This window comes from Saccoglossus kowalevskii, chromosome 11, assembly GCF_978046115.1.
Source record: "Saccoglossus kowalevskii chromosome 11, keSacKowa6.1, whole genome shotgun sequence".
Taxonomy (NCBI): Eukaryota; Metazoa; Hemichordata; class Enteropneusta; family Harrimaniidae; genus Saccoglossus; species Saccoglossus kowalevskii.
Genome location: NC_140651.1, coordinates 34,750,224 through 34,991,526, shown reverse-complemented (window position 1 = coordinate 34,991,526; position 241,303 = coordinate 34,750,224). Strand labels below are relative to the sequence as shown.

General features: G+C 37.0%; 5 protein-coding genes, 1 long non-coding RNA gene and 4 other non-coding genes across 15 annotated transcripts in view; 2 read left to right on the top strand and 8 right to left on the bottom strand.

Annotated features, from left to right (window-relative positions):
* Positions 1 to 25,908: 25,908 nt before the first annotated feature.
* On the bottom strand, positions 25,909 to 93,950 carry LOC100378895 (uncharacterized). Of its 6 annotated transcripts, none has more exons than XM_085505143.1 (19): positions 93,879 to 93,950; positions 90,364 to 90,489; positions 86,249 to 86,341; positions 83,318 to 83,533; positions 82,264 to 82,413; positions 81,704 to 81,862; positions 81,310 to 81,468; positions 79,453 to 79,577; positions 74,969 to 75,247; positions 66,391 to 66,568; positions 63,505 to 63,569; positions 47,291 to 47,353; positions 44,129 to 44,176; positions 39,207 to 39,344; positions 37,713 to 37,757; positions 37,472 to 37,577; positions 36,187 to 36,630; positions 35,847 to 36,028; positions 25,909 to 28,159 (listed from the first exon to the last, which is right to left on the bottom strand). In XM_085505143.1, exons 1-19 carry the CDS (start codon positions 93,907 to 93,909, stop codon positions 28,043 to 28,045), a joined length of 2,724 nt encoding a protein of 907 aa, XP_085361269.1. In that variant the 5' UTR covers positions 93,910 to 93,950; the 3' UTR covers positions 25,909 to 28,042. The 6 variants fall into 6 exon arrangements, with proteins under 6 accessions (XP_085361269.1, XP_085361270.1, XP_085361271.1 ...); XM_085505144.1 differs by having other exon boundaries at positions 25,909 to 28,144; XM_085505145.1 differs by having other exon boundaries at positions 25,909 to 28,138.
* Positions 76,252 to 77,412, top strand: LOC146737171 (uncharacterized). Its single transcript, XR_014930979.1, has 2 exons — positions 76,252 to 76,381; positions 77,249 to 77,412. It is a non-coding gene; the product is annotated as an uncharacterized LOC146737171 (long non-coding RNA).
* A 220-nt stretch (positions 93,951 to 94,170) lies between the features above and the next one.
* On the top strand, positions 94,171 to 151,918 carry LOC102808372 (ornithine transcarbamylase, mitochondrial-like). Its single transcript, XM_085505142.1, has 8 exons — positions 94,171 to 94,383; positions 95,874 to 96,085; positions 98,035 to 98,122; positions 115,263 to 115,539; positions 144,192 to 144,245; positions 145,399 to 145,548; positions 148,889 to 149,026; positions 149,345 to 151,918. The coding sequence occupies exons 1-8, from the start codon at positions 94,271 to 94,273 to the stop codon at positions 149,402 to 149,404; spliced, it is 1,092 nt and encodes a 363-aa protein (XP_085361268.1). The 5' UTR covers positions 94,171 to 94,270; the 3' UTR covers positions 149,405 to 151,918.
* Positions 151,919 to 160,563: 8,645 nt separating this feature from the next.
* LOC100373162 (uncharacterized) lies at positions 160,564 to 162,910 on the bottom strand. The gene is made up of 4 exons (XM_085505352.1): positions 162,850 to 162,910; positions 162,014 to 162,207; positions 161,533 to 161,901; positions 160,564 to 161,414 (listed from the first exon to the last, which is right to left on the bottom strand). The coding sequence occupies exons 1-4, from the start codon at positions 162,908 to 162,910 to the stop codon at positions 161,151 to 161,153; spliced, it is 888 nt and encodes a 295-aa protein (XP_085361478.1). The 3' UTR covers positions 160,564 to 161,150.
* Positions 162,911 to 194,211: 31,301 nt separating this feature from the next.
* LOC100377595 (putative inactive peptidyl-prolyl cis-trans isomerase-like 6) lies at positions 194,212 to 218,252 on the bottom strand. The gene is made up of 7 exons (XM_006824315.3): positions 218,158 to 218,252; positions 217,379 to 217,663; positions 211,769 to 211,831; positions 210,232 to 210,382; positions 209,848 to 209,904; positions 208,973 to 209,108; positions 194,212 to 194,730 (listed from the first exon to the last, which is right to left on the bottom strand). Exons 1-7 carry the CDS (start codon positions 218,239 to 218,241, stop codon positions 194,619 to 194,621), a joined length of 888 nt encoding a protein of 295 aa, XP_006824378.1. The 5' UTR covers positions 218,242 to 218,252; the 3' UTR covers positions 194,212 to 194,618.
* Positions 218,253 to 230,514: 12,262 nt separating this feature from the next.
* LOC100377748 (large ribosomal subunit protein uL13-like) overlaps positions 230,515 to 241,303 on the bottom strand; it is an 11,921-nt gene continuing 1,132 nt past the window's right edge. Inside the window, exons 4-8 of the mRNA XM_002740998.4 lie at positions 234,974 to 235,075; positions 234,016 to 234,101; positions 232,076 to 232,135; positions 231,363 to 231,485; positions 230,515 to 230,651 (exon numbers count right to left, since the gene is read on the bottom strand). Coding sequence (XP_002741044.1) covers positions 230,568 to 230,651; positions 231,363 to 231,485; positions 232,076 to 232,135; positions 234,016 to 234,101; positions 234,974 to 235,075 — 455 coding nt within the window. The 3' untranslated portion in view covers positions 230,515 to 230,567. The remainder of the gene's footprint in view (positions 230,652 to 231,362; positions 231,486 to 232,075; positions 232,136 to 234,015; positions 234,102 to 234,973; positions 235,076 to 241,303) is intronic.
* LOC144341748 (small nucleolar RNA Z195/SNORD33/SNORD32 family) lies at positions 231,124 to 231,205 on the bottom strand. The gene has a single exon (XR_013418635.1). It is a non-coding gene; the product is annotated as a small nucleolar RNA Z195/SNORD33/SNORD32 family (small nucleolar RNA).
* LOC144341747 (small nucleolar RNA Z195/SNORD33/SNORD32 family) lies at positions 232,248 to 232,329 on the bottom strand. Its single transcript, XR_013418634.1, has one exon. It is a non-coding gene; the product is annotated as a small nucleolar RNA Z195/SNORD33/SNORD32 family (small nucleolar RNA).
* On the bottom strand, positions 234,241 to 234,322 carry LOC144341749 (small nucleolar RNA Z195/SNORD33/SNORD32 family). Its single transcript, XR_013418636.1, has one exon. It is a non-coding gene; the product is annotated as a small nucleolar RNA Z195/SNORD33/SNORD32 family (small nucleolar RNA).
* LOC144341750 (small nucleolar RNA SNORD34) lies at positions 235,149 to 235,217 on the bottom strand. Its single transcript, XR_013418637.1, has one exon. It is a non-coding gene; the product is annotated as a small nucleolar RNA SNORD34 (small nucleolar RNA).

Sequence of the window (241,303 nt, the reverse complement as noted above, 5' to 3'; positions counted from 1 at the left end):
ATTATATATCTTAGGATACATATGCACATCCATTCATTTCTTGATCTTATTCAAGATGGCCAAATGACGACTATTTTAATGTTACAAAAAATCATCAAAATAAAGCATTTCTGATATGCCCTTGATGTTCAAACTTTATATATGCATCATACACACATATGCACATAGATTTGTTTAACCATCAGATACATTTCAGAATCAATTCTTGATAGTGCATGAATGATATTCGTCCTAACTTGGGACATACATTGGACATTATGGAACCTTGATGCACTTCATTTTGTTTTTGACTGAATATATTTCGAAGGGTAATGGTGAACATCTTCTTTACCCCAGGGTCATTCAAATTGTCGGAGTCAAAATTTGCAGGCTAGGTTCCTGGTCTTCCTCAGTTTCAGCTTCAGTTTGGCAACTATGAGGTGATGATCACTCCCGACATTTGCCATTCTCTTCACTCTTACATTCTGCAGTGACCTCTTCCATTTGTCGCTGATGAGGACGTGGTCGATTTGGGTGGTCATGGTTTTCTTGTCAGGTGACAACCAGGTATACTTGTGTATCCTTTTGTGTTGGAAGATTGTTCCTCTTATGGTCAACCTGTTTCCTTCACATAGATCGCAGAGTTTTTCTCCATTCAACCCCGAAATGTTGATTAATAAAGATGAAACAAAATGTGAAATTGACTACACTTCTGGACTTGTTAAAGCCTCAGATACTGCCATCTGCCAATCACGGCGGTTGTATTTGTCTTCAGGAATAAGTAGGTAGTTTATCATTTTATTATATAAATCAAATGTAAATATACCGGTACTCTTTACTGTAAACTGATTTAAATATTACGTAATTTTGATTTGTTACAAAGTTTATCGAGCCATTCTACCTATTTTATCTGTTGAAAGCTACATAAATCTATATATATCAGTACCACATGACTCACAAATGTCATATGTCAAAAGTCCTATTATTTATACAGATCTCACAAAATATTTGTTTACAAAACTACATTTACATACCGGTAATCTATTTTCGTTCATTATATTAACCTACTAGTACTCTGCCCTTCAAAAAAAAAAACAATCCGCGAAGTTAGTGCAATTCTTTGCACACTCAAAGGAAAAGTTAGTGCAATTCTTTGCACACTCAAAGGAAAAGTTAGTGCAATTCTTTGCACACTCAAAGGAAAAGTTAGTGCAATTCTTTGCACACTCAAAGGAAAAGTTAGTGCAATTCTTTGCACACTCAAAGGAAAAGTTAGTGCAATTCTTTGCACACTCAAAGGAAAAGTTAGTGCAATTCTTTGCACACTCAAAGGAAAAGTTAGTGCAATTCTTTGCACACTCAAAGGAAAAGTTAGTGCAATTCTTTGCACACTCAAAGGAAAAGTTAGTGCAATTCTTTGCACACTCAAAGGAAAAGTTAGTGCAATTCTTTGCACACTCAAAGGAAAAGTTAGTGCAATTCTTTGCACACTCAAAGGAAAAGTTAGTGCAATTCTTTGCACACTCAAAGGAAAAGTTAGTGCAATTCTTTGCACACTCAAAGGAAAAGTTAGTGCAATTCTTTGCACACTCAAAGGAAAAGTTAGTGCAATTCTTTGCACACTCAAAGGAAAAGTTAGTGCTCTTCTCTGGATATTATTGGAACTTTATATAGCTAGGCAATTTTTGTGAAGTGTGTATAAGTATTGAAAGCCATATTTTTAATGTTTCTAAATTTTGAAATATTTGTTTTTAATTCAATCTTCATGGTGTCAATTTTGAAATTAACCATTTGATCTGCCAGATTAAAATGTAATAACATGAAATGTCAACAAAAAATAGTTGCACTAGCTTGTTTGTTTAATTGGTCTTCCATGCAAGTGCGATGACGTGCGTTTTACTTTTAAAGATCGGTCAAATTTCCAAGCAACTTCGCCAACTTCCTCATGCACAGTTTTGCACACTTGTATATCGATTAAAGTTGAATGATTCGGGACTTGACCCATACATTGACAGTTCATTGAGCATTTACGTGTCTTTTTCGCCACTTTGATGAACTACATAATTTGATATTACAACAACAGTGGTAAATTTCAGAAAATAAACTTCGAAAAGTTCTCCGTCACTTTGCAGCAACTTTGCATGCTGTTGTGGAACACGTTACGATCAGCTTCTATCATTATGCATTTATTTAAGACAATAAATATACAAAAACAATAGTATACTGTACACTGTACTATTACATAATTGCACCCAAAGTGTATGTAATCAGCAGAAAGATCTACGGAATAGGTTATTATACGTAACCATCAAAGCCTGAAAGTGTTTGCGTAGCCTTTTTATTGAGGGCGCTAGTAGACACATGTCCATCTTTCATTTTGTCGGTTCATTAATGGTCTCTCCAAATTCACACTAAAAATAGCTGTTTATGGTGAGATAGGAAGGTTTTATCAAGAAACAACGACTTAAGTATTTCAACCGCGTAACAAACTCTGATAACACATTATTAAGAGAAGCCTATAAGAATGTAAAAAGTAAATGGTTTACAAGTGTAGAAACCTTCATGCAAGATATTGATGTTGTCACCATTGTAAACTCAAGTGAAATAATAAATAGAAAAATTTAGACTTTATTCATAAACAAATCATTTGAGAACCAATGGATCTTAGACATGCATAATGATAATAGAAAACAAACCTTGGCTAAAAGCAAACTAAGAACATACAGACTTTTAAACAAGATTTAAAAATTGAAAATGACTTAATCAATATGCAGAACCACGCACGGTCTTAGAAGGTTAATTGCAAAATTCAGCACAAGCAACCATGACCTTAAAATTGAGAAAGGCAGACACAACAATGTGCCACTGGATAAAAGAACATGTGATATGTGCAAGCCAAAATATAATTGTGGATGAGCAACATTTTGTAATGAATATCCAGCTTACAGTCACCATAGGGACAAATTATTCCTGACTGCACAAAATAGAGTTCCAAATTTTGATAAAGAAAACAGTCAGAATAAATTCATATTGATTATGGGAAACCATACTCGAGCACCAGCCTTAGCTGTCTTCTTAAAAAACAGCCATGGAACAAAACAGAAACAACTATCAGTGTATTAGGTTATAATTTGTGTTCATTCTATATATTCTGTATTCACCATTGGTTGCAAAGTGTCTTTATTGTTTATTCATATTTGTTTTGTTTTATATTTTTAGAATGTTTTTTTGTTTGGCTTTTTAGATTATAGTTTTTAAATTTCTTTTTGTAAGACCCTTTTTATCCCTTCCCAAGGATTTTATGCGTCTAATAAATATTATTATCATCATCATCCGTATATATAGTATTACTTTGCTGCCAATAAGTCAACCACTTGGAAGTTTATTTAACTCTACATTTAGGTCATCCATATACACATTGAACAGAGATTGTGACAAAACACCACCATGTCTGACTTCATTAGATACACTGAATGAGCGAGGCAATTAGTTTCCATAACAGTTGATAAGAAACCAAATAATATAACCCGGCAACATGCGTTCCGGGTCCTATGATTGACACGGTCGAAGGCCATCGATTCTATGCAAACGACTGAATGAACTTTTTGATATCAACACTTAAATGAATAATAAACAAAAAGCACTGGAAATAGTAGTTAAAGCTGCTTTTTGTGGGTTAATGATTCGTGACTGGGTTATCTAAAATAAGTAAGAAATGCCAGGCTATGCAAACAAATCAATCACAGGAAACGAATACGTAAGTAATAAACGCGTAAGAGTAGTTTATTACGTCAATGCAGTATATCCACTGATATACCGGAGAATTTACCATAAAGAAATATGTAAACAAATGTTGAACACAACAACGCGGTAAAGACTGGCGCTAAAATACTTGCGCGTCCTATTTATAGGCTCGGTGGGATTCTGAATCCTCGGCCGGAATGTCCCTCATTGGTCGAAAGTTACCATTATAGAAAGGCGTAATAAAGTGGTGTTTTCTATCACGTTCGCACTTGTGTCACCAACATGTCTATTTATAGACGTGATTTAAAGCAAAAATGGTACATGTAATCAATATATAAAGTACAGTATTTAAGAAACTTCGATAATACAATAATCAGTGTTTTCAATAATAACGATCAAATCCAAATTGCTTAACACGAAACTTTTATTTGTGATCTTCGCAATGTAATCCGCGTACACTGGTCGACTTTAATGAGTATCATTAGCTTCTCATTTGCATACAGAAATTCCCCTTGTGACGTCAGAAGGGGAAGTCGCATGGCAGCTTGCATTGCCCATACGTGTAAATAAGGCAAATTTCTTGTGCAGTTTTCTCGTCTTTGACTAAATTTTCACTTATGTACTTGTTCGCCGAGGAGGAATGGACCATAATGAACACATAGTATCAATTTTTGTTGCATGGGATTGAGTTAGATGCGAAATATGTCCGTGCTGGTGTAGCTGGTCACCGTGATCGTCACCGGCGCACGTTTGTACACTGTCGCTGGACAAAATAGAATTTGACGTCGGAATTATCTCGTTATTTAGCAGGTTACTAGGCACGTCACTACACTGTTGTATTTCATCGATCGTCTGAGTAAAACTTTCCAAATTAAAATAAAAGAGAACATATTTTGACATTCTAAACATTAGACTATAGTGATCACTATAAAATACTTAAAAAATTGCAAATCACAGTTACTAAATAAATGACAGCCGCGTGGAAATAAATTGAAATTTTGTTGAAATAGGTGAACGCGTCGGGTCACGACGAGGGCAAGTGCGTTAAAAGTCGATAACAAAAATAATCGAGATCGACACACATACCGATAAATTCAGAGTGGATTCGAGTAATAGCGTGATCCATGACGTGATTGTCATAATTATAATGTATTAAAACTTTATTTGGTGGAAACACATTGACCAAGCCCGGATTCTTATTTCATAAATTATTACGCAGATCAAGCTGCAAGCATGGAGGTAAAAAAAGAACAGAGGTGTGAATTGGACATTCAACACCAATCACCAAACAATTCAGAAACTTTTAGCCTTCGAAAATGAAAACAATTAGCAGTGTGAAAGGGCTGTGTAATTTCCTGTTTGTCCGACGCTTCGTTTTCGTGTCACTGTCAAAATTATTGCTACCTTTTACCTTTTTTAACAGGGACTAAATGGTCTCTATAAAACGATAATCAGGATCGCAAAAAAGTCAACTCATTTGAAACACTTGCCGGACGTCTCTCTCTTTTCTGAAATCCACCTCGGTGATCATGGTCTGGAATCTATTTCTTTCAAAAGTGTTGCGCCAGGTTTATGTTGTCGACGTTGTTTTTTCATGGACGACGACAGTTTCTCCAAAAAAAAAAATGAATCTGAGGTTAAGTGGCTTTCGTCCACTGATGTCGCACCTTCGGGTCGATTAGAAACGTGTGAATACTTACACTGACTATACGTTTCACTGCAACTGCCCACAACACAACATCTAAAAACTCTCTCTCAAAAAATTAAAATAGTCAAAAAAAAAAGAAGAAAAAAACGCCGACCGAAAAATATATATCATTTAAAAGTATACTGAATGACCAGTGTTATTACGGCTCAGGGGTATGACTTCCTCTCACATTTTGGCATTTGGTGGCGCACTTTCGGTGAGAGTCGGAAATCCAATTGATGTATGCGCACGCTATATACCTCACGAATAGAACCTCACAGATACGACCTCACGAATAGGACTCAGGAAGTGACGTATTGATTGTTCAATGGCGTTGTGGCACATTATAATTTAACGTTGCCGGGCCCATTAGTATCAATATATTTGGTATTTCGTAAATAGAAACTGAGCTCGCGACGTGGACTCGGGTCGCACACAGTCGGACCACTTAGTACATCCATGGTCGGACAGAGCAAGGGAGCAAGGGAGTGTTTGGTTATTGAATGACCCTTGGTTTGCGGTGCTACTATTCGATGACTCGCGATGTAACGGTCGGTACTGTGACTGATTCAAACGCCGTGTGCCGTTATATTCCTGGGCATAGAATGTGTTTTGAGGCCTTCGAGTTCCAGTTCATAATCTTCAACTTACCGGTAGTGATGTTTTCAACAATTAGATTTTTCGGTACTTTGTAGAAGTTGGTCATGGAGAGCGACACGTTTACTATAGAGTCCTGTAGGTCCTAGCGAAGTACTCTGATGACAACAAACAATGATGCTCGCAAGATAATTCTAAAATAAAACAGCGTTTGCTTATAATTATAAATGTGTGGGTTGAATAGAACTGCGGTGCTATCTAAATTTAGCTTTGAAAAACAGATTTCCAAATAATCTGGGTGACAGGAAACTCTCAATCTATTACATAAAATATACATGATTCGTCTTCATAGACTAAAAAAATATTTGACCCATTATTTGAATTGACCATCAGCACTAAGTTTCATGTTTTAATGCTGTAATGGAATTATTTACGTTCAACAAACTTATATAGAACTCACGGTTTCACGTTTTGTCACAGTCCGTGCTATTACTGACAGAGAATGGCATTTTCCAGTACACTAATAACGCTTTATAAATTCTCTCAGAGTGCAAATTTTATTTCAAATGACAGCAGTGTGATGATACCATTCAAGCGAATGTTTTATTTGCAAAATCAATGTCGAAATATGTAAGATGGTATGTTTTAATAGGTGTTCTAAACCCCACTTCTTATTTATATTAGAAAAGGTCTTAAAACTCAGGCTCCATTTTGGGTAAATTGTACTAAAATGGATATTCAAATTTCGACATTTTGATGAAGATGTGTTGTCATAATAAGACATAGTTCTACATTACACTGAAAAGAGGGGTTAAACAGTTTGAAATGAGAACTCCGTAGCGCAGAATGTACCTATACCTCTCCAACACAAGGAGCTTCAACTTGGCAGTGAACCCCTTCCATTCACGGTGAATCGTCATTTAAGGATGTAACCCTGCATATTGTCTGTCTTTCTGTTGTCTAATAAGTATATTAAATGAGATTGGGTAATGCCAAAGAAATATTATTTTCTATTGCTATTTTGACAAATTATTATACTCAGTTTAGGTGATGAATTCCACGTCTTTGTTTCACTCATTTAATGAAATATACATTGCACTTACTACTAAATCAGAAAATACAACAACAGCTACATACAAATTAAAACAATATAGAGTACTGAGGCCTTTCATAGAAATGTAGATGTTTTAAGAATTATCATATTTCTACCGTTAAATGCGATTTCAACTTGTTCATTAGTACGGCTGCCAGTGAATGCAATTCATATTCACATAACTGACTTGCAGTTGATTGCCGAATGCACTGTGAATCAAAACACATTTAAAAGATGCGTAAACTAACCACTGAGCTTAATGTTTCATTTCGCCACGGTTTTGAGAATATGGGCTACTGGCAATAAGCCCCTGCAAAATTCGCCGATTGGCTTTAATACTAACCTCGGAGTATGCAATGTTATTTTTCTTTTAAGGGGCAGTTACACGTGATTCTTTGTGAACCCTGTGACAGACTCATCAAGGCGTAAAAGACAAAATATCCGACGTGTACATATAATACACATATCCATGTGATACTAGTATATGACCCAACCATCCGACTACACTATACATATCCATGTGATAATAGTATATGACCCAACCATCCGACTACACTATACATATCCATGTGATAATAGTATATGACCCAACCATCCGACTACACTATACATATCCATGTGATACTAGTATATGACCCAACCATCCGACTACAACTACACATATTCATGTGATACTAGTATATCACCTCAACCATTCGACTACAACTACACATATTCATGTGATACTAGTATATCACCTCAACCATTCGACTACAACTACACATATCCATGTGATACTAGTATTTCACCTCAACCATTCGACTACAACTACACATATTCATGTGATACTAGTATATCACCTCAACCATCTGACTATACTACACATATTCATGTGATACTAGTATATCACATCAACCATCCGACTACAACTACACATATTCATGTGATACTAGTATATCACCAACCATCCGACTACAACTACACATATTCATGTGATACTAGTATATCACCTCAACCATCCGACTACAACTACACATATTCATGTGATACTAGTATATCACCTCAACCATCCGACTACAACTACACATATTCATGTGATACTAGTATATCACCTCAACCATCCGACTACAACTACACATATTCATGTGATACTAGTATATCACCTCAACCATTCGACTACAACTACACATATTCATGTGATACTAGTATATCACCTCAACCATCCGACTACGACTACACATATTCATGTGATACTAGTATATCACCTCAACCATCCGACTACAACTACACATATTCATGTGATACTAGTATATCACCCAACCATCCAACTACAACTACACATATTCATGTGATACTAGTATATCACCTCAACCATCCGACTACAACTACACATATTCATGTGATACTAGTATATCACCTCAACCATCCGACTACAACTACACATATTCATGTGATACTAGTATATCACCTCAACCATTCGACTACAACTACACATATTCATGTGATACCAGTATATCACCTCAACCATTCGACTACAACTACATATATTCATGTGATACCAGTATATCACCTCAACCATCCGACTACAACTACACATATCCACGTGATACTAGTATTTCACCTCAACCATCCGACTACAACTACACATATTCATGTGATACCAGTATATCACCTCAACCATCCGACTACAACTACACATATCCACGTGATACTAGTATATCACCTCAACCATCCGACTACGACTACACATATCCATGTGATACTAGTATATCGTCTCAACCTTCCGACTACAACTACATATATCCATGTGATACTAGTATATGATCTCAACCATCCGACTACAACTACACATATCCATGTGATACTAGTATAGTATATCACCAACCATCCGACTACAACTACATACATCCATGTGATACTAGTATATCATCTCAACCATCCGACTACAACTACACATATCCATGTGATACTAGTATATCATCTCAACCATCCGACTACAACTACACATATCCATGTGATACTAGTATATCACCTCAACCATCCGACTACAACTACACATATTCATGTGATACTAGTATATCACCCAACTATCCGACTACAACTACACATATCCATGTGATACTAGTATATCACCTCAACCATCCGACTACAACTACACATATTCATGTGATACTAGTATATCACCCAACTATCCAACTACAACTACACATATCCATGTGATACTAGTATATCACCCAACAATCCAACTACAACTACATATATCCATGTGATACTAGTATATCACCCAACCATCCAACTACAACTACACATATCCATGTGATACTAGTATATCACCCAACCATCCGACTACAACTACACATATCCATGTGATACTAGTATATCACCCAACCATCCAACTACAATTACACATATCAATGTGATACTAGTATATCACCTCAACCATCTGACTACACTACACATATTCATGTGATACCAGTATATCACCTCAACCATCCGACTACAACTACACATATCCATGTGATACTAGTAGATCACCTCAACCATCCGACTACAACTACACATATCCATGTGATACTAGTATATCACCCAACCATCCAACTACAATTACACATATCCATGTGATACTAGTATATGATCTCAACCATCCGACTATTTTATAAAGTTTATTCTTTACTCTGGGTTTTAAGTGTTCAGTCAAGAGAGCAAGTAAACATTATTCCTTGCAAAATCCGCTATTCTTATGATGATGCACAGTCCCTCTGATGATACAAGGGTTCTTCAGCTTTTTAAATAAATTTCAAATACGTACACAATTTTTTAAAAACAACAACAACAACAACATTCAATTAACAAAAACATCAAAAGCATACCCTATTGGCGTAATTTCAACACATCAATAAAAACGATTGCCCTGTTAGCATTTTGCCCATCTTTATTCTAAACACCGAATATACATGTTCCCGAATGAGGTTTGCACATCCAACATTAGCCGGCCAAAAAATGAAAATATACTTCTATGAAATCCAGAAATATCATTTTGAAAAAAAAATATAATTCATCATACCACCATCATGATATAATTCAGTGTTTGGCTGAACTATTCATTACAAATTAACTCACATCAAAATGTATCATACGCCTTAACGATTAGATCAACTAAGTTCTGTATTCAGGAAGGAAATTATACATATTTATGCAGTTAACACGCCAGTCTGTTCTTCGCGATTATTCAGGGGCGGGGGAATTCTGAACGTCACGTACTACTAAGTACACCTTACCGGAGATTCGCTGGTAGGTTCGCCGGAGAGATTCACAGAAGAAATTACAAAAATGTAAAACTTGAAGATTGATTAGTAACCTCTTTTCCGTTTATCTTATATGTCGGAAAAAATATACCCGTATTTTGTTTTCTCGATTTTAATAACCCTACCTACGTGTAGACATTACTTTCTATTGCATAACCACATTCACGGGCATGCACGCGGGGGGGGGGGCAGTTGATACATAGCTGGGTAGGGAAGTGCTCAAAAGTGTGGCCAATTTTATAACTGGATAGTGGCAAAATCTATACCCATGTTTATACCAAAGTACCATTTCTGTCCTCACTGTTTATTTCGAATAAAACAGTTACCTAGGGATATGAGGCCGGAATCTGAGGTGGAGATATTCGCTCATATACGGAACCATAAATACACCAAATTGGGAAAATACTACCGATATTCATACCTATCTTGATCAGAAATAAGACCGATACTTATTTCTAATATTCTAAAAACGAGAACCACTTCAGGGGCACGTAAAATATGCCGCCACTCGAAAATCAAACTGAAACCTTTTGTGTCAGCACAATTTGCCCCTCAAAATGAAGGAAATAGCTTAGGTTGTAGAGGGTCTAGATTTCAAAATTCAAGGAAGAGTATGCCCCTGGGTCCTCCTAGTAAGCGAGGGGTGATGAGCAGATCTCGCCCCTCCATGGGGTATTTCGTTCCACCGCCTCTGTAAATCATAATAGCGACTGATTTGAATATCTCGGCAAAATGTATCCTTGTTTATATTACTGTGACCCCCCCCCCAATACGAGACCACAAAATCTTTGTGCGCGTGTGTTCTCTAGAAAAGTTTGTTCTAGATGATTGGATATAAATTGTATTATCTGATGAAATGTTGAAACCTGTCTACACAACGGAGCAAATGTAACTTCCAGCCATATGTGCTAATTGTTGTAATCTTTCATTTTCCTTCGCAGTGCTGCAAAACAGCACGAACAAGTAATATTAAAATTTACCGTGACTGTTTTGTCTATTATGTTTCTTTAAGGTTTATGCACACTACGAATTGTTTCCATAAAATGTTAAGAAAATATTGTCGTAACTAATAAGTTTTTGTTGTGTGATAAGTAACTGCCATTTTCGACGGATCAACATGAAACCTCAACCGCAGCCTTTCAAATAGAGTCTGCGATGAACCTCAGACCAATGGTCTGACATTTACAGATAAATATCACAACTAGGACGAAACGAAACGTTGGCATGGCGACATCGATACACATACTGTAAAATGACTAATTTTCACTTGGTTTAAATTTCGCTGATTTACCATTTCAGGTATATTAAGTGGGTTTTAAATTCACGGTTTTGTCATTTAGATAATGTATTCTATGCTAAATTTTACATATTCACTGGGTTTTAATTTAGCGCATTTTTCATTCAGCGAAATAAGCCAAATTAAAACCCGGTGAACAATTGATCCTTTTACAGTATATGGCACATTACGTGTGAAATGCTAGAAAGTTGTAAATATGCACAATGCTTTCAAAACCTTATGCTTTCACAAAGCTTAGAAGACAGGATGCCCATGCACGATTATTTGTTCAAATACAAATCTGCAATATATGACCCTGATTTAGAGCTTGTGCTGCTGGGTGTAATCAGACCAGACGTCACAAACATGATTTATTGGTTGTCATCGTGGGTGGGAAAGTCCAATAACGTGTCGGCAGATGAACATTTGTAGACGGAGTACAGTTCATATAGCTGACGGCCGTACGTGGCTACATGGGGTCGAAAGTTTTTTTGATAGTGGTTTGTCATCAACTAGGTCAGTTTACCAGCTACCCAAGTTACAGTTGGTTTTCCAGTTCTCATCATGAATAGCGGCTACTTTTGTTTGAAGTAGATATAAGACGCATAATAATAATAACTGTATTTAAATCTACAAATACAACACTATCAGATATTGACAATAATGAGCTAAAATCGTCACAAATGTCACGGATATACGATAAAATAAAAAATGTATTTATAAAGCATTGGATTAACTCAATTAATGATGATAACAGACAAAACACTAATACAAAAAACAAACTGAGGACTTACAAAAAATTTAAAACAAACTTCATTTTGGAAAACTACTTAATTAAGCTAAAAAATAAAGAACTGAAAAGTACCCTAACTAAATTCAGACTGAGCAATCACAGTTTAGAAATTGAAAAAGAAAGACAAAACAGAATCAAAAGTAGCGACAGAATCTGCAAATTGTGTAATAAAAATGATATTGAAGACGAACATCACTTCCTCATAATATGCCCAGTATATAGTAAAGAGAGGGTCGTTTTATACAATGAAGCTGAAAAGATTATTCCTGACTTTACTAATCTCACACCTGAAAATAAATTCATAAAAATAATGTCAAATAATAACTTAGCAATTCCTCTGGCACAATATCTGAAATACAGCTTTGCTATTAGACAGCAGCACCTACCCCTGGTACTCAGTCATTGACTTTTTCTTTTATTTTTTTTTACACCTATTCATTGGGTTTTTTGTTTTTATATTCAGTTTATAGTTTTTTTTTGGTGTTTTATTTTACTTTATTATATATTTCCGTTACTAACTTTTATTCTGTTTTTAGTCTGTTTTTGGTTGTCTTTAAACTATTAGCCATTGTAATTTGATTAATTTTTTTTCTGTAATTTTTGTTGTTGTTGTAACCTTTAACCTCCTTCAGTAGGTTGTTATGAGTTAATAAATTGTACTGTATTGCATCTTTAGAAATACGCAATTTTCTATCAGTACCGGTATATAGCAATAACTCCAACTGTATTAGAACAGTGTACAGAACAGTGTTGGGTGCTTCCGCAGTAAGCTATTTTGGGGGTTATGTATTGCATGGAGCTTCATGTGTAGCCAGCTGACAATGAATGTTTGTTAGTTCATGGTATTATCAGCACTTTTAATATGAAAAACATTTAAATATCATCTGAAACAATTTCTTTTCATTGTAATGTTTCAGTGTCACTTTATTTAACCCATCGAGGAAAGGGAATTATTTCCTGGACTTGAGACTCAAGTTAACAAATGAAAATAGCTTATAAGATGATTATCAAAAAAATATTTTCATTATAAACTGAAATAATCTGGCAAAATGTCTGTCCTGACGTTGCACCCACATCTATACAATGTTGATAATTCCAGGTTAGCCAGCATTAATTTATATTATATCCAGTATACAGTGCAGTAATGTTGGTTTCCATACAGCTTGTTCTAAAGAATATAAAGGAAAAAATATGGCATTCTTTATCAGCATCCTCAGTTATATTATATAGGTTCTCTAATAAAACACAATTTGTTTTATAATAATTGTAAATGGTTGCAGTGTTATTCCATACTAAATAAACTTGGTTCTGAATGTCCATATGATTTGTGTGACATTTTAGGCGCAAAACTGACAATTGAGATTTGTGTCCACAAAATATAAATAACTGTACATCCACAATTATGAGCAACTAATTTAAAGGGCCAGTGAAAATTTGCACCACAAATTTCATCAAGTATCCTAAGTAGGTAAAGATAATTTTCCAAAAAAATTGAAAACTGTAAATGTGCTGCCTTCTAGATGACTAATATGGCAAGTGTCAGTTCTGCAGTAGCAATAATTAGCTATTTAAATTTGAACTGACATCAATGAAAATCAGTTGTCACTAATACCCTCATAATTGTATTAAAGTTGCCTACAGTGCATGTAAGTAATATACTGGAATGTGGTGGATACTTATGTCATCGTCATCTCAACATTTTATTACAAACTATGGAATTATAAACTTGTTAAATAGGTTAATCAGGTCTAGTGTGCAATGTCTTCATTATAACACTGTGTGACTATCTCTATATGCACTAGTGCTCCTGACAGGACTCTGTACGAACATGAAAACTAGAAAAGCATGTACTCAGAATGTCAAACACACATGATATATACAAGGATGATTTATCTGTGGTTCCACAGAATTTCTGTTTTCTTAGCCATGTTTTTTAAGATTTATATATAGTTTAAGCTCAACAAAACAAAATAATGTTTCAGATCACCATGCACATCATTCAAAGATTACATGTCAAATGGTTTTTTTTGCAGTTGGCCATGGTAGTAAAGAAATGCATCAATTTTGAAAAAATAATTTGGCCAGAAACATTGTTTTTGGGCAAAGAGTGTACAATGTCACCTTTGACTTATTGTGGTACAAATAAACTGCTATAAATAGATAAAACCCAAGTTTTACTGTGTTGCCTGTCCCCAAAATACTATTAACAAGTTATACAGTCCTCATTGGTTATGAAGTTTAAGTCATTGCATAAAAAACAAAATCCATCCAAGATGGGGCCTTCTGCAGTCATCTTAATAATATTTATTAGATGCATAAAATCCTCAGGGAAGAATAAAAAGGGTCTTACAAAAAGAAATTTAAAAACTATAATTTAAAAAAAAACAAAAAAGAAAACACACTATTCTAAAAATAAAAAAACAAATAAAAAACAAATATGAATAAAAAATATGCATCCCGAGTTGTGTGCATGTTTAAAGTTTCAGGTTAACTATCCAAGTACTTTCAAGATATGGAACCAGAATTATATTTGTTAAATCAAAAGGAAAGGACGCGCATCAAGATTCAATATTAGTTCAGAAAGGCCAATTTAAATAAGTTTAATGCATTTTTAGTACTAAATCTTGAATCAAGTAGTAGCACATGTTGTATGGTGTTTGTATAAAGATTGAACTTGACCATTCCAGTGTTTCCAATATAGAGACCTGGAACTGTATTTGGTAAAACAAAATGGCCACCAGTAAGCCATTTTTAATTATATCTGCATGTCTCGTGCATCAAGGTCCCATTCGTTTTCATTGTACCAAGTTTGAATGTAATCAGTCTATGCATTACCAAGGTCTGTTTCTGAAATGGCCAAAACAGGGAATTTTGATGTATTTTTAGCACTAAAATTGCCACTGTTTGTCCATGTTAAATAAGTCTGTATCACAAATGGATGTTCATATGTAAGTCATATGTACAAGCCTATATAACAATTTTGTAAAAGTCTGGAAAACAACCAAATTTGAGGTGAAATCAGTGAATAAATTCATTTGCACAGAAATTAAGGGTGACCAATACATTTTCAAGACTGTATTCAGAAATGGCTAAATAAAATGTTTCATTACTATACACCTTTTTTCAGTTTACATGGTGGTCTATGGGGAAAACTGCAAACATTTAATGTGATGGTCAATTTTGTAAAAAAAAAAATACCAGTTTTCTTTATACTCCAAAAAAATTAGAGAAAAGAAATAGAGAACAACAATTTTAATGCACCAATAGAGAAAAACTGTATTGATTGTATATTTTAATATCAGTAACATTTTCCATCAACTGTAAATTCTGCAGTACTGGTAGTAGCATTGGAAATGATGGGAAATGTTCTTAAGAAATATGTTGCTAACATAAACACTGTATTTGCTGTTTAATCTGTTTATGAAAATGATTGGTCAAACTACTACTTGTCCTAATCAATATGGAACTCATGACATACACAATACGTGTAAAATACACATTTGTTTACAGGGAATGCGCAGCAACGCTTTAATGACCATGAATACATTAAATACAATTATTTAATTGTAAATATGGCACTGCCAAACTGTGGTTATATTTATTCCCACTTTTAAGAAACTTTGTGCATGCAAATTTATGGGATCTTCGTTGATTTTATTATCAGGAACAACATAATATAATTTTTAAGATCAAAAGGTAAAATAATAAAGAAACATAATTTAACGAGCATGCAACACAAGCTATTATATAGTATTCCCTATTTTGAGTGACGTATCACTAGGAGTCCACAAACTTCAGATCTTCTGTGCAAATCAAAGACTCAGATTCCTATATTTCACATGGATGTTACCCTAATATTCAGAACTTGTAATGGTTGTCGTTTATAGATTGCATATGTGATTTGATAGCATACCATGTACACAGTGATGATTTGTGCTGTGAAATAAATCATTAATCTACTGAAAACCAAGCGACCTGACGGTCGAAATAGGTCCGCTGTCTTCATTATCATGGAACAAGAATCAGTGAAGTGGCATTGTGGTTGTAATATTCATAGTCAGTCATTTAGAAAACATTGCAGTTGCAGTTTCTTGCAGTTGCAATTATGAACTTTTATAGTGTTCATAAGGATAGTGCATTTCATTGGACAAACATCATTGAGGCTAAACTTAAGAAATCATGGATGTGCAAAAACCTGAGAAATGGTCGAGAAAAAAAAAATATGTTTTTGTTTGAAAATTGTGGTCATGTTTTTGAAATGTTATCTTTCCTGATACGTTGTACATATATGTAATTGTTTTGTTACACCCAAGAACAAATGTTCAATAAATCTGTGCAGTAATAATCTTATGATCAGGTATAAAAGAGTCAATTACAAATGTACTCCAGTTTTACATAAGACATTGCTGAATGCAAGATCAATTGTTGTGCCATATATGTGGTGGCTTCTGAAATAAGCTGAGAAGATCTAAAAGTTGTTTCTAATGACTGTATCAATGTTCTATTTATAATGACCGTCCAAATTATTATGTGTGCAATTTAAGGGACCTGATATAAGCAGAATAATCATCGCATTTTTCATCAAAAATACCAGTTACTTAACTCACTTGTGCTATTACATATTCAAAGTATACTTTAAAGCTGTATTATGTTTTATATTTAGTTGAAAGCTCTCTGTAAATAGGGCTTACGGTTTTGAACCAGTTGTCAAAAATAACATTTTTTACCAAAAATGAGAAAAATGTTCACTAAAAATCCAAATTTGCTTATTTTGACACCAGTTTAACAAATCTGACCATCCAACGTATCATTGCTGGAAATATGAAAGCATTTGGACTTATGGTTTCGAACTAGTTGTCGAAAATAACCCTTTTTTACCAAAAATGACAAAAATATTCACTTAAAATCTAAATTTCCATATTTTTACACGAATTTAACAAATCTGACAGATATATATATATAACAATTTTTTTTAGATGGTGCCGAGCATTTTCTAGTGGAACTCTGTTAAATCCAATAGCAATGTAAATCAGCATATATTTTTACTTAACTATAAAATATACAAATTAGCAATTGTCTCTTATAAACTTTACGCTTTGACCTTTTGTTTTGAAATTTTCACAAATGATTAACAATGTGTTTATCTTCAAAACGCCGTAGGGGCATTGTTTTTGGTTGAACAGTGTTACAACAATCGTACAGACAACTAGCCTGGGTGTTAATTTATGCATAAACTTGAATTAGTGAAATTTGAGCTGCTGCCCAGGTAGACAGTTTTCAAGACGAAACTTTCTTCATAGTAAACAGATGTACCCGTAAACCAATTTTGACAGGTTTAGAAGCGAATTTGTTTTAAATCACTTTTGACCAAAAAAAAAACATTTTTGTGCATATTTCAAACTACAATGTCCATAAAAAAAATACTTACAAAATTTTAAAATTCATACAATAAGCTTTCTAAAAATATATAGTTATGTGGACAAGGGAGGTCATCTTGGTTGCCTAATTAACTAATTAAAATACCTGTCAGGTAAACTGCATCTCTACCTTAAATATCAATTGGCCCAAACCTAATAATCCCCTTATATAGCTACAATGGTATGTTAATGATTTGTAAACACAATCACTTTTCTATTTCAAAACAATATTTCTTCCATGAGAAATCTCAACCCAGGCATTTGGGATGTGGGATTCAATTAGTCTCAAAAATTGAATAATGCTGCCTAGCACAAAGAGATGGCTGGACAAATGTGAACAATAAGATACAGTATTGTATTTATATATATATGCAATATTATGCAATATTCAAATGCTGCACCTTTCACAATATGAATGATTAAAATATTAAATAAATGAATTTTCAGGACAGCTGATTCCAAAACTATGGTGCACACAATATATTAAGGCATGCCTGAAAAATGATATTCTTCACTTCATGATTTTAAATGGTAGAATTTGAACAAGGTGGAACTACATTTACAATTATCAGACATTAATCTTTCTTGAACTTCTATAAAACTAACAATTGCTATGCAATCTTCAATTTCAATTACCGGGGGTAGTTCACATTATTTTGTATCTTTCTCCAAGCAACCCATAGAGGGCACTGTGTATTTAAAAAACATTCACTGGTTTGAATTCCAGTGGATACTAAATAGAAATATTCATTAGATTAAAAATTCACTTGTTTGAGAAAGGAAACTATACATTCTACTGTTAAATCATGGACCATTTTATTAGGTTCATACTGTCTATCAGCCATCCAAATCAGCTACTGGTAATAATTTAATCTGATTTATGTACATGCAGCGGTAAATTTGATAAAAATCATTAGCCACATTTTATTTATTATAAGTAATAGAGATGACATCTATTAGTAAAATAATTTGATTTTCAATAAACACAAATTAGAAACATACATTGATCATTATTGAGAAAAAAATTGTAGCACCTGATGGTTACCAAAAGAAAGTTGTTGTAAAATACATTGCAGTAATTAGCCTGTAGTAAGCACACCAATCACTGTCTTCCTTTTATTTTAAGGAACTATTCAACATCATGAAAGATGTTTATTCCAATCACAGTTTTGAAATATAGGTTCTGTCTTGTGTATAGGAATGGGATTGAATGTTTTGATCACTGAAGCAATATAAGACCAAACATGCTAAAACAGAAACATGTTATGTTCTAAGATATCAAATTTATACTGCTCCTTATACCGGGGTATAAACCACTACTATACCAAGATAATAATGTTTAAAAATTACAAAGGTATGAAGTATTGTTTTAACGACAACAATAATACACAGTCACCTGAGTTAGCCAGTGAAATTTGTTTACGTCTAATGTGGAAAGAATATTACCCAGTTCTTTAATGCTGTGTTCCCCAATCTTAGAAAAAAAATTTACCCAAAAACACTCAGGTCTAGAACAAGTAATATCAGGATAACCTTACATTTATTGAAACATGTCAAATTCCTGGAGAGGAATTAAACTGGTTTTATACAATTGTACCAGTTAAATGCTGCAAGCTAACATACTAGATGTTAAATAGTACATTGGAACAGTACATGCTTCAATGCCCCCAGACATCACTACCTCAAACAAGGATTAGCTGAATTAAAAAATAAATTAATTTGTCAAATAATTTATTTATTCAACACTAAAACGAACTACAGTGAGTTGTTCTATGGTCATATAACAATAAAAATAGATAAGATAAAATAAAATAAACTACACTAAGATACAGTAATGTTAATCAACTACACAGAATGCTAAATAAAGCTAAATAATATTACAAACACACAAAAGATCATAATAAACTTATACGGTACAATACAATACACTAGCTAATATTATTAAGAAGTAACAAAATCACATTAAAATCACATTAGAGTCATAATTATGGTGGAAAGAATATTTTTAATTTTGGTAGAGCTGCTCACATCTCATTTGCATACATTTTTGTATGTATTGTGCAGTTCTTATTCCTGAACAATATTTCATGATTGCATTGAATTTTTCTAGTTCATTTAACTTCCTAAAATTTTGTATAATTTCCTTACAGTACTTGAATAATTCAATTCTGTGTGTATTGTACAGACTGCAGTCCATAAGGAAATGTATCTCATCTTCAATCTGCTTTTTAGCACAGTGTTTACAGACCCTTTCATTCCTTGGAGTTCTGCAATGCCTGCCAGTTTCAATATGAAGTTTGTGATCAGAGATTCTGAACTGGCATAGGGAGTGTCTCAGTTTAATATTACTCATTGTTATTAAACATTTTTCCATTTTAAACTGTGTTTTGAATGTTCTATAATTTTCCAATTTGTTTGTTCCACCATTTGCTCTGTTGTCATCAAATAGAGCTTCTTTCCATTTTATTTTATAATTTTCTTTCAGTAAAGCAGAGATAGTCTTGGTTTGGTGTGGTTTCTTTTTTTTATTTGTTGTTTTATTGCCTTATCAAGATTGTTGTCACTGATTATTTTGTCGACATTTCTTGTCCACCTAGTTTTTACTGTATTGACCTCATCAAAGGTGCTTTTTATTAACTTGGGCGTCTATGGAAGTTTTGATCTGAGCCAGAATTTAATTATTTGTGTGATAATTTTTATGGCAAGAGGGTATCTTCCCAATTCCCCTAAGATTGCAAGCTTAGTAGCATTCTTTTTAACCCTCAGGAGTAATCAGAAGAAAGAATAGTTAACAGTTTCAATAATATCGCTATTTTTAGTGACTTCCTCTCCCCATACTTCACACCCATAGCTAATGATGGGTGCTATCAATTTATCAAATAGGTTTAGAGCTATGCTTATTTTGAGGTTTGAGACAGAATTGAGTGTTTGTTTTAGTACGAACTTGTACTAGTGTACGTTTGTTTCAGTAATAAGCCTTCTTCCCTATACCCCCTCTAGATAACTATAGGCGTCCTTAGAAGGGACATACGCAATTAAATTGGGCTAGGAGTGGTATGGGGTGATGGTTTTGGTAAAAGGAGCCCCCCCCCCCCCCCGTGTTGGAGCACAGGAACTATGATCAAATTTGAAATTTTAAACAGCAACCAATATTCTTCAAGCTGGTATTTTTTTTTAGATTTTATTTTTTCATTCCGTTTGACTGTTTTTTCGAGTTTAAAAAATATGAGCTGGCTGGAGCCTTCATCCCTTATTTCTTAAACTAGATACCAGCCGATAACCCCCCCCCCCCCCCCCGCTCATAGGGATTGCGTACAGTTGATCAAAGTTCCTGGGCTCCGACTGGTTGGAGGATCACAAGTGTTCATAGCAAAAATGTCTGGAGAGCATTTATAAAATAAAAACGATTAAATAATGTTGGGCTTAAGTTACAGCTCTGTTTTACTCCTGAAGAGTATGGAAATCTATTTGTTATTCTTCCGTTTAACAAGCTGTCGAAGATTCGGGTCAACGCAACGAGTCCGATGCCAATAAATATTCCAATAAATGTCAATAAATCCTACGTTCATAAACATGAATAAACATGCAAACTGAATCGCTATCTCGCGAGGCGATATTGGTTCAAATACTGCGTCAGGAAAACGTACGATTACTGGTAAACGCAAAACATCGAGTACACACTGCGAAGAAACCGAAAAAAAATAACAACTAACCTACCAGCCATTTTGTATAATGCAATATGGGTAATATGTAAAGTAGGTCGTATTCGTGAGGTCCTATTTGAGAGCTCCCAGATACGACCCAATGTGGCGTGCGCATAACCCTTCTCCGGAAATCCGGAAACAGTCAACCGTTTCAGGATAGGTGGGCGTGGCTACAACACGAGAAATATCCCAAATTTACTTGGATACGAGTAATCATTTTCGGCAAAAAAATCAATAATTGCCCATTTCAGTGGGACACAGATCTAAAATGGGAAACGTGAGGGTGGGCATTGCACAGGCACTTTTATTAACTGTATAAGAATGAGATTCAATGTTCAATCAATGAAGATCCACCCAAGATGTTGTACCATGCAAGTCACTAAGAAAAGTAAAAGCTTTATTAGATTTATCAATGAGTTTAAAGTCAGGGGTGATTAAACCAACTTTGTCACAGAATTCATTCACTTCTTTGCTAAAGTTTGAAATTGAAGTAGGGTCGGAACGCCAGTTGTCATATGCCAATCCTGGGTAATTAGGTATATGTTATCATCATAATTCGAAGGGAGGTAAACACATAAAGGTTACTATCGTCGTTAATTTTTTATTCTACACCAAGAAACACCAAGACCTGTTAATCCTTCTTGCGTTTGCAGATGAGTTACAATTCAAGATTTCAGATTTGAGGCAGTCCAGTCTTGGGCGAGTCTTGGGTCAGCCTTGCGATAGTCTTGGGGATTTTTCCCCAGGGCGCTGTGTCTTATAGAGTACTCTACCGACTAAGACGAGAGTTGAAACGTATTTCGTTGTGTGTGTCTTATTTAACTGTAGAGCTTAAGTGACTTCCCCGATCCCGCACCTCAAGGGGACGCGATAGAGAGACGAGACGAGATTCCCCCCGGACACGTGTGGAGAACCCTAGAGGAGAAGGAATTCCCCTGATAGCACTCAGTGGCACTGGTATTGCATTCCTCCTTCTGTATATGTCATGCAAATACCAGACTCATCATTAACACCGCTGGTGGCGTTTACTTTATTGTAGCATACCTACACATCAGTATTTTGGATATGTAAATCAAAAATTACTTTGTGAGTATATCTAGTGTACTATCATATTTTTTCCTTATGAAATCAACTGGATACTTTTCCAATCACTTTTCATTCCACTACCTTTTCATAAATTTTTGACATTTTTTTCCAATTTTTAAATAACGGGGTTTGATACGACAACTTAGGTCAAATTTCCAAACAAACATGACTTTTCTATTTGCACTACGAATTTCGACAAAACAGTAACATAGGTAACATTTATACGCTGTTTGTTAAAAGCTCACATGACACTTTGTTAACTTAACTAGTCTAGAATAATTTTCACGCCATTTACATGTGTATAGCGAAAATCCAAACAAATATTAGTTTTACCAGCTCAGATGGACTGGCCACACAACATGGATCACATTACCAAGCACGTATAAAAACATTCCAAGATTCACAATAAATCCATGTAATATATGTTTACTAATACCAAAGGATTACCAAATCATCAATAAAATTTGTCATTGCACACTGTGACAGTAATGTGTAATATGTCCCAACAAGAATGTTAGATACCAATGTACATCTACAAATATATCATTCTAATTGTGCAGCAATATACAATTCTTTCTATATTTTATATGTTGATTATTTTCTTGTTATTTTTTGCAACTATATTTATATTAAGACAAAATTGATTCTAATGGAAATGTAATACTAATGATGGCATATGTCGTCATGAATCTCTCCCAGCTGTGAAACATTTCTCGGTACTAGAAATTATTTATTGTTGGAAAGAAATCTGTAATATCGCAAAATACTAAACACTGCAAAAAATGATAGAAAAATGTTGACCACACAAGACTCTGTCAGAATACATTCCAAAACAGCGAAATATGGAAATGGATACTGCCTTCACTTCACAACACTTTTCAATGCACATTTAAGCCCTTTATTCTTGGTTCAAGAAGTTTCATCACGAAAGCACCCTACATATCAATTATCAATATAATAGGGCTTGTAGTTTTCAATAAATATTTAACAATATCAGTCGCTGAAAATAGAGAATTAAAAATATTGGCACAAAATTAACAAATCTGACATTTTAAATAAATGTAGAATAAAGCAGAACACGAGTCTTGCACAGTCCCTGTTAGTTATCAAATTTAAGATATATAGTTTTGTTTATAGTAATATATTTGGAATATAAACATGTCAGGAATATGATTATGATGATTGTTTAACAATAAAATGATTGACACTGGTATCTGATCGTCAGAGTTATGTACATTCAAAGCACAATTATTAAAACAAAATGGCCACCAGTCCGCCATTTTAAGTCTAATCTGAAAAATAAAATTACGTGCATCAGAAACCCATAATAGGTAATGTTTATACAAATTTTGAACAAATTCCATCTATAAATGATTGATATTTGATGATTTTTTAGCACAAAAGTGATTGACATCGCTTGTATCTGATTGCCAAATGAGTACTTGTCTATATTGACAGATATTGCTCTGCAAACGCATCAGCCATTTTGAATACATCTATATATCTATAACATGATGTATAATGAATATATAAAATTTTAACATAATCAGTCAAAGCATGTCAGAGATATGGCACCAGAAGCCCATTCATTAAAACAAAATGGCTGCCAGTCAGCCATTCTGAATAAGATCTGAAAAATAAAATGACGTGCATCAGGAACCCCTGTCTAATGTATGTACAAAGGTTGAACAAAATCCATCCACAAAGGCCAGAAATGCTTGATATTTGATAATTTTTTAGCCCCTAAATGGCCACCCGTTGGCCACTTTGAATAGAATAATCAAACCAATATATCTGTATATCAATGATGTAATGTATAATGAATATTTAAAATTTGAACATAATCAGTCACAGCAAGTCAGAGATATGGCACTAGAACCACATTCATTAAACAAAATGGCCACAAGCCGGCCATTTTGAATCTTATCTGAAAAACAAAATGATGTGCATCAATGTCCCATAATGTCCAATGTATATACCACGTTTGAACAAAATCCATGATTTTTCAGTATAAAAATGGCTGTCATTCAGCCATCTTAAATCAGATCGTGAAACAAATTGATGTGCATATGTATAATATTATGTATGAAGTTAGAATGTAATTGGTCTAGGCACGCACACACGCATGCACAGAGGTCAATCCATTAGTCCCCGTTTTTCGGACTGCATTCGAACGGGGACTAATATGCAGTGTGGTATGATTACTTCTGGACTTGTATATAGCTACATGTATTTTGCTATTGTCTATTGTCACGCTACATAATAAGTAATAACAATATATAAATTTTTATTGTTTTTGTTATTGCCAATTATAAGAGTTGTCAAAATGTACACGATGTTCCGATGTCCTTGCAACTTTTTTTTTAATTGGTCAAAGTCAAAGCAAACAACATAATGCTCCCAGTTGAAAGAGCTTGGCAAATGTAGGAGAATACAATTAACAGTTTTTTGATTTCACTTCTGTTGTGTAAAAATTGAAAAAAAGCTTTCATCTATAACAGGAGAAATACTGATGCGAATTAGTTAAAATTTTTGATGTGCATATTACTCACGTATATAATTATATTAATGGAAATTAGAATGTTACAAATACACAAAAAATAGAGATATTGCCAAAAATGTTAAATAAATAAAAATCATTATTTTGATCGTTAAAAATAGAGTGACACTTTTTTGTCCTCTTTTTGTGTGTCTACAGGTTATATATTACATGTATAGCCTAATCGCAACAATAAATTGTATAAAATGTATGCATAAAAATGAATATTTTCAGTTATGTTGCTATGACAACTATTTTATATACAGGTTTTGCACTGGTACATGTATGCTACCATATTTTAAAGATTCAACTTTTCTCAACAGTTGATTTGTCGTCATACTTTACCAACAATCCTTTGCTAAAGAAACAAGATGGCGGACTACATAACACTGATGAAAAGTTGAATATCTGGAGAATGAAAAAAATGATACAAGAAACTGTAAATTGCATTTTCTTACATTTGCTGAGCTCTTTCATCTGGGAGCGTTATATTGTTAGCCTTGACTTTTCCTTTAAATAGCTTTTCCAACACCTGAGCCCATTTTAACGTTAAATATATCTCATAAGTGACACTATAATCCATGACAAATCACCTCTAGACATTAGCCTCATTTCATTTAATGTGGACAAGAAATTCAATTTATACTAAATGAGGGCACATGTTTTCTGTGAAATCTTACTGAAAATTCAATACAATGAATACTGGTGGTATAGGAAACCTTGGAATATTTATTTCCATCTTTTAAAGATATTGTTATTAGAACAATTCATAACAGAAATCTGGGAGTAACAGAGAAAATGTTACACTTGTATCTACATAACTTGAAATGGCAATCATGTTACTTTTTATATACACATTGTATTCATTTGTACAAATTAGACGCATAACAGTGTCCCTTTCTTTAAAAAAAACAAACTTATTTCACAATAATATACAATGGCATTTACAGTTTTTCAAAAGCAAACATCAAAAAAATTACTTATTGAATCACCAGAAATTTAAATATAAAATAGGTTTCCTGAATAAATCATAGTGGTAAAATTTAATAAAATGTTTTGATAATCTTAGTTTGCATATCTCGTTGATTTCATTAATTTCTAAATAAATATCAACATTCTTTGAATTGCTTAAAATCATTCAAATAATTATACTTTTATAACCTAAGTTCACAGTCAACTGAAAATGTTCAGTCTGAGTACTTTGCTTATTGTAAATTACTGTCAACATCATTGGCTTTATTTGTAACATAATTATGATTTTACTGTATAAATAATTATAAAGAATGCAGAATGGTAGTATTTAAAAGATAATATTGACATAATATTTGGTATAATGTCATGATATATAATACCTGGTAATCTATCAGAGGCACAGACATTTATTTCAGTACTACTGGTATGTTATTATCAGAAGCAGTCTCCTTACTGTTGATGTGCTTCTAATAATAGAGTAAATACAGTAGTTCACCATCAAGGTTGAATACAGTGAGCAAAGTAAATTGAAAATAAATAGCACAGTCCAAAAAATAAGTACATTCAAATAATTTTTTGTAAATGATTTCTGGCAAGATTTCTATTTTTGGAAATTAAACAAACAATCAAACTGATTGTCAAGAAAATCATCCATGTCTACTTGTAAACACAGCATTGAGGGAGGAGGTGGGTCTTGAGGCATGACTTGATACACTGAAATAATTACTGGTGGTTAAAATAAGGACATACTTATTAGATGTATCCATGTAATTCAGTGAGTAAGTTTCATTTGTCAGTTCAAGCTGTTCTTCTCTTATATCTATGAGGGCATCACTGCAGTATTTATGATACATATCTGTCAATGACATCAATACCAAACCCCAAGCATGTCACATTATGAAAATTGGTTGGTGATTAACACCACATTTTTTTAACCTATTGCTTCTATATACTTGTAGGACAAATGTTTTATTTAAATTAGCACAGCATGTATATGGGAATATTCAACAATACATACTTCCTAGGAATACTTCAGACAGCAAATTAAATTGCATGTCTCTGTGAACAGGTAAATAAAAGGGGTAAAGTACGAGGTTGCTTTGACAGTTTTTAAAACTTACAAATTTGTATTTATGGCCATACATGAAATGTGGAAGACATAAAATTACAGCAGATATTTCAGCTGTCCTCATTGAATGAATTCAGCTATGGAGTTGACAGTGCTATATACTAACTTACAGCATGCTCATTAAAAATGACAGCTTTACAAATACAGAATAAAAAAAATGATTTAAAATACAAGACAATAGCCAAAGTAGACAGATGATGTCACATTTGGATTAGTCTATGAACACAACACAGTATGTGTCGATTCTAACAACCAATCTTTGTGGTTATTACTGTAAATATGATTGATCTCCATACTGTTTAGTAAAGCTACTCTTAGCCTATTTTACAGTCACTTACAATTCATATCTATAGTGGATTATTCCATCAAATCAGAGAAAGGAGCGAGAAGGTTAAGACTATAAAGATAATTTATATTCCAGGTTTTCAAATAATAGTAAAAAGTTTGTTTCAAAACTGAAATGTAAACAGATGGATGGAATCATGTTTTCTCACTGTACAAAATGAAACCTCGCTCAGCATAAAACATCACTATATACATTCACACACGCCTGATTGGCTGATGTGTAGTAATTATTTACATATTTAGTGTCATTGGACATTCATTGTAAACTTGACAAATCACAATTTTAACAATTCATACACCAGTAAATATGATTGGTTGATGCACACACATAATAATTGTGATTGATTATTCATTCAAGTTCTCATCACAATCAGACATGGCAAACTAAGTATAACAGCTAGAGTATGACACATGTTTTGCTTTTTTCTTGTGATTGTGCTTGCTTAGCTGCTGCAGCTTCCTCCTGTTTCTTTTTTTCTGACTCTGTTTGATTCTGTTTCTGCCAAAATTTCCACTGAAATGCAAAATATAGTATTTTATATTGTTGTAATATAAGCCAATAGAACAATCAACTATCTGAGAGAAAATATACAATATATACGTTGCAATGCATGTTTAAATCACACATCCTGGCTTATTCCTGGGTTATATTATGCTACAATGGCAAAAACATAATAATTTCTATACAACCAGACATTTTGGTCACTGTTGTCTCACCTGACTTTTTTGTGTTAACTGCGAATGCCACATGACTGGAAAGCAGGGCAGACTGATTTATTCTACTTAACTTAGCTCTGGGAAAACTATATACATTTATACATGTTTTTTCGATAAAATAAACATATAAATGGCAAAAACTGGGTTACAGCAAAATATAACAAACAAAACAACAAAACAAAATAACACAAATTATTAACAAGCAGCCTCTTGGTTGAGATAGCTTTGCTTTTAGCAATGCACATTTCTTCAAAGAATTGAAGATATCACAATAGGAAAAAATCCGAGAGAAGTCCACCTTTAGTGTCTATATATATTATATTAAAGCAATTGAACTTGCAGTTTCCAACAAGAAGTCGAAAATATAATTCTTTACCAAATATGATAAAAATATTCATGAAAATCAGAAAATTGAAGATATCATCACGAAATGAACAAATCTGAGAGAGTTCCACCTACAGCACCTATATGTACGACATCAAAGTAATCAGACGTGGTTTTCAAAGAGGTTCTCATTGATAGCAATGTTGTACCCCAAGAAAGTACCAAGATGTGTGACCTTTAGGGCTTATGCAAAACTAGGTCATAAATTCAGGTCATAATTTGGTAGATGTGCTAAAACAGCACCTCATACACAGAAGAAAAAGTAGAAGTCAGAGTCAAATATTGATAAGAACTCAATACATCTACAAATACGACAAAAACATCTACTCAAACTAGTTATGCTAAGACATTACACACACACAAGTTGAAGAGTCAAGGGGCATTCAAATGCAGAAGTAAGAGAATATCAATAGTGCAGTGATGAAAAACAAACACAGGAGTGAGTGTAGAATTGAATGCAGCAAACTAAATGTAACAAATGAGACTTACTCATGACACAGCGGCAGCAAGTTTAACATTATCACAATGATTTTGAGAAAAAAAACAAAGGAATAATTACTATTGTATGTAAATGTATGGTAAGTGTGTGATAAACCATATGCAGTGATATATGCATAATATTATACAAAACATAATGATTTATTAATGTGGACAATAATAGTGTTACATAACATGATATATCATAGATTCACTTTTAAAAAGCTAAGGAAATCAAAACAACATTATTGAAGATGGAGAGATATTAATATGCATGGGATTTTGACCCAAAACTAAAAATCTGTGTACTAAGTTTTATTGAAATGTGATGATTGGTTCTCAAGATAATGGTGGCGCAGACATATATAAACATATAGACAAATATATATACAGACACACACCAAAAAAACTTGTGTATTTAGCTAACTAATCTGAATGAAAATAATTTTACATCACTGCCGAAAAAAATGATCATGAAAAACTATAAATCTCCCTATCAAATTGTCTTGGCACATTTTGAAAAGTGACAAATAGGACTAGTCCACAGATGTAATTTCAAGTGTATTAGCTGCTTTTATTCTTAGTTTTCAATTGAGACTGATGGATTATTCAGTGTGTTTTCAAACAAACAAATTACAATATATCAATTCACGATTAAATTTATAAAATCAAAGGACTGAAAGACGATATTGGAGGACAATTTTATAGTAATTTTACATTGTAGTAGCCTGCATTGTCAAACTGCATTGTGGGTAATACTAACACATTAAATGTATGCAGTGTTTACTACATCACCTACCAGAAAGTCTGTGGAAATAATAAATTTCATTTATTACTCGTTAGGCTTAACTACAGATTACTGCCCCGAACGGACACAATAGGGAATATACTCTGTTCACAAAGAACACCCTAGGGTAGCATTCCCTATAGAAAATAGGGCCTCTCCTGAGGGGTCACCCTCAAGGTGCTCGAGCGTGTGAGGCCCAGTCAGTTCATTCTCTCTTGTTTCCGCTTCAATGATGCAGATATATTTTTCAACTCCGCTTTTACAAGCAAACGGCAAGAGTACAGGTTTAGAGTTCCCCCATTTATGACTCTGTGAGGGGAGGGGACTCCAGTGTTGGTACCCTGTACAGGGTGGTATGCAACCCTCTTATGGGGTGCAGCTACCACTTCCCCCAACAGGAGGGGGGCGAGCGCTCTGTCGTTACTCGCCCCCGCTTTGTCGGAGCAGTCACAGGATACCAGCTGTCCCTTACTAATATGCAGTTAAGGTTGCAGCTTGTGAACCGGGCAGTGACGGCTGCGAGACATTTGTTTCGTGCGGGGCTGGTGGTAATCCCACCCCCCGGATGGGAGAGTGTCCCCTTTGGACCCATTTTCATTGGCGCTCTCCTCTCCCATTGCAGGTGTGGAGATCACGCCCGCTGGCCAACTCCCCTGGGCACCTTTTCATTTGACTGGCACCAGTGCCTACAGGCTTTACGGGTGGAACTTAGACCCATCAATTTTATAGAATGGTTTCTTTGCTAAGTTCTGACCGTCTGAGTGCTCAGCAACGAACCTCGATCCTCAGGCAGATGGGCCAGTTCCTGGCGGCGCAGAGAGTCGTTATGTGCGATATATGTCCATACTTTGGTTGAGCGGTTCTGGGTCTGTGCGCCTATCCTACTCCAGCGGGAGACAAGTTCGATCGCCTGCGGAGAAGGCCTTGGTAGCGTGACTGGCTATTTGGTGACCGGTTAGTGGATGTGATGAACAGTTTGGCGGTTGCCGAGGATCAGCATATCCAATTGAAGCAATTGTTCCTTTTGGCCAAGGTAGCTAGTCCTCCTGGTCATCCGGTCAAACTAAAACCGCAAGGTAGCCCAGGCAGTAAGTCCACCGCTCGGGGCCACAACCAGCGAGGATCAAAGCGCCCATAGTCTCCTTCGAAGGGGCAGAAGAAGACTGGTAGCAGGAAGCGTCAGAAAAAGCCCAGGAAATGTGGCGTTGGTGGTGGGCGTTCTGACACTTCTGGGGACATGGATGGTGGTACGACTTTTGGTCTCCCTTCCCGTAGTCCTTAGAAGCTGGAGTTCGGGAAGCACTAGCTCTGAACCCCCGTCCACACCTTCCAGTGGGATCGTGCCTTATGCAGCACATACCAGCTTGGCGCAGGAGAATTTCCGATCCCTGGACGCTCACAGTAGTGTCGCGTGGGTATCAGATTCCTCTCAAGTCTCCTCCTCCTCTGACTCCTCATCCTCCTTTAGGTCTTTTGCTGAGGGACGAGGTCAAGGCGGAGACGATCCGACAGGAAGTAGCAAGCCTTCTTGAGAAAAGGACGATACGCCTAGTGGGGAACCCCCATTTAGTGCCAGGGTTCTTTCCCACATCTTCCTCGTTCCCAAGAGTTTGGGGGGGGGGGTGGCGTCCGGTCCTAGACCTCAGTCGGCTGAACAAGTTTGTGGAACTCAAGTGCTTCCAAATGGAAACACCAGCTACGATACTTCTGTTAGTGCACTCAGGCGATTGGTGTTGCTGGATTTGAGCGAAGCTTACATTCCCATTCACCACTCATGGATTCGGTATGTCAGATTCCCATTAGAGAGCAAAGTTTACGAGTTTACTGCCCTCCCTTTCGGCCTGTGCACGGCATCGTACGTCTTCACCAGAGTGCTAAGACAGGTGACCCAGCTGCTACACCGGTCGTCATGAACCCATATCTCGACGACTGGTTATTACACAACCGAGACAGGGAGGTTTTAGTGGAGCACATACGACTCACGCAAATGCTCCTCCACCCCAAGTCCAACCCAATACCGTCCCACAGCCTGTTTTTTTGGGGTATGCAGTTCGACACAGAGCAAGGGCTTGTTCGCCCTTCTCAGGAGCGATGGGACTCTCTTGTAGAGCTCGCCAGCCAACTCTGGTCAACGGGATCGGCGTCAATGCGCGAACTGATGCGGCTTATTGGCAATTTGACTTCAGTTCGCCGTCTGGTTCCGTTAGCAGCTCTCCAGTCTCGTCCGATTCAGTGGTGCTTACTGCAGTGTTGCATCCAGGATTTTTTTGTTAGGAGACAATGTGTCCCATGCACGTTAATTTTGTGAGACATCTGCATTTTTTGGGAGACAACAATAGAGCAGTTCAAAATCAATTTCAACCAACTTTATTTCTCAAAGGCAACATCAAATGACATCAGTGACAATACATGCAGTTTTTCTGCTTCTAAGTGGTTTCGTGTCTTTGTTTTGATTTTATTTTGTACGGAAAATCCGCGTTCACAATCAGCGGTTTGTACTGGCAAAACCAAAGCTATTTTCGCAAGTTTAAGCAAATAAGGAAGTAAGCCACGGTGTTATGTGTACAATAGTTTCCACAAAAATGCCATATTTTAGGTTTTGTTCCCAGCTAGCCTGATATTGGCGTTCAAACGTCTTTTTCTTTTTAGACGAAGGTTCACCTTGTTCAACTTGAACTTCAGGCGACTTGGCGGTCGTTTCGGCATTGCTGACATCTTGATCATGGTTACATGATGACTTGAACCTTTTTTGCAATAAATTAGAAGCCCCATTACTTGGGGGAAAAAAAGCGTAATACGCTTTTGTCGCCCTGCCGTAAGTTGCCGACCCGCTATGACTTGCACGTTCGGTAGATGCGCAGCAACAACTAAGAGTTTTACTTGTATCCCTGACAATGTGACTGGGGAACACCATCGACGCAGTGCGTCTTTCTGCCAATCAAATTTGTGTAAAAAAATCGCAGCAATGTTTACTTTACATTGACTCAATCACGAAAATAACTGGGTATACCAAGGCAATGACCCAGTGATAAGCAAAATGCGCGACATGGCTCGCTATTTTAGTGCGTCAACTGTGGCCCAGGGTTTGTAAAATAACGCGTCATTGCTGTGAATTTTGCGAGAATGTCGCGATGACGCAGCCTGGCAGCAACACTGTTACTGGACTACAGAGTCCACATGTGGGACTTGATGCTCAGGGTTCAACTGTCGGATCAAGCAACGGCGGCCCTCCTTTGGTGGCAGGACACACAGAACTTGGAAACGGGTATACCCCTAGATCCGACGACTCCCTCGCTGACTCTCATTACAGATGCGTCGCTCCAGGGATGGGGAGCTCATCTGATGGATCTTCAGGTCCAAGGGACTTGGCCATCTGCATATTTGGGCCACCACATCAATTGGTTGGAGTTGCAGACCGTCCTACTGTCTCTGAAAAACATTTTCAGGAAGTCGCACACCATCACAGAGTCCTGCTTCGAACAGACAACACCTCAGTAGTGTCATACATCAACAAGGATGGGGGACGTGTTCCCCCACATTGTTAAAGCTAGCGGAGGAGATTCTCCTTCGGTGTCTGAAAAACCAGGTGAAGCTATCGGCTCACCACCTTCTCGGACGCCCTCTCGAGACGTATTTGATTCTAGAACACCGAGAGGCAGATCCCCCAATGGGTGGTGGACCGGCTTTTTCGACTCTGATGGGCCCCGGATAGATCTGTTTGCCAATCACTGTATTGCCAAGCTCAAGACGTACGTGTCATTCCTCCCTGAGACAAACGCTTTCGCCATGGACGCTCTATCAATCTCTTGGAGTCACATAGACGCTTACGCTTTTCCACCCTTCCATCTAGTGCACCAAGTGTTGGAGAAGTTACGACTCAAGCCCACCTGTCTTCTAATCCATATGAAGATGTTACTTTAAAAATGGTATCAGGGAAGACTTCTTTTTGTGTGACATTTCTTTCTCTTTTTGTTTGGTGAACACACTCTCAATTTGAAAAAGATGCTTAAGTAAGTAATTTGCATAGTTAGGTTTCTGTTTCTTCCATTTTGAGTAGTATATGTGGTTTCTGATCAGTGAGCAAACAAAGTTGATCGGCCAATCGTACTCCGGGTCCCCTAGTATCACACAAAGTTTACCAGGTACCTCTGTGATTTTCAGTGGTCTTCCCAGTTCCTTGATAACATCATGCCAGACTTCTGACTTTGGTGGCGCCCAATTTGCCAGCAAAGGTCTGGTTCCCAATGTTGCTGGAACTTCTAGTCGAGTCGCCTGTGAAGCTGCCAAATCTTTCGGATCTGTTATCCCTGCCAGAGGAGGCTATCAACAAACTCGTGCAGGCGCAAGGCTTTTCTGCAGAGTTGTCCAAGTTCCTCGCTTCGGCACAGTCGGACGACACCAGACGGTTGTACGAATATAGATGGAGACTGTACACTCATTGGTGTGACGGAAGGGAGATTGATCATCTTAGTCCCTCTATTAGTGGGGTAGTCGATTTTTTCCTATATTTATTTGATCAAGGAAAATCTATATTGACAATTCTTGGATTCTTGTTTTATTCCCAGTTTTATCAGAATCTGCTGGACTGAAACTGGCTCCGAGTTCTATTATGGTACAACTATCTTTCTGCTCGAAGAGGGTACTCGCCAAGGGGCTAGCCAACCCTCCTGACTGGGCCTTGTCGTTCCATCGGCGTTACGACACCCCCCTTCGAGCCTATAGATAAGGCAGACATGAAATATGTCACTATGATAACTGTTTTTCCTTTGCCTCTGGCGCCAGGTAGGCGGCACTCAGAGATAGGGGCACTGTCCTTTAGTGACGGATGTGCCTCCTTTATGAACTCACCAGTTATTTTGAAGACTCAGCTGGGCTTTCTTGCCAAGAATCGAATCCCAGGGCGTGACCCCAATCGTCATCCCACGCCTGAGCTGGTCCGAGCTCTGAGCTGGTACTGCGACCGCACCAAGGTGTCTAGGAGCAGTGAGAAGCGCATGTTTGTCTGTTATGGGCGGGGCTTCGAATATCACCATTTCACGGTGTATTGTTGATACGGTCGTGGAAGCGTATAATTTAACTGCTTCTTCATCGGTTTCTTTGGAACGCCACCAGGTGAAGGCACAGGAGGTGCGCGGGATACCTAACTCATTGGCTTTGATGTCTGGGGCCTCGCTCGAGCAGGGTTCTGGAGATCTCAGAATGTCTTCATTAACTATTACCTGAGAGACCTCCAAGCGATGCAGGAGGGTCTCTACAGGTTGGGTCCAGTGGTGACAGGTCAGACAGTGTTCCTTGACCCAGCCAGCACCGCCAAGGGGCCCTATGCACGAAAGCGTTAGCACGATAGTGTCTTCAGCCGAAACCAGCCTACTTTGCTTGATGCCGCTAGTTTTGATTGGCGCTCTCGGACTGCAGCAATATACTGCTTTTGATACATTAAAATTGTTGGGGCCCGATTTTTTTATTGTTCAGTCAATCGGCTTTAGTAAGCCTCTCTAAATTGGGAGGGCTACTCTCAAGGCACCCGGCCCCTGAAGAGTCACCTAAGTGGTTTATCCTGGGACAAGACTATTTGTTAGTGAGTAGTTTTAGATTTCTCTCATTTTTTTTAACTTTTTTTTTGTGTCGAAAAATATACATTTCAGCCGTTGGTGCTTCCCCACCTCCAGTGAGCGTGCTACTCTGCCTAACAAGTAATAAATGGAATTTATTATTTCCATGGACTTTCTGGTAGGTATGATTAGGTAAACAAATGGGTTTGTACAACCCTAATAATTTAAAACAATACAAGTGCATGTGTTTATACTATGCATCATCCAGTACACTGTAAACATACCTTGGAAGGTGATTCCTGCTGAGTGGACTTTTCTTTATCTTTCTTTTTATTTAAAACTTCTTCTTCATCTTCTGACTCATCATCATCATCATCATCTTCAGATTCTTCAATTTTTTTGGGAGCAGCCTTGCTTCTACCAAATATATCTGTGGTTTTTTTATCCTTGGATTTAGGCTTGGGAACTAATGAAAACAGCAGTAGTTAGTATCAATGTCACTCCATATACCTGGGTTCAGATGGTTACTTCAGGCAAGTGTTCAGATAACTATGTGTTGTGTTTTTGCTATCACAATGTGGTGCGTAACAACCAGAATGATGATATATGTGGAACTAATCTTACCTTCTTCTTCACTTTCATCATCCTCGGATTCAGATTCCTGAACTCTTTTCTTTTTTTTAGCTGCTTCTTTCTTTTTGGTTTCTTCTTTGGCCTTTGCTTTTTTGGCTTCTTCTTTGCCCTTCTTTTGGTTCATCATCTTTTTAGGTTTTTCCTCTTCTGATTCCTCATCTGACTCGTCATCTTCCTCTTCCTCATCCTCATCGTCTGACTCTTCTTCATCTTCAAATTCTTTTTTCTTTGTCTTTGTTTTTGCTTTCTTCGCAGCAGCAATTTTCTTCTTCTCTTCTTCTCGTTTCTTCTTTTCCTCCTCTTTTCTCTTTTTTTCTTCTTCTTTCTTTCTTAATTCTTCTTCTTTTTTCCGTTTCTTCTCCTCTTCTTTCTCTTGTTTCAACCTTTCTTTCTCTGCTTTCTCCTTTTCCTTTCTCTCTTTTTCAAGTTGTTTCTCTGTAATTAATTAATTATATATTAATTACAACCTAAAAAACAATTGACTTCAGATGACAAAGTGTGCATATTCATGTTTATTACACATATCATGCAGTATCAGCAACATAAAGAAACACAAAGCCAGGTATTATTTTTCCACATTACAACCCATGAGAATGTGACGTCCCTGACTGACCATCTTTTAAAATTCGGTGACTAAACAATTTATTTTTTTGATAATTGTTTGTGATCAATCTGAATGTCCCTGCTTAATACTGATAGTAAAAGTCATCGCCAAAGTGGCCTTTCATTTTAAAGTTGCATATACCGTTACAGTTTTTAATACTGCAAACTATATCATGGCAATGTACTGGTTTTGTTTCTCCATTATACTATCACAAATGGGTGCTGAATTACTGCTGAGAAGTGTGAGGACAGCTACAATAAATGCCTCAAAAAAAATATAGTGTCTCTATAATCATAAACACATTAATGGTTCCAAAAATAAATTAACTGGTTATTAAGTATGTTTAAGAAATGGCATGTCAAATGCTTGAACAAATTTTTTTCAAACAATACAACATTTGACCTAATTGGTTTATAATCATATTAGAAATGTATACAAGTAACTCTGAATGTTATCACAGTTGTTGCTACATAAAAATTCAAATATATGTCTATTGTGTGTTTGGTTCATCAGACTGAAACACATGGTTTAGAGACAAACATATTTCATTTTGCAAAATAGAAAATTTCCAATTCAATCCACACAGGTCTGAATGGTGTTTAATTTGCTGTAGGACTCTAATAATAGTCAATGTGGGGTGAAACAAGTTGACAGACTTGAATGAAGACTCACGCTTCTCTCGTTCCTTCTTTTCTTTCTCCTTTTCTTTCTCCTTTTCTCTTTTCTTTTTTTCCTTTGGATCAAGATCTTCCAAATCAGAAACACCACTTTCATCATCCTGAAAAGTGTAATTATTACATTAGTACATGTCATAATGATCAGGTCTACCATACAGAGACTGAAATGTCATGATTATTTTCAATCTGTAAAACTACATTTAAATGTTTCAGTGAGAGTTAAGAAAATGTCTTACCTCATCCTCATCTTCTGATTCATCTTCCGACGCTTTCTTTTTGATCTATAAAAAAACACACACATAAAACAAGATGAATTACTCAGATGATTTAAAAATTTAAACAAGACCTAGATTCTGATATGAAGTGTTCACATAGTTTTGAAATAATTTGATCATGAGTATTCACATCCTTATTTTGCTGATTGTTTTTGGATGTCCAATGTTAACAGTGATCAGTAATATATACACTGCAATAGTCTTATATTAATATGTGTGTGGGGGGTGACTGTGTTTAAAGAGTTATATTTAAACCCAAATTAATAAAACTTCACAATTTAATAGAATTTATATATGCTAGCTGTCTTAAAATTACATTCCAGCTTTGTATTATAAGCTGAACACTTTCCATTGATTATTGTAATTACTATGAAAAATGATAAAATAAGTTAATTTGGCACCAAATTCTAAAATATTGGAGCACAGAAGAAACAAAGTCACAGTATCTAATCACCAAATCAAACATAATTTTAACCAAGAGACATTTGTATATATAAAAATTTCTCATGAACTGTATAAAATTTATAATTTATATTTTATTTATATTTATAAAGCGTTATGATGCTTATGGTGCTTACAGGAGAAATTTTCTTCAAATAATAGAAAGTACTACTGGTAATGCAACTTTAAGGATAACACTAAAATGTTCACTGCTAAAAAAATCATGATATTCAGGAACATTTGTCTTTTGCAAAATAAAGTAAATTTCTGAAAAATGACATAGACCACTGTTGCAACTTTGCATATACCGGTAGTTATCTGAACTTTAGAGCATAAAAAAAGTTGAAAAGCATATCCCTATGAACACATATTGATGTGAAAATGTTTGAAATTCTCTATGTCATATGAATTATCTGGATGCATTTATTGAATACTACATCACCATGGTAACAGTGTATATGATTAGCAATGGAGAGGTTAAAGCATGACAGGTAGACATACAACACAGAACAGGACACAAACCATTATGTTGGATAATTTGTTTAAATAACATGCAGTCATTTACAATTAAATCAAGTGGAGAGAACATAAAAAGTTAGTAGAATAGATTAATAATGCAATAATTTGAACACAATATATCAGCAATACAAGCACTGCATGAAGTGGTAATAAGAGTTTTTGCCACCAAAATTGCCACCAAAATAATGAATGTTCAATTAAGAGAGCAGATATCATGGGAAAACAATGATGAAGAACAATCATCTCCATGGCCTGCATTCTAAAATTGAAAATTACATTTATTATGAAAACTGTGCTCTCAGTGTGATGACAATTACAAGACAGCAAACAACAAAACCATAACTACAGCATTATAACTACATGCATAGCATAACTGTACCCTGTTATGAGTGTCAAACATTGTCATAAATATGTTCTGAAGCTGTGTGCAAGCAGATTCATTGTACAAGGCTCATAACAACTGTGAACTCATGTAACATGCAGTGTTATCACTACCTCATTAGGTGTGCTATCATCTATTATCTGATGAGTGACTTTAATAACAGGACTCTGATCCATCTCCTCTGTCCCACTTTCAGAGGAATCTTCATCATCAGCATCTTCTGACGAGGAGGAGGAAGACGATTCCTGCAGCTTTAAATGTAAACGTGCAATGTATGGGAATTGTGCAATTAATGATATAAGAATTTAGTTAAAAGTAATGTGACATTTTGTGAGGAAGACAAGCAGATAAAGTTAGTATCCAACTGTGTTATTAAGATGCAGCTTATTACAGTCTAGTAGAACCAGTCTTCCCTTCAGTGAGATGACACAATATACAGAGGGTACAAGAGGGTTCACTGGGGTACTATAATCATAAATAAACACTGTATTATCTCAGACTACCAGGTACTAACAACATGTGACCTATTATCAGGTCATCTTGGTAGTGTGATTTTTTGCTCAATAGAAATGTCTCTGATTCTAGTTAATCTAAAATTAAATTCAAATTATTTTCTGAGAGTCAGAATGGTAACAATTTTCACACATAGAAACAAATATGAATCCAGTGATGAAACAGAAATAGCGAGTACGGACAGCAAGACTTGACATCTGAAAACAAAAATCAGAAATGTAAACTTTCCCATTTGACAATTCAACCAATCCAGGGTTGTTCTTGTAGCAGTAAAGAGATGAATAATTAACACAAAGCTGATATCCACCACAGTAGCTAATGATATTTATAAATTAACTTTGATTAATGCATGACAACTGTCAACAACATCAACCAAAAGTTATGTAAAAAATATTATGAAACCAGACACAGGGATTCAACACAGCAAATTGGGATAAGGTGACAATGGCAACAAAAACACCAATTATAATGACCAAAATACACACGTATGTGTCACAAACAAAAACATAGAATTTGAGATACAAAAACAGAGTGCAGCAAACTGGTGTGAATTAATGTAGAAAATTAAATAAAGCAAAATTATACCTCTTTGCCCAGTGTTTCTCTAAGAGCAGCCCTAGCCCAATTATGTTTTAATTCTAGTTCTTGTTGTAGTTGTTTTACCTTACATGTGAAGCCAAAGATAAGAAAGTAGGAAGCAAAAAAACTATCATTACCAAATATATCTCAAGAGTATAACAATGTGGCTAGATAATAACTTGCAAATATCCACATTCCTAAACAAGTGGTTTCCACATTAGAGCAAGCAAAATCATAAATATATTTTCTCTAATATAACTGAGTTCAAATGTCAACTTGTTGTTATAGCAACAACTACATGTATTATCCTCAGATCACTGGAGAGATGAACAGTGGCAAGTGGACTAAAAATCAGAACCAAGAGTAATGTTCTATTTTGATTACAAGAGCAAGAGCAACACCGCTAATTAACAAAAATGGTCTAAAGGTATGGCCATATCAATTTGAATAACTTAGTACTAATACTATTACAATCTGTTTCTTTTTAGTGTACAACTTGACAAGTAACTAAAATAAAACAATTTAGGCTACATTGTTACAACTGTAACAATGCAACATGTGAGAAATAAGATATGGGAGATATGAGGTCAAGTTTTCAAAGGACAATCAAAATAAACCAAACTAGCTACCTCCTCTATCTCTTGTAGTGACCTGGAAATCTGGTGACCTTCATCTTCATTACTACTGTCTTGTAATACCTCTAATGTATTATCAGAATGCTTTTAAAAAGCATGTTATCCAGAGAGTAGTATGCAAAGTGAATCACAAGTAAATGTCAATGTATCATGTATGAGGCTAAATATAGACAACATCCAGGCAAAGTCACAAGGTCTGATAAACAAATTATTCCAATCTCAAAAGTACTTTTCCATGTACAGATTTCTATATCTAAAAAGAGAATCCGTACTTCAAAGTGTACATGTACTAATGGATGTACTAACTCATAGAATCACTGACCAATTTCCTTTGATCTATCTGTTTTGTGGCTGAAGTAATAAATAAACACTAATATTTATTCTAATTAAGCTTAAGATTGTAATCGCATAGCCGGGTGACCAATGTCTGCCCATCAACACCATTTGCGCGCCATGTGCCCCACTCTGCACTCGGACAGACAGGGAGAGACGTGCCGACAGGGTTGCTTTGGATCCCACCGCCTGTGGGTCGGTAAGAAGGGAGTCAAAACCCACAGTGGAGACCGGATACAAGGGGAAATTCATTACCATTGTACCATTACCGCGCGACGAACCCTGGCTGGCTGAAAGTAGGGGGGTTGCAATGTGTGCCCTGCCCCGAGATCGGCGGCTTGGCTGCCAGCATCCCCGTTGGCATTCAGTGCCCGAGGCCCCAGAGGAGACCCTGTGCAACTAGCCTGAGCCTCGGCCGTGGCTGGGAATGAGGGGTTCCCCGGAAGAGACGTGTGTGAATGCAAACGATGCTTTCGTGTTTCTTCCTGTTTAAAAAATCCCCCAAAAATAAACATATACATCAGTAATACCGTGTTCACACATGTGCCAAAAAGCCTGTTTGGAGACCCACTTTATAGTTAAGCCGGCGTTGAAACATGTATGAACAAGTCATTGAAAATGACACAGTCCCCGTTAAATTTTTTAAAGTTCTCTTTGAGCTTGTCATATTAAAGCGGAGGGGTTCTCGAGAGCGTGTCCTTGAAACTTGAGTTCCAAGTGGCGTATACAACAGATTGTTTATTTACATCAAAACATGTGTTCCGTGTAGTAGTAATATGGCCAAAAATAAAAACAGTCGTTATCCGGCCATCTTTGATCTGATTATGATTATGATGTATGTGCCAAATACAAATGAAAATGGTACATAAATTGTGGAAGTAGTAAGGCCAAAAAGTCAGATGGCTGTCAATCGGCCATCCTTGACCAGATTTTGAAACAAATTGTCATGGACATGCATCCTAACATGTATAAAGTACATGTATGTGCCAAATTTGAATGAAAACTGACAGAGCACGTCCAAGATACCGCATAAAAAACAACAACAAGATGCCTACCAGTCGACCATCTTTGATCCAATTGCGTAATAAATCGTCATGGACATGTATCCTAACATGTATAATCTATGTACCAAGTTTGAATGACAACTGACAAAGCATGTCCAAAATACAACATTTTCAAAAAACAAGATGGCTGCCAGTCGGCCATTTTGAATTGAATCGCTAAACCACTGCATGTGCATATGTACCACATAAGGTACTAGGCACATGCAAAGAATGAACGGAATCGGGCCACAGGATTCTGAAATATGACTCTGGACAGACTGACGGACGGACACACGGACGGATGGAAAGACTCAGGAACTCACGGACGGTCGGGGACATGTATCCTAACATGTATGATCTATGTACTAAATTTGAATAAAAACTGACAAAGCATGTCCAAAATACAACATATTCAAAAAACAAGATGGCTGCCAATCGGCTATCTTTGATCCAATTGTGAAATAAATCGTCATGGACATGTATTCTAACATGTATAATCTATGTACCAAGTTTGAATGAAAACTGACAAAACATGTCCAAAATACAACATTTTCAAAAAACATGATGGCTGCCAGTCGGCCATTTTGAATCGAGTCGCTAAACCACTGCATGTGCATATGTCCCACATAAAGTACTAGGCACATGCAAAGCATAAACGGAATTGGCCCAAGGAATTCTGAGATATGACTCTGGATGGATACACGCACGCACAGATGCACGGACGGAGGCCGAATTATAAGTCCCCGTTTTCAGACTTCGTCCGAACGGGGACTAACAAGCTAAGCCAGTGCCATGCTGATTTAGTCTAAGACGTTCTAAAATGGCAAATCTTGAATGGCATCTCATACTATGGTTTTAGTATGGGTGAACAATGCCACCTTAAAAGCATGGCCTCAATGTCAGCCTCGCTCTGGAGTTCCACTCATTGCAAGTATTTTAAAGAAACATGGCGGCCGATAACAATGCTGGCTCAGTTTAGTCTTTATACACGAATGAACACTGAACCAATTAAAACTACTGATAGCGATTGTTTACCAAGTTAGTCAGTCAGCTCCGTGGCACACGTTTGAACATGATATATATCATCATCATCATGCCGCCAGTCAATTAAATTTCATTAAAACTCCATGACAGCCAAGAGAAAAATCAAGTCATGCCCTTGTGACAAATTAACAAAATCAGAATCATGTATATCCTGACACTTCCATGTCATGCATCTACCTGATAAGAATGTCATAATCAAAGTAATCCGATTGGTCCCAGTACTTTTGACATCAATGACTAAAAGTCTCAAAACTATAACAAGCAGCCTGTCCCCTGATATAGCTCCATTGTTAGCAATGCACATTGCAATTAAAGAACAGAAGGGATCATTAGAAAATGAACAATATGTATCGTACATTGTATCAAAGCAATCAGATTTGCTGTTCTCAACAAGAATTCAAAAATATCACTTTTCACCAAAAATAACAAAAATATTCATCAAAATTAGATAATTGAAGATATCACCACAAAATGAACAAATCTGAGAGAGATCCACATGTAGTACCTATATATGTAATATCAAAGCACTTGGATATGCGGTTTTTTAAAAGAAGTCAAAAATACCACATTTTATCCAAAATTACAAAAATATTCACTAAAATTGGAGAATTAAAGATATCATCACAAAATGAACAAATCTGAGAGAGGTCCACATGTAGTACCTATATATGTAGTATCAACGCAATCGGACTTGCTGTTTTTAACAAGAATTTAAAAATATCACTTTTCACCAAAACTAACAAAAATATTCATCAAAATTAGATAATTGAAGATATCACCACAAAATGAACAAACAAAGCGTGTTCTCATTTTGACATGAAATCTACAGAGTCTACCATTTGTGATTCACCGAAAATAAATACCATGTATAAATTATTGAAGTTTTACCTTTTGACTTGTTATTTCTGTTTCCTTCACAGCTACATCTTGTTCTTTCTGTAAAATGAAATAAAACATCATGTCCAACATACTGATATATACACTGCTAGAAATCAGTCCAACAATTGCTTTATGTGACAGCATGAACCATCGATCAGGACCAATATTTTTATGATTTTTATGTTACTGAAAGATGGGAAATCAGGGATTAGGCATGCAACATTTATAATAGTAATATAAACAAAGTTAATAATGTGATGTATTTCTTCAGTGAGTAGAATATGATATAATTGCATATGAATATTCACAGCAATGACATTAACAGACATTCATGCACATTCTTTGTCCCATACTACAAGTATTGATTGCATCATTTCAACAACTTCTGTCATCTAACCTCAACTCTCGCAGTTATTCAGGAAACAAAGAAAATATGGCCTGGTCTGACAATGATGATACTGTAGCAAAGATTTTATGTTGCAACTCCATGGTTGACTGATTTACGTTACGCAGATCAATAACCCAAAATTCAACTACACTGGTAAGGGTGATTTGGTTCTTTATACAGGGGGTAGTAATAAACAGCATCGGAAACTACAGATTTAATGGATTGATGTCTGGATGCCAAACTCAAAACAATATTTGATGGGCTGCTCAAGGTTAAATATGGTCAAGTTATGTATACATATTACTAGTTTTAAATCAGTGACAAGAGCCAGTCACATGCCTTATTAATGTGCTTAGCATGTGCAAATTTCAACCAATCAAAAGTCGTGGTGGCGCTCCTGCAACAGGTAACCACAAATACTTCTATACACTCTAAACACAACTGGTGTACTTGACTATTACTATGCCTTGTCAGCGTAAGATGGCAGTGTTCTTGGGTACTCATTGAATAATTCATCTGTATTCTGGGTTGTTCACAACAATTCGCAGCAGTTTCAGTTTTGATCCTTTGTTTGTTACTGATTGTGTCAGATATGTTGCTGGCAATGTCTTTCCTCGCCTTGGTTTGCATTACCTGCAATTTGTATCTGCAGGTTGTCAACTTCTTGCAAATCATGAAACAATGTACTTTCAACCTATGCCAGATTCTCAACTTTCGTCCAAATTCAGTGTATTGGAATTGCTTTGATATCACTATTTGATCCAAAAAATTGCTACACAACAGTTCCCCACCATCTACAAAGCTGCACACAAGTTAAGGTAGAGATGCAGTTTACCTGAGAGGTATTTTAATTAGTTAATTAGGAAGCCAAGATGACCTTGTCCACAAAACTATATATTTTCGGAAAGCTTATTGTATGAATTTTAAAGTTTTGTCAGTATTTTTTTTAATGGACACTGTAGTTTGAAATATGCACAAAAATGTGCTTTTTTGGTCAAAAGTAATTTAAAAAAAATTAGCTCCTAAACCATGCTTCTGTTTCCTGTCAAAATTGGTTTATGGGTACATTTGTTTACTATGAAGAAAGTGCCGTTTTGAAAACTGTCTACCAGTTGTCAATTTTGCAGGGCAGCAGCTCAAATTTTACTACTTCAAGTTTATGCATAAATTAACACCCAGGCTAGTTGTGTGTACGATTGTTGTAACACTGTTCAACCAAAAACAATGCCCCGACAGCGTTTTGAAGATAAACACATTGTCAATCATTTGTGAAAATTTCAAAACAAAAGGCCAAAGCGTCTAGGAACTATTTTTTTTAAAGTTCTGGGATGTGCACTAAAAAGAAGCTGAGATAATTGCTAATTTGCATAACAATTCACTCAGTAAGAAGTTTGCTAATGTTCATAATTAAAATGGCTGTAACAGTTCCAAATTTAAATGTATTACCGTTTTGTTAAAAGTTAAATATAGTGCATAATATGGAGATCCCGTCATTTCTTTTTTTCACCATGTTTCCTTTTTATTATTTATGTACAGCCTTGCTAAATCTTGCTAAGCATTCAAAAAAGAGAATGTTTGCACCTGTTATCTATATTTTAAAATCGTTTTTTTTGAGTATTTTCCACTATTCACAATTGTTCAAAATGTTAACAGTCTATAGCTGTTTGGATAATAAAAAGCAAAAAAAAAAAATTCACTCCCAAGTGCCCACGAACCTGCATCTCTACCTTAAGAAGCAGAAAACCCCACTATTGAAGCTCATAGTGCCGACTTAGACGTACAACAGTGGCGACAAATAACAATCTGTCATTTTTCATGACAAATGCCCTGGCAATCATTTGCTTTACAACAATGTCCGCAATCAAAGTGCTTGAAGCAAGTCATATTTCTGAGCTACAAATAAAACCACTTGCACACCAGTGTTTACTTGAAGTGGCAATTACCTGTAAGTCTATTTACACCGACCACTGACTCTAACTGTGCTTTCCAGACAAATATTAACAACATCAAGTACACAATGCCACCACGGCAAGCATAGTGGAGAATCCAACATGACGACCCCCAGTCGAACCAACACGCTGACCTGTTATCAACATGGAGGAGATACAATTACATTAACTACTTGGATTGTAAGATACACAGTCTAGCAAGTTGCAACACCATTGCCACAGCTCCTGAACAATTATGGAAATCTATTGAACAATAATCAGCCTGTTTTGAACACTGATCAGAATACTTCATTACGGCAGGCAGACAAAGAACTCCTTTTATATATGCATTCACATAAAGGTGAAAAACATTTAGACATTGTTGATTATTATAAAGCAGGTTTTATGTACAGGGAAAGACGGAATCCAGTTGCTTCTAGAGTCAGCATCAAAAAAGCCACAATTAGAAAATGTAATCCTGTTTATTGCAAATGCTAGTATTATGAATAAAATGATTCAGACAGGAGATATGCCTTTTCACAAATTCTAGACGGGTGACATAGGCTGAATGAATATATATCATGAATGATGTGTCACTTTTTGTTTTGAAAAGTAACAAAAAATTGTTCAAAAATACAGTTAGTGTAACATAAAACAAAATTTTACCCCCCCCCCATCCCCCTCAAAACCTCAAAACTTCAAGAATGCCACTAAGGGCATTTTATGGATACTCATTTTTACATTAAGCATGAACAGTGTTTTAAGGGGTTTTAAGCTGATGTTAGAGCATAGTTGTATGCAGCAAAGTACAGTTAAGGAAATCTCCCAAAAAAGATTACACTTATTTGGGAATACCTTTTCCTGTTTATCTTCCATAGGTTTTAAGTCTCTCCAATAACCGCTTTTCGAATGATGCCTCTGAGAGAAAGAACAGAAACTTACCACTGTGATTCCTTACACTCGTACACACAATAGAGTAAGACAGGACCCTGTCCAGAGGCTACATATCAGCACACTTACCACTGTGATTGCTAAAACCCATACACACAATAGGGTAAGACAGGCCCCTGTCCAGAGGCTACACATCAACACACTTATCACTGTGATTCCTAACACTCATACACACAATATAGTAAGACATGCCCCTGTCTAGAGGCTACACATCAACACACTTATCACTGTGATTCCTAACACTCATACACACAATAGAGTAAGATATGCCCCTGTCTAGAGACTACACATTAACACACTTACCACTGTGATTCCTAACACTCATACACACAATAGAGAAAGACATGCCCCTGTCTAGAGACTACACATCAACACACTTACCACTGTGATTCCTAACACTCATACACACAATAGAGTAAGACATGCCCCTGTCTAGAGACTACACATTAACACACTTACCACTGTGATTCCTGACACTCATACACACAATAGAGTAAGACATGCCCCTGTCTAGAGACTACACATTAACACACTTACCACTGTGATTCCTAACACTCATACACACAATAGAGTAAGACATGCCCCTGTCCAGAGACTACACATCAACACACTTATCACTGTGATTCCTAACACTCATACACACAATAGAGTAAGACATGCCCCTGTCTAGAGACTACACATTAACACACTTACCACTGTGATTCCTAACACTCATACACACAATAGAGTAAGACATGCCCCTGTCTAGAGACTACACATTAACACACTTACCACTGTGATTCCTAACACTCATACACACAATAGAGTAAGACATGCCCCTGTCTAGAGACTACACATTAACACACTTACCACTGTGATTCCTGACACTCATACACACAATACAGTAAGACATGCCCCTGTCCAGAGGCTACACATCAACACACTTATCACTGTGATTCCTAACACTCATACACACAATAGAGTAAGACATGCCCCTGTCTAGAGGCTACACATCAACACACTTACCACTGTGATTCCTAACACTCATACACACAATAGAGTAAGACATGCCCCTGTCTAGAGACTACACATCAACACACTTATCACTGTGATTCCTAACACTCATACACACAATAGAGTAAGACATGCCCCTGTCTAGAGACTATACATTAACACACTTACCACTGTGATTCCTAACACTCATACACACAATAGAGTAAGACATGCCCCTGTCTAGAGACTACACATTAACACACTTACCACTGTGATTCCTGACACTCATACACACAATAGAGTAAGACATGCCCCTGTCTAGAGGCTACACATCAACACACTTACCACTGTGATTCCTAACACTCATACACACAATAGAGTAAGACATGCCCCTGTCTAGAGACTACACATCAACACACTTATCACTGTGATTCCTAACACTCATACACACAATAGAGTAAGACATGCCCCTGTCTAGAGACTACACATCAACACACTTACCACTGTGATTCCTAACACTCATACACACAATAGAGTAAGACATGCCACTGTCTAGAGGCTACACATCAACACACTTACCACTGTGATTCCTAACACTCATACACACAATAGAGTAAGACAGGCCCCTGTCTAGAGACTACACATTAACACACTTACCACTGTGATTCCTAACACTCATACACACAATAGAGTAAGACATGCCCCTGTCTAGAGACTACACATCAACACACTTATCACTGTGATTCCTAACACTCATACACACAATAGAGTAAGACATGCCCCTGTCTAGAGGCTACACATCAACACACTTATCACTGTGATTCCTAACACTCATACACACAATAGAGTAAGACATGCCCCTGTCTAGAGACTACACATTAACACACTTACCACTGTGATTCCTAACACTCGTACACACAATAGAGTAAGACAGGCCCCTGTCTAGAGACTACACATACATTAACACACTTACCACTGTGATTCCTAACACTCATACACACAATAGAGTAAGACATGCCCCTGTCCAGAGGCTACACATCAACACACTTACCACTGTGATTCCTGACACTCATACACACAATAGAGTAAGACATGCCCCTGTCTAGAGACTACACATTAACACACTTACCACTGTGATTCCTAACACTCATACACACAATAGAGTAAGACATGCCCCTGTCCAGAGGCTACACATCAACACACTTATCAGTGTGATTCCTAACACTCATACACACAATAGAGTAAGACATGCCCCTGTCTAGAGGCTACACATCAACACACTTATCACTGTGATTCCTAACACTCATACACACAATAGAGTAAGACATGCCCCTGTCTAGAGACTACACATTAACACACTTACCACTGTGATTCCTGACACTCATACACACAATAGAGTAAGACATGCCCCTGTCTAGAGACTACACATCAACACACTTACCACTGTGATTCCTAACACTCATACACACAATAGAGTAAGACAGGCCCCTGTCTAGAGACTACACATTAACACACTTACCACTGTGATTCCTAACACTCATACACACAATAGAGTAAGACATGCCCCTGTCTAGAGACTACACATCAACACACTTATCACTGTGATTCCTAACACTCATACACACAATAGAGTAAGACATGCCCCTGTCTAGAGGCTACACATCAACACACTTATCACTGTGATTCCTAACACTCATACACACAATAGAGTAAGACATGCCCCTGTCTAGAGACTACACATTAACACACTTACCACTGTGATTTCTAACACTCGTACACACAATAGAGTAAGACAGGCCCCTGTCTAGAGACTACACATACATTAACACACTTACCACTGTGATTCCTAACACTCATACACACAATAGAGTAAGACATGCCCCTGTCCAGAGGCTACACATCAACACACTTACCACTGTGATTCCTGACACTCATACACACAATAGAGTAAGACATGCCCCTGTCTAGAGACTACACATTAACACACTTACCACTGTGATTCCTAACACTCATACACACAATAGAGTAAGACATGCCCCTGTCCAGAGGCTACACATCAACACATTTATCAGTGTGATTCCTAACACTCATACACACAATAGAGTAAGACATGCCCCTGTCTAGAGGCTACACATCAACACACTTATCACTGTGATTCCTAACACTCATACACACAATAGAGTAAGACATGCCCATGTCTAGAGACTACACATTAACACACTTACCACTGTGATTCCTAACACTCATACACACAATAGAGTAAGACATGCCCCTGTCTAGAGACTACACATTAACACACTTATCACTGTGATTCCTAACACTCATACACACAATAGAGTAAGACATGCCCCTGTCTAGAGACTACACATTAACACACTTACCACTGTGATTCCTGACACTCATACACACAATAGAGTAAGACATGCCCCTGTCTAGAGACTACACATCAACACACTTACCACTGTGATTCCTAACACTCATACACACAATAGAGTAAGACATGCCCCTGTCTAGAGACTACACATCAACACACTTACCACTGTGATTCCTAACACTCATACACACAATAGAGTAAGACATGCCCCAGTCTAGAGACTACACATCAACACACTTACCACTGTGATTCCTAACACTCATACACACAATAGAGTAAGACAGGCCCCTGTCTAGAGACTACACATCAACACACTTATCACTGTGATTCCTAACACTGATACACACAATAGAGTAAGACATGCCCCTGTCTAGAGGCTACACATCAACACACTTACCACTGTGATTCCTAACACTCATACACACAATAGAGTAAGACATGCCCCTGTCTAGAGACTACACATCAACACACTTATCACTGTGATTCCTAACACTCATACACACAATAGAGTAAGACATGCCCCTGTCTAGAGACTACACATCAACACACTTATCACTGTGATTCCTAACACTCATACACACAATAGAGTAAGACATGCCCCTGTCTAGAGACTACACATCAACACACTTATCACTGTGATTCCTAACACTCATACACACAATAGAGTAAGACATGCCCCTGTCTAGAGACTACACATCAACACACTTATCACTGTGATTCCTAACACTCATACACACAATAGAGTAAGACATGCCCCTGTCCAGAGGCTACACATCAACACACTTATCACTGTGATTCCTAACACTCATACACACAATAGAGTAAGACATGCCCCTGTCTAGAGACTATACATTAACACACTTACCACTGTGATTCCTAACACTCATACACACAATAGAGTAAGACATGCCCCTGTCTAGAGACTACACATTAACACACTTACCACTGTGATTCCTGACACTCATACACACAATAGAGTAAGACATGCCCCTGTCTAGAGGCTACACATCAACACACTTACCACTGTGATTCCTAACACTCATACACACAATAGAGTAAGACATGCCCCTGTCTAGAGACTACACATCAACACACTTACCACTGTGATTCCTAACACTCATACACACAATAGAGTAAGACATGCCCCTGTCTAGAGGCTACACATCAACACACTTATCACTGTGATTCCTAACACTCATACGCACAATAGAGTAAGACATGCCCCTGTCTAGAGACTACACATTAACACACTTACCACTGTGATTCCTGACACTCATACACACAATAGAGTAAGACATGCCCCTGTCTAGAGACTACACATCAACACACTTACCACTGTGATTCCTAACACTCATACACACAATAGAGTAAGACAGGCCCCTGTCTAGAGACTACACATTAACACACTTACCACTGTGATTCCTAACACTCATACACACAATAGAGTAAGACATGCCCCTGTCTAGAGACTACACATCAACACACTTATCACTGTGATTCCTAACACTCATACACACAATAGAGTAAGACATGCCCCTGTCTAGAGGCTACACATCAACACACTTATCACTGTGATTCCTAACACTCATACACACAATAGAGTAAGACATGCCCCTGTCTAGAGACTACACATTAACACACTTACCACTGTGATTCCTAACACTCGTACACACAATAGAGTAAGACAGGCCCCTGTCTAGAGACTACACATACATTAACACACTTACCACTGTGATTCCTAACACTCATACACACAATAGAGTAAGACATGCCCCTGTCCAGAGGCTACACATCAACACACTTACCACTGTGATTCCTGACACTCATACACACAATAGAGTAAGACATGCCCCTGTCTAGAGACTACACATTAACACACTTACCACTGTGATTCCTAACACTCATACACACAATAGAGTAAGACATGCCCCTGTCCAGAGGCTACACATCAACACATTTATCAGTGTGATTCCTAACACTCATACACACAATAGAGTAAGACATGCCCCTGTCTAGAGGCTACACATCAACACACTTATCACTGTGATTCCTAACACTCATACACACAATAGAGTAAGACATGCCCATGTCTAGAGACTACACATTAACACACTTACCACTGTGATTCCTAACACTCATACACACAATAGAGTAAGACATGCCCCTGTCTAGAGACTACACATTAACACACTTATCACTGTGATTCCTAACACTCATACACACAATAGAGTAAGACATGCCCCTGTCTAGAGACTACACATTAACACACTTACCACTGTGATTCCTGACACTCATACACACAATAGAGTAAGACATGCCCCTGTCTAGAGACTACACATCAACACACTTACCACTGTGATTCCTAACACTCATACACACAATAGAGTAAGACATGCCCCTGTCTAGAGACTACACATCAACACACTTACCACTGTGATTCCTAACACTCATACACACAATAGAGTAAGACATGCCCCAGTCTAGAGACTACACATCAACACACTTACCACTGTGATTCCTAACACTCATACACACAATAGAGTAAGACAGGCCCCTGTCTAGAGACTACACATCAACACACTTATCACTGTGATTCCTAACACTGATACACACAATAGAGTAAGACATGCCCCTGTCTAGAGGCTACACATCAACACACTTACCACTGTGATTCCTAACACTCATACACACAATAGAGTAAGACATGCCCCTGTCTAGAGACTACACATCAACACACTTATCACTGTGATTCCTAACACTCATACACACAATAGAGTAAGACATGCCCCTGTCTAGAGACTACACATCAACACACTTATCACTGTGATTCCTAACACTCATACACACAATAGAGTAAGACATGCCCCTGTCTAGAGACTACACATCAACACACTTATCACTGTGATTCCTAACACTCATACACACAATAGAGTAAGACATGCCCCTGTCTAGAGACTACACATCAACACACTTATCACTGTGATTCCTAACACTCATACACACAATAGAGTAAGACATGCCCCTGTCCAGAGGCTACACATCAACACACTTATCACTGTGATTCCTAACACTCATACACACAATAGAGTAAGACATGCCCCTGTCTAGAGACTATACATTAACACACTTACCACTGTGATTCCTAACACTCATACACACAATAGAGTAAGACATGCCCCTGTCTAGAGACTACACATTAACACACTTACCACTGTGATTCCTGACACTCATACACACAATAGAGTAAGACATGCCCCTGTCTAGAGGCTACACATCAACACACTTACCACTGTGATTCCTAACACTCATACACACAATAGAGTAAGACATGCCCCTGTCTAGAGACTACACATCAACACACTTACCACTGTGATTCCTAACACTCATACACACAATAGAGTAAGACATGCCCCTGTCTAGAGACTACACATCAACACACTTATCAGTGTGATTCCTAACACTCATACACACAATAGAGTAAGACATGCCCCTGTCTAGAGACTACACATCAACACACTTACCACTGTGATTCCTAACACTCATACACACAATAGAGTAAGACATGCCCCTGTCTAGAGACTACACATCAACACACTTATCACTGTGATTCCTAACACTCATACACACAATAGAGTAAGACATGCCCCAGTCTAGAGACTACACATCAACACACTTACCACTGTGATTCCTGACACTCATACACACAATAGAGTAAGACATGCCCCTGTCTAGAGGCTACACATCAACACACTTACCACTGTGATTCCTAACACTCATACACACAATAGAGTAAGACATGCCCCTGTCTAGAGACTACACATCAACACACTTATCAGTGTGATTCCTAACACTCATACACACAATAGAGTAAGACATGCCCCTGTCTAGAGACTACACATCAACACACTTACCACTGTGATTCCTAACACTCATACACACAATAGAGTAAGACATGCCCCTGTCTAGAGACTACACATCAACACACTTATCACTGTGATTCCTAACACTCATACACACAATAGAGTAAGACATGCCCCTGTCTAGAGACTACACATCAACACACTTACCACTGTGATTCCTAACACTCATACACACAATAGAGTAAGACATGCCACTGTCTAGAGGCTACACATCAACACACTTACCACTGTGATTCCTAACACTCATACACACAATAGAGTAAGACAGGCCCCTGTCTAGAGACTACACATTAACACACTTACCACTGTGATTCCTAACACTCATACACACAATAGAGTAAGACATGCCCCTGTCTAGAGACTACACATCAACACACTTATCACTGTGATTCCTAACACTCATACACACAATAGAGTAAGACATGCCCCTGTCTAGAGGCTACACATCAACACACTTATCACTGTGATTCCTAACACTCATACACACAATAGAGTAAGACATGCCCCTGTCTAGAGACTACACATTAACACACTTACCACTGTGATTCCTAACACTCGTACACACAATAGAGTAAGACAGGCCCCTGTCTAGAGACTACACATACATTAACACACTTACCACTGTGATTCCTAACACTCATACACACAATAGAGTAAGACATGCCCCTGTCCAGAGGCTACACATCAACACACTTACCACTGTGATTCCTGACACTCATACACACAATAGAGTAAGACATGCCCCTGTCTAGAGACTACACATTAACACACTTACCACTGTGATTCCTAACACTCATACACACAATAGAGTAAGACATGCCCCTGTCCAGAGGCTACACATCAACACACTTATCAGTGTGATTCCTAACACTCATACACACAATAGAGTAAGACATGCCCCTGTCTAGAGGCTACACATCAACACACTTATCACTGTGATTCCTAACACTCATACACACAATAGAGTAAGACATGCCCCTGTCTAGAGACTACACATTAACACACTTACCACTGTGATTCCTGACACTCATACACACAATAGAGTAAGACATGCCCCTGTCTAGAGACTACACATCAACACACTTACCACTGTGATTCCTAACACTCATACACACAATAGAGTAAGACAGGCCCCTGTCTAGAGACTACACATTAACACACTTACCACTGTGATTCCTAACACTCATACACACAATAGAGTAAGACATGCCCCTGTCTAGAGACTACACATCAACACACTTATCACTGTGATTCCTAACACTCATACACACAATAGAGTAAGACATGCCCCTGTCTAGAGGCTACACATCAACACACTTATCACTGTGATTCCTAACACTCATACACACAATAGAGTAAGACATGCCCCTGTCTAGAGACTACACATTAACACACTTACCACTGTGATTCCTAACACTCGTACACACAATAGAGTAAGACAGGCCCCTGTCTAGAGACTACACATACATTAACACACTTACCACTGTGATTCCTAACACTCATACACACAATAGAGTAAGACATGCCCCTGTCCAGAGGCTACACATCAACACACTTACCACTGTGATTCCTGACACTCATACACACAATAGAGTAAGACATGCCCCTGTCTAGAGACTACACATTAACACACTTACCACTGTGATTCCTAACACTCATACACACAATAGAGTAAGACATGCCCCTGTCCAGAGGCTACACATCAACACATTTATCAGTGTGATTCCTAACACTCATACACACAATAGAGTAAGACATGCCCCTGTCTAGAGGCTACACATCAACACACTTATCACTGTGATTCCTAACACTCATACACACAATAGAGTAAGACATGCCCATGTCTAGAGACTACACATTAACACACTTACCACTGTGATTCCTAACACTCATACACACAATAGAGTAAGACATGCCCCTGTCTAGAGACTACACATTAACACACTTATCACTGTAATTCCTAACACTCATACACACAATAGAGTAAGACATGCCCCTGTCTAGAGGCTACACATCAACACTTATCACTGTGATTCCTAACACTCATACACACAATAGAGTAAGACATGCCCCTGTCTAGAGACTACACATTAACACACTTACCACTGTGATTCCTGACACTCATACACACAATAGAGTAAGACATGCCCCTGTCTAGAGACTACACATCAACACACTTACCACTGTGATTCCTAACACTCATACACACAATAGAGTAAGACATGCCCCTGTCTAGAGACTACACATCAACACACTTACCACTGTGATTCCTAACACTCATACACACAATAGAGTAAGACATGCCCCAGTCTAGAGACTACACATCAACACACTTACCACTGTGATTCCTAACACTCATACACACAATAGAGTAAGACAGGCCCCTGTCTAGAGACTACACATCAACACACTTATCACTGTGATTCCTAACACTGATACACACAATAGAGTAAGACATGCCCCTGTCTAGAGGCTACACATCAACACACTTACCACTGTGATTCCTAACACTCATACACACAATAGAGTAAGACATGCCCCTGTCTAGAGACTACACATCAACACACTTATCACTGTGATTCCTAACACTCATACACACAATAGAGTAAGACATGCCCCTGTCTAGAGACTACACATCAACACACTTATCACTGTGATTCCTAACACTCATACACACAATAGAGTAAGACATGCCCCTGTCTAGAGACTACACATCAACACACTTATCACTGTGATTCCTAACACTCATACACACAATAGAGTAAGACATGCCCCTGTCTAGAGACTACACATCAACACACTTATCACTGTGATTCCTAACACTCATACACACAATAGAGTAAGACATGCCCCTGTCCAGAGGCTACACATCAACACACTTATCACTGTGATTCCTAACACTCATACACACAATAGAGTAAGACATGCCCCTGTCTAGAGACTACACATCAACACACTTATCACTGTGATTCCTAACACTCATACACACAATAGAGTAAGATATGCCCCTGTCTAGAGACTACACATTAACACACTTACCACTGTGATTCCTAACACTCATACACACAATAGAGAAAGACATGCCCCTGTCTAGAGACTACACATCAACACACTTATCACTGTGATTCCTAACACTCATACACACAATAGAGTAAGACATGCCCCTGTCTAGAGGCTACACATCAACACACTTACCACTGTGATTCCTAACACTCATACACACAATAGAGTAAGACATGCCCCTGTCTAGAGACTACACATCAACACACTTATCACTGTGATTCCTAACACTCATACACACAATAGAGTAAGACATGCCCCTGTCCAGAGGCTACACATCAACACACTTATCAGTGTGATTCCTAACACTCATACACACAATAGAGTAAGACATGCCCCTGTCTAGAGGCTACACATCAACACACTTATCACTGTGATTCCTAACACTCATACACACAATAGAGTAAGACATGCCCCTGTCTAGAGACTACGCATTAACACACTTACCACTGTGATTCCTGACACTCATACACACAATAGAGTAAGACATGCCCCTGTCTAGAGACTACACATCAACACACTTACCACTGTGATTCCTAACACTCATACACACAATAGAGTAAGACAGGCCCCTGTCTAGAGACTACACATTAACACACTTACCACTGTGATTCCTAACACTCATACACACAATAGAGTAAGACATGCCCCTGTCTAGAGACTACACATCAACACACTTATCACTGTGATTCCTAACACTCATACACACAATAGAGTAAGACATGCCCCTGTCTAGAGGCTACACATCAACACACTTATCACTGTGATTCCTAACACTCATACACACAATAGAGTAAGACATGCCCCTGTCTAGAGACTACACATTAACACACTTACCACTGTGATTCCTAACACTCGTACACACAATAGAGTAAGACAGGCCCCTGTCTAGAGACTACACATACATTAACACACTTACCACTGTGATTCCTAACACTCATACACACAATAGAGTAAGACATGCCCCTGTCCAGAGGCTACACATCAACACACTTACCACTGTGATTCCTGACACTCATACACACAATAGAGTAAGACATGCCCCTGTCTAGAGACTACACATTAACACACTTACCACTGTGATTCCTAACACTCATACACACAATAGAGTAAGACATGCCCCTGTCCAGAGGCTACACATCAACACACTTATCAGTGTGATTCCTAACACTCATACACACAATAGAGTAAGACATGCCCCTGTCTAGAGGCTACACATCAACACACTTATCACTGTGATTCCTAACACTCATACACACAATAGAGTAAGACATGCCCCTGTCTAGAGACTACACATTAACACACTTACCACTGTGATTCCTAACACTCATACACACAATAGAGTAAGACATGCCCCTGTCTAGAGACTACACATTAACACACTTATCACTGTAATTCCTAACACTCATACACACAATAGAGTAAGACATGCCCCTGTCTAGAGGCTACACATCAACACTTATCACTGTGATTCCTAACACTCATACACACAATAGAGTAAGACATGCCCCTGTCTAGAGACTACACATTAACACACTTACCACTGTGATTCCTGACACTCATACACACAATAGAGTAAGACATGCCCCTGTCTAGAGACTACACATCAACACACTTACCACTGTGATTCCTAACACTCATACACACAATAGAGTAAGACATGCCCCTGTCTAGAGACTACACATCAACACACTTACCACTGTGATTCCTAACACTCATACACACAATAGAGTAAGACATGCCCCAGTCTAGAGACTACACATCAACACACTTACCACTGTGATTCCTAACACTCATACACACAATAGAGTAAGACAGGCCCCTGTCTAGAGACTACACATCAACACACTTATCACTGTGATTCCTAACACTGATACACACAATAGAGTAAGACATGCCCCTGTCTAGAGGCTACACATCAACACACTTACCACTGTGATTCCTAACACTCATACACACAATAGAGTAAGACATGCCCCTGTCTAGAGACTACACATCAACACACTTATCACTGTGATTCCTAACACTCATACACACAATAGAGTAAGACATGCCCCTGTCTAGAGACTACACATCAACACAATTATCACTGTGATTCCTAACACTCATACACACAATAGAGTAAGACATGCCCCTGTCTAGAGACTACACATCAACACACTTATCACTGTGATTCCTAACACTCATACACACAATAGAGTAAGACATGCCCCTGTCTAGAGACTACACATCAACACACTTATCACTGTGATTCCTAACACTCATACACACAATAGAGTAAGACATACCCCTGTCCAGAGGCTACACATCAACACACTTATCACTGTGATTCCTAACACTCATACACACAATAGAGTAAGACATGCCCCTGTCTAGAGGCTACACATCAACACACTTATCACTGTGATTCCTAACACTCATACACACAATAGAGTAAGACATGCCCCTGTCTAGAGACTACACATTAACACACTTACCACTGTGATTCCTAACACTCGTACACACAATAGAGTAAGACAGGCCCCTGTCTAGAGACTACACATTAACACACTTACCACTGTGATTCCTAACACTCGTACACACAATAGAGTAAGACAGGCCCCTGTCTAGAGACTACACATACATTAACACACTTACCACTGTGATTCCTAACACTCATACACACAATAGAGTAAGACATGCCCCTGTCCAGAGGCTACACATCAACACACTTACCACTGTGATTCCTGACACTCATACACACAATAGAGTAAGACATGCCCCTGTCTAGAGACTACACATTAACACACTTACCACTGTGATTCCTAACACTCATACACACAATAGAGTAAGACATGCCCCTGTCCAGAGGCTACACATCAACACACTTATCAGTGTGATTCCTAACACTCATACACACAATAGAGTAAGACATGCCCCTGTCTAGAGGCTACACATCAACACACTTATCACTGTGATTCCTAACACTCATACACACAATAGAGTAAGACATGCCCCTGTCTAGTGACTACACATTAACACACTTACCACTGTGATTCCTAACACTCATACACACAATAGAGTAAGACATGCCCCTGTCTAGAGACTACACATTAACACACTTATCACTGTAATTCCTAACACTCATACACACAATAGAGTAAGACATGCCCCTGTCTAGAGACTACACATTAACACACTTACCACTGTGATTCCTGACACTCATACACACAATAGAGTAAGACATGCCCCTGTCTAGAGACTACACATCAACACACTTACCACTGTGATTCCTAACACTCATACACACAATAGAGTAAGACATGCCCCTGTCTAGAGACTACACATCAACACACTTACCACTGTGATTCCTAACACTCATACACACAATAGAGTAAGACATGCCCCAGTCTAGAGACTACACATCAACACACTTACCACTGTGATTCCTAACACTCATACACACAATAGAGTAAGACAGGCCCCTGTCTAGAGACTACACATCAACACACTTATCACTGTGATTCCTAACACTCATACACACAATAGAGTAAGACATGCCCCTGTCTAGAGGCTACACATCAACACACTTACCACTGTGATTCCTAACACTCATACACACAATAGAGTAAGACATGCCCCTGTCTAGAGACTACACATCAACACACTTATCACTGTGATTCCTAACACTCATACACACAATAGAGTAAGACATGCCCCTGTCTAGAGACTACACATCAACACACTTATCACTGTGATTCCTAACACTCATACACACAATAGAGTAAGACATGCCCCTGTCTAGAGACTACACATCAACACACTTATCACTGTGATTCCTAACACTCATACACACAATAGAGTAAGACATGCCCCTGTCTAGAGACTACACATCAACACACTTATCACTGTGATTCCTAACACTCATACACACAATAGAGTAAGACATGCCCCTGTCCAGAGGCTACACATCAACACACTTATCACTGTGATTCCTAACACTCATACACACAATAGAGTAAGACATGCCCCTGTCTAGAGACTACACATCAACACACTTACCACTGTGATTCCTAACACTCATACACACAATAGAGTAAGACATGCCCCTGTCTAGAGACTACACATCAACACACTTATCACTGTGATTCCTAACACTCATACACACAATAGAGTAAGACATGCCCCTGTCTAGAGGCTACACATCAACACACTTACCACTGTGATTCCTAACACTCATACACACAATAGAGTAAGACATGCCCCTGTCTAGAGACTACACATCAACACACTTATCACTGTGATTCTAACACTCATACACACAATAGAGTAAGACATGCCCCTGTCTAGAGACTACACATCAACACACTTATCACTGTGATTCCTAACACTCATACACACAATAGAGTAAGACATGCCCCTGTCCAGAGGCTACACATCAACACACTTATCACTGTGATTCCTAACACTCATACACACAATAGAGTAAGACATGCCCCTGTCTAGAGACTACACATCAACACACTTACCACTGTGATTCCTAACACTCATACACACAATAGAGTAAGACATGCCCCTGTCTAGAGACTACACATCAACACACTTATCACTGTGATTCCTAACACTCATACACACAATAGAGTAAGACATGCCCCTGTCTAGAGACTATACATTAACACACTTACCACTGTGATTCCTAACACTCATACACACAATAGAGTAAGACATGCCCCTGTCTAGAGACTACACATTAACACACTTACCACTGTGATTCCTAACACTCATACACACAATAGAGTAAGACATGCCCCTGTCTAGAGACTACACATCAACACACTTATCACTGTGATTCCTAACACTCATACACACAATAGAGTAAGACATGCCCCTGTCTAGAGGCTACACATCAACACACTTATCACTGTGATTCCTAACACTCATACACACAATAGAGTAACACATGCCCCTGTCTAGAGACTACACATTAACACACTTACCACTGTGATTCCTAACACTCGTACACACAATAGAGTAAGACAGGCCCCTGTCTAGAGACTACACATACATTAACACACTTACCACTGTGATTCCTAACACTCATACACACAATAGAGTAAGACATGCCCCTGTCCAGAGGCTACACATCAACACACTTACCACTGTGATTCCTGACACTCATACACACAATAGAGTAAGACATGCCCCTGTCTAGAGGCTACACATCAACACACTTATCACTGTGATTCCTAACACTCATACACACAATAGAGTAACACATGCCCCTGTCTAGAGACTACACATTAACACACTTACCACTGTGATTCCTAACACTCGTACACACAATAGAGTAAGACAGGCCCCTGTCTAGAGACTACACATACATTAACACACTTACCACTGTGATTCCTAACACTCATACACACAATAGAGTAAGACATGCCCCTGTCCAGAGGCTACACATCAACACACTTACCACTGTGATTCCTGACACTCATACACACAATAGAGTAAGACATGCCCCTGTCTAGAGGCTACACATCAACACACTTATCACTGTGATTCCTAACACTCATACACACAATAGAGTAAGACATGCCCCTGTCTAGAGACTACACATTAACACACTTACCACTGTGATTCCTAACACTCATACACACAATAGAGTAAGACATGCCCCTGTCTAGAGGTTGTCCTCTGTCCTCTGAAGTATAGTTCACCTTTGCAAGGTTGGACCATAGAATCAAGTATTGTATTGAATCATGTAACAATTTTTCACACATTCACCCACAAACACTCTAATAATTATAACAAACCTTGTGCAAAGAAACTCTGACTTTCTCATCCTGTTTGTCTGATTCTTCTTCACTTTCACTGTTTTCTGCAAACAAAATGAGTTTACTATGGTTAATTTGGATTTTCAAGCAAATTTTTTAGACAATTTAAAATAGTGATGGAGTGCCAAACGCCAGGAAGTTGATGAATACAGTCATTTTATTAGACTAAGATAGGGTCTATTGAGATTCTTGAAAATCTGTATAATGTTTTAAACTGGATAGCTAGTGATTTCAGGAAACGTGCATATCATGGCAAAGGTGTTCACAGGCAGCCATACTCGACCTGGTTTAATACACATTGTATGTCAGCTAAACGTGATATGTACTCTGCATTATGTAAATTCAGAAAGCATGATGATCTTGAGAGCTTACAAAATTATAAAACATTAAAGGTAGCTTTTAAAAAGGTATGTGAAAAAACAAAAAGCAAATTCAAACGTGATGCTTGTAAAAATTTACGAGAGGTAGATAGAAATGATTTGTGGAAACAGGTCAAACGATTCACGTGAGTCAGTAGGCATTGTTCAAACATTGCATCGACAAAATGGCTGCAACATTTTGAAATACTTCACAACCCCGAAAGACAAAAGTCACCTTTAGATGCCACAGTTGAGCAATATTTAGAAGATTTTGATTACGCGGGCAATAGTCAGGATGGCAGTATTGATGAAATTTTCAATAGGAAAATTTCAGAAAACGAAATTTTACATGCACTGAAAAAACTGAAAAATGACAAATCCCCTGGACCGGATGGCATTCCCAATGATTTTTATAAAGCTGCCAAAAATATACTTGTTCCCGCTCTAATGTTTATGTTTAATGTTATTTTTGACACTGGAGTCTTTCCAAATGAATGGTGTAAAGGTATAATAGTACCAATACATAAAAAGGGAAGTATGACTGATCCACAGAATTACAGGGGAATTACCTTATTAAACTCATTGAGTAAAATTTTCACATCAATATTGAATACAAGACTGGTCAAATGGGCAGATGCTGTGGGTTGTATTACAGATTGTCAGGCAGGTTTTCACAAAGGTTATACTACGGTTGATAACATCTTTGTCTTGCATGTTAAGTTCAAAAATATTTGAGTAAATCAAAAGGTAGATTTTATTGTGCATTTGTGGATTTTAGCAAAGCTTTTGATTCAGTAGACCATAACTTATTATTGTATAGACTATGTATAGAGGGTATTAGTGGGAAAATGCTTATTATTTTGAAGTTCATGTACAAAGATGTCAAAGCCTGTGTTAAGTCGCAGCAAGGTATTACAAACTACTTCTCTTGTCATGTTGGGGTACGTCAGGGATGCATGATTAGTCCATTTTTATTTACATTATTCATCAATGAACTCAATACTATGTTAAAAAATTCAGGTCACGTGGGTATTCAAATCTCACAGGAACTTTTAAATTTATTTTCACTTTTGTATGCAGATGATGTGGCCATTTTTAGTGATTCTCCTATTGGCTTACAGAGACTTCTGTCAATTTTGGAAAAATTTTGTACACTTTGGAAAATGTCAGTAAACTTAAGTAAAACAGAAATTATAGTTGTTAGACGCAGGGGCATTGTTAAGAAAAGTGAAAACTGGGCTTTTGGAGGGACACGGATTAATACAGTGAGTTACTACAAATACCTTGGTTTATTGATCTCTAGTAGAAATTCATTGTTAATGGCTGTAAATACATTAGCAAGACAAGCACAAAAAGCAATGGGGGCAATTTTTCGCATGATACATAATACTGGGAGTCTTCCATATAATGATTATTTTAAATTATTTGATGGTATGATTTTACCAATTTTGAGTTACGGATCAGAGATATGGGGACATAATATGTATCAAGTAGTAGAAAGAGTTCAGTTATAATATTGCAAAGCTTTTTTAGGAGTTAAGTCATCCACAACCGATGTTGCAGTACTCGGAGAGTGTGGTAGATACCCTATATGTAACTATACAGTCAAAAAGTGTATGAAATACTGGCTAAGACTATTAACTATGCACCCAAGTAGAGTTGCTAAGCAAGCTTATAAACTTGCGCTCAATCTTGATGAAAATGACAGAACGTCATGGGCAACACACATAAAATCTATTCTTTTTGAGTTTGGTTTTGGTGAAGTGTGGTTTTGGCAGGGTCCTGGTGACCCTGAAGCCTTTCTCTGTCAATTTGTGTCAAGGGCAAATGATATTTTTAGACAAAATTGGAGAGCGGAGGTGTGTACAAAAGATAAACTACGTACATATTGTAATTTCAAAGTGCTATTCCAGAGGGAAGATTATTTATTATTTATTAGAAATGTTAAATTGAGAAGAACATTATCATGCTTTAGATGTTCCAGTCCTGTATTGGCAATAGAGGGCGGCAGGGTCATGGGACTTGACATTGATTATAGACTTTGTCAAGTCTGTGACATGATGGAAGTAGAGAACGAATATCATTTCATTATGATATGTCCTCTGTACGAGATGCTTAGAAAGCGGCTGATTCCCATTTGGTCTTATACAAATCCATCTGTAAATAAGTTTTATTCTTTAATGTCATGTAATTCATTTGAAATTATTAGTATCTTAGCTGTTTTTATACAAAATGCATTTAAGTTGAGACAAGATGTACTTGACCTTTGACCAAAGATTTGTTGCATCAGTATTGTAATAAGCAAAAGGGGCCAGTGGCCTATAAGAGCAAATAAAATATATATATAATTGAGATTCTGAATTGAGATCGTAACACAATTACATAGTTTAACATAGCAGATCAATAATTATATGTGCATAGATGGTTTCTAAGCCAAATACATAAGACAAATAAAATGGTACACAATAGTGCAATCATGTAAAGCTGATAAAAAAGAAAAAAATACTTTTCTCTACAGTGGTCTTCTGAGGGTTTATTGCTGGCATTTTCTGTGCATCCAGTCGGTTGGTGTGTGCCCTAGGTAATGGCCTAGGTGCCGGTTTAGGCTCACTTCGCGTGTTGTTTGCTGTAGTAATACTAATTGGTGGTAATGTCCTTGCCAACGGCGGTAGATTGTCTGTTTGCTGAGAACAAAATGAATATTCAGAGAATATAAATTTATTTGCACCCATACATGGCAGTTCTCTGCTAAATGTGATGCTTTCAGGTCACTAGGTCAGTGTGTCAATTGCATAGTGTGGGTAATTCTAATTAAATTTGAAATATTTCATTGAGATATGAAGCAACTTACCAAAGAAGGTAAGACAATTACATTAGCAGTGCCTCCTAGCTAACTCTAGCACGAGGCAGTACCAATAGCAGGCATACCTGACAGGGCTCCTAGCTAACTCGAGTATGAGGGAGTACCATTAGCAGGCACACCTGACAGGGCTCCTAGCTAACTCTAGTACAAGGCAGTACCATTAGCAGGCATACCTGACAGGGCTCCTAGCTAACTCTAATACGAGGCAGTACCAATAGCAGGCACACCTGACAGGGCTCATAGCTAACTCTAGTACAAGGCAGTACCATTAGCAGGCATACCTGACAGGGCTCCTAGCTAACTCAAGTACGAGGCAGTACCAATAGCAGGCACACCTGACAGGGCTCATAGCTAACTCTAGTACAAGGCAGTACCATTAGCAGGCATACCTGACAGGGCTCCTAGCTAACTCTAGTACAAGGCAGTACCATTAGCAGACACACCTGACAGGGCTCCTAGCTAACTCTAGTACAAGGCAGTACCATTAGCAGGCACACCTGACAGGGCTCATAGCTAACTCTAGTACGAGGGAGTACCATTAGCAGGCACACCTGACAGGGCTCCTAGCTAACTCTAGTACAAGGCAGTACCATTAGCAGGCATACCTGACAGGGCTCCTAGCTAACTCAAGTACGAGGCAGTACCATTAGCAGGCACACCTGACAGGGCTCCTAGCTAACTCTAGTACAAGGCAGTACCATTAGCAGGCACACCTGACAGGGCTCCTAGCTAACTCTAGTACAAGGCAGTACCATTAGCAGGCACACCTGACAGGGCTCCTAGCTAACTCTAGTACAAGGCAGTACCATTAGCAGGCATACCTGACAGGGCTCCTAGCTAACTCAAGTACGAGGCAGTACCATTAGCAGGCACACCTGACAGGGCTCCTAGCTAACTCTAGTACAAGGCAGTACCATTAGCAGGCACACCTGACAGGGCTCCTAGCTAACTCTAGTACAAGGCAGTACCATTAGCAGGCACACCTGACAGGGCTCATAGCTAACTCTAGTACAAGGCAGTACCATTAGCAGGCATACCTGACAGGGCTCATAGCTAACTCTAGTACAAGGCAGTACCATTAGCAGGCATACCTGACAGGGCTCCTAGCTTACTCTAGTATGAGGCAGTACCATTAGCAGGCACACCTGACAGGGCTCCTAGCTAACTCTAGTACAAGGCAGTACCATTAGCAGGCACACCTGACAGGGCTCATAGCTAACTCAAGTACGAGGCAGTACCATTAGCAGGCATACCTGACAGGGCTCCTAGCTTACTCTAGTACAAGGCAGTACCATTAGCAGGCATACCTGACATGGCTCCTAGCTAACTCTAGTATGAGGCAGTACCATTAGCAGGCATACCTGACAGGGCTCCTAGCTTACTCTAGTACAAGGCAGTACCATTAGCAGGCATACCTGACAGGGCTCCTAGCTAACTCTAGTATGAGGCAGTACCATTAGCAGGCATACCTGACAGGGCTCCTAGCTTACTCTAGTACAAGGCAGTACCATTAGCAGGCATACCTGACATGGCTCCTAGCTTACTCTAGTACAAGGCAGTACCAATAGCAGGCACACCTGACAGGGCTCCTAGCTAACTCTAGTATGAGGCAGTACCATTAGCAGGCATACCTGACAGGGCTCCTAGCTTACTCTAGTACAAGGCAGTACCATTAGCAGGCATACCTGACATGGCTCCTAGCTTACTCTAGTACAAGGCAGTACCATTAGCAGGCATACCTGACATGGCTCCTAGCTAACTCTAGTATGAGGCAGTACCATTAGCAGGCATACCTGACAGGGCTCCTAGCTTACTCTAGTACAAGGCAGTACCATTAGCAGGCATACCTGACATGGCTCCTAGCTAACTCTAGTACAAGGCAGTACCATTAGCAGGCACACCTGACAGGGCTCCTAGCTTACTCTAGTACAAGGCAGTACCAATAGCAGGCACACCTGACAGGGCTCCTAGCTAACTCTAGTATGAGGCAGTACCATTAGCAGGCATACCTGACAGGGCTCCTAGCTTACTCTAGTACAAGGCAGTACCATTAGCAGGCACACCTGACAGGGCTCCTAGCTAACTTCATTACATGATAACACAGTGATGTTAATGACATAATCAACATTGATTGTTGCATCTAAGCATATTTTCTGATTTTTACACATTAAAATTACATTAAGATGCGTGGCACAATGGTTGTCTGGTACACCCAGCAGTGCAAAAAGAGTATATTTTTCTCACTTGCCAGGTTTGTGGCATTCATATTTGGAAGAATGGCATCTGTTTGAAAGGCATGTATGTAAATGTGTCGAAATGGGCGTAGTCCGAATGGCTAGTGCTAGTAGCACTAATCCGAAAAAGTACTAGATCTAGTGCTAAAATGGCACTAGATCTAGCGCTAAAATGGCACTAGATCTAGTGCTAAAATGTGCACAGTGCGAGTGGCATTGTTATCGCATTGTCAACGACGTCGAATAATAGGAGGGGCATCAACAACCACTTTCATATGCAAACTACAAACAGTATAAAACATCGGCAATATGTGCGAGATGTCCATAATAATACTTTCTTTATATAAAACCGGATCCTGCCGTAAATTCGGCCATCCGAAAAATCGCCCTGGGGATTTCATGGGTGATGGGTGCTTATTTGGGGTTCAAAATTTCAAAAAATAATTATCAAATATTTTGGGGAGAAATTTTCATTGTATCCAACTACACAGACTTACTACGCCGTCAGTTGGGCCACCCAAGACGACAGAAACTATTGCAAAATTAACAATAATTAATAATTTTTGCTGAATTAAAAAGTAGACCACCTGGAATGTCATTACAGTGTCGCCCAGTGTCATTTTTCAAATACATTTGTTTTTATGTTATTGGTAACAACAGTATATTTTAAACGACGTTTTTAATAAAAACGAACGCAACTGCATCGCGTAGCAGCAGGCGATCACAGATGCTCAATCCGGACATGCAACGTTTCACAAACGTTGATTATTACTCAGTAGTGATTATAATAACGCACAAAAAATAAATTTGTTGATTCAAATAAAATTCAACTTAGTTTCATCGTAAGCAAATGATTTCGATCGCATATAAACGCTCGATGCGGTAGGGTATGTGCCATGTTTCTCTTGCGTGAGTTGAGCTAATAGGTCAAATCACTAATTAACCAATCAAAATGCTGGATGATGCTAACGTGTTCAAATCACCATAGTTCATTTAAATATGTTAATGTTATTGAACGCAACGCGGAAGAGATTTGCCGATGTTGTAGTACGCTCTTTTGGCTTGGATTTGATGGGAAAATAGCATGTTTTTTTTTAATTAAAAAAATAGTTGTTTTCAAAGATGAACTTAGCATAAGAAGAATAATTTAACATTGTTTACAGTGATAACAGCTCTTTGTCCAAACGGAGCTTATGCTAGTCACAATCAACACGCTCTTGAATAAAAACTTAAATAGACTGATTTAGGCGTCAGGAACGATTGAAATGTCCGATAAATTACGACAAAATATTTTAAAAAATAAATTTAAAAACTGCCGAAAAATCGCCCTGGACGATTTCTTGGTCCCATTTTTTTAACACGACCATACACTGGGTTTGTTTAGCTGTGAAGGGTTAAAATACGCATTTCACAACTGGAAATTCAACAGACGACCTTGTTACTTCACATGTTTTAATTATTAGCAACTGTAACAAGAACAGTGTTTCGAGAGTCTACAACAAAAAATCCTAAGGGCTCCTAAAAAATGTTATTGCAGAGAAAGTGTCTAGACATATATAATATGGTCACGTTAAAAAATCGAAAAATCGGCGAAGTTACATCATATTCTGTTAGTTCCTCCATGATACAATGTAACAACAGGATTGCGTGAATATGTATATGCCCATTCACAGGTCGCAGTACACACAACATCCACCGAGGGACCCGAGACTTACACTAGGAGTATACCATTTTTTTATTTAGTTCACATATGGCATCATAATTTCATTTTCGAAGATCTATTTTCATTAAGTGTGGCGCCGACCAGAAATAAAACGGCACATCAGCAATTTTAAAAAAATCAACGCTGAATTCCACCATTTACATAAAGTTTCCATTCGCCAAAGTTGAAAACACAAACTTCCTCACAATACCATTTCATACAGTATATCTATTCACAATTTGTTCGACCTGGAGTTTCACTGTTTCAGCTAGTTTCCCGGCCGATCACGTTGTTCCTAAGGTCTATTACGACAAACGTGGACAATGACATTCTCAATTTTCCCACTGTAGCACATTTCCAATGAATGAAAGATACAACAATTTTACGTAAATATTAATTTATTTTCAGAGAATTACGGGATGTCTTGACGTCGTTGACAACGCCGTATCAATGCCACTCGCACTATGTCCATTTCTATGACGATTTCCCATAATCTAGTTTTGTACTGACAACTAAAAACTTCCACTGATCCATGTTCAGAATCTCAGAGTACACAAGTGCTACAAAACTATTTGTCATACATGTATACTTGCTCAAGAAACTGCATTCATAAATCTGAGTGAACCTTGATGTACATGACTTCTTTGTTAATCAAGTCTTAGTATATTACCAGGACCTGAGTTTGTTTCAACATCACCACTGGGCATCAGAATCATTATCATGTTGTCAAATACAATTTGTTATTAATACAGTAAGGTATATTATTTAAAATGTATTCATTGTACATAGAACAACATCTGTTAATTTAAACAATTGTAAAAGCTATGTTTTCAGAGCAAGTACATGTAATAATTAAGAAAGCCAGTAGTGATAAAGGTTGGTCTGCTCATAACCTTCAATGGAGAAGTAACAATAATTGTTTGAAGTCTTTTTAGTGCAGTGATATTGTTGCATTTCAATCAATATTAATGGGTATAAAATACTGTAAACCATTTAATTTTCACTTCTAGATATATTCAGGATTTTATGAAATTTGTGTACAACATTTCAATAAAGTCCCTGACACTCCATGTTGTAGGAACCCAGAAAAAATTGCCTTGCGAAATTGAAGCAGTTCACAGCACCACTGTAAAAAAAAAAAAAAGTTTAAAATGAGTATTGTCCAAGATATACACATGTGGGTTCATAAGACATATGTACCAATCTGAGTGGTTCTAGAGATTAGTATCACAAGATTTTACTCTCCGTGATTCAATAACAGCCCTATGTATAACGCTGTGTTGATCAGGCGAACTAATTGACAATGGCCCTACAGGTATCGCTATGCAATCACAGTAGTTTTGTATTCTTGCAATTCGACCATGGAAAATTTTTTTTTTTTTGAGAGTGGCTGAGTTATTAGAAGAAAAACAGAAACTATTTTTTTTAGTATAAATTCTAGTAACTGAAATGCAGGATTGAAAAAGAACAAGACAATACGCAGGATTGATAAACCTTCAGTGAGCACTCCTGAAATTTCAGATCATTGGTACCATGTTTTTTATTGCTCAATCACTTGACCCTGTATGGCACAAGATCGCAAGCTTCTATCATAAAATTGGGTTATTAATTTGATGCAACGAAACATGCATTCACAGCAGACGGAAATTCGTTTGAGTTGTTACTGGATTTTTGTATTCAGTTTTCCATTTCAACCACCATCATCACTTAGTAAGCTGTGATTGCGCATTGGGATACTGACTGTGCATAAATGCGCAGTGTAGTGCCACCAGAAGACCAATTGCTTGAGAATATTTTGCACCATTACACCATTTCAAATATTATATTAATTCACAGACAACAAAATAAAGATTTTCAATAACATACAAGTTTTCCCACAAATGATGATTGTATGGCAATTACATGCCTTCGCCAGTTTTACTTTGGAAGAAGTTGGAAACATAACAGAAAAGGGGCTACATGCTACATCTTGTGTTTTTTTGAATTTTAATCAAGCATGATTTTTTAATTTTTTTTTACAAATGTCTATTTTAGAAACAAAAACAATAAATGTGTAGGTAGGCATTTTAACAATTGCACAATTAATATTGGATGAAAACGTCATTACCGATATAAATCATTCTGTTCAAACAATTAAAAATAAGATCACATTTAATTTAGTCAGTTTTCATAATGAAATACATAATAACATGTACTTATAAATTTGAATAAGGTTCAATGGCCTTTTCATTTAGTGCCAGATTATACACCATAAAACCTCTGGTTTAGGTGTCACACTCAGAGAAGAGTGAAAGGCCTTTGGTTCATAGGCACTGCGAAATGTTGGAATTGAATCCCCCCCAAAAAATCACATAATGTAATATGCATTATTTTTTTATAATTTTGTTGATAACGAATATAAAGTATGTTCTAAAAGAAGTTTCGAATAAATACAAACACGAATACATTGCTTAGTGGTTAGTGCCGGTAGCAAATGATCACGGTAGCACAATCTGGTCATTCTGTGTTTCGCAAGTGAATAACTTACTTGTTTTCGAAGTATTGCAATTGTTGATTATTATTCAGTAATGATTATAATAACGCACAAACAATTAATTCGTTGAATTTTTATGAATTGGAAGTAATATTCAACTTAGTTTCATCGTAAACAAATGATTTCGGTCGAATGTAAATGCTCGATACCACACAATATCCGCCATGTTCCTATTTACACGTGGCTCATTTAAATATGTTAATGACGGTTCAGTGACCTCGTGGTGAACGCAACGCGGTACTGTAGAGATTCAACGATGTTGTACAAGATCTTTATGCTTTGATTTTGATGGGGAAAACGGCATGATTTTTTTTTTAATCCAAAAATTAGTTGTTTTCAAAAAATAAACTGAGCATTCAAAGAATAATTTAACATTGTTCACAGAAATAACAGCTCATTGTCGAAACGAAGCTTACCCATTCAGGCTATTCACATCATACTCTTGGATAGGTGTCAATGACTACGGTAAATGAAATATCCAAAATATTAAAAAAAAAAAAAAACTGCCGAAAAAACGCCGGGCGATTTCATAGTCTGTTGCAGAATACTCGACCGACCGTCCATACACGTGTTGTCACTGTACATCCACCATGTTGAATCGCAGGAGATCGGCAAAATCTTCATTACAACTAATAGTTTAATGCTCACAACATAAAAAATACGAATATAATCATAGGCAACCTACTATTATATAATGAATAAATTGATCGATACAGGGAGTTGTGGATATTTCGGAAATCGCGACACAAGCAAAAGACCGGATAACGATTTACCGTAGTTGAAAACTATGTCCCCATGTCCAATAATTTGACAGTTTACGAACTAGTTTTGTAGATTGGAGACAATTGTTTGCTTTTTTGGCTTTTCACAAGAATATAAAGTTGGCAATCATCATAATATTCACGTCCGTACGTCACGGAATGTACACCAATCGTACCCCAATATACATTCAATTTTGTTGAAACTGGAGAACTTACCTTTGCAAACACGTCTCTTATGCCGCCTTCTTGAAGTTCTTGAAATCAAATAAAGTTACTAGTTCTTCTAGTAACTAGTGAATGAGACCACTGAGCCGAACAGAACACATGTATAAACAGTACTATAATAAATTGCACGCAATGGAGAAATCACGTGCCGTAATAACAGCAGCGTTACTCACAGATCTAATCTACTGTAAAATATTTTATTTCAGCTGGATTATCATTCGCTGAAAAGACTTTTTCTGGGTGTTTTGTATTGAAATTAATTTTCATTGATTTTCGACAAGTTGACTGTAAAATATAAGAAAAGGGTATATTCGCTGGATTTTATTTTAACTGAAACATTCCTTCAGCGAAAATAGCAAAAAAATGTTGCAAGCAAAAATATAGTATTTTACAGGAATTAATTTATTCTGAGCATGCGCAGACGTTCTGTCAATGTTGCCGGGAGAGGTAATTTTTGATGAAAATCGTGAAAAAGACCCACTTGGGATTTTCAGATCTGGATAAAAAATTACGTGCATACTCAGCAGAGACTTGTTCATCAACCTGCCAAGTTTCACTGATATCTGCTGTAGAATTTCTGAGAAAATGTTGGAGACGGAATAATGGACATAACCTGAATTATAAAGTCCCCTTTTCAGGCTGCGCCTGAACGGGGACTAACTATAAGTTGTGACAGGAAATGATAATATAAGTGGGTAATATGTATTTTCAATACAATATATACTAAGTGAATAAACAATGAGGTGAGGCATAACTAATTACTTACTTCTTTCTGTCTTCTCCTATCCCGTGCTGTGCCACCATATGTATTTGATAATTTGTCTTTCTCATTGGTTCCTTCCACATCTACATTGTATGTTTGTCCTAATATGCTTTCATTCTGTGCCATCACTTCAGATATTCTATTGGATGACTTTCTAAGGGGGTCTTTAGATGACTTTCTTAGGGGGTCTTCTTCTTCACTGTCTGCTGAGCTTGACAACTCTCCATTTGCTTGGTCTCTTTTAACTGCCACTGTTAACATGTGACAACCTCCACAAGCGACCTGATACAGTGACATAATCAAATACATAATAATGATGGCAGATACATTATGTTTTACCACCACCAATCAGATACCTTTTTTAGGTCACATGCACATAAAGTGTTTAAATTACCACATTAGAAACGAAATTAGAAACGAAAGTATAAACGAAAGAATATGTAAACTCTGCACAGATGATAAAATTGAAAACGAGTACCATTTCTTAATAGGATGCAGTAAATATGACATACCCCGTAATAAATTATTTAAATATATACAGGGCAAAAAATCTGACTTCTTGAAAATGAAAGAAGACGAAAAATTCTGATTAATTATGACAAGCTTTGCAGGAATAGAAACTGCACAATTCATACATACAAGTATGAACTTAAGAGATGAAACATAGTAACTCCATCAAATTAGTCTGCAGGTAGTTTTAATGCAATGGCATATTTAGTAGCTTAGTAGTTTTATTGTTATACTAATTTTCAAGTATTTTTTCCTCCATTCTTAGTTACATGTATTCAATGTTTTATTTGTGATTCTGGTGGATTGAACTGTACTTCCGTCTTGCTTTGTACTAAACAATAACATTAGCTTATGTTTAATGTGCTATTTGTGATATTAGTTGTGTGAAGTATTATTTCTGTTCTTGTTTTACAACCATAAAATTACTCTCTGTAGTAGATTTTCGTGTTGAATAAAACTATTATTATTATATCACTTATATCAAATCAAAATATCATTAGCAGACATTTTTCCATTCTGCTTGATGTGCCACAGCGCACGGCAAATGTGATATCCCAGAGTTCAATGCGTTTTGTACCATCCAATATACACTTTATCTCCGCACGAGGGCGCAATTTCAAATTGAAAGAAAAACTAGCATACACGCTATTACCATTCTATGACCTCAATTGACCCACCAGCCTCATTCCCAACTTGATACTGGAATTCTCATTTTTTTGATGTATTTAAAGTTTTTTACCCGGATCGTTTTAACCATTTCAATAAATAGTTATAGACTATAATTGATTATGCGCAATTACTGCATTTTTGGTGGTTTTTGGCCTACTCCTCTCACTGTTATGTTAGAATTACCGCGAGAGTGCCTCCCATGGAATGTCAACATGGCGGCTCACAAAGTTACGTTCGGTAAGTCCTTTTTTTTTACGTTTTACACACAAAAAAAGCAATTTTTAGAAAATAACGTTCGATTTCTTCCATTGTTGGCGCCTTTTTTGTTGCAAAAATGCTGGTCGTGAAAATGAAAAACGTAATTTTGTTAGGGATTTCGAGAGCTTTACAACGATATGTAGATCGACCATATACACGTTATGTCCCTCATAGGAGTAGTGAATAAAGTGTCATAATGTATTTTGTCATTAATTTGCATACCATATATACACTATTGAGATAATATATACACTATTGAGATACTATGGGTATAGGGATAAAATGAACATTTTCCATGTATCTGTTTTTGATACCAATGCATTTCATTCGTTTCTCTCAATATTATTTTCTGACATATTATTCATAATAAATTATGTAATATTAAAGTGAGAATATACTAAATATAGTTAATAACAAATGATTTTCAAAAAAAATGTGCCACGCCCCCTCCACTTGCCCCATTTCTCCAGTAAACGTGACACACATTGATGTGTTTGAAGTTGAAGAATTAATACCTAGAAAATAGTGTCATTACAAATTTGACAATTTAGGCTGACTTTAGAATAGTTTTACCAAGTGTAAATAATAATTTATTATTATGACAGATTTTTTATATTAAATATTGAGATTAGTTTAATAACAAATGATTTTCAAAGAAAATGTGCCAGGCCCCCTCCACATGCCCCATTTTTTACAGTCAAAGACTTCATAGAAAATAGTGTCATTACAAATTTGACAATTTAGGCTGACTTTGGAATAGTTTTACCAAGTGTAAATAATAATTATTATGACAGATTTTTGATATTAAATATTGAGATTAGTAATGCATCTTGTGTTTTGTTTCAGATCTTTTGTGCTGAACTTACCATGGACAGTTTGCATGTGACGAGTGATACCTGGCTTGATTTTATATACAACATGGAGATGTGATGCGCATAGTGTGCATTTGTATTCCTTGTGTGTGCCAAATAAAATTTCAAAATGTGATTCAGCAGAATCCAACAAATTCACTTCAATGTGTTCAGTGTATTTAATTTCAAATGCTAGTGAAGCTGCTTCAAGTTTCTTATCAAGTTTGTTAAGATCATCCTTTTTAGTAACTTGAAGTAACTTTGCTGAATGATTTGCTTCATTAATTTCAACCTTGGTATCAAATTGGTCGACCAGTTTTGTTTCATATTGCTTCACATCATGTTTTTGATCTTTTGTATAAATTCCAGTTGTTGGTCGATCTTTTGAGTCTCGTTGAAGAGCTTGTCAATTAGTTTACCCACGTTTCTCAATGTAGCATGAAGGTGATCCATAGTGTATTCATTTATGGGGTCATACTTTATAAGAGGATGATTACTCTGACCATTACTTTTTTCTTCTGCCCATGAATTCATATCCGCAAGAGTGATAGACATATCCCATTCATGATTTGGATTGTGACATTTATGAACTGTAGCCAAACATAAATTGCAGAAAAAACTGGTATTCTTTCTCTGCAAGACCAAACTTTTATACTTTTCATCTCGTTCCAGTTTTCTACAGTATTTCATCCCCTTTATACCATGTTGGGCAAATTTTTCAGTGCATGCCAGAACAGGAAGAATATCAACTTCTATCAGTGCATCACTCTCTGAGGCATTTATAATGGCAAATGGAATGCGGCTTGCATCAGAAGACTGGATTTGGATTTCTCCATACTTCATTACCATTATATTTTATCAGATGTATAGCACCACTGATGGCAAATTGAAATTTTGGGACACTCCCTTGAAATCTTGGAAAGTGTGGCCACCCTCACCTACAACTATTTCTAACTTCTGTCTCTCATTTTCATCATCAAGGTCATAATCCAATTTCTTTTCAGTCAATATGTTGAGGACACTTCTCCAAACCAGGCCTTCAATATCATGAACAAACCAGCCCTTTTTATTTTGAGAGGCACTTTCTGACACCATAGTGTGGAACCGTTTCAAATTATTTCACAAAGTGGTTAATTTGAGAATTCAATTTAACAGAAGGAGGCAGAATATCTGATGTAATGGCTTCCTTGAAAAATGATACAGATAATACTGATTTGGCAAATGTTTTATCTTTATTTAATCGTAATTGCCAAAGGGCACTCTCATCAAATCCAGACAACTTTTCACCTACTGCCTGGTGCTGATTTAAGATTTTACTGATGTAGGCTCGACTCTCAGTGGCTTTCTTAGAAATTGCTGATCTTTTCGTGCTAAATAGAACTGCAAGAGAGACTTCCAAATATTTTTTTGAATCATCCCATTCGTGACCCTTTAAATTTTCCAGCAAATTTCTCACCACTTGTCTTACTTGAGATGGCCCTTTTTGAATGATCAAATCGGAAAGTTGCCCTATTTCATTAGCAACGAGCGATCTCGCCTTCATCAGCTTAAATCTGAGAAAAGCACGGCTGGCAATAGAGCTTGCATTCATTCCCATAACGAACAAATCATTCGACGCGATAGCATAAAATCGCCTACAAACCATTCGAAGTGAGCACATCGTTTTAACTTTCTCGAACTGTGAACTATAGTCATCACTGTCATTAAAAAAGCAACAAAACGCAAATATTCGAGTCAAAATCTCGGAAGAAAGATCAGAAAGCGAACGACTTTGTGTGCCGACGGACAACATCGGCGATCGAGTGAGCAGTTGAAGCCAATTTCCCACGTAATTTTGCGGCTAAACTTGCCTGATTGACTCTTTTGGATACTCTTAGCATGATTCTGGCATCGTTCTGCGCATAGCAATATGCGTTGGTACAGAACGTGTTGAATTCTGGGTAAAACCTCGTACCGTGCAGCGCACCGGTACGCAAAATTGTGTGCGGTACAGGTTTTAAATTGACTCACACGATAACAAGAAGAAAACCCCTTTTTTTTACTTTAGTGTAATTTATAATATCATGATGCCACTGGTTCAAACACAATCCAATTTGTAGTATAAAACATAATGCACTTGAAATCCCTATCAATCAATGAACCTCATTGGTAATGCAATATATTGCAGAAGTGCAATGAAAAGGATAAATTACTACTTACACTTTGGACATCAAAACTGGTGAATCTAGATACTTTACAGGGTTTAAATATATTACAGAAATCTTCTTCACTGATGCCTAGCTTGCCATGCCTCCCATCACCAAAAGTATACATAGCACCTTTTTCTGTTACAAGCAAACAAGTGAATGTTACATATGTATAATGTATGTGAAGGTAATATATATACACCATTCAATGACTGGTCTGTTCTAATAGAGTTGAAACATTGTCAACATTAGTTTATATTAATATTTAAGGGTTACTATATTAGGTATTAATTACTATATACATGTACCGTACTCGACCGCGTTAGCGCCCATGCCCGGGCAAGCGACCACCCCCCAGTTTTGCGCAATTTTTATATTTGGGGTCACATTCGGCAAAGCGCCCACCCCTTCAAAATGCAACTAATTTAAAACTTGGTCTTGCGTAACGAATCTTGGTAATCATTTTTATATGATACAGCATGGATATCGATCGCTGTGAACATGTTGTGAATGTGTAGAACACGGTAACCGTGCGTAAACTACGCTTCGACAATGACCTGTTAATACAAGTAAAATGCGATAAATATTTCATGCCATATTCAGTTTACCTCTCAAAAATGGCTAGTTACTAGTTTTTTGGAAAAACCATGTCGTTTATTCGCTGAAATCAATTCCAACAGATTGCACTTCGACATCGATTATTCACTTCCGCATTGCGTTACCGGAAAGTCTTCGGGAATTTCCGAAGAATTGCGTCAGTACAAGACAGCATTCTGATTAGTTAATAACCAACTTGACCCATTAAGTCAAAGGACGCTGCTGCAGGTCAAATCTGCAATTGCATCATGGCGGAAAGTGATTTTCATAGAGAGTTTGTGTACGATCCAACAACTTCGTCAGTGGAAATAATATGACAATTTTGACTTCGACTGTGTTCCAACAGACTCAAATGTTTTTAATTCCGTAAATTATGGTGGTACGTAATTAATATTGTAATAAAATGTGCGTATTTTTTGTGATCATTTATGTTTCTTCATTGTGAAAATCAATGATGATGCAACTAATTTAGTAATTTGATTTTTCCTCAAAATCGTAATCTGTCACTTGATGAATCAAAATTTTCATTTGCACTCTTTTTCGAGGGGGGTGCTCGGGTAAGCGCCCACCTCTACAAAATCGTGATTTTCTGAGTTGAGGCCCCTGGGCGCTAACGCGGTCGAGTACGGTACTTTATTTCAGGATAAGAGTAAATATGAAAATATTCAGGAGACACTTAAAAAACTTGTTTAAAATTATATGTTTCTAAAAGAGATTTGGAATTTAGAAAACAAATGGATACTTAAGTTTAGGATTAATTTTACAATTCTGTTATTGCTATTATTCAGTATCACATAAAATTGATACATCAAAATTTGTAATGTAATTATACTTTCACATACCTCTAGTGCTAGGAACATTTTATATACAACCCTAATTAATTATTTTTAAATTTTTTACTGCAATTCTATAAGCATAAATGTTAGTACAAACTGTACAAAATAGAGATACTTTAACTTCCACAGTGCATTCTATTTTTTAATCTCATCTAGCTTCAGAGAGTCAGCAATAAGCGACTTTTAAAAATGTCTTGTGATCTATCAGTTAATGTTGGAATATAGGTTATTGGTACTGATATTTAATTCTGCTATGCCCACAAGATTGTGACATAGAACAGAGAATGAGATACTGATATACAGATAACACACATGAAGTTACAAGTAGATATGCTAACACATTGAAATGGGGACTCAAAATTGCCAACTCACATTTGTAAATATGCCATATATTACCATTTTTTTACTCTGTTCAAAGAACGGAAGAAAGCAATTACCTGTAATAACTGCTGTATGATTATCTCCACAAGAAACATATTTACATTTATGTTCACTAAGGCGAGCAACTTTCTGTGGTAGACTCAATTGTAGTAATGATGGACCATTTCCTAGCTGGCCATGCATACCATCACCAAATGTATATAAATTACCAACATCTGAAAAGAAACAATGCTTTACTATAGATGTAAAAGAAATGCTTGAATCAAAAGTATAATTGAAATGACTTATGAACCATTATGATCACTGTCATTTTTAATTACAAATGGTGGTAAGTTTTAATTACACATTGATAGTGATTTGTATATTGATGATGATTTTTAATTGCACATTGATTTAGATTTTCTGTGTTGATTTTACTACTATAAATTAACTTTGTGTTGGTTTTCTTACCTGATATGACAGCAGTATGGGCACCACCACATGCCACCAATTTAATTTTTTCTGTTATAGATTCTACATGCTTTGGTGTTGTGGTGTCTTCTAACTGGTCTTCTGTTAAACCTAGTTTACCAAATTCTTTTTCACCAAAGGTATAAAGTTTACCATCATCTATAAAGTACAACAACATATTTATTTGTACAAAGTATTTTTTATTGATTCTATTCATTAACATCTTTGGGCAAAAAATGTATCCCAAAATTAATGTCACAATTAATTAGTCAGAGTTTCATTGAAAAACGTGACAATGAAAAGGTATGGTATTTTCATCAGTTGGTTTTAAATGACAAAGATTGCAGAATGACTGTGACACACATAACTATAGCTGTATCTTAGTAAGTATTTACATGAAACCCACCTACAGGACCCCCATATATGGGACCATATGACACCCATTCACAGAACACTCACCCACAGGACACCAACCCATAGGACAACAAAACAAAAACAGGACAGTAATATGCACCCACCCACATGAGTACCAAAACACTGGAGAATGAGTATGCACATACCTGTAACTATAGCTGTATGGTAGTACCCACAGGAAACCCAGCTTACTGAAGAATGAAATTTAAGTTCTTTTGGCGTTTCTACACTATCGGTATTACCTAATCCTAACTGCCCTTCAGAACCACTACCCCACATGTACAGAGTACCATCAGCTGAAAGAAAAAAACACAAAATAGTGTGTAATTATAAAGATCGCTACACAATCATTGCTGTTTTTTTGGCCTTCAACTATCCTAGACAAAGAGTATGGAAGTTATCCACTTGGTTTTACATTAAATCACTTGCTTTTGTGGCATGGAATTATCTCTGCTCTCTCAGAAAAATTTAAAACGTCATCAATTTTTATAGGGCCTGAACTATCAAAGGGCATTATTAAAGACGACGAATTTTACTATTTGAGAAATTGCCAAACAAAAATGATTCGTAAATATATAGCTTCTAAATATTTCATTCCCCAAAAAGCATACTCTGTATCAAACAGTTTCTTAACATTACAGAAATGGAGTTGAATTTTTGTTATCTGATGCCTTTTTTAGTTACAGCTGAAATTAAGCTCCAAGAGGTTCAATGGAAATTATGTCATAATGTATACAAAAAACGCTCTCAGTCGAATAAACCCTTCTAAGGCTCAAAGTACTCTGTGCACTTTTGTATATTGTGAATGCACACAAGCAATTTGGAACACTATTTAACATATATGGGCTACAGCACTCAATTATCAAAACAAATTGACAGAAATATAAGCAATAAATATAAGCAATAATAATAAGCAATTTAGTCACATAATGAATCATGTGATAATTATTGTGAAGAAAATTATTTACGAGTCCAGTATTGTATTGTATTACAAAAAGGAAATTTGACATTGTCCGAACAGGACTAAAAAAGTATGGAAGTTTTATCAACAAATTAAAAAAGTTTGGCTTTAACTGTTAACTATCTCTGTACATAACACTAAATTTGTCCTTATGAATTGTGAAACAAAATTTGTGCACATTATACAACTGGAGGCAATGAGGATACAAATATTGATATCATAATATAATGGATACTCACTTGTAAGTGCTGCTGAATGGTCAGTACCAGCTGACAATAATTTATATTTCTGTTCTGGTAGATTTATAAGTTGTGGTGAGGTAGCACACTGTGCATCTCCAGTACCTAACTGTCCATCAGATCCAGCACCAAATGAATACAATCTACCTGCTTTTGTACATACTATAGTGTGAGATCTACCACAAGCTACCAAATTTACACCTTCTTGCTTCAAAGCTACAATGATAGAAAATATTTGAAACAACATAAATAGGTAGAACATAAGATAGGTTCCCAACTGTTACAGTATTAGTGAAGTGTACAAATGAGTGTGCAAGATGACAGTTCATTTCATAGCGTTCTACTTTCTGTCCAATTTTTCTGTGTGGTCAGTCCATGTACAGTACAGATGTCATTTATTTATCATATTCGCATCAACACACTTGCTTCGCATTTTGTCATCAAGGTCTTTACCGTGCCCTACTTTGTTATAAATATACTGCCTCCAACAGTTTGATTTAAGGAATAACCACCCTCTAGGACGAGTATACTACTACATATATCACAAGACTTTGTCCAGTTTCATGACATATACACATGAGCGATAGTGATGTACTGTATGTATATTACCAGATACACACAGTCACAGTTACACTTCTATTCTATTTTACTTATACAAAATGTAACAAGCCATGGCGCATAGCACAGTCCCCAATAGTCAGCGAATTTAAGATATATAGTTTTGTTTATAGTAATATAGCTGGAATATAACCATGTCAGGAATATGTTTATGATGATTGTTTAACATTAAAATGATAGACATTTGTATCTGATCATCAAACCAGTACTTGTCCACATTGAGAGATATTGCTCTGGAAAAGCCTTAATTAAACCAAAATCAGCCATTTTAAATATATGTATATATCTATAACATGATGTATAATGAATATATAAAATTTGAACATAATCAGTCAAGCATGTCAGAGATATGGCTCTAGAAACCCATTAAAACAAAATGGCCGCCAGTCAGCCATTTTAAATCCGATCTGAAAAATAAAATGACGTGCATCAGGAGCTCATAATGTCTAATGTATGTTATAAGTTTGAACAAAATCCATCCATAAATGCCAGAAATATCTGATAATTTTTTAGCACAAAATGGCCACCATTCGGCCATTTTAATAGAATCGTCAAAGAAATACATCAGTATATCAATGGCATGATGTATAATGAATATTAAAAATTTGAACATAATCAGTCAAAGCAAGTCAGAGATATGGCCCTAGAAGCCCATTCATTAAAACAAAATGGCCGCCAGTCAGCCATTTTGATTCCAATCTAAAAAATAATATGACGTGCATCAGGAACCCGTAATGTCTAATGTATGTACCAAGTTTGAACAAAATCCATCTATAAATGCCAAAAATGCTTGATATTTGATGATTTTTTAGCACAAAAATGGCCACCATTCGACCATTTTTACTATGATCGTCAAACCAATATATTTGTATATCTATGAAATGATGTACTGTAGAATATTTTTTTGTCGCTTGCAATTTATAAACACTCAAAGCATGTCAGAGATATGGCTCTAGAAGCCCATTCATTGAAACAAAATGGGCGCCAGTCAGCCCTTTTGAATCTTATCTGAAAAACATAATGATGTTCATCAAGGTCCTACAATGTCCAATGTATATACTAAGTTTGAACAAAAACCATCTGTAAACAGCCGAGAAATACTTAATTTTGATGATTTTTCAGTACAAAAATGGCTGCCATTCGGCTATTTTGAATGGGATCGTGAAACAAATTGATGTGCATATGTATAATATCATGTATGATGTATGTGTAAAGTTTGATTGTGATTGGTCCAGGTATTTCTAAGATACAGGTCCGAACGCACGCACGTCTGGACGCACAGAGATCAAAACACAAGTCCTCATCTTCGGACTGCATCCGAACGAGGACTAATAAATTACACTGTTACTAGGGTAACAGTAGGTCAATAATATACAAACAAGGATCTTTTTTACTCAAGTGGTCTTAAAGTACACTTTGTCAATCATGTTACTATGGTAACAAAATACATTGATGACATCCGTGGTTACACAGTAATGACCTTTGCTTTGGTATAGAAGTACAGCAATAATTTAAACCTTCCTGAATGCAAACCTAATCCTTCAGAGAAATGCATATAATAATGAATTTACAAGTACCTAATACAGCCAGACAATGTGTTACACTAATAGAATAAATTGCATTGTGACCATAATAAAACCAATCCTTTTAAAATGGTATTCAAGTTTTAATTGTTTGTGTGACACGAATAAATAGAACGACCATGTTGGTGATGTGGCAATCATATACTGAAATCATTGAGATTTTATTTGATTTACACCAAGATTTATGGAGTTACCGGTATATACAATACATATAAAGAAAAGGTCCCCTAAAATATAACATTTTTGAGATATAAAAGAGAGTTGCTCTAATTGCAATTCTATTCAAACTAGCAGGGATTGTGTGCACGCTGGTGCACACATCGCAAAAGTGAAACTGTATTGGATGGACAGAGAGTGTGTAAATGTCTACACTGGTAGCTACTACATGTATGTGATTCAAACACATGAATTTTGCATTTGCCATCCAGTACCAACAGTTACTGGTATGTCCAGAAGCAGCGGCTTTTCATATCTAACAGTATCAAAGTCAAAACACTAGCGATATTCTTAGGAATATAACAATGTTGCAATGGAAACTGCATGATAGCCCTTTCACCTTTCCTTAGTCCCCACTATAACTACCACAGATTTACACATATTCACATGTTTTCAAGTGCAACATAGAGTTCCATAAAATCTCAACATATTAACTTTAAGAATCTTTGTTTTTAACATGGAATATACACACCAAGCTAGGAGGTAATTAATGCATACATGTACATGTACTTACATTTGACACATCCAGGTTTAGTTGTTGGTTTCATATGACCAAGTCCAAGCTGTCCCCAATCATTGGAACCAAAGGTGTACAAACGACCAGACTCTGTCAAATTATTACATACAGGAATTAGGAATAAAAAGTACACAGTATACAGACTGTGATTGATTAATTAAGACTTGAGTGTTGATGGTTAGTGACCATGGTCAACCATGTTTTGTTGAGAGACTTGACCATGATCAATGATCATGGTAGTTGATGGTCAGTGACCTGTTATATTATTTCTCCAGATCATTTTACCATTTGCCTTGTATTATATAATATCTTGAGTTAATTAACTTTCAATTTGTTCTGCTTCACCAATTACAAGTACACATATATTTATATCCATTACATGAATTACCTCTATTCAGCAGATTATGGTTGTAACATATACAAACTGAGCTCTTGTTATCTCTCAAGTTGTCATAATTAATGAAGAAAATGTATGGAAATACGACTTTCCATCCCGATTCTGAGGCAAAACTTTATATTTTTTCTCTACAATTACATTGTTAATTAATGATGTTCAGTTTGATTGAGGGACTGGGTGTTCATAGGAACTAAATATTCCTGAAAGTATCTGTGTCTCACACCAGGAAAAATTCCAGTGACATTTTCACTGGATAAAAAGTTGACAATTTTGATTGAGTTAAGACAATTTTTTATGTCGAGATGCCTTTCATACAAATCTTTTTGTACTTCTCAAATTACTTATAAACATATGAAATTAGACAGAGGGTTCTCCAAACCCGCCTATTCAAATAGTTCATACCAACCATAGACTCCGGTCAGTCAAAATGACTATTTTGAACTGTAGGCATTAATCAGCGATTCTGCCAAAGATGGAGAGATAGAATCTAGGTCAGGGGAAACCCAATGACCCCAAGATTCTTTTCCCTTACATCACGAACCACGTGACCGGGGCCATATGGCGGCGCCCATACAGCTGGCTAATCACTCTGGTTCCTTTCTCTCTGCCTCGTGGACTTAAACCAACGCTACGGAAAGAGTGGGGTGGTTGGGAGGGACCCGGAGTCTATGGTGGGTATGAATTATGTGAATAGCCGGGTTCGGAGAACCCTCTGCCTAAATTCACTACGTTCAATTATCCACCATAGACTCTGGTCAGTCAAAATGACTATTTTGAACTGTAGGCAGAGTCAGATGCCGATAGGTGGCAGGTTTTCCGAGCAATCACAGTCCAGGATGAAACACTCTACAGTAATCATTCAACACCATAGTTAAGACTCAAAAAGGGTGGTGTCTTACCTTGCCTGTGCTGTCCCCGGAGCAAGAAGCCAAAATGCTGATACGGTGACAGGGTTCGGTGTGCCCGAGAAAAGTAGACCCCAACCCAATTCTGGTGGTAGTAAGCTTTCGAAGTAAAGAGCAAAACAGTGATGCATGAGGGCATAGGCCGCAAAGCGGGACCTGGGAGCTTCCAAGGGAGTGCTGATGGTAGAGAAATCTGTCTGCAAAAAATGCTGAGACTGACTTGTTGCTTATGCACAGGGACCCTTGTGGTCGTTCGGGCTGGGTCAGCAAACCAAGACTGACCTGCTACGACAGGACCCTCCTCAATGGATTCGGTATCTCTTAGGTGGTAGTTGATAAAGAGGTTCTGCGTTCTCCAGAAGCCTGCCCTCCGTGTGTGCTCGAAGGGCGCCTGACGCTAGCACTAGTGAGTTAGCAATCACACAGACCTCATGCGCTCGTACTCTGCAAGCTCTGTGTCAAGGCAGTTAAAGTATTATAGACCTCTAATACAGTCGCAGTAAACCACCTGGTTATGGAAGTTGGGGAGGCCCACCTATCCTGCCTGCCCGGGCCGTAACACAAAGATATGTGCTTGGCATCCTGTCCTGAATCCTTAGTACGGTTTGGTAGCAACTCCGTGCTCGAACCGGAGAGAAAAGCAATTTCTCCTGACCCTCTGGGCCGTAAAAATTTGACAGCCGGGGGATGATGATCAGGTGAGGATCGTGTCCTGGATTTGGTTCTTGGCGAGAAACCCCATTTGTGTCTTTAGCACAACTTGATTGGACAATGCCCCCAGCTCTGGCCGACGCCTACCTGAAGCGGGGGCCAGTAGGAAGGATTTTTCACGTCGAAAATTTGAGTGGTGCTGATTAGAGAGGCTCAAAGGGCGTCTGCCAGACTGTTCCTCACCCCTGGAAGGTGGTGTGCGGTTAGCTCCACATTGTATTCCAGGCACCAAAGGAGGATTTGCTCCACTAGGACTGACAACGATGGGGAACACGTCCCCCACTCCTTCTTGAAGGAGACCACCGCTGCATTGCCTGTGTGGAGCAGGACTCTGTGGTCTCAAACTACGGGTAGAAAGTGTGGTAGTGCTAAGTACACTGCTTTCAGTTTGAGCCGGTTGATATGGTTGTCCCGAAACTAATGTGGGGCCATATTTTTGGGCTTGTTGGACCAATAGATGAGCTCCCCAACCCTGGGGGGAGGTATCTGTTACCAAAGTCATACCTGCGGCAAGTGGATCCAAGGAGGCCCCCTGTCCGGGGTTGGCCAGTGACGACAACCAGGGCAGGGCTTCCTTCACTTGGTCCAAGATCAAACCCCGCCTATCTAGTTCCCATAGGAGAGCTCGGCGTTGTAACAACAAGCATTATACCGGGCGGCTGCGTAGTGCGGCCTGGGGAACCACCCTTCGAACCGAGGTCATCATTCCGATGATCCGCATTAGTTCTCGGAGGGACACTGAGGGAACGCTGACTAGACATTCGGCTTGGCTGCTTAGCGCTAAGAAACACGCTTGAAATAGTTATACCAAGCTTACCTCTATGTCAAACTCCATGCCCAGGAACATCAACTGCGCGTTGGGGCGAGATAGGACTTGTCGATTTACTAAAGAGCCCAACTGGTGAAGTAAATCCTGTGTTAGCTTGACGTGTTTGGCTGATAACCCCTTGTCCGGGTTGTGTAGTAACCGGTCGTCTAGGTACGGATTGAGGTGTACCAACATTTGGTGAAGCAGCAGCACTACCTGTTTCATCACCCTGGTGAACATGTAGGGCGCTGTGCTTAACCCAAAGGGGAGGCACCCAAAATTCGAATACTTGGACCAGCTGGGCGATTCGAAGGAGATGGCAACTCACTTTAACCGATTTTTACTGGACGCAGAACCTTGCTGTGAAAATGCGAGCAACGTGGTCAGTCTCATCGATTTTGATAGCTCTGAAAAAAAAATCTCAGGCCTCTGAACTCCAGTAAAAAACGCACGCCTTCAAGGCAAAGATCCCGAACCTTGCACGCAGCCACGGATGCAGATTCTATGCTGGTAAATTCTTAATATAACCACTGCGCAGTCGACTCGAAAGCGAACAGACCAAAAAACGGCAGCGAGTCATGGAGCTGTCATTACATCTATTCATTTCTAAATACGTAGATCAAGCATAAAATGAAGACGACATGCATGAGGGAAGCGAAAAATTTTGTGAAAAATGCTACACACAAAGGGGAAAACGACACGAGGGTAAAAATGACAAGAAAAACTTATCCTACCAGCTACAATGTTGCATGCCGCCCAGCGGCAACAACCCAAGCTAGAAACCCGGACAGGAAAAAAGCAAGTGATCCAGGCAGAGCTCGCTAGATCTCATCTCCATTCGAGGATGAGAGAAAATCAGAGTGATTAGCCAGCCGTATGGGCGCCGCCATATGGCCTCGGTCACGTGGTTGGTGACGTAAGCGAAAAGAATCTTTGGGTCATGGGGCTTCTCCTGACCTAGATTCTATCTCTCCGTCATTGACAGAATCGCTGATTAATGCCTACAGTTCAAAATAGTCATTTTGACTGACTGGAGTCTATGGTGGGTAATTGAACGTAGTGAATAATTATATAGACTTGTTCTACTTTCTTGGGAACAATGTATTGATGTGTTAATTTGTAATTTGCATAACAATGTATGAATCATAAGAAGGATACTACATTCCAAGACATCCACATACCATCACAACAAAGCACAATGAAATGAAAGAGGCATTGTAGTCTCACAATAACCCTAGGTGAAATATAGTGGTCTCTGATTAAAGGTCATCATTATTATGGAATTTGTTACCTGTTATGATGGCTGAGTGTTCATCCCCACAGGATATGTGCATGGCTTTGTCATTTCGAATCCAAAATTTACTTGGTAAATTATCTGCAAACCTACTCTTGCCAAACGTGAAAATGGCTCCAGTTTCTATAAAAGTAAAACATACAATGGAATTAATTATTTTTTTATATAAATGTTGTTAGTACATTTTTGCATCATAAATATAATTGATAAATATGAATAGATAAAGGTGGCACAGTTGTCGCACAACATTTTAATTTACTAGTGTAAACAAAGAAATGTTTTTTCAATTAATTTCAACTGACTTCATTACATTATGTTGTTCATTGTAACTGCAATGTCCAGATATGAAATCACTAAATCACAAAAAATTGTTTTGATTAGTAAAGTAGTTGACACTATGTGAATGCAAGCATCATTTGTCCCAGTGATAGTGAGGGGTATCGTAAAACTCAGGTCTGAGTATTATCTCAGAGCATGTATTTACCAGTTTCATTGAAACCTGTTGAATGGTACATGCAACATACAATTGAACATGCTGTAAATTGGCTAACTAATATGCAAATTAATTAATATACAAGCATGTATTTCAACTAACAACTAATCAGGTCTGAGCATTAGCCCAGAGCATCTATATACAAAGTTTAATTGAAATCTGATAATTGGTTCTTGAGATAACAGAAGAACAGACTGAGCTGCCACCATGGAAAAGACTTGCAAGTTTATTGCGCTAATAAATAAAATAAATTTTGTTTGTTATCATCATGAAAGCTGTTAAAACTCTTTATGTACTCATTTTACATCAATGCTACTGACAATAATGCTACTGATAATAATAATACTGTTTTTCAAAAACAGATTATCTCTAACATCTCAGCTATGCAAGTAAAAGAACATTTTAACAATTATAATATAATGAGATATCTGAAAAAGAAATTAGGCTAGCCATTAAAAAACTAAAGAGTAAAAAATCATCAGGATACATGTATGATGGTTATTGCCCAGAATTGCTTAAATACAGTTCAGACTTCCTAATTCAGCCACTACACAAATTATTTAATATAATCCTGGATTTATCCAGATCTTTGGAATATTAGTATTATCTCTCATATCTTCAAAAAAAGAGAAAAAACTGACCCAGAAAATTATAGAGGAATAGCTGTTTCTAGTTGTGTAGGTAAAACTTTTTGTAGTATAATTAACACTAGAATTAGTCAATATTCTGAAGATAATAACATTATAAACAATAACCAGGCAGGATTCCGTAAGGGATATCGTACTACAGATCAGATATTTGTATTGAAAACTATTGTCAACAAATACTTGAAATCAAAGGGAAAATTGTACTCATGTTTCATAGACTTTCGAAAAGCATTCAATAAAATCTGGAGACAGGGGCTTTTCTATAAATTACTCAATAATGGTATAAATGGTAAAATCTATAACATCATTAAAAATATGTATCAAAATACAAAATCATGCATTCGCTTCAAAAATAAAATAACACCCATATTTGAAACAAGGGTTGTGTCATTAGCCCAATGTTTTTTAATTTGTTTGTTAATGACTTAAATAATTCACTAGAAGATGAATCATTAGGTCCAGTTACATTGAATAACTGTAAAATTAGTTCCCTATTCTATGCAGATGATCTAGTGATAATATCTGAAACAAAAAACGGTCTACAAAAAGCACTAAACAGTTTAGAAGTTTATTGTCATAAATGGAAACTCCAGGTAAATCTGACAAAAACAAAAGTTGTTATTTTCAGACGAGGAACACTGAAAAAGACAGAAAAATTCTATTATAATGAACAAAATATTACCTGTGTAGATATGTGCAACTACCTGGGTATAAATATAAAGTCAAATGGCTGCTACACTGAAGCCAAACAAAATTTAGCAGATAAAGCAGCCCGAGCAATGTATGCATTGAAACAGTTCCTACCACCATTAACAAATTGTAGAACTTTCATCCATCTTTTTAAAAGGTGTATTCAACCAATATTATTGTACGGGTCTGAAATCTGGGGTCATGAAATTCAAGATTACAACAAATGGGACAAAACAATAACAGAAAAAACACAATTGAATTTTTACAAACAACTACTAGGACTGAACAAATTTGTGACAAACATTGCATGCAGAGCTGAAGTAGGAGAATTCCCACTCTTAGTAGATATTCAGATCAATTTAATAAAATACTGGACTCGTATCAGTAAATTACCAGCCAACAATATCACAAAACAAGCATACCTTGAACAAAGGAAATCCAATTTACAATGGTACTCTTCAATACAAAAAATTATGAACAACATGAACTGTTCACGAGAACAGAATGATTTGTTAACAAAGCATATACAGAAAATTGGCAAAGTTGTCAAACAAAAATACATAAATTTCTGGAAAAAAATATAACTGAAAAAACAAAACTGAGAACTTATAAAAAATTCAAAGACACTTATAATTTTGAAAAATACTAAGATGTGTTGAATTTGAAACAAAGAACTTCAATGACAAAATTTTGAACTAGTAATCACGATTTAGCAATAGAAAAAGTGAGGCATATGCAACCAAAAATACCTACTGAAAATAGAATTTGCAAACAATGTTCACAGAATGAAATAGAAGATGAGCTGTACTTTGTTATGAAATGTCCACAATATAAATTAATACGCCAACAAATCATACAAGACATTACGTTTCCACAAGAAACACAGGATGATCTCCAGAAATTTAATTTTTTGATGACTTCAAAAGATGATGTAATAATAAAAAAGATTGGCAACTATATTCATAACGCATTTCAATCAAGAAATGAAAATGCCATTTGATATGTAACACTTGCTTTATCCCATTAACAACTAACTTTCTTTTTGTAGTAGTAGTTATCACAACTAATCTTTATTGCTATTAACTGATAGAAACATTGTATTTCTAAGGATGCAATAAAGTTATTACTATTATTATTTATTATTTATGTGTTAAATACCACACATACACAAAATTTATTTTCTATATACTTGATATGTTTTAGTACTGTAAGTTTTTGTTGTTCTGAATGTTTTGTTTTGCTATTGTTATTTTTGGACTTTACTCAAGATTTCATTGGTACGTTCCAAATAAAAAATTCTATCTATCTATCTACACGGGTTAGAATGACATAATAGTCAGCTAGCAGTGTGACAATGCACCCAACCCAAAGTAAAAATGTAATACGATCTGGTTCTATTGCAAACTAATGGACGTTCCTTGGATTCGTCAAGAACATCATTACATGAATAGTAACCGGTCTGCCCATCGCAAGTTTACAAAATAACAGCAAACAGTTAGCAGAAGCCTGTTGCAAGGGACGCTATCTCCCAAGTCTGACCACACAAATATTTACTGTGAGTTTTGTCAACGATTAGCTGGTTTTGTCAGTATTAGAGCTACAACTGAATATTGCGATCATCGTGTTGACGTCTAAACTACGATCAAGATAAATACTTAAATGTAGTTTTGAGGATTTCTTACCGGGGATATCGGCATCGTCGTCAGTCGCCATGTTTCGAGATGTATACAACACTGAAGCATGTAAATACCCGGATGTAATTCACCTTCAGAGTGGATGGCCTAAAATCACGCGAGATTTCAAATAACCGAATAGCGGAGAACCTGAAGTATACAGTTTAAAGAAATCTTACTTCTCAAATTTAAATTTGAAAATAATACAAATTCAAGATGATTGATTTGTTCCCGATGACAATTTTCGTATGTGACGAAATGTAGAGGTCAAAGTAGGTCGACCTTTGACCCTTCCTTCGGCTTCCTCGAGTATCTGCTGGATCTGTTGCAAAGTTCGAGTGATCGAGCGTCGTTCATTCATACCACCCGTGTCGTTGCATCATTCAAACCATATCACAACAATGTCGAGATTGGCTGCGTCAGTGAGAATCCTTTGCCCGCGTCTGGCAGCTTTTACCAGGAGCTGCAGTCAAAAACACGCGGGTAGCGTGTACTACAGTGACAAGCAAAGAGAGTAAGTTATGAGGTTTTCCTTGAGTGAGTGTGAAAGTGTTCATGATCATAGAGCTTATAGTATGGCGACAACATACGGCCTTGGCGTGTTTTGGTCAATATAATGACCAGTCGGTGTATAGGAACAAAACATTCGTACTGTAGATTCACACTGTTTATTATAAGGTATATAGACATTATATAACATCCATACTGGTGTTTAGTATTTTTATATTGAATTAGAAACGTAAAGGCCGTCTGTAATAGGGACTGCACTGCATTATTAGGTGACATCTTGGGCACTTTGGCTTGACTAAAATATAACTTTTTTGACCTTTTTTTTTCAATAGCGAGTGAAAAGTTAAAAGCGTCTCTGCTGTATGCACAACAAATATATAGCCAGCACAATTTATAATAATGTCCATCTCTACTATGCAAATGGATTTTTACTGTCTTTCATTTGTGATGAAATTTAGTTGATACTATTACTAAAGAATTAATTTTTTTTTTCAGTATTATATTTCTGACAAGTCAATGAAAAGTGTTCTCGGTTTACTGTTAATTATTCAATGGATTTTAATTTTCGATGATGAGTAAAATCCGCTAAATTAAATCTATGTGAATACCTAAAATGACAATAAAACTCATTGTTTCCTCAACAAATTCAGGAAAATAAAACACAGTGAATAAGATCAAAATAGTGAAATTAAGTGTCAGTGAAAATAAATGGTTTTACAGTACTTTATTTGATATGAGACTATATATATTTATAATATATACATGGATTATAATGTAACAATATTATCACATTGCAAGCACTAAAATAACTTTTTAATTTAGTTGATTTTACTAATCAGTGAAACTCGCGAAATAAAAAAAAAAGTATATATATTGAAAGCATTTACAGTATTCACCTTTGACCCAATGTATCAAAATATATGATGGTACACATGCAGTATTTATTTTTAGCTTACAGGGTTTAGTGGTATTGCATGTAGAAATTAAAGACTCAGACAAAACAAAGAATGCATGATTATTTATGCAGCTAAATTTTAAATATTGTGAATCATTAAATATCGCAGTTGTTGGCTTCCATGCAACATATATGAGAACTATAATAAAATACATGTGTGTGGCATTTTAGATATGGTCACTAAATCCCATTTCACATCACCACCCTTACCAGTCTGGTAACACAACTTTTGCTGGTCAATATTTACATGGTGGGTTCACAGTAACTTTTTTCAGTAATACATGTGGTCCCAGTCAGCTGGCGTAAAAGTGATAATAAAATAAATTTCATTAATTTACCGATGTTTATTATATAGGTGTAGCCATCTTGTATCTGTATATATCAGTAAATTGATCGCATTTATTTTATTATCACTTGTATGCCAGCTGACTGTGCATGTAGTGTATTTGATGACTCATAGGGGTTGTGCATTGCAATTAATTGTGATTGGTTTGAATAAATTTTGCACCTGATGATAACTTTGATATTGAATTTTTCAGGGGATCTGAAGATCCACTGTCTTTTGTAGGACGTCATTTTTTGACACTGAAAGACTTTAGTTCTGATGAAATCCAACATCTGTTATGGGTAGCAACTGATTTAAAACAGAGAATGAAAATGAAGAAGGAAATATATCAACCATTGCGTGGTAAATCTATGGCTATGATATTCCAAAAAAGAAGTACAAGAACTAGGCTTTCAACAGAAACAGGTATTTGCACCAAACCTGTTTTACTCTCAACAAGCTCATTTTGTGTATTCAAACTATTTAAATTTCACTCAATGAACATTAACCATCCACAAAATAGTTTCATTTATGCTCTGCTCTTTTCCACATGAAATGTTGCAAAAAATTCAAATGGTTTGATCAAAAAGTAGCAGTCTGAACAAATTAAATGACTATTGTATAAATTGGAATTTAGAAGTAAACGTAAAGAAAACTAAAGTCATGGTATTTAATTGCAGCAACAGACTGATTAAAAACATGAATTTTAAAATCAACAACCAAGACATAACAGCTGTTAGCGAGTTTTGCTATTTAGGGGCAATATTTACTCCAAATGGGAAATTTAAAACAAACTTATCTATGTTAAAAAATAAATCAATGAAGGCTCTTTTCAGCATCAGACAAACAGTCTTAAACCACAAAATAATCTCACCAGCACTTAGTTTGAAAATTTTCGACCAATTAATTTCACCTATACTCATGTATGGTGCAGAAATCTGGGCCAATGAAATCACAACTGATTTTAAATCACAATCACAATCACAATCACATTTTAAAATTAGCCCTGGATGAAATGATAAAAATTAATTCAAACTGGGTAAGAAATATTAATGCTACACCGGGACATGATCTAATTAAAATAAAAAATGATCACAATATGGAAAATTGGAATCAAATACTAAAAAAAAGTAAAACTCAGACTATCTGATATTTATATTCAAAGATGGAGAGAAGAACTAAATTTCAGTGAAACCAATGAAAATAGGGGAACAAAACTGAGAACATACAAACTATTCAAAGTAAGTTATAATATGGAAAATTATTTGCAAAACATTTCAAATTTCAGCCTCAGGAAAATGCTTTCAAAATTCCGTCTGAGTGACCACAACTTAGAAATAGAATTAGGTAGAAGAACAAAGCCCAAAATAGAATTAGAAAATAGACACTGTAATAAATGTAACACTGAAGCATTAGGAGATGAAAAACATTTCCTGCTATTTTGTACTGGCTATATAGAACAAAGAAAAAAACTGTTTGATGAGTGTGCAATAAATATTTACACAATGGATGTGAATTCCATATTTAAAAAGATTATGGAGAATAATATAGCTTTAGCAAAATACTTAAAGAGCACAATTTTTAAAACCACAGAAAGTAATTAATTTATTTTTTATTTTACTAACATTTTATTTTTATCTCTTGTGTATTGTATGTTTTTATTTTCATTGTATTTATGTTCCTTACCATACAAAAACCCTCTGAAGGTTTTTAGTAGTGTAATAAAGTTATATATATAGTAATGTCAAATTTTTTCTGTTTGTTCTAAAATTATTATTGAATTCAGTAAAATATAAGGAAAATGTGAACAAATTTACCTAAATTTAAGTCAGAAAAAAGTTTGGTGCTAAAAGGGTTAAAATGTGAACAAATATTTTGTCGATGCAACGACCAAATACAGCTCACTCCTATCATGCGCACCCCTCTACCTTTTCGATTTGTTGTGTTGAATATTAGATAATTGTGAGAATATCAATCTAGAAGATAAGATCACTTTTAAATCAAAGAAAAGAGGGAGGGAGCTAAACTGGTTTCAACTATTCTCTTTGATAGCTACTTGATTACTTAAAACCTGGAATTAGTTTGAATTTCCCATACCAGAGAATATCAAATCACATTCCAAACAGGTTTGTATTATTATCGGTTTTATGACTGTCAATTCACTAATATATAGTATTGTATATAGTGATATACAATAAAAGTGTAGATTATGCAATCATCTACTCCTTTATGTTAGTGTTAACAGTGCTGCCTTATTAAAGACATAAACCCCATTCATTATTACACTACTCTCAACCATTCTACAGATGAATGTTTTATGTGCTGACAACATTCATTGTTTATGTTCAAGGTTCTTCTACATGTTGTATTTTTAGGCATGGCAGCATTGGGTGGTCATGCTTGTTTCCTATCAATGGATGATATTCATCTTGGAACCAATGAAACTATTCCTGACAGTGCAAGGTAAGCTGTATTTTTTGTTACCTTGGAACCAATGAAACTATTCCTGACAGTGCAAGGTAAGCTGTATTTTTAGTAACCTTGGAAACAATGAAACTATTCCAGACAGTGCAAGGTAAGCTGTATTTTTAGTAACCTTGGAACCAATGAAACTATTCCTGACAGTGCAAGGTAAGCTGTATTTTTAGTAACCTTGGAAACAATGAAACTATTCCAGACAGTGCAAGGTAAGCTGTATTTTTAGTAACCTTGGAACCAATGAAACTATTCCTGACAGTGCAAGGTAAGCTGTATTTCTAGTAACCTTGGAACCAATGAAACTATTCCTGACAGTGCAAGGTAAGCTGTATTTTTAGTAACCTTGGAACCAATGAAACTATTCCTGACAGTGCAAGGTAAGCTGTATTTTTAGTAACCTTGGAAACAATGAAACTATTCCTGACAGTGCAAGGTAAGCTGTATTTTTTGTAACCTTGGAACCAATGAAACTATTCCTGACAGTGCAAGGTAAGCTGTATTTTTAGTAACCTTGGAACCAATGAAACTATTCCTGACAGTGCAAGGTAAGCTGTATCTTTAGTAACCTTGGAAACAATGAAACTATTCCAGACAGTGCAAGGTAAGCTGTATTTTTTGTAACCTTGGAAACAATGAAACTATTCCTGACAGTGCAAGGTAAGCTGTATTTTTTGTAACCTTGGAAACAATGAAACTATTCCTGACAGTGCAAGGTAAGCTGTATTTTTTGTAACCTTGGAAACAATGAAACTATTCCTGACAGTGCAAGGTAAGCTGTATTTCTAGTAGCCTTGGAACCAATGAAACTATTCCTGACAGTGCAAGGTAAGCTGTATTTCTAGTAACCTTGGAACCAATGAAACTATTCCAGACAGTGCAAGGTAAGCTGTATTTCTAGTAACCTTGGAAACAATGAAACTATTCCTGACAGTGCAAGGTAAGCTGTATTTTTTGTAACCTTGGAACCAATGAAACTATTCCTGACAGTGCAAGGTAAGCTGTATTTTTAGTAACCTTGGAACCAATGAAACTATTCCTGACAGTGCAAGGTAAGCTGTATCTTTAGTAACCTTGGAAACAATGAAACTATTCCAGACAGTGCAAGGTAAGCTGTATTTTTTGTAACCTTGGAAACAATGAAACTATTCCTGACAGTGCAAGGTAAGCTGTATTTTTTGTAACCTTGGAAACAATGAAACTATTCCTGACAGTGCAAGGTAACCTGTATTTTTTGTAACCTTGGAAACAATGAAACTATTCCTGACAGTGCAAGGTAAGCTGTATTTCTAGTAGCCTTGGAACCAATGAAACTATTCCTGACAGTGCAAGGTAAGCTGTATTTCTAGTAACCTTGGAACCAATGAAACTATTCCTGACAGTGCAAGGTAAGCTGTATTTCTAGTAACCTTGGAACCAATGAAACTATTCCTGACAGTGCAAGGTAAGCTGTATTTTTTGTAACCTTGGAGCCAATGAAACTATTCCTGACAGTGCAAGGTAAGCTGTATTTCTAGTAACCTTGGAACCAATGAAACTATTCCTGACAGTGCAAGGTAAGCTGTATTTTTTGTAACCTTGGAGCCAATGAAACTATTCCTGACAGTGCAAGGTAAGCTGTATTTCTAGTAACCTTGGAACCAATGAAACTATTCCTGACAGTGCAAGGTAAGCTGTATTTTTTGTAATCTTGTAACCAATGAAACTATTCCTGACAGTGCAAGGTAAGCTGTATTTTTAGTAACCTTGGAACCAATGAAACTATTCCTGACAGTGCAAGGTAAGCTGTATTTTTAGTAACCTTGGAAACAATGAAACTATTCCTGACAGTGCAAGGTAAGCTGTATTTCTAGTAACCTTGGAACCAATGAAACTATTCCTGACAGTGCAAGGTAAGCTGTATTTTTAGTAACCTTGGAACCAATGAAACTATTCCTGACAGTGCAAGGTAAGCTGTATTTTTTGTAATCTTGGAACCAATGAAACTATTCCTGACAGTGCAAGGTAAGCTGTATTTTTTGTAATCTTGGAACCAATGAAACTATTCCTGACAGTGCAAGGTAAGCTGTATTTTTTTGTAATCTTGGAACCAATGAAACTATTCCTGACAGTGCAAGATAAGCTGTATTTTTAGTAACCTTGGGACCAATGAAACTATTCCTGACAGTGCAAGGTAAGTTGTATTTTTTGTAACCTTGGAACCAATGAAACTTTTCCTGACAGTGCAAGGTAAGCTGTATTTTTTGTAACCTTGGAACCAATGAAACTATTCCTGACAGTGCAAGGTAAGCTGTATTTTAGTAACCTTGGAACCAATGAAACTATTCCTGACAGTGCAAGGTAAGCTGTATTTTTTGTAACCTTGGAACCAATGAAACTATTCCTGACAGTGCAAGGTAAGCTGTATTTTTAGTAACCTTGGAAACAATGAAACTATTCCTGACAGTGCAAGATAAGCTGTATTTTTTGTAACCTTGGAACCAATGAAACTATTCCTGACAGTGAAAGGTAAGCTGTATTTTTAGTAACCTTGGAACCAATGAAACTATTCCTGACAGTGCAAGGTAAGCTGTATTTTTAGTAACCTTGGAAACAATGAAACTATTCCTGACAGTGCAAGGTAAGCTGTATTTCTAGTAACCTTGGAAACAATGAAACTATTCCTGACAGTGCAAGGTAACCTTGGAACCAATGAAACTATTCCTGACAGTGCAAGGTAAGCTGTATTTTTTGTAACCTTGGAACCAATGAAACTATTCCTGACAGTGCAAGGTAAGCTGTATTTTTTGTAACCTTGGAACCAATGAAACTATTCCTGACAGTGCAAGGTAAGCTGTATTTTTAGTAACCTTGAAACCAATGAAACTATTCCTGACAGTGCAAGATAAGCTGTATTTTTTGTAACCTTGGAACCAATGAAACTATTCCTGACAGTGCAAGATAAGCTGTATTTTTAGTAACCTTGGAACCAATGAAACGTCCTGACAGTGCAAGGTAAGCTGTATTTTTAGTAACCTTGGAACCAATGAAACTATTCCTGACAGTGCAAGGTAAGCTGTATTTTTAGTAACCTTGGAACCAATGAAACTATTCCTGACAGTGCAAGGTAAGCTGTATTTTTTGTAACCTTGGAACCAATGAAACTATTCCTGACAGTGCAAGGTAAGCTGTATTTTTTGTAACCTTGGAACCAATGAAACTATTCCAGACATTGCAAGATAAGCTGTATTTTTAGTAACCTTGGAACCAATGAAACTATTCCTGACAGTGCAAGGTAAGCTGTATTTTTTGTAACCTTGGAACCAATGAAACTATTCCTGACAGTGCAAGGTAAGCTGTATTTTTTGTAACCTTGAAAACAATGAAACTATTCCTGACAGTGCAAGGTAAGCTGTATTTTTAGTAACCTTGGAACCAATGAAACTATTCCTGACAGAGCAAGATAAGCTGTATTTTTTGTAATCTTGGAACCAATGAAACTATTCCTGACAGTGCAAGGTAAGCTGTATTTTTTGTAACCTTGGAACCAATGAAACTATTCCTGACAGTGCAAGGTAAGCTGTATTTTTTGTAACCTTGGAACCAATGAAACTATTCCTGACAGTGCAAGGTAAGCTGTATTTTTTGTAACCTTGGAACCAATGAAACTATTCCTGACAGTGCAAGGTAAGCTGTATTTTTTGTAACCTTGGAACCAATGAAACTATTCCTGACAGTGCAAGGTAAGCTGTATTTTTTGTAACCTTGGAACCAATGAAACTATTCCTGACAGTGCAAGGTAAGCTGTATTTTTTGTAACCTTGGAATCAATGAAACTATTCCTGACAGTGCAAGGTAAGCTGTATTTTTTGTAACCTTGGAACCAATGAAACTATTCCTGACAGTGCAAGATAAGCTGTATTTTTAGTAACCTTGGAACCAATGAAACTATTCCTGACAGTGCAAGGTAAGCTGTATTTTTTGTAATCTTGGAACCAATGAAACTATTCCTGACAGTGCAAGGTAAGCTGTATTTTTTGTAATCTTGGAACCAATGAAACTATTCCTGACAGTGCAAGGTAACCTTGGAACCAATGAAACTATTCCTGACAGTGCAAGGTAAGCTGTATTTTAGTAACCTTGGAACCAATGAAACTATTCCTGACAGTGCAAGGTAAGCTGTATTTTTTGTAACCTTGGAACCAATGAAACTATTCCTGACAGTGCAAGGTAAGCTGTATTTTTAGTAACCTTGGAAACAATGAAACTATTCCTGACAGTGCAAGATAAGCTGTATTTTTAGTAACCTTGGAACCAATGAAACTAGTCCTGACAGTGCAAGGTAAGCTGTATTTCTAGTAACCTTGGAACCAATGAAACTATTCCTGACAGTGCAAGGTAACCTTGGAACCAATGAAACTATTCCTGACAGTGCAAGGTAAGCTGTATTTTAGTAACCTTGGAACCAATGAAACTATTCCTGACAGTGCAAGGTAAGCTGTATTTTTTGTAACCTTGGAACCAATGAAACTATTCCTGACAGTGCAAGGTAAGCTGTATTTTTAGTAACCTTGGAAACAATGAAACTATTCCTGACAGTGCAAGGTAAGCTGTATTTCTAGTAACCTTGGGACCAATGAAACTATTCCTGACAGTGCAAGGTAAGTTGTATTTTTTGTAACCTTGGAACCAATGAAACTATTCCTGACAGTGCAAGGTAAGCTGTATTTTAGTAACCTTGGAACCAATGAAACTATTCCTGACAGTGCAAGGTAAGCTGTATTTTTTGTAACCTTGGAACCAATGAAACTATTCCTGACAGTGCAAGGTAAGCTGTATTTTTAGTAACCTTGGAAACAATGAAACTATTCCTGACAGTGCAAGGTAAGCTGTATTTTTTGTAACCTTGGAACCAATGAAACTATTCCTGACAGTGCAAGGTAAGCTGTATTTTTAGTAACCTTGGAACCAATGAAACTATTCCTGACAGTGCAAGGTAAGCTGTATTTCTAGTAACCTTGGGACCAATGAAACTATTCCTGACAGTGCAAGGTAAGTTGTATTTTTTGTAACCTTGGAACCAATGAAACTTTTCCTGACAGTGCAAGGTAAGCTGTATTTTTTGTAACCTTGGAACCAATGAAACTATTCCTGACAGTGCAAGGTAAGCTGTATTTTAGTAACCTTGGAACCAATGAAACTATTCCTGACAGTGCAAGGTAAGCTGTATTTTTTGTAACCTTGGAACCAATGAAACTATTCCTGACAGTGCAAGGTAAGCTGTATTTTTAGTAACCTTGGAAACAATGAAACTATTCCTGACAGTGCAAGATAAGCTGTATTTTTTGTAACCTTGGAACCAATGAAACTATTCCTGACAGTGAAAGGTAAGCTGTATTTTTAGTAACCTTGGAACCAATGAAACTATTCCTGACAGTGCAAGGTAAGCTGTATTTTTAGTAACCTTGGAAACAATGAAACTATTCCTGACAGTGCAAGGTAAGCTGTATTTCTAGTAACCTTGGAAACAATGAAACTATTCCTGACAGTGCAAGGTAACCTTGGAACCAATGAAACTATTCCTGACAGTGCAAGGTAAGCTGTATTTTTAGTAACCTTGAAACCAATGAAACTATTCCTGACAGTGCAAGATAAGCTGTATTTTTAGTAACCTTGGAACCAATGAAACTAGTCCTGACAGTGCAAGGTAAGCTGTATTTCTAGTAACCTTGGAACCAATGAAACTATTCCTGACAGTGCAAGGTAACCTTGGAACCAATGAAACTATTCCTGACAGTGCAAGGTAAGCTGTATTTTAGTAACCTTGGAACCAATGAAACTATTCCTGACAGTGCAAGGTAAGCTGTATTTTTTGTAACCTTGGAACCAATGAAACTATTCCTGACAGTGCAAGGTAAGCTGTATTTTTAGTAACCTTGGAAACAATGAAACTATTCCTGACAGTGCAAGATAAGCTGTATTTTTTGTAACCTTGGAACCAATGAAACTATTCCTGACAGTGCAAGGTAAGCTGTATTTTAGTAACCTTGGAACCAATGAAACTATTCCTGACAGTGCAAGGTAAGCTGTATTTCTAGTAACCTTGGGACCAATGAAACTATTCCTGACAGTGCAAGGTAAGTTGTATTTTTTGTAACCTTGGAACCAATGAAACTTTTCCTGACAGTGCAAGGTAAGCTGTATTTTTTGTAACCTTGGAACCAATGAAACTATTCCTGACAGTGCAAGGTAAGCTGTATTTTAGTAACCTTGGAACCAATGAAACTATTCCTGACAGTGCAAGGTAAGCTGTATTTTTTGTAACCTTGGAACCAATGAAACTATTCCTGACAGTGCAAGGTAAGCTGTATTTTTAGTAACCTTGGAAACAATGAAACTATTCCTGACAGTGCAAGATAAGCTGTATTTTTTGTAACCTTGGAACCAATGAAACTAGTCCTGACAGTGCAAGGTAAGCTGTATTTCTAGTAACCTTGGAACCAATGAAACTATTCCTGACAGTGCAAGGTAACCTTGGAACCAATGAAACTATTCCTGACAGTGCAAGGTAAGCTGTATTTTTTGTAACCTTGGAACCAATGAAACTTCCTGACAGTGCAAGGTAAGCTGTATTTTTAGTAACCTTGGAACCAATGAAACTATTCCTGACAGTGCAAGGTAAGCTGTATTTTTTGTAACCTTGGAACCAATGAAACTATTCCTGACATGCAAGGTAAGCTGTATTTTTAGTAACCTTGAAAACAATGAAACTATTCCTGACAGTGCAAGATAAGCTGTATTTTTTGTAACCTTGGAACCAATGAAACTATTCCTGACAGTGCAAGGTAAGCTGTATTTTTAGTAACCTTGGAAACAATGAAACTATTCCTGACAGTGCAAGGTGAGCTGTATTTTTAGTAACCTTGGAACCAATGAAACTATTCCTGACAGTGCAACGTCAGCTGTATTTTTCGTAACCTTGAAAACAATGAAACTATTCCTGACAGTGCAAGGTAAGCTGTATTTTTAGTAACCTTGAAAACAATGAAACTATTCCTGACAGTGCAAGGTAAGCTGTATTTTTTGTAACCTTGGAAACAATGAAACTATTCCTGACAGTGCAAAGTAAGCTGTATTTTTAGTAACCTTGGAACCAATGAAACTATTCCTGACAGTGCAAGGTGAGCTGTATTTTTAGTAACCTTGGAACCAATGAAACTATTCCTGACAGTGCAAGGTAAGCTGTATTTTTAGTAACCTTGGAACCAATGAAACTATTCCTGACAGTGCAAGGTGAGCTGTATTTTTTGTAACCTTGGAACCAATGAAACTATTCCTGACAGTGCAAGGTAAGCTGTATTTTTAGTAACCTTGGAACCAATGAAACTATTCCTGACAGTGCAAGGTAAGCTGTATTTTTTGTAACCTTGGAACCAATGAAACTATTCCTGACAGTGCAAGGTAAGCTGTATTTTTTGTAACCTTGGAACCAATGAAACTATTCCAGACATTGCAAGATAAGCTGTATTTTTAGTAACCTTGGAACCAATGAAACTATTCCTGACAGTGCAAGGTAAGCTGTATTTTTTGTAACCTTGGAACCAATGAAACTATTCCTGACAGTGCAAGGTAAGCTGTATTTTTTGTAACCTTGAAAACAATGAAACTATTCCTGACAGTGCAAGGTAAGCTGTATTTTTAGTAACCTTGGAACCAATGAAACTATTCCTGACAGTGCAAGGTAAGCTGTATTTTTTGTAACCTTGGAACCAATGAAACTATTCCTGACAGTGCAAGATAAGCTGTATTTTTTGTAACCTTGGAACCAATGAAACTATTCCTGACAGTGCAAGATAAGCTGTATTTTTAGTAACCTTGGAACCAATGAAACTATTCCTGACAGTGCAAGGTAAGCTGTATTTTTTGTAACCTTGGAACCAATGAAACTTCCTGACAGTGCAAGGTAAGCTGTATTTTTTGTAACCTTGGAACCAATGAAAGTATTCCTGACAGTGCAAGGTAAGCTGTATTTTTTGTAACCTTGGAACCAATGAAACTATTCCTGACAGTGCAAGGTAAGCTGTATTTTTAGTAACCTTGGAACCAATGAAACTATTCCTGACAGTGCAAGGTAAGCTGTATTTTTTCTAACCTTGGAACCAATGAAACTATTCCTGACAGTGCAAGGTAAGCTGTATTTTTTGTAACCTTGGAACCAATGAAACTATTCCTGACAGTGCAAGGTAAGCTGTATTTTTTGTAACCTTGGAACCAATGAAACTTCCTGACAGTGCAAGGTAAGCTGTATTTTTAGTAACCTTGGAACCAATGAAACTATTCCTGACAGTGCAAGGTAAGCTGTATTTTTTGTAACCTTGGAACCAATGAAACTATTCCTGACATTGCAAGGTAAGCTGTATTTTTTGTAACCTTGGAACCAATGAAACTATTCCTGACAGTGCAAGGTAAGCTGTATTTTTTGTAACCTTGGAACCAATGAAACTATTCCTGACAGTGCAAGGTAAGCTGTATTTTTTGTAACCTTGGAATCAATGAAACTATTCCTGACAGTGCAAGGTAAGCTGTATTTTTTGTAACCTTGGAACCAATGAAACTTCCTGACAGTGCAAGGTAAGCTGTATTTTTAGTAACCTTGGAACCAATGAAACTATTCCTGACAGTGCAAGGTAAGCTGTATTTTTTGTAACCTTGGAACCAATGAAACTATTCCTGACATGCAAGGTAAGCTGTATTTTTAGTAACCTTGAAAACAATGAAACTATTCCTGACAGTGCAAGATAAGCTGTATTTTTTGTAACCTTGGAACCAATGAAACTATTCCTGACAGTGCAAGGTAAGCTGTATTTTTAGTAACCTTGGAAACAATGAAACTATTCCTGACAGTGCAAGGTGAGCTGTATTTTTAGTAACCTTGGAACCAATGAAACTATTCCTGACAGTGCAACGTCAGCTGTATTTTTCGTAACCTTGAAAACAATGAAACTATTCCTGACAGTGCAAGGTAAGCTGTATTTTTAGTAACCTTGAAAACAATGAAACTATTCCTGACAGTGCAAGGTAAGCTGTATTTTTTGTAACCTTGGAACCAATGAAACTATTCCTGACAGTGCAAGGTAAGCTGTATTTTTTGTAACCTTGAAAACAATGAAACTATTCCTGACAGAGCAAGATAAGCTGTATTTTTTGTAATCTTGGAACCAATGAAACTATTCCTGACAGTGCAAGGTAAGCTGTATTTTTTGTAACCTTGGAACCAATGAAACTATTCCTGACAGTGCAAGGTAAGCTGTATTTTTTGTAACCTTGGAACCAATGAAACTATTCCTGACAGTGCAAGGTAAGCTGTATTTTTTGTAACCTTGGAACCAATGAAACTATTCCTGACAGTGCAAGGTAAGCTGTATTTTTTGTAACCTTGGAACCAATGAAACTATTCCTGACAGTGCAAGGTAAGCTGTATTTTTTGTAACCTTGGAACCAATGAAACTATTCCTGACAGTGCAAGGTAAGCTGTATTTTTTGTAACCTTGGAATCAATGAAACTATTCCTGACAGTGCAAGGTAAGCTGTATTTTTTGTAACCTTGGAACCAATGAAACTATTCCTGACAGTGCAAGATAAGCTGTATTTTTAGTAACCTTGGAACCAATGAAACTATTCCTGACATTGCAAGGTAAGCTGTATTTTTTGTAACCTTGGAACCAATGAAACTATTCCTGACAGTGCAAGGTAAGCTGTATTTTTTGTAACCTTGGAACCAATGAAACTATTCCTGACAGTGCAAGGTAAGCTGTATTTTTTGTAACCTTGGAATCAATGAAACTATTCCTGACAGTGCAAGGTAAGCTGTATTTTTTGTAACCTTGGAACCAATGAAACTTCCTGACAGTGCAAGGTAAGCTGTATTTTTAGTAACCTTGGAACCAATGAAACTATTCCTGACAGTGCAAGGTAAGCTGTATTTTTTGTAACCTTGGAACCAATGAAACTATTCCTGACATGCAAGGTAAGCTGTATTTTTAGTAACCTTGAAAACAATGAAACTATTCCTGACAGTGCAAGATAAGCTGTATTTTTTGTAACCTTGGAACCAATGAAACTATTCCTGACAGTGCAAGGTAAGCTGTATTTTTAGTAACCTTGGAAACAATGAAACTATTCCTGACAGTGCAAGGTGAGCTGTATTTTTAGTAACCTTGGAACCAATGAAACTATTCCTGACAGTGCAACGTCAGCTGTATTTTTCGTAACCTTGAAAACAATGAAACTATTCCTGACAGTGCAAGGTAAGCTGTATTTTTAGTAACCTTGAAAACAATGAAACTATTCCTGACAGTGCAAGGTAAGCTGTATTTTTTGTAACCTTGGAACCAATGAAACTATTCCTGACAGTGCAAGGTAAGCTGTATTTTTTGTAACCTTGAAAACAATGAAACTATTCCTGACAGAGCAAGATAAGCTGTATTTTTTGTAATCTTGGAACCAATGAAACTATTCCTGACAGTGCAAGGTAAGCTGTATTTTTTGTAACCTTGGAACCAATGAAACTATTCCTGACAGTGCAAGGTAAGCTGTATTTTTTGTAACCTTGGAACCAATGAAACTATTCCTGACAGTGCAAGGTAAGCTGTATTTTTTGTAACCTTGGAACCAATGAAACTATTCCTGACAGTACAAGGTAAGCTGTATTTTTTGTAACCTTGGAACCAATGAAACTATTCCTGACAGTGCAAGGTAAGCTGTATTTTTTGTAACCTTGGAACCAATGAAACTATTCCTGACAGTGCAAGGTAAGCTGTATTTTTTGTAACCTTGGAATCAATGAAACTATTCCTGACAGTGCAAGGTAAGCTGTATTTTTTGTAACCTTGGAACCAATGAAACTATTCCTGACAGTGCAAGATAAGCTGTATTTTTAGTAACCTTGGAACCAATGAAACTATTCCTGACAGTGCAAGGTAAGCTGTATTTTTTGTAATCTTGGAACCAATGAAACTATTCCTGACAGTGCAAGGTAAGCTGTATTTTTTGTAATCTTGGAACCAATGAAACTATTCCTGACAGTGCAAGGTAACCTTGGAACCAATGAAACTATTCCTGACAGTGCAAGGTAAGCTGTATTTTAGTAACCTTGGAACCAATGAAACTATTCCTGACAGTGCAAGGTAAGCTGTATTTTTTGTAACCTTGGAACCAATGAAACTATTCCTGACAGTGCAAGGTAAGCTGTATTTTTAGTAACCTTGGAAACAATGAAACTATTCCTGACAGTGCAAGATAAGCTGTATTTTTAGTAACCTTGGAACCAATGAAACTAGTCCTGACAGTGCAAGGTAAGCTGTATTTCTAGTAACCTTGGAACCAATGAAACTATTCCTGACAGTGCAAGGTAACCTTGGAACCAATGAAACTATTCCTGACAGTGCAAGGTAAGCTGTATTTTAGTAACCTTGGAACCAATGAAACTATTCCTGACAGTGCAAGGTAAGCTGTATTTCTAGTAACCTTGGGACCAATGAAACTATTCCTGACAGTGCAAGGTAAGTTGTATTTTTTGTAACCTTGGAACCAATGAAACTATTCCTGACAGTGCAAGGTAAGCTGTATTTTAGTAACCTTGGAACCAATGAAACTATTCCTGACAGTGCAAGGTAAGCTGTATTTTTTGTAACCTTGGAACCAATGAAACTATTCCTGACAGTGCAAGGTAAGCTGTATTTTTAGTAACCTTGGAAACAATGAAACTATTCCTGACAGTGCAAGGTAAGCTGTATTTTTTGTAACCTTGGAACCAATGAAACTATTCCTGACAGTGCAAGGTAAGCTGTATTTTTAGTAACCTTGGAACCAATGAAACTATTCCTGACAGTGCAAGGTAAGCTGTATTTCTAGTAACCTTGGGACCAATGAAACTATTCCTGACAGTGCAAGGTAAGTTGTATTTTTTGTAACCTTGGAACCAATGAAACTTTTCCTGACAGTGCAAGGTAAGCTGTATTTTTTGTAACCTTGGAACCAATGAAACTATTCCTGACAGTGCAAGGTAAGCTGTATTTTAGTAACCTTGGAACCAATGAAACTATTCCTGACAGTGCAAGGTAAGCTGTATTTTTTGTAACCTTGGAACCAATGAAACTATTCCTGACAGTGCAAGGTAAGCTGTATTTTTAGTAACCTTGGAAACAATGAAACTATTCCTGACAGTGCAAGATAAGCTGTATTTTTTGTAACCTTGGAACCAATGAAACTATTCCTGACAGTGAAAGGTAAGCTGTATTTTTAGTAACCTTGGAACCAATGAAACTATTCCTGACAGTGCAAGGTAAGCTGTATTTTTAGTAACCTTGGAAACAATGAAACTATTCCTGACAGTGCAAGGTAAGCTGTATTTCTAGTAACCTTGGAAACAATGAAACTATTCCTGACAGTGCAAGGTAACCTTGGAACCAATGAAACTATTCCTGACAGTGCAAGGTAAGCTGTATTTTTAGTAACCTTGAAACCAATGAAACTATTCCTGACAGTGCAAGATAAGCTGTATTTTTAGTAACCTTGGAACCAATGAAACTAGTCCTGACAGTGCAAGGTAAGCTGTATTTCTAGTAACCTTGGAACCAATGAAACTATTCCTGACAGTGCAAGGTAACCTTGGAACCAATGAAACTATTCCTGACAGTGCAAGGTAAGCTGTATTTTAGTAACCTTGGAACCAATGAAACTATTCCTGACAGTGCAAGGTAAGCTGTATTTTTTGTAACCTTGGAACCAATGAAACTATTCCTGACAGTGCAAGGTAACCTTGGAACCAATGAAACTATTCCTGACAGTGCAAGGTAAGCTGTATTTTAGTAACCTTGGAACCAATGAAACTATTCCTGACAGTGCAAGGTAAGCTGTATTTTTTGTAACCTTGGAACCAATGAAACTATTCCTGACAGTGCAAGGTAAGCTGTATTTTTAGTAACCTTGGAAACAATGAAACTATTCCTGACAGTGCAAGATAAGCTGTATTTTTTGTAACCTTGGAACCAATGAAACTATTCCTGACAGTGCAAGGTAAGCTGTATTTTAGTAACCTTGGAACCAATGAAACTATTCCTGACAGTGCAAGGTAAGCTGTATTTCTAGTAACCTTGGGACCAATGAAACTATTCCTGACAGTGCAAGGTAAGTTGTATTTTTTGTAACCTTGGAACCAATGAAACTTTTCCTGACAGTGCAAGGTAAGCTGTATTTTTTGTAACCTTGGAACCAATGAAACTATTCCTGACAGTGCAAGGTAAGCTGTATTTTAGTAACCTTGGAACCAATGAAACTATTCCTGACAGTGCAAGGTAAGCTGTATTTTTTGTAACCTTGGAACCAATGAAACTATTCCTGACAATGCAAGGTAAGCTGTATTTTTAGTAACCTTGGAAACAATGAAACTATTCCTGACAGTGCAAGATAAGCTGTATTTTTTGTAACCTTGGAACCAATGAAACTAGTCCTGACAGTGCAAGGTAAGCTGTATTTCTAGTAACCTTGGAACCAATGAAACTATTCCTGACAGTGCAAGGTAACCTTGGAACCAATGAAACTATTCCTGACAGTGCAAGGTAAGCTGTATTTTTTGTAACCTTGGAACCAATGAAACTTCCTGACAGTGCAAGGTAAGCTGTATTTTTAGTAACCTTGGAACCAATGAAACTATTCCTGACAGTGCAAGGTAAGCTGTATTTTTTGTAACCTTGGAACCAATGAAACTATTCCTGACATGCAAGGTAAGCTGTATTTTTAGTAACCTTGAAAACAATGAAACTATTCCTGACAGTGCAAGATAAGCTGTATTTTTTGTAACCTTGGAACCAATGAAACTATTCCTGACAGTGCAAGGTAAGCTGTATTTTTAGTAACCTTGGAAACAATGAAACTATTCCTGACAGTGCAAGGTGAGCTGTATTTTTAGTAACCTTGGAACCAATGAAACTATTCCTGACAGTGCAACGTCAGCTGTATTTTTCGTAACCTTGAAAACAATGAAACTATTCCTGACAGTGCAAGGTAAGCTGTATTTTTAGTAACCTTGAAAACAATGAAACTATTCCTGACAGTGCAAGGTAAGCTGTATTTTTTGTAACCTTGGAAACAATGAAACTATTCCTGACAGTGCAAAGTAAGCTGTATTTTTAGTAACCTTGGAACCAATGAAACTATTCCTGACAGTGCAAGGTGAGCTGTATTTTTAGTAACCTTGGAACCAATGAAACTATTCCTGACAGTGCAAGGTAAGCTGTATTTTTAGTAACCTTGGAACCAATGAAACTATTCCTGACAGTGCAAGGTGAGCTGTATTTTTTGTAACCTTGGAACCAATGAAACTATTCCTGACAGTGCAAGATAAGCTGTATTTTTTGTAACCTTGGAACCAATGAAACTATTCCTGACAGTGCAAGGTGAGCTGTATTTTTAGTAACCTTGGAACCAATGAAACTATTCCTGACAGTGCAAGGTAAGCTGTATTTTTAGTAACCTTGGAACCAATGAAACTATTCCAGACATTGCAAGATAAGCTGTATTTTTAGTAACCTTGGAACCAATGAAACTATTCCTGACAGTGCAAGGTAAGCTGTATTTTTTGTAACCTTGGAACCAATGAAACTATTCCTGACAGTGCAAGGTAAGCTGTATTTTTTGTAACCTTGAAAACAATGAAACTATTCCTGACAGTGCAAGGTAAGCTGTATTTTTAGTAACCTTGGAACCAATGAAACTATTCCTGACAGTGCAAGGTAAGCTGTATTTTTTGTAACCTTGGAACCAATGAAACTATTCCTGACAGTGCAAGATAAGCTGTATTTTTTGTAACCTTGGAACCAATGAAACTATTCCTGACAGTGCAAGGTAAGCTGTATTTTTTGTAACCTTGGAACCAATGAAACTTCCTGACAGTGCAAGGTAAGCTGTATTTTTTGTAACCTTGGAACCAATGAAAGTATTCCTGACAGTGCAAGGTAAGCTGTATTTTTTGTAACCTTGGAACCAATGAAACTATTCCTGACAGTGCAAGGTAAGCTGTATTTTTAGTAACCTTGGAACCAATGAAACTATTCCTGACAGTGCAAGGTAAGCTGTATTTTTTCTAACCTTGGAACCAATGAAACTATTCCTGACAGTGCAAGGTAAGCTGTATTTTTTGTAACCTTGGAACCAATGAAACTATTCCTGACAGTGCAAGGTAAGCTGTATTTTTTGTAACCTTGGAACCAATGAAACTTCCTGACAGTGCAAGGTAAGCTGTATTTTTAGTAACCTTGGAACCAATGAAACTATTCCTGACAGTGCAAGGTAAGCTGTATTTTTTGTAACCTTGGAACCAATGAAACTATTCCTGACATTGCAAGGTAAGCTGTATTTTTTGTAACCTTGGAACCAATGAAACTATTCCTGACAGTGCAAGGTAAGCTGTATTTTTTGTAACCTTGGAACCAATGAAACTATTCCTGACAGTGCAAGGTAAGCTGTATTTTTTGTAACCTTGGAATCAATGAAACTATTCCTGACAGTGCAAGGTAAGCTGTATTTTTTGTAACCTTGGAACCAATGAAACTTCCTGACAGTGCAAGGTAAGCTGTATTTTTAGTAACCTTGGAACCAATGAAACTATTCCTGACAGTGCAAGGTAAGCTGTATTTTTTGTAACCTTGGAACCAATGAAACTATTCCTGACATGCAAGGTAAGCTGTATTTTTAGTAACCTTGAAAACAATGAAACTATTCCTGACAGTGCAAGATAAGCTGTATTTTTTGTAACCTTGGAACCAATGAAACTATTCCTGACAGTGCAAGGTAAGCTGTATTTTTAGTAACCTTGGAAACAATGAAACTATTCCTGACAGTGCAAGGTGAGCTGTATTTTTAGTAACCTTGGAACCAATGATACTATTCCTGACAGTGCAACGTCAGCTGTATTTTTCGTAACCTTGAAAACAATGAAACTATTCCTGACAGTGCAAGGTAAGCTGTATTTTTAGTAACCTTGAAAACAATGAAACTATTCCTGACAGTGCAAGGTAAGCTGTATTTTTTGTAACCTTGGAAACAATGAAACTATTCCTGACAGTGCAAGGTAAGCTGTATTTTTAGTAACCTTGGAACCAATGAAACTATTCCTGACAGTGCAAGGTGAGCTGTATTTTTAGTAACCTTGGAACCAGTGAAACTATTCCTGACAGTGCAAGGTAAGCTGTATTTTTAGTAACCTTGGAAACAATGAAACTATTCCTGACAGTGCAAGGTAAGCTGTATTTTTAGTAACCTTGGAACCAATGAAACTATTCCTGACAGTGCAAGGTAAGCTGTATTTTTAGTAACCTTGGAACCAATGAAACTATTCCTGACAGTGCAAGGTCAGTTTGAATAATTATTTCCAGATGTTTACAAGTTACAGATACATGTGTATACCAAATACTTATAATTCAAAATTGTTAGAGGCCCCTATTGTTATTGTCCATTTTTTCTTCCTTTCTACTTTCTTCCGTAATTGACCAAAATTTTGGACATTTGTTTCTTAAAGCTGCTTAAACTGATCTACTTGAAATAATATGTCTGCCCATAGCTCCATACGAGAAAAATAATATAATTTTCATCAGTCACATGGTTTGGCAGCCATCTTGGATATTGAGCAAACAGAAATTGTTCAATTACATGTGTTGTATTGGTTCGATTGGAATAAAAGTTTGTTTGTGTATTCTACTCTTTAGATACATTCTTTACCCTGAATGGCATATAGGGTGGAGGCTTCTAACCTCATTAATATACATAACTGCTGTATCTCAAGCACTGTTGTAGTCAGGAAGATGAGTTAAACAAGAGATTTGACTAAAATAACAGATGACCATATATGGTCATGTGAACTCATTAATTTGCAAATCAGTCATATCTGAAACACTGTTGCAGAATGGGACATGCATCCAAGGCCATGAAGGCATCAAACAAAACATGTACATACTATAAAAATAGTTGTACATGTCACATACCCTCATTAATATGCATAGGCACATGGCTGATAATATATTCTGAAATCAATATCTCTACCACTGACGCCGCTTGTGGCTTTAATTTTCTAATTCTTTTCATTATATTTCAGAGTACTGTCCAGGTTTGTAGATGTAGTGCTTGCTAGAGTATATGGACATAGTGACTTAGATGAATTAGCCAAGTCTTCTACAATCCCTATTATCAATGGTCTATCAGATACCTACCATCCATTGCAGATATTAGCAGATCTATTGACTCTACAGGAACATTACAATGGACTTAAAGGTCGTACAATAGCTTGGGTGGGAGACGGAAATAATATACTCCATTCAATAATGATGGCAGCACCAAAAATGGGTATGAATGTCAAACTAGCCACACCAAAGGTACGTTATCATGTATTCATCTTTTCAGTTCACTTTTAGTGCACCCACAAGATTTATGTATTAATGTACGACATAATTAGCAATTTTTGACTCCCATGTGCAAAGCACAAAATGGGAGTCTTTGCGGTTCGTGTGTGTGTGTATGTGTGTGTGTGTGTGTGTGTGTGTATGTGTGTCCGACTGTTCCACTGATATCTTAAGAACCATACATCAGTTTTTGATGAAACTTGGTGCATAGATGCTCTGAGCTAATGCGCAGATTTGATTAGGTTTTGGTAAAATTTCATGCATATTAATTACCTAATTTGCATGATAATAAGCTAATTTTTAGCTGTTCTATTGATATCTAAAGAACCACTTATTGGATTTTGATGAAACTTGGTACATGGATGCTCTGAACTAATGCTTGGTTTTGATTAGTTTTTGGTAAAAATTACCTAATTACTAATTACCTAATTTGCATAATGATTAGTCAATTTTCGATTTTTCCACTGATATCTCAAGTACTAATCATCACATTTCAATGAAACTTGGTACATAGATGTCATATGACACTGCACAAACCTGATAGTTTTTAAGGTAATGTCAGTGCATATTAATTACCTAATTTGCATAATTAATTAATTTTCAGCTTTTGATGTTTCAAGTAGTAAGCATTACATTTCAATGAAACTTGGTACATAGATACTCAAGGACTATACAGAGATTGATTGTTTTGGGATAAATATTTGTGCATATTAATTACCTATTTTGCATAATTAATTAATTTTCAGCTTTTGATGTTTCAAATAATAAGCATTACATTTCAATGAAACTTGGTACATAGATACTCAAGGACTATGCAGAGATTGATTGTTTTGGGATAAATATTTGTGCATGTTAATTACCTAATTTGCATAATTAGTTAATTTTCAGCTTTTGATGTTTCAAGTAGTAAGCATTACATTTCAATGAAACTTGGTAAATGGATACTCAAGGACTATGCAGAGTTTGATTGTTTTGGGATAAATATTTGTGCATATTAATTACCTAATTTGCATAATTAGTTAATTTTCAGCTTTTCCACAGATATCTCAAGTACTAATTATCACATTGCAATGAAACTTGGTACATAGATCCTTTAGGACTATCAAGAAACCTGATTAGTTTTAGGGTAAATAATTGTGTATATTAATTACCTAATTTGCATAATTAATTAATTTTCACACTGATTTCTCAAGTACTAATCATCACATTTCAATGAAACTTTGTACATGGATGCTGTAGGACAATAGACAATTGTGGGTTAAAATCTGTACATATTAATTACTAATTTACATAATTAACCACTTTTAAGCTATAACACTAATATCTAAAGTACTAATTATTCCATTTCAATGAAACTCAGTGCAAAGATGCTCTAGGACAATGTACAAACCTGATTAGTTTGGGGTTAAAATCTGTTTATATTAATTCCCTAATTAGCATAATAATTTATAATTTATAATCACATTTCAATAAAACTTGGTACATAGATGTTCTGTTACATTGCGCAGACCTCATTAGTTTTCCATTAAAATCTGTTCATATTAATTTTCTGATTTGCATTATTAGTTTTCGGCTTTTCCATCACTATCACTATCTCTTACAAGTAATTTTGAATTATATTTAATGTGTCTTCAATACTCTCAGCACATGGGAGTTCTTTCTAAGCTTTCTTTGATCTGACTTGTATTGGATTTGATAATAGATTGAATAGATGTAGAGAAAGGAGTATAGGTTTGAATCCACAATTTAAAATTTAATGTTTTGAAATAACAGACTTATACATTTATAGCAAGTAGTCAACTCAATCAAAATTTCTAACGTTGCCAATACCTTCTGTGATGATGCTGTGTACTATTTGAATTTTTAAAGTTAAACTAGATGAAACACTCTTGTTAATTGTGTAAAACTATGGAAACTATGGGAAGTTTAATTGTAGTGTTAAACCTGAAGGATTCCCTCCTAAATTTATTGTTATACTATCACTGCCATATGGGATTTCAAGTTCAGGAATAAAAACTGCAATAAAGACTTCCACAAATCTTCTTCAGAACAACTAGTCACAATGATCTGAAATTTGATTTGTAGCATCTACATCTATGTACCAAATGCGTTAGGTGATAATTATTTTAGGCTCTGCTATCATCTTTGATGAGCAAAGCTTATCATATGAATATACATATCATGTGTCGTTGTCATTGTTGTTGTCCGTGCCAACTTTTCACTTTTTTTTAGTTGGCCGGGGAAACTACTGTGCAACGAGACGTGGTCTTGAAACGCGCGTGTTTTCGCCAGCGAACTGAGTCAGGGGATACGACACCGCCTCAGTTACACAGACTGGACATCCTCCACCCTCTTGGATGGAAAGATGGCGAGTCCACTGGGCTCTCTCTGGAATTTGCTAGGTAATAGTAAATTTACTAATCAAGAAAAAAAAGTATTAGTAAACTTTGTCTGGAAACTGCGGAGCATTTTCCTGCGACCGAGCAGTACCGAGTACTGAAAATGGTGCTTGCTGGTAGCAACCTGAGCTCTAATTTTGTGTGTAATTTCATGACATCAAATTAGGCAGTCTGCTCCACAAAATGTACCATTTATGATGGTACAACAAAACATCACAACAAAATATGCAATGTAGACACCAGAACCTTTATTTGAATAACTCAGTATTAAGTAAACATATTCATGATAAGCTCACATTGTTAACAGTGGGGAAAATAGTCATCTTTCAAAAGTTCACTAAGTTCACTGCCTAGAACACAAGTCATCCTGTGAATAAATTTTCACGGGAAATTTCTCAGAAAAAAAACTCTATGCCAATCAATATTATTATGAAGTAATCTCCCGTGCTCATCATGCAAACCCATCATGTTGACGTTTATGACGACACAAAATGACTATTTATTTTCATCGAAATTTCTGAATTAAAGTGAAAAAGTAACTAAAGTAACTTTCGGTCTTGTAACTCGATCTCAATGCTAAGAATGCCCGGTAAGAATGTTACACAAATTATAGTATTTTTCGATCGATTCGCTAACATTGTCTCACCTTCCATTAGCTGTGGAATCATAGCCCTATGTTGCCGACCGCATTATTTACGTGACAGACACTGGCCGGCCCATGTTCGACATACAACAACAGAAATAAAAACAAGACGTCCGAATGAAATTGGTAGGGCAAAATTAGATTGTATGTCGCACCAAAGAGCTAAGGAACTGCAGCTAACCTTCCATTATTTCTGAAATCGTGCTGCAGTACGATCAACTTTCCGTTTCTTGGTGCTGTCAGGGTTAAGACACCCATGGGTTTCTGGTTCTGAACACGATTTAGCGGTTTCTCCATCTCGTCGTGAAAAATACTCGTCGAGCAGTTGTCTGCTCCTTTTTGACGTAGTCTCCATTTTCAATAAATAAACAAATCACGTGTTTGATAAGGGCGACATGAAACCGTCCCATACTGAGAGTAAAGTCGCGGGGTATCTTGAAACACACGTCGACTAAACTACGCATGTGCGATGACACCAAAATAACTTTAGAGTGGAAAAGTACATTCAGTGGCAGTTCCGTGTTGATTGCGTTCACCATGTAACAATTGTTGCAATCTTAGAAGTAACGGGACATTGTTAAAATGGCAATCACTCAAACCGTAACACGCGTGATGATCACAGTCGAGTCTTGACAATTAAATGAGGGCGATTTGCGAGGGTATTTTGTACAAAATGTGTTCGTAAATCCTACTAATAGATATTTATTTTGTTCGTAAATCTTGTCCAAATTTCGTAATTTACGACATTTGCGAGCGACAGTGAGAGCACAGGTCCAGTCTCGGAGCTTCGGAATGCCATGAGCCGTATGGTTCAGGTCGAATCCACTAGCCAGTTGGCCGCTGCCAAATGCAGAGAATGCAATGCCCTAAGGCGACGTCCGCGACCCAGAGTCAACTAGGAGGCAAGCCCACATACCCTTCTGTGGGAGGGAAGAGTAGCAGCGCACCCCCAGGGAGAGAGGACCAGATGGTGGCTCCTCATCCTCCCCGGGCAGTCGTCCACTCCAGCAGCGGGGCAAGCATGTTTGATGCTTACCTCTGCAACGGGGGATGGACATACGTTCGGCGCGAGGCCAGGTCACAACTTATTGTCTACTACAGGCATTGTGAGGACTCTCCTCATGGGAGGAGAGAGCACCCACACCTTACAGCCGCCGAACCCATGACCACATATCCCTGCGCACACAGATTGCGCCGGTGTATTTCAGTTCGGATGCAGCTGGTGACTTATCCCTGGACTTTCCTGGTGGTGACACACGGTTACAGGATACTGCTGAAATCTCTATTTCTCCCATCAGTGTCTCCCTCATTGGGGGCACTGCCAGGGAACTCCCGCAAGGCAGAAGCAATCAGACAGGAAGTAGACAGTTTGCTGGAAAAGGGCGCCATACAAAAAGTAGATCAGCCGGCACTAAGTCCAGGCTTCTACTCAAATGTGTTTGTAGTACCAAATCTACTGGTGGCGGCCGTCCAGTTCTGGACTTAGGCAGACTGACTTAGTACGTGCTCCTTGATTGGTTCCGCATGGAGACGCCATGCAACGTTCTTCTCTCCATCCACTGTTTTGACTGGCTAGCCTCTCTAGACTTAAGTGGGACCAACCTGCACATACTGATGCACCTGGCGATTTGACTTCTCCTTCGAGTCGCCCAGCTGGGCCAAATATTCGAATCTTGGGTGCCCCTCCTTCGGGTTATGTATAGCCCCCTGTGTATAGCCACCAGTATGGATGGAACAGGTGGTGCTGCTGCTTCACCAAACGTCGGTACACATCAATCCGTACCTAGACGACTGGTTATTACAAACAAGGGGTTATATTAGCCAAACAAGTGACTCTGGTAATAGATGCCTCCCTCCAATGTTTGGGGAGCGTATCTATTGGACGAACAAGCCCAAGGTATATGGCCCTGCATTGGTTTTGGGACCGCCATATCAACTCAAACTGAAAGCACAGTGCACTTAGCACTACCACACTTTTTACCCGTAGTTCGAGACCACAGAGTTCCCTCCGTACTGTCAACACAGCGGTAGTCCCCATCAACAAGGAGGGCGGGGTGCGTTCCCCATCGTTGTCGGCCCTTGCAGAGCAAATTTACCTTTGGTGCATGGAGTACATTGTGGAGCTAACCACACACCACCTTCCAGGGGTGAGGAACAGTCTGGCAGACGCCCTTTCAAGGCGGCTCCGTCTCCAGAACATGGAGTAGCAGATACCCCAGTGGGTAGCCTCCAGGCTGTTTTGGCTGTGGGAGGTCCAAAGATAGATCTGTTTGCCGCACCCCGGAATGCCCAACATACGTAATACTCCTGCTGACTCCTGGGCCAGGGACGTCTTATCGATCCCTTGGACCCACATAGATGTGTATGCCTTTTCCCCTTTTCCCACTAGTTCACCGGGTACCAGAGAAAACTTCGACAGGTGCTCACCTGCATATTGACACTGGTCGCACCCAATTAGCCAACCAAGGTATAGTTTCCACTTCTGTTGGAAATACTTGTCAAAACACCAGTAGTGCTCCCAGACTTACCGGTCCTGCTGTCCCAACCGGACTTGTCTGAGTGGGCTGCCAATGTCTTGGCCAGGGTGAACAAGGGATTCCACCAATGCTGCCTACAATTCAAGATGGCGAGCATACACTAATTGGTGTAGCGGAAGGGAGATTGATCCATGCCATCCCTCTATTGGCCAGGTAGCAGATCCCCTTCGTCCACCTGTTTGATGAAGTGGGTTTGTCCTACGCAGCGATGATTGGCTACAGGTCAGCCTTGACAAGACTAGCCGATTGTCCTATTATTAGGAGACTATTTACTGCTTTCCATAATCAAAGGCCGAGACCCCGAACAAGGAAACTGCCAAACTGGGATTTGTCAGTTGTGTTGTCCGCTCTAAGCAGATCGCCCTTTGAGCCTCTCCGATCAGCACCACTCAAATTTTTGACATGGAAAACAGTCTTCCTACTGGCTCTCGCCTCAGGTATGCGTCAGTTAGAACTGGGGCCATTGTTCTTCTCGGACAAGTGTGCCGCCCTTATGGACAATCAAGTTGTGCTAAAGACACGAATCTGGTTTCTCGCCAAGAACCAAATCCCAGGACACGATCCTCAGCCGATCGTCATCCCCCGGCTGTCAAATATTGTCGGCCCGGAGGGTCAGAAGGAATTGCTTCTCTGCCCGGTATGAGCACTGAGTTGCTACGAAAACAGTACTAGGGATTTGAGACCGGGTGCCAAGCACATGTCTTTGTGTTACGGCCCAGGCAGAGAGGATAGGCTGGCCTCCCCGACTTCCATTGCCAGGTGGATTACTGCAACTGTATTAGACGTCTATAATACTTTAACTTCCTCGACACAGAGCTTGCAGAGACTAGCGCTTACTCACTAGCGCTAGTGTCAGGCACCCCCTCGAACATATACTGAGAGCAGGCTTCTGGAGAGCGCAAACGTCTTTATCAACTACCACCTAAGAGACATCCAATCCATTGAGGAGGGCCTCTTTAGGTTGGGTCCCATCGTAGCGGGTCAGACTCTGGTTGCTGACCCAGCCAGATCGATCACAAGGGTCCCTGCGCATAGGCGATAAGTCGGTCTCAGCATTTTTGCAGACAAATTTCTCTATCATCAGCACTTCTTGGAAGTTTCCAGGTCTCGTTTTTCTGTCCTCATGCAGAACTGTTTTGGTCTTTACTTTGAAAGCATACTACCCCCAAAATTGGGTTTTGGATCCAGCTTTCTTGGGCACACTGAACCCTGTCACCGTAGCAGCATTTTGGCTTTGCTCCGGGGACAGCACAGGCAAGGTAAGACACCACCCTTTCTTGGGTCTTAACTAGGTGAGAGTTGTATTTATGGAGAGTATCATCCCGGACTGGAAAAACGTTTCATCATTTTCTGTTTGCTCGGAAACTTGCAACCTATGGGCGTCTAACTCTGCCTACAGTTCAAAATAGTCATTTTGACTGACCGGAGTCTATGGTGGGTATGAACTATGTGAATAGGCTGGTTCGGAGAACTGCCTTAATTTGGAAGTGCTTTCTTTACCGTACTTCTGAGGGTCTAGGCAATCTGATATGTCATAGCATTAGTGGCACATACCCACAAATTCTCAAATACAAACTTTAGCAGTCATGTGATGTGATCATCAAAATAATGTCTAAAAATATCTGGTAAATAGGTCAATCAGTTGATCTAAAATTTAGTTTGTTATAAATATATATATGAGGTTAGTGTCAAGTAGTATTTGAACTGACTGTGATTGGTCGCCTGGTTTTGGTGCCATTAATTTGAATTTTAATTTCTGGTTAGAACATTGCGTAATTCTGCACCTTTATGTAAAAATTCAGGCATATGCTATCCTTTTCACAAATTGTTTTTTATCTGTTGCTAGCAGTATAAATTTATGACAAATTAAATTGCTAACTACTAGGATTTAGAGTTATGTGACATTTAATATTGACCTATGGCACAATGATTAGTGTGTTTGCCCAATGGTGAAGAGATTTGAATTCTGTGCCATGTACTTTTTCTATGTTCAGTGAGCATAAACAGATCCACTTCCTGTTACAAAGAGTAGGGTTTTCCGTAGAACAAGTGACATGTTCCTATGGATGCATATGTATGCTTAAGTAGTGAAGTCCATTATTTGTTGAGTGGGTAACTGGGTCTCCAGTATGTTGACCAGAAATGATAGTATAGATATGATTGGGTAACTGGGTCTCCAGTATGTGGACCAGAAATGATAGTATAGATATGAGTGGGTAACTGGGTCTCCAGTATGTGGACCAGAAATGATAGTATAGATATGAGTGGATTACTGGGTCTCCAGTATGTTGACCAGAAATGATTGTATAGATATGAGTGCCTAACTGGGTCTCCAGTATGTGGACCAGAAATGATAGTATAGATATGAGTGGGTAACTTAGTCTCCAGTATGTTGACCAGAAATGATAGTATAGATATGAGTGGGTAACTTAGTCTCCAGTATGTGGACCAGAAATGATAGTATAGATATGATTGGGTAACTGGGTCTCCAGTATGTGGACCAGAAATGGTAGTATAGATATGATTGGGTAACTGGGTCTCCAGTATGTGGACCAGAAATGATAGTATAGATATGAATGGGTAACTGGGTATCCAGTATGTTGACCAGAAATGATAGTATAGATATGAATGGGTAACTGGGTCTCCAGTATGTTGACCAGAAATGATAGTATATATATGAGTTGGTAACTGGGTCTCCAGTATGTTGACCAGAAATGATAGTATAGATATGATTGGGTAACTTAGTCTCCAGTATGTTGACCAGAAATGATAGTATAGATATGATTGGGTAACTGGCTCTCCAGTATGTTGACCAGAAATGATAGTATAGATATGAGTGGGTAACTGGATCTCCAGTATGTGGACCAGAAATGGTAGTATAGATATGAGTGGGTAACTGGGTCTCCAGTATGTTGACCAGAAATGGTAGTATAGATATGAGTGGGTAACTGGGTCTCCAGTATGTTGACCAGAAATGATAGTATAGATATGATTGGGTTACTGGGTCTCCAGTATGTTGACGAGAAATGGTAGCATAGATATGAGTGGGTATCTGGGTCTCCAGTATGTTGACCAGAAATGATAGTATAGATATGAGTGGGTAACTGGGTCTCCAGTATGTTGACCAGAAATGATAGCATAGATATGAGTGGGTAACTGGGTCTCCAGTATGTTGACCAGAAATGATAGTATATATATATGAATGGGTAACTGGGTCTCCAGTATGTTGACCAGAAATGATAGTATAGAAATGAGTGGGTAACTGGGTCTCCAGTATGTTGACGAGAAATGATAGTATAGATATGAGTGCATAACTGGGTCTCCAGTAAGTGGACCAGAAATGATAGTATAGATATGATTGGGTAACTGGGTCTCCAGTATGTTGACCAGAAATGATAGTATATATATGAATGGGTAACTGGGTCTCCAGTATGTGGACCAGAAATGATAGTATAGATATGAGTGCCTAACTGGGTCTCCAGTATGTGGACCAGAAATGATAGTGTAGATATGAGTGCGTAACTGGGTCTCCAGTATGTGGACCAGAAATGATAGTATAGATATGATTGGGTAACTGGGTCTCCAGTATGTTGACCAGAAATGATAGTATATATATGAATGGGTAACTGGGTCTCCAGTATGTGGACCAGAAATGATAGTATAGATATGATTGGGTAACTTGGTCTCCAGTATGTTGACCAGAAATGATAGTGTAGATATGAGTGCCTAACTGGGTCTCCAGTATGTTGACCAGAAATGATAGTATAGATATGAGTGCGTAACTGGGTCTCCAGTATGTGGACCAGAAATGATAGTATAGATATGAATGGGTAACTGGGTCTCCAGTATGTTGACCAGAAATGATAGTATAGATATGATTGGATTACTGGGTCTCCAGTATATGGACCAGAAATGATAGTATAGATATGATTGGGTAACTTGGTCTCCAGTATGTTGATCAAAAATGATAGTATAGATATGAGTGGGTAACTGGGTCTCCAGTATGTTGACGAGAAATGATAGTATAGATATGAGTGCATAACTGGGTCTCCAGTAAGTGGACCAGAAATGATAGTATAGATATGATTGGGTAACTGGGTCTCCAGTATGTTGACCAGAAATGATAGTATATATATGAATGGGTAACTGGGTCTCCAGTATGTGGACCAGAAATGATAGTATAGATATGAGTGCCTAACTGGGTCTCCAGTATGTGGACCAGAAATGATAGTGTAGATATGAGTGCGTAACTGGGTCTCCAGTATGTGGACCAGAAATGATAGTGTAGTTATGATTGGGTAACTGGGTCTCCAGTATGTTGACCAGAAATGATAGTATATATATGAATGGGTAACTGGGTCTCCAGTATGTGGACCAGAAATGATAGTATAGATATGAGTGCGTAACTGGGTCTCCAGTATGTGGACCAGAAATGATAGTATAGATATGATTGGGTAACTTGGTCTCCAGTATGTTGACCAGAAATGATAGTGTAGATATGAGTGCCTAACTGGGTCTCCAGTATGTTGACCAGAAATGATAGTATAGATATGAGTGCGTAACTGGGTCTCCAGTATGTGGACCAGAAATGATAGTATAGATATGAATGGGTAACTGGGTCTCCAGTATGTTGACCAGAAATGATAGTATAGATATGATTGGATTACTGGGTCTCCAGTATATGGACCAGAAATGATAGTATAGATATGATTGGGTAACTTGGTCTCCAGTATGTTGATCAAAAATGATAGTATAGATATGAGTGGGTAACTGGGTCTCCAGTATGTGGACCAGAAATGATAGTATAGATATGAGTGGGTAACTGGGTCTCCAGTATGTTGACCAGAAATGGTAGTATAGATATGAGTGGGTAACTGGGTCTCCAGTATGTTGACCAGAAATGATAGTATAGATATGAGTGGGTAACTGGGTCTCCAGTATGTTGACCAGAAATGGTAGTATAGATATTAGTGGGTAACTGGGTCTCCAGTATGTGGACCAGAAATGATAGTATAGATATGAGTGCGTAACTGGGTCTCCAGTATGTGGACCAGAAATGATAGTATAGATATGAGTGGGTAACTGGGTCTCCAGTATGTTGACCAGAAATGGTAGTATAGATATGAGTGGGTAACTGGGTCTCCAGTATGTTGACCAGAAATGATAGTATAGATATGAGTGGGTAACTGGGTCTCCAGTATGTTGACCAGAAATGGTAGTATAGATATTAGTGGGTAACTGGGTCTCCAGTATGTGGACCAGAAATGATAGTATAGATATGAGTGGGTAACTGGGTCTCCAGTATGTGGACCAGAAATGATATTATAGATATGAATGGGTAACTGGGTCTCCAGTATGTTTACCAGAAATGATAGTATAGATATGAATGGGTAACTGGGTCTCCAGTGTGTTGACCAGAAATGATAGTATATATATGAATGGGTAACTGGGTCTCCAGTATGTTGACCAGAAATGATAGTATAGATATGAGTGCGTAACTGGGTCTCCAGTATGTGGACCAGAAATGATAGTATAGATATGAATGGGTAACTGGGTCTCCAGTATGTTGACCAGAAATGATAGTATAGATATGATTGGATTACTGGGTCTCCAGTATATGGACCAGAAATGATAGTATAGATATGATTGGGTAACTGGGTCTCCAGTGTGTTGACCAGAAATGATAGTATAGATATGAGTGGGTAACTGGGTCTCCAGTATGTTGACCAGAAATGGTAGTATAGATATTAGTGGGTAACTGGGTCTCCAGTATGTTGACCAGAAATGATAGTATATATATGAATGGGTAACTGGGTCTCCAGTATGTTGACCAGAAATGATAGTATAGATATGAACGGGTAACTTGGTCTCCAGTATGTTGACGAGAAATGGTAGCATAGATATGAGTGGGTAACTGGGTCTCCAGTATGTGGACCAGAAATGATAGTATAGATATGAGTGGATTAATTGTTCTCCAGTATGTGGACTAGACATGATAGTATAGATATGAGTACGTAACTGGGTCTCCAGTATGTGGACCAGAAATGATAGTATAGATATGAGTGGGTAACTGGGTCTCCAGTATGTGGACCAGAAATGATATTATAGATATGAATGGGTAACTGGGTCTCCAGTATGTTTACCAGAAATGATAGTATAGATATGAATGGGTAACTGGGTCTCCAGTGTGTTGACCAGAAATGATAGTATATATATGAATGGGTAACTGGGTCTCCAGTATGTGGACCAGAAATGATAGTATAGATATGAGTGCGTAACTGGGTCTCCAGTATGTGGACCAGAAATGATAGTATAGATATGATTGGGTAACTTGGTCTCCAGTATGTTGACCAGAAATGATAGTGTAGATATGAGTGCCTAACTGGGTCTCCAGTATGTTGACCAGAAATGATAGTATAGATATGAGTGCGTAACTGGGTCTCCAGTATGTGGACCAGAAATGATAGTATAGATATGAATGGGTAACTGGGTCTCCAGTATGTTGACCAGAAATGATAGTATAGATATGATTGGATTACTGGGTCTCCAGTATATGGACCAGAAATGATAGTATAGATATGATTGGGTAACTTGGTCTCCAGTATGTTGATCAAAAATGATAGTATAGATATGAGTGGGTAACTGGGTCTCCAGTATGTGGACCAGAAATGATAGTATAGATATGAGTGGGTAACTGGGTCTCCAGTATGTTGACCAGAAATGGTAGTATAGATATGAGTGGGTAACTGGGTCTCCAGTATGTTGACCAGAAATGATAGTATAGATATGAGTGGGTAACTGGGTCTCCAGTATGTTGACCAGAAATGGTAGTATAGATATTAGTGGGTAACTGGGTCTCCAGTATGTTGACCAGAAATGATAGTATATATATGAATGGGTAACTGGGTCTCCAGTATGTTGACCAGAAATGATAGTATAGATATGAACGGGTAACTTGGTCTCCAGTATGTTGACGAGAAATGGTAGCATAGATATGAGTGGGTAACTGGGTCTCCAGTATGTTGACCAGAAATGATAGTATAGATATGATTGGATTACTGGGTCTCCAGTATGTGGACCAGAAATGATAGTATAGATATGAGTGGATTAATTGTTCTCCAGTATGTGGACTAGACATGATAGTATAGATATGAGTACGTAACTGGGTCTCCAGTATGTGGACCAGAAATGATAGTATAGATATGAGTGGGTAACTGGGTCTCCAGTATGTGGACCAGAAATGATATTATAGATATGAATGGGTAACTGGGTCTCCAGTATGTTTACCAGAAATGATAGTATAGATATGAATGGGTAACTGGGTCTCCAGTGTGTTGACCAGAAATGATAGTATAGATATGATTGGGTAACTGGGTCTCCAGTATGTTGACCAGAAATGGTAGCATATATATGAGTGGGTAACTGGGTCTCCAGTATGTTGACCAGAAATGATAGTATAGATATGATTGGGTAACTTGGTCTCCAGTATGTGGACCAGAAATGATATTATAGGTATGAGTGGGTAACTGGGTCTCCAGTATGTTGACCAGAAATGATAGTATAGATATGAGTGGATTACTGGGTCTCCAGTATGTGGACCAGAAATGATAGTATAGATATGATTGGGTAACTGGGTCTCCAGTATGTTGACCAGAAATGATAGTATAGATATGAGTGGATTACTGGGTCTCCAGTATGTTGACCAGAAATGGTAGCATAGATATGAGTGGGTAACTGGGTCTCCAGTATGTTGACCAGAAATGGTAGCATAGATATGAGTGGGTAACTGGGTCTCTCCAGTATGTTGACCAGAAATGATAGTATAGATATGATTGGGTAACTGGGTCTCCAGTATGTTGACCAGAAATGATAGTATAGATATGATTGGATTACTGGGTCTCCAGTATGTTGACCAGAAATGATAGTATAGATATGAGTGCGTAACTGGGTCTCCAGTATGTGGACCAGAAATGATAGTATAGATATGAGTGCATAACTGGGTCTCCAGTATGTTGACCAGAAATGATAGCATAGATATGAGTGCCTAACTGGGTCTCCAGTATGTGGACCAGAAATGATAGTGTAGATATGAGTGCGTAACTTGGTCTCCAGTATGTGGACCAGAAATGATAGTGTAGATATGAATGGGTAACTTGGTCTCCAGTATGTTGTCCAGAAATGATAGTATAGATATGAATGGGTAACTTGGTCTCCAGTATGTAGACCAGAAATGGTAGCATAGATATGAGTGGGTAACTGGGTCTCCAGTATGTTGACCAGAAATGATGGTATAGATATGAATGGGTAACTGGGTCTCCAGTATGTTGACCAGAAATGATAGTATAGATATGATTGGGTAACTTGGTCTCCAATATGTGGACCAGAAATGGTAGCATAGATATGAGTGGGTAACTGGGTCTCCAGTATGTTGACCAGAAATGATAGTATAGATATGATTGGGTAACTGGGTCTCTAGTATGTTGACCAGAAATGATAGTATAGATATGATTGGATTACTGGGTCTCCAGTATGTTGACCAGAAATGATAGTATAGATATGAGTGCGTAACAGAGTCTCCAGTATGTGGACCAGAAATGATAGTATAGATATGAGTGCGTAACTGGGTCTCCAGTATGTTGACCAGAAATGATAGCATAGATATGAGTGCCTAACTGGGTCTCTAGTATGTGGCCAGAAATGATAGTATAGATATGAATGGGTAACTTGGTCTCCAGTATGTGGACCAGAAATGATAGTATAGATATGAATGGGTAACTGGGTCTCCAGTATGTTGACCAGAAATGATAGTATAGATATGAGTGCGTAACTGGGTCTCCAGTATGTTGACCAGAAATGATAGTATAGATATGATTGGGTAACTTGGTCTCCAGTATGTGGACCAGAAATGATATTATAGGTATGAGTGGGTGACTGGGTCTCCAGTATGTTGACTAGAAATGATAGTATAGATATGAGTGGATTACTGGGTCTCCAGTATGTGGACCAGAAATAATAGTATAGATATGATTGGGTAACTGGGTCTCTCCAGTATGTTGACCAGAAATGATAGTATAGATATGAGTGGGTAACTGGGTCTCCAGTATGTTGACCAGAAATGGTAGTATAGATATGAGTGGGTAACTGGGTCTCCAGTATGTTGACCAGAAATGATAGTATAGATATGAGTGGGTAACTGGGTCTCCAGTATGTTGACCAGAAATGGTAGTATAGATATTAGTGGGTAACTGGGTCTCCAGTATGTTGACCAGAAATGATAGTATAGATATGAGTGGATTACTGGGTCTCCAGTATGTGGACCAGAAATGATAGTATAGATATGATTGGGTAACTGGGTCTCCAGTATGTTGACCAGAAATGATAGTATAGATATGAGTGGATTACTGGGTCTCCAGTATGTTGACCAGAAATGGTAGCATAGATATGAGTGGGTAACTGGGTCTCCAGTATGTTGACCAGAAATGGTAGCATAGATATGAGTGGGTAACTGGGTCTCTCCAGTATGTTGACCAGAAATGATAGTATAGATATGATTGGGTAACTGGGTCTCCAGTATGTTGACCAGAAATGATAGTATAGATATGATTGGATTACTGGGTCTCCAGTATGTTGACCAGAAATGATAGTATAGATATGAGTGCGTAACTGGGTCTCCAGTATGTGGACCAGAAATGATAGTATAGATATGAGTGCATAACTGGGTCTCCAGTATGTTGACCAGAAATGATAGCATAGATATGAGTGCCTAACTGGGTCTCCAGTATGTGGACCAGAAATGATAGTGTAGATATGAGTGCGTAACTTGGTCTCCAGTATGTGGACCAGAAATGATAGTGTAGATATGAATGGGTAACTTGGTCTCCAGTATGTTGTCCAGAAATGATAGTATAGATATGAATGGGTAACTTGGTCTCCAGTATGTAGACCAGAAATGGTAGCATAGATATGAGTGGGTAACTGGGTCTCCAGTATGTTGACCAGAAATGATGGTATAGATATGAATGGGTAACTGGGTCTCCAGTATGTTGACCAGAAATGATAGTATAGATATGATTGGGTAACTTGGTCTCCAATATGTGGACCAGAAATGGTAGCATAGATATGAGTGGGTAACTGGGTCTCCAGTATGTTGACCAGAAATGATAGTATAGATATGATTGGGTAACTGGGTCTCTAGTATGTTGACCAGAAATGATAGTATAGATATGATTGGATTACTGGGTCTCCAGTATGTTGACCAGAAATGATAGTATAGATATGAGTGCGTAACAGAGTCTCCAGTATGTGGACCAGAAATGATAGTATAGATATGAGTGCGTAACTGGGTCTCCAGTATGTTGACCAGAAATGATAGCATAGATATGAGTGCCTAACTGGGTCTCCAGTATGTGGCCAGAAATGATAGTATAGATATGAATGGGTAACTTGGTCTCCAGTATGTGGACCAGAAATGATAGTATAGATATGAATGGGTAACTGGGTCTCCAGTATGTTGACCAGAAATGATAGTATAGATATGAGTGCGTAACTGGGTCTCCAGTATGTTGACCAGAAATGATAGTATAGATATGATTGGGTAACTTGGTCTCCAGTATGTGGACCAGAAATGATATTATAGGTATGAGTGGGTGACTGGGTCTCCAGTATGTTGACTAGAAATGATAGTATAGATATGAGTGGATTACTGGGTCTCCAGTATGTGGACCAGAAATAATAGTATAGATATGATTGGGTAACTGGGTCTCTCCAGTATGTTGACCAGAAATGATAGTATAGATATGAGTGGGTAACTGGGTCTCCAGTATGTTGACCAGAAATGGTAGTATAGATATGAGTGGGTAACTGGGTCTCCAGTATGTTGACCAGAAATGATAGTATAGATATGAGTGGGTAACTGGGTCTCCAGTATGTTGACCAGAAATGGTAGTATAGATATTAGTGGGTAACTGGGTCTCCAGTATGTTGACCAGAAATGATAGTATATATATGAATGGGTAACTGGGTCTCCAGTATGTGGACCAGAAATGATAGTATAGATATGAATGGGTAACTGGGTCTCAAGTATGTTGACCAGAAATGATAGTATAGATATGAGTGGATTACTGGGTCTCCAGTATGTTGACCAGAAATGGTAGTATTGATATGAGTGGGTAACTGGGTCTCCAGTATGTTGACCAGAAATGATAGTATAGATATGAATGGGTAACTTGGTCTCAAGTATGTTGACCAGAAATGATAGTATAGATATGAGTGGATTACTGGGTCTCCAGTATGTTGACCAGAAATGGTAGTATAGATATGAGTGGGTAACTGGGTCTCCAGTATGTTGACCAGAAATGATAGTATAGATATGATTGAGTTACTGGGTCTCCAGTATGTTGACGAGAAATGGTAGCATAGATATGAGTGGGTAACTGGGTCTCCAGTATGTTGACCAGAAATGATAGTATAGATATGATTGGATTACTGGGTCTCCAGTATGTGGACCAGAAATGATAGTATAGATATGAGTGGATTAATTGTTCTCCAGTATGTGGACTAGACATGATAGTATAGATATGAGTACGTAACTGGGTCTCCAGTATGTGGACCAGAAATGATAGTATAGATATGAGTGGATTACTGGGTCTCCAGTATGTTGACCAGAAATGGTAGCATAGATATGAGTGGGTAACTGGGTCTCCAGTATGTTGACCAGAAATGGTAGCATAGATATGAGTGGGTAACTGGGTCTCTCCAGTTTGTTGACCAGAAATGATAGTATAGATATGATTGGGTAACTGAGTCTCCAGTATGTTGACCAGAAATGATAGTATAGATATGATTGGATTACTGGGTCTCCAGTATGTTGACCAGAAATGATAGTATAGATATGAGTGCGTAACTGGGTCTCCAGTATGTGGACCAGAAATGATAGTATAGATATGAGTGCATAACTGGGTCTCCAGTATGTTGACCAGAAATGATAGTATAGATATGAGTGCGTAACTGGGTCTCCAGTATGTGGACCAGAAATGATAGTATAGATATGAGTGCGTAACTTGGTCTCCAGTATGTGGACCAGAAATGATAGTGTAGATATGAATGGGTAACTTGGTCTCCAGTATGTGGACCAGAAATGATAGTATAGATATGAATGGGTAACTTGGTCTCCAGTATGTAGACCAGAAATGGTAGCGTAGATATGAGTGGGTAACTGGGTCTCCAGTATGTTGACCAGAAATGATGGTATAGATATGAATGGGTAACTGGGTCTCCAGTATGTTGACCAGAAATGATAGTATAGATATGATTGGGTAACTTGGTCTCCAATATGTGGACCAGAAATGGTAGCATAGATATGAGTGGGTAACTGGGTCTCCAGTATGTTGACCAGAAATGATAGTATAGATATGATTGGGTAACTGGGTCTCCAGTATGTTGACCAGAAATGATAGTATAGATATGATTGGATTACTGGGTCTCCAGTATGTTGACCAGAAATGATAGTATAGATATGAGTGCGTAACTGGGTCTCCAGTATGTGGACCAGAAATGATAGTATAGATATGAGTGCATAACTGGGTCTCCAGTATGTTGACCAGAAATGATAGTATAGATATGAGTGCGTAACTGGGTCTCCAGTATGTGGACCAGAAATGATAGTATAGATATGAGTGCGTAACTTGGTCTCCAGTATGTGGACCAGAAATGATAGTGTAGATATGAATGGGTAACTTGGTCTCCAGTATGTGGACCAGAAATGATAGTATAGATATGAATGGGTAACTTGGTCTCCAGTATGTAGACCAGAAATGGTAGCGTAGATATGAGTGGGTAACTGGGTCTCCAGTATGTTGACCAGAAATGATGGTATAGATATGAATGGGTAACTGGGTCTCCAGTATGTTGACCAGAAATGATAGTATAGATATGATTGGGTAACTTGGTCTCCAATATGTGGACCAGAAATGGTAGCATAGATATGAGTGGGTAACTGGGTCTCCAGTATGTTGACCAGAAATGATAGTATAGATATGATTGGGTAACTGGGTCTCCAGTATGTTGACCAGAAATGATAGTATAGATATGATTGGATTACTGGGTCTCCAGTATGTTGACCAGAAATGATAGTATAGATATGAGTGCGTAACAGAGTCTCCAGTATGTGGACCAGAAATGATAGTATAGATATGAGTGCGTAACTGGGTCTCCAGTATGTTGACCAGAAATGATAGCATAGATATGAGTGCCTAACTGGGTCTCCAGTATGTGGCCAGAAATGATAGTATAGATATGAATGGGTAACTTGGTCTCCAGTATGTGGACCAGAAATGATAGTATAGATATGAATGGGTAACTGGGTCTCCAGTATGTTGACCAGAAATGATAGTATAGATATTAGTGGGTAACTGGGTCTCCAGTATGTTGACCAGAAATGATAGTATATATATGAATGGGTAACTGGGTCTCCAGTATGTGGACCAGAAATGATAGTATAGATATGAATGGGTAACTGGGTCTCAAGTATGTTGACCAGAAATGATAGTATAGATATGAGTGGATTACTGGGTCTCCAGTATGTTGACCAGAAATGGTAGTATTGTTATGAGTGGGTAACTTGGTCTCCAGTATGTGGACCAGAAATGATAGTATAGATATGAATGGGTAACTGGGTCTCCAGTATGTTGACCAGAAATGATAGTATAGATATGAGTGCGTAACTGGGTCTCCAGTATGTTGACCAGAAATGATAGTATAGATATGATTGGGTAACTTGGTCTCCAGTATGTGGACCAGAAATGATATTATAGGTATGAGTGGGTGACTGGGTCTCCAGTATGTTGACTAGAAATGATAGTATAGATATGAGTGGATTACTGGGTCTCCAGTATGTGGACCAGAAATGATAGTATAGATATGATTGGGTAACTGGGTCTCAAGTATGTTGACCCGAAATGGTAGTATAGATATGAGTGCGTAACTGGGTCTCCAGTATGTGGACCAGAAATGATAGTATAGATATGAGTGCGTAACTGGGTCTCCAGTATGTTGACCAGAAATGATAGCATAGATATGAGTGCCTAACTGGGTCTCCAGTATGTGGACCAGAAATGATAGTGTAGATATGAATGGGTAACTTGGTCTCCAGTATGTGGACCAGAAATGATAGTATAGATATGAATGGGTAACTTGGTCTCCAGTATGTGGACCAGAAATGATAGTATAGATATGAATGGGTAACTTGGTCTCCAGTATGTGGACCAGAAATGATAGTATAGATATGAGTGCGTAACTGGGTCTCCAGTATGTGGACCAGAAAGGATTGTATAGATATGAGTGGGTAACTGGGTCTCCAGTATGTGGACCAGAAATGATAGTATAGATATGAGTGCGTAACTGGGTCTCCAGTATGTTGACCAGAAATGATAGTATATATATGAATGGGTAACTGGGTCTCCAGTATGTGGACCAGAAATGATAGTATAGATATGAATGGGTAACTGGGTCTCAAGTATGTTGACCAGAAATGATAGTATAGATATGAGTGGATTACTGGGTCTCCAGTATGTTGACCAGAAATGGTAGTATTGATATGAGTGGGTAACTGGGTCTCCAGTATGTGGACCAGAAATGATAGTATAGATATGAGTGGATTACTGGGTCTCCAGTATGTTGACCAGAAATGGTAGCATAGATATGAGTGGGTAACTGGGTCTCCAGTATGTTGACCAGAAATGGTAGCATAGATATGAGTGGGTAACTGGGTCTCTCCAGTATGTTGACCAGAAATGATAGTATAGATATGATTGGGTAACTGGGTCTCCAGTATGTTGACCAGAAATGATAGTATAGATATGATTGGATTACTGGGTCTCCAGTATGTTGACCAGAAATGATAGTATAGATATGAGTGCGTAACTGGGTCTCCAGTATGTGGACCAGAAATGATAGTATAGATATGAGTGCATAACTGGGTCTCCAGTATGTTGACCAGAAATGATAGTATAGATATGAGTGCGTAACTGGGTCTCCAGTATGTGGACCAGAAATGATAGTATAGATATGAGTGCGTAACTTGGTCTCCAGTATGTGGACCAGAAATGATAGTGTAGATATGAATGGGTAACTTGGTCTCCAGTATGTGGACCAGAAATGATAGTATAGATATGAATGGGTAACTTGGTCTCCAGTATGTAGACCAGAAATGGTAGCGTAGATATGAGTGGGTAACTGGGTCTCCAGTATGTTGACCAGAAATGATGGTATAGATATGAATGGGTAACTGGGTCTCCAGTATGTTGACCAGAAATGATAGTATAGATATGATTGGGTAACTTGGTCTCCAATATGTGGACCAGAAATGGTAGCATAGATATGAGTGGGTAACTGGGTCTCCAGTATGTTGACCAGAAATGATAGTATAGATATGATTGGGTAACTGGGTCTCCAGTATGTTGACCAGAAATGATAGTATAGATATGATTGGATTACTGGGTCTCCAGTATGTTGACCAGAAATGATAGTATAGATATGAGTGCGTAACAGAGTCTCCAGTATGTGGACCAGAAATGATAGTATAGATATGAGTGCGTAACTGGGTCTCCAGTATGTTGACCAGAAATGATAGCATAGATATGAGTGCCTAACTGGGTCTCCAGTATGTGGCCAGAAATGATAGTATAGATATGAATGGGTAACTTGGTCTCCAGTATGTGGACCAGAAATGATAGTATAGATATGAATGGGTAACTGGGTCTCCAGTATGTTGACCAGAAATGATAGTATAGATATTAGTGGGTAACTGGGTCTCCAGTATGTTGACCAGAAATGATAGTATATATATGAATGGGTAACTGGGTCTCCAGTATGTGGACCAGAAATGATAGTATAGATATGAATGGGTAACTGGGTCTCAAGTATGTTGACCAGAAATGATAGTATAGATATGAGTGGATTACTGGGTCTCCAGTATGTTGACCAGAAATGGTAGTATTGTTATGAGTGGGTAACTTGGTCTCCAGTATGTGGACCAGAAATGATAGTATAGATATGAATGGGTAACTGGGTCTCCAGTATGTTGACCAGAAATGATAGTATAGATATGAGTGCGTAACTGGGTCTCCAGTATGTTGACCAGAAATGATAGTATAGATATGATTGGGTAACTTGGTCTCTAGTATGTGGACCAGAAATGATATTATAGGTATGAGTGGGTGACTGGGTCTCCAGTATGTTGACTAGAAATGATAGTATAGATATGAGTGGATTACTGGGTCTCCAGTATGTGGACCAGAAATGATAGTATAGATATGATTGGGTAACTGGGTCTCAAGTATGTTGACCCGAAATGGTAGTATAGATATGAGTGCGTAACTGGGTCTCCAGTATGTGGACCAGAAATGATAGTATAGATATGAGTGCGTAACTGGGTCTCCAGTATGTTGACCAGAAATGATAGCATAGATATGAGTGCCTAACTGGGTCTCCAGTATGTGGACCAGAAATGATAGTGTAGATATGAATGGGTAACTTGGTCTCCAGTATGTGGACCAGAAATGATAGTATAGATATGAATGGGTAACTTGGTCTCCAGTATGTGGACCAGAAATGATAGTATAGATATGAATGGGTAACTTGGTCTCCAGTATGTGGACCAGAAATGATAGTATAGATATGAGTGCGTAACTGGGTCTCCAGTATGTGGACCAGAAAGGATTGTATAGATATGAGTGGGTAACTGGGTCTCCAGTATGTGGACCAGAAATGATAGTATAGATATGAGTGCGTAACTGGGTCTCCAGTATGTGGACCAGAAATGATAGTATAGATATGAGTGGGTAACTGGGTCTCCAGTATGTTGACCAGAAATGGTAGTATAGATATGAGTGGGTAACTGGGTCTCCAGTATGTTGACCAGAAATGATAGTATAGATATCAGTGGGTAACTGGGTCTCCAGTATGTTGACCAGAAATGGTAGTATAGATATTAGTGGGTAACTGGGTCTCCAGTATGTTGACCAGAAATGATAGTATATATATGAATGGGTAACTGGGTCTCCAGTATGTGGACCAGAAATGATAGTATAGATATGAATGGGTAACTGGGTCTCAAGTATGTTGACCAGAAATGATAGTATAGATATGAGTGGATTACTGGGTCTCCAGTATGTTGACCAGAAATGGTAGTATTGATATGAGTGGGTAACTGGGTCTCCAGTATGTTGACCAGAAATGATAGTATAGATATGAATGGGTAACTTGGTCTCAAGTATGTTGACCAGAAATGATAGTATAGATATGAGTGGATTACTGGGTCTCCAGTATGTTGACCAGAAATGGTAGTATAGATATGAGCGGGTAACTGGGTCTCCAGTATGTTGACCAGAAATGATAGTATAGATATGATTGAGTTACTGGGTCTCCAGTATGTTGACGAGAAATGGTAGCATAGATATGAGTGGGTAACTGGGTCTCCAGTATGTTGACCAGAAATGATAGTATAGATATGATTGGATTACTGGGTCTCCAGTATGTGGACCAGAAATGATAGTATAGATATGAGTGGATTAATTGTTCTCCAGTATGTGGACTAGACATGATAGTATAGATATGAGTACGTAACTGGGTCTCCAGTATGTGGACCAGAAATGATAGTATAGATATGAGTGGGTAACTGGGTCTCCAGTATGTGGACCAGAAATGATATTATAGATATGAATGGGTAACTGGGTCTCCAGTATGTTTACCAGAAATGATAGTATAGATATGAATGGGTAACTGGGTCTCCAGTGTGTTGACCAGAAATGATAGTATAGATATGAATGGGTAACTGGGTCTCTAGTGTGTTGACCAGAAATGATAGTATAGATATGATTGGGTAACTGGGTCTCCAGTATGTTGACCAGAAATGGTAGCATATATATGAGTGGGTAACTGGGTCTCCAGTATGTTGACCAGAAATGATAGTATAGATATGATTGGGTAACTTGGTCTCCAGTATGTGGACCAGAAATGATATTATAGGTATGAGTGGGTAACTGGGTCTCCAGTATGTTGACCAGAAATGATAGTATAGATATGAGTGGATTACTGGGTCTCCAGTATGTGGACCAGAAATGATAGTATAGATATGATTGGGTAACTTGGTCTCCAGTATGTGGACCAGAAATGATAGTATAGATATGAATGGGTAACTGGGTCTCCAGTATGTTGACCAGAAATGATAGTATAGATATGAGTGCGTAACTGGGTCTCCAGTATGTTGACCAGAAATGATAGTATAGATATGATTGGGTAACTTGGTCTCCAGTATGTGGACCAGAAATGATATTATAGGTATGAGTGGGTGACTGGGTCTCCAGTATGTTGACTAGAAATGATAGTATAGATATGAGTGGATTACTGGGTCTCCAGTATGTGGACCAGAAATGATAGTATAGATATGATTGGGTAACTGGGTCTCAAGTATGTTGACCAGAAATGGTAGTATAGATATGAGTGCGTAACTGGGTCTCCAGTATGTGGACCAGAAATGATAGTATAGATATGAGTGCGTAACTGGGTCTCCAGTATGTTGACCAGAAATGATAGCATAGATATGAGTGCCTAACTGGGTCTCCAGTATGTGGACTAGAAATGATAGTGTAGATATGAATGGGTAACTTGGTCTCCAGTATGTGGACCAGAAATGATAGTATAGATATGAATGGGTAACTTGGTCTCCAGTATGTGGACCAGAAATGATAGTATAGATATGAATGGGTAACTTGGTCTCCAGTATGTGGACCAGAAATGATAGTATAGATATGAGTGCGTAACTGGGTCTCCAGTATGTGGACCAGAAAGGATAGTATAGATATGAGTGCGTAACTGGGTCTCCAGTATGTTGACCAGAAATGATAGTATAGATATGAGTGGGTAACTGGATCTCCAGTATGTGGACCAGAAATGGTAGTATAGATATGAGTGGGTAACTTGGTTTCCAGTATGTTGATCAAAAATGATAGTATAGATATGAGTGGGTAACTGGGTCTCCAGTATGTGGACCAGAAATGATAGTATAGATATGAGTGCGTAACTGGGTCTCCAGTATGTGGACCAGAAATGATAGTATAGATATGAGTGGGTAACTGGGTCTCCAGTATGTTGACCAGAAATGGTAGTATAGATATGAGTGGGTAACTGGGTCTCCAGTATGTTGACCAGAAATGATAGTATAGATATGAGTGGGTAACTGGGTCTCCAGTATGTTGACCAGAAATGGTAGTATAGATATTAGTGGGTAACTGGGTCTCCAGTATGTTGACCAGAAATGATAGTATATATATGAATGGGTAACTGGGTCTCCAGTATGTGGACCAGAAATGATAGTATAGATATGAATGGGTAACTGGGTCTCAAGTATGTTGACCAGAAATGATAGTATAGATATGAGTGGATTACTGGGTCTCCAGTATGTTGACCAGAAATGGTAGTATTGATATGAGTGGGTAACTGGGTCTCCAGTATGTTGACCAGAAATGATAGTATAGATATGAATGGGTAACTTGGTCTCAAGTATGTTGACCAGAAATGATAGTATAGATATGAGTGGATTACTGGGTCTCCAGTATGTTGACCAGAAATGGTAGTATAGATATGAGTGGGTAACTGGGTCTCCAGTATGTTGACCAGAAATGGTAGTATAGATATGAGTGGGTAACTGGGTCTCCAGTATGTTGACCAGAAATGATAGTATAGATATGATTGAGTTACTGGGTCTCCAGTATGTTGACGAGAAATGGTAGCATAGATATGAGTGGGTAACTGGGTCTCCAGTATGTTGACCAGAAATGATAGTATAGATATGATTGGATTACTGGGTCTCCAGTATGTGGACCAGAAATGATAGTATAGATATGAGTGGATTAATTGTTCTCCAGTATGTGGACTAGACATGATAGTATAGATATGAGTACGTAACTGGGTCTCCAGTATGTGGACCAGAAATGATAGTATAGATATGAGTGGGTAACTGGGTCTCCAGTATGTGGACCAGAAATGATATTATAGATATGAATGGGTAACTGGGTCTCCAGTATGTTTACCAGAAATGATAGTATAGATATGAATGGGTAACTGGGTCTCCAGTGTGTTGACCAGAAATGATAGTATAGATATGAATGGGTAACTGGGTCTCTAGTGTGTTGACCAGAAATGATAGTATAGATATGATTGGGTAACTGGGTCTCCAGTATGTTGACCAGAAATGGTAGCATACATATGAGTGGGTAACTGGGTCTCCAGTATGTTGACCAGAAATGATAGTATAGATATGATTGGGTAACTTGGTCTCCAGTATGTGGACCAGAAATGATATTATAGGTATGAGTGGGTAACTGGGTCTCCAGTATGTTGACTAGAAATGATAGTATAGATATGAGTGGATTACTGGGTCTCCAGTATGTGGACCAGAAATGATAGTATAGATATGATTGGGTAACTGGGTCTCCAGTATGTTGACCAGAAATGATAGTATAGATATGAGTGGATTACTGGGTCTCCAGTATGTTGACCAGAAATGGTAGCATAGATATGAGTGGGTAACTGGGTCTCCAGTATGTTGACCAGAAATGGTAGCATAGATATGAGTGGGTAACTGGGTCTCTCCAGTATGTTGACCAGAAATGATAGTATAGATATGATTGGGTAACTGGGTCTCCAGTATGTTGACCAGAAATGATAGTATAGATATGATTGGATTACTGGGTCTCCAGTATGTTGACCAGAAATGATAGTATAGATATGAGTGCGTAACTGGGTCTCCAGTATGTGGACCAGAAATGATAGTATAGATATGAGTGCATAACTGGGTCTCCAGTATGTTGACCAGAAATGATAGTATAGATATGAGTGCGTAACTGGGTCTCCAGTATGTGGACCAGAAATGATAGTATAGATATGAGTGCGTAACTTGGTCTCCAGTATGTGGACCAGAAATGATAGTGTAGATATGAATGGGTAACTTGGTCTCCAGTATGTGGACCAGAAATGATAGTATAGATATGAATGGGTAACTTGGTCTCCAGTATGTAGACCAGAAATGGTAGCGTAGATATGAGTGGGTAACTGGGTCTCCAGTATGTTGACCAGAAATGATGGTATAGATATGAATGGGTAACTGGGTCTCCAGTATGTTGACCAGAAATGATAGTATAGATATGATTGGGTAACTTGGTCTCCAATATGTGGACCAGAAATGGTAGCATAGATATGAGTGGGTAACTGGGTCTCCAGTATGTTGACCAGAAATGATAGTATAGATATGATTGGGTAACTGGGTCTCCAGTATGTTGACCAGAAATGATAGTATAGATATGATTGGATTACTGGGTCTCCAGTATGTTGACCAGAAATGATAGTATAGATATGAGTGCGTAACAGAGTCTCCAGTATGTGGACCAGAAATGATAGTATAGATATGAGTGCGTAACTGGGTCTCCAGTATGTTGACCAGAAATGATAGCATAGATATTAGTGCCTAACTGGGTCTCCAGTATGTGGCCAGAAATGATAGTATAGATATGAATGGGTAACTTGGTCTCCAGTATGTGGACCAGAAATGATAGTATAGATATGAATGGGTAACTGGGTCTCCAGTATGTTGACCAGAAATGATAGTATAGATATGAGTGGGTAACTGGGTCTCCAGTATGTTGACCAGAAATGATAGTATAGATATGATTGGGTAACTTGGTCTCCAGTATGTGGACCAGAAATGATATTATAGGTATGAGTGGGTGACTGGGTCTCCAGTATGTTGACTAGAAATGATAGTATAGATATGAGTGGATTACTGGGTCTCCAGTATGTGGACCAGAAATGATAGTATAGATATGATTGGGTAACTGGGTCTCAAGTATGTTGACCAGAAATGGTAGTATAGACATGAGTGCGTAACTGGGTCTCTAGTATGTGGACCAGAAATGATAGTATAGATATGAGTGCGTAACTGGGTCTCCAGTATGTTGACCAGAAATGATAGCATAGATATGAGTGCCTAACTGGGTCTCCAGTATGTGGACCAGAAATGATAGTGTAGATATGAATGGGTAACTTGGTCTCCAGTATGTGGACCAGAAATGATAGTATAGATATGAATGGGTAACTTGGTCTCCAGTATGTGGACCAGAAATGATAGTATAGATATGAATGGGTAACTTGGTCACCAGTATGTGGACCAGAAATGATAGTATAGATATGAGTGCGTAACTGGGTCTCCAGTATGTGGACCAGAAATGATAGTATAGATATGAGTGCGTAACTGGGTCTCCAGTATGTTGACCAGAAATGATAGTATAGATATGAGTGGGTAACTGGATCTCCAGTATGTGGACCAGAAATGGTAGTATAGATATGAGTGGGTAACTGGGTCTCCAGTATGTTGACCAGAAATGATAGTATAGATATGATTGGGTAACTGGGTCTTCAGTATGTTGACCAGAAATGATAGTATAGATATGAATGGGTAACTGGGTCTCAAGTATGTTGACCAGAAATGATAGTATAGATATGAGTGGATTACTGGGTCTCCAGTATGTTGACCAGAAATGGTAGTATTGATATGAGTGGGTAACTGGGTCTCCAGTTTGTTGACCAGAAATGGTAGTATAGATATGAATGGGTAACTGGGTCTCCAGTATGTTGACCAGAAATGATAGTATAGATATGAGTGGATTACTAGGTCTCCAGTATGTTGACCAGAAATGGTAGTATAGATATGAGTGGGTAACTGGGTCTCCAGTATGTTGACCAGAAATGATAGTATAGATATGATTGGGTAACTGGGTCTCCAGTATGTTGACCAGAAATGATAGTATAGATATGAATGGGTAACTGGGTCTCCAGTATGTGGACCAGAAATGATAGTATAGATATGAATGGGTAACTGGGTCTCCAGTATGTTGACCAGAAATGATAGTATAGATGAGTGGGTAATATGCATCTTCAATAAATAAAACCTTTATGTGTTAAGGTATGTATAATAACGTTGTATTTCTCCTATAGGGTTATGCTCCAGATAGTCAGGTTGTATTGGATGCTAAGGAACTGGCAAATAAAGTAAGTGACATCATTTTATATTACTGTACATGTTTATGTCATCCTATCTGTACTTACAGATATACCTAGACCAATCACATTCAGAATTTCATTTCAAAAGTATTGTCCTTGTGCCACAAACCATGCAAACACATCATCTTGCACATATGCATTTACTTCAGTCTTATTCAAGATGACAGAACTGTTGGCGTACAAGTTCTAAAAGTGCATCATAATCAAACATTTCTGCTTAGGGTCATATTCCATTCAAATTTGTTTGCATGGAAGTCATGGGAACATATTTCACAGAGCAGATTCAAAATGATAAATATTCATAATTGCTGACTCATAGCAATTTTTACTATTCATCTGTTCCTGTATCTTTGATTTGTCTGAAATGATATTTTCAAGTTTAATACAATGTACCTACATTATACATCTTTGGATAAATATGCACATGTATTCATTTTGTGATTCGATTCAAGATGGCCAGTTTTAGTGAAAAAAATTCATCAAAATCAAGCATTTTTGTCATGCATGGACAATTCGACAATTATTTAAACATAGTACAAATGTACATTGGGAATAATGCAATCTTGTTGCATGTTATTTTATATTTGTTGCCATCTGACAGTTATTTTTTTTTCAAAAATGCTGTTCCAAAGCCATATCTGTGATATTCCTTATCAATGATATTTTGTTGAATTTTCATTTAGTTTTTCTAGATCAGATTCAAAATAGGTATACAAATAATGTGTACATATGTATACCTATATGAACTTAGACTGAAAATGGACGCCGTGTGTCATGTCTTGTTGTAGGTAACCTACAACAAGATTTTGAGCATGTACATGTATGGAATAAATGTTGTTTAAATTTTCCACAGAGAACATCATGGAGACTTGATGTATGTCATTTATGGAGCCGATTCAAAATGCCCTTTGGCAGACATTTAAAATGCTGTTCCAGAGCCTTATCTCTGACATATAATGGGTGAATTGAATTTGTTTATTCTGGTACATATACAGAAGACTCAATACCGATACTTGTGTCTTACAATGTAAATGTACAGGGAGTGTGTTTTCCCCATTGGTCCATACTTGCATCAAAATCTAGTGGACGTGAATTTTTTACTATGGCAACAGAACCATGTTAACTTGCTTTAATATTTCAGCATAAAACAGAGTTGTTCATGACTCATGACCCAATGGATGCATTAGACTTGGCTGACATTATTGTAACAGACACATGGATTAGTATGGGACAGGAAGAAGAGAAAGCAGAAAGACTAAAGGCATTTGCTGGGTATCAAATAACAAAACGAGTAAGTGTAAGAATAATATTGTAGGATACAGGAATCAGTCTGAGTGTCTGCTAAGGTGAAGTACAGTGGCCCACAGGTGTCAGGACAAAACTACAAGTTCCCTCATGATAAGCATATTATCAGCAAACAAGTATTTGAACTCTGAAATGAAGTTTATTAATTTGGGTTTGTTGGACACCCATTGCCGGATTTCATTCAAACTTTACATGAAGACAATACATAATGTCTTACATATGCGAGTCAAGTTACTTTATGATCAGAGCAAAAATGGCTGACTGGTGGCCATTTTGGATGTAAAATTTGCTATTTCTGATACCTAAACGTGTTTGCAGCAGTTTCTCGGAGATGACTGGGCTGATTTGGATGGTATGATGATCATACATATTGGGTTGTAGGTGCACGTTATTTTTTCTAAGTGATTCAAACAAATACGGCCAACTGGCAATCATCTTGTTTTTCATGTTACCCATTCTACTTTCTCTTGAATGCTATGAACGTTTCTGTTTAAATTTTGTACAAAGATAGTATACCAAGAGATACATCTGCACCAACATGATTTTTGTGATTGAATTCAATATGGCTGTCCGACGCCCAATTTTCATGTAAAAGCGCTAAATCGTCATTTTTACATGTCCGGAGCTGTTTCTCAGAGATGACTTGGCCGATTTGGATCAAACTTGGTATGATGATCATACATATTTGGTTATAGGTGCACGTCATACTTTTTCTGTGATTTGAACAAATATGGCTGACTGACTGCCATTTTGTTTTTCATGATACCCATACTACTTTCTCTTGAATGCTATGAACGTTTCTGTTTAAATTTTGTACAAAGATAGTATACCAAGAGATACAACTACACCATCATTATTTTTCTGATTCGATTCAATATGGCTGACTGACGCCCAAATTTCATGTAAAAGTGCTAAATCATAATTTTTACATGTCCGGAGCTGTTTCTTAGAGCTGACTAGGCCGATTTGGATCAAAGTTGGTATGGTGATCATACATATTGGGTTATAGGTGCATGTCATATTTTTTCCTGTGATTCGAACAAATATGGCTGACTGGCGGCCACTTTGTTAGTTCCCGTTCGGACGCAGTCCGAAAACGGGGACTTATGTCTTGACCTCCGTGTGTGCGTGCGTCTGTGCGTGCGTCCGGACCTGTATCTTAGAAATGCCTGGACCAATCACAATCAAACTTCACACATACATCATACATGATATTATACATATGCACGTCAATTTGTTTCACGATCTGATTCAAGATGGCCGAATGGCGGCCATTTTTGTGCTAAAAATCATCAAAATGAAGCATTTCTCGGCTGTTTACAGATGGATTTTGTTCAAACTTGGTATATACATTAGACATTATAGGACCATGATGCACATCATTTTGTTTTACGATCTGATTCAAGATGGCTGAATGGCGGCCATTTTTGTGCTAAAAAATCCTAAAAATCAACCATTTCTCGACTGTTTACTGATGGATTTTGTTCAAATTTTAAATATTCATTATACATCATGTCATAGATAGACAGATATATTGGTTTGATGATCCTATTCAAAATAACCAAATGGTGGCCTTTTTTGTGCTAAACAATTATCAAATATCAAGCATTTCTGGCATTTATGGATGGATTTCGTTCAAACTTGGTACATATATTAGACATTACAGGTTCCTGATGCACATCATTTATTTTTCAGATTGGATTCAAAATGTCTGTCTGGCGGCCATTTTGTTTTAATGAATTTGCTTCTAGACCCATATCTCCGACTTGTTTTGACTGATAATATTTTCAAATTTTAAATATTCATTATACATCATGTCATAGATAAACAGATATATTGGTTTGACTATCCTATTCAAAATGGCCAAATATCAAGCATTTATGGGTGGATTTCATTCAAACTTGGTACATACATTAGACATTACGGGTTCCTGATGCTCGTCATTTTATTTTTCAGATTGGATTCAAAATGGCTGATGCGGCCATTTTGTTTTAATGATTGGGCTTCTAGAGCCATATCTCTTAAATGCTTTGACTTATTGTATTTAAATTTTATATATTCGTTATACATCATGTTATATATATATATATACATGTATTCAAAATGGCTGATTTTGAATGCTGTTCTGGAGCAATATCTCTCAATATGGACAAGTACTTGTTTGACGATCAGATACAAATGTCAATCATTTTAATGTTAAAAAATCATATTCCTGACATGGTTATATTCCAGCTATATTACTATAAACAAAACTATATATCTTAAATTTGATAACTAACGGGGACTGTGCCATGCATGGCTTGTTTTTACCCATGCCTACTTTCCCATGAATGCAATGAACATTTCTGTTCAAATTTTGTACTAAGACAGTATACCAATAGATACATCAACATGAACAATATTTTTGTATTTTGATTCAATATGACTGCCCAATGTCCAATTCTCGTGTAAAAGCACTAAATCGGAATTTTTTACAAATCCATCTCCTGTCAATGGTTTTTCAATCTAATCTCAATGACTTCATCAGCATCAAATTGATATGTCAGATCACAAAATTTTGGACAGGGACTTGTTTTTTACAGTTCTATAACTGGAATCTTGAGGTATCAATGTTTATTGATTTATTGAAGTGCGCAGTGTCAGGCTATTTTTCTATGTATGTATAAAACAAACATTAAAGTCATTATTTGTGTGCTCACATCCCAAACCTTTTCTACTCATTTGCATACAGCAACACTGTTTTACCAGCTGCAAATAAACAAATAATTATTGGAACCAATTTTGATTGTGAAGGCACATTGGCAACATTTTTGTGGGGGAGTTCTATCTATCTTCGTGCATCTTAACAGTAAATCAGCAAACAGCAGTAGCAAGAACAAATTTGCAGTGGAAAGAATCCTCAGCCTTATAAATTGCAAAATCCTCAAATGCGATTTAAAACAACAAGGCAGCTTATGAATGCATAAAATTTAGTTAATAGCAAACTTTCAGATTGATCATACAATAATTTGTTTGGTCATTAAGTGAGCCATGTTTTGACAGTTTAGGAGTTGACTACCAGGTATTTGGTAATATCACAATTTCAAATTGTGAGCAAGGACAAATCCGATTTGCGGCTCAGTGGATGTAATAAAAAAAATATTACCGGTACATTGCTTTATGTCACTGCTACTGCACGATAGATGGGATAAAGTGAGTAATATATCTTATTACATTATGAATGTGTTGACAATGCATTGTAATATTGCTGTGCAGTTGTCAATGTTAAACATTTATACAACCCTGACAATTGCAAACATAATGTATTGTTTTTCTATTGACAATAGATGGCTTCTGTAGCCAATAAAGACTGGTGTTTTCTGCACTGTTTACCAAGGAAGCAAGAAGAGGTCGATGATGAAGTTTTCTATTCCAATAGATCATTGGTGTGGCAGGAAGCTGAGAATAGAAAGTGGACTGTAATGGTGAGATCATTTGATAAATTTGAATTATTCATTATTATTCAGTACATTTGTCAGGGGCATGTATTGTCTAAAGTTTATATCTGACTCATCTCTGAAAATTGTAACATTTTAAGGCATTCATTGCATCAGATGGTATTTGGAAGCTTCCACTGACAATTGTAACTTTCACATCCCTTGCTGTTTCTTTTAGAATATTACAACATTAATGGTATAGCGACAACATACAGGTCTTAATTAAGTAACGCAATTCATCAAAAATAAGTGTATTTATTCATTTATTTGTTTGTTGACTAATTACATGTCTATTTCCTCTGCCAGGCTGTGATGCTTTCACTTTTACAAGATCACAAACTGACGACACCAAAACCAACATTTTAACTGATGTGATGTAAAGCAAAAAACAAGAGAACTGACTAGATGTGATTTTAAATAAAATTATTTTAACTCCATTTAACTAAAATCATGAGTATAAAATTGAAGTGATTACTTAGTGCAAGGACTGCTGTGACATTTCTCCGGATTTGAATGTGATTTTGCAAGCTTTCAGATGAGACAACTTACATCACACATGTAATTACAAGTAAAGTCTACACAGTATGTGAACAGTCATTATTAACTGCAGTTTGCATCGATTCAATGTAGTAACTTTGGAAAATTAGTTCAAATCTCAAAGTTATGGTGCTGTTTGTAGTAATGTGAATTAGAATTAAAAGTCTCAACTGGTTAAGTTTGGTGGATAAAAGGAAGATTGTTCAGCATTAAACACAATGAATTTACATGATTTCTATTAAATGGATTTTACGGAACAGGACTTCAAGGATATGCAAGGTTTATAATAGGGATTTTTTAAACTTTAAATTTTTGTCTTGAATCCTGTTAGTTTGATCTCTTAAATTAAGGGTGTGGTTAGTAAAAGGACTTTAAGAGTAGTACCTAAACTAATATTTGTGAACATAATTGATATACATGTTTTTTTATTTTTAAATGAGTTACATAAAATCAGTGGGGACTTGTTGTGTGCATCCAGATATGTTTGTGATAGAAAGTATCGCACAAAACATTGTTACCTTGGATGTTGCAGTTGTCTATCATTGTGTTCTCTAGTAGATAATATCCCATGTGTGTTGTATGTGTTGATTTTCTAACTGTGAAAAATACTGTATTGTCTTTTAATAATACAGAGTACAACTGAGAACAGAATAACATGTACACTGCAAATGTACACTGAGAGTCTTGAGATGCATATATGCTGCAAGTCTTGAGATGCATATATGCTGAGAGTCTTGAGATGCATATATGCTGCAAGTCTTGAGATGCATATATGCTGAGTCTTGAGATGCATATATGCTGAGTCTTGAGATGCATATATGCTGAGTCTTGAGATGCATATATATGCTGCGAGTCTTGTGATGCATATATGCTGCGAGTCTTGAGATGCATATATGCTGCGAGTCTTGAGATGCATGTATGCTGCGTGTCTGGAGATGCATATATGCTGAGAGTCTGGAGATGCATGTATGCTGCGAGTCTGGAGATGCATGTATGCTGCGAGTCTGGAGATGCATGTATGCTGCGAGTCTGGAGATGCATGTATGCTGCGAGTCTGGAGATGCATGTATGCTGCGAGTCTGGAGATGCATGTATGCTGCGAGTCTGGAGATGCATGGATGCTGCGAGTCTGGAGATGCATGTATGCTGCGAGTCTGGAGATGCATATATGCTGCGAGTCTTGAGATGCATGTATGCTGCGTGTCTGGAGATGCATGTATGCTGCGAGTCTGGAGATGCATGTATGCTGCGAGTCTGGAGATGCATGTATGCTGCGGGTCTGGAGATGCATGTATGCTGCGGGTCTGGAGATGCATGTATGCTGCGGGTCTGGAGATGCATGTATGCTGCGGGTCTGGAGATGCATGTATGCTGCGGGTCTGGAGATGCATGTATGCTGCGGGTCTGGAGATGCATGTGTGCTGCGGGTCTGGAGATGCATGTGTGCCGCGGGTCTGGAGATGCATGTGTGCCGCGGGTCTGGAGATGCATGTGTGCCGCGGGTCTGGAGACGCGTGTATGCCGCGGGTCTGGAGACGCGTGTATGCTGCGGGTCTGGAGATGCGTGTATGCTGCGGGTCTGGAGACGCGTGTATGCTGCGGGTCTGGAGACGCGTGTATGCTGCGGGTCTGGAGACGCGTGTATGCTGCGGGTCTGGAGACGCGTGTATGCTGCGGGTCTGGAGACGCGTGTATGCTGCGGGTCTGGAGACGCATGTATGCTGCGGGTCTGGAGACGCATGTATGCTGCGGGTCTGGAGACGCATGTATGCTGCGGGTCTGGAGACGCATGTATGCTGCGGGTCTGGAGACGCATGTATGCTGCGGGTCTGGAGACGCATGTATGCTGCGGGTCTGGAGACGCATGTATGCTGCGGGTCTGGAGACGCATGTATGCTGCGGGTCTGGAGACGCATGTATGCTGCGGGTCTGGAGACGCATGTATGCTGCGGGTCTGGAGACGCATGTATGCTGCGGGTCTGGAGACGCATGTATGCTGCGGGTCTGGAGACGCATGTATGCTGCGGGCCTGGAGACGCATGTATGCTGCGGGCCTGGAGACGCATGTATGCTGCGGGCCTGGAGACGCATGTATGCTGCGGGCCTGGAGACGCATGTATGCTGCGAGTCTGGAGACGCATGTATGCTGCGAGTCTGCGATTATTGATGGGAACAGTGTTTTTTACAGTTATGTTTACTACCATATCTCAACCCTGTAGCAGTGCTTTACAGGAATTGCTGTACAGGGCTTCAACCACAGTTAACATGACTTCATATAGTCAGCATTGCAAAAAGCTGTCAAACTATTATGTCCTCTGTTGTAATAAACTAAATTGTAATAAACTAATCATGCATTTGGTCATTTATTTGTGAATTAATGTCATTTAATCACTAGTTTAAGCAAATATCTTGTGTTGTGTTATAGGGGTGGCCTTGTAAATAAGAATACATTGTCTGTTTACTGCTACTTCTCGATGGCTTTCAGAAACTGTGTTTATTACTATCTGTTATTTGGTTTCCATGGCAATATACTTGATGTTTTGATTTGTAAGTAATATATATATATATATATATATATATATATATATATATATATATATATATGGTATCATGTTTACTAAATACAAAATGCATATTAAGGAACATTGACTATTAATTAGATTAGGTTCTGAGCCATTTCTGGTACAATGGAATATTTCTGTGAAACTTTGTACAAAGAGAACACTGAATGTTGTCCAATGATTAATCATGTCACTTTCTTGGAGATGACTTGAATCCAACTCAATTGGTTATTCATTTCATGATTCAATTTGATATGTGTCTTACCAGACTGATTTATTTATCATATGAAGGCTATTAAGTTTTTGTGATTGACTTGCCAACAAATAAATGTCTCGCATCATCTCATTTTTATTGTTATTCATTTTCTACTGTATACTATATGTAGTTTCTAAAGACAATAAATAACAGTTATTAACACTAATTTGATTTGCCAAATTACTGACTCAAATATTGTGTGCTCGTCAATGATTGTCACCTTGTCTGTGCCAAAAAAAACACAAAAAACTTAACATCTGATGAGCATTTTTTACCTTGCCCGTACCATCAAAGATGGAAGGGAAAGGTATATTAAGGGAAAAATTTTGTTCGTCGTCGTTGTCGTCGTCGTTAATAATTGTTATTGTGTGCATGATAACTTTACTAATTCTATTCCAAACTTCATCAAACTTGGTCACCTTGTTCATCAGTATAAAGTCTTCCCTGAGTTTGAACAACAGATGTCCTGTATGAAAATATCATGCAAAAATTGAGAAAAACTGATAAAATATTTTGACTGTTTCTTCTTGACTGATCACTGGTGATACACATCAAAGGTCACTGATCTCAGTGGAAATATGCATTGTTGTATGTGTTCAATGAAGCAAATGATTTATCTTGTAATAATATCCTTGGTAATGTATCCCTTACTGGGTTTCAAAACCAACTCATGGAGAGATTGCACAGTCTGATACACATTTGCAAACCTACCAATAAATCTTTACAGAAAACAAGATGTCAGAAAATCAATATAAGCACTCCTATGAACTGGGTGCCAAACTTTGATCAAGATCTGAAGCTAATAGAAAATCTGTTTAGTTCAAAGTTATCAAATCAAAAACAATACATAAAAAATACATTAAAAGCAAAACATTTCATCCACATTTTAAAAAGAAAATTATTCTAAAATATATGTATTCTGTATTTGACAAACAGTTCATTCGCAAATGAAAACTCACAGGAATATGTTTCAGCTATTAGAACAGAATGATAGAGTTTTTATAATACTAGTTTAAAAACGCACTTCAAAGATTGCAGTGTTTGAAGATGTAGATTCTCAGGAGGCAACAGTACTGTTGACTTCTCCCTCCACTGGACACCAACTAACTATTTAAGTTGATTTGCATACAAAGCAGAGCTTGTAACATGATAGCTATTTATAAATGATGTTTTTTTTTACTTTTCATATAATACAGTAGTCACACAATGAGGCAGTTCATATTTGTCTCAGTGAATCATTAATTTTTGACAGACACCTGTACAAAATACTTGGAGACTAAAGCCAGCTAAAATTTTCTGTTATCTTGCATGTTTTATGAATCTATTCACATCTAAATGCAGCACTTTTTTTCAATGAGACATTTGTTTTTATACTAAAATATCTGAATTACTTTGAAGAAAGCTGGAAATTATGTCCCTTAAAATAATTAAACAAATAAGGCACCAATGTTTTTGTAAGATATTTACATCTTTTAAGGACATTCGGTAGACTGATTCCCCACTGTTGGTTCAACCCCAAAACTTGTTTGTATTCATAATTAATTATGACAATGCATATTTATATTGAAACAAACTATGATAAAGGGAATTATATTATATTTTTAGCTCCGCTGTCGACTTTGTCGAGCGGAGCTTATCATATGAGTGATTGTCCGTCGTTGTCCGTGTCAATGTTTTACTTTTTCTTGAAAACTACAAGCCTGAATGCTTTGATACTTGGTGTATATGTACCTTGGGTAGACCTCTCTCAGATTTGTTCATTTCATGATGATATCTTCAATTCTCTAATTTTGGTGAATATTTTTGTCATTTTTGGTAAAAAGTGATATTTTCAACTTCTTGTTAAAAACCGCAAGTCCAATTGCTTTGATATTACATATATAGGTACTACATGTGGACCTCTCTCAGATTTGTTCATTTTGTAATGATATCTTTAATTCTCTAATTTTGATGTATATTTTTGTAATTTTTGGTAAAAAGTGATATTTTCGACTTCTTGTTGAAAACCGCAAGTTCAATTGCTTTGATATATTATACATATAGGTACTGCATGTGGACCTCTCTCTGATTTGTTCATTTTCTAATGATATCTTCTGTTCTTTAATTGCCATGTGCATTGCAAACAGCGGAGCTATCTCAGCCGACAGGCTGCTTGTTTTCATTTACTATGATTTCTATAACACTACTACTGGATGGTAGTGCGAGTCTCTTGCACAGACCATACACAAATCTAAAGCACTTGCTAATATTTCATGGCTGACCTTTTTAAATTTGACCCTGTATGAAAGGAGAAAAACATAATTTTATTATTGCAAATTGGTACATTTACAATGACTTGTAGTATTTGAAAGATAAATAAATCCAATCTTAAAAATCAAAATAATGAAATCTGAATCAAGGACTCTCATACTTACAAATTACTAATAATTGAAAAGAATAGTTATTCTGGTATCTTATATAATGAACCAGGTTGAATAAAAACATGTCATCACTTTCAAAAATGATTTTGTTCAAAATATCAGGATTATTTGAAACTTCACAGATATTGCTTGTAGCAATATGGAGGGTGCTATTTTACATTAAGACATTGCCTGGGCCAATACACCAGTTCTATAAAACGCTAATACTTTTTTTTCAAAAAAAGAAATCGTATACAATTGATTTTCTAATTGATGTCTGTTATGAAATAAAAGGAAAAGTATTGGACTAACTTGTCTGTCTGGTGTGATCTGGCATCTACTATCGTTAACAGTTTCTTGTTCTCAGAATAACTAGAGTAATTTGTTATGCAAATGTTAGCACATAGGATTAAAGGCAGTGGTTACCGCGCTGCACATATGCGACGTTTGTGTTGATAAATATTAATTTTCCCATAATCCAATGCGCTCTTCTAATAGAAATCACAAATATGAGGTTTATCCTGGGCGCTACTTACCACCGGAGACTCCTTCGATGCCTCCAATCATCTAAAAATATCTAATTGAAGCTTAGTAACGTCTCAGTTTGTACTCGTTGATCTGTGTGACAGTCAAAGTTGCCATCTTTGTTTATATGAGACCCATATATCTCGCACATCAGTATAAGAATGTTTATTCAACTTTTGTATCGGCACCATGAAAACAGTAATACATATCTTTAAATTACATTCATCATTTCGTTTCTATAATGCCACAAATCAGTTACATATTTCCTGATTAAAGCTGATGAGGTATTTCCCACATTTTCATTTATGTTCCATAGTGTATCACCAAAAAGGAAATTGAACCTATAATTCAACCCCCCTGAAAGAAAAACTATTCATTAGTGATGAAGATTCAACATTGTTTCTCAGTGAGGTTTCTAATGCTAAATACAATTCCAATATGATTAGATGACCTACAAAGATAAAGAAAGTGGTAAATGTCTTCTTTGCCCTGATTGCAGACTCCACAAATTCCATTACCCCTGTTTCCATCCCATTTTGTTACCTTCAAGATCTAAAGAGTTTGACCTAGTTTTAAAGACAAGGGAGATACCATGATGATCATAAGGATCCATTATGTAATTGTTTCTTTTAATGTTTCTTTTAATCCAACAGTAGTGTTTTAATGATTTCATCTTTTCAAATTGTAAACATATTTATTTCATTTTCTTTACTGATTTTGATAAAACTCTTATCCATTTTGGATTTTGGGATTTCATTTCCATAGATATGATCCATGCCATTATAGTCACTAAAATGTTTTCTACATATTTAGGCCAATTTCAAGCCAGTTTAACATTGTTTTTATACTGAGTATTCGTTTCTTTAAAAACTATTTTAGTCCATCTATTGTTTTTCATTTTCTGAAGTTTATCCAGGTATTGAATCTGCACTTTATCTTGGATGTAATTCAAGTCTTCCCATCCAAAGTCCCTCAACACAGCAGGCCCTGCCACATTTCTGTTTACTTTGAATACAAATTTCCCAAATTGGTACTGAATACTCTGTAATTTCATTTTAACCTGCTATCCTGAAACCATATTCCACACCCATAATTCATTGATGGCATGTACTCAAATCGATTAAAACTGTTGTGTTGGTTAATTATTGATTTGCCATATGCTAAGATTGTCATTCCTTTTTTATAAACTTCAGTAAATTGTGTATGATCTTTCAATGTTTTTGATATGGTTATGCCTAAATATTTGTACGTTTTACTTTCTTTTAATGTCAAGTTTCCTAATTTCTAAATTGTGTCCTTTTTGTGGATTTTTTGCCAAAATACATTATCTGTGACTTGGATTGGTTATAACTAAGTCTCCATTTACTAGAGAACTGAGCTGCTATATCAAGCATACTTTGAAGTTCACTTGCATCATTTGCTATTAAAGCTACATCATCTGCCCAAAAAAGCCCTGGAATTATTTGTGTTCCTATCCTCACCCCTAGTTTTGATTCAAATAACATTTTTGACTCCCGTGTGCGAAGCACAAAAAGGGAGTCTTTGCAGTTAGTGTGTCTGTATGTGTGTGTGTGTGTGTATGTGTGTATGTGTGTCCGTCTGTTCCACTGATATCTAAAGAACCACTCATTGGATTTTGATGAAACTTGGCACACAGATGCTCCAAACTAATGCGCAGATTTGATTAGTTTTGGGTAAAAATCTGTGCAATATTAATTACCTAATTTGCATAATGATTAATCAATGTTCGGCTTTTCTACTGATATCTCAAGTACTAATCATCACATTTCAATAAAACTTGGTACATAGATGTCATAGGACACTGCACAAACCTTATAGTTTTTAGGGTAATATCAGTAGATATTAATTACCTAATTAGCATAATTAATTAATTTTCAGCTTTTGATATTTCAAGTAGTATTTGTCACATTTCATTGAAACTTGGTACATAAATGTCATAGGACACTGCACAGACCTGATATTTTTTAGGGTAATATGAGTACATATTAATTACCTAATTTACATAATTAATTAATTTTCAGCTTTTGATATTTCAAGTAGTAATCATCACATTTCAATGAAATTTGGTACATAGATGTCATAGAACACTGCACAAACCTGATAGTTTTTAGGCTAATATCAGTATATATTAATTAGCTAATTTGCATAATTAATGAATTTTCAGCTTTTGATATTTCAAGTAGTAATCATCACATTTTAATAAAATTTGGTACATAGATGTCATAGGACACTGCACATACCTGATAGTTTTTAGGGTAATATCAGTATATATTAATTAGCTAATTTGCATAATTAATTAATTTTCAGCTTTTGATATATCAAGTAGTAATCATATTTCAATGAGACTTGCTACATAGATCTTCTAGGATTATGCAGAGACCTGAGTAGTTTTAATTGGTATTAATTACTTAATTTGCATAATGTTCCACTGATATATAAAGAACCACAAATTGGATTTTAATGAAACTTTTAAAGAGAGCTATGCAGAAACCCAATTAGTTTTTGGTAAATATTTATGCTTATTAATCACCTAATTAACATAATTAATTAACACTGATATCTTAATTACTGATCATCACATTGAATAAAATTTGGTACATAAATGCTCTAGGACAATAGACAGGCCTGATTAATTTTAGGTTAAAATTTGTTCATATTAATTCTCTAATTAGCATGATAATTCATAATTTTTTTGTTCTGTTCTGTTCATATTAGTTACCTGATTTACATAATTAGTTTTCAGCTTTTCCATCAATATCTTATGTACAAGTAATTTTTAATGTATCTTCAATACTCTCAGCACACAGGAGTTCTTTCTAAGCTTTCTTTGATTACAAATTCATTTATATAAATTGAGAAGACTAGGGGGCTTAAAACACATCCTTGTTTTACACCTTCACTGGTTTCAAAGTATTCAGTCTCAATATCATTAACATTGACCTTCTTAAAAACATTCTCATAAAATGTCATCTATAATATTCCATCATTGTCCTTGTATACCTGCTTTCCACAAGGATACTCACAAACCATCCCTCCATACTCTATCAAACGCTTTCGAGAAATCCAGAAATGCTACATAAGTAGAATTCTTACTCTATTTCCTTAAGGATGCTATACCTTTGAGTGTAAACACATGATCCTCACATCTTCTATCTTCCCTAAAACCTCCTTGAATTTCTCCCAGGATGTTATTTTCTTTAACAAATTTTCTTAACTTTGTTTCAATGACCTTACTGTAAATTTTTGAAACACCAAAAGGGAGTCTTTGCAGTTAGTGTGGCTGTGTGTGTGTGTGTGTGTGTGTGTGTGTGTGTGTGTGTGTGTACTTGGATTGCTATATGTTGCGAGGACAAAAATACAGATATATAGCAACTTCCGAGGACATACACACCTTCCGTGGACCTTTTTCATAGTCCTCGGAAAACATAATTTATATTAATAGTTAATTCAATTATTAATACGTTTTGCGTAGCTTAGGTTTAGTATATTAATATTAATATAATTATACCATACCTTACCTCGATACTAAACCTAAGCTTCGCAAACATTTCTATGTTCAGTCACGGGATATTCAACTCTTGTTTAATTAAACTTAATAAAAATGCAATTCTCCATTGTATTGCATTGTAATTGAGTTTAATTAAATTCCAATTAAAACGCAACCCTATATAGGAACGCGTTTGAATCAAGTTCATATCGCAACTATATTAAAAGTTAATTCAAGTATATTAAAAGTTAATCCAATGAAGTCCTCGGAACATATAGCAATACAAGAGAAAGAGAGAGAGAGAGAGAGAGAGAGAGAGAGTGAGAGAGAGAGAGAGAGTGCGCGTGCGCGCGCGCGTGCGTGCGTGCATGCGCGCGTGCGTGCGTTCCATTGATATCTCAAGAACCAATGTTCGGATTTCAATGTAACTTGGTATATCGCTTGTCTGGGGCAATGTGCAGATTTGATTAGATTTTGGTTTACATACATGCATATTAATGAGCTCATCTGCTTAATAATGTGTGAATTTTAAGCTATTTCAGTTATATCTCAAGAAGCATTCAAACGACTTTTATGTAACTTGGTAAGAATGTTACTAATGATTGGCTGCTGCAATTCATTGTTGTATTTTACATTTTAATTAAAATTTAGCATTTTTTATGTATTTTTTTTTATATTTGTTTTCAATTTTTTTTATGCCCAATTGCATGAATACAACTAATAGGAATCGGTGGGTGGACTAATTTGCATAATAATGCGCATGCGTATTCTATTTTTTATGACCAGCAATTTATGATGATGTCAGCCATGTTGTTATTTCCAGTGTGTTGTACAAAAACGAAGCAAGCGCTCGGGAGATGAAATGTATCAGTTTACATTATGAAAAGGTCTAAGAAATTATATGTATGATTTTTTATTATCGTAATTTATTATAAGTAAATAAATAAATAAGTAATTGAACAAATGTATAACCTCAATGACTGTGAAACGAATTACTGTGCAAGCTAGTTTACATTCACGTGTGGTGTACAATTAGATTCACAGTCAATTCGTCCCAATTCACATTCGCCCCAATTCACATTCGTCCCACAAGTCGATTCGTCCCAATTCACATTCGTCCCACAAGTCGATTCGTCCCACAAGTCGATTCGTCCCAATTCACATTCGTCCCACAAGTCAATTCGTCCCAATTCACATTCGTCCCACAAGTCGATTCGTCCCAATTCACATTCGTCCCACAAGTCGATTCGTCCCAATTCACATTCGTCCCACAAGTCGATTCGTCCCAGTACCACCATACTTATTTGTATATTGTAATGAAACAACCTCAACCTACTGATTTACGGTTTAAATTGCGATATGCTCACAAACATCGCCTTCATTTTTTTTCACCGAGCTTGTACCATTCACCGTAGGGGTGATAGGTCAATTCGTTGTGTCGTCACAAGAAGCGCTGTCCGAAGTATAGACTGTGTTGAAAGAATGCCGGCCTGCAGCGTCAATAAGGCCAATAGGGTCATTCGCGCCCATTTTTTTTTAGGGCATAGTGTAATAGTTTATGTTAAATATATAAAGACGGGAAATCCGAACTTGATTTTATTGTTCACATCTAAGTGACGATTTGAATAGGCACTGAAGGTAAGAACCGTTGAAACGACGTCTTTATATGTAGACGCACCTAGGAAAGTGTGCTAATGGGATGTCACATGCCGTGCAAACCATAAAAGGATTACTTGAGGTTGATTTGAGACAATAGTTTATTTATTAACACAACACAGACAAAATATTGAAGTCACTAAAACTTGTACAAGACAATAAATAACAGTAAAAGATACAAATTACAAGATTCACTGTCCATTAACATACGTAAATACATTACAATACATCTACAATTATACCATAGGGTTCTGCGGTTTTATTTTTTGTGAATTGTTTAAAAAGATTGTGGGTAATGGTCAACTAATTCTTCAAAAAAGTGATACCGACACGTGTATTAACCTTTGATTGTCACTGTGTTATTATAATTAGATCGTGAATCGTACGGTATTATATGGTATTTGTGTTTCAATGAATTTTAAAACAGTTTGTTCAAGGCTTTCCGGTTTTATTGGATGTTACAAAAGTATAATATATATATATATACATACATATATCGACATATATTATCGATTCGTTTCAAAGTCGATTCATCCCAAATATGTACTTATCGTTCCAAGTCAGTTGGTTACTGGTGCATTGCCGTATAATGAAGCCGCTGTTCGGAGAAGTTTATCGGCTGAAATTTCGTTGTCTTTAAATTCTCCCCACGCTTTGAATATTTTTCCTTCTACCTCCAAATATTTTTTTTCTGATGTCTTTGTAGTTTCTTCTCTGATACCAATTTCGCTTGAATTGTGATGTACGTGGCCTCTTTGTGTAGAAGTGACACAAGCAGATAGAATGGCAAATTGGCTTTCTTTCCTCGTTTGTTCAAACGCGAGTGCCAGCCCTCCAAATCATTGTTAGTTCTTACAGTTTGCAGGTAACAATTCCATGTGGAGGGAGGCATCACAGATGAACGAATCCATTGTCGATCAACGTAATTGAATACCTGTGAAAGAGATTGGAAATATTTATTAATAGATGAACATCGGATCGGTTATACCGTGAATGTAATTATTAACAATCCTATATACTAGCTGGATATATTGTATTGTATTTATTCTCACCTCTTTAAGTTTGTCCGTGGTGGCTTTCTCCCTGAGCTTCTCAAACATATCGAGGATTAATTCTTCTGGTAGGTATGGCAGTGCAAGCACCTGTCTTAATAATTTGTAAGTAGCATCCTTTTTCATGTAACTCTGGTGGAGCCCAACTGCTTGAACTTTGCGGTATACAGCCTGTCTCCAGTGGAAAGAACAACCTTTTATTTCGACTCCATCAAACACATCCCTGGCTGCCCTCCATATTGCCTCTTCATAGTCGGCCATAATTTCTTTTAATAAGATGTCCGCCGGCAATAATTCTTTGACTGCTCTCATGACAGCCTTATAGTCTGATTTGCTTTTGCCCGACATGAGTGCAAAGCATAGAGGAATCTACAAATGATAACAAATAGAAGTGTGAATATACATACATGTATAGCGTTGTGACATTTATGGTCAACGTCAAACACATGTGTGCTAGGTTTTGATGCAAGATGACACGAACCTGTTTAGTTACTTCGTCTTTTTTCATAAAACAATGAATACTGACTAGCTGGGTGAACGGCGCCTTCACCAGTTTAAAAGTTCCATCGATGTACCATCTTTTACCCCTTGCCAAAAAATCTAATTGCTGTTGCGTTGCAAATACAAAATGACGTTTCCCGGAGTTCCTCCTCACGACATCTTTGTGGATGAAATCTGTAAAGCATAAGAAAAAATGTATAACCTCATTGACTGTGAAACGAATTACTGTGCAAGCTAGTTTACATTCACGTGTGGTGTACAATTACATTCAAGCCACGGTACTTTGAACCCTGTGTGAGCCCAGTCAGGAAAATAATGAATGTGAGATTCATCATCGCCAAAACCATGGCAGTGTTGAAGATATGAAGGTGGTTGGTAGGTTCGATTTCATGGTAAAATGTTGTGTAAATTCGTTGTACTTGTGAATCCTGATTTATCACCGTATTATTGAACGCGAGAACAAATATGGTGACCTCCAGCATGCAATGTAGTTGTATCAAGTCGCTGCCGTAAGGAGATATTTGTATCGCTTACCAACATTGTATTGTACTTCTTTCCTTTATTTTCCTTTACACATTTGGAAACTTGCATGGTACACTTTCACCCCCACCTTCCCCAAATTACGAAGCTATCAAGTCGATTAGTAGGTATAAGATGTCTATGTGTGTTGATGGCTACTGCGTTGTGTAAGGGCTTCTCGTACGTAAAATGGGGCACATTCCCAGTAAAAATATCTTTTTACACAGAGCTGACAAAATTCGCCTACATGTGTAAATATATGTTGGGATTTGGAGAAAAAAAACTCGTAAAACATACCGAATTTACCGTGACAGCAGTGATCAATTTTGGTGCCGATTGTTGGTGGGCTGATCAACATGTCGGATTATTTCTGAGAACGTTCTTCGTGTGGGAGGGAAATCACAAAATCATTAGCACTAAGTAAGCTGGTTTATACGATGGCCGATACGGTTCATCACTGTTCAAAATTCTGAATTCAAATTTCGTAATTTAAAATTCGTCATTCAAAACTCATTATTCAAAATGCATTATTCAATATTCAAAAGTGTATCTAAGTCAGCATGGCGTGGGTAAGTTTTTTTCCATTTACTAGTAATCAATGTTTCTGGATATCAGGTTGTATGTTAATGTTTTTAACTAGCAGAATTTCCTCTCATAACCTTGATACTACTACTAATACCAACGATACTTGACTTAATAATCTAGATGGGTTTTTTTTATATTTATCCCAGAGACTGCTAGAATACACTCCAGCTTTGGGACATCACCCACACGATAGAAATGATCTAATTTATTGGTATTTCTCCCTAAGTTACACACATGAAGAAATAATAAATGCCTTATTTCTGAATCATGGTTTTGTGTTGGGTATATCCCAACTCAAGAGAATTCTACATCACAATGAAATGGTTAGAAGACATGGGAATAATGCAGCATCAATGGATGATATAATAGAAGCAATTCGAACTGAACAAAACGGAAGCTCAGAGTGTCTGGGATATAGATCAATGTGGAAGAGACTAGTTCATGACCACGGTATGAAAGTGAGCAGAGATGCTGTAATGCAAGCCGTGAGGATATGTGATCCAAAAGGTGTAGCTCGAAGAAAAAGACATCGGTTGCTCAGGCGAGAATATGTGAATCTTGGACCGATTTTTTTGTGGCACATTGATGGTTATGATAAGTTAAAACCGTATGGTTTCTGTATTCATGGTAGTATTTGTGGATTTAGCCGTATGATCTTATGGCTTGAAGTAGCATCCACAAACAATGACCCCACAGTTATCGCTTCTTATTTCCTGACTTACATTGATCACTTTGGATATGTGCCTCGTGTCATAAGAGCTGACTATGGAACCAAAAACAATACGCTAGAACAGATGCAAATATATTTTCAGTATAATTCAACTGATTCTCTGTCAGGTGAAAAAAGCTTCATGTATGGAAAAAGCAGCGTATTGAAGCCTGTTACGTAGGCAGGGGGCTGATTGGTGGATACGTTTGTTTAAAAACCTTCATGACAAAGGTTTGTTTGATAAAAATTACCCAGTACATGTAAAATGTCTACGATTTTGCTTTATAAATATACTGCGTAAAGAGATGGCAAAAGTGGCATCACTGTGGAACATCCATCACATTACCCGCAAGAAGAATGCCGAGAGGTTCAGTGGCAAGCCAGATGTATTGTACTTCCAACCTGAAACAGTTGGATGTTGTGATTATGAAGTACCAATTGATAATGATGACGTGGCCACCCTGAAAGAAATATACCCACGTGATCCTTCACCATACGGTTGCTCACCTGAATGTTCAGAGTTGATTGATACTTTGGTTCCGGGAGTGAGAATGCCCACAAATGTTGAGGATGCCTTAATACTGTATTTAACATTAGTCGAACAACTTAAAGAATAATTAATTAATACACAATATATAAAATAAATCCACTGAATAAATAGTCTATTATTCGCATCAAAACATAATTTTGGCGAGCAGCCGAAGATATCAATTATAAATGGTCATCACGTTATTTTAATTTTTAACTTCCTCTCTCAATAATTCAATGACAGTACGAACAGTCCCCATGGAACTTTTAAACTGAGATTATATAGGTTGATAAGACACGTTGCAGGCACTGTTTACACTGTATATACACATATAACAACAAACAGATATTGTACCAAAATTATTTATTAGAAAACAACTAATAGTACAAATGGTTAACAATAACAATAATTCAAACTACAACAGCAAGGCTTTCTTTTAAATTTGAGTATTCCTCTATGTGAACCAATTCAATGTTCAATCAATAACAGTGGATACTTGCTAGAAATACAACAGTTTGTAGTTGTCTTCATTTACAATGTTTATTTGAGTCTCCCTAAGTTGCTGAAAATATTTTCAAACCAATTGCTTACTGGCAATTTAGTATAACTTATATTATTGAAACTAGGTAATGATCAATTTTTATCAAAAAATAAAACAGTACAACTTTAACAATTACTAGCAGGAAGTAACTAATACAGTGGTGTTACTTTATCAACTTGATGTTCTAGCATATACCCCATTGACTGGTGTAGCAATTTAAAAAAATGTTTTCGTACATATCTAAAAGATTGCTTTAAATGATAGCCGTGAAAAAAATAAAAGAAAAAGTTATAAAAAATGTATGTACTATAAGGACAATAGGAGATGCAGCAAAAATATAACTCGGGGGGGGGGGGAGCTGTATAGGAAGCTGTACTGATGATAGAGGGCACTGTGGTTCACATTATTAAAAAAAAGGAGAAACATATCCAAGATATTGGATATATAATTTTCCTAAAAGTTGGCAATTACATATGCAAATTAGCAAAATAATATGCATGGTTTCTGCACAGAAAAGTTAACAGGGGAGTGGATATCATGGAAGAAAATATACAAATTTAACAATTAGCATAAATAAAATGGCACCAACAACTAATCAGATCTTGCATCCCCATAGTGTTTTTGTACCATGTATCATTCCAATCGACTTTTAGATATTTCAGTGAACAATATTTTGCACAGATGGACAAAAATCATTATGAAACTAATGCTACAAATCCTAGTGATCCTTGCCCCATTTTGTTTTACAAGTGCATGTAATATGAAAACAAACATATTGTTCTATTATGTGAGATAAAATGTATCTTATATCACACCAGTATAAGAAATATGTAATAAAACACCTCCCTAGACCGCACAAGACTCCTTTACACACTGTCATGTTCAAATATTAAATGTGATTTTGACAAGTTTTGATCTGAAGCATTAAAATCATACTAAGCATAATACACTTCATATGCATAATACAATATTTTTGAGCATGGACTAAGAAAAATGATGCTTTGTCACATTTAAACAAAATACATTACATATAATTTTTAGTTAGAAATTGTTGTTAATGGTTGTTGAAATTATTGACTATTTTATTGACCACCAAAACAAAGTTACATTAGCAAGTTATTTTGCGGTTGATAATCTTGAACATGTCCAGTGGTAGGACCACTCTGCAAAATGCTCATGATATATATAGTAGAGCAATATAAAGATGTGTATGTATTTCCCTGTTCCATGACCCATAGCATATAATGGATAACTATTATATTAGACTTGTATAAAAATAAATAATTAACACACTTGGTTTCATTCTAAGTATTATCATTTCAAAACTCAAAATTCACAACTCAAAATTCAGAATTTCTGAAAACTTTCCCAAAATATTATGAAAGTTATGAAAGATTTAAGATTTGACCAGACTCCACACAAAGAAGTTCACTAATTCTGTTCTAAACTTTTCGGATTTTGACATTCCCATGGTGTATCCTTGGAAGGAAAAGATGTATAATAATGAAGTTATCACGGGAATACCTCAAAGTATGCACTCGTACAGTACGCTGCACATCAACCTCCGATGTATTGTCTTTGTGCATACTTTGAGGCATTCATAATAACCTCATATTATACTCAATTATGGATTTGTTAAATAAAACATAAACCATATAATGCTGATTAGAATGAAATGTCTTCTTAGTCATAATAGCACTATCTATGCAGCCTTAATGTGTCACTATAAATCGCTGAATGGCTAGACTGACAACAAAAGCATTAACTGTTATTTATGCAGCTAATATGGATTGAAACAACAATGATTCAAAACACAATTACTGAAACGCTGACAAGACTTCAATCACTGAAGGACGCACTGATGGAACATATTCAACGCATCTGTTTAGTATATTATAGTGGTTCATAGAATCCTTTATATTTTTTCACTCATCATCTGTAGTATTATGGTTAAAGGATCTTCAACCTCATCATCATCAATATTCCAAGCATCTTGTTCTGTCATAAATTCAATAAGAGTCATATCTACAGACCATAAATCAGAGGCAGTCTTCGCTTTTTCTTTATGGAGAAGGCATTCTGGTGCCATGTAAGATGGGGTATCAGCTCAATAGCCAACCATAGTGTTTGAGGTGACACTTTGAATGGATTTTACCTTAGCCATGCCCATATCACATATTTTAGTGAGATAAGTGGCTGCTGCAATCACAACATTTGCTGGTTTAATATCCTGGTGAACTATAAGAGGCTTTAGTGCATGAAGGTATGCCAACCCTTGCAAACATTGCTTGACAATGTTGTTCTTGTTTTCTGTTGAAAGTTTCATTATTTGTTTGATATCATCGTCAAATGCACAATCTTCCATATTATATCCTTCAATATATTCTGATAAAAGATATATTCCAGAAGGCTCATAGCACACTGAAATCAACTGAACAATATTTGGATGGCGAATTCTCTCATTTACTTTGATTTCATTTGTCACAATTTTCAGCATCTGCCTTTTCATGCGTGTTATTTGCATGTATTTAATTGCAACTGGAGTCCCTGTCCATTCACCTTGGTAAACTGTGCCAAACCACCACGACCAATTTCACCTGCCATCACAAAATCTTCTTGTGTAATTTCAGGAATAGCTCCATTATCAGTAGATGTGTCTGCTGAACATGTATCCATTGTATAGCTGCCACTGCATGATCGTTTATTGGGTTGTTTGAATTCCACTATCTGGATTGGTTTTGATATGTCAGCAAACATTTTCCTCACCTTCACCAATTGCGACCTTGCACTGGATTATGTACTGCAACAACACACAGATGTTGTCCATACTGCATCAGTTGACCATCTCTATACCATGAGTACATTACGTCATCTCTACCATGGTTGTTTGTTACTATGCCTACAATGAATTCATTCCCATCATAACCAAATATCTCATTAGGATGGTGGAGAATTATATCATCTTTAATATTATGTGCCGATGGATAAGAGGTATAAATGTGACATTCATCATAAGCGGTATCTAGATATGTAGTCTGTCCAATTGCTATGTGTGTAACTCTGAATCCATAGTTCATGGGATCATACTCATTGAAATCTTTGAGAGCAGGACAGTTAACTTCTGTAAACTCTCTGCAGGATGACCGCTGAAAACAGTTTAGTGTAACTACTTTATCACTATATCTTGACTCATTTGTTGTGGAGGATACTGTTGTTATCAATTATTTTACCTTCAGTTGATAATGGAAACAAATGGTGTGAACTGCTATCCAAATTACCTTCTTTGGTACTGCAACCACTGTCTGTTAGCTCTCTTACATCAGTACCACCTGCTCCAGGTAGACTTTGCTCCTCTGCACCTATACCAGTATTAGTTTCAGCCACACTTGTTTCCTGTGTATCTCCACTAACACCACAACTAAGGCTCAACTTTGTTTTGCCATCATCATCATCAATACATCCAATAAGGCTTTGTACCTCTGTACCTATATCAGTATTAGCTTCAGCCATGCTAATCTCTCTTTCATCTACACTAGTACCTCCACTAAGGCTTTGTACTTCTGCACCTACACTGGTATTAACATCCTTCACATTTGCTTCTCCTTCATCTACACTAGTACATCCAATAAGGTTTTGCATCTCTGCACCTATAACAGTGTTAGTTTCAGCCACACTTGTTTCTCCTATAACTCCACCAATACCACCACTGAGATTTTGTACCTCTGTACCTATATCAGTATTAGCTTCAGCCATGTTAGTCTCTCTTTCATCTACACCATTACCTCTACTAAAGCTTTGTACTTCAGCACCTACACCATGCAGTATTAGTTACTCTGACATCTGACTCCAGTCTTCTGAGAGTCATCTATGTCTTCATCTGCCTCCTTAGATTTGGTCATCAAATACATAGTATTCCTTGAAGTGAACAACCCATGCACTTTTAAGTAATCATTATATGTGCCTGGCCCACCATCCTGGTCGAAAAACATGCTAATTTTTCTACCATAAAAATCGCCCAAGACATACTCCATATCATCAACCTTTCCACAAGTTGAAATTCCATTTGGAAAAAATACCTCAATAGATGCTTTTAGTATCATTTCTGTGCTAATTTCTAATGAAGGCATTTCAATATCACGTATCCCCCCACCTTCCCGCATGTAAATCTGTTTGTATGCCGAGTTGTACTTTGTCTTCTTGTAGTGTTTCCAACCTACTCGTATTCTGCCACTTTTTTTTCTTGCAACACTTGATTGTATATTTTCTACCTGTGAAAAAATGTGCAAATATATTATTTTGTAACAAACAATGAGATGTGAGAGTTTACATTAGATTTAACATCAAAATCAAGAACAGTGACCTCTCTAGTCATATGTCGCAAACTTCTAGATTACACACTACATGTATATATTGTTACTGTTATGTAATGCACTTTTAATGCTCCTGTGTAGTAATTGGTCAAAGTGCATACTGAATAGATTTCCAGTTCAATAGTTTTACTGAAATCTAAATTCTCTATTGAAAGTTGTATTATCTTCTATATCTAGTTGAAAGCTTAACTAAATCCAACAATTGCACCATTTGCAAGAAATCCAGAGAAAAGTATATGGGTTTTGCCCTATAATTGGCAATAAAGTTATTCTTATCCTATAATGCAACTTAAGAGTACATTAAAATACAAACTAACGGGAAAATGCCAGCAATACACCAGTTCAAAGTTGACTCTTGGTTTGAGACCCCCTAAGTTGCTAAGAACTCTGTATTTTTAAACCGACTGTTTTCAGGCATTATACCAGTAGAACATATTTTTTTTTTTAAAAACAAGCATTGATAATGCATACGGTAGTCCCTGTTTAGCTGTAGTCGATGTAAATGTTCAGTATAAGTGACATGTAGAAATGAAAGATTAATGTTTTTCAACACTAACACAGATTATAGATTGTGTTACTGTCATTATAGTACCTACGTGGAAACTGAATTGCTTTGAACTGAATTGGACTATATCTTATAGAGGAAATAGCATGAAAGAATCAAAGAAAGCTTAGAAAGAACTTCCGTGTGCTGAGAGTATTGAAGACACATTAAAAATTACTTGTACACAAGATATTGATGGAAAAGCTGAAAACTAAACATGTAAATCAGGTAACTAATATAAAACAGAACAAAAAAATATGAATTATTATGCTAATTAGAGAATTAACATGAACAAATTTTAACCCAAAATTAATCAGGCCTGTCTATTGTTCTAGAGCATTTATGTACCAAATTTCATTCAAATGTGAGGATCAGTAATTGAGATATCAGTGTTAATTAATTATGTTAATTAGGTGATTAATAAGCATAAATATTTACCAAAAACTAATTGGGTCTCTCTCTGCATAGTTCTCTTTAAACATTTTATTAAAATCTAATTCATGGTTCTTTATATATCAGTGGAACAGTCATGGAACAGCTAAAAATCAGCTCATTATCATGCAAATTAGATAATTAATATGCATGGATTGGCCCAGAGCATCTCTGCACCAAGTTTCATCAAAAATCAATGTATGGTTCTTGAGATATCAGTGGAACAGACACACAGACAGACAGACACACACTGCATGCAAAGACTCCCTTTTTGTGCTTCATACACGAGAGTCAAAAACGCAGCCAGTCAGGTATTGTTGTTCAAGTATCTCCAAAAGAAATATGGATTGCATCGTAACCTAATATGTAAGGTCATCATACAAAGTTTGATTGAAAATGCCCTATTCAACTTTGAACTGAATCAGGCCATATCGCCCTGTTCAGCTCCAAGAAACAGTTCCGGACATATTAAAGAATGTGATTGTACGTTTTTTTTGAGAAAATGGTCATCATTTCGACAAATTTGATCAAATCCCATGACAAAACATATTATTGTGTTTCCTTGCAGTATAGTACCCATGTACAAACTTTTAACTGAATCAGGAGATATCTTTCAGAGGAATCAGCACAAAAAGGGAGAAAACAAAATGGCCGTGAGTCAGCCATCTTGGACCGAATCTCGAAGAAAAATGTGACATGGACCTATAACCCAATATGCATGATCACCATACAAAGTTTGATTGAAATCGCCCTGTTCATCTCTGAGAAACAGTTTCGGACACGTTATAGACTATGATTTTAAGATATTAAACAAAATGGCCGCTATTTTGACAAATTTGATCAAATCTCAAAACAAAACATGGTGTTGTGTTATTTATGTACAAACTTTGAACTGAATCAGACCACATTTATGTCGGTCTTCTTGGATCGAATCTTGAAAAAAAAGTGACGTGCACCTATAACTCAATATGCATGATCACCGTACAAAGAACCCTAATTAATAAACAGGGACTGAAAAATAGAAGACAATGCAACTTTAAGTTAAACATTGTTTAGTTTATTAAAGTTACTTACTTTATTTACACTTACTACTTTGTTATGTTTGCTTTGGCATGTACATTTTGATTTATTCTTTTTGTCCCTTATGGATTTGAGTAATTCTTTGACTCTCTCAGTAGATTTCTTTTTCTCTGTAATATATGATTATTAAATATTATAAGTCTGTGTGACATTGTAAATGGATTATAACATTATATTTATATTGTCTGGGGATGAGATATTCAGTCAAACATAGTTCACATATTTACAAATTACAAGTTTTCTAATTTAATTTATTAAAATATTGTTTTTCATTCTCTTCGTATATGATAAATTTGGTGTGGTTAACATGAGATGTGCCATGCACGGCACATTTATTGCATAATTACCTTTAAGAACCAAGTAGGTCCTTCCACTCTTGTTCCAACCTCCTGGAGGTTCACAGAATTTTCCATCTTCCAGGATCATCACAGTTCTAACTTTATCACCTGGGTCATAAGTCAACCCACTAGTTTCAGGAAACACTTGTTCTAATATACACGAAAAACAATACATGACAACAGTTTTATGTGAATATGGACATAAAACCACTATCATCATTAGGAAAATGTGCAAACATTGTATGCCATATTGACATGCTATATAATATGTCTATGTGGATAACACTGGAATGTAATACCATAACTATAACCATGTTGTCAAAGTTCATGAGTCAGAATTACACCAGGCTTCACACCCCCCTCCCCCTCCAGCCATGCGAAAACTGGGACAATACTCACTCACTATGGTCATTCCTACTTTTCCATTTACTAATGGTAATGCCATTTTTTCACCATCACTATCACTAATGCACACTGTCTGTGGTTGGGACATACTGTCATATTGTTTAAACAGGTCTGTAGAGGAATGAGAAATTCAGGTTTTAAATTAATCTATCACCATAGCTGTAGGTCAATTCCATGGTAAAGTTGCCTTTCCATCAATTTTTCAAATTTAATTGGCTATCAAATCATACTCAGGAATGAAGTATATAAGATCTCCACTATCTAAAACAGGTTTATATTTTGTGATATCATTTTCCATTCCAAAGCAATCCCATTTTATGTTTTTGGTAAAAGAAAAACTATAAAAATAACCATGTTTCACTTTTCTTGTCACTTTTATCATACTATTAGTAAATTAATTATTTCAGTTTTTGTAAGACCTCAGAGCACTGCACTTTGACATGCTAGACTGCAGAAATTGTTGCTGTATTTAGAACCTGTGTCTAATTTGCCCTGAATATGACGTGGCAATGATGTCCCATAAGTCACAACTATTAGGGATTTGTTTACTGTGTATGCTAATTATACATGTCTCTAGAAGGAGTTTTTGTTCTTGCTATCTAGTAGAGTGTTCAACTTCATCAGAGACCAATATAGTGTTTGAGTTTCATTTCAATTTTTTTTTCTGTGCTACCCAAGAATTTTGTCCTATAAGTCACAAAAATTGTCTTTGAATTGTAAGATGTCACTGAAAGGTGGTACCAAGAGACAAAGGAGAAGGCAAGCATGGTTGGAAAATATGGGAAAACATTAAGAATGTAAGAAAAAAACAGCCACAATACCATAGGTATTAGGAGGGGAAGAAAAAAATGGCAATGTTCTTAAAAGAGAGAAAAGATAAAAAAAGTAATATGAATCAGAAAACTAGCATGATATGACACTTAATGCAACTGATGGCTAATAACAAATTAAATGCTTTAAACTAATCAGTCAGGCAAATCATAATCTTATAACGAGAAAAAGACATAATTGGGTACAGTATGGACAAAATCAAGTTATTTTTCATACTTTTTTTTTCCTAATTAGGACAGTTGACAGTAAAGTCATGGTTTTTCTACATTTCTACATTTACTAATCTTGTCTGATTGAATTAAATGTTAATGCCTATAAATGTAGTATTAAGTTATTTTTGTGCAATGATTTAGTACATAATTCAGCAAATTGGAAGAGATAGCATTTTTACTTTGCCCGTACCATCAAAGATGGAAGGGAAAGGTATATTAAGGGAAAAATTTTGTCCGGCGTTGTCGTCGTCATCATCGTTGTTGTTGTCGTCGTCGTTAATAATTGTTATTGTGTCCATCATAACTTTACTAATTCTATTCCAAACTTTATCAAACTTGGTCACCTTATTCATCAGTATAAAGTCTTCCCTGAGTTTGAACAACAGATGTCCTGTATGAAAATATCATGCAAAAATTGAGAAAATCTGATAAAATATTTTGACTGTTTCTACTTGACTGATCACTGGTGATACACATCAAAGGTCACTGACCTCAGTGGAAATATGCATTGTTGTATGTGTTCAATGAAGCAAATGATTTATCTTGTAATAATATCCTTGGTAATGTATCTCAGAATCCCATACTGGGTTTCAAAACCAACTCATGGAGAGATTGCACAGTCTGTTACACATTTGCAAACCTACCAATAAAATCTTTACAGAAAACAAGATGTCAGAAAATCAATATAAGCACTCCTATGAACTGGGTGCCTAACTTTGATCAAGATCTGAAGCTAATAGAAAATCTGTTTAGTTCAAAGTTATCAAATCAAAAACAATACATAAAAAATACATTAAAAGCAAAACATTTCATCCACATTTTAAAAAGAAAATTATTCTAAAATATATGTATTCTGTATTTGACAAACAGTTCATTCGACAAATGAAAACTCGCAGGAATATGTTTCAGCTATTAGAACAGAATGATAGAGTTTTTATAATACTAGTTTAAAAACGCACTTCAAAGATTGCAGTGTTTGAAGATGTAGATTCTCAGGAGGCAACAGTACTGTTGACTTCTCCCTCCACTGGAAACCAAATAACTATTTAAGTTGATTTGCATACAAAGCAGACCTTGCAACATGATAGCTATTTATAAATGATGTTTTTTTTTACTTTTCATATAATACAATAGTCACACAATGAGGCAGTTCATATTTGTCTCAGTGAATGATTAATTTTTGACAGACACCTGTACAAAATACTTGGACTAAAGCCAGCTAAAATTTTCTGTTATCTTGCATGTTTTATGAATCTATTCACATCTAAATGCAGCACTTTTTTTTTTTTCAATGAGACATTTGTTTTTATACTAAAATATTTGAATTACTTTGAAGAAAGCTGGAAATTATGTCCCTTAAAATAATTAAACAAATAAGGCACCAATGTTTTTGTAAGATATTTATATCTTTTAAGGACATTCGGTAGACTGATTCCCCACTGTTGGTTCAACCCCAAAACTTGTTTGTATTCAAAATTAATTATGACAATGCATATTTATATTGAAACAAACTATGATAAAGGGAATTATATTATATAACAAAGGGCAAGGTCACCAGAGTTCAACTATGTTTATGATTTTGTGGGGGTAGCATTCCATCAGTCACGTTTTGTTCTATCAGTCACACAAAATAACTTGATAATACATGTATTAAAAACAGAAAGAGTTATTTTTCTCAAAATAAGTATTCCTGCTGAGCTAAACCTACTAGCGTGTGAATTGGCCAAAACCAAAACCATATCCCTCAAACTGAGATAGCATTCACATAATCAGTGGACCCTATCAACTAACCTGGTTCGTAAATATCTCATAGTCACAATGGGATTCTGGGCACGCTCCAAAAATATGAATAATTTACCACTATACAATTTTTGAAATATTGATCAAATGTTTCATAAGTCACAGTGGAATTGACCTGTACAGTACACATATAGCATAACTTGTCGCCTCACTTCGCATATTCATGGCTTCAATATGGCGTCATTGTCACGTTTGCATCAAGTCGCGTTCGCTACAACATAATTCTGGCATGTAGTATTGCGTACTCTGAAGAGCAATGAATTTGATGGCACAATGAAGCTACAAGTATGCAACAATGACGCGATATTGAAGCCACATGTTATGCTATATGTGTACTGTAGTTATGATCACCCCATAATTACCAAGGTTTCTAAAAACAAATATTTGTGAAACCCAAAACATACCATGAAAGTCAAATGCCTAAAAATCATTGTGGTGGGGGGGGGGGGAGAAAATGTTTTAATGTTACTGATTAGAACCAAGATAAATTAGTGTGTAGCGCTATATATCATACCAAACAAACTTTTGTTGAAATTAAGGGTTTAAGTTTCATGCCTATTAATCCGTTAGAGTTGGCAACTTTGCCAGTCACAGCATATGGTTTCAGAAATTTACCTCGCTGCTTGCAACTCGTCCATTCGATCATGTGCCGAAATCAGTATAACCTGACACCCCTGTCCCACACTCAAAAACCTAACATACACTTACATAGAATATTCGACTTTGTCAGATAGCATTTTACTGCAATCTGATTGACTCTCACAAAATGGTGCTTATGGTACTCAAGCAGACGACTGTCTCAACACGATTTATACCGAAAATAAAAAGAAAACACAAGTGTAGAAGAAGAAAACATTATAGTTACTGTAGAATACTTTATTTTCGCTTGGAATTTATTTTCGCTATTTTCACTGAAGGGATGATTCCGTGAAAATAAAATCCAGCGAATATACTTTTTTTCCTATATTTCACATTCAAGTCATCCAAAAATCAGTGAAAATAAATTCCACAAAGAACGCCCAAAAAGCCTTTTCAGCGAAAATTAATTCCAGCGAAAATAAAGTATTCCACAGTACTTACCAATTTTGTTAAATTCACGTTTTATTTTAGCGTGGCACTCCTTCAGTAGATCTGTAAAGCTTTCACTCCGCGCTTTCACTGCGTGAATGTAACGCTATCAGTCACATGTGTGCTAGTGAAGCGCCCTCTTACGGATACTTACGAAATGTTTGAATTCTGAATAATGAGTTCTGAATTTTGAATGATGAATTTTGAATTACGGAATTTGAAATCAGAGTGTCAGAGTACCCTGTACAAATGAAATGAATCGACATGCGATGATTACAAAAACAATTTGACAATCGGTGTCTCATTTGTTCACCGCCCCCTCAACACGGTGATTTGTTATGAGGGGTATTTTTTCCCGGCCCTTTTCGTCGGAAATTACGAATTCATTGGCTCTAATATATTCTAGTTTACTTTAGTTGTTTCATCCGATACATTGATTTTACCTAGCAAAGGAAACCAATCGAAAAGATTGTGATGCCTTCCTTATTAATATACGTATCTGAAAATAAATAAATATAATATTTATTGACACACATATTGATATTAAGATAGTGGTTTGAATTTTAGATATTTAGATTGTGATTGTTTGTCAGAAATTTATATAGTTGTTCTTGCTACTTTACGTTTTCCGTGTTAACTAAATTTCTAAAATATTTTTAAATTCCCTATAAGTTTATTTTGGGCATTTATTTGTTTACTATTTTCGTTGCATTTCATTTTCCCCAATGTTTTATGAATTATTTCAGTTTTCTTTTTATTGTTCATTTTTTTGTAGACTTTTTATGCATATTATTAAATAGGCTTATTGTAGGTATACGATGTTTATGTGTGTAGATGACTACTGGTGGCTCCTTATTTAATAGATTATTCATAATTTGTTTATCATTTTCAAATATTCCCGAATATTACATCATGATCCCTATTCCCTCAGCACACGGGAGTTCTTTCTAAGCTTTCTTTGATTGTGGATTGGTTTTACAACACCCTCTTTCCAACCATCAGGAATTTTGCTTTCTTTTAGAAAGGACTACCGACGCGGCGCGATGACTACCGTCCTTTAACACCTATAACGCATAGAAGTGAAGAGTAAAGTAGCAATTGTTTGATTTTTATTGAATATATGATGAGTCTAACAGGCAGTCAAACACCACTTAATTGCCTGTTTTGAAACTCGTATGTCAAAACATATGTAAAGTTTCAATGTGTAAGAGAATGCAGTTATTTACCAGGTATTGTAATGAATCAAGCAAATATTTCAAAATTATCACAGTTCTATGTGCTAACCTTTTTAGCTCCTCTGTCGACTTTGTCGAGCGGAGCTTATCATATGAGTGATTGTCCGTCGTTCGTGTCAATGTTTTACTTTTTTGACTTCTTCTTGAAAACTACAAGCCTGAATGCTTTGATACTTGGTGTGTATGTACCTTGGGTAGACCTCTCTCAGATTTGTTCATTTCATGATCATATCTTCAATTCTCTGATTTTGGTGAATATTTTTGTCATTTTTGGTAAAAAGTGATATTTTCAACTTTTTGTTAAAAACTGCCAGTCCAATTGCTTTGATATTACATATATAGGTACTACATTTGGACCTCTCTCAGATTTGTTCATTTTGTAATGATATCTTTAATTCTTTAATTTTGGTGAATATTTTTGTCATTTTTGGTAAAAAGTGATATTTTAGACTTCTTGTTAAAAACCACAAGTCCAATTGCTTTGATATTACATATATAGGTACTACATTTGGACCTCTCTCAGATTTGTTCATTTTGTAATGATATCTTTAATTCTTTAATTTTGGTGAATATTTTTGTCATTTTTGGTAAAAAGTGATATTTTAGACTTCTTGTTAAAAACCACAAGTCCAATTGCTTTGATATTACATATATGGTGCAGCTCCTAGTTTACATAGTGAGCCCCTGTTACAAAAGGGAAGCAATAAATAAATAAATAAATAAATATAGGTACTACATGTGGACCTCTCTCAAATTTGTTCATTTCATGATGATATCTTCAATTTTCTACTTTTGATGAATATTTTAATCATTTTTGGTAAAAAGTGATATTTTCGACTTCTTGTTAAAAATCACAATCATTTATGGTGAAAAATGATATTTTTGAATTCTTGTTGAAAATAGCAAGTCCCATTTCTTTGATACTATACATATTGTTTATTTTCTAATGATATTTTCTGTTCTTTAATTGAAATGTGCATTGCTAACAGCGGAGCTATCTCAGCCGAGAGGCTGCTTGTTTTATTTTCTAGGGCTGTTAATACATGTAATACATTTCATGAATACACAGATTAAAGACACTTCAAGTAATCCCTATAAAGATGTTACTTTAAATATGGTATCAGGGAAGACTTCTTTTTGTGTGACATTTCTTTCTCTTTTTGTTTGGTGACCACACTCTCAATTTGAAAAAGATGCTTAAGTAAGTAATTTGCATAGTTAGGTTTCTGTTTCTTCCATTTTGAACAGCCCATGCCTGGACAAACGCCATATCCGGGCACACGCCCAGGGAGTCTTTTTCTACACAAAACAAAAAACAAAAAAACTATTTTCTATTCGTTGACTGTGGTTGTATTAACAGTTGACTTTCTTGAAGTCTGTCGTGATACTTATAAAAATTGTTAATTGCGTAAAACAAGGGGTGAACGCAAAATAGCTGTGACAGCTTTCTGCCTTCAGGGCAGCGCGTGTCGCACTCGTTGCATGGCTTTAGCGTCGTCGACAATGAAAACAACGTTGTAATATTGTAGCAACCCGTACCTGGGAGAGTGGTTGAAATCACGTTACTTTGGCTTTATAAATATTTTATAGCAGCTTGCGAATCCATAACTGGGGCTGTAACAAGATGTTATATTGAACTGTGACACGCCCTCATGAATATTAAGTAGCTAGAGTACTGCGCATGTATTCTCTTGTGAGCCAGTGACGGACACAGCATGGTCTGTATTTGTTTACCTACTATACAGAATAAACCCAGAGTTAGCGGGACCAGCGCAATACAAACGTGACCTTGATAATAGGATTGTGTTCAAATTATAGAAGCTGACATTTTCGGACTAACATTATGTAATTGAAACACAAAATATAAGTATTAGAGGGATTACAAAAGAGGCCATAGTTAATACGGGCAGATGATTTGCTGGAGCTGTTGGTAAATTTATGTAATTGATTTTGCTGTGACAATGTATACATGTATGAACAATTATGTGAATATGGTGTTATGTGTGTTATAGGAAGTAGGTGATGTCTTACGTCTTTTGGTTATGTCATTTGAATCAAGAGGGTTAAAGTATTTGATTGGAAAGAATGATTACGTTTGTTCTTTGGCAGTGAATGGCTTATTTGTACTTGACTGTGACCCACCCACCACTCGATTGTAATTTGGCCAGCTGCTATTAGACATCACTCAGCATGACTAGTTGGAATACAACCATGTAAAAATAGTGTGAATAGAATAAACGTCTGTAATGAACAAGGAAAAACTAAAGTTTTTATTTTTTATCTTAACCATCAATATACAACAAGTTTACAAAAAAATTCGAGTAAGAATAAAGTAAAAAGTTGAACCAATAGAAGATACAGGTGATGGTTGAATTATCTCGCCTGGAAGAAAATAAAAAAACAAGTGGTAAGGATTATATATTGTAATGAATGATTTGAGTAAGGTGTTGAGTAGAGGAATGTTCAATAGGAAGAACATTGTTGAAATACTTTGGAAATGATTAGACTTTCCATAAATTAAATCTTGAGGCACATTGTAAATAACTGGTGAGAGGATGCTGAAAGCACTACCGTGCATTTAAGCATCCTCTTAATGAAAACACAAGTTATGCACATTATAATGAGGTAAATTAGTGTTGTAAACGGAGTGTCATGATTAAATCTGGTATGATGTGCATGAAACGACTCATGGTGCAAAAGCAGATAAGTGTCGACGGAAGACCCAAACGATAGGTATCACCACCGACCAATTTGGTAGTAGTCAGATTGCTGAAAATACTATATCTTGTTGTTTTCAATGTGTATATGTGTAGCAACTGTTTACAAGACAGTATTATAGACCCATATCATGCAAAGTTACAGGGTGTTGTACAAATATACCCCCTTACTTTTAGGCTATTGTATGTTCATCCAACTGTCCATTCAGAATGAATAAGAAATAAAGTAGGCGCAAAGAGACTATATGGAATGTAATTGTACTTCATAGAGTTATCAATGATGATATCAATTCCATCAGACTGATAGAACCGGTAAAAGTAATGAATTTATCGCATGGCAATGGTAATGTGTCATCTGACATATAACCGGAGTGAATTGACCATGTGCAAAAACAGCATTGTTGGTTTGCGTAAGGCAGCCCACACACATGCTATAAGGAGTACACTTCTTGTATCACCAATGACAGGGCTGTAAATGAGTCAACATCAAACCAGAAACATAGAATGTAAATGCATGGACCTGTTTGTACAGAATCCCAGTTCATCCCTCATTATTTATGTGGATCATGTTAAAAAGATCTCAAACGATTATGAGGCCAATGAAAAACAAATTTGGTGTTTCCAGTATTAGAGTAAAAACTATTGGGTAGTTAGGCAGGGATTTTATTATTTTGGATTTATTTTTTCCCCAACATGTTCAGTCTATATCAAATACAATCATTTTAAACAATTTTTTTTACATGATGATATTACTATCAAACTTTGTTTATTTTAGAAAAAGGTAATTCATTTCCATAAAAATAAAATTAATAACAAATGACAACACATGTCATTGTTTAAGGTTGAGGTGAGTGGCATGAACTGTTGATCGGTGGCACCATTTCAAAAATGGCAGCTGGCAACAGAAAAACCTTCACTGATGTACATGTGTATGTAGTGAGCACAAGGAATTGGCCCCTATCAGTTTCTGCCTAATAAATGACAGTTATGTACATTCCTGCTGTGGCCATTTACCTACAATAGCAACATCACAAGCATGATAAAAGCCCCCTGATGTACACATTGCAGCTCTTGCTGTTTCTTGCATGTGACAAAAATCCCGTTGAGTGGAAACCCCGGAAAACACTAAACCAGTTGAAAAACACTAAACCTATTGAAAAAGACTAAACCTGTTGAAAAAAACTAAAACCTGTTGAAAAAACACTAAACCCTTCGTAAAGGGCGAATTATGGATATACCATGATCGTTCAGTTGAGTATTTATAAAAAGAAAGCTAAAGAAAAATCCCTTTATGATCGAGGCCAGGGCCGCAGCTGATTTGGCAGCAGGACGCCCTCTATGTTAGATACTAGTATATCGCGCCCCAAACCAAACATTTTATTTTATTTATTTATATATTTACAAATTATGAACACAGCAATTGGCAAATTCAGTCCTTGTTGTAGATAAACATCGTGCACAACATCGTGACATGTCAGAGGAAATATTTAACAACATTGAGGGCGCCTTTGTGAAATCAGCTGCCGTCGTGGGTTCTGTTTCATGTTTTCGCTTTCTTTTAATCAAATATTCACTGGACGATTATGGTACACCCTTAATACACCCTTTACCTCGGGTTTAGTGTTTTTATTGTCAGGTTTAGTGTTTTTCGACAGGTTTAGTGTTTTCCGGGGTTTCCACTCAACGCAAAAATCCGCATAATAACAAGAAACTTGTAGTGTAAACAATGATCATGAAAAAGTAAGAATGAATACAGCCAGCCATTCCAATGTGGTGAATCAAATGCAATTTCTTGCATGACTTTCTGCTCAATATTATACAGTATGTGGTAGTCTATGCCGAATAATCAATGGTATGGTCACAAATAATCACATCATGATCACATACTTCATATACATTATAACATTACATTACTGTAATGGGCAAAGACTATAAATCACATCCATGCCCCTAGACATGGCTACATCCGAGGTCATCATTTTGCTAATGCCATTCTTGCATGTCATTATTAATTGCTGGTTGCAATGACTAGACTATTAATGTACAAGTATTTACACATATCGGCCTTAATTGGTTTTAGATGCTATTTTATTGAGATGCATCGCGACAACTGTGGCCGTGAAGGACCGGTAGGTTAGGTAATTGTTACTAGTCGCACCGTGCACACACATCATATGAGTTCACAGGCCATAGGCCTAGTAAATCGCTGTCATCATTTATATACGATGCAATATTTATTTTTGGTCATTAGTTTCTCTGATTCATGACATCATGTGCCAATAAATCCTGAAAATTGGCTTTGCTAAGCGATGAGTCGTTTAGTACAAAACACTGAATGATCATAGCATGGTGTGCAGAGTTTTATAAGTAAAGCAATTGTTAAGAATATATTATAATTTGTGGAAAATGGCAAAGACTCTTACCTAAGTACAATGCAGTCTGTACGGCGTCCTGGGCTGGCTGGCAAAATAAACACGTCATCAAAAGATGCGTGGACGTGTACTGTAGACAATTTCCATGACGCTACATTGCATGCGTAGAGTCAACGTCACGATTTCTGCGTATCAATTTTTGGCACAGATCTAGAAGCAGTACCTACACACGAATTGGTGACGTCATAAAATACATGACCTTCAATCGGGGTCGTTTCCTCGGTATATACGAATTGGTATATACAAATTACAATAAAGATACTTAAGACATTACACATAAGGTAAAACAAATCACGTGACAATATAATGATAATAACGGTAATAAATCCTAGCTTAACAGTTGAACAGAACGCTCATATAGTCAGTCGGGTGACGCCGAGGGTCACGAACTGTGTTGCAAAATGGCCGTGTGGTTGAAACTGGGTCATGGCGTGACGGGTGAGGAAGACATCATTAAACACTCAAAATCACAATAAAACGGGGAAGTGGTTGCATATTACGGCGTAGCTAACATGGAAAATAAAAAAACGCCCAATACAAACGACATGGGTTCGAATCACACTAGATACACACTCACCAGAACCGAAGCAATCAGAAACCAGCAATCGTTTTGGCTTTTCCGTTCAACTCATCGGAACACTGGAGTAGTTAGAAAAATGAACACCACTTAACGACCAACGTCGTGGCGTGGTACACAAGCGTGCCATCAAAATACAACAAAATCAGCTTGAAAAGACAGTGGGTTCGAGTCCCGCTCAGAGCTACCGTAAAAACGTAAATCAAATAAACTGAAATCTTTCAAACCGTAAACAAGTAAACAAAGAACGTCGCAAAAAAATAATAAACCTCACAAAACTCCACCATACAAAACTGAATGAATAAATAATAAAATAAATAACGTCTTAAACTGGACGACGCGCAATTTGTTCAACAGTTCCAGATTGTGACATGAGATGAGCAAGACCCAAGTCAAGGTAAGTTTTGTTAAAGTGTCGATGGCGTTCCCTATATTACGAAAACAATTCAGGCAACAGACGAATATCTTCTGTGGTGTTGTGGAATTTATACCGTGTCTGCGGAATTGTTGATTGAGGGTTCGAAGCCAGCAGTTAACATTTTGTTAGAAAGTTTCACAATTAAATCAAATATCCAATGATACCAGTATATTTATTTCATTATTTTAACAACTTGCAATGGTGGAAGTTGGTCAAACACGAGTTCTTACACCTAAATAAGTATCAAATATTTGTCGACACATTTATTCTCTCAACCTTGTAGAGGTGGAAATTAATTAAACAACAGGTATTTACTCACAAATATAATGGTCAATATTTGTCCATACATTCATTCTGTCAATTTAAGAACTTGTAATTGTTGGAATTAATCAAATGAGAGTTGTCTACACCAAAATAAGTTTCAAATACTTGTCCATACATTTATTCTCTCAATTTAACAACTTGTAATGGTGTAAAATAATTAAACGAGAGTTGTCTACACCAAAATAAGTCTAAAATATTTGTCCGCACATTTATTCTCTCAATTTAACAACTTGTAATGGTGTAAAATAATTAAACGAGAGCTGTCTACACCAAAATAAGTCTAAAATATTTGTCCGCACATTTATTCTCTTAATTTAACAACTTGTAATGGTGTAAAATAATTAAACGAGAGCTGTCTACACCAAAATAAGTCTAAAATATTTGTCCATACATTTATTCTCTCACGTTAACAACTTGTAATGGTGTAAAATAATTAAACGAGAGTTGTCTACACCAAAATAAGTCTAAAATATTTGTCCGCACATTTATTCTCTCAATTTAACAACTTGTAATGGTGTAAAATAATTAAACGATAGCTGTCTACACCAAAATAAGTCTAAAATATTTGTCCGTACATTTATTCTCTCAATTTAACAACTTGTAATTGTGGGAATTAATCAAATGAGAGCTGTCTACACCAAAATAAGTCTAAAATATTTGTTCGCACACTTATTCTCTCAATTTAACAACTTGTAATGGTGTAAAATAATTAAACGAGAGCTGTCTACACCAAAATAAGTCTAAAATATTTGTCCATACATTTATTCTCTCAATTTAACAACTTGGAATTGTGTAAAATAATTAAACGAGAGCTGTCTACACCAAAATAAGTCTAAAATATTTGTCCGCACATTTATTCTTTCAATTTAACAACCTGTAATTGTGGGAATTAATCAAACGTGAGTTGTTTACATCAAACTAAGTATTTAATATTTGTTGAGACATTTATTCTCTCAATTTAACAACTTGTAATGGTGTAAAATAATTAAACGAGAGTTGTCTACACCAAAAATAATCTCAAATATTTGTCCACACATTTATTGTCACAATTTAACCACTTGTTAATAGTGGAAATTACTTAAATGCGACTTGTTTAATCAGTTGACATCAATGCAACTTACTGTAAATGGGGTAATTATTCACTGGGTTTTAATTTAGCTTATTTCGCTGACTGGAAAATGCGCTAAATTAAAACACAGTGAATATGTACAATTTAGCATAGAACACATTATCTAAATGACGAAACCGTGAATTTAAAACCCACTTAATATGCCTGAAATTGTAAATCAGTGAAAATTACACCCAATGAAAATTAGTCATTTTACAGTACCCACAGACAGTGCACAACAGAGTATCATTATTGAGCAATTATAAACAGGAACGTGTCTTGGCATTAGGGTTAGGGTCGGGTCAGGTATGGGCAACGGAATTATTAACAGGAACGTGTCTTGACATTAGGGTTAGGGTCGGGTCAGGTATGGGCAACGCAAATGGCAAACACCCAATTGGCAAGATGTACACTAACGGGTTATGGCATGCATGTAGTTTACACAAGTAAAAACACAAAATTGGCAATTTTTTGGACAATTGTAACTCAATAATAGAAATATGTTGTATTTCTATATATATACACACTATATAGTCTTATCAAATGCAAACACATCCAGTTAATCCATTGTGGTCTTGTGGGTCAGTTCTCTACATAGTGATCAGGAGGACCTGGGTTCAATTCCCTTGCCTGCCCATCTTTTTCTCGCAAACACCATTTGGCAATAAAGCTAAATATGACAACAAATTATTTAGTTTGCATGACCACCCACATAGCTCAGTTGATTTGTACTATGACAGCAATGTAAGCGATCGCTGGTTCGATCCAGTATGTTTAGTTAGATTTTTGAATGCTAGTGAAGACAGTGCTCCTATGAATAGGACTTAAATCCTAACTCCTGTTTGAAGACACTCGTGGTACAGTGGACAAGACAGTGCGCTGGGAACTAAAAGATCGCAAGTTCGAATCACGGATTGGACACTCCTACAAAAGACATGAAAGACGTTAAAAACATAAACAGCGGATTCAAAAACTCAAGTCAGGAAAACAGAACACAAGAATACTACCCCACGTGGAAGCCAGCCGAAGTCGTCGAAGAACGAACACAGTCGAAGAACGAACACAGTTGACAGCTGTAGGTCGCGTGCAACAACAGACACGAGGAGCATGGCTGCTCTCCAAATGGGTCCCTTCTTTTGTATTGACCCCCTAAGGATTGCTAATCCCCCTTTCTAACTCTTCCCCCAAAAATAATATATCGCCCCTTTTAAAATGTATTGAGCCACAAATTAATGAATATTCATGAGCACAGAAACTGCTACGTCATGAATAAATTAGCATAATTTTAAAAAATTTGCATAAAGTGTAGGTACTCCTTCTGGAGCTCTGCCGCCTGAACTTTGTCTTGACAGCGCAAATTATACCCAAATAAACGTCTTTGGATGATTTCTGGCACCCAAAATTGATTCTCGACTCAGTCCTAATTACGCGTTTAGGAATGACCTGGTGATCCAAAATTGACCTCGAATGAAAATACTGCCGCCTACGGCGGGTCCCGGGATCATTGCGTCCAGTGAGTTACACGTAAGGTCTTCAGTTATTCACAAATGCAAGCAGCATATGAAACATGGTGTCAGAAGTGATTGTTATTTGCCATAACTAAAGAAATTTGATCCACGTAACAGAAGCAAGACTGAATTTACCGGCGATCGGAGATTGACAGTGAACGCACGACGGCAGTTCAGCGACGTCAAGTTTGACAGAAACGCATCAGATTTCACAAAAATCTGTGAGTAAACTGACTTTTATGAGCACTGAGAGTCGTAATTAAATACGTGTTGATGAATCGCTGATGATTTATTACTGTGTAGAAATTTTGAAGCATAGCAACGTCTTTGAAAAAGATCGTGTTTCAAATATTACGGTGGCCCAGAAGTGCAAAACCTGAGTCGACCAAAATAGAAGTACGGTGGCCCAAAAGAACAAGATACAGATTCGAATTTTGCAAATTTCCACTACACTGTTGTTACGATACACAACATGGAGAACATCAAGGCACCAGATAAGCTTGATGTGAACGCCAACAATTTAGCATTGGTGTGGAAGAGGTGGAAAGAAGAGTTGACACTTTATACAGAGCTAGTGTTAACAGAAACACAAGAAAACAAGAAATGCAAATTATTTCTATATCTCATCGGGAAAGAAGGAAGAGAGATATATGAAACAATGAAATTTGAGAAAGAAGAGAAAGATCTCAAGTTGGAAGACTTACTTAAAGCTTTTGATGATCACTGCAACCCAAAGAAGAATGAAACAGTAGAGAGATACAAATTCTTCACTAGAAATCAAGAACCACATGAAGGACTTGACAAGTACATAACAGATTTAAAGGTTCTTGCAGCAACATGTAATTTCAGTACTTTACATGAGTCTCTCATCAGAGACAGACTGGTTTGTGGTATTGGTGACACCAGACTCAGAGAAAGACTATTGAGAGAAACAGATTTAAATTTAGACAAGTGTCTCCAGATCTGCAGAGCTTCTGAACTGTCTAAAGAGAGAATCCGAACTATAGAAGCCCCTGTAGTTGTCCATGCAGTGAGACAGTCACATGATAAAGCACAGAAGTCATACAAGAAGACATCTAGTGTTTCGCTACAGAGTTGCAAATACTGTGGCAAGAAACATGACCACGATAAAAACAAGTGTCTTGCCTATAGAAAGCAATGCCATAACTGCAAAAAGATGAATCACTTTGCCTCACAGTGCATGCAGAGTAAGCGCAAACAGAAAGCAGTGTATAATATAGCAGAATACAGTGACAATGAGTGTGAGGAAATACAGTTAGTCACCTTATCACCAGAAAACGAATATGTCAATAGAGTGACTGAGAGCAGTTTTCCCAAGCAGATACATGCTACAATGAGCATTAATAAGAGACCAGTCAAGTTTCAGCTTAATTTTGGAGCATCATGCAACATCATTCCATTAAAGGAACTAGGCAATGTGAATGATTACGAATTCATAAAGACAGATAGAGTACTAGTGATGTACAACAAGGCAACGATGAAGCCTAAGGGACAGACCAAAGTCAAAATGGTCAACCCAAAGAATGGAAAGAAATACAGAGCAGAGTTTGTAGTAGTTGACGATGAGACAAGCATACCGTTACTAGGAAGTAGAGCTATTCAACAAATGGGACTAGTTAAGGTACAACACGAACAAATCATGGTTGTTAATGACAAACCAACAGCCAAGATGAGACTATCAGTACACCGAACTGACAAGAAAACTGATATGAAGCCAGTGTCAGCAGAGCAAATAGTCAAAGAGTTCCCAGACGTCTTTGAAGGTACAGGTAAATTAGCAGGAAAGTACCACCTTGAGTTAGACCCAAATGTGCAACCAGTCATTCATCCCCCAAGGAAAGTACCTGTTGCAGTCAAAAGTCAGCTAAAGGATGAACTAGATAGACTGATAGAAGAGAAAATAATAGCACCAGTTACAGAGCCGACACCCTGGGTGTCTAGTCTAGTAACAGTAATCAAGCCAGGCAAAATGAGAATTTGCATTGATCCTCGTGACTTGAATACAGCACTACGTAGAAGTCATTACCCTTCACCGACTATAGAAGACATATTACCAGAGCTGAGCAAAGCTAAGGTGTTTAGTGTTTTGGATGCCAAGAATGGTTTCTGGCACATTGAGTTGGATAAGGAGAGCTCTTATCTAACTACATTCAATACACCATTTGGTAGGTTTCGTTGGTTACGAATGCCCTTTGGTATATCTACAGCGCCTGAGGAGTACCAGCGTAGACAAGACCAAGCTATTGAAGGATTGCCAGGTGTGAGGTCCATAGTCGATGACATACTGATATTTGGTGAAGGAGAATCAGTGAGTGAAGCCACGATAGACCACGACATAAAGATGCGTGCACTGATGAATCGATGCAGAGAGCGCAATCTGAAACTGAACAAAGACAAAATCAAATTGAGGTTGAGTCAAGTTCCATTCATTGGACACCTCATAACTGATGAAGGTCTAAAGCCAGATCCAGCAAAAGTGAGAGCTGTGACTGAGATGCCGAAGCCAAAAGATGTGGCTGGAATTCAGAGATTCCTAGGATTTGTCAACTACCTGAGTAAGTTTCTACCAAAACTTAGTGATATCTGTGAGCCGCTCAGAAAGCTAACACATAAAGATAGTGAGTGGTGTTGGTTGAAAGTCCATGATGATACAATAGATGAAGTGAAACGGTTAGTCACTTCTTATCCAGTACTGCAATACTATGACATGGATAAAGAACTAACCTTGCAGACAGATGCGTCACAAACCGGTTTAGGTGCAGCCCTAACCCAGAATGGTCAGCCAATAGCTTTCGCAAGCAGAGCATTAACGGATGCTGAGACAAGATATGCTCAAATAGAGAAAGAGTTGTTATCAGTTATTTTTGGATTAGAAAGATTTCACCAGTATACCTATGGCAGAAAGGTCAATGTACAGTCTGATCATAAACCGTTGGAGATGATCCTGAAGAAGCCTCTTCATAGTACTCCAAAGAGACTGCAGAGAATGCTGTTAAGATTACAACAGTATGAGGTAAACCTGTTATATCATCCGGGAAAGCAAATGTACTTAGCAGATACACTAAGCCATGCATACTTGCTGGATGAACCCCTGGATGGTTTGCAGACAGACATTGAGACAGTGAACATGTTAGATTATCTACCGATTGCAGAACCGAGAAAAGATGATATCAGACAACACACAGGAAGCGATGAAAGCCTTCAGATGTTGTCTAAAGTGATACAAACTGGATTTCCAGAAAATAAGGCCCAGTTAACTGCACAAATAACTCCTTACTTTCATATCCGTGATGAACTAAGCACACAGAATGGTGTGATATTCAAAGGTGAGCGAGCAGTAGTACCACGTTCACTAAGAGATGATATGTTAAAACGTATTCATTCATCACATATTGGTATTGAAGGATGTCTACGCAGAGCCAAAGAATCATTGTACTGGCCAAACATGAGTGCAGAGATCAAAGATTACATCGCAAAATGTGATGTGTGCCAGACTGTAGGAACGCGACAACAGAAAGAAACTCTGATTCCGCATGAAGTTCCAAATAGGCCGTGGGCAAAAGTTGGGACTGACCAGTTCGTATTGAATGGAAGAGATTACTTAGTCACTGTAGACTACTATTCCAACTATTGGGAGATTGACTACTTACCAGATACAACAGCGAAAACAGTTATAAGTAAACTCAAAGCCCAATTTGCTAGACATGGCATACCAGACACATGTATCTCAGATAACGGTCCACAGGAAGTGTCAGAAGCATTTAAGAAATTGAGCAAAGATTGGGGATTCGAACATATTACTTCTTCTCCACGATACCCCCAGAGCAATGGTAAAGTTGAGAACGCAGTGAAGACAGTAAAGAACATCATGAGAAAAGCACGACTAGCTGGCTCAGACCCTTACTATACTTAGCTATACTAGATTTCAGAAACACTCCAACTCAAGGAATGAACAGCAGCCCAGTGCAGAGACTCATGAATAGGAGAACAAAGACTACACTACCTACAACTGCAAAACTTCTCAAACCGTCAGTAGTGAGAAATGTAGGAAAGCAGATAAAGAAGAACAAAGCAAAGCAAGCATACTACTAAACAAAGGAGCCAAAGATGTACAAACACTTCAGCAAGGAGACACAGTAAGAATTATGCCTACTGCAATATCAGACAAAGAGTGGAAAAAGGCTGAAGTCAACAAACAAGTGAACATTAGGTCATATGAAGTTACAACAGAGGACGGGCGAACTCTACGTAGAAACCGCAAACACCTGAGGAAAACCGGTGAGAAATACACTCCAAATGAAACCGCTGACATAGTTGCTACTCCTGCAAATCTAGCAACAAGAATAGAAACCAAGAAGCAGGAACACAAGATCATATCTCCAGATGTCTCCATAGCAGAGCAAGATGACAAAGCATACAATAGTACACAAAACATAGCGGAAAATTCAGTTAGAATGACTAGATCAGGAAGAGTAATCAGAAAGCCGCAATATTTAACGGACTATGTAGAAAACTGTTAGTTTAGAACTATTAGTTAGAAATTTGTTAGTTAGATAGACTGTTAGATTGTGAACTGTAGAATGCTTTCAAGAGAGAACAATAGTTCATTAACTGAGAACTTTTGAAATATGTTTCACGCGATAGAATCGTGATTTAAATTTCATTCTTGTTTAAAAGAGAAAGGATGTAACAAGATGTTATGTTGAACTGTGACACGCCCTCATGAATATTAAGTAGCTAGAGTACTGCGCATGTATTCTCTTGTGAGCCAGTGACGGACGCAGCATGGTCTGTATTTGTTTACCTACTATACAGAATAAACCCAGTGAGTTACACGTAAGGTCTTCAGTTATTCACAAATGCAAGCAGCATATGAAACAGGGGCCAGCAATTTTGCAATGTCACGCCGAAGACTGCCAACTTTTTTACCATCCTTTATCACCGCTATTGCGCATTTCTGTCATAAAAACTATTCTTCTGTCGTTGGATAAAAAAAAAACTTCCTATTTCAAGTTCACCGCGATATCCATATAGTGAGACATTCCAACCGCCGGAACTTGCTGAATGATAACTTTCACCGTGATTAATAAGCGTCGAGTCTAATAAGAAAGCAATGTCACGATTTGACCTTTATGATGAAATACTAGTAGTGATGTCATTCTTAGCCAATTAGTAAAGCAGATGCATAAAGGTCAAAGATGATTGCTAGACTGTAAACAAAAGCATCGTGTGCCATCGCAGCAGAGCGACCTCATTTTTCTTGTCTCTTTATTATGATTAGACATGAATGAAAAGTGCAAAGCTGACAGACTGCGAAATCCGTGGATTAAAATTGCTAAGTCCAAATTGTGTGGGACGATATCGACAAACTTCAGGAATAAGTTGTAGGGATTTTGTTCGACGGCTACAGTGACGCCGACTTGGACATTTGAGGGTTTTGAGTTTGACGAAGATGGCAATGAACGTACAAATAAAGATCTGAGAAGTTCTTTCAAACAGCTATGAATTTTTATAATTTTTACTGTGTAAATTTGTAAATTATTATTGATCTTGTATGACGGTTGATTCGTAATTTGTCGAGACCGGAAATCATTTTACGCAGTTTAACCCCTGACATTTTAATTCATTTTGAGTTCACATGTATTGGACGTGTTTGTCGGCGGAAAAATCCTAATTCAAATGATTCCTCACTGTCGATTTTTATTATTTCTGGTTTATTTGTCACATTATAAGCAATACATTCTTTTTGGCAATTTTCCATGTTCAGGGCCCTGGGCTTATACCCGGATAAATACGGTATATGTGGTTTCAGACCAGTGAGCAAACAAAGTTGACCGGCCAATCATACTCCAGGTCCCTTTGTATCACACAAAGTTTACCAGATACCTCTATGATTTTCAGTGGTCTTCCCAGTTCCTTGATAACATCATGCCAGAGGAATTTACATGTCATAAAAAAGTGTTCATATGTTTCACTATATTCATTACAGAAAGTACATTGGTATTCAGGGAAGCGTTCTGTATCAATTGATAACCTTATAATCATTTTATACATTTTCTTCCATTCAATTTCCAGATTAAATTTTATCTCCAAAGAGCATTTTGTAGATGAGTTCTGTTTTAAGCATATTTTTGGTCAAGTCTTCTAACAAAATTTGCTAGTTTTTTATATTGTTAGTTGTTTCCCTATTTTTTAGTACTTGACAATGTTTCAGTTTATCAATAAGTGATAGGCCCTTCTCTTTGTATTCATTCCACTGTTTCAGTATACCATCAATATACAAATCCAAGATAAATCTAATTCATGATTAATCCATGTTTTGGTAAAATATTTATTTTCCCCCTATCAAAATTGATTTGTTGTTCCAGGGAATCTGATCCATCTTGCTACTTTTGTTTTCTGCTCATGTATTTAAACAATCTGTCATGAATGCCGAAAATTTCACTGGAAGCAGTCTTGTGGAATAGTTACATTTTAATAGCTATATCTCCCCCTAGTTTGTTTAATTTTTCTTTCACAAAACTACCATTCGTATATCCCTATTTGCCCACCCCACCTATCATGGGGCCTATCACCTTGCAATACGATCAACTTCTTCCCATATTAAATTATATACTATTTTGTGGACCTCTTTTAAACACTATTTTTAACATACGTATTTGCCAGTATATAAGTAAACTGGGATAATTCAAACGTGTTGATAATTTTTTCCAAGTATTGACAGTTTTCTTCTTTTCCACCGATTTAAAACTTTCCTCAAATTATTGAATACTTTTTCAATGTTTATCCTTTGCATTTCTTTTCTGTCCTACGAAAAATGTACTCCCACAATTTTGACAGGCGAGGTGGGCCATTTGACCCAAAACTTTTCTTCCTTTTTGTTTTTCCATTTTCCCAACCAGACTGCCTCAGTTTTATCCCTGTTAATTTTTAACCCACTACTGTCATGGAACTTTTTCAACACCTGCATTAAATTGTCAACTGATTTGTTATTGGATAAAAAACATGTCATATCATTCGCGAATTCCTTGACCTCCTTTCCTGCTATAGTGATGCCAGCTATATTTCTGTTACCCTGTATACTGATAAGCAGAGTTTCCAGTACCAAGATAAAATGGACATGTGCTAACCTTTAAGTATTAGGCTTGGTTTCATCAAAAATATTTAATTGTTTATCAAAAATTATTTTTTTACTGAAAATCACAAAAATATATATAGAATTTATGATATAGTCAGTTGCCTTACAACTTCCCCAGCCATCTACCATTAATTTTCATGCAATTATCCACCTAGACAAATTGAGACTTTTCACCTTTTACTACATGTACTTGCTATTTGCTTTAAATTTCCACCCAACTTTCACTACTTCTTAGGCAGCTTTCTATCAAACATTGTTGAATGTGGAGTTCCCACCATCACAGTACATTCTGTATAAAGATGCACGACATATATGATGTCCCTGCAAATTCAGGTTTATGGGAGGTACCATTATCAATGTCTTATTTAGTTTGCATTCTCCGAGAACAAGGTATATTTATAAGTGGGTTAAATGGTTTTAGCAAAAAAACATATTATAAGTAAATATTCTGTTCTCACTTTTCCACTCATTTCATTGTTAGATGACTGTAGGGACTTATCCCTTAGACCAACATATGTTTCTACAATGTAACTGATCTTAGAGAAAAAACCCTGTGTCTACAAATCTACTACCTAATTCATATTCCGCAGATAATTTGTAATGACCCATACACACTTTCAATATTTGATGATGTAGTTATGGGTAAGGAGCTGTTAAATTGGGAATGCAACTTTAAGGAACTTAATTATTCTATATTCCTACAATTAGTCAAGAACATTAATGAACACAAGCACACATTCCATGTATTCATCTCTTTAATATCACAACTCAAACTATAACATGAATTAAAGAACATCAAAGCATTTTGTTATAATAGCTAGAGAAAGGGTGATTATAAAATAGTACATCTGTAGAGATTATAAGCCAATGAATTAATGATAAAAATCTGACTGTTATATAAGTCAATAATATGTTTTTAAGTCAAATACTCTGTACATGTATTCTTATAGTATACCGATATATGGAATCACTCGAAAATTAACAAGAATAAAAAATCATAGCATAATATATAAAAATATTATAGGGAAAGTACAACTTTAAATTTTTTAAAAAGAAAGCCATGTTATTGATATTTACATAAATTAACAGAGTTCAAATGCTTAGCTGCAAGTTTTATCTTTTTTTGTATTGGACATGTTGTTCATTAAGGAGTAAAAACATCACACTCAGCAACTCGACATTCCTTCTTCGGTCTTTCATTGTATGTGATCTGGTCTTCAAGTTTCTTCAACAAATCTGTGCCTTCTATGAGTTGCCTAAAAAAGAAGAATAAAACAATTTTAAAGGGTGGTGTACACACATGTGTAAACAAACAAACAATTAATGTACATAACATGCATGTAAATCATACACACATATGCAATGAATATACATGTAGCAGTCTTTGTGCAGAAGGTGGAGATTTCAGCCATGCACAGGCTTATAGCATATACCGTAAAATACTTCACATAGATTGTATTTATTTACCAACTTGAGGACAACACAAGTTTTTTTTTTTTTTGGCCTTACAGCAAATCTCAGAAGTATTGGAGCAGCCAATTTGGGAAATTCTCTGTTTTTACGCAATCTGGAAAGTTCGAAATACTAAATGAAGTAAATCTTTCTACTCAGCTTGAGTGTGGGCACAAAGTTGCTATTTCAATTTTTGATATCTTTTTTCATTACCGAGAAATTTGACCCCAAAGTTGGGATAACTGTTCACCAGGAATGGCTACTTTGCGCACTGGTAAGATATCACTGGCGCCGACATTGTTACACTGTATCAACGTAATCCCAATGCAACTTTGAATGAACTGTAAATTTTCATTCTAGAAAATACTATTGCAAAACGATTGGAAATAATAAATGTAACAGCAGAATATGTCTTAATAATAAACTAAGTGACTTCTAAAGACTGAATGGTTTTTGTGAACTTCGTATATATGTATAGTATCAAAGCAATGGGACTTGCTGTTTTCACCAAAAATGACAAAAATAATCATCAAAATTATATAACCATTTAGTTATAAACTGACATTGGCTTCACGTTCATGTCCTATCATGGAAACAGCTAAAAACATGTTGCTTGCTTTTTGAGCGGAGCGGATCGCCAACCAGCTTACCAGCTTGTATTGACTATATCCCAGACTGTTTACTAGTACTTACTTACTTGTGAGTGTCTGACTGGTATATACAGCCCAGAACACATCAGAATAGTAAAACAAGCAGCGGGTTGGTTGAGATAGCTCCGCTGTTACCAATGCACATTTCAATTAAAGAACTGAAGATATCATTAGAAAATGAACAATATGTAGACTTGCTGTTTTTAACAAGAATTCAAAACAAGCAGCCAGTCGGCTGAGATAGCTCTGCTGTTAGCAATGCACATTTCAATTAAAGAACAGAAGATATCATTAGAAAATGAACAATATGTATAGTTTCAAAGCAATGGGACTTGCTGTTTTCACCAAAAATGACAAAAATAATCATCAAAATTAGAGAATCACCACGGAATTAACAAATCTGAAAGTGGTCAACATGTAGTACCTATATATGTAATATCAAAGCAATTGGACTTGTGGTTTTTAACAAGAAGTCGAAAATATCACTTTTTACCAAAAATGACAAAAATATTCACCAAAATTAGAGAATTAAAGATATCATTACAAAATGAACAAATCTGAGAGAGATCCACATGTATTACTATATATGTAATATAAAAGCAATTGGACTGGCAGTTTTCAACAAGAAGTCGAAAATATCACTTTTTAACAAAAATATTCACTAAATTTAGAGAATTGAAGATATCATCACGAAATAAACACATCTAAAAGAGGAACGCATGTAGTACCTATATATGTAATATCAAAGCAATTGGACTGGCGGTTTTCGACAAGAAGTCGAAAATATCACTTTTTACCAAAAATTACAAAAATATTCACCAAAATTAGAGAATTAAAGATATCATTACAAAATGAACAAATCTGAGAGAGATCCACATGTATTACTATATATGTAATATAAAAGCAATTGGACTGGCAGTTTTCAACAAGAAGTCGAAAATATCACTTTTTAACAAAAATATTCACTAAATTTAGAGAATTGAAGATATCATCACGAAATAAACACATCTAAAAGAGGAACGCATGTAGTACCTATATATGTAATATCAAAGCAATTGGACTGGCGGTTTTCGACAAGAAGTCGAAAATATCACTTTTTACCAAAAATTACAAAAATATTCATCAAAATTAGAGAATTGAAGATATCATCATAAAATAAACAAATCTGAGAGAGGACCACATGTAGTACCTATATATGTAATATCAAAGCAATCAGACTTGCGATTTTTAACAAGTCGAAAATATCACTTTTTACCAAAAATGACAAAAATATTCACCAAAATTAGAGAATTGAAGATATCATTACAAAATGAACAAATCTGAGAGAGATCCACATGTAGTACACATATATGTAATATCAAAGCAATTGGACACGCGGTTTTTAACAAGAAGTCGAAAATCTCACTTTTTACCAAAAATGACAAAAATATTCATCGAAATTTAAGAATTGAATATATCATCATAATCTAAAAGAGGTCTACCCAAGTATCAAAGCATTCAGGCTTATAGTTTTCAAGAAGAAGTCGAAAAAGTAAAACATTGACATGGACGACGGACAATCACCCATATGATAAGCTCCGCTCGTCAAAGTCGACCAAAACAATCGTCACCCTTCGCCGCCCACAGCATCGATACAATTTTATATTGCATAGAAAAGAACACTAAATGCAGCTATCCCGGTCAGCAATTGAATCATCATTCTTCATGATTTATACAACTGGTATTTCCATCTATTTGCTTAATAGTCTGAACTTTAAAATTGTCAAGTTCGAGAGTGTGTTTTTACGTAGGTCTCATGCCACCAATTAACTTAAATCAATTTAAATGCCCAGCAAGAACCAATGAAATTTTTTAAATATTATTTTTCTCAGGTGCTCCCTGTTTGAGGGCGTAATCACCTGGGTCAGAGGTGAGACCAACATGTGGTCTTTTGTTTACTACTTAGCGACTGTGTACATGTGGGTTTATTCTGTGTGTTAATGGATGTTCTAATCTTGGTGTTTTTCCAGTGATTTCTCTTGGTGCAATCCAAATACAGTAGGTGTGTCTTGTTTACCTGAGATTTGCAAGAGTTTGAGCTGGCCAACATGTTAGTTTTTTTCATATGGTTGATTACTGGCATGTTGATTTCCCATTTTTGAGCCATATTTTCAACTTTCTTCGTCATTTTCATATAGCAATCTCGTCATATGTTAACATTGTCGTCTATGGAAATTCAATTAGTGGTATGAGCCCCGTACAGTGACACGAACATTCAACAACGTGTTGAACAGGAAGTCCACTGGGCTAGTGGCACTGTCAAATTTTAGAGAGTACAGACAAAATGTTTCAGTAAGGAATTGTTTTGCATATCAAAATCCTTTATTGGAACAGAACATGCTATAAATTCACCAAAAACAACGTTGCCATGTTTCTAGGCGTACAACGAATTGAAAACAAAAGAAATCGTCCGATCCAAACGACAACAATCATAATCAAAGAAAGCTTAGAAAGAACTCCCATGTGCTGAGAGTATTGGAGACACATTAAATATAATTCGAAATTACTTTGCTGAAAACTAATTATGCAAATCAGAAAATTAATATGACCAGATTTGAGTGTAAAACTAATGAGGTCTGCGCAATGTAACAGAAAATCTGTCTCCAAGTTTAATTGAAATGTGATTAGAACCAAAAAATTATGAATTATTATGCTTATTAGGGAATTAATATGAACAGATTTTTACCCCAAACTAATTAGGTTTGTACATTGTCCTAGAGCATCTTTGTACTAAGTTTCATTGTAATGGAATAATTAGTACCGTGAAAACTCCAAAATTTCGACCCCTCTAAAAATTCGAACGCCTATTTATTTGCCGGGTTTCGGTGTTTTATTTACCTCCAAATTTTCGACTCCACTAAAAATTGCCGACTCATTCTTATTCGAAAATTGCGACCAGTTTTAGTTTTCCCCCAAACGAAAAAAAAAACGATGTGAGCGTTCAAACGGGACCTTCCTCGAAGGCATGAATCCGGGTTTCTGATTGACTGAGAGATTTTTATTTTATTGGTAACGAAAATATATTCTAAATAAACGAAGTTTCAAATAAAAACGAACACAAAAATCTCGGCATGCTGTGTTTCTGAATTGTTGATTATTACTGTACTCAGTAGTGATTATAATAATGTACACAAAATAAATTTGTTGAATGGTTATGAAATACAAATAAAAGTCAACTTAGTTTCATCGTAAGCGAACGATTCCGGTCTCGTATAAACGTTTGATGCTGTAGGATATCCGCCATGTTCTCTTAGGTCAAATAGGTCAAATCGCTAATTAACCAATCAAAAAGCTGGATGATGCCAACGTGTTCAAATTATCATAGCTTATTTAAATATGTTAATGTTATTGAACGCAATGCGGAAGAGATTGATGTTGTAGTACGATATTTTGGCTTGGATTTTGATGCGAAAAAGGCATGATTTTTTTTAAATAAAAAAATTAGTTGTTTTTAAAAAATAAACTGGTCATCTGAAGAATAATTTAACATTGTTCACAGTGATAACAGCTCATTCTCGAAAGGAAGCTTACCCGCTCACGCTAGTCACGATAAAAATCATACACGTGTACTCTTGAATAGACAGACGTCAATGACTACGGTAAAACTTACTCTATTTTAGCCGGCAGGATTGATTGAAATGTCCGAAAAATGACGCCAAAATACACCTTAAAAGTCCCATTTTATTTTCTTAAATCCCATTTTATTTTTTAATCCAAGGGCGAATTTACGGCAGAATTTGGTCCCTCAAATAAGGGACACGTGAGCTTTGATTCTAACCGGATACATTGCACTGGGTCGGGGAGATAGTTTGCTAAACTTCCATGTATCTGTTGTCCAATGGGTACCTGTACTTCGAACATTCGCAAGTTTTCCTAGGTAGTGCGAGACAGCTTTGTCTTTTGACCTATTAGTTTTGTGCTGACCTCTTCTCCGCGTCTTGATGTTTTGTTTTGCTTGTCATAATACTCACTGATTGATGACTTTGTTTAGATAAGTTTTTCTTGTCTTTTTACCCTCGTGTCGTTTTCTCCTTTGTGGGTTATGTATTCTTTTCCACAACAAAGAAGTTAAAATCCGGCGCCACCACGTAACCACTTGTTGGTTTCATGGCGGCACTTTTTACAACTGTATTTCGTTTCCCTCATGCATGTCGTCTTTTATTTACAATGTATTTAGAAATGGATAGATGCACTGGCAACGCCAGAAGCTCGCCACCGGTATTATCCCCCTCAGTTTTTGAGGCAGGTCTGCAACCATTGTACACATAACTTGCAGGACTGGAACCCACATGCTAAATGCTACCGATGTATTACTTGTGTACGGGTTCGGGCGTCTGCCCAGAGAATATTTGCAATCACTGGGGTTCTGAAGCCTAGGATTCTTTCCGTCAGTTTGTAAAGATTGCCGAGACTGACCGTGTTACTCGCTCGCGAAAAGGTCACACGGCAGGTGGAACCAGCTTGGGTATGGGTGAGTTGTGCGTTGGCATGAGTGAGAAGTACTCGCGCTCAGCTACCGGTACCCGTACCGGGATACCAAGCAAAAGCCCCGATGGTGGAGGAACCAACGTATTTCGGTCTCCCTCCGATGATCGGAGGGCATCTGCACAGTCTGTTCTTTCAGGCAGTGGGTTACCAGACTTTACCAGCAACAGCGAGGCTGTGCCCCTAGAGTTTTTCCTCCTATGGGGCCCGCCCAGGGTCCCGTTGTGGAACCATCCTTTCTTGCACGGGGCCGGTTTTGCCTCTGAAATAAGGGAGTTGGTCGAAGGTCTGTCGGGGCAGATTGCGTCCCTGGCAGGCCGGGTAGACCAGCCAGGAAGCAGGAAGAAACATAGAAAGCACCATTTACATTCTAGATAAGTCTCTTCCGGGGAACCCCCATTCCCAGCCGTGACCCGTCCGCTAACTTGGGGGAGGCCGAGGCTCAAGCTAGTGACACCGGGTCTCCTCGGGGACCTTGGACATGAAAGACCAATGGGGATGCTGGTAGCCAAGGCTGCATTCTCGGGCAGAGCTGTCGGGGCAAGACATGCATTGCACAAAATGGGAGTCTTTGCAGTTAGTGTGTCTGTATGTATGTGTGTGTGTGGGTGTGTGGGTGTGTGTGTGTGTGTATGCGTGTCCGACTGTTCCACTGCTATCTCAAGAACCATACATCGGTTTTTGATGAAACTTGGTGCATAGATGCTCTGGGCCAATGCGCAAATTTGATTAGGTTTTGGTAAAAATCCATGCTCGTTAATTACCTAATTTGCATGATAATTAGCTAATTTTTAGCTGTTCTATGACTGTTCCACTGATATCTAAAGAACCACTCATTGGATTTTGATGAAACTTGGTACATAGATGCTCTGAACTAATGCTAGGTTTTGATTAGGTTTTGGTTAAAATCCATGCTCGTTAATTACCTAATTTGCATGATAATTGGCTAATTTTTAGCTGTCCTATGACTGTTCCACTGATATCTAAAGAACCACTCATTGGATTTTGATGAAACTTGGTACATAGATGCTCTGAACATATGCGCAGATTTGATTAGTTTTTGGTAAAAATCCGTGCATATTAATTACCTAATTTGCATGATAATTAGCTATTTGTTAGTGGTTCCATGACTGTTCCACTGATATCTAAACAACCACTCATTGGATTTTGATGAAACTTGGTACATAGATTTTCTGAACTAGTGCTAGGTTTTGATTAGTTTTTGGTAATAATCCGTGGATACTAATTACCTAATTTGCATAATGATTAGTCAATTTTCGGTTTTTCCACTGATATCTCAAGTACTAATCATCACATTTCAATGAAACTTGGTACATAGATGTCATATGACACTGCACAGACCTGATAGTTTTTATGGTAATATCAGTACATGTAATTACCTAATTTGCATAATTAATTAATTTTCAGCTTTTGGTATAAGTAGTGAGCATTACATTTCAATGAAACTTGGTACTTACATACTCAAGGACTATACAGAGATTGATTGTTTCGGATAAATATTTGTGCATATTAATCACCTAATTTGCATAATTAGTTAATTTTCAGCTTTTCCACGGGTATCCTAAGTACTAACCATCGCATTTCAATGAAACTTGGTACATAGATCCTTTAGGACTATGCAGAGACCTGATTAGTTTCAGGGTAAATAACTGTGCATATTAATTACCTAATTTGCATAATTAATTTTCAGCTTTTCTACTGATATCTAAAGTACTAATCATCACATTTCAATGAATCTAAAATTATGCAGAGACCCAATAAGTTTTTGGTAAATATTTGTGCATATTAATCACCTAATTTGCATAATTAACCAATTTCCAACTTTCACACTGATATCTCAGGTACTACCGGTAATCATCACATATCAATGAATGTTTATACATGGATGCTGTAGGACAATAGACAGACCTGGATAATTGTGGGTTAAAATCTGTACATAATAATTACCCAATTTGCATAATTAACCAATTTTAAGCTTTCACACTAATATCTAAAGTACTAATTTCCATTTTAATGAAACTTAGTACAAAGATGCTCTAGGACAATGTACAAACCTAATTAGTTTGGGGTAAAACTCTGTTCATATTATTTCCCCAATTTGCATAATAATTCATAATTTTTTGGTTCTAATCACATTTCAATTAAACTTGGTACATAGAGTTTTTGTTACATTGCGCAGACCTCATTAGTTTTACAATCAAATCTGTTCATGTTAATTTTCTGATTTGCATAATTAGTTTTCAGCTAAGTAATTTCAAATTATATTTAATGTGTCTCCAATACTCTCAGCACATGGGAGTTCTTTCTAAGCTTTCTTTGATTAAGCTGAGAGGTGGCAATTCGTTCACGACAGATACAGTGGGTACCTCGGGCGGTCCCTCAGAGTCCGCAATGCATAATGACTCAGTAAGCCACGCCGTTGGGGTGTCTTTTGCCCCACCCTCGATCCTAAAGCAACCACTACAGGTCACTTCTACGCTGATGGGATCGCAGGCGCCGGGATCCAGGCTACAACTTAGTAACACCAGTGATCTCCGGGGAAGCTCACCTCATGGAAGAAGAGAACCCCCTCTCTTGCAACCACCGAACCCATGGCCACAGATCCCTGTCACACGCAGATTACGCCGGTGCATTCCAGCTTGGAGACAGCGAGTAACCGATCCCTGGACGCTCCAGGTGGTGACACTCGGTTACAGAATACCACTGACATTTCCACCACCCCTGTCGGGTTATGCACAGCACCCTACGTGTTCACCAGAGTGATGAAACAGGTAGTACTGCTGCTCCACCAAATGTCGGTACACATCAATCCGTACCTAGACGACTGGTTGTCACCCAGACAAGGGGTTATTAGCCAGACAAATAAGGCTAACACAGGATTTACTCCACTAGTTGGGCTTTTTAGTAAATCAGAAAAAGTCCCATTCAGACCCGACTCAACAGTTTCTGGGCATGTAGTTCGACACCGAGGTAGGCCTGATTCGCCCATCTCAAGCGCGTTGCAAGCAACCTAGCAGAACGCCTAGTCACCGTTCCCTCAGTGTCCCTCCAAGAACTAATGTGGCTCATCGGAATGATGACCTCTGTCCAAAGGGTCCCGGTCCAACGCTTGTTATTGGAACACCGAGCTCACCTACGGGAACGAGACAGGCGAGTATTGATCCTGGACCAAGCGAAGGAAACCCTGTCCTGGTGGTCGTCTCTGACCCACTCGTCACAGCTAGGACTCGGGTAACAGACACCTCCCTCCAAGGGTGGGGAGTGCATCTATTGGACAAACATGCCCAAGGAATATGGCCCCCGCAGTGGGTTCGGGACCACCATATCAACTGGCTCGAGCTGAAAGCAGTACGCCCAGCACTATTATGCTTTCTACCCAAAGTTCGAAACCACAAGAGTTCTGCTCCGCACAGACAACACAGCGATGGTCTCCTACTATCAACAAGGAGGGGGGGGTCGCGTTCCCCATCGTTGTCGGTCCTTGAAGAGCAAATTCTCCTTTGGTGCCTGGAATACAATGTGGAGCTAACCGCACACCACCTTCCAGGGGTGAGGAATGGTCTGGCAGAAGCCCTTTCGAGGTGGCTCCATCTCCAGAACACGAAGTGGCAGATACCCCAGCGGGAAGCCTCCAGGCTGTTTCGGCTGTGAGACGGTCCAAAGATAGACCTGTTTGTCGCACCCCAGAACGCCAAGCTCCCGACGTACGTAACACTCCTGCCAACACCAAGAGCCTGGGCTGTGGACACCTTATCGATCCCGTGGTCCCACATGGATGCGTATGCCTTTTCTCCCTTCCCGCTAATTCACCGGGTACTGGAGAAGAACCCACCTGCATATTAACTCTGGTGGTGCCCAATTGGCCGACCAAGGCCTGGTTCCCGCTCCTGCTGGAAATGATAGTCGAAACACCAGTAGTGCTTCTGGACTTACCGGACTTGCTGTCCCAACCAGACGGCGCACTACCAACAGGCCCAGCAGTGTACCACTTACACGCATTGAGGCTCTCAGTTAACTCGTGCAGACGAAAGGTCTATCTAAGCGGGCTGCCAATGTCCTGGCCAGGGTGAACAGGGATTCCACCAACGCGGCCTACAACTCAAAATGGCGAGCATACACTAACTACTACCTAAGAGACACCCAATCTATTGAGCAGGGTCTCTTCAGGTTAGGCCCCGTCGTAGCGGGTCAGGCTTTGATTACCGACTCAGCCCGAACGACCACAGAGGCCCCTGCACATAGGCGATAAGTCAGTCTCGGCATTCTTGCGGACAGATTGTCTGTACCACTAGCACTTCCTGGAAGCTCCCAAGTTTCACTTTTTTCGACCTACGCCCTCATGCAGAACTGTTTCGGTCCTTACTTCAAGCTTATTACCCCCGAAATCGAGTTGGAGTCTAGCTTTCTCAGGGCACACCGAACCCTGTCACCACAGCAGCACTTTGGCTTTTTGCTTCGAGGACAGCACAGGCATGGAGTTAAGGTATGGAGTTGATTATAGTTCGTTTTCATCCCGGACTGGGAAAAGACTTTCATCATTTTCACTGTTCGCTCAGAAAACCCGCCACCTATCGGCGTCTGACTCTGCCTACAGTTCAAAATAGTCATTTTGACTGACCGGAGTCTATGGTGAGTATGAACTATGTGAATTGAACGTAGTGAATTTAGGCAGAGGGTTCTCCAAACCCGCCTATTCACATAGTTCATAACCACCATAGCCCCCCCCCAACCACCCCACTCTTTCCGTAGCATTGGTCTAAGTCCTTGAGGCAGAGAGAAAGGAACCAGAGTGATTGTACGGCCGTCTATGGCGCTGCCATGTGGCCTCGGTCATGTGGGTTCGTGACGTAAGGGAAAGAGAATATTGGGGACATGGGGCTTCCCCTGACCTAGATTCTATCTCTCCGTCACCGGCAGAATCGCTGATTAATGCCTACAGTTCAAAATAGTCATTTTGACTGACCGGAGTCTATGGTGAGTATGAACTATGTGAATAGGCAGGCTCGGAGAACCCCATGCCTAATTCAGCTACTCCCAAATATAATGTTTGTTTTCATGGTTTCGTGACCTTAGAATTAACCGTTGAAAGCCTGTGTTATTGGGCGCTATTTCTCTGACACTGTTTGTTTCAAAGATTATTCATTTGCATATCAATATGTCCGCTACCCCTTTGGAAATTTGCAGAGTACTGATTTCGAGCCTCACACATACCTCGCAGATCTTGAACGTACTTTAGTGTAAATACATTTTTGCCTATCACAGCAAGCGCAATTTAATGCTAGTGAATTTCCCTAGTTGTATGCGGTGTCCACTATGACGACCAAGGACAAAAACATAGTTATGCAAATTAGCTCTAGTTGTGAATTTGAGTTTTCTCGACGATATCTACGTCAATTTGAACCAAACTGTTATCGGCAAGACTCAGAATATGACTGTGACAGCTACTGAAACGCAATTGATGACAAATGAACACGTCAAGCAACAAGTCATTGAAAATGACACAGTCCCCGTTAAATTAAGTTCTCTTTGTGCTCGTCATATTAAAGCAGAGGGGTTGTCGCGAGCGTGTCCTTGAAACTTGAGTTCCAAGTGACGTATACAACAGATTGTTTATTCACATCAAAACACGTGTTCCGTGTAGCAGTAATATGGCCAAAAATAAAAACAGCCGTTATTCTTTGATCTGATTATGAAACACACTGATATGTATGATGTATGTGCCAAATACGAATGAAAATGGTACATAAATTGTGGAAATATAGTAGTAAGGCCAAAAAGTCAGATGGCTGTCAATCGGCCATCCTTGACCAGATTTTGAAACAAATTGTCATGGATATGCATCCTAACATGTATAAAGTACATGTATGTGCCAAATTTGAATGAAAACTGACAGAGCACGTTCAAGATACCGCATAAAAAAAAAAACAAGATGCCTGCCAGTTGACCATCTTTGATCTAATTGTGAAATAAATCATCATGGACATGTATCCTAACATATAATCTATGTACCAAGTTTGAATGAAAACTGACAAAGCATGTCCAAAATACAACATTTTCAAAAAACAAGATGGCTGCCAGTCGGCCATTTTGAATCGAATCGCTAAACCACTGCATGTGCATATGTCCCACATAAAGTACTAGGCACATGCAAAGAATGAACGGAATCGGTCCAAGGGACTCTGAGATATGACTCCGGACAGACGCACGGACGCACAGACACACAGGCGCACGGACGGACGGAGACCGAATTATAAGTCCCCGTTTTCGGACTTAATGAAAAAAATAGTGAAACACAAGGCCCACGCTGGGGGCCCACATAAAGTGGTGGCAATAGTGTAAATATAACAAAGCCAGGCACCGATTGTTTCCTTTGCTAGGTAAAATCAATGTACAGAATACTCGGATGAAACAACTAAAGTAAACTAGGATATATTAGAGCCAATGAATTCGTAATTTTCGACGAAAAGGGCCGGGAAAAAATACCCCTCATAACAAATCACAGTGTTGAGGGGGCGGTGAACAAATGAGACACCGATTGTCAAATTGTTTTGGTAATCATCACATGTTGATTCATTTCATTTGTACAGGGTACTCTGACACAAAAATAAAATAAAGCTGCTTACTTAGTGCTAATGATTTTGTGATTTCCCACACAAAGAACGTTCTCAGAAATAATCCGACATGCTGATCAGCCCACCAACAATCGGCACCAAAATGGATCACTGCTGTCACGGGAAATTCGGTATGTTTTACGAGTTTTTTTTCTCCAAATCCCAACATATATTTACACATGTAGGCGAATTTTGTCAGCTCTGTGTAAAAAATATATTTTTACTGGGAATGTGCCCCATTTTACGTACGAGAAGCCCTTACACAACGCAGTAGTCATCAACACACATAGACATCTTATACCTACTAATCGACTTGATAGCTTCGTAATTTGGGGAAGGTGGGAGTGAAAGTGTACCATGCAAGTTTCCAAATGTGTAAAGGAAAATAAAGGAAAGAAGTACAATACAATGTTGGTCAGCGATACAAATATCTCCTACAACTACATTGATGCTGGAGGTCACAATATTTGTTCTCGCATTCAATAATACGGTGATAAATCAGGATTCACAAGTACAACGAATTTACACAACATTTTACCATGAAATCGAACCTACCAACCACCTTCATATCTTCAACACTGCCATGGTTTTGGCGATGATGAATCTCACATTCATTATTTTCTTGACTGGGCTCACACAGGGTTCAATGTTCCGTGGCTTGAATGTAATTGTACACCACACGTGAATGTAAACTAGCTTGCACAGTAATTCGTTTCACAGTCAATGAGGTTATACATTTGTTCAATTACTTATTTATTTATTTACTTATACGATAATAAAAAATCATACATGGATTTCTTAGACCTTTTCATAATATCAACTGATACATTTCATCTCCCGAGCGCTTGCTTCGTTTTTGTACAACACACTGGAAATAACAAAATGGCTGACATCATCATAAATTGCTGGTCATAAAAAACAGAATATGCATGCGCATCATTATGCAAATTAGTCCACTCACCGATTCCTATTAGTTGTATTCATGCAATTGGGCAGAAAAAATTAAAAAAAAAAAATAATAAAAAAATACATAAAAAATGCTAAATTTTAATTAAAATGTAAAATACAACAATGAATTGCAGCAGCGAATTATTAGTAACATTCTTACCAAGTTACATAAAAATCGTTTTAATGCTTCTTGAGATATAACTGAAATAGCTTAAAATTCACACATTATTATGCAGATGAGCTCATTAATATGCATGGATGTCAACCAAAAACTACTCAAATCTGCGCATTGCCCCAGACAAGCTATATACCAAGTTTCATTGAAATTCGAACATTGGTTCTTGAGATATTGATGGAATAGACACACAGACAGACGCACTAACTGCAAAGACTCCCTTTTTGTGCTTCGCACACGGGAGTCAAAAAGTAAAAACAAGCAGCCTGTCGGCTGAGATAGCTCCGCTGTTAGCAATGCACATTTCAATTAAAGAACTGAAGAAATCGTTAGAAAATGAACAATATGTATGGTATCAAAGCAATCAGACTTGCTGTTTTCAACAAGAGAATTAAATTAAAGAATTAACGATATCATCACAAAATGAACAAATCTGAGAGAGGTCCATGTGTAGTACCTATATGTATAATATCAAAACAATTGAACTTGTGGTTTTCAACAAGAAGTCGGAAAATATCTCTTTTTACCAAAAATGACAAAAATATTCATCAAAATTAGAGAATTAAAGGTATCATCACGAAATGAACAAATCTGAGAAAGGTCCACATGTAGTACCTATATATGTAATATCAAAGCAATTGGACTTGTGGTTTTTGACAAGAAGTCAAAAATATCACTTTTTAAAAAAAATGTCAAAACTAAATTATTTGAGATTTTGACATGAAATGAACAATTCTGAGAAAGAACCATCGAAGGTACTTGTATATCAAATTTGAAAACATTCTGACTTGCGGTTTCGAAGAAGAAGTTGAAATTGCAAAGTTGACGACAACGGACAATCAGTAATATGAACAGCTACGCTGTGTCAACTTTGTCAACATTGGAGCTAATAAATTATTCCTTCTGATTTTATTTATGCATAATAGTGACAAATAAATTTTTGAAAATAAAACAGTAATATGCTTGTAAAAAATAGTGGCACATTCACTGTCACCATAATACGTATTCAGTGTTCAGCACCGTGTTGCACAATACAGTTTGGGTTTATGCTCATTTCATTTCTAGTATTACATTTTTAAGTAGATATTCAAAGATACACATAGCTTATTTTACTCACCCAAATGCTACATATTTAGTATCCATCCATTTGGTTGGTTTGAATGTTATATAGAATTGAGAACCGTTAGTGTGTCGTCCTTTGTTAGCCATACCAAGAATGCCTCTCTTATTATGTGCAACTGAGTAATTTTCATCTGGGTAGAAAATAGAAATATACAGTACTTTAGTTACTGTAAAATACTTTATTTTCGCTTGGAATTTATTTTCGCTATTTTCGCTGGATGATTCCGTGAAAATAAAAGCTAGCGAATATACTTTTTTTCCTATATTTCACATAATACTCATCCAAAATCAGTGAAAATAAATTCCATACAAAACGCCCAAAAAGCCTTTTCAGCGAAAATTAATTCCAGCGAAAATAAAGTATTCCACAGTATTTAAAATGTATTCACTAAATGGCAGACAGCATTGCATGTATGGTTTATTGACTTGTGATCACTCACATGTTGCCATCATGTAGGTTAACCCATTCAGCACCAAAACTGTTATTCCTTTTTACAAAATAAACCAGCATATTGTTTTTGGTTATGTCTGTTATTTTGGCAGGAAGAGAAATTATTTATAATATGATGTCCCAGTTTGTTGTTCCTGTGACAAGGAATTATTGGACATTCATACAAGACCTTACCTGATAGGATGTTAGAAATATACCAATTTGTTCTACTAGAAATACATTTTTGGGGTTCAGGAAATATAGTACATGTAACTTTATTAATAATTTGCTTCCATTGAAGTAAATAAGCTAAGGAAAACATGATATGAAATATGACCAGCACACCTTTGAATGTACCAGTATTTGAACAACATTTCCAAATGTGTTGACTTATTTTGATGAGTCTATCTGATTGCTACAAATTAAGGAGGTATTCTTACCTTCAAACACTGGTCCGTAAATAGAGTCGCCTCCTGTTCCTCTTCCAGCTTCAATATCTGTAAAAATTGTATTTATCCCGGTAGTCAGTTTTGCTTTACACAATAACAGAGTCCCTCACCCTCTCTATTTGTTAGGGGTAGGTAAGGAGAGTTTTCGATGAAACCCAACTCAAATCTGAAGACCAGCATGATTTTTTGAACTGATCAAGACTGATCCAGTTAAACCAGTTTGAATTTCTGCAAGTTACTGATTTGTTATGGCCACAATTTTATAAAAAACACAAACACATCCCACGTACTGGACCTTAGTACATGTAGCGGGTAGTATGTTCACAAAGCAGTTAACAGTATTACACTATGTGATCTGTGTGTTACACATCATACCTCCTCCTTGTATCCATCCATTGGGTACTATTCTGTGAAACATGCAATTTTGATAATGCAAGTCAACCAATGATTCTTCAGATTTGCCTTTCTCACCAGTACACAGTGCGCGGAAGTTCTCACAAGTCTTGGGACATTTGTCTGTAAAAAGCTGTAACAAAATACATCACATAATAGCTGATACATTAAGGTAGCTGGACTATTATTTGCATACTTGTTTTCATCTTCTAATTGTGACCAAACGACTACAAATAGACCCAGGAAAGTATATATTTTTGGAATCCCAGATTTCAAGCTTTTCAAAGGTGTGTTTGCCATGCCCGTATCTGCATTCTACGATGAGTTACTAAATCAAAAGTGAAAAATTACATTTTTTGTAAAAAAAATAATTACTTATTTATGCTGGTGATAATAAGTTTTTTTTTCACTTTTCCTAGTTGTTCAATAGTCTGGTAAATTGAATGTGTCTGATCAGTTTTATTCAAGCAACGCGTTTTGAAAAGTAGTGTCCTAAATTTCAATTTCTGTTTTAGTCGCATTGCCCCCAACTCAAACCACAACACATTGGTAAATAATCCATGAAATAGTTTGTCTGGACACATTCAGGTTCCTCTCATTATAACCTTACGCTGTGAAAATTTGGTGTTAATCCGACGACAATAAGTATACGTTATTTTTTGCTAATGACCATTTTTTTTTTAAAAACATCGTTGATGAAGTCACAGCAAAGATTTTCAAGCTTGTTTATCAGCACAAGCGATTTGTTTTCACATCAAGGTCTGACACCTTGTGTCTGACACATTCATATGCAAATGACTAATCTGTGAAATAAACGGAGGCGGAGACAAACCACTCAAATGTTTGGAAACACTCATTGTGTGTCAGATAGCTACTGATAACACATCCTAACATTGCTTTGTCTTGAGTTAATCTTTGAAACTTATAGACACAGATTAAACCTGTGTTGTTGATTTTGGAAAATACTACTGAAGCTGCCTTGCTTCCCTTCAGAAAATCTACATTTTAACCAACTTACATGACATTCTAGGTTGCGTTGACTTTATCAGATGAAAGTTTATAGTGCATTTTATCAATAATATAATATTTTAATAAATAAATGTGAAAATCGTAATTTTCAACACAAATAATAGTCTCGCTACCTTAAAACACTTTGTAACAATGTTATATTTCATACAGAACCTAAGACCACACATGCAAATAATGAAAATGTGATGTAAATATCACAAAACCATGTTTAATTATTACATCATAATGAGAGTAGAGTCAATTTAATTATGTCTTCTAGAACACATTTAATTTATGAGTCTGGTCATTTCAGGAGTGTAAAGAATCAACTTTCCTCCATTTTGAATTTCAACTGACAATGATAGCAAAAATTAGACATTGCTAATTCATAAATTATCATTATTATTAATATTATTTAGATTGTTTTACAGCTTGTGCACAAGCATAAACCTGTTAGCTGGCTATGGAGTTCACCCTAAAAACTGAAGAGTTTTGTTCAAAACAATCATACCTCAAAAAGTAGTCTTCCAGCTGGTTCCTCACCAATAGTAACATCAAAATACACAAAGGTATGCTACAAATACAAACAATATATTTATTATTTAATAAACATCAGTGTATGTATATGGTAACTCAACACAATTGAGTACTTATAAAAAATATAGTTGACTTAAAGTAAAACTTGATATATATTGTAATAGAGATACAACAAAAAGTACAGATAGGTTAAGTTACCAGTTTGTAATATTAATTAAATATATTTTGATCTTAGCACCTGTCACCAAGTTGCATTGATGTTGTCATGACGATGCTATGGGGCGACGCCCTCACTGGTGGAGTCCACATGCCGTCATGACAACGCATGCAAAGTATTTAGACTATTGGTTGAACGATTAACACTGTCGTTTATAAAAATGGGGGGTTCTAGCGTATTAAGTGAGAAGAGGACCGGGGGTGTATGGTGACGATTGTAGTTGTAATAAATATCCGGCTATACTATATTACTGGTGTCATTATGACTGAATGGTGCGTATAAGTGTCCAGCGATCCTAGTGTACCACTCACTGCCTTGCGAGTTACCCATTCCCCGTTACAACCACTTCCCGTATATTCAACCTGACGAACCATCCACCCATAACAACCCCTGATAGACGAAACCCGCATTGTTTACACACCCCATTTATCAGGAAGAGGAGACAAATCATGTCTAAGCTTCTTGTTTTGATTGTGAGTCACATTTGACAAAATGGATACATTGTAATGCATAATTCGCATTTTGTGGAATAATACTTGTAGTGTAAATTAACCATCATAATATACCAGCATTTCAATTGCTCCAACACATTGTTCTAATTCGTCAAGAGCATGTTTTGAATTATGCAAGCCATGGTAAAACACACAGTATACCATGTTTAGAAGCAGGCCCCAAATGTGAATCCTGCTGTCAACTAAAATCATGGGAGGGAAGATTCTGAATACAGAATTTCATAGCGAAGATCCTGGATGAGACACTGCTACATATAGAAGTTAATTAATGGACAGATTTGAGCTGCTGAAAGAACAGTAAAAACTTTTTAACATTTTATCAAAACCTTTCATATATTCAGTTCACATATATACTCTCAAGCAAAGATTCTGGCATAATTATAGAACTTGCCAACAATATTTACACGACACAAAAATGTATTTAACATTTAAATACTAGTTACGTTCTTTTTTTCTTCTTTTTTTTGTAATATTTATACATATATCTTGTTTTAAAACTTTTTTTTGCTGTACTTAATTATCCAATGTAAATCTCTTTGCACAGAGGCAATAAAGTTATTGTTATTATTATACAACATATTGTTTCAATGCATGGTGCATGATCAGTCATGTAATTTTCAAAGTATAATCTGCACTGTGTAACCTGTGTTTATCAAAACAATCAACTATCAGAATATACTCGACAGTTGTTGGCATTAAGCATGTATGTATGGGGGTCTAGAAACTAACTCTGCAACGCGATTGTGTGACTCGCTGAATGTCGATTATTGCACTCTGCGGCAGGATCGCAGTGTCACCCTGCAAAGAGCACTATTTCTATTTGTTGGTTGGTCTAACAGCGTGAATCCCAATGGTCGATGTTTACCGCATGCCTTATAAAAAATTAAATTTTAAATGGTAATCAAAGAAAGCTTAGAAAGAACTCCTGTGTGCTGAGAGTATTGAAGACGCATTAAAAATTAATTAAAAATTATTTGTACTTGAAATATTGATGAATAGCTGAAAACTAATTATGTAAATCAGGTAACTGATATGAACAGATTTGAGTGTAAAACTAATAAGGCCTGTGTAATGTAATATCTATGTACCAAGTTTCATTGAAATGTGATTAGAACAAAAAAACTATGAATTATTATTAGAGAATTAATATGAACAAATTTCAACCAAAATTAATCGGGCCTGTCTATTGTTCTAGAGCATTTATGTACCAAATTTTATTCAAATGTGATAATCAGTAATTGAGATATCAGTGTTAATTAATTATTTTAATTAGGTGATTAATAAGTATAAATATTTACCAAAATCTAATTGGGTCTCTGCATAGTCCCAATCTGATTAAAATAAGATCCTAGTTTGGGCTTTTTTTTTTTTAATCAGATTGTGCATAGTCCTAGGTTCATTGAAATGTGATGATGAATACTCTATAAAAGTTTTAATAAAATCCAATTAGTGGTTCTTTATATATATCAGTGGAACATTCATGGAAAAAAATAACTAATTATGCGAATTAGGTAATTAATATCCACAATTATTTACCCTAAAACTAATCAGGTCTCTGCATAGTCCTAGAGGATCTATGTAGCAAGTCTCATTGAAATATGATGATCAGTACTTGAGTTATCAGGCGAAAAGCTGAAAATTAACTAATTATGCTAATAAGGTGATTAATATGCACAAATATTACCCCAAAACTAATCAGGTTTCTGCATAGTCTTTGAGTATCTATGTACCAGGTTTCATTGAAATATAATGCTTACTACTTGAAACATCAAAAGCTGAAAATTAATTAATTATGCAAATTAGGTAATTAATATGTATTGATATTACCCTACAAACTATCAGGTCTGTGCAGTGTCTTATGATATCTATGTACCAAGTTTTATTGAAATGTGATTAGTACTTGAGATATCATTGGAAAGCCAAATATTGATTAATCATTATGCAAATTAGGTTATTAATATTGCACAGATTTTTACCCAAAACTAATCAAATCTGCGCATTAGTTCAGAGCATCTATGTGCCAAGTTTCATCAAAATCCAATGAGTGGTTCTTTAGATATCAGTGAAACAATCATGGAACAGCTAAAAAACAGCTAATTATCATGCAAATTAGATAATTAATATGCATTGATTTTTACCAAAACCTAATCAAATCTGTGCATTGGCCCAGAGCATCTATGCACCAAGTTTCATCAAAAATCAGTGTATGGTTCTTGAGATACCAGTGGAACAGACACACACACAGACAGACACACTAACTGCAAAGACTCCCTTTTTGTGCTTCGCACACGCGAGTCAAAAATGTTACGGTAAAAAAAGTGTGTTAACACTATGTACCGGCGACATGCCGCACTGTTCGGTGATGAGCAAGCACATGGAAGACAAATTGTGGGACCAAACAAATGACACTTGGTTTACGATGATTAGACACATCACACCGCTGGTTAGAAAAGTTAAATCGTGTAACGTGCATGCTGGTTTTGACTGCCTATTTCTTTTACTAATATCTGATTTGTAACCCTTTTCATCCCCTCTGGGGGGATGTTGAGTGTTAATAAATATATAAAAATAAATAAATTTACGGTGTAACGTTATCGCCATCTTGGAGTTGTCAGGCTTTGTCCCGACGACTATGCTCATTAGCATAGGCGGCAGCTTCAAGCGAGTGGAACGCGAATATCTTTTCACGCATTCTGCAACGAATGTTGTACGTCTGCTCACAGTTCCTCCTTGTGGAGGAACTGTGGTCTGCTTTGACTTTGTTGAGTTCATCAAAGAAAATAATTTGCATGCAGTGAAAAAAAATCATTCACGATGTGCAACGTTTTGCCATGACAGCAGTTGTTTGCAATCGTCTGCCTTCGTTTAGATCATAAACGGACTCAAAACTTGTGGTCTACGATCGATTAGCTGGTATTTTAACCACCAGAAATGAAATACTTTGTAACAGTTGTGAAAAGTAAACAAAAACGGCGTTGGTTTGTGGTATGAATGTAATTATAAGTACCGTACTCGACCGTGTTAGCGCCCAGGGGCCTCAACTCAGAAAATCACGATTTTTTAGGGGTGGGCGCTTACCCGAGCACCCCCATCGAAAAAGAGTGCAAATGAAAATTCTGATTCATCAAGTGACAGATTACGTCTTTGAGGGAAAATCAAATTACTAAATTAGTTGCGTCGTCATTGATTTTCACAATGAAGAAACAGAAATGATCACAAAAAATACGCACATTTTATTACAATATTAATTACGTACCACCATAATTTACGGAATTAAAAACATTTGAGTCAGTTGGAACACAGTCAAAATCAAAATTGTCATATTATTTCCACTGACGAAGTTGTTGGATCGTACACAAACTCTCGATGAAAATCACTTTCCGCCATGATGCATTTGCAGATTTGACCTACAGCAGCGTCCTTTGACCTAATGGGTCAAGTTGGTTATTAATTAATCAGAATGTTGTGTTTTGACTGACGCAATTCTTTGGAAATTCCCGAAGACTTTCCGATAACGCAATGCGGAAGTAAATTATCGATGTCGAAGTACGATCTGTTGGAATTGATTTCAGCGAATAAACAACATGGTTTTCCAAAAAACTAGTAACTAGCCATTTTTGAGAGGTAAACTGAATATGGCATGAAATATTTATCGCATTTTACTTGTAGTAACAGTACAGGAAATCTGTTGCTTGTCGACATCGGCCAAATAAACAAAGCCATCGTTTCCGTTTATGCAGAGAGCGTGCACCCATCTAATTTTCCATTGACACTGCCGTTTTAGTTTTCTATCTTCAGCAGTAGTTGCAATCCATTCACACAGCTTTACGTTTTTTCTCTTTTAATGTTCTTAATAAAACGATATTGATTGCCTAGAAACAGTTTGACCTGCTACACACTTTATTTGGGAATATAGTGATGAATATAGTCATAACAAATTATACTTGCTAATGACAAAAAAAGAACGTAACATCGTGTGAAACGTACTTCGCACTCTACTCGCTTTAAAGCTGCTGTCTGGGCTAATGAGCATAGTTGCGGACGAAGCCTTACAACTTCAAGATGACGTTAATTTACCAGCTCCCTGATGTTACACGTTAATAATGCAGCCAACACCAACGTGCATGTGTTTTGTAACCCCTTTCATCCCCTCCGGGGGATGTTATATATGTTAATAAATCAATGTTAAATACTTGCTGATCACCGAACCGTGCGGCATGTCGTCGGTAAATACTTGTTTACCGTAGTTCGCAAGCAGTCGACGAAATAACCATTTAAAACTGAACATTTCTGTAAGGCATGCTGTGTACCCTTAAATGGATCGACCATTGAGATTCGCGCTTTTCGACCAATCAACCAATGGGATTCGTGCTCTTCGCAGAGTGACACTGCGATCCTGACGCAGAGTGCAATAATCAACATTCGGCGAGTCGCACAATCGCGTCGCAGAGTTAGTTTTTAGACCCCCATACATACCTCCATTATGATACCCTTACTTCATCAAATATGCACAGCATGTTATTAAACAAGAAAATATACCCCTAAAATACTTTCATGTTTGTTGAATCCCACATGATGTTTTGATGCCACTACAATGCCATGACCTTTATTTGTCCTGTTTTTTCACATTTGATTTCATGCATAACACAGGTTCTTGCAAAATTTGGCAACTGGCTCATTGATTTTGATAGTGCATCAAAAAGGAGCCCAGTAACTGTAATCAACTGTACACCTAGTCCCAAAGCAAGTGGTGTAGGGATGCTTTCGTTTTTCCATGGAGCTTAGTTGATTGTAGTTACTTGGCTCCATGCAACTGTGTGGGTGAGAAATGAGGTTAAAACATGACTGCACTTACACCAGTATTCACTAAATACTTTTTATATGCTTCTTCTGCTAATGCCAAGTACAAAGCTGGTGGTCTGAAGTCTTCATATGACCACTCGTCTGAAGCCCATTTTGTGAACTCATCAGCTCCACCAATCAGCTGACCATTCAGATAACAAGTGACCTTATCTTGGAACTGCCATGTTTCCCCTTTCAACTCATGTCTCTTATTATCTATGTAAAGCTCCCAGTCAAATTCCAGCAGACCTGTTGCCTTGGGTGTATCAAACTTTTCTGGATACTTCTGATAAAGACCCTGTCAGTTGATAAAAAAATCAAATCAAATCATGCATGAGAGATCTTCAAATTTTTACAAATCTTTATTTGAACATCTCCTTTATATAAAGAAGCCCTAGACTCTCAAATGATAGGTGCGATTGAAAATTTGAATTTTTGTTAGACATTTTCTTCTAGCGCATAGTTGCTTGACTATAAAAAATACAATTTCCATGATACATGTACTCATTGATCAACATGACGAAAGACGCTCGGCCGAAATTCTTAAACTTTCCCGAGATTCCAATGATATTGCGGTGTTACTAATATAGAACTCCGTACATTAGTTCGTGTTAAAAATAGTTATTAGCATGCCACAGTTACGCTTTGTTCTACTGCAGTGATTTGTTGTCATTCGACTGTTGCTGAAAATCAATAGAGGACGGCAGGTAGCTCGTTCTTTATAACGCGACGTAAAAACAAAGAGATAAACAATGTTATACAACACAAAACTATGAGCAAACTCATTCTTACCTCTGCACAACACTTTGCTTGTTGGAAAGTCTCGTCTCCCAGTAAACCTACGACAAGAAGTTGCAGTCGTGGTTGTGACGCCATTTTGTTTCAGTTGCCTATAGTAACAAACCGCGCCACCAATAATAACTATAAATAATGCTTTCGTTTTTTCATGAAGCTCGGTTTGCTTTAATAGTCAGCGGGTACATTTACAATGCCGACTAAACTAAAAAATATAATAAACAATAATAATAATAATAATAATAATAATAATAATAATAATAATAATAATAATAATAATAATAATAATAATAATAATGAAATAAAAAATGAAGGGTCAATTTCAACATGAAGGAAGCTAGAACCCCCCCTCAAGGCTTTTGGCTTTAGAATCACCTTGGACAGAGTATCAGCCAAAAACTCCTTGATGTTGTGAATTCTGTAAAAGCCAAACTTGTCCTACAATTGTCTTTTGTATAATAGCCATCCCAAGCAAATCCCTCAAAGAGTAGGGGGGTAGGGTAGGTACTTAACTACGAATACATGGTTTGAACACAGTTTAGCCAACGTTTTCAATACTTTAACCCAACTAGTGTTCTCAATCAACCAATCAGAATCACACACTAACTGTCTGAACACTTGTATCATAACCGTTCAAACAATTTTTCTTTCAAGTTAGATCATGAATATTCATAAAAGTCTATCATGATGCACCTACCAAAATTTAAATATGCAAATTTATGAAAAAATTTACTACACACTACAAAAGGTCAACACTTGTGGCAAGGTATACTGCATTTTTGCATTGCATAAATGATCAGACTGTTTTACTATTTCAAAAATACAAAATCTATACAGAAACAAAAGTGTGAAAGTACATTAACAAGCACAGGTTATAATTGTCACTTTATAGCCCAGAGTTGTACAATGGAAGAAGCATTTCACACAAGTTGTGTACCATTACTATCTAACTCCCTCCCAAATAGTTAATGGCTATGCTAGTGGCACTGTAAAATACTACTTGGTTAGTAAGAAGATACCTCAAAGTATGCACGAAGACAGTACAGCGGCAGTATTGACTGACGCGCAGCGAAGGACGATGCGACAGCGGATTTCGATCCAACTCGCACCAAAACTAACTGGCACCATACCAACTCACACCAGACCAACTCGCACCAATGCTAACTCACACCAGACCAACTCGCACCACGATCATATTTCTGAGCATTTGTGTGGTTCGTTTTGTCTCTTTGTTGCTAGGGACGTTTCTTGGATAATAAAAAATTACCTAAAGTAGGGTCTGCTTAGTTAATCAGCGGCAACCGGTACAACCGCCTATGAGTGGGAGGCGAACGTACCGGCGACTGACTAACCATGCCGACCCTACTGTAGGTCATTTTTAAACTAAAAGAAAACGGACTGGCGATTTCCGGTAAAGAACTGCATTTATATCGAATTAATCACGATCAAAAGTGAAACTGACTGAAACCCGACAAGAAGTCCGCCATCGGGGCGATGATGGAGTGCGTGGTGGCGGGGGTCGACGACAGACAATGGAAGACTACTGTAGCACATTCAAAAACTAGTAACATGTTTTTTCAATGTATGTGTCTTAACGGGCGAAATAATATACGATAGAAATTACACTACATCGGAGTTCTTGAAATTATTAACGGCGAAATAATATACGATAGAAATTACATAACATCGGAGTTCTTGAAATTATTAACGGCGAAATAATATACAATAGAAATTACACAACATCGGAGTTCTTGAAATTATTAACGGCGAAATAATATACAATAGAAATTACACAACATCAGAGTTCTTGAAATTATTAACGGCGAAATAATTTACGATAGAAATATCAGGGGGAAATTCTTTTCTCGGGGTTCTCCACACTTGCCAGGGGGGAATCTCGTCTTGCCTCTATATCGCGTCCCCTTGAGGTACGGGATCAGGAAAGTCACTTCAGCTTTACAGACAAATAAGACACACACAACGAAATACGTTTCAGCTCTCGTCTTAGTCGGTCAATCAAGCACTCTATAAGACACAGCGCCCTGGGGGAAAAGTCCCCAAGACTCTTTTAGACTGCGTCAACACTCGCCCCAAGGCTCTCCAGGACTGGACTCTCGACTGCGTCTCTCATGGAGTACTTGCCAAGACCATGGATGCCAAGACCAACTCAAAACTCTCTTTATTTATTTTCAAACCCTTAACCAATTACAATGCAGTAAAAAGACTCTAAGGCGTAACCTTCAATCATAAAGCCAATCACACTAAGTACTGAATACGTCATATCTTTTGATTAATCGTTCACTACATTAATAATTACGAATACCAACTGTCAGAAAGAGTAGTCAGAATAGCGACGGTTATCTCGTAATTAGTTCCAAATCACTGAGCCAAGTTCCGTCCAAAACTTCAAATAGGCCTAAACGATGACAGACATAACACAGCCATTCGCTAATAATCAACTAATTAAGTCGGTCAACAGATACGCGAAAACTAATTCATGACAGAAATTACATAACATTGGAGTTCTTGAAATTATTAACGGCGAAATAATATACGATAGAAATTACATAACATCGGAGTTCTTGAAATTATTAACGGCGAAATAATATACGATAGAAATTACACTACATCGGAGTTCTTGAAATTATTAACGGCGAAATAATATACGATAGAAATTACACTACATCGGAGTTCTTGAAATTATTAACGGCGAAATAATATACGATAGAAATTACATAACATCGGAGTTCTTGAAATTATTAACGGCGAAATAATATACGATAGAAATTACACTACATCGGAGTTCTTGAAATTATTAACGGCGAAATAATATACGATAGAAATTACATAACATCGGAGTTCTTGAAATTATTAACGGCGAAATAATATACGATAGAAATTACACTACATCGGAGTTCTTGAAATTATTAACGGCGAAATAATATACGATAGAAATTACATAACATCGGAGTTCTTGAAATTATTAACGGCGAAATAATATACGATAGAAATTACACTACATCGGAGTTCTTGAAATTATTAACGGCGAAATAATATACGATAGAAATTACATAACATCGGAGTTCTTGAAATTATTAACGGCGAAATAATATACGATAGAAGTTACACTACATCGGAGTTCTTGAAATTATTAACGGCGAAATAATATACGATAGAAATTACACAACATCGGAATTCTTGACAAATACTAACGGCGAAATAATATACGATTGAAATTACAAAACATCGGAGTTCTTGAAATTATTAACGGCGAAATAATATACGATAGAATTTACATAACATCAGAGTACAGTACTGTTCAGTGTCAACAAATCAATAAGAATGTATTAGTGATATATGTAAAATGTGAATGAATAAAATAAGATATATAAAGTTAGATAAAATAAGCTGCATAAAATAATCGTCTTGATAATATAATTGTAGCTGTAGAGAGTTTGCCAGTAATGTTCACTTGATGAAGATCAATCGAAGTGGTTAAACTCTTTCTAAAATGGTGATATTTTATACTGTCTTAGCAGCATGTGATTGGTTAGCGTATTGAATGAGATGTATTTTGGATGTCATTGGCCTTCGAGAAATGGTTGAGAAATCTTAATGTGCAAAAGTGTTAATGTGACACCACCGTCGGTTACTGACAAAGACAGATGTGTGCATTTTTGTGTACGTTGTGAACGGAGGATTAACATTATCCCTAAGGCCGTCGCCTTTAAAAAAACAGATTCATTTCATTAAATAAGCTTGGCCCCAAACTCGTGATCTTTTGTGATATCTGTAAATAGAATATGACAAATGCTTATCGTAAGTAAATGTGACACCACTAGCGGTAACTGACAAAGGAAGACCGGTTGCTGACGCCACACACTCTTACCAGTATAAACATGCTAGCGTGGTGCTTTGTCGCAGGGAACAATGAAAGTCTTATAAGGCGTCACTCTCCCGACAAACGAAGTACTAGTAATGGAAAGATCACATGTAGAACAATGACTAACACTGCGTTTAGTTATGAATAGAACGGATTATCACACCAGCAAGTTCAAATATTTACACATAGAACAATGACTTACGTTGTATCACAGTCCCTCTAGAGGGACTGTGGTTAGGGACTGTGGTTGTATATAGTTCTGAACGCATCTCATTATCACGGCGGCAAGAGCAATTACTCACAGGTTGCACGGTAGTTTACTCTGCTGATTTCCTACTCTGCTTGTAGTATACGAGTGTATGAAAACGGAGTAAATTCTCTGATACAACATCTGCTGTCCAAAGCTTCACATTCGTCCACCCAATCGACCTCATGCCGATCATGAACAAGTCACGAATGACACTGCCTTCGCTAGTTGTCATTCTAAAGTTGCATGGGCATAAATTGGCAAACATGATTTCTATGGCATTTTCAAGTTTATAGCACTCTCCATCCAGGTCAGCATTATTCTCAGCAAGGAAACCAGATAGCACCAAACCAGTACAACAGGTAAAATGACAAGGAAGTATACAAATCAGATCTGCAAATATGTAGAGTCAGTGTTGTGTCTGTTTAGATAAACTAGTTTGTGGCCCTGGATCAGTTTCAATATCTCTAATAAGGACAAGATTACTTCTCATACGACAATGATACAAATAAAGTGCAAAAATCCAGAAGAATATTATCAAGTTTTTATTATTATACATTAATATTAACAAATCGTGTGAAATGTTATGTACAGAGAAAACACATATTTATGCTTTGGTTGACAGAACTTCTCAAAGTAAAAAAAAGAGGACCTGCGAAACTTTATACAATTGTCAGACACGCAGTGAATAGTACCGGTATGTTTTTGTAATACATGTAGTTCCAGTGCCTTTGCTTTCTGAGATAAAAATCTGGCTCTGCACCTGAAAAAAAAAAGAACATTTAGTCCAAAGTAAGCAGAGGTTGTAGCATATGTGCTCCCATTGGCTGTTAGATATAATTAAAAAAGATATTTGAGTCTTTTTAGTACGAAAAAATATTACTTAATAAATTTATACCAGCCAGAAAGAAATTGCAGTTCACATTGTACTATTTTAAACATGTTCTACCAAAGTCTAGGATGAACTAATTCAACAGTTTCCACTCTACAAAGTTGTCAAATTAATATTCACAGGATTCTGCAAAAATAAAATATTAAGAATGTGCAAAAAGCCAGAGTACTTGTGCCGAAAATTTCACTTGAGCTGAACCAAATGGATGCCAAGCTATCAAAAGTAATAAAAAAAAAACTATTGAGAAAAATACAAAAAAATACATTTAATATAAAAGCAGATAGAAGTGCATAAAAAACTAATCAGCAGAGGTAGTGATCATGTAACCTAAGTGTACCGGTATGTCAAATTTCCTTTGAACTGGATTGCATTGTCTCAGATTGGCTGCTAATTTGCATATTAATTTGCAAACTAATTAACATATTGTAGTTGTATTAAAATATTATATAAAATAATATCCGGAGTTTTGAAAAAAAAAATTTTAATATTAAGTCAACATCATTAAAATTGAGGATTACGTGAATTTGACCCCCTCCCTAATATTATTTCACATATCCCTTAAAAACATGGCCGCCGTAAAATCCATCTCAATCGAGGTCCGTAATTTATTTTCCTGCTCATAATGGAGATAAATTATGGTAGCTAAACATTGAAATTGCCACCCTGACTTCAGTACCGAAATAAATAGCTCCATCAGCACGCATAGAGCGATGGGTACTAAGACTAGACCGGGAAAGACTAACATAGCAGACGCGTTGTCAAGACTAAATTCACAAACACATCGTGATAAAGGAGAGAATGACGACTACGTACGTGTTGTCATTGATAACAGTGTACCGATTGCGTTGACAGCCAGGGAAATTGAAAAAGCGTCGAGTGATGATTCTGAACTAAACTGCGTCAGAGAATGTGTCAGAACCGGAGACTGGAACAATTGTAATATACAATCGTATCTACACGTGAAAAGTGAACTAGGTGTTTTCGGAGAATTGTTACTACGTGGTACCAGAATCGTAATTCCGTATTCTTTGAGGAGTCGCGTTTTAGAATTAGCACACGAGGGGCACCAAGGAATTGTGAAAATGACAAGTCATTGTCAATGACACGTCCCCGTTCCGTTCATATTTGAGTGACATATACATTCAAAGCAGATCATGACCGAAATGCACCTGCATATGTACAACACATTGTACTAAATCTGAACAAAATCCATGCATGCATGACTGAGATCCGGTTCTGGAATTGTGAAAATACGTGATTTTAATGCATTTTCGGCCTTAAAATGGCCATCATTCAGCTATTGCTAAGCGGATCATGAAACAAATGCACATATCTATTTGTGACATGATGCACCATGTGTGTGTGAAGTTTGAACTTGATCAATCCAGACATGTCTTGGATACGGATCCAGAACTGAATTCTTTAAGAAAATGGCCGCCAGTCGGCCATTTCGAACTTGATCCGAAAAAAAAAATGACGTGCATCAAGGTCCTATTATGTTTAATGTAAGTACCGAATTTGAACAAAATCCGTCCATGCATAACTGAGATCCGGGTTCGGAATGGTGAAAATGTGCGATTTCAATGCATTTTCGGCCTTAAAGCGGCCGCCATTTGGCTATCGTTAATGGGATCATGAAACAAATGCACATACATATTTGTGACATGATGTACCTTGTGTGTGTGAAGTTTGAACTTGATCAATCCAGACATGTCTCGGATACGGATCCAGAACTGAATTCTTTAAAACAAAATGGCCGCCAGTCGGCCATTTCGAACTTGATCTGAAAAAAAAAATGACGTGCATCAAGGTCCTATTATGTTTAATGTATGTACCAAATTTGAATGAAATCCGTCCATGCATAACTGAGATCTGGGTCCGGAATGGTGAAAATGTGCGATTTCAATGCATTTTCGGCCTTAAAGCGGCTGCCATTTGGCTATCGTTAATGGGATCATGAAACAAATGCACATACATATTTGTGACATGATGTACCTTGTGTGTGTGAAGTTTGAACTTGATCAATCCAGACATGTCTCGGATACGGATCCAGAACTGAATTCTTTAAAACAAAATGGCCGCCAGTCGGCCATTTCGAACTTGATCTGAAAAAAAAAAATGACGTGCATCAAGGTCCTATTATGTTTAATGTATGTACCAAATTTGAATGAAATCCGTCAATGCATAACTGAGATCTGGGTCCGGAATGGTGAAAATGTGCGATTTCAATGCATTTTCGGCCTTAAAGCGGCCGCCATTTGGCTATCGTTAATGGGATCATGAAACAAATGCACATACATATTTGTGACATGATGTACCTTGTGTGTGTGAAGTTTGAACTTGATCAATCCAGACATGTCTCTGATACGGATCCAGAACTGAATTCTTTAAAACAAAATGGCCGCCAGTCGGCCATTTCGAACTTGATCCGAAAAAAAAAATGACGTGCATCAAGGTCCTATTATGTTTAATGTATGTACCAAATTTGAACGAAATCCGTCCATGCATAACTGAGATCCGGGTCCGGAATGGTGAAAATGTGCCATTTTGATGCATTTTCGGCCTTAAAATGGCCGCTATTCGGCTATCGTTAATCGGATCATGAAAAAAATGCATGTGCATATGTCCCATATAATGTGTGATGTATGAGTGAAGTTTGAACATAATCGGTCCATGCATGTTCGAGATACAGGTGATCACGGACGCACGGACGGACGCACAAAGGGCAAAACATAAGTCCCCGTTTTCGGACTCCGTCCGAACGGGGACTAAAAAATAGATTACGCACAAAAGTATGGTGGCCGAAAATGGATAGAGACGCGGAACAAATATGTAAAACATGTCACGGTTGCCAAGTTGTTGGCGAATACTCACTTCCGGAGCCAATGTCTCGCGTAATACCACCGAGTGGACCATGGCAAGACTGTAGCACTGATTTATTAGGTCCACTACCCTCCGGAGAGCATATACTCGTTGTCGTGGACTATTACAGTCGTTATTACGAGGTAGTCATATTAAAGTCAACTACAAGTACCAAAATCATTGAAGCTTTAACTCCAATATTCGCTCGATTTGGAGTACCCCACACATTAAGAACTGACAATGGATCACAACTCGTATCTGATGAGTTTGAAGCATACCTGGACGAAAATGGCATCGAACATAGAACCACAACACCACTATGGCCACAAGCTAATGGCGAGGTAGAAAGGCAAAATCGTACATTAATGAAAGCCATACGGATAGCACAAGTAGAGGCGAAAGACTGGCGTAAGGAACTGTCAAAATTCCTTATCGCATACCGCTCTACTCCTCAGGCAACTACAGGGGCTACGCCCTATTACTTAATGTTCGGTCGCGAGATGAGATCGAAATTACCCGAGTTGCGTCGTGAGGGTACTACTATAAATGAGGAAATCCGCGATCGTGACTGGTCAAGAAAACTAGTGGGGAAAACATATGCAGATGCAAAGCGCCAGGCAACCAGCAGTTCTGTACAAATAGGTGACAAAGTGCTGTTGAAAAATACAAAAACCAATAAATTGTCACCTAACTTCATTCCTGATCCCTGTGAAGTTCTCGATAAGAAAGGGGGAGAAGTAACTATTCGTAATAAGGATGGAGTTGAATATAAGCGTAATGTCACATTCGTGAAGAAGTATAATGAAAAGCACGTTGAGGATGAAACAACACCAACTAAACAACCATCTCCGAGACCAAAACATGATGTTAGAATGCCAAAACGATATGACTTTGTTGTTTCGAAGGGATAATTAACTCTTGACATTATGATATAATTCCAGTGTTTTCAGAGTTAAATTGTGGGAAATGTTATTCCATTTTCAGATTGAACAATGTTAGTGTTATATCGTGTTTCTCGTTTAAAACATTCAAAATTTGTTAACAGTGTTAAGTTAATGACATTAAGGACACTAGCGTAGCATTATTTTATGGTGATACTGCCTATATCCATATTTTCGGTTGATATACATGTAATTTGAAAAGAGGAGGGATGTAGTATTCTGTACTGTAGAGGTCGTGACCTTTGCTGACCTTTGCCCCCTCTACCCATGATGCATTGTACCTTTAGAGTGAGCAACCAGTAATGGCTGCCCACTGAATAAATAGTTGAAGTTCATCTGTGTGTATCATTCACATCTCTAACCATCCATCGGTATATTATAGTAAGCCTTGTGCAAAGAAAGATACAGTCCGGAATAAAATATCCTCAGACGAAATCGCCGCCGATTTCCTCAGCGGTTGGACTGGCGCATGCGCAATACGGTATGCCAGTTCTCTTGCGAGATGTCGTTAAAACTCGGATTTTTCCGGCAAATTTCGGCATTTGTACTAGTGAAATGTTGAAAATCACAGAAAAATACAATGAAACTTTGGCGAATCAAAAAAATACTTGGCGTGCATATGTATGGCATTGAGATATACATTTGCACCAATTTGGAAAAAAATTGGACAGAGCATATCAAAGTTATAAGAGGTGAAAGACGGACGGATGGACGGACAGAACCCAATCTATAAGCCTTCGGCAGACTTCGTCTGCGAAGGCTAAAAATACGAAATAAGCTTAGTCTATGCAACGCTGTATAATAATAATTGCGTATCCCTATTGGGATTTTGACTAAAATGCAATACAGATGTGGATAAAAACAAACAATTAAAATGAGAATAAAAATACACACAATCAAACAAGCAAATAAAAGTAGAAAAAAAAATGAATGGTAAAGTAATTTGGAATCTTTTCCATATTTGTGTTGGTGAATGTTTGGTTTACTAATGCATGTACATGACCTTATCTTGAGTTAGCTGACTATATTGTTTTCAGTTTTACCTCTCTTGTTTTGAAACAGTTTTCTTTGTATTTCTATTATTGTTTTTGCATCTTTATTATTTAAAAAATATATGTATGTGTTAATGTGTTTATTGAACATTGAAGTCTATTCCCTACTTGAATTCGGATTGGTCACAAGAGATCCTGGCACCACAATACGTACGAGAGAACCCGGCACCAAACGTGGTGTGGATTTACTATTGTTCAAGGTGTCAGCGTTTGAACCTGCCGACTTGGTAATGTGTAGCATTCATAACTGGCGTAGATCGTCTCAGGCGTCGGTATTTGAAACTGCAATTTTGGTAATGCCCCGAGTACAGTTCTGAAAAGTCGCATAGACCGAGGATTCGACACCCGCCTACGAATTTATGGCGTTCTGCAGTTTTCATAATTTTAACCAGCTAAAACATCTATCTAGCGACCACAAATACCTTTTTTTGGCCAAAAAATGAACCTACAGTACTGGAACTAGTTTTACGCCAAGAACAAGATGGCGGCGTATGTTTTCGGTTGACATTGGAAATTGTCGATTTTATCGACCCTGGTGGGAAATCTTATGTAATTTTGCATCCAGTTAAGGTATTTTGAATAGTTAGACGTATCGACCCGTTTATTTTTAACTGCAAAGCTGAATGCTTCTTAAATCGCCCAATACATTAGTGGTGGTGCGAGTTGGCATTGGTGCGAGTTGACCTGTGAGATTCGAGGAGAGCGTACTGTATGAGTGCATACTTTGAAGTATCTTCGTAATAACCTTATTATTATACATCTTTTCCTTCCAAAGATACATGGGAATGCCAAAATCCAACAAGTTTAAAACAGAATCAGCGAACTTCTTTGTACGAGTCCGGTCAAACCCTGGTGGCACCCATGTTTGTTTTTATTATTAGAGGATGCTTACGTGCGTAATCATTCCATATTTGGAATTTGCATTTCCTAATATGGTAGGATGAAAATACCCTGTAAAATACGGCAACATTACGGCATGCTGTAACTTGCGGCGTTACAGTAACAGGTGTATAATAATTTATATTAGCGGGAATTAATTTTCACTTAAAAGACTTTCGGCGTTTTGTATGGGATTTATTTTCACTAATTTTTGACAAGTTAAATGTGAAATATAGGAAGAAAATTATAATCGCTGCATTTTATTTTCACCGAGTCATTCCTTCAAACTAGAATTAATTTCAAGCAAACATAGTTGAACTTTGGCAACCTTGCCCTATGTTGTATAATATTTCCTTTATGATAGTTTGTTTCAATATAAATGTGCATTGTCATAATTAATTTTGAATACAAGTTTTAGGATTGAAACAGCTGTGGAAACTTCAAACACTGAAATCTTTGTTTTTTAAGTACATTAGTATTATGAAAGCTCTATAGCTGAAACAAATTTCTGTGAATTTTGATTAACAAACTTGTATCCTTCAACAAATATTGTTAAAAACTGTCAAACACAGAATATTTTTAAGTACATTTTCCTTTCAAAATGTGGATGCAACTTTTTGCCCTTCATGTATTTCCGCATTGTTTTTGTTTGGATATCTTTGGACTACCGGTAAACAGATTTTCTATTTGCTTCAGAACTTTATCGAAAGTTTGGCAGTCAATTTGCTTATATCGATTAACTGAAATCTTTATTGGTGTTTTGTTTTAAATTTTATTGGTAGGTTTGCAAATGTGCATCAGCAACAACTCTTTTCATGAGTTGGCATTGAAACCCAGTCTAGTATTTCCATGGGATTTGGAAGATACCTCAACAATGATATTAGGAAATAAACTATTTACTTCATTGAACACTTACAACAATACATACTCCCACTGGCATTTGAAGGAAATGCACTACCAGTGATCAGTCAAGAAGAAACTCAAAATATTTTATCAATTTTTGCACATTATTTTCACATGATATCTGCCGTTCATACTACGATTTTATATTGATGAATTAGGTGACCAAGTTTAATAATGGTTGGAATAGAATTTGTAGTTATTGTGCACACATTAACATTTTCCCCTTATTTTACCTTTCCTTTCACTTCCATCTTTGATGATACAGGGAAGGTAAAAATAAAGTATTTTACAATAGTCGACTAGTTTGCTCACTTGATCCAACTGAAGAGCAAAACACCCCCCCCCCCCATTTTTAAATTTAACCACGCAACATCTTTGCTTAAAACAAATGATTTCTGAACAGACTAGCTGTGTGGATGCATGTTAGTAAACAAGCCAAGACATCAAATTTATCAGGCTTGATATACAAATGCCATTGTATAAAGAAAAATTTACTTTTGTATTTTAATGTAACAGCTCACTCGTGGTGGGGCTGCAGAAATGTCACCTAAAACTTAAGAATTTTGGTACAACTTTGCCCGTCAACAGCACTTGGCATAGAGCACCTCAATCGTGCGAGAACCTCTGCCCAAAACAGTTCATTAACAATAGTGGCCTGTTAGTATCAAGAGGCAAGATAAATTAACACCAGACAGTTTCACAATAAATGTTGTTTATTTCTTGTTCTTTACATTCTTACAAACTCAATTTATGTGTGTCCATATCCCTCAATAATCTGCTGATATGGAGCAAGTTTATCTGCCACAGCTTCAGATGCTTTTTTCCAGAGTCTCTGCAAAAATAATATAATTATACTTTGTTATTCAAGCATGAAAGATGCAATAGATAATCCAGTGAAAATGTAATTTACTGTACAATATAACCAAATACACTTTCTTCAGTGGTTTTTAAACTTTTACTTCTGAATTGATTCAAGTCCTTACAAGTATAGAAATGGGAGCAATGACAAAAGTTCACACTACTACAGGTTGTCCCATTAAATGTTTTCAATCTTCTCAAAGAGACAAGCCATAGTAGTATTTACTACTATGTATAGAAATAATAGCCAAGATCTATTTTTAAAAGATACTAAGAAACTGAATAAATGTACAATTGTCTGCAGGGTTAATTTCCAATGTGTAGCCACATGATTTGTTGACAAATTTCAATCAAAACATGCTCACTTGTTGAAATATAGCCAGACAAGTGAATTTTGTTACCAATCTAAATACAGGCGCCAGGCTATTCAAATTCAGTGACACATTGCTGTCTCAGATGGTGATGCATGTAAAGTTGTTTCATTTGATTACATCAAATAATTGGGTGGTTTGTATCATCACAGACAGCACAATGGGAAGTCACAAAATTGTTGTACATCATTCACTATTGTCACAATCGTCAAAAATGTAGCAATTACTCTATCAGATCACCATAGTTATTGTACACTTATACGAGGACCAAAACAATACAGCTTTGACATAACAGCAATGCAACCACAGCTCACCTTTTCTTGTTTTCTCTTATTATATCTAATCTTTGATCTTGCTTTTCTTTTAGCTTCTAACACATTAATGACACCGGCATACTTCCAGCCAACATCTGATGACAAACGTCCCAGCTGACAAAACTAAATGGCAAAACAAATGTGTATGGCATTAATCGACAATGGCCAAAAATTTCTTTATGTTAATGAGGGTTTACATTTCTGTCTCAGAAAGCATACTTGCTTCATTGTTTGTAAAACTCGTTCCGCTGAATTTTTTCACATCATTGACAGAAAATATTTTCATAATGCATCATTGAATGCACTTTGGCTCAAAGCAAATATTGATATGTTGCAGATGTTATTTTCAAATTATAGCACAGCTTGCTTTGAGGGAAGGGGACAACAAGGGTTACACAATTCATATGCAAGAATACATTGAATAATACCAATATTTGTTTCGGAGTTTGTATCATGGTTTCAATTTCAGAATCTGGTGAGCAACCATTTCAAGTCCTTTACCAATGGTGAACAAAACAGATTCTCTGATGGAACAAATTCTGAATCTGGTGAGCAACCATTTCAAGTCGTTTACCAATGGTGAACAAAACAGATTCTCTGATGAATCAACAAATTCTGAATCTGGTGAGCAACCATTTCAAGTCCTTCACCAATGGTGAACAAAACAGATTCTCTGTTGGATCAACAAATTCAAGATTAGAGATATACATTACCTTTCTGTATGGCTTCAATCTAAGAACCTTCAAAGCTGAGGGAACTACAAAACGTTTTTGCTGCAAAATTAAGAAATCTTCATTCAGTATCAAACTTTAATTCATCTGGCCTTTACAAAGTTAACACAAAGTGTCACTTATTACAAGTACTTAATTTCATGCTTTCAAAATTGCTGTCTCAGATGGTGATGCATGTAAAGTTGTTTCATTTGATTAAATCAAATAATTGGGTGGTTTGTATCATCACTGACAGCATACAAATTTTAAAATTACAGTTGCACTCCTAGAGCTTTAATTGGCGTCTCGAGAATAAATGAATATGCACTAACTGGAGTAAATATTTGATAATTACTTCAAGTTCTGAAATATTATGACCGACAGTAATTTGTGGTGAATCTTGTAAATCCACACAATAGTACTGTATTTATCCGGGTTTAAGCCCAGGGTCTTGAACATGGAAAATTGCCAAAAAGAAGGGGTGGGCGTTTGCCAGGAGATCCCCGGCAAAAAAAACAAAAATTCGCGAAAATTGGCAACACACAGTTCGATCGAACTGCAGCAGGGAATAGAATGGCAAATAAAAACGTGCAACGGAAATAAATGAACAATATGCAACACTAGAAGTAGAACAAAAATAATGTATCGCTTATAATGTGACAAAAAACCAGAAATAATAAAAATCGACAGCGAGGAATCATTTGAATTAGGATTTTCCCGCCGACAAACGCGCGTGAACTCAAAATTAATTAAAATGTCAGGGGTTAAACTGGGTAAAATGATTTCCGGTCTCGACAAATTACGAATCAACCGTCATACAAGATCAATAATAATTTACATAGTAAAAATTATATTAGCTGTTTGAAAAAACTTCTCAGATCTTTATTTGTACGTTCATTGCCATCTTCGTCAAACTCAAAACCCTCAAATGTCCAAGTCAGCGTCACTGTAGCCGTCGAACAAAATCCCTACAACTTGTTCCTGAAGTTCGTCGATATCGTCCCCCACAATTTGAACCTAGCATTTTTAATCCACGGATTTCGCAGTCTGTCAGCTTTGCACTTTTCATTCATGTCCAATCATAATAAAGAGACAAGAAAAATGAGGTCGCTCTGTTGCAATGGCACACGATGCTTTTGTTTACAGTCTAGCAATCGTCTTTGACCTTTATGCATCTGCTTTACTGATTGGCTAATAATGACATCACTACTCGTATTTCATCATAAAGGTCAAATCGTGACATTGCTTTTTTATCAGACTCGACGCTTATTAATCATGGTGAAAGTTATCATTCAGCAAGTTCCGGCGGTTGGAATGTCTTACTATATGGATATCGCGGTGGACTTGAAATAGGAAGTTTTTTTTTATCCAACGACAGAAGAATGTTTTCATGACAGTGATCAAAGATGGTAACAAAGTTGGCAGTCTTCGGCGTGACATTGCACAATTGCTGACCCCAGTTATAGATTCGCAAGCTGCTACAAAATATTTTATAAAGCCAAAGTAACGTGATTTCAACCACTCTCCCAGGTACGGGTTGCTACAATATTGCAACATTGGTTTCATTGTCGACGGCGCTAAAGCCGATCGAGTGCGACACTTGCGGCTCTCCTTTTACGATTTGCCTGAATCGTGTTTTACGCAATTAACATTTTTTAAAAGTATCACGACAGTCTTCAAGAAAGTAAACTGTTAATACAACCACAGTCAACGAATAGAAAATAGTTTTTTTTTGTGTAGAAAAAGACCCCCTGGGCGTGTGCCCGGATATGACTTCAACTCCTTTATTGGGGGGGGGGGGGGGGGCGTTTGCCCAGGCATGGGCTCTTACCCGGATAAGTGCGGTATTACCAAAAAATTTGGATTATCTATACAAGTGCAGCTCCAACTTCTTTTTAAAATTGTGATGCGTGTTGTAAAAGATGCGACAAATAAATATTTACTTTGTCATAAGGAGCTGGTATTCCTTCAAAGACTTTGAGTCTATCCAATGCGTCTGAACCACGCTTCAGTTTGTGTGGCAACATACCTGGAAAAAAAAAAAAAGAACATGTATTTGGATCTTGTACTGGAAACATTTTCAGTGTAAGCATTACTTTATACATGCCAAGCATGTAAAGATTAGTCTCAAAATGTGGTATATGAAGCATTCTATATTGAGTAGAAATGATGTCTCAGATGGTGATGCATGTAAAGTTGTTTCATTTAATTACATCAAATAATTGGGTGGTTTGTATCATCACAGACAGCATATTGGAAAGTCGTACAAGCAGTGTTTCAGGATTAAGTACTCATAATCAACTACTCAGTTGACGATTTTCCATTCACAGACCTTGTGGAACGCATGAATATCAATTGATTTTTATGGTTCAATGTTGAAATGCCAATATTTCAACTAGCAACATGGCGTTGAGATATAATTTGATTACCAAATGTGTAGAGCATATCGATTGTGAAAATACCACAAAAACATCACTTGTCAATTTCCAAGCAAAGTTTTGCTGCAACCTTATGGACCACCTGTTTTTGTTCACACACAACACTATCTCAAGATGTTAGAAAGTTGTCTAGTACACACTGGGTTACCCTGATTTGTTATAACAATTGTTATCCAAAATGGTGAAAAAAAATACTGTTTCTGGATAAGTAGGATTATATAGCAATTTTGTATATCATGTAATTGATTAGGTTAATTCTTCACAAATTCTGCTTATAATAATTAGGCAAAAATAACAGGTGCATTTTTATAGGTACAGTGGTTTAAATTTCTGGGCAGAACACTAATAATTTAAATGTCAGTATCAAAGTAATGACAATGTTGCTACTTTTCAATGATGAATTTTTACATCCCATACTTAACAAAATAACTTGATATAGAATGCAGATAAAATATTGACTTACCACGAACCACCCTCCAAAACACTCTGCTGGGTGCTCTGAAGTGGAATGGACCACGGGATGGTTTGGTATTTGTTCTCTTGCGAAGAAACTGCAAGAACTTGACTGAAAATTCAAGCAATGCAGACTTATTAGACAATTCTAGATAAAACTGCTTTTTGATTTTGATATTATTTAAACTCATCTCAGAAATGTGAATGTTTTTCATCGTATTCAAACAATGTAGGTAAAAACATCATTGATAAGTTCACATTATTTCTCACTGAATTTCTGCTAACATTTTTATTATACAACTGCCTCAAACTTGTGCACATTGCCTTACAGCAGGGTTCTCCCTAGGGCTTTTTAGCGCCGAGGTCCGCGGCACTATACTTGTGAAGCTCGGCGCTTTACTTGAGACCTCGGCGCTAAGTGTTCCGACCTCGGCGCTTGATTTCATATTTGAAATGCCAATATCAGATGTGCAAAAGCTTTGTTCGTCACACTGGTCAGCCCCGACCGTCACTCAAAATTAGTGACCACAACGGAAACGCTTCCGACCAAGACTATTGTCCGATTGTTATTATAATTACGTACCGACCGACACGCATCCTGCCAGTCGTGGATTATAATTTGTAAACAATAGACCTAGTCGCACGATACGTAGCGGCTAGTCAAATTTGTGAAATTAGCACCTCTTTGTAAGTAAATACTTTCTGCGATAGACAGTCTTTAGATTGAAAGCTAAAATTCTTTTAAAATCAATTCCACCTCGATATAACATGGTCAAAGCGGAGTTTACGCTACTCAAGAAAAAACGTGTTTATTGCGTGATTTGGTAAAATACATTTGAACTGTTATCATTGCGAATCATGTAAAAACTCTTCTTTCAAGACCTATTTTACCTTTTAAAAATTGCTAATCATCTCTTTCGAAAACCATCATGCAGTTTCCAATTGAAATCGATGCCAACACATCGTGCTACGACATCGCTCAACTTCCGCAATGTAAATTTTTATGATCACTACCATTCGGAAAACTTCGGATTCTACCGGCATTACCATGCGGCATTTTGATTGGTTAATGACATTCTTGACCCATCGGGTCAAAGGACACATGCTAATGTTCACAAATATCATGGCGGGTCTGGTTTTTTTTACCGAAGCGATCGAGTGATTAATCGCTCCCGATAAAAATAAGTCAAATTTTACTTTAATTTCATATAAAAAAAAAGAAGTAACATTTAGTAAGGAATTATTGGTATAACCGGTGTATAACATCGCCAAGAAAGTTATGTCACGTCGTAACTTTGATCGTTTTGAAGTTTAATTTGTTCGCTCATTACTGTAAATATAAACGTTTTAGAAGTTGATGGTACGAATAATAAATTACAATACGCCAATTAATTATGTTGTAGATTTTTTGAAGGTGAATGTTTTTGGAGTAAATAAAATCATGAAATTCGTGAACATATTTCTGGCTTAACGTTTCGAATGCGTTTTATTCAACGTTTTACAATAGACAATTAAATTGCAACAAAAATTTATTTGTGTTTGTTTTTAGTCTGCAGCATCAGTATTTCGAGAATGTTTCAAACTCTTCTAAATTGTGAAACATGTGTTGATTCCATTAAAACAAATATTTGCACTGTGACTGAGCTCATTAATATTCATAATTGTAAATGAGTTTGTTAATGAAGAAAATGTACGTAAATGATGTGCAAATTAATATGCACATTAGTTGCAACGCTATGCATTTTTTCTTTGGAGAAACCTGTTACAGTAAGGAGCCGATTGATGAGTACACATTTGTCAGCAAAGCACTAGATGGATGACAGTTCAGATACACTGGTGGTCGTACTTTACCATATCGTACTGACTTAACGTCCTTGTGTGATCAAGTATCTCCCACACAAACATTTGTACACTTTCTATATTTGGGGTCTATTGGGTTGAGGAAACTGGGCATTAAGGTAGCGAGGGGTTTTGTGACGTTTTCGAAAAAATCATTCTCTGTCTGTTGTCTCGTTCAGAAGAGTAATTTAGCTTATATATTTCAAAAGACTAAGTATAGAGGTACAAGTTCGCACAAACTGGACGGTCATTGTTTACATAATTATCACGCGACATCAAAAATGGCGAATCTTGTAAAAATGACTAAGTCCTCGATTGCGAGAGCACACTGCGGAATTTCCTGGTGAAATTTACGTCATGCATTGTCCGTAATCAAGTCCATTGAAATGAGTCTCCGATAATCAAAAGACCTATTATTCCGATTTCTATGCAGGTTTGTTTTTTTGTCCTCAAATTATTTCATACTTGGCACCTTTAACAGACTTATTCTGTGACAAAGCATTTTCTTTAAAAACCCAGACATATTTCGCACCATCATTATCTTTTGAACGATAACTGCGAGTTTGAATGTCCTAGTCCGAACGCACTTCATTTGGCGGCGGTCCCAATGAGTCGTACCGTTAAAGTCCTATTATAAACCGCGGTTTATATTACAATGTATCAATTTAAAAATTGGGATCAAAAGCTCAAGTTCGGGGTGCGGTTTCTATTACGTACATATTGCAATCACTAAATGGGCGTGGTCATTTTTTGTCCACAACACATGCACAAAACAAACAATACACCGTACAATCTCTTGAATAGGCGTCGGGGATGAGTGAAAGGCCTTATTTTGGTTCTAAAATAGGCGTTACGAAATGTTGAAAAATTACAGTCAATCAAAAAAAAATTCTACATGATACAAAAAATACTCAGTATTTTTAATGTAATATGCATTTATTTTTTTTAATTTTCTTGGCAACAAAAAGTATATTCTAACAGAAGTTTCAAATAAAAACACGAATGCACTGCTTAGTAGCAAATGATCACATAACTGTAGCTCGATCCGGCCATGCTGCTGGTCACAAGTGAATAACTTACTTGTTTTCGAAGTGTTGATATTGGTGATTATTATTTAGTAGTGATTACAATAACGCACGAAAAATAAATTCGTTGAATTGTTATAAAATGCAAGTAAAATTCAACTTAGTTTCCCCGTAAGCGAATGATTTCAGTCACATGTAAACAGCCGATACGATATCCGCCATGCTCTTGAATGCTCACCTGACGTATTATTGACCGGATAGGTCAAGTCGCTAATTAACCAATCAAAATGCTGGATGGTGCCCACGTGTCTAAATTACATAGCTCATTTAAATATGTTAATGACAGTTCAGCGACCTCATGGTGAACGCAACACGGAAGAGATTTACCGATAATGTAGTGCGATCTTTTGCCTTTGATTTCCATGGGAAAACGGCATGATTTTTTTTTTAAATCAAGAAATTATTTGTTTTCGAAAGATAAATTATTCTTCAATGCTCAGTTTAACACTTTTACGGTGATAAAAGCTCATTGTCTAAAACTTACGAAACACAGACGTATTCAGAAAGAGTATTGACAGAGGTCGCCAGAACAAAAGCAGTTTCATTGCCTGTCTGACATCTTATCACCGCTGAACAATAAATAGGTGTGAATATTTTTAGGCATGTTGTCGAAACAAAGAATAGGATTAGGAACAATGCCGTTTTGGAACAGCTGGTTGAAACAATGAAGTCAGTCACGGTCTTGTTGAATTGGGGGTGCGGTTAGTAATAGGTACTTTTCAAGTTTTCAATTTTTGTTAAGAACTCTTTAACCCCGAAGCCGGAATTGGGGGTGCGGTTACTATTACGTATGCGGTTTATATTAGGACTTTAACGGTACTCAATAGAAACTTCAATTCAAGAAAAACAGTCGCGGTTAATAAAACACTAGATTTCCTGCATTATTATAAATATACACTACAAAATGGCCAAACATTAACCACTGATATCATAGAGCTCATAAAGAGTGTCAAGATAATGAATAATTTCAAGCTTGAGCGTGAAAAATGAAGAAAACTGCTGGCATTTGAGTCCCCACTCCAGGAACGTTCGGGTTTCCATTGTTATGCAAACGAACAACGAGGGATAATCCTCTGACAAACATTACTGTCCCACTGTACACGCTGACAGTTTACAAACAAGCTAATCCTTCAAGTGTCTCTGATAAGTGATCTAATAAAACGGTTTTCATGGTGAAACAAATAGCAGATGTTTGAAAAAAAAAATTGGTGTGTCAGAGTGCGACACTGAGTGGCAGATTTTTCTTTGCCTCATCTGTCAGCGCTTTCTTTCTTTTCTTCGCCATTGCGTTAGAAAACATGGTATTAGTAAAATAGAATATTGACTTGGGAAATAAAACGATTTAAAAGAAAGTTGCGCAAATTTACAGTACTCATTTCGCACTACCTCCCGCCCCCGCTTTCCAATCACCTTTTTTCTAGTTTTTTTGACCGCTTGTTGAATTTGACCGGACAATTTCCGCTTTATTTTCGACCGCGCAAGCCCCGAAATATCACCGCTCGCTCGCACGCATTTAAAATTCGGACTAACAGAAAAATTTCCGAGGTTCACATTGTCTTATAATTGTCTTTATGGTTTTTATAGATGTTGAACAGCTGACAAAAGTTCAAATACTTTTCGTTTTAACTATCTATAATTATATGCACGCAACCTGACCCTTTGGCCTCGATTTGGCTTGGACTGAATATTTTATTTTAAACAATATTCTGACGTGAAATACAAAATGTATTTCAACACAAGTACGACATGGTTGTCTGGGTTTTCTTTCCTGATTATTGAGTCTTCGCGATGTGTTCCGAGGCGAAGACAAGCTGAAGGACCATGAAGCTAAATGGCAGTTCCATGCATGGGCTGACGGAAAGAAAATATTTCTAAGCCTAAAATAAAACCTCGTCTTTCGTTGATAATTTCGATTGTTTGGAATGTCTGTACACCGTGTCCCAATAATTTGTTTGGAATGTCGATCCCCGTTGGTTTCTCCCACAGTCAGCTGGCATCGGTGTCGCTGGGTGTATATGATAGAGCACAGTCCCTCCACTGTGGATAGAGGGAAGTTGTGCAACCAAATTTGCCGAGTTCGCAGTTTTTCGCCGATAAAAAATAACTAAGGCAAAAACTCGCGGCATTTTTGTAATAAAGACATTATTTTCTATCAATAATCCGCCCAAAATAGGAACATTTCTACTAATTCTTGTGTTTTTTCAACGTTTTTCGAAAAACCTGCGATTAGACTGCGAAAGTAGAACATGCCGGAGGGGGTGAAGAGCATCGCCAGGCGATGGACGCGGGGTTCTTTGGCAACGACCGCAAACGTTTTCATATCCAGCCATTGGTTGGCCACACAGAGGTCAAAATACGCGTTCTATTTTTATGCGTTAAGTTTGGCTCTTCCGTTTCACCGCCTCCGGAATGTTCTACTTTCGCAGCCGTGTGAATCTTGAGTTTCGAAATTGTTCATCGACATGCCACCAAATATTTATGGCTATAACTAAATTGCTAAGCCCAATAAATTATTCATACATGTCAAGCTCTGTTCGATTTATTCAGGGCATGTGGCCGTTTTTAGTCGAAAATATTTTTGTGGGAACAATTTTACGTATACGGTTTAGACCGAAGTCATTCAATGATCGTGACTTAATTTTAAAAATTGAATGTCAAATTTTACCAGACATGGACCGACGTGGATTCGGTATCGTTATTTTTGGAATTAATCATTAACATTTCCTCGTTTCTTTGCTCTGTCAAAATGAGTTACCTATGTTTTTTTTCACGTAACTGTCTCATTAAAATAACATATTACATTTAGAACAAGCACCCAAAACACGCAACAAGAGGTTCCAGTTCAGTTGCTTTCACGATACAAGTGTCATACAACTATTAGATTTGAAGTGCTGTTCAGAATTTACTAATAGTTAATACTAGTTTGTTGTATGTTCACACTATCAAAATCACCATTTCGACCACTTCTGCGCCAGTGATCAGTGTTTGGACGAGCGATCAGTGTTTTCAATGAGCGAGCGACCCCCCCCAAAAAACGCAATTAAAATGCGGTCGGTTTCCGGTCGGACAAGACCGCATGGTCGGAAATTAAGCGTTAAGCAGTCGATGTAAAAGCGGAAGGTCGGGCGAAATGGGTACTGTATGACCATGTTTCTCCGACGAAGTCTCGACTGACAATGGACGTTAGATAAACACACATTGTTTGCGACGGGAAGCTTATCGCCCGTTATATCAGAATCGTCAACAACAGAGTATACAGATAAGATGTTATCATTTAAACCCTTTCAAAGATAAACAATGTGCAAATATCCACGAAACGGCAGTTGTAGTCTTTTCTGCTAGCGTTTTAAAACACTGATTTGAGCGGCGTTATTTCGCAATTTCGATCTTTCGTAAACCTGGGATGATGTATCAAG

Bases quoted from the DNA above. Each gene is read 5' to 3' on its own strand.
- LOC100378895 (XM_085505143.1), bottom strand. From the start codon at position 93,909: ATGGCGACTGACGACGATGCCGATATCCCCG. The intron at 81,863-82,263 runs GTATGTGCATAC...TGTACTTTATAG, and splicing joins CCATACAGCTATAGTTACAG to ATGATGGTAAACTTTATACC. The intron at 66,569-74,968 runs GTAAGTAATTAG...TTTTGTTCTCAG, and splicing joins ATAGGAGAAGACAGAAAGAA to CAAACAGACAATCTACCGCC.
- LOC102808372 (XM_085505142.1), top strand. From the start codon at position 94,271: ATGTCGAGATTGGCTGCGTCAGTGAGAATCCTTTGCCCGCGTCTGGCA. The intron at 98,123-115,262 runs GTAAGCTGTATT...ATTATATTTCAG, and splicing joins ACTATTCCTGACAGTGCAAG to AGTACTGTCCAGGTTTGTAG. The intron at 115,540-144,191 runs GTACGTTATCAT...TTTCTCCTATAG, and splicing joins TCAAACTAGCCACACCAAAG to GGTTATGCTCCAGATAGTCA.
- LOC100373162 (XM_085505352.1), bottom strand. From the start codon at position 162,910: ATGTTGATCAGCCCACCAACAATCGGCACCAAAATTGATCACTGCTGT. The intron at 162,208-162,849 runs GTATGTTTTACG...TATGCTTTACAG, and splicing joins CTGCTGTCACGGTAAATTCG to ATTTCATCCACAAAGATGTC. The intron at 161,902-162,013 runs GTTCGTGTCATC...TATCATTTGTAG, and splicing joins AAGACGAAGTAACTAAACAG to ATTCCTCTATGCTTTGCACT.
- LOC100377595 (XM_006824315.3), bottom strand. From the start codon at position 218,241: ATGGCGTCACAACCACGACTGCAACTTCTTGTCGTAGGTTTACTGGGA. The intron at 210,383-211,768 runs GTATGATTGTTT...ATTTTGTTACAG, and splicing joins CTGGAAGACTACTTTTTGAG to CTTTTTACAGACAAATGTCC. The intron at 194,731-208,972 runs GTGAGTAAAATA...CTTCTTTTTTAG, and splicing joins ACTAAATATGTAGCATTTGG to GCAACTCATAGAAGGCACAG.